The sequence below is a fragment of the Salvelinus fontinalis genome, chromosome 1, assembly GCF_029448725.1.
Source record: "Salvelinus fontinalis isolate EN_2023a chromosome 1, ASM2944872v1, whole genome shotgun sequence".
Taxonomy (NCBI): Eukaryota; Metazoa; Chordata; class Actinopteri; order Salmoniformes; family Salmonidae; genus Salvelinus; species Salvelinus fontinalis.
The window spans coordinates 77552667-77841024 of record NC_074665.1 but is presented as its reverse complement, the minus strand read 5'-3'; the positions used below and the strand labels follow the sequence as shown (position 1 = coordinate 77841024).

Below are 288358 nucleotides of genomic sequence, written 5' to 3'. Positions count from 1 at the left end.
AAAAAACATAGGCAGGGCAATTCAAGCATAGCCAATGTGCAGTGATAATGGGCCTATAGCCTACTGCACAAACCTCATTGCTATATAACTTTTTTAATTGGTTAATGTTACATAGGCTTATGTTTTTTTTAAGTCATGTAAAAAAAAAAATCTGAGTGGTTGATCTCGGCTTGCATGTTTTGGCTCTCTTCTTGGGGCTGCTCGTCTGTGGGGCTGTTTGAGGAGTGGGTGTGATCCGACTCGCTCGGGATGGTGGGTTCGTCACCACAATTGAGCTTCTCCTGCTGTTCTCTGTGTTTGATCCTGTGAAAGTCCTGCTGAAACGGTTTGAGGTTTCCCTGCACTATAACTGTTCCAGACTTGTACAGGTTGAAACAGGCTGTCTCGGTGTCCGCAATGTCCAGTATTCTGAGTTCCCTGAATTAACACCCTCTCTCTCGACAGAGGGGTAGTGTGCTCTTATGGCCCTGTGCCGTGCCGTGGTCGGAGTGGAAGATGAGGTTGTTTAGCAAATAGTGTCTCTGGATATTCCTTGTGGAGCTTCTATTTGTACTTTTTACATGCAGGAGAATTTTTTTATTCTGGGGTGAACTGTACTTTGATTGCCTCTGCGTAGGGGTGTGGCCTCTGCGTAGGGGTGTGGCCTCTGCGTAGGGGTGTGGCCTCTGCATGGGGGTGTGGCCTCTGCGTAGGGGTGTGGCCTCTGCGTAGGGATGTGGCCTCTGCGTAGGGGTGTGGCCTCTGAATAGGGGTGTGGCCTCTGCATAGGGGTGTGGCCTCTGCGTAGGGGTGTGGCCTCTGCGTAGGGGTGTGGCCTCTGCGTAGGGGTGTGGCCTCTGCGTAGGGGTGTGGCCTCTGCTTAGGGGTGTGGCCTCTGCATAGGGGTGTGGCCTCTGCGTAGGGGTGTGGCCTCTGCGTAGGGGTGTGGCCTCTGCGTAGGGGTGTGGCCTCTGCGTAGGGGTGTGGCCTCTGCGTAGGGGTGTGGCCTCTGAGTAGGGGTGTGTGGCCTCTGCATAGGGGTGTGGCCTCTGCATAGGGGTGTGGCCTCTGCGTAGGGGTGTGGCCTCTGCGTAGGGGTGTGGCCTCTGAGTAGGGGTGTGTGGCCTCTGCATAGGGGTGTGAGGCCTGTTAATTTGGGTTGAGGAGGCTCTGGTGCTCTGCTGCCATTGTTGTATTCAAGGGCATTCACAACTCTCACTTCACACCTCCGTGTAAATTGAAGTTGCTGCCGGGACGTCTGTCCTGTCCTAACTAAGCATTTGAGTCTTCATATAGTATAATACCGTATCTCTAGAGATTATTGTAATATCGTTCAATTAATTCTTGGTCTGGGAAGTAGCTACAGATTGGAAATCTACTCAAACAGTTGTAGGTTGGGTGGTATTTAGGTTTTTGCTGTGCTTTTTCTGCTGGTTGCTGGGTAGTCCTTAGCAGTCTTTACCTGCTTGTTGTTGTGTTGCTGGGTAGTCCTTAGCAGTCTTTACCTGCTTGTTGTTGTGTTGCTGGGTAGTCCTTAGCAGTCTTTACCTGCTTGTTGTTGTGTTGCTGGTTAGTCCTTAGCAGTCTTTACCTGCTTGTTGTTGTGTTGCTGGGTAGTCCTTAGCAGTCTTTAACTGCTTGTTGTTGTGTTGCTGGTTAGTCCTTGGCAGTCTTTACCTCCTGGTTGTTGTGTTGCTGGGAAGTCCTTGGCAGTCTTTATCTCCTGGTTGTTGTGTTGCTGGGTAGTCCTTGGCAGTATTTACCTCCTGGTTGTTGTGTTTCTGGGTAGTCCTTGGCAGTCTTTATCTCCTGGTTGTTGTGTTGCTGGGAAGTCCTTGGCAGTCTTTACCTCCTGGTTGTTGTGTTGCTGGGAAGTCCTTGGCAGTCTTTATCTCCTGGTTGTTGTGTTGCTGGGTAGTCCTTGGCAGTATTTACCTCCTGGTTGTTGTGTTTCTGGGTAGTCCTTGGCAGTCTTTATCTCCTGGTTGTTGTGTTGCTGGGAAGTCCTTGGCAGTCTTTACCTCCTGGTTGTTGTGTTGCTGGGAAGTCCTTGGCAGTCTTTATCTCCTGGTTGTTGTGTTGCTGGGTAGTCCTTGGCAGTATTTACCTCCTGGTTGTTGTGTTGCTGGGTAGTCCTTGGCAGTCTTTATCTCCTGGTTGTTGTGTTGCTGGATAGTCCTTGGCAGTATTTATCTCCTGGTTGATGTGTTGCTGGGTAGTCCTTGGCGGTCTTTATCTCCTGGTTGTTGTGTTGCTGGGTAGTCCTTGGCAGTCTTTATCTCCTGGTTGTTGTGTTGCTGGGTAGTCCTTGGCAGTATTTACCTCCTGGTTGTTGTGTTGCTGGGTAGTCCTTGGCAGTATTTACCTCCTGGTTGTTGTGTTGCTGGGTAGTCCTTGGCAGTCTTTTAATCTTGGTTGTTGTGATGCTGGGTACTCCTTGGCAGTATTTACCTCCTGGTTGTTGTGTTGCTGGGTATTCCTTGGCAGTCTTTACCTCCTGGTTGTTGTGTTGCTGGGTAGTCCTTGGCAGTCTTTACCTCCTGGTTGTTGTGTTGCTGGGTTGTCCTTGGCAGTCTTTACCTCCTGGTTGTTGTGTTGCTGGGTAGTCCTTGGCAGTATTTACCTCCTGGTTGTTGTGTTGCTGGGTTGTCCTTGGCAGTATTTACCTCCTGGTTGTTGTGTTGCTGGGTAGTCCTTGGCAGAATTTAGCCCCTGGTTGTTGTGTTGCTGGGTAGTCCTTGGCAGTCTTTATCTCCTGGTTGTTGTGTTGCTGGGTAGTCCTTGGCAGTCTTTATCTCCTGGTTGTTGTGTTGCTTGGTAGTCCTTGGCATTCTTTATCTCCTGGTTGTTGTGTTGCTGGGTAGTCCTTGGCGGCCTTTATCTCCTGGTTGTTGTGTTGCTGGGTAGTCTTGGCAGTATTTATCTCCTGGTTGTTGTGTTGCTGGGTTGTCCTTGGCAGTCTTTATCTCCTGGTTGTTGTGTTGCTGGGTTGTCCTTGGCAGTCTTTACCTCCTGGTTGTTGTGTTGCTGGGTTGTCCTTGGCAGTCTTTACCTCCTGGTTGTTGTGTTGCTGGGAAGTCCTTGGCAGTATTTACCTCCTGGTTGTTGTGTTGCTGGGTAGTCCTTGGCATTCTTTATCTCCTGGTTGTTGTGTTTCTGGGTAGTCCTTGGCAGAATTTACCTCCTGGTTGTTGTGTTGCTGGGTAGTCCTTGGCAGTCTTTGTCTCCTGGTTGTTGTGTTGCTGGGTAGTCCTTGGCAGTCTTTGTCTCCTGGTTGTTGTGTTGCTGGGTAGTCCTTGGCAGTATTTACCTCCTGGTTGTTGTGTTGCTTGGTATTCCTTGGCAGTCTTTATCTCCTGGTTGTTGTGTTGCTGGGTATTCCTTGGCAGTATTTATCTCCTGGTTGTTGTGTTGCTGGGTATTCCTTGGCAGTCTTTATCTCCTGGGTGTTGTGTTGCTGGGTAGTCCTTGGCAGTATTTACCTCCTGGTTCTTGTGTTGCTGGGTATTCCTTGGCAGTCTTTATCTCCTGGTTGTTGTGTTGCTGGGTAGTCCTTGGCAGTATTTATCTCCTGGTTGTTGTGTTGCTGGGTAGTCCTTGGCAGTATTTACCTCCTGGTTGTTGTGTTGCTGGTTAGTCCTTGGCAGTATTTATCGCGTTGTTGTTGTGTTGCTGGGTAGTCCTTGGCAGTATTTATCTCCTGGTTCTTGTGTTGCTGGGTAGTCCTTGGCAGTATTTACCTCCTGGTTGTTGTGTTGCTGGGTAGTCCTTGGCAGTATTTATCTCCTGGTTGTTGTGTTGCTGGGTAGTCCTTGGCAGTCTTTATCTCCTGGTTGTTGTGTTGCTGGGTAGTCCTTGGCAGTCTTTATCTCCTGGTTGTTGTGTTGCTGGGTAGTCCTTGGCAGTCTTTATCTCCTGGTTGTTGTGTTGCTGGGTAGTCCTTGGCAGTATTTATCTCCTGGTTGTTGTGTTGCTGGGTTGTCCTTGGCAGTCTTTATCTCCTGGTTGTTGTGTTGCTGGGTTGTCCTTGGCAGTCTTTACCTCCTGGTTGTTGTGTTGCTGGGTTGTCCTTGGCAGTCTTTACCTCCTGGTTGTTGTGTTGCTGGGAAGTCCTTGGCAGTATTTACCTCCTGGTTGTTGTGTTGCTGGGTAGTCCTTGGCATTCTTTATCCCCTGGTTGTTGTGTTTCTGGGTAGTCCTTGGCAGAATTTACCTCCTGGTTGTTGTGTTGCTGGGTAGTCCTTGGCAGTCTTTATCTCCTGGTTGTTGTGTTGCTGGGTAGTCCTTGGCAGTATTTGTCTCCTGGTTGTTGTGTTGCTGGGTAGTCCTTGGCAGTCTTTGTCTCCTGGTTGTTGTGTTGCTGGGTAGTCCTTGGCAGTCTTTGTCTCCTGGTTGTTGTGTTGCTGGGTAGTCCTTGGCAGTATTTACCTCCTGGTTGTTGTGTTGCTTGGTATTCCTTGGCAGTCTTTATCTCCTGGTTGTTGTGTTGCTGGGTATTCCTTGGCAGTATTTATCTCCTGGTTGTTGTGTTGCTGGGTATTCCTTGGCAGTCTTTATCTCCTGGTTGTTGTGTTGCTGGGTAGTCCTTGGCAGTATTTACCTCCTGGTTCTTGTGTTGCTGGGTATTCCTTGGCAGTCTTTATCTCCTGGTTGTTGTGTTGCTGGGTAGTCCTTGGCAGTATTTATCTCCTGGTTGTTGTGTTGCTGGGTAGTCCTTGGCAGTATTTACCTCCTGGTTGTTGTGTTGCTGGGTATTCCTTGGCAGTATTTATCTCCTGGTTGTTGTGTTGCTGGGTAGTCCTTGGCAGTATTTACCTCCTGGTTGTTGTGTTGCTGGGTAGTCCTTGGCAGTATTTATCTCCTGGTTGTTGTGTTGCTGGGTAGTCCTTGGCAGTATTTATCTCCTGGTTGTTGTGTTGCTGGGTAGTCCTTGGCAGTCTTTATCGCATTGTTGTTGTGTTGCCGGGTAGTCCTTGGCAGTATTTATCGCATTGTTGTTGTGTTGCTGGGTAGTCCTTGGCAGTATTTATCTCCTGGTTCTTGTGTTGCTGGGTAGTCCTTGGCAGTATTTACCTCCTGGTTGTTGTGTTGCTGGGTAGTCCTTGGCAGTCTTTATCGCATTGTTGTTGTGTTGCCGGGTAGTCCTTGGCAGTATTTATCGCATTGTTGTTGTGTTGCTGGGTAGTCCTTGGCAGTATTTATCTCCTGGTTCTTGTGTTGCTGGGTAGTCCTTGGCAGTCTTTATCGCATTGTTGTTGTGTTGCCGGGTAGTCCTTGGCAGTATTTATCGCATTGTTGTTGTGTTGCTGGGTAGTCCTTGGCAGTATTTATCTCCTGGTTGTTGTTTTGCTGGGTAGTCCTTGGCAGTCTTTATCGCATTGTTGTTGTGTTGCTGGGTAGTCCTTGGCAGTATTTACCTCCTGGTTGTTGTGTTGCTGGGTATTCCTTGGCAGTATTTACCTCCTGGTTCTTGTGTTGCTGGGTAGTCCTTGGCAGTATTTACCTCCTGGTTGTTGTGTTGCTGGGTAGTCCTTGGCAGTCTTTAGCAGTAAGAAACCTTTCCAGGTGTTTCTGTCCAAATTCAAGGTTGTACGTTTGAGTTCCGTTACTATCTATCTATCTATCTATCTATCTATCTATCTATCTATCTATCGCTCTCTCTCTGTGTCTCTGTGTCTCTCTGTCTCTCTGTGTCTCTCTGTGTCTCTCTGTGTCTCTCTGTCTCTCTCTCTCTCTCTCTCTGTCTCTCTCTCTCTCTCTCTCTGTCTCTCTGTCTCTCTCTCTCTCTCCCTCTGTGTCTCTCTGTCTCTGTTTGTGTCCTCAAGACCTTTATATTGAGTTCCCTTAACACCATTCTCTTTCTCTGTGTTTGTGTCCTCAAGACCTTTATATTCACAGATGGGGAGGATCAGGAGCTGAGGAGGAGAGCAGGTAAGACAATACACTCTTCCAAAGGTGGACAATGGAAGTACAAATAGGAGAGCAATTATTGAACATCTTTGTGATTGATGTTCTTAGAGAGGCTCATAATATGTTATCAGGGATATGTATATTTGATACTCCGTTCTAACTGTCTCAGTAGTAAGATAAGTCGGCTCAACACCCTTTCTTATTCTCTCTATCAGGGGCTAACGTCATCAACACCAACTGTTCAGCAGCACACACGCGCCAGGCCCTGTGCTGTAAGATGTCTGTGGAATACGACAAGTTCATCGAGTCACAGAGGAAGTGAGTGTTCAGTCACACTTTACCTTACTGCCTGTGTAACCGGTGGGATTTGAACCCAGGGCTCCCATGGGAGAAACCCACATCTTGACCATAATACCAAGAGGAAATGCCCCTTTGGGCTGACACTGATTTTGATCTCGCAGGCGAGGCTACCTCATCACGTGACCATGTCTGCTACACCTGTTATTCCCCATCACATTACATGCTAAGAACGTAACTATAGATTAAGTCATATATTATAATTGGCCAATAAGAAGCCAATTCAGAAGAAGTTAATGTTTACTCCTGCCTTGATCAGAGACCTGAAGAAGTCCCACTTGCTTTGTGTTTAAAGCCCAGTGCAGTCAAAACATGATTTTCCTGTGTTTTATATTTATTGTATTTCCACACTATGAGGTTGGAATAATACTGTTGAATTGTAAAATGATGAGCTGTTTGAAATGACCACCTGAAGTTTCAGCTTGTTTTGGAGGGATGGAGTTTTGGCCTGACTGGTGACATTCCAGGCAGTGAATTAGTTAATAGACCAATGAAAAGAGTTCCAAAGCTCTCTGCCAATTTATTTTTATTTATTTATTTAACCTTTATTTAACTAGGCAAGTCAGTTAAGAACAAATTCTTATTTACAATGACGGCACCCTTGTTCAGGGGCAGAGCGACAGATTTTTACCTTGTCAGCTCGGGGATTCGATCTAGTAACCTTTCGGTTACTGGCCCAACGCTCTAACCACTAGGCTACCTGCCGCCAATAACAGCTTGTTTTCAGTTTTCCTCTCCCCACTCTGACCGCTTCTAGACAGTCCTAGCAACATTCTTACTTGAGAAATGGCTCCTTGGTAAGAAGCCATTCTTGTTTCCTTTTGACGATTTTAATTGAAAACAATCACAGTAATCACATTGTTACCCAGAAATGATTTGCTATTGGGAAATGGCTGCATTGGACCTTTAATCCTGCTGCCTTTGTCAAGAGAACTGAGCCCCCCAGATTCAGGAGACTGCCTGTCTTCTGTAAAGAAATACGTCTCTTTCTTTAGTGTTGAGAAAAGGCCTATTTTGAGTTTGGACACACCTACTCATTCCAGGGTTTTTCTTTATTTTGACTATTTTCTACATTGTGTAATAATAGTGAAGACATCAGAACTATGAAATAACACATATGGAATCATGTAGTAACTAAAAAAAGTGTTAAGCAAATCAAAATATATTTCTTCAAAGTAGCCACACTTTGCCTTGATGACAGCTTTGCCCACTCTTGGCATTCTCTCAACCAGCTATATGAGGTAGTCACCTGGAATGCATTTCAATTAACAGGTGGGCCTTGATAAAAATTCATTTGTGGATTTTCTTTACTTCTTAATGCGTTGTTTGTGACGAGGTAGGGTTGGAATACAGACGATAGCCCTATTTGGTAAAATACCAAGTCTATATTATGGCAAGAACAGCTCAAATAAGCAAAGAGAAATTACAGTCCATCATTACTTTAAGACAAGATGAAGGTCAGTCAATCTGCAAAATTTTAGTAAATTTGAAAGTTTCTTCAAGTGCAATCATAAAAACCATCAAGCGCTATGATGGAACTGGCTCTCATGAAGACTGCCACAGGAAAGGAAGACCCAGAGTTACCTCTGCTGCAGAGGATAAGTTCATTAGAGTTACCAGCCTCAGAAATTGCAGCTCAAATAAATGCTTCACAGAGTTCAAGTAACAGACACATCTCAACATCAACTGTTCAGAGGAGAGTATGTGAATCAGGCCTTCATGTTTGAATTGCTGCAAAGAAACCACTACTAAAGGACACCAATAATAATAAGAGACGTGCTTGTGCCAAGAAACACGAGCAATGGACATTAGACCGGTGGAAATCTTGGCGGTTGGATTTTTGGGTCCAACCGCCGTGTCTTTGTGAGATGCAGTGTAGGTAAACGGATGATCTCCACATGTGTGGTTCCCATCGTGAAGCATGGAGGAGGTGGTGTGGGGGTGCTTTGCTGGTGACACTGTCTGTGATGTATTTAGAATTCAAGGCACACTTAACCACCATGACTACCACAGCATTCTGCAGCGACACGCCATTCCATCTGGTTTGCGCTTAGTGGGACTATCATTTGTTTTTCAACATGACAATGACCCAACACACCTCCAGGCTGTGTAAGGGCTATTTGACCAAGAAGGAGAGTGATGGAGCACTGCATCAGATGACCTGGCCTCCACAATCACCCGACCTCAACCCAATTGAGGTGGTTTGGGATGAGTTGGACCGCAGAGTGAAGGAAAAGCAGCCAAGTGCTCAGCATATCAAATCAAATGTGGGAACTCCAAGACTGTTGGAAAAGCATTTCAGGTGAAGCTGGTTGAGAGAATGCCGAGAGTGTCTAAAGCTGTCATCAAGGCAAAGGGTGGCTACTTTTAAAGAATCTCAAATATAAAATACATTTTGATTTGTTTAACACTGTTTTGGTTACTACATGATTTCATTTATGTTATTTAATAGGGTTTTGTCTTCACTATTATTCTACACTGTACAAAATAGTTAAAATATAGAAAACCCCTTGAATGAGTAGGTGTGTCCAAACCTTTGACTGGTACTGTATATAGTCCCGTGTGGCTCAGTTGGTAGAGCATGGCGCTTGCAACGCCAGGGTTGTGGGTTCGTTTCCCACGGGGGGCCAGTACAAAAAAGTATGAATGTATGTACTTGTAAGTCGCTCTGGATAAGAGCGTCTGCTAAATGACTTAAATGTAAATGTATATAGAAAAGTATGTGGACACCCATTCAAATGAGTGGATTCTGATATTTCAGCCACACCCGTTGCTGACAGGTGTTTAAAATTTAGCACACAGCCATGCAATCTCCATTGACAAACATTGGCAGTAGAATGGCCGTACTGAAGAGCTCAGTGATTTTCAACATGGCACAGTCATAGGATTCCACCTTTCTAACAAGTCAGTTCGTCAAATTTCTGCCCTGCTAGAGCTGCCCCGGTCAACTGTAAGTGCTGTTTGTGAAGTGGAAACGTCTAGGAGCAACAATGGCTCAGCCGCAAAGTGGTAGGCCACACATGCTGCCAGCAGCATACCACCCTGCATACCACTACTGGCTTGCTTCTGAAGCTAAGCAGGGTTGGTCCTGGTCAGGCCCTGGATGGGAGACCAGATGCTGCTGGAAGTGGTGTTGGAGGGCCAGTAGGAGGCACTCTTTCCTCTGGTCTAAAAAATATCCCAATGCCCCAGGGCAGTGATTGGGGACACTGCCCTGTGTAGGGTGCCGTCTTTCGGATGGGACGTTAAACGGGTGTCCTGACTCTCTGAGGTCATTAAAGATCCCATGGCACTTATCGTAAGAGTAGGGGTGTTAACCCCGGTGTCCTGGCTAAATTCCCAATCTGGCCCTCAAACCATCATGGTCACCTAATAATCCCCAGTTTACAATTGGCTCATTCATCCCCCTCCTCTCCCCTGTAACTATTCCCCAGGTCGTTGCTGCAAATGAGAACGTGTTCTCAGTCAACTTACCTGGTAAAATAACGGTAAAATAAATAAATAAATAAATAAACAAGCTCACAGGACCGCCGAGTGCTTTAGTGCTTAGCGCATTAAATTAGTCTGTCCTCAGTTGCAACACTCTACTGAGTACCAAACTGCTTCTGGAAGCAACGTCAGCACAAGAATTGTTCGTTGGCAGCTTCATGAAATGGGTTTCCATGGCCGAGCAGCTGCACACAAGCCTAAGTTGAACACAAGCGCAATGCCAAGCGTTGGTTGGAGTGGTGTAAAGCTTGACGCCATTGGACTCTGGAGCAGTGGAAACTGGGTTTGGCGGATGACAGGAGAACACTACCTGCCCCAATGCATATTGCCAACTGTAGAGTTTGGTGGAGGAGGAATAATGGTCTGGGGCTGATTTTCATGGTTCGGGCCCCTTAGTTCCAGTGAAGGGAAATGTTAACTCTATAGCATACAATGACATTCTAGACAATTCTGTTCTTCCAACTTTGTGACAACATTTTGGGAAGGCCCTTTCCTGTCTCAGCATGACAATGCCTCCGCACACAAAGCAAGGTCCATACAAATAGATGTGGAAGAACTTTACTGGCCCGCACAGAGCCCTGACCTCAACCCCGTCAAACACCTTTAGGATGAATTGTAACACTGACTGTGAGCCAGGCCTATTCGCCCAACATCAGTGCTCTAATGGTCTTTTGGCTGAATGGAAGTCCTCGCAGCAATGTTTTAAAATCTAATGGAAAGCCTTTCCAGAAGAGTGGAGGCTGTTATAGAAGCAAAGGGGGACTAACCATATTAATGCCCATGATTTTGCAATGAGATGTTCGACAAACAGGTGTCCACATACTTTTGGTCATGCAGTGTATATCTTAGATTCTCTGTGTGGTTGGTTAAGGAGGTCAACAGATGAATAGGACTATATGTTTCCACATACCTCTGCCAATTACAGGCATTATTTGAAAAAATTGATACATTTCTTCCAGTCCCATGTCCTGTATTTGTTACTTGATGAACATCATCACTGTTGTGATGTTAACAACTTCTCAGTAACACTTTATAACTGTTTATGTAATAGCTTGCATCTACCCCCCAGGTGGTTCTGCCATATGGATGATGATAACTATGTGATTGTACCCAGTCTGCTGAAGCTGCTGTCCTCCTACCACCACACGCAGGATGTTTACCTGGGTCGGCCCAGCCTCGACCACCCCATAGAGGCCGCAGAGAGGGTCAAGAGTGACGGATCTGTGAGTACATCCAGTGTCAGTCTGTTTGTCTCTTTCTCCATCCCTTCCATCTGTCGTTCTATCTATACCTCCCTTCCTGTCTCTAACCCTCTCTCGTTCTCTCTAACCCTCTCTCGTTCTCTCTGACCCTCTCTCGTTCTCTCTAACCCTCTCCTTCTCTCTGACCCTTGTTTTCTTCCAGGTGTCAGTGAAGTTCTGGTTTGCTACAGGAGGAGCAGGGTTCTGTATCAGTCGTGGTCTGGCCCTCAAGATGAGTCCATGGGCTAGGTGAGTTTTAACAGTTCAACGTTTTCAATGTTCTTCAGATGCACGTATTATTGTGGCTGTTAAAGGTTCATTAAATGTAAAGGCAAAAATGTAGATTTCCACCTAAATAGACACACCCAAAAGTAACTGATGAGCAGTTAAATAAGGACATGCATTGAACTTGGTATCACACCTGATAAGGACATGGTCAGAACATAGGAATGGCACAGTTCAGATCACACACAAAGTATGTTTTTTTAGTGTTTTTTTAATGTAATCTTTCATGGACAAGCTGTAAGTAAATGATTGAATAGAGTTGGAAACTCATCAGATGCTTTCCACAACAAGTCAAACACTTCTGGGAAACAAATGTGATTGATAGAAACAACAACTATCATTTTACAGATGTTTTAGTAAGAGGTATAAAAACAAAATTTGTCAGGGGACATCCAGGGAACATCCAAGTGCCCTTTCAACCACCCAAACATCATCCTCTCTGCGGGGAATAAAATACAGGAAAATAATAGTATCAATAATGCAGGTGACAAATTTTACAAAACTGCATTATTCTAATATAAAAGCAATATACTGCAAGATAACACCCAGCCTAAACTGTGTTACACATTCCCTGCTGTTGACTTTTGGCATCTCACAGCCCTCTCTCAGAGACTATCTCTAAATGTCTAACTTCGTCACTAGGCTCCCCTCCCCACTGGACATAGCAGGCCAGGGGGGTTGTAGACTGGCCCTTCACAACTGGCCAGGTGAGTGCAGCAAGCTCACCTCTGTCCACAAAGCATCGCAGAGTAGTAGTGCTGATCTAGGAGCAGTTTAGCTTTTTAGATCATAATGAATAAGATTATTTGGACACTGTCTGGAAAGTGGCTCACACAGAGGTGTGAAACACACGCAGACACAATGCAAATAGTGGGTGGAGGGGGGCAAGGCTGAGTAGTATTTTTGTTTTCAGCCATCAATAATATGTTGTTTTTGCTCAATTTGTTTGGGTGGGCCTGGCAGGGACTGGCTCCCCAGTGGGTGGGCACAGTACTCCCCTGCCTCCTAGTGGAAAACTAATTTGAATTATATTGCACAAACAGGACACAGTTACATAGGCCTATACTGTGTGTAGGCTATACATACAGTTCAAAACACCAAAGAGCAGACCACAACAAAACAACATTACTGTTATGTAAAAGCAATATACTAGCCTATAAAAAGCAAACAGTGGGACACAGGTAGCCTACCTTTAGAAACAAAGTAATAAAGGCCATGAGAATTTGGTTACACAGAATATATCCAACTTTTAGCAGCCTAGAAGGCCAGCGTCCCGGAGTCGCCTCTTCACTGTTGACATTGAGACTGGTGTTTTGTGGGTACTATTTATGAAGCTGCCAGTTGAGGACTTGAGGCATCTGTTTCTCAAACTAGACACTCTAATGTACTTGTCCTCTTGCTCAGTTGTGCACCGGGGCCTCCCATTCCTCTTTCTATTCTGGTCAGAGCCAGTTTGTGCTGTTCTGTGAAGGGAGTAGTACACAGCGTTGTACGAGATCTTCAGTTTCTTGGCAATTTCTCGCATGGAATAGCCTTCCTTTCTCAGAACAAGAATAGACTGATGAGTTTCAGAAGAAAGGTCTTTGTTTCTTGCCATTTTGAGCCTGTAATCGAACCTACAAATGCTGATGCTCCAGATATTCAACTAGTCTAAAGAAGGCCAGTTGTATTGCTTCTTTAATCAGAACAACAGTTTTCAGCTGTGCTAACATAATTGCAAAAGGGTTTTCTAATGATAAATTAGCCTTTTAAAATTATAAACTTGGATTAGCTAACACAACGTGCCATTGGAACACAGGAGCGATGGTTTGCTGATAATGGGCCTTTACTTACAGATCTAAAACAGAATCCAATCCTTCTAGAAAACATTTTTCTCAGCCGAGTCAGTAATCTTGGTCCAGGTCGCCCTCAGCATCTGTGTCTGACTCACAAAATATTTCCTCCAAAGCCTCTTTCTCGGTATACCTGGTTTTGTCATATTTTTTACCCCCCTGTTGGGTAGTTTCCAACTGTTGCATTCATTAGAATTGTTGTTAAAACCATTGCTACATATACTGTAGATACAGTACACATGAAAAGACCTCAGGAATCGATAGAACATCACTCAGAGATACACAAATATGAGAACATTCAAAATGGGGGAATCTTTCCTTTAAGCTATTACGCCAAACTGTTTTGAGCAATTCACTCACTACCTCTTCCCTCCCTCTTCTTCTCTCTCCTTTCTTATCCTCTCATCCTCTCTCCTCCTCCTCCCTCCAGTCTGGGCAACTTCATCAGCACGGCGGAGAAGATCCGTCTCCCTGACGACTGCACCATGGGTTACATCATCGAGGCGCTGCTGGAGGTGACACTGACACACACACACCTCTTCCACTCCCACCTGGAGAACCTGCAGAGGCTTCCCACAGACACCGTGCTGGAGCAGGTAGGGGTGGGGAGGAGAGAAATAGAGGGAGACAGAGAGAGAAAGAAATACAACAGCTCCCAATTGTTTTCAGCCATCAAAGAAAAACTGTGTGTGTGTGTGTCTAGGTCACTTTGAGCTACGGGGGTTTTGAGAACAGGAAGAATGTGATCAGCATTGGAGGAGCCTTCTCTCTGGTGGAGGACCCCTCACGGTAAACAGACAAACATTCTCCCAACATCCATCCAACATTTACCTAACATTGTCTGGCACTAGAAAATTACATGACACTGGTTGCTTAACCTCTGCTGAATTGTGAGTGACATGTAAATGGTCATCCCCTCTCTCTCCCCCTCCGTATCCCCTCTCTCTACTTCCATCTGCCCTCTCTCTCTTTCTCCCTCCCCTCAATATCTCTCTCCCTCAATCACTTTCTGCCTCCATCTCTCCTCTCTCCCTCCATCTGCCCTCTGTCACTCTCTCTAGATTTAAGAGTGTCCACTGCCTCCTCTACCCAGAGACTGGCTGGTGTCCTAGTAAGGGTCACCATTGATGGCCAGTATAGCATATCTACAATACTTCCTACCTGCCTGGTTGACTGGTGTCCCTGTGTATGCTAGCTATATCATTGCCATGGCAAAATAATGACAAGGCCAAACAGGTTCACTGGCACCCAGGCTAACCCTACAGAACCACTACACTCAGATCAAATGGCTAGACGTCTGTGGGTCTTTGAGCGGACATGAGGCGAGACAAGATTAGGTAACTGGAGCGAGGATCACTTTGGTCATGGTGGGATGATGAAGAAACACCCCACTACTTTGTCTTATCACTACTGTACCCTCCACTCAACGCAGGAAGTTGCTGCTGTTGGCTGTTGCCGTAGCGATGTTTCACCACTCATTGCTTTTGTTGTAGCTTTGAATCCCAAACATACTACTGTGGTCCAGAGATATCTTTGAAGAAGTATTAATGTATTTAAATGACTGTTGAAAAGGTACCTTAAGATGCTGAACATGGTGAAATGTAAATGTATTTGCTTTTAGGTCCCAAAAATGTACTGGACTGGTGTTTTATTATGAGGGCTCATGACCAGAAATCATCAGAGGTGAATATCTGATATCAGTGTTACATTAAGTAATGCCTGAGAGCCGTTTGTGGCTGTTTAACGGAGTCAAGAACGTAGCATAAGCTCACTCCACAGCTTGCTTGAAATGATCATTTTGTATAGGTCAAATGTGTGTTTGCGAGCAGAGGATCACTAGTCCCCTGGTATGGGGACAGTGGAGGAAGCCATAGTGTTAGCAGCATACTGACATCAGTTTCACTTTACAGACAACCCTTGTTGTGCCCCTCATGTCCTGAAGTTCATTTCTTACCAGAAGACGTTTCAAACTGGTGTCTGTACATGTGTGTGTGCAACCTAACTACTCAGTCAGAATGATTTCAACATCTTATAGCCAAAGATGATGCCAGTGCCTTATGTTTCAGTCAACTAGACTTTGGAAATGCACATGACAAATGTTTTAAAGGAATGAAACTGTGATAGTACTGTATGAATAAAAATGTGTGCACCACACACACACACACAGCCTTGCAGTAACCAAAACAGACTCTGATCATGAGCACACTATCTTAAAGATCATTCATTAGATATTTGTTGTTGCCTCTAAGTGTTTCCCACAATGCATGTTACAAGTTATTTCTCTGTCAAAAAGACACGTTTTGCACTCATCTCAATTCCTGTGTATAATATTTCTGTGTATTAAAAGTTACGGTAGTGTTGTAATGTGTGAGCTTGAGCTGGAAGTACATGTCTTTTCCTGATGGCTCACGCTCTCCCTTTTTGCACAAAAACACTAGAATCCAAAACCAGAATCTCTTTCCCCGCTGCAGGTCAGTGTCAGAGAGGGAGATAAGAGTCTGACTCCAGTCAGGATGGGATTTTTCCTCTTCTTCTGTCCAACTTTTTACCGTTGATGTATTGTTTTGTGTTGAATAAAGCATGTTTTGCAGCATTACAAAACAACACCACTACTCTCTCGTCCCTTTGCTTCAGATTCATGTTTTTATCATAATTATTAAGACAATCTCAAATACATACACGGTGATGTACAACAGGACAGTGGAACAATGCTGGTGTACTTACTGTTCTTATTACAGAAAATACTAATGAAAGAGGCAGATCTGTTTGAGGTAGCATAATCAGCTTGGTTCTCACCCTTTGGAATAACATGTGCTTGGCCCATGAAGTTTGTCAGTGAGCCAATCCAGTGTTTCCCAACTTCCCAACAGTACACATTCACATTGTAGCCCTGACAAACACCTGATTCCACTTGTCAACTAACCATCAAGCCTTACCTCTATACATATCTACCTCTATCACTGCAGTATCCCTGCACATTGTAAATATGGTACTGGAACTGACCCTGTATATAGTATACTTACTTACTTTCTCGTGTTCTTTTTTTTACTGTGTTTTTGTTTTACCTTATGTAATATTTTGTATTACATGTATTAATTACTGCATTGTTGGGTTTAGCGCTTGAAAGAAAGGCATTTCACTGTACTTGTGCATGCGACACTGAAACTTGATTCAACTCATTGAGGGATTCAAGTGTGTTTGTCCAGGGCCACAACAGAAATGTGTGCTGTTGGGGGTTCTTGAGAACTGGAGTTGGGAAAAACTGAGTTAATGCATTGAGGCCTATGTAATGTTTGACTGGAACATAATGGTCCAGATGGCATTAGATTTATGCCTGATTACTTCACACTCCACTTTACCCTATCACAAGCTGCCATCAATCCAACCTCATTTTCAGCAGAGTGGGACGATTACTCTGAGATAATTGCTTTATGCACTGGGGTAGTAATTTCTCTCTCACGAGCTATGTTTCCATCCAATTGACGACAGATTTTCATGTGAATATTCTAAAATCGGCATAAAGAAATATGTCCATTTTCCCACCAGAGATGTTTCCATCAAATTGACTTGCTGCGGGGAAAAGTTTGTGCGTGATGAGGTAGTGCACATCAAAAGACATTTTGCAGTTACACATGTACCGAATAACAAATACAAGTGAAATAGGCTTCTATTGCATTTTCTACTGATGGTTTTCTCACAAAAAAATGTTGCGTTCTATAGAGTCTAACTTGGAGGACTAAACAGTGTTTAGTAAACAGCATATCATTTTGTGACTCCCAAATGTACTTTGTTATGATGGTTAGTATATCAATATTTGCACATTAATGCGTTTCCACCACCATTTCTCACATAATTAATTTTACAGAAAAAAAAGATCCCATGTTGAACAAACAAATGATCTGTCTGCATTTTCTTACGAGATGTCGCTGCTGTTATGTATATCTGAGTGTGATACTACATAGTACTAGTGAGCCAAGTTAAGCATTACTTACTATGCACTGAGTGGAGCTGTATGCATGCTACAGAGTGATGCTGAAGTAAAGACTTCATAATCAACACTACTTTGCTCTTGTATAGACTAAACACCATACAACACATGGTGTCAGAACCACATAGGTATATCCTTGACGAATCAAAATATCAAAACAACACAGGGATAAATGCACAGTAGAAAGGGACGTTCCAACTAGCTAACCAGCTACAAAACAATTATAACGACAACAGTGGCTTACCCAGTAATTCCAATACCAGAGCCTATGGACATGAAAGGCGATACATACAATAACTGGACATTCTTTCCAGCGCAATGGGAAAACTATGAGATAGCTGCCAGTCTGGACAAAAAGGAATACAAAGTATGCATAGTAACTCTGCTAACTGTGATGGGAAAGGAATGACATCTCTTACATCTCTTACATCATCTTCATATGCCTGAAGCAGAGAAACTGACCTGGTAAAAATGATAGAGGCGCTACAGAAACAGTTTGAGCCATCCAGGAACGTGATGTAATGCTTGTCAACAAAGTCAGTGTGAAACATCAGAGCAGTACATTGCAAATCTGAGGAAGCTAGCAGATGTGAGTTTTGCGCATTACAAGAGGATCTAGTTCGTGACAGGCTTGTCATATGCACTAAAGATATACACTGCTCAAAAAAATAAAGGGAACACTTAAACAACACAATGTAATTCCAAGTCAATCACACTTCTGTGAAATCAAACTGTCCACTTAGGAAGCAACACTGATTGACAATACATTTCACATGCTGTTGTGCAAATGGAATAGACAAAAGGTGGAAATTATAGGCAATTAGCAAGACACCCCCAATAAAGGAGTGGTTCTGCAGGTGGTGACCACAGCCCACTTCTCAGTTCCTATGCTTCCTGGCTGATGTTTTGGTCACTTTTGAATGTTGGCGGTGCTTTCACTCTAGTGGTAGCATGAGACGGAGTCTACAACCCACACAAGTGGCTCAGGTAGTGCAGCTCATCCAGGATGGCACATCAATGCGAGCTGTGGCAAGAAGGTTTGCTGTGTCTGTCAGCGTAGTGTCCAGAGCATAGAGGCGCTACCAGGAGACAGGCCAGTACATCAGGAGACGTGGAGGAGGCCGTAGGAGGGCAACAACCCAGCAGCAGGACCGCTACCTCCGCCTTTGTGCAAGGAGGAGCACTGCCAGAGCCCTGCAAAATGACCTCCAGCAGGCCACAAATGTGCATAGGTACAGCAGATCCCCATATTGTATGGGACACTTTAAGTGTGCCTTTAGAGGCCATGCAATTCAGTACTCATCTATAAAACAAAAGCAATTTAGATCAAAAGAGTCCATATTAACAAAGGAAATTGAAGGACTAACAGTACAGTTAGATAGCAATAAAAACGGTACCATAGAGGTACAGAATAAGTTAGAGGAAAAACAAAAAGAAATGGAGGACCTTATTCAAGAAAGATCCAGTGTAATATATTATAAAAATAAAGCGAACTGGATGGAATATGGGGAAAAATGCACCAAATTCTTTTTCAATCTTCAATATAGAAATGCTACCAAAAAAAAGGTATTAAAACTTGTTACAAATGATGGAGTAACGCACGATTCACCAAATTATATTTTGAAAGAGAAAGTAAAGTACTTTAAGAATATGTTTTCGTTTCAGGCTCCTCCATCTCCACTAACTGAAACTAATTGTATGTTTTTTTTCCCTAATAATAATGTAAAATTAACATCTGTACAGAAAGACTCATGTGAAGGCCAAATTATAGAGGAGGAACTGCTTGATGCAATTGTGGCCTTTAAGGATGGGAAAACTCCAGGGCTGGATGGCATACCAGTGGAAGTATACAAAACTTTTTTTTTATATACTCAAAGGACCATTATTAGCTTGTTTTAACCACTCCTGTATAATTGGTAGATTATCAGACACGCAACAAGAAGGTCTGATATCATTATTACTGAAACAGGACCCAAGTGGTGTATATATAAAGATCCAGTCCATTTAAAAAATTGGAGACCTCTTACACTTCAGTGTTGTGATGCAAAAATCCTAGCAAAATGCTTGGCGCATAGAATAAAAAAAAGTTTTGTCAGATATTATCCATCCTAATCAGACAGTTTTTTTACATGGACGATACATTGGAGATACTATAAGGCAAGTACTGGAAACAATAGAACACTCTGAAATATCGGGGACACCAGGCCTGGTTTTCATAGCTGATTTTGAAAAGGCTTTTGATAAAGTACGACTGGAGTTTATATATAAATGCCTAGAATATTTCAATTTTGGGGAATCTCTTATAAAATGGGTTAAAATTATGTATAGTAACCCTAGGTGTAAAATAGTAAATAATGGCTACATCTCAGAAAGTTTTAAACTATCTAGAGGAGTAAAACAAGGTTGTCCACTATCGGCATATCTAAATAGGACTGGTGGAGTTATGTCACACATGCAGCTAACACAGACGTATGGAAATGTCTGCTCTACCCAAAATGACAACCAATTAATTGCAGCATTACCACAAAAATGGAAGAGGCAAGTAGAAGGGGAAAAAAGTAAGGAACTTGTATGTTGGCCCTATATTAAAGAACATAAATGGTTAAAGAAAAGTGTGATAAATAAAAACATATACCAATTTCATTTAAGGACCAAAAAACTGACAGCTGTGCCATATAAATTGCAAAATAGTTGGGAAGAGATTTTCGATGTACCTATTCCATGGCACATGGTTTATGAATTGATACGCAAAACAACGCCAGATTCAAAACGTCGAATTTTTCAATTTAAATTACTGTACAAAATTCTTGCAACTAATAGAATGTTATATATATGGGGGATACAATCTTCCCAGCTTTGCAGATTCTGCTGTGAGGAGGCAGAGTCATTAGATAATTTATTTTGGTATTGTCCATATGTAGCTCGTTTTTGGTCACAGGTCCAGGAATGGCTGAAGAATTGCAACATTTGCCTCGAACTAACGCTACAGATAGCAATACTGGGCGGATTTGAAAAGCCATAGTCAATCAATCAATAATATAATAATTATTTTAGCAAAAAAATGTATTTTTAATTTACAATCTGTAGAAGCTATGAGGATAGGAAGGTTCAAATCTTTTGTGAAGGATCACAGCACAGTTGAAAAATATATGGCAAATAAAAATCCGAAATGGATGATGTTGGAAGATAGATGGGAAGGGTTGAGTGGAGCTGAAGGGTGGGACTAATAACAAGATAAACAATGTAGGGCATACGGGATCTGTGAAATGTGTATAGGTGCAGAGCTTTTGTGAAATAGCACAGTTACAAGTGGAAATCATATTGGATGGACAACAGAAATAGAGGAAGGACTAAGAACAAACAAGAGAGAACTATTATAAAGTAGACTGTGTCTGTAAAATGTGTATAAGATGTATAAATTGAAGGTAAAAGCAGAAGTGTTTATCAGTTTCCTCCAATTGGGGGATCGGTGGTAGGGTTTGCGGGGAATAATAATAAAGGTATATTCTTTAAAAAAGTATGTATGTCTATATAGGTATGTGTATGTATATATGTGTACATGTATGCATATGTGTATGTATATATATATTTACCCCCAAAAATATGGGGGATTGGAAATGATGCAGACAATTACATTGGAAGCAACATTCTTTCCGCAATATTAAGCTGATTAAGCAAAAAATAATAATAATAATAAAAAAATAATAGAACTGTTTGGCCATAATGACCATCGTTATGTTTGGAGGAAAAAGGGAGAGGCTTGCAAGTCGAAGAACACTGTGAAGCACGAGGGTGGCAGCATTATGTTGTGGGGGTGCTTTGCTGCAGTAGGGACTGGTGCACGTCACAAAATAAATGGCATCATGAGGTAGGAACATTATGCGAATGTATTGAAGCAACATCTCAAGACATCAATCAGGAAGTTAAAGCTTGGTTGCAAATGGGTCTTCCAAATGGACAATGACCCCATGCATACTTCCAAAGTTGTGGCAAAATGGCTTAAAGACAACAAAGTCAAGGTATTGGAGTGGCCATCACAAAGCCTGACCTCAATCCTATAGAAAATTTGTGGGCAGAACTGAAAAAGTGTGGAGAGGCCTACAAACCTGACTCAGTTACACCAGCTCTGTCAGGAGGAATGGGCCAAAACTCCCCCAACTTATTCTGGGAAGCTTGTGGAAGGCTACCCAAAATGTTTGACCCAAGTTAAACAATTTAAAGGCAATGCTACCAAATACAAATTGAGTGTATGTAAACTTCTGACCCACTGGGAATGTGCTGAAATAAATAAAAGCTGAAATAAATAATTCTCTCTACTATTATTCTGACATTTAACATTCTTAAAATAAAGTGGTGATCCTAACCAACCTAAGACAGGGAATTTTTACCAGGAATAAATGTCAGGAAGTGTGAAAAACTGAGTTTAAATGTATTTGGCTAAGATGTATGTAAACTTCCGACTTCAACTGTAGGTGCTGGATGGCAGGAAGTCATGCCCTCTTCACGATTGTCTTGATGTTTTTGGACCATGATAGTTTGTTGGTGATGTGGCCACCAAGGAACTTGAAACTCTCGACCCGCTCCACTACAGCCCCATCGATGTTAATGGGGGCCTGTTCGGCCCTCCTTTTCCTGTTGTCCACAATCATCTCCTTTGTCTTGCTCATATTGAGGGAGAGGTTGTTGTCCTGGCACCACACTGCCAGATCTCTGACCTCCTCCCTATAGGCTGTCTCATCGTTGTCGGTGATCAGGTCTACCACTGTTGTATCGTCAACAAACTTAATGATGGTATTGGAGTCGTGCTTGGCCACGCAGTCGTGGGTGAACAGGGAGTACAGGAGGGGACTCAGCATGCACCCCTGAAGGGCCCCGTTGTTGAGGATCAGCGTGCCAGATGTGTTGTTGCCTACCCTTACCACCTAGTGGTGGCCCGTCAGGAAGTCCATGATCCAGTTGCAGAGGGAGGTGTTTAGTCCCAGGGTCCTTAGCTTAGTGATGAGCTTTGTGGGCACTATGGTGTTGAACGCTGAGCTGTAGTCAATGAACAACGTTCTCACATAGGTGTTCCTTTTGTCCAGGTGGGAAAGGGCAGTATGGAGTGCGATTGTGATTGCGTCATCTGTGAATCTGTTGGGGCGGTATAAGAATTGGAGTGGGTCGAGGGTTTCCGTGATGATGGTGTTGATGGTGTTGATTTGAGCCATGACCAGCCTTTCAAAGCACTTCATGGCTACCAACTTGAGTACTACGGGGCGTAGTCATTTAGGCAGGTTACCTTCGTATTCTTGGGCACTGGGACTATGGTGGTCTGCTTGAAACATTTAGGTATTGCAGACTTGGTCAGGGAGAGGTTGAAAGTGTCAGTGAAGACACTTGCCAGTTGGTCCGCGCATGCTCTGAGTACACGCACTGGTAATTCGTCTGGCTCTGCGGCCTTGTGAATGTTGAGCAGTTTAAAGGTCTTACAAAGGCTTCGGAGAGCGTTATCATGGAGTCGTCCTGAATACTTGGTACTGTTATGCATGCTACAGTGTTGCTTGCCTCAAAGTGAGCATAAAATATGTTTAGCTTGTCTGGTAGGCTCACATCACTGGGCAGCTTGCTTCTGGGTTTCTCTTGCAAGCCCTACCACATCCGACGAGCGTCAGAGCTGGAGTAGTAGGATTCAATCTTAATCCTGTATTGACACTTCACCTGTTTGATTGTTCGTCTGAGGCTATAGCGGGATTTCTTACAAGTGTCCCGCTCTTTGAAAGCGGCAGCTCTAGCCTTTAGCTCAGTGCTGATGTTACCTGTAATCCATGGCTTCTGTTTGGGATATTTACGTACGGTCGCTATGGGGATGTCCACAATAGAAGAGATTCTACCAGAGATATCAAATCAAATTAAATTTGTCACATACGCTGAACACAACAGGTAGACCTTACAGTGAAATGCTTACTTACAAGCCCTTAACCAACAATGCTGTTTTAAGACAGAAATACCCAAAAAAAGAATAAGAAATAAAAGTAACAAATAATTAAGTAGCAGCATGTTGCTTGAAACATGTTGGTATTACAGACTCAGACAGGGTCCAACGCAAAAGTATTCTCAATACTCGATGCCAAAGATGGATATTGACAACTCAAACTTGATTAAGTGAGCAGCTATCTAAAACATTTCTGGACACCTGTAGGGAGGTATAGATGGCTGAGAATGCCATTTGGAATCAAGCCAGCAGCTGGAGAACACCAGTGCAAACAGTGTGACATTCTACCCTATAGATGTGGTGACACACACAAAGAAGCGATGGCAGATCATGATAGAAACCTCACAGCGCTCCTTCAGAGAGCAAGAGATGTCTACCTGAAGCTGAACAAAAATAAACTCTGGTTAAAGCTACCTAGTGTGACATACATGGGTCATCTCCTCACAACAGAGGGCCTTTGCCCTGACCCAGAGAAAATAACAGCCATTCGCAACATGGGTACACCGTCCTGCAAATTTCATGCCCCGCCTATCTGATGTGTGTGAGCCGCTTAGAAGACTGACAAGGACATTGAATCAACATGGCTACCACAGCATGACGCAGCAGTTGAGACTACCAAACAGTTAGTCACACAACACCCAGTGAATGATGCAGTTATACTGCAGTGTGATGCCAGTGATACAGTTTTGGGCGCAGCCCTTCGACAGAAAGGACAACCTGTTGCATTTGCCTTCAGAACATTGACTCAGACAAAACAAAAATATGCACAGATTGAGAAAGAATATCTCTCCAATTTTGCATGTGATAAGTTTGACCAGTACCTGCATGGCAGAGAGTTCATCACAATACACAGCGACCACAAACCGCATGAGACAATCTTTAAGAAATCCCTACTCACAGCACCCAAGCGACTGCAGAGAATGTTGCTAAGGCTACAAAGATACCAACACCACGTGCAATACAAACAAGGCAAAAACTACCTGTAGCTGACTTCCTGTCCAGTACAGCTCAATCAACCACAGAGCACAGACAAATGCAAACACCAGCCACGGTCTACACTATGAGTCTAGCCACAACAGACCTGGAACAAGTGGATCACACCAGTGATGTCAACATCTCAACTAAGACAATGGAGTCAATCAAAGCACACTGTTCCAGGGACCCACTGTTTCAGGCTTTGTACTCACAAATCAACAACGGCTGGCCTGGGGACCAAACAGGCTGTGAGTCACACACTGAAAGATTTTTGGACGTACAAAGAGGTGCTCACCACAGAAAGGAAACAGGGTCTTCATCCCTAACATGTTACGTGCTGACTTTCTACACAAAACACACTCTGGCCACTCAGGCATAGAGGCCGGTCTCAGAATGCTATTTTCTGGCCATTGATTATGGAGGACATAAAGGTCTTTATCAGCATATGCGCAACATGCAACTCCATCCAGAAGAGACAACAACAGACCTGACACTCGTCCCCCACTAAATCCTTCCCCTCCCATGGTCCAAGATCGGGATGGATTTACTTACAGTCAACAAAAGCAACTACCTCATCATGGTCGATTATTACTCAGACTACTGGGAGCTCGACGAGCTGACTGACACCACATCAGACACCATCATTGAATGCTGCAATAAGCAGTTCAGCAGACATGGCGTTGTCCACACTGTTGTTTCTGATGATGGCCAATCCTCCAGAATGGACTGAACAATTTGCTGATGAGTGGGACTTTAAACAAGTGACGTCATCACCGTATCACAGCCGAAGCAATTGAAAAGCGGAATCAGTGGTGAAAATTGCCAAAACGCTCCTAAAAAAGGCTGCGATGGATGGTGAAGACCCATGGAAAGCAGTGTTGGCATTGTGGAATACTCCAACAGAGGGACTTAACAGTTCTCCTGTACAGTGACTCATGTCCAGATGCACACAATCCTACCCACCATGAAGAAACTGCTCAAACCCCATGTAATTCCAAGAAAACAAGCCAAAGGGCTGACAGCAAACACCACTATGACACACATGCCTGTGACATGCCCAACATCACCCAAGAACAAACAGTAAGGGTTCTTCTCCACCCAACAACTCAACCAGCACTTGGACGCTGGGCATATGCAATGATCAACTCAGTGACCGGTCGTATGAAGTACTAGTGAACAGTAAAAAATACAGCAGAAACAGAAAATACATTCATCCAGTGACTAAACAACTCAGGATCCCCCCAAACGACTACCAAACAAACATTGAGGATGACTGGGGACCATGGACCGAACCTGCCCTCCAGGCAGGTGGTGAACAACACGCTGCTGATATGGAAGCAGCCCCACTGCCTGAAAATATAACTCTGAGACACACCAGAACCAGGACAAATGTCAGGCCGCGTGTGAGATACTCCAGACACTTTGCTGTTCAGGGCCTGGACAGCTTGCTATCATTGACGGAAAAATGAATTCCCAAGTTTATCAAGACATTTTGCAGGAGAATGTTAGGCTATCTGTCTGCCAATTGAAGCTCAACAGAAGTTAGGTGATGCAACAGGACAACAACCCAAAACACAGAAGTAAATCAACAACAGAACGGATACAATAGAAGGAAATACGCCAGTCAGTCCTGACCTCAACCCGATTGAGATGCTGTGGCATGATCTCAAGAGAGCGGTTCACACCAGACATCCCAAGAATATTGCTGAACTGAAACAGTTTGTAAGAGGAATGCTCCAAAATTCCTCCTGACCGTTGTGCAAGTCTGATCCGCAACTACAGAAAAAGTTTGGTTGAGGTTATTGCTGCCAAAGTAGGGTCAACCAGTTATTAAATCCAAGGGTTCACATACTTTCCCCACCCTGCACTGTGAATGTTTACACGGTGTGTTAAATAAATAAAAACATGAAAAAAATAATTTGTGTTTGTGTGTTATTAGTTTAAGCAGACTGTTTGTTGATTGTTGTGACCTAGATGAAGTACCGATCAAATTTTATGACCAATTTATGCAGAAATCCAGGTACTTCCAAAGGGTTCACATACTTGTTCTTGTCACTTTATATGTTTTTGTTACCAGTGTAATATTTTCACAGGCAAGGGTCTAACCCCAGATCTCCTGTTTATAAGTCAAGGAGGAGTTATCTTCATTTGTTGGGTAAAGGAAGATGTTACGAAATGTCGCCAAGCCATTTGATGGCGCAGCTGTTATGTACATCTGAGTGTGATACTACATAGTACTAGTGAGCCAAGTTAGGCATTACTTACTATGCACTGAGAGGAGCTGTATGCATGCTACTGAGTGATGCTGAAGTATTTGTATTTATTATGGATCCCCATTAGCTGCTGCTAAGGCCCCCTCTTCCTGGGGACCAGCAAAATTAAGGCAGGTTATACAATTTTAAAAACATTACAATACATTCACAGATTTCACAACACACTGTGTGCCCTCAGGCCCCTACTCCACCTCTACCACATATCTACAGTACAAAATATATGTGTACATGTGTGTGTAGTGCGTATGTTACCGTGTGTGTATATGCATTAGTCTGTGTCTACATTTGTGTTGCTTCACAGTCCCCGTTGTTCTATAAGGTGTTCTTATTATTTAAATGTTTTATTTTACTGCTTGCATCAGTTACGTCAGTGCTCCCGAGTGGCGCAGCGGTATAAGGCACTGCATCTCAGTGCAAGAAGCGTTACTACAGTCCGTGGTTTGAATCCAGGCTGTATCACATCCGGCTGTGATTGAGAGTCCCGTAGGGCAGCGCACAATTGGCCCAGCGTCGTCCGGGTTTGGCTGGGGTAGGCCATCACTGTAAATAAAAATGTGTTCTTAACTGACTTGTCTAGTCAAGTAAAGGTTAAATAAAATGTTTTTACAAAAATAAACTTGATGTGGAATAGAGTTCCATGTAGTCATGGCTCTATGTCGTACTGTGTGCCTACCATAGTCTATTCTGGACTTGGGGACTGTGAAGAGACCTCTTCTGGTATGTCTTGTGGGATATGCATGGGTGTCCGAGCTGTGTGCCAGTAGTTCAAACAGACAGCTCGATGCATTCAACATGTCAGTATCTCTCATAAATACAAGTAGTGATGAAGCCAATCACTCCTCCACTTTGAGCCAGGAGAGATCAATATGCATATTATTAATATTAGCTCTCTGTGTACATCCAAGGGCCAGCCGTGCTGCCCTGTTCTGAGCCAATTGCAAAGCCCCTTTTTGTAGCACCTGACCCCACGACTGAACAGCAGTTCAGGTGCGACAAATCTGGGGGCTGTAGGACCTGTCTTGTTGATGGTGCTGTTATTTAGGTAGAGCAGCACTTTATTATGGACATACTTCTCCCCATCTTAGCTACTGTTGTGTCAATATGTTTTGACCATGACAGTTTACAATCCAGGGTTACTCCAAGCAGTTTAGTCACCTCAACTTGCTCAAATTCCACATTATTCATTACGAGATGTAGTTGAGGTTAAGGGTTTAGTGAATGATTAGTCCCAAATACAATTCTTTTAGTTGTAGAAATATTTAGGACTAACTTGCCACCCACTCTGAAACTAACTGCAACTCTTCTTGGCGCTACGGATCCTGTTACCGGGATCATTTTCCTAAACAACCATTGAATTGCAGAGCGCCAAATTCAAAAATAATCCTAAAAATATTTATAATCATGCAATCACAAGTGAAATATACCAAAACACAGCTTAGCTTGTTGTTAATCCACCTATCGTGTCAGATTTTGAAAATATGCTTTACAGCGAAAGCAATCCAAGCGTTTGTGAGTGTATCAGTCAATGCTAGAACAGTTAGCCTTAAATTAGCTTGGTCACGAAAGTCAGAAAAGCAATCAAATTAATCGCTTACCTTTGATAATCTTCGGATGTTTGTACTCACGAGACTCCCAGTTACACAATAAATGTTATTTTTGTTCGATAAATATTAGTTTTATAACAAAAAAACGCCATTTGGGTTGCGCGTTATGTTCAGAAAACCACAGCCTCGTTCCGTTCCTGAAAGGCAGACAAATTCCAAAAAGTATCCGTAATGTTCGTAGAAACATGTCAAACGTTTTTTATAATCAATCCTCAGGTTGTTTTTAACGTACATAATGGATAATATTTCAACCGGACGATAACCTACTTAATAAAAGAGAGAAAGAAAATGTCGAGCTACCCCTCTCGCGCGCAGGAACTAATCAAAAGACACCTGACTCGTTTTGGAAAATCTTGCTCATTTTTCAAAATAAAGCCTGAAACTATGTCTAAAGCCTGGTCACAGCCTGAGGAAGCCATTGGAAAAGGAATCTGGTTGATAAGCCTTTAAATGGAAGAGGGGCAGGCAACAGAACAGGGATAATATTTTTAAAAAGCAAGTCCGGGTTGGATTTCCTCAGGTTTTCGCCTGCAGAATCAGTTTTGCTATACTCACAGACAATATTTTGACAGTTTTGGAAATTTTGGAGTGTTTTCTATCCTAATCTGTAAATGATATGCATATTCTACGATCTGGGCCTGAGAAATAGTCCGTTGACGTTGGGAACATTATAAAAAATTAAATTAAATTTTTGGCCCCTAGCGTCAAGAAGTTAAGGGTTGGAGTCATTTCAGTTGCTATAGTAGCCGACTTCTATAGTGTTGAGTCATCTGCATACATAGACACACTGGCTTTACTCAAAGCCAGTGGCATGTCAATAGTAAAGATTGAAAATAGTAATGGGCCTAGACAGCTGCCCTGGGGAATTCCTGATTCTACCTGGATTATGTTGGAGAGGCTTTCATTAAAGTACACCCTCTGTGTTCTGTTAGACAGGTACAGTGCCCTCGGCACCCTTGCTACACCCTGCGAAAAAATTGTCTTTGCTGTTTATTCTCTTGGTCTTTCATTCAAAATATTCACAAAAACAGAACCTTCATTGAAGTAAAATGATTTTAAACAATAAAAGTGAAATATATAATTTTCTCTGGAACATGTGTGCCACAATTATTGACACTCCTATAAATTCTTATGAGTAAAGTCTAACTGAAGTATATTCCCATTCATATATATTTTTAAGTTCACCTAAGTGATTATGAACATTTAAGTGGAAAGCTATGACTTCCTGTTTCACTTAGGTATAAATATGAGGTGACACAGGCCAAGTTCCCATAGTCACCCATCACTATGGGAAAGACCCGAGAATACAGTAATGATGTGTGACAAAAGGTTGTTGAGCTGCACAAATCAGGAAATGGCAATAAGAAAATAGTTCAACGGTTGAAAATGACTATTTCCATTATCAGGGCAATAATTAAGAAGTGTAAAGCAACTGTAGATGTTAACAAACGGCCTGGAAGAGGACGTGTGTCTATATTGACCCCACGCACAGTGAGAACGATGGTTTGAATGGCCAAAAAATCTCCAAGGATCACAGCTGGAGAATTGCAGATGTTAGTAGGGTCTTGGGGTCAGAAAGTCTCAAAACCTACAATCAAACGCCACCTACATAACCACAAGTTGTTTGGGAGGATTGCCATAAAAAAACCTTTGCTGTCATAAAACTCAAGCGCTTACATTTTGCCAAATGTTTCTGGAACTTTAAGTGGGACCGGGTTCTATGGTCAGATGAGACCAAAATGCAGCTTTTTGGAAACAAACACCAGAGGTGGGTTTTTGTCGTAGACAGAAAGATAGCCATGCAGAAAAGTACCTCATCCCCACTGTAAAGTATGGTGGTGGATCTTTGATGTTGTGGGGCTGCTTTTCTTCCAAAGGCCCTGGACAACTTGTTAGGATACAAGGTATCATGGACTCCATCAAGTACCAGCAGATATTAAATCAAAACCTGACTGCCTCTGCTAGGAAGCTTAAACTGGGCCGTGGTTGGATCTTCCAGCAGGACAATGATACAAAGCACACCTCAAAATCAACACAAAAACGGTTCACTGACCACAGAATAAAGGTTTTGCCATGGCCATCCCAGTCTCCTGACCTAAACCCCATAGAAGATCTGTGGCATGAGCTGAAGAGAAGAGTCCACAACCGTGGACCTCGGAATCTGAAGGATCTGGAGAGATTCTGTATGGAGGAATGGTCTCAGATCCCTTGTCATTTGTTCACATATTATATTATATCACATATTATATATTATTACATATTATAGGAGAAGACTCAGAGCTGTTACTTTGGCAAAGGGAGGTTTCACAAAGTATTGAATTAATGGGTGCCAATAATTGTGGCACACATACAGTACATTTGAGAAAAATGATTTTATGATAAGAATAAATGTAATTATTTTCCTTTAATTAAAGGTTAGATTTTTGTGTATATTTTGATTGAATGACCAAGAGGATAATATTTTTTTTTTCACAGCTCATATTTACCAAGGGTGCCAAAATAAGTGGAGGGCACTGTATCTCTTTATCCACAATATAGCAGTGGGTGTAAAGCCATAAGACATACGTTTTTCCAGAAGCAGACTATGATTGATAATGTCGGAGAACCCTTTATGGACGGGCGAGAGGCAGGATAACTTGAGCCCATTTCTCCCGGCGCCTGGTGCAGGCCTCCGGCAGATGGAGAGGTCCCGCTCAATTCAGAGAAGGGACGGAAGGTTGTCGACGTCGACTTGAAATCGTAGTAGTAGGCACTGCGGCCGCAGACACAGGCACCCCCAGAGACGAATTCTTCAGGCTCCAGGACGGCGAAACTATTTGTTGTTTGTATCCGCTCCGGACCTCTCGTTGGGAGTGTAGACTGTTTTGCGGGAGGCCACTGTCTTCGGCTTCCACAGCTCGTGACATGCGATCATCGTTGATTGCCTTGCTCCTCTTGCTCCTCTTGCTGACTCAACTATCAGATGGGGGAGCTCCAGGCAACACCGGCCAGTCGGATAATGACAAACAACAAGGCAGAGATGCATCCAACAAGCTCAAACTCCGTCCAGCCACCGGCGTAGAAAATGTAAATATTCCACTTTGCGTTTTCCCCAGTTTCTTACATAGGCCGGCGACCTGCGTAATCAAGGAAGTCACCTCAAGCCTAAGATCCTCATCAAGTAAACAATTGCCGCATTGGAACTCTGAGTGATCCAGTTTGTCTCTAAACAAAACATAGTATATACAGCTCCTACAGCGCAGGAACCGTTCATTTATTTCTCCAGACAAAGATGACTCCATTGCAAAAGTCATCTGCTACCAACTTCGTTAGCTTGATGGCTAGCAGCTTAGCCTCTCTGTCAAGGAGGCTTCAACCTGTCTGTTATGCGGGATTCCGGGACAAGAAATACAGTGCTTTTCAAAAGTATTCATCCCCCTTGGAGTTTTTCATATTTTGTTGCATTACAACCTGTAATTTAAATACATTTTTATTTGGATTTCATGTGAAGGACATACACAAAATAGTCCAAATTGGTGAAGCGAAATGAAAATAATTACTTGTTTAAAAAAATGCAATTTCTTTTTAAAGTGGTGCCTGCATATGTATTCACCCGTTTGCTATTAAGCCCCTTAAAACCTGATGAGGACAGGGGGTGCTGTTTTCACTTTTGGGGGAAAACGTGTCCAATTTAAACGGCCTCGTACTCAATTCTTGCTCGTACAATATGCATATTATTATTATTATTGGATAGAAAACACTCTCTAGTTTCTAAAACCGTTGGAATTATGTCTCTGAGTGAAACAGAACTCATTCTACAGCACTTTTCCTGCCAGGGAGTGAGATTTCAGAAATCTTGGACTTTGCTCCCAGGTCAGTTTATAAGTCCCTGTGAATGCTGTGGGGCTACAAACACTGCCTACGCCTTCCTCTAGATGTCAGTAAGTGGTGACAATTTGAATGGGGTCGATTGCGCAATCTGGGACTTTATAAAAGACCAAGATACGGATGTACCTTTCTTTTCAGCCGTGCGCTCGAAGCAGAGTGGTCGTCGAACTGGCCTCCTTCCAAGCTTTGGTTTAGCCACTTCTATATCCCCGGTCATATTTTTATCCGTTATAGGTGTTAAAGACATCATAAGGTAGTTAATTTAAACCGTTTTATAGCAATTTATATCCGTTTATTGCGATTTTCTGGCATTTCTTTGTGACGCACTTCCAATAGTTGGACACTTTTCCAGTACATGGACAAGACAGGACAAGAGGACATCTTTCGACCAAAAGACTATTGTTCTGGACAACGGACACCTTTCCCAAGATTCTGATGCGAGTTCATCTAAAAGTAAGAACTATTTATGCTGATAAATCGTTGTTCTGTTGAAAAATGTTAAATGCGTAAGCGGCCATTCATTTTTGGGTAGCTTCGCTTTAGCGCACCTTGTATTGCGCAGTAAGGTTAATTTTAAAAATGTAATTCAGCGATTGCATTAAGAACTAATTTGTCTTTCAATTGCTGTCCACCCTGTATTTTTTAGTCAAGTTTATGATTATTTATTGATTAGACTAGGTGTCTTTCCAAGATGGCGCCCGACATTTTCTGACCAGCTTGGCTACTTTTCTCATTGTATAACCACGATTTTTGTGGCTAACTATGCACATTTTCGAACAAACTCTATATGTATGTTGTAATATGATGTTACAGGAGTGTCATCTGAAGAATTCTGAGAAGGTTAGTGAAAAAATTAATATATTTTGGTGGTGATAACGTTATCGCTATTTTTGCCTTGAATCAATGCTGGGGTAATGTTTGCACATATGGTATGCTAATATAACGATATATTGTGTTTTCGCTGTAAAACACTTAGACAATCTGAAATATTGTCTGGATTTACAAGATCTGTGTCTTTCAATTACTGTACGCTGTGTATTTTTAAGAAATGTTTTATGATGAGTAATTAGGTAATACACGTTGGTCTCTATAATTACTCTGGCTGCTTCGGTGCTATTTTTGACGGTAGCTCTGATGGTAGCTGCAATGTAAAACTGATTTATACCTCAAATATGCACATTTTTCGAACAAAACATAGATTTATTGTGTAACATGTTATAAGACATATAAACATATTAAGTTCCTTCTTGGTTAGTTTGGTTGGTTCTTGGTTAGTTAGGTTGGCTTTGTGCATGCTACCTGTGCTGTGAAAAATGTCTGTCTTTCTTTGTATTTGGTGGTGAGCTAACATAAATATACGTGCTGTATTCGCTGTAAAACATTTAAAAAATGGGACATGTTGACTGGATTCACAAGATGTGTATCTTTCATTTGCTGTATTGGACTTGTTAATGTGTGAAAGTTAAATATTTCAAAAAAATATTTTTTGAATTTCGCGCTCTGCCTTTTCAGTGGAATGTGGGAGGAGTTCCGCTAGCGGAACCCCGGGGCTAGACAGGTTAACAAGATCTGGTGCAGCCAATTACCTTCAGAAGTCACATACAGTGGGGCAAAAAAGTATTTAGTCAGCAACCAATTGTGCAAGTTCTCCCACTTAAAAATATGAGAGAGGCCTGTAATTTTCATCATAGGTACACTTCAACTATGACAGACAAAATGAGAAGAAAAAAAATCCAGAAAATCACATTGTAGGATTTTTTATGAATTTATTTGCAAATTATGGTGGAAAACTGTAATTAGTTAAATCAAGTCCACCTGTGTGCAGTCTAAGTATCACATGATCTGTCACATGATCTCAGTATATATACACACACCTGTTCTGAAAGGCCACAGAGTGTGCAACACCATTAAGCAAGGGGCACCACCAAGCAAGCAGCACCATGAGACGACCAAGGAGCTCTCCAAACAGGTCAGGGGCAAAGTTGTGGAGAAGTACAAATCAGGGTTGGGTTATAAAAAAACCATCTGAAACTTTGAACATCCCACGGAGCACCATTAAATCCATTATTAAACAACAAACCTGCCAAGAGAGGGCCGTCCACCAAAACTCACAGACCAGGCAAGGAGGGTATTAATCAGAGGCAACAAAGAGACCAAAGATAACCCTGAAGGAGCTGCAAAGCGGAGATTGGAGTATCTGTCCATAGGACCACTTTAAGCTGTACACTCCACAGAGCTGGGCTTTATGGAAGAGGGCCAGAAAAAAGCCATTGCTTAAGAAAAAAATAAGCAAACATGTTTGGTGTTCGCCAAAAGGCATGTGGGAGACTCCCCAAATGCATGAAAGAAGGTACTCTGGATAGATGAGACTAAAATTTTTGGCAATCAAGGAAAACGCTATGTCTGGCGCAAACCCAACACCTCTCATCACCCCGAGAACACCATCCGTTGTTTTTCGTCAGCAGGGACTGGGAAACTGGTCAGAATTGAAAGAATGATGGATGGCGCTAAATACAGGGAAATTCTTGAGGGAAACCTGTTTTAGTCTTCCAGAGATTCTAGACTGGAACGGAGGTTCACCTTCCAGCAGAACAATGACCCTAAGCATACTGCTAAAGCAACATTCGAATGGTTTAAGGGGAAACGTTTAAATGTCTTGGAATGGCGTAGTCAAAGCCCACACCTCAATCCAATTGAGAATCTGTTGTATGACTTAAAGATTGAATTACACCAGCGGAACCCATCCAACTTGAAGGAGCTGAAGCAGTTTTGCCTTGAAGAATGGGCAAAAATCCCAGTGGCTAGATGTGCCAAGTTTATGTAACCACGCATACCCCAAGAGACTTGCATCTGTAATTGCTGCAAAAGGTGGACCTACAAACTATTGACTTTGAGGGGGTGAATAGTTATGCACGCTCAAATGTTCTGTTTTTTTGTCTTATTTATTGTGTGTTTCGCAATAAAAAAAACATTTGCATCTTCAAAGTGGTAGGCATGTTGTGTAAATCAAATGATACAAACCCCCCCAAAAAATACATTTTAATTCCAGGTTGTAAGGCAACAAAATAGAAAAATGCCAAGAGGGTGAATACTTTCGCAAACCACTGTAATGGTCCTAGCTGTAAAAAGTTAACCACGTTGCGGAATCCACACAAATACAAGTTCAGTATTCGTATTTAATGAATAGTGGTTAAGTTTTAATCAAAAATAACAAACTGAGTGTTTTCCAGAATACAATGTTCAGCTGCGCACTCTGATGACTTTATAATCAAAATGACCTTGCTCTGATATAGAATAAACACCATACAAAACACATTTATAAAATTGTACCGAAACGTCCTGTTTCCATAAAAGCTGTGATATCCTGTTTCCATAAAAGCTGTTATTTTATAACTGGATGAAGACGTGATTAGTGAGACGATTGCTCATGGCCCGTATTCATAAAACATGTCAGAGTAGGATTGCTGATCTAGGATCAGTTTAGCCTGAATAATGAATAAGACAGGTGGGGACCTGATCCTAGATCAGCATTTCTATTCTAAGAGATACAGCCCGTTTTAGCATGGCCGTTGCCATTGAGGACTTCCAGCATTCTTCTGCCATTTTAAAGGTCATGTACAGTCAAAATCAAGTTTTTCATGACATTGGATGATATTTGAATAAAACTACGGGCCTCCCGGGTGACGCAGTGGTCTAGGGCACTGCATCGCAGTGCTAACTGCGCCACCAGAGTCTCTGGGTTCGCGCCCAGGCTCTGTCGCGACCGGGAGGTCCGTGGGGCGACGCACAATTGGCATAGCGTCGTCCGGGTTAGGGAGGGTTTGGCCTGTAGGGATATCCTTGTCTCATCGCGCTCCAGCGACTCCTGTGGCGGGCCGGGCGCAGTGCGCGCTAACCAAGGGGGCCAGGTACACAGTGTTTCCTCCGACACATTGGTGCGGCTGGCTTCCGGGTTGGAGGCGCGTTGTGTTAAGAAGCAGTGCGGCTTGGTTGGGTTGTGCTTCGGAGGACGCATGGCTTTCGACCTTCGTCTCTCCCAAGCCCGTACGGGAGTTGTAGCGATGAGACAAGATAGTAATTACTAGCGATTAGATACCACGAAAATTGGGGAGAAAATGGGATAAAAAAATATATATATATATTTAGATATTTGAGTAAAACTAGATCAAAGTATGATGACCAAAGTATGAAAATGACTGTTGCTTCTACATTGATAAAAGTTACTGGTCCCATCCCCAATGTAAAAAAACTTGGATTCATTATTAATATGGTGATATCACCCGAACTCTCATTTTAATTAATACACCAAATGGTAAAACTTTATTCTCTTGCCTAATTTAAATGAAATGTTGTAACCAACATTGGAGAACGCGTGTTTGCAGAGTAGCGTGGTTTATATAGCTAGCTAGCTGATCTACTACTGCCAAAATTTAACTGTGGGGTGTCAGCAAATATATACTGAACAAAAATATAAACGCAACATGTAAAGCTTTGGTCCCATGTTTTATGAGCTAAAATAAAGATCCCAGAAATGTTCCATACGCACAAAAAGCGTATTTCTCTAATTTTGTTTTGCACAAATTTGTTTACATCCCTGTTAGTGAGCATTTCTCCTTTGTCAAGATAATCCATCAGCCTGACAGACATGGCATATCAAGAAGTTGATTAAACAGCATGATCATTACACAGGTGCACCTTGTGCTGGGGACAAAGGCCACTCTAAAATGTGCAGTCTTGCCACACAACCCAATGCCACAGATGTCTCAAGTTTTGAAGGAGTGCAATTGGCATGCTGACTGCAGGAATGTCCACCAGAGCTGTTGCCAGAGAAGTGAATGTTCATTTCTCTACCAATAGCTGCCTCCAACGTAGTTTTAGAGAATTTGGCAGTACGTTCAACTGGCCTCACAACCGCAGACCAATTGTAACCACGCCAGCCCAGGACCTGCACATCTGGCTTATTCACTTGCGGGATCATCTGAGACCAGCCACCAAGACAGTTAATGAAACAGGAGTATTTCTGTCTGTAATAAAGCCCTTTTGTGAGGAAAAACTCATTCTGATCGGCTAGGCCCTGCTCCCCAGTGGGTGGGCCTGGCTCCCAAGTGGGTGGGCCTATGCCCTCCTGCGTGTTTCCACATTTCTTTACATATGAGTTTCAAAGAGCTGTCAAGGCGAGCGCATGAATATAAGCTACCTGCCAACTCACCCTGTTTTTTCCAACTTCCTGGTAGTTAGCCAGAATTACCGTTCAGGACCTTCAAAATAGTCAGAGTTGGGATTGCTATGGGTTGTAGTCTCAATGGCGCTGCCCATGCTGTCACATATGCTATAATTTCACAAATACAAAGATGAGTCCTCTATCAATCTTTATGACATAGACCCCAGCACAACAATGAGTCAACTGCCTGTTGGTGCATGATCCCTGCCTGCCTTGAGAGACTGGGGAAATTGAAAATGATATGTGGAGCCGCATGCATAATTATCATCGGTGTCTTCTTTGACTAACTAGATTATTAGATATAGGGGGAAAAAATAATTTTATCAAAATCTAAACCCACCAAAAATGTGTGTTGAATCTTAGAATATATTGTAAACATTGTAAAGTCTATTGTATTGTAATATTTAGCTAATTTGATGTTGGTTGTTGAATAATCTGTTATATAATGTAAGTGCTTCAACTAAGAATAGTAACCATTATCTTTTTGTGCAATTTTTATTCATGCGAGAGGACTGGTCCAAAACTGAACTTCTTGCTGTCCACTCCATACCCACCACATCCGCAAGGAAAGACTGGGTCAATTACTTTATAGATCTCAATAGATGTTGCACTGTTCATATAACAATTAGAATGAAGAATATTTACTTTAATGCAACATTTCTAACAATTTGAAAGTGAGGAGTGCCTGTAGTATTGATTTCTCCGTTGGGAGATTGTCTCTTGTGTTGCACGATACATTGTCTCTCGCCTTTTGTGCAACATTTAGCTGAATTCAGAGGACTCGGACCCGTAAATTCACCGTGAAGGTCTGAAGAACCATGGAAATATATTTTGCAGGTAAGTGGGCCCTAGTCACTGGAGCATAAAATGCATTTACAATAAGTAAACCAAACTTCTCCATCTTGTTTTGAGCACAAACTAAGAGACATCCAGTGTGTCCTGAAATAATCACTGCCTTAATTACAGTGTGTGTGTGTGTCTGTGTGGCCGAAGAGCCTATAGACAAATGGAATGTGTGTGTCAGGTTGGCCGTCACACAGAGAGCTCCGGTGAATAATGGGCATTGTGTTTATGGATATTTTCACACAGGCATCGGCAGGCCACGGCACTCGCTCTGGCGCACTGCGGGGCAGAGGTCATGGCTGTCACAAGCACGCAGGCTGACCTGGACAGCATTCTGCTGGAGGTACCCCTCCCCCTCCACCACCCGTTGCTTGCTCTATTGTCCCTCTATAGGACCTCTCCTCTCTACCAGCCCTATACACATACCATCAGAGGCTGACTAGTTTCCCCGCTGCTCTCTTCATCTCCCTGGCCCATTGTTTCTGCTCCGCTCCATGACGAGAGATGATGAGAGATTCGTTGTGGTGATTCTCCTGCTGTCCGTTCTCTCTGTGTGATTGGTTCTGGTGGTCCATTCTCTCTGTGTGATTGGTTCTGGTGGTCCGTTCTCTCTGTGTGATTGGTTCTGATGTCTGGTGTCTGGTTCTGGTTGTTCCCTGCAGTGTCCATCAATCAGGCCAGTGTGTGTGGACCTAGGGAACTGGGGGTCCACAGAGGAGGCGCTATGGGAGGCTGTTGGTAACATTGATCGCCCTTCCTAGAAGTCGCCGCCAACCAGTTTGACATGTAAAAACGCTCTCTTCGCTGTCCTTTGATTCATATTCATTAAAGTGAAACACAAGTCACTCAAGACAAGGTATTAGACCTGTGTTTTAGACCTAGAGTACATGTATTAGACCTGTGTTTTAGACCCAGAGTACATGTATTAGACCTAGAGTACATGTATTAGACCTAGAGTACATGTATTAGACCTAGTGTACATGTATTTGTAAGGGGTGCGTAACCGGTGGTAGGGAAATCAGACGCAGGGGAGCAGAACCTGGTAATAGCCGGAGCAGTTTAATAGCAAAACCAACGGCATAAAAATAACAAGATATTGGGTACAAAAACCCATTGCGCACCAATAAACACGTGCACAAGCACTTACAATAAACAATTCCACACAAAGACATGGGGGGAACAGAGGGTTAAATACACAACAAGTGATTGAGGGAATTGAAACCAGGTGTGAGGAAAAACAAGACAAAACACATGGAAAATGAAAAGCGGATCGATGATGGCTAGAAGACCGGCGACGCCGACCGCCGCCCGAACAAGGAGAGGACCCGACTTCGGCGGAAGTCGTGACAGTACCCCCCCCCTGGCGCAGCACGGCCTGCTGGAAGTGAACATGGGCGGCGTCCCATGTCTCCTCCACGCGCCTGAACCAGTCGTCCACCGCCGGAGCCTCGGTCTTACTCTGATGCCAAGGCGCCAGAACCGGCTGGTACCCCAGTACGCACTGGAAGGGGGAGAGGTGAGTGGCGGAGAGAGTTCTGAGCCATCTCGGCCCAGGGCACGAACGCTGCCCACTCCCCCGGCCGATCCTGGCAATACGACCGCAGAAACCTGCCCACATCCTGGTTCACTCTCTCAACCTGCCCATTACTCTCGGGATGAAACCCTGAGGTAAGGCTGATTGAGACCCCCAGACGTTCCATGAACGCCTTCCAGACCCTCGAAGTGAACTGGGGACCTTGATCAGACACTATATCCTCAGGCACCCTGTAGTGCCGGAAGACGTGCGTAAACAAGGCCTCCGCAGTCTGTATGGCTGTAGGGAGACCGGGCAGAGGGAGGAGACGGCAGGACTTAGAGAACCGATCCACAACGACCAGGATTGTGGTGTTACCCTGTGAGGGGAGGGGTCGGTAAGAAAATCCACCAACAGGTGTGACCTAGGCCGCTGTGGAACGGGTAAGGGGAGTAGCTTACCTCTGGGCAGGTGCCTAAGAGCCTTACACTGGGCGCACACCGAGCAGGAGGAAACATAAACCCTCACGTCCTTGGCCAAGGTAGGCCACCAGTACTTCCCAACCAAACAGCACACCGTCCGACCGATCCCAGGATGACCAGAGGAGGGTGACGTGTGGGCCCAATAGATCAACCGGTCACGGACAGCAAACGGAACGTACAGACGCCCAGTGGGACACTGGAGGGGAGCGGGCTCTGCACGTAACGCCTGCTCAATGTCCCCGTCCAGCTCCCACACTACTGGCGCCACCAGGCAGGATGCTGGGAGTATGGGAGTGGGATCCATGGGCCGTTCCTCAGTGTCATACAGTCGGGACAGTGCGTCTGCTTTCACGTTTTGGGAACCTGGTCTGTAGGAAAGGGAAAAACAAAACGGGTGTAAAAACATGGCCCACCTTGCCTGGCGAGGGTTCAGTCTCCTTGCTGCCCGGATGTACTCCAGATTTCGGTGGTCAGTCCAGATGAGAAAAATGTGTTTAGCCCCCTCAAGCCAATGTCTCCACGCCCTCAGAGCCTTGACGACAGTCAACAGCTCTCGGTCCCCCACATCATAGTTTCGCTCCGCCGGGCTGAGCTTCTTCGAGAAGAAGGCACAGGGGCGAAGCTTCGGTGGCGTACCCGAGCGTTGAGAGAGCACGGCTCCATTCCCAACCTCGGATGCGTCCACCTCCACTATGAACGCCAAAAAGAGGGATCCGGATGGGCCAGCACGGGAGCCGAGGTAAACAGAGCACTCAGGTGACCAAAAGTCCTGTCCGCCTCAGCCGACCACTGCAAACGTACCGGGCCCCACTCAGCAGTGAGGTAATGGGAGCTGCTACCCGACCAAAACCCCGGATAAACCTCCGGTAGTAATTGTCAAACCCTAGGAACCGCTGCACTTCCTTTACCGTGGTGGGAGTCGGCTAATTACGCCCGGCTGAAAAGTGGTCACTCTCAATCTCCACCCCAAGGTAGAAATGCGGTACCCTAGGAAGAAGACGGACTGCTGGAAGAACAGGCATTTCTCAGCCTTGACGTACAGGTCATGCTTCAACAGTCGACCAAGCACCCTGCGCACCAGGGACACATGCTCGGCGCATGTAGCGGAGTATATCAGAATGTCATCAATATACACCACTACACCCTGCCCGTGCAGGTCCCTGAAAATCTCATCTACAAAGGCTTGGAAGACTGATGGAGCATTCATCAACCCGTACGGCATGACGAGGTACTCATAATGCCCTGAGGTCGTACTGAACGCCGTCTTCCACTCGTCTCCCTCCCGGATACGCACCAGGTTGTAAGCACTCCTGAGATCTAGTTTGGTGAAGAAGCGCGCCCCGTGCATTGACTCAATCACCGTGGCGATAAGAGGTAGCGGGTAACTGTACCTCACCGTGATCTGATTTAGGCCTTGGTAGTCAATACACGGGCGCAGACCTCCCTCCTCCTTCACAAAAAAGAAACTTGAGGAGGCGGGTGAAGTGGAGGACCGAATGTACCCCTGACGCAGGGATTCGGAGACATATGTTTCCATAGCCGTCGTCTCCGCCTGTGAGAGGGGATACACGTGACTCCTGGGAAGTGCAGCGTCTACCAGGAGATTTATCGCACAATCGCCCCGTCGATGGGGTGGTAATTGAGTCGCCTTATTTTTGGAGGATGCGAGAGCCAAATCGGCATATTCAGGGGGAATGCGCACGGTGGAGACCTGGTCTGGACTTTCCACCATAGTAGCACCAACGGAAACCCCTAAACGCCTCTCCGAGCACTCTTGCGACCACCCCGTGAGATCCCTCCGTTGCCAAGAAACAGTGGGGTCGTGACAAGCTTGCCAGGGTAGGCCTAGCACCACGGGAAACGCAGGAGAGTCAATGTGGAAGAGACTAATTCTCTCCTTGTGATCCCCCTGCGTCACCATACCCAGAGGAGCGGTGGCCTCCCTAATCAACCCTGACCCTAATGGTCGACTGTCTAAGGTACTCGATCCCCAGATGGCGTAGCAGTCAGACGTCTTTGTCTTTGTCCTGTCCCTTGTATATATCTTTTTACATATTTTTCTTCACATATCTTTTAAAAATATTTTCCTAAACCTCAACTTCTAAATACTCTCCTGCAACCCGCCTAACCCAATGTGGCGTGGATCTGCTTTTTTCTAAAGTATTCCTTTTTACTCCGGATCTGGAATCCCTCAACTGAAGCTAGCCAGCTAAGCTACCTACCAGCTATCAGTTAGCAAACCATTGCTAGCGGTCATCAGCTAACCTTTAGCTCGGAAAGCTCTCGCCAGGTCGAACAACGTGACTCAAACCAGAGCACAACGGACCCATTTCTCTCCATATCCCCGGATTCCTACGGCAAACTCTGAACATTTTCATCTGGATCTTCGCAACTAGCTAACCGCAATCCCAGGTCTCCTGGCTAGCGTTTCCATCCCGGAGCAAGCATCAATTAGCCTGAAGCTAGCCCGGCCAGGGCTCCTGTGCTACCACCGAAGCCCACTCCTGGGCTACAATATCCGGACCCTTCTACTGCCGGTACGGGGCACGGAACACCGCCGATCCTCTACAACTGGAATACCGACAATCTGCCCGAGGATTCCAAAAGGCCGCTCAGGCGCGACGCCCGCTGAAGGCCCATTCTGCTAACCTGCTAGCTACCTAGAGCTACTTTGAACCCTACTGATTCCATGACTGGTCTATCGACGTCACCGCACGAAGAGGCAAAAACAGACTACCCCCATCGCGACGTCCCCCAAAGGCTAACTTGCTGGCCCCGGTCTGCTAACTGCTAGCTTGCCTGCCCCGGTTTGCTAACTGCTAGCCCTGCTAACTGCTTGCTTGCCAACCCGGTCTGCTAACTGCTAGCTTGTTTAGCCCCGGCCTACTAACTGTTTGCATCGGCCTGCTGTCTAAAATCGTCGTGCCCCCAGTCAGCCCAACCCCGCACTGAACCAATATGTTCACTTGGCTACGCATGCCTCTCTCAAATATCAATATGCCTTGTCCATTACTGTCCTGGTTAGTGATTACTGTCTTCTTTCACTGTAGAGCCTCTAGCCCTGCTCAATATGCCTTAACCAACCATGTTGTTCCACCTCCTACATATGCGATGACATCACTTGGTTTAAATGTCTCTAGAGACTATATCTCTCTCATCATTACTCAATGCCTAGGTTTACCTCCAATGTACTCACATCCTACCTTACCTTTTTCTGTACACTACGCCTTGAATCTATGCTATCGTGCCCAGAAACCTGCTCCTTTTACTCTGTTCCGAACGTGCTAGACGGCCAGTTCGTATAGCATTTAGCCGTACCCTTATCCTACTTCTCCTCTCTGTTCCTCTGGTGATGTAGAGGTTAAAACTTCTTGTCAATAGGGGGGCGCCATTTCGACTTTGTAAAAATTCGTTCCCAAATGAACCTTTCACGAGCCTCTACCCCGGGTCCGGGAGCCCCCCCCCCCCCCCCCCCCCCCCACCCACTGATTAGCATCGCTAGCATAGCGTCACAATTAAATAGTAGCATCTAAATATCTTTAAATCACAAGTCCAAGACACCAAATGAAAGATACAGATCATGTGAATAAAGCCACCATTTCAGATTTTTAAAATGTTTTACAGGGAAGACACAATATGTAAATCTATTAGCTAAACACGTTAGCAAAAATCACCATTTTTCTTTGTCCACCATTTTCTCTCAACACCAGTAGCTATCACCAATTCGGCTAAACTAAGATATTGATAGCCACTAACCAAGAAAAAACCTCATCAGATGACAGTCTGATAACATATTTATGGTATAGGATAGGTTTTGTTAGAAAAATGTGCATATTTCAGGTAGAAATCAGAGTTTACAATTGCACCCATCGTCACAACTAGACTAGAATAAATACATAGAGCAACGTGTATTACCTAATTACTAATCATCAAACATTTCGTAAAAATACACAGCATACACTAATCGAAAGACACAGATCCTGTGAATACAGACAATATTTCAGATTTTCTAAGTGTCTTACAGCGAAAACACAATAAATCGTTATATTAGCATACCACATGTGCAAACATTACCAGAGCATTGATTCTAGCCAAAGAGAGCGATAACGTAATCATCGCCAAAATATATTAATTTTTTCACTAACCTTCTCAGAATTCTTCAGATGACACTCCTGTAACATCATATTACAACATACATAGAGAGTTTGTTCGAAAATGTGCATATTTAGCCACCAAAATCATGGTTAGACAATGACAAAAGTAGGTCAGCTGGTCAGAAAATGTCCTGCACCATATTAGACAGTGATCTAGTCTTATACATAAATACTCATAAACTTGACTAAAAAATACAGGGTGGACAGCGATTGATATACAATTTAATTCTTAATACAATCGCGGAATTACATTTTTTAAATTATCCTTACTTTTCAATACAGGTTGCGCCAAGTGAAGCTATAGCAAACAAGATGGCGGCATAAACGTTTAACATTTATCGACAGAAACACGATTTATCATCATAAATTGTTCTTACTATGAGCTGTTCTCCCATCAGAATCTTGGACAATGAATCCTTTCTTGGGTCTAATCTTCTTTTGGTCGAAAGATGTCCACTTGTCCGTCGAAATAACGTACGACCGGGACCCCGAAACGTGCCCGGAGCTTCAAAGTCTATTACAAAGCAATGCCTCAAAATCGCACTAAACGGATATAAATTGCTATAAAACGGTTTAAATTAACTACATTATGATGTTTCTAACACCTATAACAAGTAAAAAGATGACCGACGCTATATTACTGGCTAAACCAATGCTTGGAAAAAGGCCAGTCAGATATCCTTCTTGCGTTGAGCGCAGTGTCCAAAGGAAGGCTACTTCCGGTATTTTGTCATTTATAGAGCCAATGATTGCGCAATCGACTCCATTAAAATTGTCACCACTTACTGACATCTAGAGGAAGGCGTGGGCAGTGTTTGTATCTCATAGGATTAACAGAGACTTTTAAAACTGATCTGGAACCAGAGGCCAAGATGTCTAAATCTCACACACTGGGAGGAAAAGTGCTGTAGAATGAGTTCTGTTTCACTCAGAGACATAATTCAAACGGCTATAGAAACTAGAGAGTGTTTTCTATCCAATAATAACAATAATATGCATATTGTACGAGCAAGAATTGAGTACTAGGCAGTTTAATCTGTAGAGACAATTATGCTAATTTGAAACAGCACCCCCTATAGTTGCAAGAAGTTAAACTGCCTCGTACTCAATTCTTGCTCGTACAATATGCATATTATTATTACTATTGGATAGAAAACACTCTCTAGTTTCTAAAACCGTTTGAATTATATCTGTGAGTAAAACAGAACTCAAGTTGCAGCTAACTTCCTGTCAGGAAGTGAGAAATCTGAAATCGATGCTCTGTTCCAGGGTCAGTTTATTAAATTGCATGTTATCTATGAGTCGACATGCACTGCATACGATTTCCCCTAGATGTCAGTAAGCAGTGAGAATTGGAATGGTGTTGCTAGGCAGATCTGCCTCTTTTCAATGTTCGCCATGGCGCAAAGGAGGACCTCAGGATGGCATTCTGAAAAGCTTGCGTTATAGGCCTTAGATATATCCGGCTCTGATTTTATTCTATATAGGTGTTAAAGACATCATAATGTAGTTATTTTAAACCGAGTTATATCAGTTTATATCAGTATATTGCGATTTTCGGATATTTCTTTGTGCTGCGTTATGAAGAGTTGGGCACGTCTGGGCCACATAGCTAATGTTTGCTGCTAATTCCTAAGTTGAAGACGGCAATCTACAACCGAGCAACGATGATTCTGGACAAAGGACCACTTGCACAAGATTCTGATGGAAGCTCATCAAAAAGTAAGAACTATTTATGATGTTAATTCGTTGTTCTGTTGAAAAATGTAAAACTATTATTCCACCATTAATTTCGGTGCGGTCTCGCTTTAGCGCACGCTGTATGTCGTAGTAACGTTAATTTAAAAAATCTAACACAGCGGTTGCATTAAGAACTAATGTATCTTTCATTTGCTGTCCAACCTGTATTTTTTAGTCAAGTTTATGATTAGTTATTGATTAGATTAGGTGCCTCTCCCAAGATTTCTCCCGACATTTTGTTGGCAGCTTGGCTACTATTCTCATTGTATAACCACGATTTGTGCTGCTAAATATGCACGTTTTCGAACAAACTCTATATGTATTGTGTAACATGATGTTACAGGACTGTCATCTGAAGAAGGTTGAGAAGGTTAGTGAAAAAATCTATATCTTTTGCTGGTTTATTCGCTATCGCTAACGTGCATGAATCAATGCTGCTGTGTGGTTGGCTATTGTAGTAAGCTAATATAATGCTATATTGTGTTTTCGCTGTAAAACACTTAAAGAATCTGAAACATTGGCTGGATTCACAAGATCTTTGTCTTTCATTTGCTGTACGCGGTGTATTTTTCATAAATGTTTTATGATAAGTATTTAGGTAATTCACGTTGCTCTCTGTAGTTATTCTAGTTGCATTGGTGAGAGTTGTGATGGTGGCTGCAATGTAAAACTATGATTTATACCTGAAATATGCACATTTTTCGAACAAAACATATGCTATACAATAAATATGTTATCAGACTGTCATCTGATGAAGTTGTTTCTATTTATTTATATCTTTAGTTGGTCGAATTTGTGATAGCTACCTATGCAGGAAAAAAATGGTGGAAAAAAAAGTTGTCTTTTGCTATGGTGGTTAGCTAATAGAAATACATATTGTGTCTTCCCTGTAAAACATTTTAAAAATCAGAAATGATGGCTGGATTCACAAGATGTGTATCTTTCATTTGGTGTCTTGGACTTATGATTTCATTAACATTTTATTATACGATATCCCTGTGGCTTTAGGCTAGGCTATGCTAGTCAGCTTTTTTGATGGGGGGGATCCCGGATCCGGGTTTGTGACTCGTTAGAGGTTAATCCAGGTCCTGCAGTGCCTAGATCCACTCCCACTCCCCAGGTGCTCTCATTTGTTGACTTCTGTAACCGTAAAAGCCTGTCTGAATCCTGGCTTAGGAAAACCACCAAAAAACCTGAAATCTCCATCGCTAACTATAACATTTTCCGCCAAGATAGAACTGCCAAAGGGAGCGGTGTTGCAATCAACTGCAAAGATAGCCTGCAGAGTTCTGTATTACTATCCAAGTCTGTACCCAAACAATTCGAGCTTCAACTTCTAAAAATTCACCTTTCCAGAAACAAGTCTCTCACAGTTCCACAATAAATGTTTGTTTTGTTCGATAATGTCCATCCTTTATGTCCAAATACCCCCTTTGTGTTGGCGTGTTTAGCCCAGTAATCAAAGTTCATGAGGCGCGATCACTAGGTGCACACGAAAAGTCTAAAAGTTCCGTTGCAGTCCGTAGAAACATGTCAAACGATGTATGGAATCAATCTATAGGATGTTTTTAACATTAATCTTCAATAATGTTTTAACCGGAGAATTCCTTTGTCTTCAGAAATGCAAGTTAACTTCTCTGCGCTACGGATCCCTTTTACGGGATATTACAAAAAATATTACAAACAATATTTATAATCATGCAATCACAAGTGAAATATACCAAAACACAGCTTAGCTTGTTGTTAATCCACCTATCGTGTCAGATTTTGAAAATATATTTTACAGCGAAAGAAATCCAAGCTTTTGTGAGTGTAGCAAGTGACTGACTGAACAAACCCTCACTATCAATATGTGCAATTTGGCAGTACGTCCAGACCCTTGTTTTGAGAACAAAAGATATCTCTGTTTCAAGGTCTCAGCTTAGAGAGAAGAAGCCGCGTGAGCTATTGGTCTGTCACATGCATGACCCAGTACTGGTCAGTCACATGAAGGAAGCAAACGTTAGTGATGAATTAATAATGAATAAATAAGCTAAATCATGCAAATATAACTTGTCTGCAACGGGACTGCCCCGATAGAGCTCCTGATCCACATGTGTACATGGTGCATTGAGTTGGTTGGAACCTCTCCAGCATGCTGATAATAAACAATAATTCATACAAGATTGACTTTGAGTGTCCCATGTGTAAGAATTTCCACAACAATTTGGTGTCAACGAACAGGACGATTAATTCTGCCTGCGGAGCTTTCCAGTGGGGGTCTGCGAGGAAAACCGGTGGCGCATTTTATGAAGTGTGAGGGAAATTCCCATTTGACCAAAAGACAATGAGACCCGCCCAGACCCTGACTGTGACTTGCCCAGGATGAGACACGTCATCCGCAAACAATTAAGGGACAACATTTAAATGAATTTAAATTAATCTGTATAAAAATATAAATAAATGGTAAAAAATCTAATTAAGACGAGCAATGTATGAGAAGTCTATTCACTAGTCTAAGAAAAGACTAGAGTGAGGGCGTAACGGTAATCAAATCAAATAACATTTTATTGGTCACATACACATGGTTAGCAGATGTTAATACGAGTGTAGCGAAATCCTTGTGCTTCTAGTTCAGACCATGCAGTAATGTCTAACAAGTAATCTAACAAGTTCACAACAACTACCTTATACACATAAGTGTAAAGGAGTGAATAAGAATATGTACATATAAATATATGGATAAGTGATGGCCGAATGGTATTGTCAAGATGCAGTAGATGGTATAGAGTACAGTATATACATATACGAGTAATGTAGGGTATGTAAACATTACATAAAGTGGCATTGTAGTGGGCGCAGCTCTGTTGCGACCTTCAGTGTGTGTGACGTTTGGTGTGGCGTTATCTTATGTTTTTAATTTGTACACTTAGTGTCGTTATTTTATGTTTTTAATTTGTACACTTAGTTTACAAACATTCTGCCAACCATGGATTTCCAGTGGTGGGGTGTTGGACTGATCTTGTTGATCGTGTACATACCCGCTACGAACGGACTAAATAATGAAAACGCTGCTGGCAGCGGAATCCAATACAGCAGGGAGTTTTTACTACAATGCAACTCAAATACGAACGCGATGGATATCCCAATTGCCCATCTAATACCTGATTGTCTGCGAGTGGATTACAAACCCAAATGCAAACGTGGAAAACGCAGGGGAATCAGACAACGACTTAAAAAAATTAAGAACAAACTTCCCTTACCCACCACCTTGCTGATTAATGCCCAGTCACTGAGGGGGAAAGCGGATGAGTTGTCAGCGAATCTGCGCTTCCAACACGAATATCGGGAGGCCTGTTTGCTGGCATTTACTGAGACTTGGCTGGATGACAAAGTCCCGGACAGAGAAGTGGAGCCGGCCGGCTTCACCCTGGTCAGAGCGGACCGCGATCTGACAGTCACAGGGAAACTTCACGGCGGGGGCGTCTGCCTGCTTGTCAGGGACCAGTGGTGTAAATCGATCCTGGTAAGAGAGCGACTCTGTACCCCCGACATTGAACTGCTTTCTGTGTCACTGCGACCTTACTATCTGCCCCGTGAGTTCCCCCAATTGTTTGTTACCGTTGTGTACATTCAACCAAAAGCTAATATAACAAAGACATCAGAGATTATTTATAATCTGTCACAGAAACTGGAATCCATCTCCCCCGACGCACCCAAATTTATTTTAGGGGATTTTAACAACTGTACCTTGCGCACATACCATCAGTATGTGAAATGTCACACTAGGAAAAATAGGACTCTTGATTTGTGCTATGGGACAATACCAAAGGCGTTCTCTGCCACCACCAGACCTCCTCTGGGGACATCAGACCACAATGTGGTCTACCTCAGGCCAACTTACTGTCGTCTCCTGGAGAGGGAGAAACCCACAGTTAAATCTGTCCAGATCTGGAATGACAACAGTATCACTTGTCTCCAGGGGTGTTTGACTGTACAATGTGGGAGGTATTTGAGGACAGCAGCTCTGATCTGGATGAACTCACAGAGGTTATTTCAGACTATGTAAACTTCTGTGTTGAGTCAGTTGTGCCTACTAAGACCTGTAAAATCTTCCCTAACAACAAGCCTTGGGTATCAAAACATCTAAAATCACTACTTGATAGGAAGAAAGCAGTTTATGCTGGGGGTGATAGACAGGTTTTAAGAGATGTACAACGTGAGATAAAAAGACAGATACTGGTGGACAAGGAGGCATACAAGCAAAGGGTGGAGAGGACCCTCTCCTCAGGAAACGCAGGGGTGGCCTGGCAAGGGATTAACATGGTCTATAGACATTTAGAAGGTGCCAAATCCCATGTCAGGGTTCTGTTTGTTGACTTTTCTTCTGCCTTCAACACAATCCAGCCCTACATTCTGGCACAGAGACTCATTCGGGACTTTTCCTTAGATGGGGGGCTGGTTTTGTAGCTGTTGGACTTCCTGAGCCAACGCTCACAGTGAGTCAAAATAGGTCCCCATGTCTCGGATATACGCAATACCAACACAGGCTCTCCTCAGGGATGTGTTTTGTCCCCACTTCTGTACATCTTGTACACTAATAGTTGTACTAGTTCCCACACTGACAGACACCTCGTTAAGTTCGCTGATGACACTGCCTTGATCAGCCTGTTGCATGATGACGAGGAACATCATGGCCCGGTCCTAGATGACTTTGTAGAGTGGTGTGAGGAATCACACTTGGTCCTCAATACTAACAAGACCAAAGAGATGTGCATAGACTTCAGGAAGCGTACAACACCTACCTCTGCAACATCTATCAGAGGCCAGAATATAGAAATTGTAGAGGAATATAAATATCTGGGTGTCTTTTTGGACAGTAAGCTTCAGTGGAGTAAATGTACAGACCAGATCTACAAAAAGAGCCAACAGAGACTGTACTTTCTAAAAAAGTTGGGTTCTTTTAATATAGACTGTACTATATTGACTCTGTTTTACAAATCCTTTATTGAGAGTATTTTTACTTTTTGTAATGTTTGTTGGTTTGGCAATGCCACTGTCAGTCAGAGAAACATGCTGAGAAGGATTATTACCACAGCAAGTAAGGTACTTGGAGTCAAACAGACAGGCCTGGATGAGATCTTTAAGGTCAGGGCCCTCCGTAAGGCTCACAAAATCATTTTAGACCCAAGTCACCCCCTGTACCTGGACTTTGAATTACTCCCCTCTGGGCGCAGGTATAGGGCACCCCTCAGCATGAAAAATAGAATGAGACAATCATTTGTGCCAGGTGTGATATCCCTCTTAAATAGCTCCGGCAAATGTTCCCATTGACCCCGTAAGGCAGCAGGCTAGTCTATTTTTTTTGGGGGGGGGGGGATTTTTAAATGTTTTAAATGTTTTATTTCTTATTTCTTATTTCTTACTATTATTTTTTTTTATTGGTGCGTGACTGTTATTGAAAGTTGTATTGTCAATCTTGTTTTGTATTTAACACCACTTTAAAATGTGTACATGACACTGCAACAAAATTTCCCCATGGGGACAATAAATTAAGTAAGTAAGTAAGTAAGTATTGTTTAAAGTGACTAGTGATACATTTATTACATCCAATTTTTAATTAAGTGGCTAAAAATTTGAGTCAGTATGTTGGCAGCAGCCACTCAATGTTAGTGATGGTTGTTTAACAGCCTGATGGCCATGAGATAGAAGCTGTTTTTCAGTCTCTCGGTTCCAGCTTTGATGCACCTGTACTGACCTCGCCTTCTGGATGATAGCGGGGTGAACAGGCAGTGGCTCGGGTGGTTGTTGTCCTTGATCTTTTTGGCCTTCCTGTGACATCGGGTGGTGTAGGTGTCCTGGAGGGCAGGTAGTTTGCCCCCGGTGATGCGTTGTGCAGACCTCACTACCCTCCGGAGAGCCTTACAGTTGTGGGCGGAGCAGTTGCCGTACCAGGCGGTGATACAGCCCAACAGGATGCTCTCGATTGTGCATCTGTAAAAGTTTGTGGGTTTTAGGTGACAAGCCAAATTTCTTCAGCCTCCTGAGGTTTGAAGAGGCGCTATTGCGCCTTCTTCACCACACTGTGTGTGTGGACCATTTCAGTTTGTCCGTAATGTATATGCCAAGGAACTTAACTTTCCACCTTCTCCACTACTGTCCCGTCGATGTGGATAGGGGGGGGTGCTAGCTCTGTTGTTTCCTGAAGTCCAAGATCATCTCCTTTGTTTTGTTGACATTGAGTGTGAGGTTATTTTCTTGACACCACATGGAAAGCCCTGCTGACAGCTGTCTGTAAGCATTTATAAGAAATGTCTACATGGCCTGCAGCCACTGCAAAATAACACAGTGTTTTTGAACACGGGGTGTTATTTAAATGTATAGGAAGTAGTGGCACGAGAACAGTTGAAGATACATATGGTGCATAGCAAGTAACAACAAGATAATCGTTGAAGATCCACATGGGGTAATGAGGAGATTACAGAGTGTGTTTGGGAATAGTACTAAGTGAATGTGGATTTGAAAGTTGTGCGATTGTGAGATATGACATATTAAGCTGATTGAAATTTGGTTAATAAATGGATTGAAATTAGAACAATTAAGATTGAAATTTGGATAGAAATGTGGATTTAAACTACTGATTGAAAATTGGATAATAAGAGATTGAAATGTAGCTATAAATCACGGAGTGAATGAGAGCTGTCAGGGGACTAGCTCATTTGCGAAAGAGGTGAATGAATACCCCAACCAGTTCTGTGTGAGCTGAGTTTTTAAATCTATAACGCTATTTACGGTTCTGTCCACCACCGCCTGTCGGATCTACAGGTAGAGGATAACATGACTCAGAGATCTCATTCAAGGATAACATGTTTCTGAGAATAACATGTCTAATTAGTAATGAGGATAACATGTCTCATTAGAGGATAACATTATTACACGTCTCATTAGTAATGAGGATAACATGTCTCTGAGGGTAACATGACTTTAGATTACATGAGGATAACATGACTCATCAGTGGAGTTTGATGGTATAACGTTATTATGTATGTGGATATATGAAAAGAGAAAGTACTATTCCCGGATATGCTGTTAAATAGAACACTAGAGTGAATATTCAAACCCCTGTATGAACAGAACACTGTTGTAGAGGAATTTGTGATGTAACACAAATGTATAATAGTTACTAGAGATAAAGTAACATAATATTGAGTATAATGGGTTACTAGAGATCTGATGAAGTAACAATAGAAAAAATAATAATATACAACTTGCAAAATGGAAACTGCATCTGTTTCCCTGTCTGTGCTGTCTCAGGTGGCAGACATATTATGGACCGTGATCACCATCTATAGGGGACTGTCAGACAGTGCCAACCCAGTTAATACATATTGATCCCTTCAAAGTATTACATGCTAATCTTAAAATAATAGATATTTAATAAGTGGAAGCAGTAAGTGAATATCCAACAGAAATTTTAAATACATATATAGAGTAACATTGTTAGGGTAGACTAAAATTAAATCAGTGCCTTCCAGTATGGAAAAAGTTATCATGGTTGTGTTGTTTTGTTTTAAACCTTGCAATTGGGGGAAAAGCAGAACATTGTTTGAGAGTGATCCGGGTGTATTAGCAGTAGTGATTGAGGTCTTCCTATTTGGGAAGAAGGAAGTCCGAGTTGAAGGAAACAGATATGGAGACCAGTGAAAGTAACAACGTGAATGGTAATTGGCTTTCAGTTAGCATTCTAACAATGCAATGTCTTAGTAATTTGAAGAAGTAAATGTTTCAATATAAGGTCACATGACAAACAGAGGGATTGAGCATCAAAGCCTGGTAAACTGCTCTCATGATTAAGTCATCTGTTGTTAAATAAGCTTGCTGTGGAACAATAAATACATTTGGGACAGAGGTCTGAATAATTGAATAAGACATGTTTTTTACAATTTATTTCTCAATTCTATACTATGGGTAGCAACAGTGATTTAAGTAAGAAGGTAATGTCATCTAAAACAATAATCTGTTTCCATTACACGGAACTGTATCCATAATGTAGATCCAAGTAAATATTTTTAGTACCGAATATTGAGCTGATTTATTTAACTAGGCAAATCAGTTTAGTACACATTCTTATTTACAATGATGGCCTACCAAAAGGCCTCCTGCGGGGACTGGGTTAAAAAAAAAATATATATATATATATATATATATATATATATGACAAAACACACATTACGACAAGAGGGACAACACTACATCAAGACAGACCTAAGACAACATAGCAAGGCAGCAACACATGACAACACAGCATGGTAGCAACACAACATGACAACGTGGTAGCAACACAACATGGTAGCAGCACAAAACATGGTACAAACATTATTGGGCACAGACAACAGCAGAAAGGGCAAGAAGGTAGAGACAACAATACATCACGCAAAGCAGCCACAACTCAGTAAGAGTGTCCATGATTAAGTGTTTGAATGAAGAGATTGAGATAAAACTGTCCAGTTTGAGTGTTTGTTGTAGCTCGTTCCAGTCGCTAGCTGCAGCAAACTGAAAAGACGAGCGACCCAGGGATGTGTGTGCTTTCGGGACCTTTAACAAAATGTAACTGTCAGAACAGGTGTTGTATGTGGAGGATGAGGGCTGCAGTAGATATCTCAGATAGGGGGAGGGAGGCCTAAGAGGGTTTTATAAATAAGCATTAACCAGTGGGTCTTGCGACGGGTATACAGAGATGACCAGTTTACAGAGGAGTATAGAGTGCAGTGATGTGTCCTATAAGGAGCATTGGTGGCAAATCTGATGGCCGAACGGTAAAGAACATCTAGCCGCTCGAGAGCACCCTTACCTGCCGATCTATAAATGATGTCTCCGTAATCTTCCATGGGTAGGATGGTCATCTGAAATCAGGGTTAGTTTGGCAGCTGGGGTGAAAGAGGAGCGATTACGATAGAGGAAACCAAGTCTTGATTTAACTTTAGCCTGCAGCTTTGATATGTGCTGAGAGAAGGACAGTGTAACGTCTAGCCATACTCCCAAGTACTTGTGTGAGGTGAATACCTCAAGCGCTAAACCCTCAGAGGTAGTAATCACACTTGTGGGGAGAGGGGCATTCGTCTTACCAAACCACATGACCTTTGTTTTGGAGGTGTTCAGAACAAGGTTAAGGGTAGAGAAAGCTTGTTGGACACTAAGAAAACTTTGTTGTAGAGAATTTAACACAAAATACGGGGAGACTTTATACACTGCACTCTTTGAGAGAGGTTGTTAGCAAACCAGGTCAAAGACCCCTCAGAGACACCAATACTCCTTAGCCGGCCCACCAGAATGGAATGGTCTACCGTATCAAAAGCTGTGGCCAAGTCAATAAAAATAGCAGCACAACATTGCTTAGAATCAAGGGCAATGGTGAGGACCTTTAAGGTTGTTGCTTCAATATATCCACATAATTTTCCTACCTCATGATGCCATCCATTTTGTGAAGTGCACCAGTCCCTCCTGCAGCAAAGCACCCCCTAAACATGATGCTGCCACCCACGTGCTTCACGGTTGAGATGGTGTTCTTCGGCTTGCAAGCCTCTCCCTTTTTCCTCCAATCATAACGATGGTCATTATGGCCAAAAAGTTCTATTTTTGTTTCATCAGACCAGAGGACATTTCTCCAAAAAGTACGATGTTTGTCCCCATGTGCAGTTGCAAACCGTAGTCTGGCTTTTTTTATGGCGGTTTTGGAGCAGTGACTTCTTCCTTGCTGAGCGGCCTTTCAGGTTATGATGATATATGACTCGTTTTACTGTGGATATAGATACTTTTGTACCCGTTTCCTCCAGCATCTTCACAAGGTCCTTTGCTGTTGTTCTGGGATTGATTTGTACATTTTGCACAAAGTACGTTCAACTCTGGGAGACAGAACGTGTCTCCCTCCTGAGCGGTATGACGGCTGCGTGGTCCCATGGTGTTTATACTTGCGTACTATTGTTTGTACAGATGAACGTGGTACCTTCAGGCGTTTGGAAATTGCTCCCAAGGATGAGCCAGACTTGTGGAGGTCTACAATTTTTTTTCTGAGGTCTTGGCTGATTTCTTTTGATTTTCCCCATGATGTCAAGCAAAGAGGCACTGAGTTTGAAGGTATGCCTTGAAATTCATCCACAGGTACACCTCCAATTGACTCAAATTATGTCAATTGGGCTATCAGAAGCCATGACATCATTTTCTGGAATTTTCCAAGCTGTTTAAAGTCACAGTCAACTTAATGTGTGTAAACTTCTGACCCACTGGAATTGTGATACAGTGTGATAAGTGAAATAATCTGTCTGTAAAAAATTGTTGGATAAAATACTTGTGTCATGCACAAAGTAGATGTCCTAACCAACTTGCCAAAACTATAGTTTGTTAACAAAAAAATGTGTGGAGTGGTTGAAAAATGAGTTTTAATGACTCCAACCTAAGTGTATGTACATTTCCGATTTCAACTGTACAGAATGTCAAAGGGTTACTGAGAGAGGTTCACTGAGAATAATCATTTTAGATCACCTACTGAACAGAATGTATGGCTAATTAATTTGTATGGATTTTCTTGGACATGTCCCTACTTTGGGAAGATATCTTGGCAATTTCCCCAGAGCAGATACAGTCCAGTATTTTCAGCTCAGAAACAGCTTTCTTCACATCCTCTAAGGAGATGCGTGGGTTAACAGTGATGCTGGGTAAGGCCTTGTATTCAGGAAGGACACAGAGACTACAAAGACAGATCAGGAAACAGGGAAAAAGAGGATGGTTGAGAAAAGACAAACATTTCACTTTCAGCATTGACACCTGCTGCTGTGGACAGAGACAGTGATGTCACCTGGAGGAAGTGGATGTGATCATCTGTGTGTGAGAGCTTCTCCAGCTCAGCATCTCTCCTCCTCAGCTTAGCCACCTCCTGCTCCAGTTGCTTCAGGAGTCCTTCAGCCCGACTCACTTCAGCCTTCTCCTGGGCTCTGATCAGCTCCTTCAACTCAGCTACTTCTCTCAATGGAGTGGATCAGCTCAGTAAATATCCGCTCACTGTCCTCCATTGCTTCCTGTGCAGAGCACTGTTAGGACAGAGAGAGGAGGGGTTCCATTTCAACCAGCCCATTAACTCAGCTCTCACCACGACCCCAAACAGCCTGTTCCCTACAGTACGGCACAGTGGGATTGGAACGTGGCCCAGAAACGGGCTCCTCACTGACTCCTCACAGCTTTAATGCACTTTACTAGGAGTAGTACAGTGCATTCGGAAAGTATACAGAACCCGTGACTTTTTCCACATTTTGTTACGTTACAGCCTTATTCTATAATGGATCAAATTCAAATTTTCCCTCAATTTAATCACAGTACCCTTTAATGACAAAACAAAAACAGGTTTTTGAAATGTTTGCAAATGTATTAAAAATAAAAAACAGAAATACCTTATTTACATAAGTATTCAGACCTTTTGCTATGAGTCTCAAAATTGAGCTCAGGTGCATCCTGTTTCCATTGATCATCCTTGAGATTTTTCTACAACTTGGAGTCCACCTACGGTAAATTAAATTGATTGGACATGATTTGGAAAAGCACACACCTGTTGATATATGGTCCCATGGTTGACAGTGCATGTCAGAGCAAAAACCAAGCCATGAGGTCAAAGGAATTGTCTGTAGAGCTCCTGTTGTAGAATGTCAGTACTGAGAGAGACTTGGTAATACCTTCAAACAATCATCTTTATTTAATATCGATTAATTATTGCAATAATGAAACCCTCAGCCCAACAATCTACCCTTTACAGACCATGCTATTCCTTATATATCTCATACCAAGATTGCTCAGTCATAGCTGGTTCAACACCCCCCCATATAGATTGGAGGCACCATAAGCCACTTTGGGTTCATCCTCTGGTCACCTGCCTCTGGTGCTGTCCCCCAGAAGCCAGGAAGATTAGGAATAGTGAAGCCTTTGTTATGTTCCTCTGGGCTCTCTCTCTCGGTGACACCCACCACATCTTATCTATGGAATGACAGCTGTAGGTTTTTACCTAGCCATCGCTTAATCAGTTGCCAGCCCTAGCTTCAGAAAACTCCTCTCAGTTAACTCAGAATGAAGGAAAGAAATGTCTTACTACAGTATTAGTTAAGTAAATAATTGCTAAATATCCAACAAATCAAGTAAATATATAATTTTTCTATCACACTCCGAGACAGGCTTGTGTTGAGGCATAGTACCCCAAAAAATACAGCATTGAAGGTGCCCAAGAACACAGTGGCCTCCATTATTCTTAAAGGGAAGAAGTTTGGAACCACCAAGACTCTTCCTAGAGCTGGCCAAACTGAGAAATCAGGGGAGAAGGACCTTGGTCAGGGAGGTGACCAAGAACCAGATGGTCACTCTGACAGAGCTCCAGAGTTCCTCTGTGGAGATGGGAGAACCTATAGTAGGACAACCATTTCTGCAGCACTCCACCAATCAGGCCTTTATGATAGAGTGGCCAGACGGAAGCCAATGATCAGTAAAATGAGTATGACAGCCCGCTTGGAGTTTGTAAAAAGGCACCTAAAGACTCTCAGGCCATGAGAAACAAGATTCTCTGGTCTGATGAAACTAAGATAGATAGAACTCTTTGGCCTGAATGCCAAGCGTCACGTCTGGAGGAAACCTGGTACCATCCCTACGGTGAAGCATGGTGGTGGGCAGCATCATGCTGTGGGGATGTTTTTCAACGACAGGGACACTAGTCAGAATCGAGGGAGAGATGAACGGAGCCAAGTACAGAGAGATCCTTGAGGAAAACCTGCTCCAGAGCTCGACCTTACACCTTCCAACAGGACAACAACACTAAGCACACAGCCAAGACAAAGCAAGAGTAGCTTCGGGACAAGTCTGAATGTCCTTGAGTGGCCCAGGCAGAGCCCGGACTTGAACCCGATTTAACATCTCTGGAGAGACCTGAAAATAGCTGTGCAGTGATGCTCCCCATCCAAACTGATAGAGCTTGAGAGGATCTTCAGAGACGAATGGGAGAAACTCCCCAATACAGGTGTGCCAAGCTTGTAGCGTCATACCCAAGAATACTCGAGGCTGTTATCGCTGCCAAAGGAGCTTCAACAAAGTACTGAGTAAAAGGCAAAAAAAAATTGTTGTTGCTTTGTCATTATGGGGTATTGTATGTGTGTAGATTGATGAGAAAAAACAACAATTGAATACATTTTAGAATAACTTAACAAAATGTGGAAAAAGTCAAGGGGTCAATTTTCTCAATTGACTGTAAATCCTTTTACTGAGGATTATCTGTTAAGTGAATACATGTAATGGTCAACAACACTCACCTTGAGAGATTTCACAGGCCGTCTCACCTCCTGAATCTCAATCTCTCTCCTCTGGATTCTATGTTTGAATTTCTGCTGTCTCCCTCAGCTGCTTCTGTAGAGAAACACACAATAATCTGGGTTCCAATCTAGTCACCTTTCTGCAAAATTTGCCGTTTTGAATCCAAAATAGGTGACCTATGTGATTTATGTAGATCCGATGAGAAATGTTTGGGCGGGGGGGAGGCATTGGATCAATACTGGCTTTATGCGAACGAGTGATGCGCGTTTGGAGCAATACTTGCTGTTTCCAAGGCTCAGCCAATTGTTCACATAACAACAGAATGCAGCACGCGACTGAAGAGAGAAGAGACAACCAATTTGCTAGTTACCACATCAGCGCGTGCTCTGGAAAGACAGCGGGAGAATGGAAAGGCAGTTTGCCAGTTAACTTACAGCAGCACGTCCCCTAAACGATAACGAAGAGGTAGGTGAGAAACCTGACTGTGGAGACGGGGGCGAGAAGGTGATGAAGCGTACTTCATGAACTGTAACCGAAAAAAACAACTGGCATTTGGAAAGTGTGAGGTGAGGGGGAAAGTGTGGTGGAACAAGTATTGTTAGCATTGTTAAGTATCTTGCTAGCTGGATCGAATTATCTGTTAGCTAGCCAGAGAAATGTTGAGCAACATTAGCCAACTTAACTGATCAAATAATTGAGTTTATGGTGTGAAAATTATCTAGCTAATAATGTCAGACAGCTACTGTAACGTTAGTTAGCTAGCTAACGTTACAACATCAGATGAGCGAACATTAGTAACCAAACCAATTCGGGAATAGTATTCACTGTTAACGTCATACGACTCCTTGCCGTTCCTCAAGTTATAACGCGTTAGTTGCTTACTAGACTCTGGCAATCTGTGTGAAATGTTAACTAGCTAACGTTACTATCTGTTAATTAATGTTTTCCATCTACAGTATGTGGTTAATTTTCAGAATGAAAGAATTAGGTGAAAATGAGGCGTTGCTTGTTTAACAAGTGTAGCTGGAGCTGGGCCTGGCTTAAGCTGGATGCCACTGTAGAGGTGACCCTCTTTCTCACCTTTTCAATACGGTGGACAAAAAGGGGTATGTCAGGTGTACTCTCTGCCTGAAAGAGATCAATTATGCCAACAAAGGGTATCATGCTCTGCTGGCACATTGTAGAACAGAGGTCTACAGGCAGAAAGTGTACAATGTAATAATGTGCAGTGTAGCCCAAAGATATTGCTTTTCTTGTGTCGGACTTGACAGTAACACTTGTGAGTGAGGATTATAAAACATTTTACTCAGTGAACGTTTTTGCACACATGTAGCCTTGTGCACTTGATTGATGTTTGCTATAGTGGCCACTATAATAGAGCAAACATATGTGCAATATTTATGTGTGTGTGTGGTCACAAGCATTCTATTATAAAGGCTCTTGTAACGGATGTGAAATGGCTAGCTAGTTAGCGGGTAAGCGCTAGTAGCGTTTCAATCAGTTACGTCACTTGCTCTGAAACCTATTAGTAGTGTTGCCCCTTGCTCTGCAAGGGCCGTGGCCTTTGTGGAGCGATGGATAACGATGCTTCGTGGGCGACCGTTGTTGATGTGTGCAAAGGGTCCCTGGTTCGCGCCCGTGTCGGGGCGAGGGGACGGTTTAAAGTTATACTGTTACACTCTCATGGCTAACTGCAATATAAGTGTATTGTTTTTTCTTAAGACTTGTGTCATTTGCAGTAAAGTCTAAGCAACAAATAACATTGAATTGCTTTCTTTACCTGAGTTAGGTTCACATTAACCACTTATTTTACACACAGAGACTGATCATGTAGATCATATTCTTTGTTGTTTAATTAGTTAACCTGTCTAGGATCAGCGTGGCGCTAGCGGCACCCCCCCCCCCCCCCCACTGAAAAACCAGTGCCGCGAAATTCAAAAAAAATATATTTTTAAAATATTTAACTTTCACACATTAAAGTCCAATACAGCTAATGAAAGACACAGATCTTGTGAATCCAGTCAACATTTCCGATTTTTAAAATGTTTTACAGGGAAGACACAATATGTAAAGATGTACATCTATTACCTAAAAACACATTAGCATATTCCACCATCTTTTATTTGTCCACCAACACCAGTAGCCATCACCAATTCGGCTAAACTAAGATATTTATAGCCCCTAACCAACAAAAAAACTCATTAGATGACAGTCTGATAACATATTTATGGTATGGGATAGGTTTTGTTAGAAAAAAGTGCATATTTCAGGTAGATGGCATAGTTTACAATTGCACCCACCATCACAAATGGACTAGAATAATTACAATGAGCAACGTGTTTACCTAACTACTAATCATCAAACATTTCGAAAAAATACACAGCATACACGAATCGAAAGACACAGATCCTGTGAATACAGACAATATTTCAGATTTTCTAAGTGTCTTACAGCGAAAACACAATAAATCGTTATATTAGCTTAGCACATAGCTTTTAGCAGCCCAGCATTGATTCTAGCCAAAGTGAGCGATAAAAGTCAACATCGCCAAAAGATATTAATTTTTTCACTAACCTTCTCAGAATTCTTCCGATGACACTCCTGTAACATCATATTACACATTCCATATAGAGTTTGATCGCAAATGTTTATATTTAGCCACCAAAATCATGGTTAGACAATGTGAAATGTAGACAAGCTGGTAAAGAAAATGTCCTTGCGCCACTTAGACAGTGATCTACTCTTATACATAAATACTCATAAACGTGACTAAAAAATATAGGGTGGACAGGGATTGATAGACAATTTAATTCTTAATACAATTGCGTTATTACATTTTTTAATTTATCCTTACTTTTCAATACAGTTTGCGCCTAGCGAAGCTACGTCATAAAACATGGCGTTCTAAGCCACTAAAATGTTTCGACAGAAACACGATTTATCATAATAAAAATGTCCTACCTTGAGCTGTTCTTCCATCAGTATCTTGGGCAAAGGATCCTTTCTTGGGAGAAATCGTCTTTTGGTGGAAAGCTGTCCTCTTGCCATGTGGAAATGTCAACTGCGTTCGGGATGAACTGAAAAGCGTGCCCAACTTTTCACATCGTTGCAAAAATAAATGTCCCAAAATCGCACTAAACGGATATAAATTGCTATAAAACGCTTTAAATTAACTACCTTATGATGTTTTTAACTCCTATAACGAGTGAAAAGATGACCGGAGAAATATAACAGGCTAAACTAACGCTTGGAACAGGTGCGCGCCGGGGTCCTCTAGGCTCATGACGCAGCTCCCAAAGAATGACTAGCTTCAGGGTTTTTTGATTTGTAGGGCCTGTGAACGCGCAATCGACACCGTTGGAATCGTCATCACGTAAAGGCATCCAGGGGAAGACGTAAGAAGTGTCCGTATAGTCATAGCAACGACAGTGCCCTTTTAAATGACTTCAGAAGAGTGGCCAACATTTCTCAAATCTGACTCCATGTCAGGGAAATTGCTGTAGAATGGGCTCTGTTCCACTTAGAGACAAAATTTCAACTCCTATAGAAACTATAGACTGTTTTCTATCCAATAATAATAATAATATGCATATTGTACGATCAAGGATTTTGTGGGAAGCCGTTTAAAAAATTAGCCACATTAGCATAAATAGTCTAAACAGCGCCCCCATCCTTAAAACCTGCATTTCCCCCTAGCATGGATTTTTTTGCACGTTTCAGTGCAAAAAAACAAAACAAGTGTCACCTTTTTGGGCCCTCACCAGTTTGCACCAATGATGACAATGTTAATAATAATATGATGATGATGATTAAGACAACAACAACAATATTGATAATAATATGAATAATAATAATACAGGCTACTTATATACTGCATTTCAAGGATCCAATGTCACTTAACAATTCTAGAGAAGAAACACAAACAAATATGTCAACAAAACAGCATGAAACAAAGAGTAGGAGGTAGGACTCGTGGAAGGGAAAGAGTGTATGAGTATTGTGCATGTGTGTGTGTGTGTGAGTGGGAGAAAGAGTGTGGGTGTTTGAGAAGTGAGAAGGGGGGGGGGGGGGGGTGTAGAGGTAGGTCTTTAGGCAGGACTGAAATATGGTGGCCAGACACACAGAAAGAGGCCAGACATACCAGACAGGACTTGACAGCTTTGAGTTCCTCCCAGTACAGGAGTCACAGGCCACATCTCCAGGTCCAGCATAATAGTGAGCAGGAGGAGCAGCTTGGAGTCCTGTCTTCTTCAGATTCTCCACCAATTCAGCCAGCAGAGGGTTTCTGTTCAGAACAGGCCTTGAGATGAATGTCTGTCTGCACCGGGGACAGCTGTAGACACCCTTATGATCATCCTGATCAAAGCAGTCTTTAATACATCCCATACAGTAGCTGTGTCCACAGGGAATACCCAAAGGATCCTTCAGTACATCCAGACAGATGGGACCACTGATGGAATCCTTTGATTTTGCCATGTTGGATCTGACACTACCAGACTGAGCAACTGAGTATAAAGAGATACTTTCTGTTTCTCTAGTAGTGTCTGTGCTCATAAGTGGGAATATTTCCTGGTTAAGTAGGGGTACTCATACCTTTACAAGGTGTGGTGTTGGACAGAGGCAAGGAAGAGACCGCTGAGATTGTGATTGGTCAACCAGAGGAGGCTGTGAATGGGGAAGACAGGAGTATTTGGACTGGAGTCCTGCCTCCATTCTTCAGAATCAGAAATCTGTAAGTATGCAAATTAACCACACTTGATCTTTACACATTTGTATCATGACAGAATGCATTTAAAACAATCCCATTGGTCTGGGAACAGGAGCCGTGGTTTCTTGCTAAAAAATTAAAACCCACACACATCACAAAGAATGATTAAATTAATTAAACACACTTGTACACTTCAAAACACTTGACACTAAAACTTGTTGCATATACATTTGTATTTATTATACAAAATGTAAATATTTCACAACACTGACATGTGAAGTCACAAAAGAAAAATCATTAAACCATTATACAAGTCAACTCATTGCCAGTGCATTAAAAAAAGCTTTCTTAATAACAATGGGTTTGAATCACGAGCGCATATCTGTGCAGTAGTATTTAGTATATTTTCAGAATTCTGATCTACAGCATTGAGGAATAGGATGAAGTTATGACTGAGGAATGGTTAGCTGCTCCTAGATCTGTGTCTGAGGAAAAATGTATACCCAGAGGCAGTATTGACAACTTGGACAGGACCAGACACTCATTATTCAACTAGACAGTTGTTATGCCAAACAACATTTTTATGACAAATAATAATGGTGCCTGAGGGGATAGCTGCCGTTTTACGGGCTCCTAACCAAATTGGGCTATTTTGTGTTTTTTTTCGCATTGTTTTTAACGTATTTTGTACATAATGTTGCTGCTACCGTCTCTTATGACCAAAAACAGCTTATGGATATCAGAACAGCGATTACTTACCTCGAACTGGCTGAAGATTTTTTTTTTAATAAGTCTGACGCGAAAGATATACTGTTGCTCCCAGACCAGGCCCAAATCCCTGTCATTCGCATGAAGAAAAGACGGAGATACAGGGGACGCAGATCCGGGTGCCTTGTGAGAATTCGTCGGCGAGTGGGTATCCCGCCTCCACCATCCGTTAAATTGGCCAATGTGCAATCACTGGAGAATAAACTGGATGAGCTCCGTTATTGACTATCCTACCAACGGGACATTAAACACTGTAATATCTTATGTTTCACAGAGTCGTGGCTGAACAACGATACGGATAATATAGTTGGCTGAGTTTCCCGTGCATCGGTAGGACAGAACAGCCACGTCCGGTAAGACAAGGGGTGGTGGTGTGTGCCTATTTGTCAATAACAGCTTGTGCGCAATGTCTAATAATAAAGGAAGTCTCAAAGTATTGCTCGCCTGAGGTAGAGTACCTCATGATAAACTGCAGACCAAATTATCTACCAAGAGAGTTCTCATCTATATTTTTCGTAGCCGTCTATTTACCACCACAAATCGATGCTGGCACTAAGACCGCACTCAACGAGCTGTAAAATGCCATAAGCAAACAAAAAAATGCTCATCCACAAGCGCCGCTCCTAGTGGCCGGGGACGTTAATGCAGGCAAACTTAAATTCGTTTTACCTTATTTCTACCAGAATGTCACAAGTGCAACCAGAGAAGACCATCTTTACTCCACACACAGGGACGAGTACAAAGCTCTCCCTCGGCCTCCATTTGGCAAATCTGACCATAATTCTATCCTCCTGATTGCTGCTTACAAGCAAAAACTAAAGCAGGAAGTACCAGTGACTCACTCAATACGGAAGCGGTCAGATGACATGGATGATCAAGCAGACTCTTTTCTCTGTATACATCAATGATGTTGCTCTTGCTGCTGGTGATTCTCTGATCCACCTCTACGCAGACGACACCATTCTGTATACTTCTGGCCCTTCTTTGGACAGTGTTAACAAACCTCCAGACGAGCTTCAATGCCATACAACACTCCTTCCGTGGCCTCCAACTGCTCTTAAATGCAAGTAAAACTAAATGCATGCTCTTCAACCGATCGCTGCCCGCACCCGCCCATCCGTCTAGCATCACCACTCTGGACGGTTCTGACTTAGAATATGTGGACAACTACAAATACCTAGGTGTCTGGTTAGACTGAAAACTCTCCTTCCAGACTCACATTAAGCTTCTCCAATCCAAAATGAAATCTATAATCAGCTTCCTATTTCCCAACAAAGCATCCTTCACTCATGCTGCCAAACATACTCTCGTAAAACTGACCATCCTACCGATCCTTGACTTTGGCGATGTCATTTACAAAATAGTGTACAACACTCTAACCAGCAAACTGGATGTAGTCTACCACAAGGCCATCCGTTTTGTCATCAAAGCCCCATATACTACCCACCACTGCGACCTGCATGCTCTCGTTGCCTGGCCCTCGCTTCATATTCATCTACCCACTGGCTCCAGGTCATCTACAAGTCTTTGTTATGTAAAGCCCCGCCGTATCTCAGGTCACTGGTCACCATAGCAGCACCCACCCGTAGCACACGCTCCAGCAGGTATATTTCACAGGTCATCCCCAAAGCCAACTCCACCTTTGGCCGCCTTTCCTTACAGTTCTCTGCTGCCAATGACTGGATTCGAATTGCAAAAATCACTGAAGCTGGAGAATGACATCTCCCTCACTAGCTTTAAGCATCAGCTGTCAGAGCAGCTTACCGATCCTTGCACCTGTGCACAGCCCATCTGTAAATAGCCCACCCAACTACCTCATCCCCATATTGTTATTTTTGCTCCTTTGCACCCCAGTATCTCTACTCGCACATTCATCTTCTGCACATATATCACTCCAGTGTTTAATTGCTAAATTGTAATTATTTCGCCACTACGGCCTATATATTGCCTTACCTCCCTAATCTTACTACATTTGCACACACTGTACACAGATTTTTCTATTGTGTTATTGACTGTATGTTTGTTTATCCCATGTGTAACTCTGTTGTTGTTTGTGTCGCACCGCTTTGCTTTATCTTGACCAGGTCGCAGTTGTAAATGAGAACTTGTTCTCAACTGGCCTACCTGGTTAAATAAAGGTAAAATAAAAGGACAGGACTGGTTTTGCTAGCACAGACTGGAATACGTTCCAGGATTCATCCAATGGCATTGAGGAATATACCACCTCAAATCACCGGCTTTATCAAGAAGTGCATTGACGATGTCGTCCCCACAGTGACCGTACGTATATATTCCAACCAGAAGCCATGGATTACAGGCAACATCCGCACCGAACTAAAGGCTAGAGCTGCCGATTTCAAGGAGCGGGACACTAAAAAAATCCTACTATGCCCTCAGACAAACCATCAAACAGGCAAAGTGTCAATACAGGACTAAGATTAAATCTCACCTGGACAAAAGGAACACCTATGTGAGAATGCTGTTCATTGACTACAGCTCAGCGTTCAACACCATAGTGCCCACACAGCTCATCACTAAGCTAAGGACCCTGGGACTAAACACCTCCCTCTGCATCTGGATGTCCCGACGGGCCACCTCCAGGTAGTAAGGGTAGGAAACATCACATCTACCACACAGATCCTCAACACAGGGGCCCCCCAGGGGTGCGTGCTTAGTCTCCTCCTGTACTCCTTGTTCACCCACAACTGCGTGGTCAAGCACGACTCCAACACCATCATTAAGTTTGTTGACGACACAACGGTGGTAGGCCTGATCACCGACAACAATGAGACAGCCTCTAGGGAGGAGGTCAGAGACCTGGCAGTGTGGTGCCAGGACAAGAACAACTTCTCCCAAAACGTAAGCAAGACAAAGGAGTTGATCGTGGACTACAGGAAAAGGAGGGCCAAACACACCCCCATTCACATCGACAGGTCTGTAGTGGAGCAGGTCGAGAGTTTCAAGTTCCTTGGTGTCCACATCAGCAACAAACTATCATGGTCCACTCCAAACACACCAAGACAGTTGTGAAGAGGGCACGACAACACCTTTTCCCTCTCAGGAGACTGAAAAGACTTGGCATGGGTCCCCAGATCTTTCAAAAGTTCTACAGCTGCACCATCAAAAGCATCCTGACCAATTGCATCACCTTCTGGTATGGCAACTGCTCGGCATTCAAGCATAAAACACTACAGAGGGTAGTGCGTATGGCCCAGTACATCACTGGGGCCAAGCTTCCTGCCATCCAGGACCTATATACTGGGCAGTATCAGAGGAAAGCACCCCAAAAATTGTCAAAGACTCCAGTCACCCAAGTCATAGACTGTTCTCTCTGCTACCGCATGGCAAGCGGTACCGGAGCACCAAGTCTAAGTCCAAAAGGCTCCTTAACTTCTCTGGGATATGTGGGACGCTAACGTCCCACTTGGCCAAAAGCCAGTAAAAATGCAGGGCGCCAAATTCAAATAAATTACTATAAAAATTACATTTTCATGAAATCACACATGAAAGATACCAAATTAAAGCTACACTTGTTGTGAATCCAGCCAACATGTCAGAATTCAAATAGGCTTTACAACGAAAGCAAACGATGCTATTATCTGAGGATAGCAACAGAGTAAACAAAGAGGGAGAAGCATATTTCAACCCTGCAGGCACGACACAAATATAAAAAATATAATTCATGCCTTACCTTTGACGAGCTTCTGTTGTTGGCACTCCAATATGTCTCAAACATCACAAATGGTCCTTTTGTTCTATTAATTCCATCGATATACAGTAATCCCTCGTTTATCGCGGGGGTTACGTTCCGAAAATGACCCGCGATAAGTGAAATCCGCGAAATAGAAAACTTTTTTTTTTTTTACAATTAGCAACTATTACATGTATACAAATACAGTGACTCACGTGTAGGCCGTTTCACTGCTCTTCAGACTGGGCCGCTGCATCCTGACTGCGCTCTGCAGTGTTCTCTTCTTCTGAAGCCCGCGGTGCAGGTGTGTTTGTTCGGGAGAAGAACATAGTGATAGGCAGCTGTTGTCGCTCTTTTTTCTTCTTTGCAAAAAGATCCTTGTACACCGACATGCCACCATCGATTACGTTGGAGAACTGTAATGAACGGCTCATCAAAGGGTCCCATTCCTCAGCTACTCGCTTAAGTTCAGTGGCCATTCGCACCATGGTTGCTAAGCGACCAAGCGTTAGTCCTTCCTCCTCATCTCTCGTGTCCTCTTCTCCCTCTTCTCTTTCATCGTCGCTTTGTGGCTTTGTCATTTCTGCCAGCTCTGCATCGGTCAGCGGCTGTGCGTCTCCATCAATCAGGGCGTTTATGTCATCCGGACTCAGAGCACAATGCACCAAAAAAAAAAAAAAAAATGCATTATGAAAATCCGCGAAATAGCGAATCCGCGATAAGTGAACCGCGAAGTGGCGAGGGATCACTGTATATCCAAAATGTCCATTTATTTGGCGCGTATGATCCAGAAAAACACCGGTTCCAACTTGTGAAACGTGACTACAAAATATCTCAAAAGTTACCTGTAAACTTTGCCAAAACATTTCAAACTACTTTTATAATACAACTTTAGGTAATTTTTAACGTAAATAATCGATAAAATTGAAGACGGGATGATCTGTGATCAATACAGGATTAAAACAAACTGTAGCTAGCTTTCTGGTCACGCGTGTAAAGGCAGTCAATGTTGTTCTCCCCCTTTAACGAGGAGGAGCATGGATAGGACCAAGATGCGGATTGAGGGAAATAAGCCATCTTTTAATGAACAAACAGCAAACAAGACACTACAAACTACAAAACAACAAACGTGACTAACCTTCAACTGTCCTGTGAGGACACAGGAACAAACACCCACAAAACACCAGTGAAACCCTGGCTGCCTTTGTATGACTCTCAATTAGAGACAAACAATACACACCTGTCTCTAATTGAGAATCATACCAGGCCGAACACAAAACCCCACATAGAAATACAAACATAGACAAACCCACCCAACTCACGCCCTGACCAACTAAAATGAATACAAAACAAAGGAAAACAGGTCAGGAACGTGACAGAACCCCCCCCTTAAGGTGCGAACTCCGGGCGCACCAGCACAAAGTCTAGGGGAGGGTCTGGGTGGGCGTCTGTCCACGGTGGCGGCTCTGGCGGTGGACGAGGTCCCCACCCCACCATAATCAATCCCCGCTTCTTTATCCCCCTCCCAATGACCACCCTCCCACTAACCCCACCTAAATGAAGGGGCAGCACCGGGATAAGGGGCAGCACCGGGATAAGGGGCAGCACCGGGACAAGGGGCAGCACCGGGACAAGGGGCAGCACCGGGACAAGGGGCAGCACCGGGACAAGGGGCAGCACCGGGACAAGGGGCAGCACCGGGACAAGGGGCAGCACCGGGATAAGGGGCGGCAGGTCCTGGCTGAGGGACTCCAGGTCCTGGCTGAGGGACTCCGGCAGGTCCTGGCTGAGGGACTCCGGCAGGTCCTGGCTGAGGGACTCCGGCAGGTCCTGGCTGAGGGACTCCGGCAGGTCCTGGCTGAGGGACTCCGGCAGGTCCTGGCTGAGGGACTCCGGCAGGTCCTGGCTGAGGGACTCCGGCAGGTCCTGGCTGAGGGACTCCGGCAGGTCCTGGCTGAGGGACTCCGGCAGGTCCTGGCTGAGGGACTCCGGCAGGTCCTGGCTGAGGGACTCCGGCAGGTCCTGGCTGAGGGACTCCGGCAGGTCCTGGCTGAGGGACTCCGGCAGGTCCTGGCTGAGGGACTCCGGCAGGTCCTGGCTGAGGGACTCCGGCAGGTCCTGGCTGAGGGACTCCGGCAGGTCCGGGCTGAGGGACTCCGGCAGGTCCGGGCTGAGGGACTCCGGCAGGTCCGGGCTGAGGGACTCCGGCAGGTCCGGGCTGAGGGACTCCGGCAGGTCCGGGCTGAGGGACTCCGGCAGGTCCGGGCTGAGGGACTCCGGCAGGTCCGGGCTGAGGGACTCCGGCAGGTCCGGGCTGAGGGACTCCGGCAGGTCCGGGCTGAGGGACTCCGGCAGGTCCGGGCTGAGGGACTCCGGCAGGTCCGGGCTGAGTGGCAGCTCCGGACTGTAGGGCAGCTCCGGACTGTAGGGCAGCTCCGGACTGTAGGGCAGCTCCGGACTGTAGGGCAGCTCCGGACTGTAGGGCAGCTCCTGACTGGCGGGCAGCTCCTGACTGGCGGGCAGCTCCTGACTGGCGGGCGTCTCTGGCAGCTCCTGACTGGCGGGCGTCTCTGGCAGCTCCTGACTGGCGGGCGTCTCTGGCAGCTCCTGACTGGCGGGCGTCTCTGGCAGCTCCTGACTGGCGGGCGTCTCTGGCAGCTCCTGACTGGCGGGCGTCTCTGGCAGCTCCTGACTGGCGGGCGTCTCTGGCAGCTCCTGACTGGCGGGCGTCTCTGGCAGCTCCTGACTGGCGGGCGTCTCTGGCAGCTCCTGACTGGCGGGCGTCTCTGGCAGCTCCTGACTGACGGACGGCTCTAGCGGCTCCTGACTGACGGACGGCTCTACTGGCTCGGGACAGACGGGCGGCTCTAATGGCTCGTGGCAGACGGCTGACTCAGATGGCGCTGGGCAGACAGATGGCTCAGACGGCGCTGGGCAGACAGATGGCTCAGACGGCGCTGGGCAGACAGATGGCTCAGACGGCGCTGGGCAGACAGATGGCTCAGACGGCGCTGGGCAGACAGATGGCTCAGACGGCGCTGGGCAGACAGATGGCTCAGACGGCGCTGGGCAGACGGGCCGTTCAGGCACCGCTGGGCAGACGGCAGACTCTGGCCGGCTGAGACGCACTATAGGCCTGGTGCGTGGTACCGGAACTGGAGGTACCGGGCTGAGGGCACGCACCTCAGGGCGAGTGCGGGGAACAGGAACAGGGCACACTGGACTCTCGTGGCGCACTCTAGGCCTGGTGCGTGGTACCGGAACTGGAGGTACCGGGCTGAGGGCACGCACCTCAGGGCGAGTGCGGGGAGAAGGAACAGTGCGTCCAGGGCTCTGGAGGCGCACAGGAGGCTTGGTGCGTGGTGCCGGAACTGGAGGCACTGGGCTGGAGACACGCACCATAGGGAGAGTACGTGGAAGAGGAACAGGGCTCTGGAGATGCACTGGAAGCCTGGTGCGTGGTGTAGGCACTGGTGGTACTGAGCTGGGGTGGGAAGGTGGCGCCGGATATACCGGACCGTGAAGGAGGACACGTGCTCTTGAGCACCGAGCCTCCCCAACCTTACCAGGTTGAATGGTCCCCGTAGCCCTGCCAGTGCGGCGAGGTGGAATAGCCCGCACTGGGCTATGCAGGCGAACCGGGGACACCACCTGTAAGGCTGGTGCCATGTACGCCGGCCCGAGGAGACGTACTGGAGGCCAGATACGTTGGGCCGGCTTCATGGCATCCGGCTCGATGCCCAACCTAGCCCTCCCAGTGCGGCAAGGTGGAATAGCCCGCACTGGGTTAAGCACGCGTACTGGGGACACCGTGCGCTTTACCGCATAACACGGTGTCTGACCAGTACGACGCCCTCTCACTCCACGGCAAGCCCGGGGAGTTGGCTCAGGTATCCAACCCGGCTTCGCCACACTCCCCTTTAGCCCCCCCCCAAGAAATTTTTGGGTGAGCCTCTCGGGCTTCCGTGCTAGCCGCGTACCCTCATACCTGCGCTCCTGGGCTGTGGCTGCCTTCTTCTCCTCCCGAGAGCGGCGATTCTCTCCCACCTTAGCCCAGGGTCCTTCTCCATTGAAAATTTGCTCCCAACTCCATTCCTCTTCTCTCCATTGCTTTAGTTCTTGTTCTCTCTCCTCAATCCGCTTGGTCCTGTTGTGGTGGGTGTTTCTGTAAAGGCAGTCAATGTTGTTCTCCCCCTTTAACGAGGAGGAGCATGGATAGGACCAAGATGCGGATTGAGGGAAATAAGCCATCTTTTAATGAACAAACAGCAAACAAGACACTACAAACTACAAAACAACAAACGTGACTAACCTTCAACTGTCCTGTGAGGACACAGGAACAAACACCCACAAAACACCAGTGAAACCCTGGCTGCCTTTGTATGACTCTCAATTAGAGACAAACAATACACACCTGTCTCTAATTGAGAATCATACCAGGCCGAACACAAAACCCCACATAGAAATACAAACATAGACAAACCCACCCAACTCACGCCCTGACCAACTAAAATGAATACAAAACAAAGGAAAACAGGTCAGGAACGTGACAACGCGCCTCTAACTAACAGTAAACTTCCAGTGACCCTCGTTCAAGATGGCCGTACTTCTTCATTACACAAAGGAAAAAACCTCAACCAATTCCAAAGACTGTTGACATCCAATGGAAGCGGTAGGAACTGCAAGAAGGTCAATTAGAAATCTGTATTCCCAATGAAACCCCATTGAAAAGAGTGACCTAAAAAAAAAAGATCTGAATGGTTTGTCCTCTGGGTTTTTCCTGCTAAATAAGTTCTGTTATACTCACAGACATGATCCAAACAGTTTTAGAAACTTCAGAGTGTTTTCTATCCAAATATACTAATAATATGCATATCTTATCTTCTGGGAATGAGTAGCTGGCAGTTGAATTTGGGTATGCTTTTCATCCAAACGTGAAAATGCTGCCCCCTATCCTAGAGAAGTTAAGCCATAACACACAATTCACCAAAATGGCCACCTGGATTATTTGCATTGACCCCCCCCCCCCCCCCCCCCCCGTTTATTTTTTACACTGCTGCTACTCGCTGTTTATTATCTATGCATATTCACTTTACCCCTACCTACATGTACAAATTACCTCAACTAACCTGTACCCCCGCACATTGACGCGGTACCGGTACCCCCTGTATATAGCCTCGTTTTTGTAATTTTATTGTCTTACACTTTTTACTTTATTTTATTTAGTAAATATTTTCTTAACTCCATTTTCTTAAAACTGCATTGTTCAGGGGCCTGTAAGCATTTCACGGTAAGGTCCACAACCGTTGTATTCAGAGCATGTGCCAAATACAATTTTATTTGATGACAGAGAAGAATGCATTCCAGTATCTCACCACCAGAGGGGACGAAACAGTTATACTGCAGGTCTACAACAACCACAGAAACGCACTCGTTAATTAATTACATTGTTTTGCGATATGAGACCTCTAGATTAAAAGTGAGTTACTAGTTAGGTTTCCATCCAATTGGCTGCAGATTTTTATGCACAAATTCTAAAATCCACTTTAAACAAATGTGCAGTTTCCCACCAGAGATATATTTCAATCAAATTGACTTGTAGATAAAAGTCTGTGTGATGACGTTGGGCACATAAAAATTACTTTTGCGGTTAAATTCCCATGTACTGAATACAAGTCCATTGCATTCAACTAAAAAAAAATGTTTTTGTTGTTAAATAGCAAATGTGCCCACTCTGGTATGGGCATGTGCGCTCAAGACAACAGTTCGCAGATGCAGTGCGGGTATTCCATATGACAGTTAATATATCAATATTTGCACATGAAAGTGTTTCCACTAAAAAGGTTGGATGGAAACCTGGTTAGTATTATCCTTTTCTTATGGAATTAAAGAGCCACCACAATACAGTAATAGTACCAGAAACATGACACTGCGTGAAATTTTACTCTCACACATACAGTGACATGCATGAGTAGATTAAAATAATTGGAAAATTAAGACAGATCGTTTAAACCAATGCAAGCACCTCCATCAGAGGCATTCCTCAGGTAGCCAGGTTGTACAGCTCCCATGTTTGTCATTCTTGTCTGTTTGTCATATTATTCACTTCAGAGTAGGGTGAAATTGCCCCTAATCACTGATCTAAGGTAATGTGTTTTTTCCCCGTAATGGTCAAGTTTAGGACTTGAGGTGGGAACACTGATCCTAGATCTGTACCTAAGGGCAACTTCAACCCAGAGCGACAGATTCACAGTACAGACTGTTTTGAGTCCTGTATCAACTCAAGCTAACAGGACTGAGAGGGAGCAGGGTTGTATGAGTGAGAGTAGACACCTTAACTGTCCACAGAGGAGTGCTTGCCTCTGTGTAAAACAAACAAATGGCAACTTGACGACACATCTTTACACCTGATCAAATGGTTTTCCTACTGTAAAAAAAATGCCAGTATTTATTTCTCTTGGGGCCAATTCCTAACTTGAAATCAAATATTCCATTGACATGAATCGATTATTTACACAAACGTCAGTTAAATTTCCGTTACGTGGTGTTTCAAGTTAGGACTTGTCCCGAAGAGAAGTAGTGATTGTTATGGTGATGTTTTAGTGTACCAGATGTATCGTCATGACGATGGCCACTATGTTGGAGGTTTATCCTGGAACAATAAGAGCCCTCAGAACACTGTGCACCTCTTGCCCCTCTTCTTGACGGGTGGGGGGCACAGCACAGCACGGATGGCCTCGTCAAATACCGTCTTCAACCCTCGCTGGGTCAGGGCCGAGCACTCCAGGTACTTCACAGCACCTGACCGCCACACACAAACAAACATCTTTATTACACATCTATAATCAAATTAAGTATTTTATCCATTAGTTCATCTGACACTTAGTAAATAGATAAAGGGCTTAATTGCCAACATCTCGCACTATCACTTTAAAAAGGTACAGAAATATGACATCAAGCACAGAGGGTCACTTGCTGTTTGGGGCAATATCCTGTGAAAATAACCACCCCTTCCGCTATACTTCGGTATCATATCCCCTAATCTTTTGAATGGGCTTCACAATTATATAAAATTTGTGAAAACGCTGTAATTTTTTATATATACAGTACCAGTGAAAAGTTTGGACACACCTACTTTATTGTAGAATAATAGTGAAGACATCCAAACTATGAAATAACACATGGAATCAAGTAGTAACTGAAAGTGTTAACAAATCAAAATATATTTGAGATTCTTCAAAGTAGCCACCCTTTGCTAAGATGACAGCTTTGCACACTCTTGGTATTTTGTCAACCAGCTTCATTAGGTACAGTAGTAGGTAGTCACCTGGAATGCATTTCAATGAACAGGTGTGCCTCGTTAGACAGCTTTTAAATTAAAATAAAACACAGGCGCAGCAGCCTCTCTTTCTCGCTCTCTCATGAAGCAACGCCCACCTCTACAAGTGCCCCGTCTAATGCAATAGCGTGGTTATATGCAAATACGATCACATCAATCCAAATAACCTCCGCGGAACCTTGGGACAAGCAGGCAGAAAGAAAAACAGAAAGATGTGACCGCAGTTCAACTGTTAATATCACAGATATACTGGTGACTAAGCTCTTTTTGTTTATATGGCTTGTTAAAAAAAATTATAACGTTGACTCTAAAAACTGTTTATTGAAAAACAACTGGACTGAACAGTTTTTAATTCATTCTCCCCACAACTAGCACAAAACCAATGTGCCTGATATGCAGAAAGTCCTTAACTCTTGTGAAAAGTGCCAATGTTAGGCGCTATTATGACACCAGGCATAGTAAATTCGATCAGATGTATCTCCTACACACACACACAGGCGAGAACAAATAAGATTAACCAATTCAAATCCCAATATGAAAAAGGTCCACCAAAGTCCTTGTCAATTCCCTGACAGACTAACAACGTGCAATGGAGTGTTCACTGAGGATAGCTTGGGTTTTGGGGAAACACAAAAACTTTTTCAGACGCTGAGATAGTAAAAGCCAGCAGCATACCACCGTGCATACCACTACTGGCTTGCTTCTGAAGCTAAGCAGGGTTGGTCCTGGTCAGTCCCTGGATGGGAGACCAGATGCTGCTGGAAGTGGTGTTGGAGGGCCAGTAGGAGGCACTCTCCTCTGGTTAAAAAATATCCCAATGCCCCAGGGCAGTGATTGGGGACACTGCCCTGTGTAGGGTGCCGTCTTTCGGATGGGACGTTAAACGGGTGTCCTGACTCTCTGAGGTCATTAAAGATCCCATGGCACTTATCGTAAGAGTAGGGGTGTTAACCCCGGTGTCCTGGCTAAATTCCCAATCTGGCCCTCAAACCATCATGGTCACCTAATAATCCCCAGTTTACAATTGGCTCATTCATCCCCCTCCTCTCCCCTGTAACTATTCCCCAGGTCGTTGCTGCAAATGAGAACGTGTTCTCAGTCAACTTACCTGGTAAAATAACGGTAAAATAAAATAAAAATAAATAAAAAAAGGATGCATGTGTGAAGATGCTGACACCTTCCTTGAAGGTGAACAAAAAGGATGAGCTCAGAGAAAAGCTCAAACAGATCGTGCTGTCAGATTCACAGCAATGAGGAGAACTGAAATATTAGCTGAAGATTTAACTTCACCATTTGATGCGGTCATTCAGAATGCACCATGCATTTCATTATCTCTTGATGAAATCAACAGATAACACTGATAATGCCCAGCTTCTGGTGTTCGTCAGATTATTTTACGAAACAAATAAGGAATTCTGTGAGGAGCAGTTGGGCTTAACCCATCTAGAAGCACACACACAGGGAGCGGATATCCATGAGGCCATCAAAGGGATGCTGACAAAAAGGGGGACAGATCTGATGTCCGTGGTCTCCACCACCACTAATGGAGCCATGACAGGAAGAGGGAGGGGACTGGTTGCACGTTTGAAAGAGGACCACCCTGACATCATGTCACTGCATCATCCATCAATCTGTCCTGTGTGCCAGTCTGGGAAAATAGTATTCTGAGGTCATGACGACAATGAAACTGATCAACTTTTTGAGAGCAACATCACCCCTTCAACGTCACCCGAGGCATTATGACAGAGGCCAATGCCAGTTGATGACTTACTACTGCACAACAATGTCAGATGGCTCAGCAAAAGCAGAGTTTTGGAACACTTTTGGGCATTCAGGAGAAAATCTTAAGTTTATCAGAGCAAAAGAGTGACAAGGCAACTCAGTTTGAGTTTTTGGAAGATGAACAGAAGATGGAAACAGTTGCATTTTTGACAGACATTACACCTTATGCAACTGAATGTTAAGCTGCAGGGATGGGACAACACAGTGTGTGATATGATAACAGCAGTCCGGGCTTTCCAGGAGACAGAGGTTTGCAGCCATGTAGATTTCATCCAGAAGCTGATGGATAACTTCAAGGCACGCTTTGATGACTTCGCTGTTGGAAGAGAACTGCTGCTGCTCATCCAGAACCACTTAAAAAATGTGTGGTCAAAAATGTGACAAAGTTGTAGATGTTACATCACTGAAATGGAAATGATTAAGCTGCAAGAAAATGTGTTTTTAAAGGAGCAGGCTGGTGATTGTGATCCTGTCACTTTCTGGGGAAAGATGGTGACTGCAGCTGATGTCCCTGTTCTCAAGATACTGGCACTATACATCCTGAATGTGTTTGGCTCCACATACAGCTGTGAATCAGCCTTCTCCACAATTAACAAATACCACACCAGGCTCCCCAATGAACACCTGCACCAGTGTCTCAGAGTTGCTCTCACACCATTTGTGCCAAAGTTCAAAGCTTTGGCAAGAGACAGAAAGTGTAATTTCTCTCATTGATGCAATGGCCCAGAGTGAATTGTACATGAATATTCCATGGCCCACAATAACGTTCTGTGCATTCAGATAGTTATTTTTGTTCAACTCTCCTTTGTTCTTCAGAAAACATAGACTTTATTTAACAAAACATGTAAGTTAATTCAAGGTTCATGTACAATGGTTCACAATGCACTGTTTGCCTAGACAATTATGCAACTACTTTTGTTCTTCAGCAATGTTACACATTTAGATTCGAAAGAAGTTGTAATTAATTCAAGTTCTTAGTATCATTTAATGTATTTAATGTACATTTTATATAACAACATGTTTCCTAAGTCGTAGACGACTAGGTTTGTTACTACGCTGTACCACAGCGCCGATAAAGGACGATATCCATCCGGACCTTTGCCACCTAGGAAATTTATGTCATTGGACCTTCTCAAATAGTAGTTGAGTACCCCTGCACTATAGCATAGCATATTAACCAAATCCAAATCTGCCAAGACCCCAAATCATCACACCGAATGTGACGTCAGAGTGCGCAGCTGAACACTGCATGCTGGAAATACTCAGTTTGTTATATTTGACAAAAACATAACCAATATTCGTTAAATATAAATACTGAACCTGTTTTAGTGTGGATTCCGCAACACGGTTAGCTTTTAACAGCTAGGACTGCTATTTCTTGTCCCGGAATCCCGCTTAACAGACAGGTTGAAGCCTGCTTGACAGAGCTGCTAAGCTGCTAGCCATCAAGCTAACGAAGTTAGTCCCAGATGAGTTTTCCAATGGAGCCCTCGGTCTACGCAATGTTTCAGGACAAACCGGATCACTCAGAGTTACAATGCGGCAATTGTTTGCTTGCCAAGGATTATAGGCATGAGGTGGGTTCCTTGCTCACGCATGTTGCCAGTCCACGTAAGAAACTGGGGAAAACGCAGAGTGGAATGATTACTTTTTCTACGTTGGTGGCTGGATGGCGTTCGCGCTTGTTGGATGCATCTCCGCCTTGTTGTTTGTCATTATCCGACTGGCCGGTGTTGCCTGGAGCTCCCCCATCTGATAGTTGAGTCGAAGGAGCACAGCAAGAGGAGCAAGGCAATCAACGATGGTCGCATGTCACGAGATGTGGAAGCTGAAGACAGTGGCCCCCCACAAAGCAGTCTACACTCCCACCGAGAGGTCCGGAGGATTTAAATAATGAATTGTTTCGCCATCCAGGAGCTTGATCTTGCTGCACCTTCGCCGCTGGGGGTACCGGTGTCTGCGGCCGCAGTGCCCACTCTTACGATTTCAAAGTCGACGTTGGCAACCTTCCGTCCCTGCTCTGAATTGAGCGGGGCCTCCATCTGTCGGAGGCCTGCACCATCCTGTGAAGCATGGGAGTGGGCGGATTTCCTCGTCCTTCTCGCCAGCCGTGATTTTGGGCAGCTCCATGGTAAGAAATGTGACTGTTCCTCTTCCGAAGCGAGTAAATTACATTACTAAGCTGCTCCCGAATGTACTACATCAGGGCAAATTGATTCTATCGTAGTCCATGTGGGTTTTAATGACATTATGAAGGACAGCTTTGAACAGTTGAAACTGGATTTTAAAGAGCTGATTGACTCTGCTAGACACAAAAAAAATACCCATCATATTTGGCCCTGTGCCCTCAATGAATCGTGGCATGAACGCTTTTGCAGGATTCTTTCTCTTCACAACTGGCTATGTGATTATTGCAGCTCAAATGGGTGTAAAGTTTGTTGACAATTCCGATACCTTCTGGAAACAAAACACGTTTTATAAGGAGGATGGGATCCACCCAAATCATTTGGGTTCCTGGATCCTTTCACAGCATTATAAGGCTGCATTGAGACAATGACTTATCAATGACCCAGTCCAGCTCATTTAATCCCTACCATTGTGACAGTGAGTTGTCATAATACTTCAACAAATGTACATTATCCCAGGGGCGTTGGTAGACACAATGTAAGTAACCTAATGTATGTCCCTCTTACTGCCCTGAATGCCTCTGCTGATCCCACAGCTATTTTATGCAGTAATCATGTGTCTATGAACCAGATGTATACTGTTAGCACTGAGGCGGTGTGCCCTAGTAGGAAGTCCACTATGTGCAGCTCACCCTGCACTAACATAAATAACATGAGCATATCTACTTCTGCTAAGCAATGATAACAAGGAAGTATCACAGAAGAAAAGTGCTCAAAATAGCCTGTGTTAACATATGTAGCTGAAATCAATAATTTGCTAGTAACAGATGACATTCATATTCTGAAACTCACTTAGTTCTATTGATGATACAGTGGTAGCAATACAAGGTTAACATTAACAGACAAGACAGAGATGCCAGTGGTGGGGGTGTTGCTGTTTATATTCAGAAACACATTCCTGTAAAGATTAGAGAGGATCTCATGTTAAATACTGTTGAAGTAATATGGCTACAGGTTCATCTGCCTCACCTAAAGCCCATTCTCGTGGGAAGCAGCTATAGACCACCAAGTATTAACTGTCAGTATCAGGATAACCTGTGAAATGATCATGTATGTGATTTTTTTGCTCTTAACTGACTTGCCTAGTTAAATAAAGGTAAAAAAGAAAATTACTGTAAAAACTGTCAAATCCATGTGGATTGATGAGGAATTCAAAAATTGTATGTTTGAGAGGGATGAGGCTAAAGGAATGGCAAATAAGTCTGGCTGCACAACCAATTGGCAAACGTATTGCAAATTGAGAAATTATGTGACTAAACTGAATAAAAAGAAGAAACTACACTGTGAAACAAAGATAAATGACATAAAGAATGATAGTAAAAAGCTTTAGATCACCTTAAATTACATTTTGGGAAAAGGGCAAACTCCACCCCATCATTCATTGAATCAGACGGCTCATTTATCACAAAACCAACTGATATTGCCAACTACTTTAATGCTTTCTTTTCATTAGCAAGATTAGCAAACTTAGGGATGACATGCCAGCAACAAACGTTGACACTACACATCAAAGTATATCTGACCAATCTATAAAAGACAAATATTGTAATTTTGAATTCCGTAAAGTGAGTGTGGAAAAGGTGAAACAATTATTGTTGTCTATCAACAATGACAAAACACCAGGATCTGACAACTTAGAGGGAAAATTACGGAGGATAATAGCGGACGATATTTCCACTCCTATTTGCCATATTTTCAATTTAAGCCCACTAGAAAGTGTGTGCCCTCAGGCCTGGAGGGAAGCAAAAGTAATTATGTTAACTAAGAATAGTAAAGCCCCCTTTACTGGCTCAACTAGCCGACCAATCAGCCTGTTACCAACCCTTAGGAAAGTTTTGGAAAAAATTGTGTTTGACCAGATACAATGCTATATTACAGTAAACAAATTGACAACAGAATTTCAGCATTCTTATAGGGATGGACATTCAACAAGCACAGCACTTATACAAATGACTGATGATTGGCTGAGAGAAATTGATGAAAAGATTGTGGGGGCTGTTTTTTTAGACTTCAGTGCGGCTTTTGACATTATCGATCATAGTCTGCTGCTGGAAAAACATATGTTTTATGGCTTTACACCCCCTACTATATTGTGGATAAAGAGTTACCTGTCTAACAACACAGAGGGTGTTTTTTAATGGAAGCCTCTCCAACATATAGGAGAAGCTTCTTCAATAAATGGCCACTTTAATAAATGGAACACTAGTCACTTTAATAATGTAACCTTTAATGTTTACATATCTTGCATCACTCATCTCATATGTATATACTGTATTCTATACTATCTATTGCATCTTAGCTTATGCTGCTCGGTCATTGCTCATCCATATATTTATATATTCTTATTCCATTCAATTCCTTATTCCATTAGGTATTTGTTGTGGAAATGTTAGATATTACTTGTTAGATATTACTGCACTGTCGGAACTAGAAGCACAAGCATTTCGCTACACTCGCAATAACATCTGCTCACCATGTGTATGTGACCAATACAATTTGAACATAATCTAGGTAGAATCAGGAATTCCCCAGGGCAGCTGTCTAGGCCTCTTACTTTTTTCAATCTTTACTAATGACATGCCACTGGCTTTGAGTAAAGCCAGTTTCTATGTATGCGGATGACTCAACACTATACACGTCAGCTACTACAGTGACTGAAATTACTGCAACACTTAAAAGAGCTGCAGTTAGTTTCAGAATGGGTGGCAAGGAATAAGTTACTCCTAAATATTTATAAAACTAAAAGCATTGTATTTGGGACAAATCATTCACTAAACCGCAACTAAATCTTGTAATAAATAATGTGGAATTTGAGCAAGTTGAGGTGACTAAACTGCTTGGAGTAACCCTGGATTTTAAACTGTCATGGTCAAAACATGTTGATACAACAGCAGCTAAGATCAGGTCTGTCCATAATAAAGTGCTGCTCTACCTTCTTAACAAAACTATCAACAAGGCAGGTCCTACAAGCCCTAGTTTTGTTCCACTTGGACTACTGTTCAGTCGTGTGGTCAGGTGCCACAAAAAGGGACTTAGGAAAATTACAACTGGTTCAGAACAGGGCAGCACAGCTGGCCCTTGGATATACACAGAGAACTAACAATAATATGCATGTCAATCTCTCCTGGCTCAAAGTGGAGGAGAGATTGACTTCATCACTACTTGTATTTATGAGAGTTATTGACATGTTGAGTGCACCAAGGTGTCTGTTTGGGCTACTGGCGCACAGCTCGGACACCCATGCATACCCCACAAGACATGCCACAAGAGGTCTCTTCACAGTCCCCAAGTCCAGAACAGATTATGGAAGGTTCACAGCACTGCATAGAGCCAGGACTACATGGAACTCTATTCCACATCAAGTAACTGATGCAAGCAGTAAAATGTGATTTAATAAACAGATAAAAATACACTTTATGGAACAGCAGGGACTTTGAAGCAACAAACATAGGCACAGACACATGCATACACACGATTACATACGCACTAGACACACGCATTTTGTATTGTAGATATGTGGTAGTGGTGGAGTAGGGGCCTGAGGGCACACAGTGTGTTGTGAAATCTGTGAATGTATTGCAATGTTTTTAAAATTGTATAACTGCCTTACATTTTGCTGGATCCCAGGAAGAGTAGCTGCTGCCTAATGGCGATCCATAATAAATACAAATACCAATAAAAATACATTAGCTGTTCTGAATGTGGGCATGGATGGGCAGACATCCACACAGACTAACCTATCTCCCGTGCCATGGCCAGGCCCTGGGGGTAGGTGATGGGGGACAGCTTCTTGTCCCTCAGCCTCTCTATAGTGTCCTTGTCATCTCTCAGATCCAGCTTGGTGCCCACCAGGATGATGGGGGTGTTGGGGCAGTGGTGTCTCACCTCTGGGTACCACTGAGACACGCCACATACAGAGGGTAAATGTCATTAGGTCAAATATGGAGATCAAGGCTGGGTAGAACAGAGCTATAGAAATAAAACCTCTAATCTGATCTAGGAAAATAGATGGCTTACAGGACTATTATGGATAGTGTAGAACAGAATAGCAGAACGCAGTAAAATACAATAGAACACCATTAGACACTGCTGAAAAACATCACACATCCTTTAAAAACACCAAATCAAATGTAGTGAATCATCACTTTGAACCAGAGTCATATACAAAGAGAGTTTGACACACAGAAAGGTGTGTGATGTCATCTAAGAGCACCGTAATGCTTTTGAGTTGAAACCACAATGGCCAAACTCTCTCTATATCAGGACTATAGCTATAGAACATGAACCAGGGAGAGCTATAGATGTGCATCTTTAGGTCAGGCTCGGCAGGTCCCCTGTTCCTGTGTCTGTGAGCAGGTAGGTTCAGTACTGACCTTAGCTCGGACGTTCTCAAAGGAGGCTGGGCTGACCAAGGAGAAGCATATCAAGAACACATCCTGGGGAGAACCATAGAGAGACAGACCTTAGGATGAAACCACTGAGATCAACCAACCATGGAATCACCTGACTCCACATGGGACAAACTGGAAGAATAGCTCTTCTGCCATTAGTAGATAGCAAATCAATCCTTCACAGAAAGATAATGGGTTAGAAGCTGTGTGTGTGTTACCGTCTGTGGATAGGACAGTGGTCGGAGTCTGTCGTAGTCTTCCTGTCCTGCTGTATCCCATAGACCCAGATTCACTGGTTTCCCATCGACCATCACATTGGCAGAGTAGTTGTCAAAGCTACAGGGAGAGGAAACCATCTCTTTATGTCCGGATGCCAGCTCTGTGTATAGCGTAGACACCTAAAATACAGCTCTGTGTATAGCGTAAATGCCTAAAATACAGCTCTGTGTATAGCGTAGACGCCTAAAATACAGCTCTGTGTATAGCGTAGACGCCTAAAATACAGCTCTGTGTATAGCGTAGACGCCTAAAATACAGCTCTGTATAGCGTAGACGCCTAAAATACAGCTCTGTGTATAGCGTAGACGCCTAAAATACAGCTCTGTGTATAGCGTAGACGCCTAAAATACAGCTCTGTGTATAGCGTAGACGCCTAAAATACAGCTCTGTGTATAGCGTAGACGCCTAAAATACAGCTCTGTGTATAGCGTAGACGCCTAAAATACAGCTCTGTGTATAGCGTAGACGCCTAAAATACAGCTATGTGTATAGCGTAGACGCCTAAAATACAGCTCTGTGTATAGCGTTGACGCCTAAAATACAGCTCTGTGTAAAGCGTAGACGCCTAAAATACAGCTCTGTGTAAAGCGTAGACGCCTAAAATACAGCTCTGTGTATAGCGTAGACGCCTAAAATACAGCTCTGTGTATAGCGTAGACGCCTAAAATACAGCTCTGTGTAATAGTAGACACCTAATATATACAGCTCTGTGTAATAGTAGACACCTAATATATACAGCTCTGTGTAATAGTAGACACCTAATATATACAGCTCTGTGTAATAGTAGACACCTAATATATACAGCTCTGTGTAATAGTAGACACCTAATATATACAGCTCTGTGTAATAGTAGACACCTAATATATACAGCTCTGTGTAATAGTAGACACCTAATATATACAGCTCTGTGTAATAGTAGACACCTAATATATACAGCTCTGTGTAATAGTAGACACCTAATATATACAGCTCTGTGTAATAGTAGACACCTAATATATACAGCTCTGTGTATAGTATAAATGTAAAATACAAACACTACATAGAGGCAAGCAGACTCAGTCGCATCCATGCATTGTGTGTGTGTGTACTCACACAGTGGGTATGTACTCTCCGGGGAAGGCATTGGTGGTGTAGCTGATCAGCAAACAGGTCTTACCCACAGCCCTGAGAGAAAAATCATGGGAAAACTAAAAGATCATTACTTGACACATTGGAAAAAACAGCAAACTAGAATACCATTTGGCCCTAAACAGAGAGTACACAGTGGCAGAATACCTGACCACTGTGACTGACCCAAACTTAAGGAAAGCTTTGACTATTTACAGACTTAAAGGCCTGTCTTCTGTTGAGAGCCAGGTCTGCCTATGTGCACACTGCCCACAAAATGAGTTGGAAACTGAGCTGCACTTCCTAAACTCCTGCCAAATGTATGACAATATTAGAGACACATATTTCCCTCAGGTTACACAAAGAATTTGAAAACAAAGCCAATTTTGATAAACTCCCATATCTACTGTGTGAAATACCAGTGTGCCACAGCAGCAAGATTTGTGACCTATTGCCTCAAGGGCAACCAGTAAAGAACAAACACCATTGTAAATACAACCCATATTTATTTTCCCCTTTGTACTTTAACTATTTGCACATAATATGACATTTGAAATGTCTTTATTATTTTGGAAATTGTGTGAGTAATGTTTACTGTTAATTTGTATGGTTTATTATCTAGTTCACTTCCTTTGGCAATGTCAACATATGTTTCCCATGCCAATAAAGCCCTTCAAATAAATGTTTTTTTAATAATAAATAGAGAGACACACACCCTCGCTTTACTCACTGCTAGAGAAAACACAAGCCTAATAATGACCCTAAAAAAAGCTGCTGAGGTAGGTAGACTTCTAGGTAGGCTGGTACTCAGTTTGTGTATGCCTGCTGTCTTAGTCTCTCTCTCAGGTTAAGTATCACACAGACATTGGCCTATTTTCACTTTGCATGAGGGACATACTACTCCCTCACGCCCTACTACCCCGTCCCTGTTATCGACAAACACACAACACAGGAAGGGTTGGTGACAGCGGTGTCTGTGTGTGTGCATCCAGTACGTCAGAATGATATGAACAAATTGATGGTGGATTTGCCAGGTAGGAGGTGAATGGTCTGCGTAAGAATGAGTGTATGTGTGGATGAACAGAGGGAGTAGTAGTGAGACAGACTGACAGTTTAAGTGCTACTATAAGACAGATTTGGGGTCATTGAGTTTGCTTGGCTGGGTTGGGGGTAAGGAGTATGAGGGAACTGGGAAAGAGGGGGGAGAAGGAGGGAGGGGTAGTGAAAAGTTTTTTTTTTTTGAGCAGGCCACTAAAAGTATATTCTGGGTTGCTCTGGCAATTACAGATTAACATATGACATATTAATATATTACACTAATGCTCTGATTGATTAATAACTCTTAGTTTTCACAAATCCTCCAACCGGGATTTGGCATTAGTAAGGCACTGTAGATATCAACATTTAGCCTAGGCTTAGGGGTGTTAAGGACAAAACCAGTCAGATAAAGGATCAATGCTTCCTGTAGTTAACTACATAGACCTGCTGTATCTACATAGACCTGCTGTACCATCTCGCCTTTTTCATGCCAACTCCCAAATAATGTAGCTTACATGGTAGTAAATGATGGAAGGAAAATAAAAACGGAATAACTGAATAGATTCCTTCATAAAACATGGGAAGAAAGGGCTGTAAATTGAAATTATAATAAAACAACGCGTAGAAATTCCTTAGCCCGCATCGTCACTGATGAAGCCTGATTCCCGATGGCCTACAAGGCGAGTATGTTTCCCATAGCATCGCTACAGCCTGGGCGTTTTCTCAGCGTGAAAATACACAACTCCACATTTTACACATCCCGACGTCTCACATTATATTACAATCATCTCCCAAACATGACCGCATCGCTGGTCTCACGCACACACACAGGATGAGGGAATTCTCTTCGTTTATCAATGAGGTTCTTACCCGTCCCCGACCACCACACATTTAATTGCTTGCATTTGCAAAGGTCTAGGCAGTTTCAGAAAGACTACAGAAGTGGTTGCTGTATCTCACAATGAGCGCTAGCAGTGATTTAGATCTGAAGCGGGTCAGTCCGCTCTGTTTTCGAGCCGCATTGAAAAGGGTCGGTGACGAGAGACGCCTGAAAACACCAGAAAAGACAGAGCGTACTTAAAGGGCCAGTGAGCATCAGAAGTCAGTTTTCCCCTTTCTCTTGTTTGAGGAGTTTGTATTTTACCCAGTGTTTTGACAACAACCATCGATTAAAAAGACGGAATCTTTGTTGACAATTTAGCCAAAAATGTATGCAATAATTTTGAAATCCAACATTTTTTTTATTGATAAGATGCACAGTATCAATCAAAAAACTGCAGTGCAAATTTTTTTTTTAACAGTACATTACACACCATTAAATGTTTGATTTGTTGAATTGGCAATACACGCTTAAAATATGATATGTAAATTATTCATTGTCAGTTATTGATATCAGAGACTACATCTTCAAATCTGATGTAGTAGCGTGTGAATACAAAAATGTATTACTTTCCCTGACTGGGACAGTCTCAGAGAAACTACACCCAAAGCTGCGGATGTCTAGAGGTGAATATCTGTTGACATTTTTGTCAACATTGTTCTCTGCAGACAGTGGGAAAGACCACATACTGTATTCTGCTGGGGTGGTTTGGACGGACTGAAGAGGAGAGAGGGTTATGCAGGAGAGGAACACAAAACATGGAGGATGGGTGGGATAGAAATGTTTGGGTCACTTTAGTGAGGATGTTTAGGTACAAGGTTGTAGGAGAGAGGTAAATGAGACAGGGTTGAGCTGTTATTTATTGGGACTGTAGTACCCTAGTGGTGACCCCTGTACTCAGTCCCTATATGATGATGGAAGGGTAAAATATTAGATGTCAGAGGTCATAAATTAGGGGTAATTTCTTAGGACTGTAGTCTCGAGACCACATATTGAGTGTCTCGGTCTTGTCTCGGTGTCAGATACTCGGTCTTGTCTCGGTGTCAGATACTCAGTCTTGTCTTGGTGTCAGATACTCGGTCTTGTCTTGGTGTCAGATACTCGGTCTTGTCTCAGTGTCAGATACTTGGTCTTGACTTGGTCTCAGACAGTCAAGACCGAGTTTTTACTCTGCTCTTCTTCATGAGACCAGCAGAGTAAAAAACTCATAATTATTAGCTTCCATTAAGTCACCTTTTGTAAAGCACAAAGGGCCAGTGGTGTAGTGGAGTGTATACGCAACACCCACTTTTTTTCAGTGGGCATTGCTTATACTCACTTCTTAATCCCTATTGATGCGTATCAAAGTAGTGTAGTGGAGGTTTTACGATTTATCAATTATGTAGTACAATAGAGAAATCATTCACAAAGTAGCCTACACAATTGCGAAGCACATGAAATATATTCACATGCGCGCCGCACACACAGCCTACTTTCAGCGGAATATCATCTGCAGCTCTCAACTGGCTTTGGCATGGAGCAGTTCACAGAAGAATGACATCGGTAGCCGGTAGGGTAGAAAAGACATTTCAATGTATGATATCTACCAGTAAATGCTAACAATGGGTATGTAAACCAGGTATTGAAACAGTTTAGTCCGAAGTGTTGGTTAGTAGGCTGTTTGTGATGCGCAATTGTCATAATAGACTGTTTGCATCAGGTGTAGTGCATCAGGTGTAGACATCAGTGTAGACATCAGTGTAGACATAGATGGGCCTGGGTGGACAGAGGCCCAACCACTAGGGAGCCAGGACTTTCTGGCCAACCCGATCAGATTGATGTGGTTTAAGCATTGCTGTGGACTTAGACCATCACATTTTTGTATTTTTTATATAAATATATAAAAAAAAGTGTGATTTTGAGAGTAAAAATATTTGAAAACTCGTTAAAAAAAACATAACAAAACATAGTATTTTTCACACAGGGGGCCTTGGCTATAGTGCACCGGTCTGTGTAGACTCCGGTCCTGGACAAGACAGATGTTTTTATTCAGTTTTATTTACTGCAGTGTCTATTAATTGTCCAAACCAACTGCCACTTTCCCACTCTATATTGCTATAGAATTTTCACAAATGCCTTTGTATACATAATTCCCAAACATAATAATTAATGAAAACGTGAAAACGACCACTGGTCGCTTTGTCAGAATTATATATATTTTTTAACTGTCATATTCTTCCTGGGGATGTATATTAACAGATTTTAATAAGATTTCATGTTGCTAAAATGCTGTCAGTTCCACTTTAAATGCAACAATGTTTATTTCAGTTATTTTCAAAGAGATGACTAACAGCAAGCGGGCTATAGTAAAAAACACAGTTCCACTCATAAGATGATGATATTTTGAAACTTAACTTCTTGTTGCAAGTTATTATTGAAAAGGGAAATGCTAACAAATTAGCAACAACATCCTCTTTGTTAACTTAGAGCTAGGCTTCGTTTTTCTGAATTTCCGTCCTGAAAGACGTGCCCAAAGTAAACTGCCTGGTGCTCAGGTTCTGAAGCCAAGATATGCATATAATTGGTACCATTGGAAAGAAAACACTTTGAAGTTTGTAGAAATGTTACAATAATGTAGGATAATAACACAGATATGGTAGGAGAAAATCAAAAGAAAAACCAACCGGAATTATTTTTTTGAGAGAGAGACTATCTTCTTAGAATGGCACGTATAAGGTCATATTGAAAATTAGCTCACTGTATGCAATTCCTATGGCTTCCACAGGGTGTCAGCAGTCTATGTTCAAGGTTTCAGGCTAGTAACTTCAAAAACGAATAAGAAATATCAGTTTTAGTACAGGGACACAGTCTTGGAAATTTGTGTTTGCGCGCGCTATGAAAACAGAACGCACCAGCTAAAATTGGTTTCTTATTGAACATACTTCTTTCCGTAAGAAATATTATAGTATCTGAGGAGTAAATAGAAACATATTTTGACTTGTTGAAACAAAGTTTAGGGGTAGAGTTATGGATTCCTTTCTCTGCATGTTGAACGAGTGGATTACGCAAATCGATGGTGCCAACTAAACAGACCTTTTGGGATATAAAGAAGGATTTTATGTAACAAAACGTGTTACACTACACTACATGTTATAGCTGGGACCCTTTGGATGACAAATCAGAGGAAGATTGTCAAAAAGTAAGTGAATATTTAATTACTATTTGTGAATTTATGAAACCTGTGCCAGTGGAAAAATATTTTGACGTGGGGCACCGTCCTCAAACAATCGCATGGCATGTTTTCGCTGTAATAGCTACAGTAAATTGGACAGTGCAGTTAGATTAACAAGAATTTAAGCTTTCAGACGATATAAGATACTTATATGTACCTAAATGTTTTATATCCATAATCTGTATGATTATTTATTTGAATTGTGCGCCCTCCAGTTTTACCGGAAGTTGTCCCGCTAGCGGGACGCCTAGCCCGAAGAACACCTGCTGCAGCCGCTGCAAACTAGCCGACAACAAAAGCTAGCTAGCTAGCTAGCTAAACCATGAGAAAACTACTGCTTGCTATTGCGCAGTGACCTGTTTGCCTTCAAGGCAGAAGTTTCCGTTTGTTTTTTAACCTTTTCCTTTCCAACAAAAATTTAAGAGATTAAATCAGAACATTTAAAATAATAAATTATAGTAATTGTTATAATCATTATATTATTAATCCTTAGATATTCTTTGAAGGCGTAGAAGGCCCATTGTTCCGCACTGTGTTTGGGTTAGTAATCATTTGTAGAGGGGCTCTATTTTCCCTCAGCATGCATTTTTTCACGATTCTGAATGTCTAAAGAATCCATATGTTGTTCTGAAATATGAACACAGAAATACTGGACATTTTGAACTCTTATTATGGTGGGGATTTAACAATATTACAATCATGGTCTTAAATTGGACTCACATTTTTCTGGTCTCGGTCTTGATTCGGTCTCGGACCCCATATCCCCCTCTAGGTCTTGACTCGGTCTCAGACCCCATATCCCCCTCTAGGTCTTGACTCGGTCTCGGACCCCATATCCCCCTTCTAGGTCTTGACTCGGTCTCGGACCCCATATCGCCCTCTAGGTCTTGACTCGGTCTCCAGTCTTGGTCTTGATTCGGTCTCGGACCCCATATCCCCCTCTAGGTCTTGACTCGGTCTCGCCCCCCACTCCGGTCTCGGTCTTGATTCGGTCTCGAACCCCATATCCCCCTCTAGGTCTTGACTCGGTCTCGCCCCCCCCTCCGGTCTTTGTCTTGACTCGGATTCGATTTGCTCTGGTCATGAATCGGTCTCGCTTTAGGTAGTCTCGAACACAACACTGACTGTAGTGCAGCGGTGACCCCTGCACATACACTACAGTCCGAAAGTATGTGTACACCTGCCCGTTGAACCTCTCATTCCAAAATCCTGGGCATTAATATAGAGAATGTGTTTCCACTGCTCCAGAGTCCAATGGCAGCTCTAGCAGGGCAGAAATTTGACAAACTGACTTGTTGGAAAGGTGGCATCCTATTACAGTGCTACGTTGAAATTCATTGAGCTCTTCAGTAAGGCCATTCCACTGCCAATGTTTGTCTATGGAGATTGCATGGCGGTGGGCTCGATTTTATACACCTGTCAGCAATGGGTCCAGCAACGAAATAGCCAAGTCCACTAATTTGAAGGGGGTTTGAAGGGAATGTCCACATACGTTTGACCATGTAGTGTATGTGAGTATAGCTGGCTCTCTGGGCCTCGTCCTCTGAATCTCTGCCTCTCTCAGTCTCAGCTTCTCAAAAAGAGATGGGATCTCATTCTCCTTATCCAGGATGGCCTCTTTGTGGTTACTGACCAGCACTGTGGGAGAACATGTCACACTCATACAATCAAAAACCAATGCAGGCAAACACTGGGGAGATGTTTCATTCAAGTGGATGGGATTGTATAAGAGAGAGGAGGACAGGAGGGAAAATAACAGAAGATGGTTTATAGACTGGAGGACAGAGAGAGAGGAGAAATAGATATACAAAGAGGAGAGTAACAGAGTGACAGAGAGAGAGAGAAGAGAAGAGAAAGGAAGGACAGAGGAAGGAGAAAATAAAATATAAAGACAGAAAGAGACTGCATACTTTTCATCTCTCTCCAGAGCAGCGATGTTCTCCTTCAGTCCTCCCTGAGCAGTACTCTCGGCCTGCAGGTGTCCTATCTGCTCCTTTAGCTCCACTCTGACCTGGCAACCTTCTTCTGGTCCTTACCAGACCTGGCTAACCTCCGCAACCATCTCCTGGTCCTTACCAGCCCTCGCTACCCTCTGCAACCATCTCCTGGTCTTACCAGACAACTACTGGAGGTGGGAGAGGACAAATTCTCTATATTACACTAGAAAGCAAATATTACCATCCTAGTAAACACACAACCACCACACAACTTTGTCTCTGCCCTTACTCACATGAACATCATTCAGTGCTGAAAATTCACCAACCTGATTATGTCAATCAAATGTCACAGGGCAGTTGTTTGTCAGGATGATCTTGTCTGGCAGTACAGGAGTCAGTATATCCTATAAATGAAATACTGAAACGAATATTGTGTTGAATATGGTTGAATATGGTGAATATGGTGTTGAGCGCTGAGCTATAGTCAATGAACAGCATTCTCACATAGGTGTTCCTTTTGTCCAGGTGAGAAAGGGCAGTGTGGAGTGAAATTGAGATTGCGTCATCTGTGGATCTGTGGTATGCGAATTTGAGTGGGTCTAGGGTGTCCGGGAGGATGCTGTTGATGTGAGCCATCACCAGCCTTTCAAAGCACTTCATGGCTACAGACGTGAGTGCCACGGGGCAGTAATCTTTTAGTCAGATTACCTTCGCTTCCTTGGGCACAGGGACTATGGTGGTCTGCTTGAAACATGTAGGTATTACAGACTCGGACAGGGAGAATTCGTCTGGCCCAGCGGCTTTGTGAATATTGACCTGTTTAAAGATTTTGTTCACATCGGCTACCGAGAGCGTTATCACACAGCTGGTGCTCTCATGCATGCTTCAGTGTTGATTGTCTAGAAGCGAGCATAAAATGCATTTAGCTCGTCTGCCAGGCCTGCGTCACTGGGTAGCTCGCATCTGGGTTTCTCTTTGTAGTCCGTAATAGTTTTCAAGCCCTGCCACATCCGACGAGCGTCAGAGCCGGTGAAGTAATCTTAATCCTGTATTGACACTTTGCTTGTTTGATGGTTCATCTGTGGGCGTAGCGGGATTTCTTATTAGCGTCCGGATTAGCCTCCCGCTCCTTGAAAGCGGCAGCTCTAGCCTTTGGCTCGATGTGGATGTTGCCTGTAATCCATGGCTTCTGGTTGGGATATGTACAGTGGGGAGAACAAGTATTTGAAACACTGCTGATTTTGCAGGTCTTTCTACTTACAAAGCATGTAGAGGTCTGTAATTTTTATCATAGGTACACTTCAACTGTGAGATACGGAATTTAAAAAATCCAGAAAATCACATTGTATGATTTTTAAGTAATTAATTTGCATTTTATTGCATGACATAAGTATTTGATACATCAGAAAAGCAGAACTTAATATTTGGTACAGAAACCTTTGTTTGCAATTACAGAGATCATACGTTTCCTGTAGTTCTTGACCAGGTTTGCACACACTGCAGCAGGGATTTTGGCCCACTCCTCCATACAGACCTTCTCCAGATCCTTCAGGTTTCGGGGCTGTCGCTGGGCAATACGGACTTTCAGCTCCCTCCAAAGATTTTCTATTGGGTTCAGGTCTGGAGACTGGCTAGGCCACTCCAGGACCTTGAGATGCTTCTTACGGAGTCACTCCTTAGTTGCCCGGGCTGTGTGTTTCGGGTCGTTGTCATGCTGGAAGACCCAGCCACGACCCATCTTCAATGCTCTTACTGAGGGAAGGAGGTTGTTGGCCAAGATCTCGCGATACATGGCCCCATTCATCCTCCCCTCAATACGGCGCAGTCGTCCTGTCCCCTTTGCAGAAAAGCCTCTTCAAAGAATGATGTTTCCACCTCCATGCTTCACGGTTGGGATGGTGTTCTTGGGGTTGTACTCATCCTTCTTCTTCCTCCAAACACGGCGAGTGGAGTTTAGACCAAAAAGCTTTTTGTCTCATCAGACCACATGACCTTCTCCCATTCCTCCTCTGGATCATCCAGATGGTCATTGGCAAACTTTAGATGGGCCTGGACATGCGCTGGCTTGAGCAGGGGGACCTTGCGTGCGCTGCAGGATTTTAATCCATGACGGCGTAGTGTGTTACTAATGGTTTTCTTTGAGACTGTGGTCATCAGCTCTCTTCAGGTCATTGACCAGGTCCTGCCGTGTAGTTCTGGGCTGATCCCTCACCTTCCTCATGATCATTGATGCCCCATGAGGTGAGATCTTGCATGGAGCCCCAGACCGAGGGTGATTGACCGTCATCTTGAACTTGATCTTGCGCCAACAGTTGTTGCCTTCTCACCAAGCTGCTTGCCTATTGTCCTGTAGCCCATCCCAGCCTTGTGCAGGTCTACAAGTTTATCCCTGATGTCCTTACACAGCTCTCTGGTCTTGACCATTGTGGAGAGGTTGGAGTCTGTTTAATTGAGTGTGTGGACAGGTGTCTTTTATACAGGTAACGAGTTCAAACAGATGCAGTTAATACAGGTAATGAGTGGAGAACAGGAGGGCTTCTTTTAAAGAAAAACTAACAGGTCTGTGAGAGCCGGAATTCTTACTGGTTGGTAGGTGATCAAATACTTATGTCATGCAATAAAATGCTAATTAATTACTTAAAAATCATACAATGTGATTTTCGGGATTTATGATAAAAATTACAGACCTCTACATGCTTTGTAAGCAGGAAAATCTGCAAAATCGGCAGTGTATCAAATACTTGTTCTCCCCACTGTACGTACAGTCACTGTGGGGATGACGTCGTCGATGCACTTATTGATGATGCCGATGACTGATGTGGTGTACTCCTCAAGGCCATTGGATGAATCCCGTAACATATTCCAGTCTGTGCTAGCAAAACAGTCCTGTAGTGTAGCATCTGCGTCATCTGTCCACTTCAGTGTTGAGCGAGTCACTGGTACTTCCTGCTTTAGTTTTTTGCTTGTAAGCAGGAATCAAGAGGATATAATTATAATTTTTCTTTGGTTGCACATGTGACATGCTGGTAAAAATGCAAGGCCACTCATGCATGGCCACTCACACTCCAACACATCCACGCCCATCCATGCATCCCGATCCCTCAGGGAAAAGAACAGTGAACACTGTGTATTCTCCATCGATGCATAAAGATCCACTGCTGGAATGCCGAAGAGCATCCAAACCTGATTGGCTACCTCTGGGTGGAGCTTACACTCCCCATATAGAGGATTCCCCCTGGAGAGTAAATCTGCCCCCAGATTCAGTACTCCTGAATGAGCTCTATGAGTAGCTCTCAGTGACTGGAGATACACACTGCTCCACATAAGTCTCTGTGCCAGTGTGTGTAAGTGAGGGGATCGTAGTCCCCCTTGTCTGTTTATGTAAATCACAACGGTGGTATTGTCTGACCTGAATAGAACATGTCGAACCTCCAGAATTGGGAGAAATTACTTTAATGTAGGGACACTGCAAGGATTTCCAGGCAGTTTATGTTTGTAGAACGGAGATGGGGTCCCCATGCCCGGTTAACCGTTCTGCCCTTGTGGGTCGCACCGCAACCCGAGAGAGATGCGTCCGTCGTGACTACCTTTCTCACTAAAACAGTTCCCATCTGGACACCTTTTGACAGAAACTGAGATCTGTACACGGTGTCAAATCAAATTGTATTGGTCACATACACATATTTAGCACATGTTATTGCGGGTGTAGTGAAATGCTTATAAACGTATGTTTGTGACGTATTAAGCACATACCTAGAGAAGAGACCCAGCGCTGAAACCCTCTTCTATTCAAGTGTCCTAATAGAATGACTACTAAAGCCGATGCCATCAAACCTAGCAGCCTTAAGCATGTTTTGAAAGAGATCATGATCTCTCTGCGAAACAGTGCTTGGCAATTCTGGAATGTTCTTATATGTTCCACTGAGAGACAAGCTTTGAACGATACCTAATCTAGGGTTAGACCTAGGAAAGAGATTGTTTGTGTGGGAATCAGAACGCTATTGTCACGACTTCCGCCGAAGTCGGTCCCTCTCCTTGTTAGGGCGCCGTTCGGCGGTCGACGTCACCGGCCTTCTAGCCATCGCCGATACACTTTTCATTTTCCATTTGTTTTGTCTTTGTCTTACACACCTGGTTTCAATTCCCCAATTACTTGTTCATTATTTAACCCTCTGTTCCCCCATCTTTGTTTGTGAGTAATTGTTTGTATGTAATACGGTCCGTTATGTGGGCTCGTTTTATTGTATTGTATTTGTCTATTTTTGAGTAAATTACGTTTATTTACTCATGTCTGCTGTCGTGCGCCTGACTCTGCTACACACAGATCGCATTACAGCTATTTACTGTGTTTATTTTGAAACCTAGAAATGTCAGGTATTCCAAGAGCAGCTAACTTTGTTCCAAGACATCCTGTCTTGATTGAGAGCACAGCAGCCAATCGTCTAAGTACATCATCAACCGAATGCCCCTCTCTCTGAGTGGGGCTATGGCTCCGTCGGTACACTTCGTAAAAACCTGAGGTGATAGTGAGATGCTGGGAGGACCAGAAATTCATAGATTACACCTTGAAAAGCGAATCTGAGAAATGTCCTGTGAGGAGGGTATATTGAGATGTGAAAGTAAGCACCCTTCAGGTTGACAGATATGAACCAATCACCTGGGCACACAGAACGTAGCAGAGCAGTGTGTCAACATTCTGAACATGTAATTTCTCATGTGCCTGTTCAGAGCACGTAGATCTAGGATCGGGCGTATGCCGCCCCCATTTGAGCAAGTCCTGAAAATTTGATTTATTGAATTCTTAATTTGGTCTATATTAAAGGGGACTTCATTTCATATAACAGGCTTTTAAAATGCCATATTTGTGCACAATTTCTACTATATCAAAGGAACGCAAAAGGCACTCATTTCATGGAATGACCCAGTAAACGTTAAGTTCTGCCCATTAAACGTTGGTTGCAATGCTCTCATCAAGTTTGTTTGTTTATTTGTCAAATGCCCATGAAAGACACAGAGTCACTACATGACAGATAATGTAATATGTTTGTAGTCATTTTTGTAGTAATTTAAAAGCATGTTAGTGCTTTTGGTGTGTCAAGTACAATAAAAATGCATTTGACAAAATGTATTTTAGAGGCGGCAGAATTAGAATACTTGGAGGCGTGGCTTGTTGAGGCATTGCTTTCTCTTGGTGCTTTTGGGCTTCCAATGAGATGGATTGTCAGGCCAGTTCATGTGTTATGTTGTGTTCTATGATTAAAAGCTTAGCTTGTATACTGCCAGTTCTACAGTTTTAATGAGACTGTCACGCCTGCTCCCGTTCTTCCCCCCTGGCGCTCAAGGGCGCCAGGCTGCCCTGCATTACGCACTCCTGTCACCATAATTTACGCACACCTGCCTTCCCTCGTCACACGCTTCAGCGATATTGGACTCACCTGGACTCACTCAATCACCTGTTTATTACCTCCCTTATATTTGTCAGTTCCCCAGCTCTGTTCCCCGCTGCTGCATTGTTTGTCATATGTCCGTGTTACCTGTGTGCCGGCGCTGTTCCTGTCTTGTTCTATGTCTGTTCCCGAATAAATGTCTGACTCCCCGTACCTGCTTCTCCTGTCCAGCATTGGTCCTTACAGAGACTGATGTGATACTGAAGAGCCTGTTAAAGTTAAATTGTTAAGTCAACATTGTGTTACAATATGATATGGCCAGATCTTCATACTTGCTATACATTTTTATAAAATAATATATTTATTACAACATACACGTCGGAATACATGTTGGAATATATTTTATACAACATTTCCAAATACATCAAAACATTTTTTTTGCAAATATATCGATAAATACATGTGAAAATATATTCTAAAATATATTCTTTAATGTATTTCTGAATGTATTTTGAAATACATTAAAAACATTTTACAATGCGTTTAACATATATTGTAATATGCATTTTATACACATTTATATAAACATTTTAAATGCATTCCGTGATAAATGTTGGAATGTATTTGAAATGTATACAAAAAATGTTTTAAATACATTATATGGGCCAAATTTAAAATATATGTGTTAAAAAAATATATATAAAAAAAAAGAAATCTGGATTTTTTTTCTCGTATGGGCCTCCTCCTAAAAAGGCCTACCGATAGTATGGGCTCCAGTATTCAAACATCAAGCTTTGAACGAGATACAGAGAACACAAGATATAATGTACAATCGACACACACATACTGTACATACCACCCCATACACCAAACCATGTTGCATGGTCTCAGTGGGGTAGTTAATGGTAAAGTGACCTGGGACCTGGGTTCTCTGCCATGGCTTTAGCTTAATGGCTCAGTAATCTGTTACTGAGACATTAGTGGTTTATCATTAGCCAGAGCTTGGCCCTTTGTTTGACTTACACTCTCAGACAGAAACCTGTACACACCCCCACTCTTTGAGTAACATTTAGGATCTTATGCACCTCCTGATCTTGGATCTCTTTAGCCTGGTTGAGATTTCTAAGACTTCACATGGAAAGCTTTATGGATCGGTATGCTACAGACTGAGAGGCTTCTTTCCCTCTTCCTTCAAATCATTCACTTCTGGAGGATTACTTATCTTGACACCCTGGTGCCCATTTAGATTGTGGATAGTCTCCTTGGTCCTCCACTGAGGATGTGTTGACTTTCTCTCCCTGTGGTCTAACTCCTATGATGGATGATGTACTGATCTGTGGAGCTGAGCATTCCACCCTGTCTGAAAAGAAGCAGCTTTGTTTGACCTGAAATTGGGTTTGTCTCGAAAGACAAAGGGAAAGAGAGAGACAAAGACTCTTATTTAAACCTAGAGGAGGGAGAGAGAGGTATCAGATTGGGCTTAGGCTGTTGTAAGGTCAGTTTGTGTTTCAGCATCCTTCACACTCTGACACATAAACAGAGGAACTTGGGCCCGAAGGTTTTGAGGGGCTCATCTGAGGCAAAGTCCAGAGGGAAGATCTAAAGCTATGAGTGAGGTTGTTTTTAAAGCTTGGTTCAGAGTGAAAATTCACTCCGTTTAGCAACACACAATGGACTTAGCGCTAGACTAGTTTGATAGACCGACAGAAAGGTTAGGTGTGTAGGAATGGGAACCCTAAGAGGTATCAGTGATCCATGGGAGGTCTACGAGAGGGAAACCTCCAGCAGCAGCTCTTGGTGAGTTTTGTATTTTAAGAACAATATAAAGGATATAACTCAAGATTTTAAATAAAGTCTACATTCATATTTTATGTTTAGCATTAGTAGAAGTTGACACGTCAGCTTTTGTATTCCGGCTTAAATTTTTCTGAATCCTGTTATTTCAATTCCACAGATAATAATGTTATCAAAATATCATTATCATCAACAGAACCATTTGTTTTTTACAATTTCTATATGAAAATATCTCTCAGAGTAGAGCTAATTAAAGTATTTTTCCAAACCCTTTTGGAGTAAAAAATGTCTCATTGACTGCATATCAATGATTACCTGGCTGTGCGGTGAGTTGATAGTGAGAACTACCCTGATCTAAAAGGAGCACTCATGCGTGCCTTGATGAACCAGGAAGAGGGAGGAGAATGTGGAGACATAGCCGATTTTCCTGGGGTTTCCCATGGCAACATGGCCACACAAGGCTTGTCCTCATCAAGGTTGGCGACACACAATATGGGGGTTTTGGTCCTAGCAGTCTCCCTCACCCTCTCAAATCTCTCTTCAAGAACCTCTTAAATCCATACAATACAAAGAAAGCAAGCCTACCACAGCAAATCAAGCGCTTGGTTAGTTCACTATAAAACCCAAGGCATTTTTAAATCAAATACTTTTAGTAAGTTGAACTCAGTGTCAATGAAAAGTCATTATTACTTAATGTTTATGTGGTAATGACTCAAATCTAAATGAGAAGTTGCATCAACTCTATTTTTTTAAGTTATAATAACAAATTGATAACATCAAAATGTTGGCTGGCTAAATCCCCAAGCTGTCCCTCATACCATCATGGTCACCTAATCATCCCCAGCTTACAATTGGCTCATTCATCCCCCTCCTCTCCCCTGTAACTATTCCCCAGATCGTTGCTGTAAATGAGAAAGTGTTCTCAGTCAACTTACCTGGTAAAATAACGGTAAAATAAAGAAATAAAAAGTATTGTAGTCTGAAATTGGTCACAAAGTGTGCAGTCTCACTGCTGCCAGAGGGGTGTGCTATATGTTCATATTCTGTAAGACTTTCATATTATGCAGTAGTACTCTCAATAATGATCCGTATATGAATCTACACCACCGTTCAAAAGTTTGGGGTCACTTGGAAATGTCCTTGTTTTTGAAAGAAAAGCAAAAAAAATCTCCATTAAAATAACATCAAATTGATCAGAAATACAATGTAGACATTGTTAATGTTGGAAATGACTATTGTAGCTGGAAACGTCAGATTTTTTTATGAAATATCTACATACTACTCCACTCCACAGTGATGCAGGCCAGAATGCCTGTGTTCAGGAGGAGCTCAGACTTAAACACCTGCTGTTGCTGAGGGATGCATTTACCCGTCGCACAACCTTGGACAGGGGGTCCCGGCAGAGTTGGAGAGGTGCACGGAAAAAGGGAGGAGGAGAAAGAGGGATGAGTCTGGAGGAGTTCCAGACTGCTCTGAGTACTGTGATTGGTCCAGACAGCCAGAGCGGATGGCTGGAGAGGGTCTTCAATGAGGTGACTATGACTCTTTGTTACATCAAATCAAATCAAATGTATTTATATAGCCCTTCTTACATCAGCTGATATCTCAAAGTGCTGTACAGAAACCCAGCCTAAAACCCCAAACAGCAAGCAATGCAGGTGTAGAAGCACGGTGGCTAGGAAAAACTCCCTAGAAAGGCTAAAACCTAGGAAGAAACCTAGAGAGGAACCAGGCTATGAGGGGTGGCCAGTCCTCTTCTGGCTGTGCCATACAGTTTAACTGTTTTTTGTTGGTTTACCCTTAGGAAATAAGAACATGTTCTCATTTCCAATAGATTGACGTGTCATGTGATGGCTATGTGGAGTGGGAGGACCTGTGTAGCTACCTGCTGCAGCAGTGCAGAGAGAGAGACCACACCTCCAGGCCAAGAGACGCTCTACTAGACACTGAGCCACTCATCAAACACTGCTCACACAACAAGGTGAGGGACGCCTGTCTAGTCATTGCTTATAGATTGTGTTAATAACTATGTAATAACTATGTAATAAGTAGTTAATTGCTCATACTGTATGTTCATTCATAAGTATGCAGCAGTCTCCATTGACCTCTATTTCTCTTTCTCTCATCAGCCACTCTCTCACTTCGCCTCTAAACTTTTCTCTTCTCCCCCTGACAGCAGGAGCCCACTATCTGTGTAGTGGCTGTTCCCCATCCTCCCCCCCTCCGCTACGTCAGTGTCAGTAAGGGGGGGCTGCTGACTGTGTGGAACAACCGACTACAAGTCCTCAAGACTCTGGAGGTGCGTGAGCTGATAAGCCACACACACACACACACTCACTCACAAAGACAGACACACACTCACTTTCTCTCTTTCTTCGATGTATCTCCTCAGCTGGCTGGAGACCCTACAGAGCAAGGGGTTAACAGAAGGAGGTTCAGGGGCTGGACCACTGATGCTGTCTACCTGCCCAAAGTCCACAAGGTCGCCATAGCAACCAGCAGCAGGGACCTCCACTTTGTTGACGTGTCCACGGCCAGCTGCTTTGAGGACATCCACTTGTTTGGTATCTAACCAACTGTTAGAAAGACTCAAAGTAGAACTTTTGTTTTTGCAATCAGTTCAATTTCTGACTTTATGCCCCTGTTGTTCTCTCATCTCTGAACAGGGTTCTGACTTTATGTCCCTGTTGTTCTCTCATCTCTGAACAGGTTTCTGACTTTATGTCCCTGCTGTTCTCTCATCTCTGAACAGGGTTCTGACTTTATGTCCCTGCTGTTCTCTCATCTCTGAACAGGGTTCTGACTTTATGTCCCTGCTGTTCTCTCATCTCTGAACAGGGTTCTGACTTTATGTCCCTGTTGTTCTCTCATCTCTGAACAGGTTTCTGACTTTATGTCCCTGCTGTTCTCTCATCTCTAAACAGGGTTCTGACTTTATGTCCCTGTTGTTCTCTCATCTCTGAACAGGGTTCTGACTTTATGTCCCTGCTGTTCTCTCATCTCTGAACAGGGTTCTGACTTTATGTCCCTGTTGTTCTCTCATCTCTGAACAGGGTTCTGACTTTATGTCCCTGCTGTTCTTTCATCTCTGAACAGGTTTCTAACTTTATGTCCCTGTTGTTCTCTCATCTCTAAACAGGGTTCCCCAATGTTCCAACCTCTCTCTGCTACTGGCATGACATAAAGGTACGGCTTCAGTACTCTGTCAAACTAACGTACATTTGACTCATTCTAAACTTTCAATTACTTGTCTTTTCATGAACCATGATGGATGTTTTTATAGTTATGGTAGTTATGTTCACATTGTCTTCCCCTGAGATCTGTTGTAATCCCTCCCAGTCTCCAGGGGGGCGCTCTTTGCTGCTGTGGGGAGATGAAAAGGGAGGGATCCATCTGTTGTGGTTCCTCCAACTCCACAATGGACTGTTTGAGAGCCCCTTCACTGAGGACAATGTCCCACAGAGGATTTACATGCAGGTATACCCCATTCACTCTTCATTCACTCTGTGCTGGACTGAAACAAAAACTGGCACACAGTTATAATGCCAATATCCTAGAGGTTAGAGAGACAGACCAGCAGCCTGAAGTTTGGGTGTTCAAGCCCCGGACTGGGTGGCTGAACTGGCATCCCACGTTCCATATCCTGCCGCTGTGTCCTTGAGCAAGTCACTTAATCAAATATCAAATCAAATTGTAGTTGTCATATGCGCCGAATACAACAGGTGTAGACCTTACATTGAAATGCTTGCTTACAAGCCCTTAACCAACAATGCCGTTTTAAGAAAAATAGATGTTAAGTTTAAAATAACAAATAATTAAAGAGCAGCAGTAAAATAACAGTAGCGAGGCTATATACAGAGGGTACAGGTACAGAGTCAATGTGCGGAGGCTGTAACGCTTGTCGTGGTTGGAAGAAGAGGACCAAAGTGCAGCGTGGTACATATTCATAATCATTTAATAAAGAATGAATACCGAACAAAAACAACAAACCGACAAACGAACAGTTCCGTAAGGTGCAAACAAAAACACTAAACAGAAAATAATCACCCACAACACACAATGAAAAACAGGCTACCTAAATATGGCTCCCATTCAGAGACAACGACTGACACCTGCCTCTGATTGAGAACCATACTAACCCCAACACATAGAAATCTACCAACAGAAGAAAACATAGAAAAACAACATAGAATGCCCACCCCAACTCACTCCCTGACCAAACTAAAATAAAGACATAACAAAGGAACTAAGGTCAGAACGTGACAGAGGCACAGGTTAGTCGAGGTAATTTAGGTAATATGTACATGTAGGTAGAGTTAAAGTGACTATGCATAGGTAATAAACAGAGAGTAGCAGCAGCGTAAAAGAGGGGGGGCAATGCAAATAGTCTGGGTAGCCATTTGATAAACTGTTCTGGCGTGAGTGTTCAAGAAGCCTTTTGGACCTAGACTTGGCGCTCCGATACCGCTTTCTGTGCGACAGCAGAGAGAACCATCTATGGATAGGGTGGCTGGAGTCTTTGACAATTTGTAGGCCATTCCTTTGACACCACCTGGTATAGAGGTCCTGGATGGCAGGAAGCTTAGCCCCAGTGATATACTGGGCCATACGCACTACGCTCAGTAGTGCCTTGCGGTCGGTGGCCGGGCAGTTTCCATAACAGGCAGGGATGCAACCATTCAGGATGCTCTCAATGGTGCAGTTGTAGAACTTTTTGAGGAACTGAGGACCAATGCTAAATCTTTTCAGTCTCCTGAGGGGCAATAGGCTTTGTCGTGCCCTCTTCACAACTGTCTTGGTGTGTTTGGACAATGATAGTTTGTTGGTGAAGGTTGTTGTCCTGGCACCACACGGCCAGATCTCTGACCTCCTCCCTGGCTGTCTCATCGTTGTCGGTGATCAGGCCTACCACTGTTGTGTCGTTGGCAAGCGTAATGATGGTGTTGGAGTCATGCCTGGCCATGCAGTCATGAGTGAACAGCGAGTACAGGTGGGGACTGAGCACGGACCCCTGAGGGACCCCTGTGTTGAGGATCAGCGTGGCAGATGCGTTGTTACCTACCCTTACCACCTGGGGCGGCCCGTCAGGAAGTCCGGGATCCAGTTGCAGAGGGAGGTGTTTAGTCCTAGGGTCCTTAGCTTAGTGAGGGCACTATGGTGTTGAACACTGAGCTGTAGTCAGTGAATAGCATTCTAACATAGGTGTTCCTTTTGTCCAGGTGGGAAAGGGCAGTGTGGAGTGCAATAGAGGTTGCATCATCTGTGGATCTGTTAGGGCGGTATGCAAATTGGAGTGGGTCTAGAGTTTCTGGGATAATCGTGTTGATGTGAGCCATGACCAGCCTTTCAAAGCACGTTATGGCTACAAACGTGAGAGCTACGGGTCGGTAGTCATTTAGGCAGGTTACCTTAGTGTTCTTGGGCACAGGGACTATGGTGGTGTGCTTGAAACATGTTTGGTATTACAGACTCAGTCAGGGACATGTTGAAAATGTCAGTGAAGACACTTGCTAGTTGGTCAGCGCATGCTCGGAGTCCACGTCCTGGTAATCCGTCTGGCCCTGCTGCCTTTTGAATGTTGAGCACTTTAAAGATCTTACTCACATCAGCTACGGAGAGTGTGATCACGCAGTCGTCCAGAACAGCTGATGCTCTCATGCATGCTTCAGTGTTGCTTGCCTCGAAGCGAGCATATAAGTAATTTAGCTTGTTCGGTAGGCTCGTGTCACTGGGCAGCTCACGACTGTGCTTCCCTTTGTAGTCTGTAATAGTTTGCTAGCCCTGCCACATCCGACGAGCGTCGGAGCCAGTGTAGTACGATTCAATCTTAGTCCTTTATTGATGCTTTGCCTGTTTGATGGTTCGTCGGAGTGCATTTCTTCCGGGTTAGAGTCCCGCTCCTTGAAAGCGGCAGCTCTACCCTTTAGCTCAGTGCAGATGTTGCCTGTAATCCATGGCTTCTGGTTGGGGTATGTACGTACAGTCACTGTGGGGACGACGTCATCAATGCACTTATTGATGAGACCAGTGACTGATGTGGTGTACTTCTCAATGCCATCAGAAGAATCCCAGAACATATTCCAGTCTGTGCTAGCAAAACAGTCCTGTAGCTTAGCATCTGCGTCATCTGAGCACTTCTTTATTGACCGAGTCACTGGTGCTTCCTGCTTTAATTTTTGCTTGTACGCAGGAATCAGGAGGATATAATTATGCCCCCATTGCTCTCCAACCAGGGGCGCTGCACTGACCTGTGCCTCTAAATGTGTGTCTGGGGGATGTTGGGAAAGGCCAAAGACAAAATGACGTTCCAACCAATGGACAGTAAAATCTGTTCTGTAACCTTGCTACGTGTGTTACGGGCACTTCTAGGGTAGTTATTTGTCTTGCTACGTGTGTTACGGGCACTTCTAGGGTAGTTATTTGTCTTGCTACGTGTGTTACGGGCACTTCTAGGGTAGTTATTTGTCTTGCTACGTGTGTTACGGGCACTTCTAGGGTAGTTATTTGTCTTGCTACGTGTGTTATGTGTTCCTTGGTACCAAAAGTTAATGTGTGTTCTTCAGATTTCTGCTGGACCAGGGTTGGTTTACTGGTATTTTATTTGACTAGGCAAGTCATTTAAGAACAAATTCTTATTTACAATGACGGCCTATCCTGGCCAATTGTACGCCGCCCTATTGGACTCCCAATCACGGCCAGATGTGATGCAACCTGGATTCGAACCAGATACTGTAGTGATGCCTCTTGTACTGAGATGCAGTGCCTTAGACCACTGAGCCACTCGGGAGCCCAAATTATGGTGAGAACATGTCTCCTAACAGGATATTGGTGACCACAGCCGCCTAGTCTCCTACCAACACATCCCCACAGTCCACCAGGAACCAATCAACAGGATCATTTTCGAGCCCCACACTGACCTCATCATGACATCATCAGGAAGCGACACCTCCTCAGTGGTCATCATGCACATGTCACTCAGGAGAAAACCCTATGTTTGGAGAATCAATAAGGTAATAATATAACACAGTATCTACACTATTATGAGTATTTCATGTGTTGTTACTATGGAGTACACAATGAAGCCACCATTTATGTGGGATTCTACAAAAAGGGTAGCTGTTATTTAATTAAGCAATATGGCCCTCAGAGGGTGTGGTATATGGCCAATATACCACGGCTAAGGACTGTTCTTCGGTACGACGCAAAGCGGAGTACCTGGATACAGCCCTTAGCCGTGGTATATTGGCCATATACCACACACCCCCGAGGTGCCTTATTGCAATTATAAACTGGTTACCAATGTAATTAGAGCAGTACAAATAACTGTTTTGTCATACTCGTGGTATACAGTCTGATATACCACTGCTGTCAGGCAATCAGTATTCAGGGCTCAACCACCCAGTATGTAATGTACCATACAGCCTCATTCTTTATCAGATTTGGACTCAAGGTTGGGTTGGATAGTAGACAGAGAATGGCTGAGTGACCTTGACGCAGGTCAAATTGAAATGTCGGCTCCGACCCATTCAGTTTATGTCATGGTAGCTATCTCCACAAAATAGTAATGGAGGATAATGAATAACCACAGAGGTCAACAGTCACACCGCAGAATGATGAAACTCAACTTGTCTGAATTATTTTGAGTCATAACTGTGTTTTAGCTTGCTTACTGTCGCCGAGTCCCACCCTATAACCAATATAAACACACACACACGCACGCACGCACGCACGCACGCACGCACGCACACACACACACACACACACACACACACACACACACACACACACACACACACAGGATATAATTAACGTTTGCTGGAGAGCAAACATGTAATGTGACTGGCCCTGCTGAGGAAGTGATTAAAGTGGGTGGGGTGTTTTGTATTGGTTGTTATGGCTTCTGAGCAGTGCTCCTATAAAACAGTCTAGCTTTGGTCAGTTGAACAATTAAGCTGTCCTCAACAGTTCACCATTATAAACTAATAGGAAAGGCAGTATTTTTAGAATATTTAGTCACGCTACCTTTTATTTTAGTGACCCACAAATCCTAATTTCCCTTTCTCTAAGTCTGTCTGCTGTCCTGTCTGTCTGTCTGTATGTCTCTCTTCCTCTGTTCTCTTGCTCCCTCTCCTCCCCCAACCTCTTTCACTCTCTCTCTCTTCTCTCCTTTCTCCCTCCTCCGCAGGGTGTGACGTGCTTTGATTTCAGCAGGTCTCTCAACCTGTTGGTGACGGGTGGTCTGGACCCTGCGGTCAAACTGTGGAACTGCTACATGACCGCTCGGCCAGTCGCGGTCCTGCATGGTCACGGCACCACAGTACTGGACGTGGTCATCTACCAACCACTGGGACAGGTCCTCAGCTACTCCAAAGATGCTGTAAGTCAATAACCACCAGATAGCTTGGCTAGAGACACAACACTAGCCGTAGCTTCACGGGTAAGCTGTAAGCTCTCACCCAAGACAGGTAGAGAGAGGCAAACCTATCCCTAGACTGAAGTACCAGTACTACACCACAAGGTATTCTGTCCTGGCTGTGGCCCAGGTGGTTTTTGTTTTCCACTTTTTGATTTCTTTCAGAAGGAGTTTGTTAACCCACCTGGTTGTCTCTGTGCAGGAGCTTTCAGATGGAGTTTGTTTACCCACCTGGTTGTCTCTGTGCAGGAGCTTTCAGATGGAGTTTGTTTACCCACCTGGTTGTCTCTGTGCAGGAGCTTTCAGATGGAGTTTGTTTACCCACCTGGGTGTCTCTGTGCAGTAGCTTTCAGATGGAGTTTGTTTACCCAACTGGTTGTCTCTGTGCAGTAGCTTTCAGATGGAGTTTGTTTACCCACCTGGTTGTCTCTGTGCAGGAGCTTTCAGATGGAGTTTGTTTACCCACCTGGTTGTCTCTGTGCAGGAGCTTTCAGATGGAGTTTGTTTACCCACCTGGGTGTCTCTGTGCAGGAGCTTTCAGATGGAGTTTGTTTACCCACCTGGGTGTCTCTGTGCAGGAGCTTTCAGATGGAGTTTGTTTACCCACCTGGGTGTCTCTGTGCAGGAGCTTTCAGATGGAGTTTGTTTACCAACCTGGTTGTCTCTGTGCAGGAGCTTTCAGATGAAGTTTGTTTTACACACCTGGTTATCTCTGTGCAGGAGCTGAGGGTGTGGGACATCTCCTCCAATCGCTGTCTGAGGACTGTCCACCTGCAGTTCCCCTGTCTGCAGCCAGGGCGTGCCCCAGAGCACGGCAACTTCCCTTTCCTGTTGGTGGCCCCGCCCTTCCTGTCGCAGACTCCGCCCCATATCCTGGTGTCCTGTCGAGACTACCTGGCCAGGCTGAGGCTGGAGGAAGGGGGGAGGGGGGATGAGCAGGGAGGAGGGGGAAGAGGAGGGGGAAGACAATGCCATGGTGCCCCCCTCTCCTGTGCTCTCTACAACCCCACACTGAAACAGGTAGGTATGGAATCTTATACACTGTCACAGCCATGAAGGTGTGCATACTGTATGTGTGTGTTTACGTCCATATGTGTGTAAATGTTTACATCTGTGTGTGTGTGTGTGTGTGTGTGTGTGTGTGTGTGTGTGTGTGTGTGTGTGTGTGTGTGTGTGTGTGTGTGTGTGTGTGTGTGTCGTGTGTGTGTGTCGTGGGTGTTTATATGTGTGTGTAGGTCATCGCCGGATGTGATGACTCGTCTGTATCAGTGTGGGACGTAGAAACAGGGAGGATGCGTCTGAAGATCACCAGTGCTCATGGAGACGAGGAGATTACCTGCATGGCGCTAGACTCCTCCCACAGACGACTCATCACTGGCGCACGCAACGGAACCATCAAGGTACCCTGTGGTAAAAGTTAGTGCAGCCTATGCAGTGGAGCCTGTGCTTTCACCTATCCAATCATGTTACTGATGTGTGATAACTGAAGAAAAGGGGAAAAGCAGGAGACTTCTCCAAGTCTCTGTTAAGACCTCCTCCTTCACTACGGTTCAGTTAGAACAGCTTCAGATGGACACAGATGTGGTTTACTATGATGTGCTGTTTCTGTCTGTTAAAAGGTGTGGAACCTACTGAATGGCCTCAACCTACACAAGCTAGAGCCTGTCACCCTCTCAGAGGTCACAGGGGTCATCTGTCTCCATGACAACCAGTTGCTGGCCGTGGGGTGGAGCCAGCAGGTCGCTCAGTATGACATCAAACGGGCTAAGGTGAGAAAACACCTACACTTTCTTTTTCAATAAAAAGTTATTGTGTGCCAGCCAGGATAAACACGTTCCATGCACTCTCAGATGAAGAGTCCACCACACCTCAACCCCAATGTTATCTGTCACTATCGTGTCTGCTCCATGTACTTACACTCAGAGCTACCAGCCTTCCTTACAAGAGAACTTTCAGGAATGATATCTATTTACAGTTGAAGTCGGAGGTCTACATACAGTGGGGCAAAAAAGTATTTAGTCAGCCACCAATTGTGCAAGTTCTCCCACTTAAAAAGATGAGAGAGGCCTGTAAGTTTCATCATAGGTACACTTCAACTATGACAGACAAAATGAGAAAAGCAATCCAGTAAATCACATTGTAGGATTTTTAATGAATTTATTTGCAAATGATGGTGGAAAATAAGTATTTGGTCAATAACAAATGTTTATCTCAATACTTTGTTATATACCCTTTGTTGGCAATGACAGAGGTCAAACGTTTTCTGTAAGTCTTCACAAGGTTTTCACACACTGTTGCTGGTATTTTGGCCCATTCCTCCATGCAGATCTCCTCTAGAGCAGTGATGTTTTGGGGCTGTTGCTGGGCAACACGGACTTTCAACTCCCTCCAAAGATTTTCTATGGGGTTGAGATCTGGAGACTGGCTAGGCCACTCCAGGACCTTGAAATGCTTCTTACGAAGCCACTCCTTTGTTGCCCGGGCGGTGTGTTTGGGATCATTGTCATGCTGAAAGACCCAGCCACGTTTCATCTTCAACGCCCTTTGCTGATGGAAGGAGGTTTTCACTCAAAATCTCACAATACATGGCCCCATTCATTCTGTCCTTTACACGGATCAGTCGTCCTGGTCCATTTGCAGAAAAACAGCCCCAAAGCATGATGTTTCCACCCCCATGCTTCACAGTAGGTATGGTGTTCTTTGGATGCAACTCAGCATTCTTTGTCCTCCAAACACGACGAGTTGAGTTTTTACCAAAAAGTTCTATTTTGGTTTCATCTGACCATATGATATTCTCCCAATCTTCTTCTGGATCATCCAAATGCTCTCTAGCAAACTTCAGACGGGCCTGGACATGTACTGGCTTAAGCAGGGGGACACGTCTAGCACTGCAGGATTTGAGTCCCTGGCGGCGTAGTGTGTTACTGATGGTAGGCTTTGTTACTTTGGTCCCAGCTCTCTGCAGGTCATTCACTAGGTCCTCCCGTGTGGTTCTGGGATTTTTGCTCACCGTTCTTGTGATCATTTTGACCCCACGGGGTGAGATCTTGTGTGGAGCCCCAGATCGAGGGAGATTATCAGTGGTCTTGTATGTCTTCCATTTCCTAATAATTGCTCCCACAGTTGATTTCTTCAAACCAAGCTGCTTATCTATTGCAGATTCAGTCTTCCCAGCCTGGTGCAGGGCTACAATTTTGTTTCTGGTGTCCTTTGACAGCTCTTTGGTCTTGGCCATAGTGGAGTTTGGAGTGTGACTGTTTGAGGTTGTGGACAGGTGTCTTTTATACTGATAACAAGTTCAAACAGGTGCCATTAATAAAGGTAACGAGTGGAGGACAGAGGAGCCTCTTAAAGAAGAAGTTACAGGTCTGTGAGAGCAAGAAATCTTGCTTGTTTGTAGGTGACCAAATACTTATTTTCCACCATAATTTGCAAATAAATTCATTAAAAATCCTACAATGTGATTTTCTGGATTCTTCCCCCTCATTTTGTCTGTCATAGTTGAAATGTACCTATGATGAAAATTACAGGCCTCTCTCATCTTTTTAAGTGGGAGAACTTGCACAATTGGTGGCTGACTAAATACTTTTTTGCCCCACTGTACATTTAGGTTAGAGTCATTAAAACTCGTTTTTCAACCACTCCACAAATTTCTTGTTAACAAACTATAGTTTTGGCAAGTCGGTTAGGACGTCTACTTGGTGCATGACACAAGTAATTTTTCCAACAATTGTTTACAGACAGAATATTTCACTTATAGTATCTTACTTACTGTATCACAATTCCAGTGGTTCAGAAGTTTACATGCACTAAGTTGACTGTGCCTTTAAACAGCTTGGAAAATTCCAGAAAATGACACATTTGAGTCAATTGGAGGTGTACCTGTGGATGTATTTCAAGACATACCTTCAAACTCAGTGCCTCTTTGCTGGACATCATGGGAAAATCAAAAGAAATCAGCCAAGACCTCAGAAAAAAATTGTAGGCCTCCACAAGTCTGGTTCATCCTTGGGAGCAATTTCCAAACGCCTGAAGGTACCACGTTCATCTGTACAAACAATAGTACGCAAGTATAAACACCATGGGACCACGCAGCCGTCATACCGCTCAGGAAGGAGATGCATTCTGTCTCCTAGAGATGAACGTACCTTGGTGCGAAATGTACAAATCAATCCCAGAACAACAGCAAAGGACCTTGTGAAGATGCTGGAGGAAACAAGTACAAAAGTATCTATATCCACAGTAAAACGAGTCCTATATCAACAACCTGAAAGGCTGCTCAGCAAGGAAGAAGCCACTGCTCAAAAACCGCCAGAAAAATGCCAGACTACGGTTTGCAACTGCACATGGGGACAAATATCGTACTTTTTGGAGAAATGTCCTCTGGTCTGATGAAACAAAAATAGAACTGTTTGGCCAAAATAACCATCGTTATGTTTGGATGAAAAAGGAGGACGCTTGCAAGCCGAAAAAAACACCATCTCAACCGTGAAGCACGGGGGTGGCAGCATCATGTTGTAGGGGTGCTTTGCTGCAGGAGGGACTGGTGCACTTCACAAAATAGATGGTGTCATGAGGAAGGAAAATTATATGGATATATTGAAGCAACATCTCAAGATCTCAAATCAGTCAGGAAGTTAAAGCTTGGTTGCAAATGGGTCTTCCCAGTGGACAATGACTCCAAGCTTACTTCCAAAGTTGTGTCAAAATGGCTTAAGGGTAACAAAGTCAAGGTATTGGAGTGGCCATCACAAAGCCCTGACCTCCATCCTATAGAAAATTTGTGGGCAGAACTAAAAAAGCGTGTGAGCAAGGAGGCCTACAAACCTGACTCAGTTACACCTGCTCTGTCAGGAGGAATGGGCCAAAATTCCCCCAACTTATTCTGGGAAGCTTGTGGAAGGCTTTGACCCAAGTTAAACCATTTAAAGGCAATGCTACCAAATCTAATTGAGTGTATGTAAACTTCTGACCCACTGGGAATGTGATGAAAGAAATAAAAGCTGAAATCAATTATTCTCTCTAATATTATCCTGACATTTCACATTCTTAAATTAAAGTGGTGATCCTAACTGACCTAAAACAGGGATTTTTTTACTAGGATTAAATGTCAGGAATTGTGGAAAACTGAGTTTAAATGTATCTGGCTAAGGTGTATGTAAACTTCCAACTTGTATATATACAGATCTGCTCTGAGGTTTCTTATTGTTCGACGTCAGCAGAACCCGGTGGGGTTTATAAGAACACTAATAAAACTTCTTGGATAAGAGGGGGTGTATGTAAATGATGTCAGTGAGCGATGCAGAGTATGACCTCTGGGTCTTATTATATGTACAGTATCAGTCACTACAATTTGGAACTAGAATTTTGCACGTGAGTATTCAGATGGGTAGATATAAAGCCATAGATATACAGTGGAAAACTTGGTTTGTTTTCACATTTGAATGAACGCAATGTTGGCACCAAGATGCAAATGAGAATATTATTCTGGTGATTGTCTGGTTCCAATATGACTGTTTGTGTTGGTGAAGGATGTGTTTGTGAGGGCAGACATGTCGTGGAAGTCAGGTCAGCAACACAGAGCTGACATCCTGGTGGTTGACCACTGCCCTGCCCTGGGGGTCATTGCTACGGGCAGCCATGATGGAGAGGTCATCGTCTGGACCTTGGACACACAGCGACCCCTGGTTCGCCTGCAGAGGGCCACTCACTCACTGTGAGTCTTGTGTGTGTGTGTGTGTGTGTGTGTGTGTGTGTGTGTGTGTGTGTGTGTGTGTGTGTGTGTGTGTGTGTGTGTGTGTGTGTGTGTGTGTGTGTGTGTGTGTGTGTGTGTGTGTGTGTGTGTGTGTGTCTGTGTGTGTGTGTGTATGTTTTTTTTTACATCAATGCTTTATTGCAAATTGAAATACAGTATTCAACATGTGTTTACTGAGTGTGTATGTGATGCATGTGTGTAGGACAACGCCCCCTGTGGACGCGTTGCTGTTCCTGCAGCGGAGGGGTGGGGACAAGCACTGGAGGAACACACCTATCCTCCTCTCCTCACAGGCTGGAGGGATCTACTGGTGGAGCATCACTGGACACATGCACACTCATGGTAACCAGGACACACACACTTATGGTAACTAGGACACACTCATGGTAACCAGGACACACACACTCACAGTAACCAGGACACACTCATGGTAACAAGGACACACACACTCGTGGTAACCAGGACACACACACTCACAGTAACCAGGACACACTCATGGTAACCAGGACACACACACTCATGGTAACCAGGACACACACACTCATGGTAACCAGGACACACACACTCACAGTAACCAGGACACACTCATGGTAACCAGGACACACACACTCATGGTAACCAGGACACACACACTCATGGTAACCAGGACACACTCATGGTAACCAGGACACACACACTCACAGTAACCAGGACACACACACTCATGGTAACCAGGACACACAGACTCATGGTAACCAGGACAAACACACTCATGGTAACCAGGACACACACACTCATGGTAACCAGGACACACACACTCACAGTAACCAGGTCAGACACACTCATGGTAACCAGGACACACACACTGATGGTAACAAGGACACACACACTCACAGTAACCAGGACAGACACACTCATGGTAACCAGGACACACACACTGATGGTAACCAGGACACATATACAGTATTATCATCTCTCTCTGTCTGCAGAATACAATAGTATCATCTCTCTCTCTGGAGTATACAGTATTATCATCTCTCTCTTTCTGGAGTATACAGTATTATCATCTCTCTTTCTGGAGTATACAGTATTATCATCTCTCTCTGTCTGGAGTATACAGTATTATCATCTCTCTCTCTGGAGTATACAGTATTATCATCTCTCTATCTGGAGTATACATTATTATCATCTCTCTCTATCTGGAGTATACAGTATTATCATCTCTCTATCTGGAGTATACAGTATTATCATCTCTCTATCTGGAGTATACAGTATTATCATCTCTCTCTATCTGGAGTATACAGTATTATCATCTCTCTCTATCTGGAGTATACAGTATTATCATCTCTCTCTATCTGGAGTATACAGTATTATCATCTCTCTCTATCTGGAGTATACAGTATTATCATCTCTCTCTATCTGTAGTATACAGTATTATCATCTCTCTCTGTCTGGAGTATACCATTATTATTTCTCTCTGTCTGGAGTATACAGTATTATCATCTCTCTCTGTCTGGAGTATACAGTATTATCATCTCTCTCTATCTGGAGTATACAGTATTATCATCTCTCTGTCTGGAGTATACAGTATTATCATCTCTCTCTCTCTATCTGGAGTATACAGTATTATCATCTCTCTCTATCTGGAGTATACAGTATTATCATCTCTCTCTGTCTGGAGTATACAGTATTTTCATCTCTCTCTGTCTGGAGTATACAGTATTATCATCTCTCTCTGTCTGGAGTATACAGTATTATCATTTCTCTCTATCTGGAGTATACAGTATTATCATCTCTCTCTATCTGGAGTATACAGTATTATCATCTCTCTCTGTCTGGAGTATACAGTATTATCATCTCTCTCTGTCTGGAGTATACAGTATTATCATCTCTCTCTATCTGGAGTATACAGTATTATCATCTCTCTCTATCTGGAGTATACAGTATTATCATCTCTCTATCTGGAGTATACAGTATTATCATCTCTCTATCTGGAGTATACAGTGTTATCATCTCTCTCTATCTGGAGTATACAGTATTATCATCTCTCTCTATCTGGAGTATACAGTATTATCATCTCTCTCTATCTGGAGTATACAATATTATCATCTCTCTCTATCTGGACTATACAGTATTATCATCTCTCTCTATCTGGAGTATACAGTATTATCATCTCTCTATCTGGAGTATATAGTATTATCATCTCTCTCTATCTGGAGTATACAGTATTATCATCTCTCTCTATCTGGAGTATACAGTATTATCATCTCTCTATCTGGAGTATACAGTATTATCATCTCTCTCTATCTGGAGTATACAGTATTATCATCTCTCTCTGTCTGGAGTATACAGTATTATCATCTCTCTCTGTCTAGAGTATACAGTATTATCATCTCTCTCTGTCTGGAGTATACAGTATTATCATCTCTCTATCTGGAGTATACAGTATTATCATCTCTCTCTATCTGGAGTATACAGTATTATCATCTCTCTCTGTCTGGAGTATACCATTATCATTTCTCTCTGTCTGGAGTATACAGTATTATCATCTCTCTCTGTCTGGAGTATACAGTATTATCATCTCTCTCTATCTGGAGTATACAGTATTATCATCTCTCTATCTGGAGTATACAGTATTATCATCTCTCTGTCTGGAGTATACAGTATTATAATCTCCCTCTCTCTGAACTATACAGTATTATCATCTCTCTCTATCTGGAGTATACAGTATTATCATCTCTCTCTGTCTGGAGTATACAGTATTATCATCTCTCTCTATCTGGAGTATACAGTATTATCATCTCTCTCTGTCTGTAGTATACAGTATTATCATCTCTCTCTATCTGGAGTATACAGTATTATCATCTCTCTCTGTCTGGAGTATACAGTATTATCATCTCTCTATCTGGAGTATACAGTATTATCATCTCTCTATCTGGAGTATACAGTATTATCATCTCTCTATCTGGAGTATACAGTATTATCATCTCTCTCTCTCTGTCTGGAGTATACAGTATTATCATCTCTCTCTCTGGAGTATACCATTATCATTTCTCTCTGTCTGGAGTATACAGTATTATCATCTCTCTCTGTCTGGAGTATACAGTATTATCATCTCTCTCTGTCTGTAGTATACAGTATTTTCATCTCTCTCTGTCTGGAGTATACCATTATCATTTCTCTCTGTCTGGAGTATACAGTATTATCATCTCTCTCTGTCTGTAGTATACAGTATTATCATCTCTCTCTGTCTGGAGTATACCATTATTATTTCTCTCTGTCTGGAGTATACAGTATTATCATCTCTCTCTGTAAGAAGTATACAGTATTATCATCTCTCTCTATCTGGAGTATACAGTATTATCATCTCTCTGTCTGGAGTATACAGTATTATCATCTCTCTCTGTCTGGAGTATACAGTATTATCATCTCTCTCTATCTGTAGTATACAGTATTATCATCTCTCTCTGTCTGGAGTATACCATTATTATTTCTCTCTGTCTGGAGTATACAGTATTATCATCTCTCTCTGTCTGGAGTATACAGTATTATCATCTATCTCTATCTGGAGTATACAGTATTATCATCTCTCTGTCTGGAGTATACAGTATTATCATCTCTCTCTCTCTATCTGGAGTATACAGTATTATCATCTCTCTCTATCTGGAGTATACAGTATTATTATCTCTCTCTGTCTGGAGTATACAGTATTTTCATCTCTCTCTGTCTGGAGTATACAGTATTATCATCTCTCTCTGTCTGGAGTATACAGTATTATCATTTCTCTCTATCTGGAGTATACAGTATTATCATCTCTCTCTATCTGGAGTATACAGTATTATCATCTCTCTCTGTCTGGAGTATACAGTATTATCATCTCTCTCTGTCTGGAGTATACAGTATTATCATCTCTCTCTATCTGGAGTATACAGTATTATCATCTCTCTCTGTCTGGAGTATACCATTATCATTTCTCTCTGTCTCGAGCATACAGTATTATCATCTCTCTCTGTCTGGAGTATACAGTATTATCATCTGTCTGTCTGAAGTATACAGTATTATCATCTCTCTCTGTCTGGAGTATACAGTATTATCATCTGTCTGTCTGAAGTATACAGTATTATCATCTCTCTCTGTCTGGAGTATACAGTATTATCATCTCTCTATCTGGAGTATACAGTATTATCATCTCTCTGTCTGGAGTATACAGTATTATCATCTCTCTCTATCTGGAGTATACAGTATTATCATCTCTCTCTATCTGGAGTATACAGTATTATCATCTCTCTCTATCTGGAGTATACAGTATTATCATCTCTCTATCTGGAGTATACAGTATTATCATCTCTCTATCTGGAGTATACAGTGTTATCATCTCTCTCTATCTGGAGTATACAGTATTATCATCTCTCTCTATCTGGAGTATACAGTATTATCATCTCTCTCTATCTGGAGTATACAGTATTATCATCTCTCTCTATCTGGAGTATACAATATTATCATCTCTCTCTATCTGGACTATACAGTATTATCATCTCTCTCTATCTGGAGTATACAGTATTATCATCTCTCTATCTGGAGTATACAGTATTATCATCTCTCTCTATCTGGAGTATACAGTATTATCATCTCTCTCTATCTGGAGTATACAGTATTATCATCTCTCTATCTGGAGTATACAGTATTATCATCTCTCTCTATCTGGAGTATACAGTATTATCATCTCTCTCTGTCTGGAGTATACAGTATTATCATCTCTCTCTGTCTGGAGTATACAGTATTATCATCTCTCTCTGTCTGGAGTATACAGTATTATCATCTCTCTATCTGGAGTATACAGTATTATCATCTCTCTCTATCTGGAGTATACAGTAATATCATCTCTCTCTGGAGTATACAGTATTATCATCTCTCTCTATCTGGAGTATACAGTATTATCATCTCTCTCTGTCTGGAGTATACAGTATTATCATCTCTCTCTATCTGGAGTATACAGTATTATCATCTCTCTCTGTCTGGAGTATACAGTATTATCATCTCTCTCTATCTGGAGTATACAGTATTATCATCTCTCTATCTGGAGTATACAGTATTATCATCTCTCTCTATCTGGAGTATACAGTATTATCATCTCTCTATCTGGAGTATACAGTATTATCATCTCTCTGTCTGGAGTATACAGTATTATCATCTCTCTGTCTGGAGTATACAGTATTATCATCTCTCTCTATCTGGAGTATACAGTATTATCATCTGTCTATCTGGAGTATACAGTATTATCATCTCTCTCTGGAGTATACAGTATTATCATCTCTCTCTATCTGGAGTATACAGTATTATCATCTCTCTCTGTCTGGAGTATACAGTATTATCATCTCTCTCTGTCTGGAGTATACAGTATTATCATCTCTCTCTATCTGGAGTATACAGTATTATCATCTCTCTCTTTCTGGAGTATACAGTATTATCATCTCTCTCTATCTGGAGTATACAGTATTATCATCTCTCTCTATCTGGAGTATACAGTATTATCATCTCTCTCTGTCTGGAGTATACAGTATTATCATCTCTCTCTGTCTGGAGTATACAGTATTATCATCTCTCTCTGGAGTATACAGTTATCATCTCTCTCTGTCTGTAGTATACAGTATTATCATCTCTCTCTGTCTGGAGTATACCATTATCATTTCTCTCTGTCTGGAGTATACAGTATTATCATCTCTCTCTGTCTGTAGTATACAGTATTATCATCTCTCTCTGTCTGGATTATACCATTATCATTTCTCTCTGTCTGGAGTATACAGTATTATCATCTCTCTATCTGGAGTATACAGTATTATCATCTCTCTCTGTCTGGAGTATACAGTATTATCATCTCTCTCTGTCTGGAGTATACAGTATTATCATCTCTCTATCTGGAGTATTCAGTATTATCATCTCTCTCTGTCTGGAGTATACAGTATTATCATCTCTCTATCTGGAGTATACAGTATTATCATCTCTCTATCTGGAGTATACAGTATTATCATCTCTCTCTATCTGGAGTATACAGTATTATCATCTCTCTCTATCTGGAGTATACAGTATTATCATCTCTCTATCTGGAGTATACAGTATTATCATCTCTCTCTATCTGGAGTATACAGTATTATCATCTCTCTCTGTCTGGAGTATACAGTATTATCATCTCTCTCTGTCTGGAGTATACAGTATTATCATCTCTCTCTGTCTGGAGTATACAGTATTATCATCTCTCTATCTGGAGTATACAGTATTATCATCTCTCTCTATCTGGAGTATACAGTATTATCATCTCTCTCTGTCTGGAGTATACCATTATCATTTCTCTCTGTCTGGAGTATACAGTATTATCATCTCTCTCTGTCTGGAGTATACAGTATTATCATCTCTCTCTATCTGGAGTATACAGTATTATCATCTCTCTATCTGGAGTATACAGTATTATCATCTCTCTCTATCTGGAGTATACAGTATTATCATCTGTCTATCTGGAGTATACAGTATTATCATCTCTCTCTGGAGTATACAGTATTATCATCTCTCTCTATCTGGAGTATACATTATTATCATCTCTCTCTGTCTGGAGTATACAGTATTATCATCTCTCTCTATCTGGAGTATACAGTATTATCATCTCTCTCTGTCTGGAGTATACAGTATTATCATCTCTCTCTATCTGGAGTATACAGTATTATCATCTCTCTATCTGGAGTATACAGTATTATCATCTCTCTCTATCTGGAGTATACAGTATTATCATCTCTCTATCTGGAGTATACAGTATTATCATCTCTCTGTCTGGAGTATACAGTATTATCATCTCTCTATCTGGAGTATACAGTATTATCATCTCTCTCTATCTGGAGTATACAGTATTATCATCTGTCTATCTGGAGTATACAGTATTATCATCTCTCTCTGGAGTATACAGTATTATCATCTCTCTCTATCTGGAGTATACAGTATTATCATCTCTCTCTGTCTGGAGTATACAGTATTATCATCTCTCTCTGTCTGGAGTATACAGTATTATCATCTCTCTCTATCTGGAGTATACAGTATTATCATCTCTCTCTATCTGGAGTATACAGTATTATCATCTCTCTCTATCTGGAGTATACAGTATTATCATCTCTCTCTATCTGGAGTATACAGTATTATCATCTCTCTCTGTCTGGAGTATACAGTATTATCATTTCTCTCTGTCTGGAGTATACAGTATTATCATCTCTCTCTGGAGTATACAGTTATCATCTCTCTCTGTCTGTAGTATACAGTATTATCATCTCTCTCTGTCTGGAGTATACCATTATCATTTCTCTCTGTCTGGAGTATACAGTATTATCATCTCTCTCTGTCTGTAGTATACAGTATTATCATCTCTCTCTGTCTGGATTATACCATTATCATTTCTCTCTGTCTGGAGTATACAGTATTATCATCTCTCTATCTGGAGTATACAGTATTATCATCTCTCTCTGTCTGGAGTATACAGTATTATCATCTCTCTCTGTCTGGAGTATACAGTATTATCATCTCTCTATCTGGAGTATACAGTATTATCATCTCTCTCTGTCTGGAGTATACAGTATTATCATCTCTCTCTGTCTGGAGTATACAGTATTATCATCTCTCTGTCTGGAGTATACAGTATTATCATCTCTCTCTCTCTGGAGTATACAGTATTATCATCTCTCTCTGTCTGTAGTATACAGTATTATCATCTCTCTCTGTCTGGAGTATACCATTATCATTTCTCTCTGTCTGGAGTATACAGTATTATCATCTCTCTATCTGGAGTATACAGTATTATCATCTCTCTCTGTCTGGAGTATACAGTATTATCATCTCTCTCTGTCTGGAGTATACAGTATTATCATCTCGCTCTCTGGAGTATACAGTATTATCATCTCTCTCTCTCTGTCTGGAGTATACAGTATTATCATCTCTCTCTGTCTGGAGTATACAGTATTATCATCTCTCTGTCTGGAGTATACAGTATTATCATCTCTTTCTCTCTGTCTGGAGTATACAGTATTATCATCTCTCTCTGTCTGGAGTATACATTATTATCGTCTCTCTGTCTGGAGTATACAGTATTATCATCTCTCTCTATCTGGAGTATACAGTATTATCATCTCTCTCTGTCTGGAGTATACATTATTATCATCTCTCTATCTGGAGTATACAGTATTATCATCTCTCTCTGTCTGGAGTATACAGTATTATCATCTCGCTCTCTGGAGTATACAGTATTATCATCTCTCTCTGTCTGGAGTATACAGTATTATCATCTCGCTCTCTGGAGTATACATTATTATCATCTCTCTCTATCTGGAGTATACAGTATTATCATCTCTCTATCTGGAGTATACAGTATTATCATCTCTCTATCTGGAGTATACATTATTATCATCTCTCTCTATCTGGAGTATACAGTATTATCATCTCTCTATCTGGAGTATACAGTATTATCATCTCTCTGTCTGGAGTATATAGTATTATCATCTCTCTCTGTCTGGAGTATACAGTATTATCATCTCTCTCTGTCTGGAGTATACAGTATTATCATCTCTCTCTGTCTGGAGTATACAGTATTATAATCTCTCTCTTTCTGGAGTATACAGTATTATCATCTCTCTCTGTCTGGAGTATACAGTATTATCATATATCTCTATCTGGAGTATACAGTATTATCATCTCTCTCTGTCTGGAGTATACAGTATTATCATCTCTCTATCTGGAGTATACAGTATTATCATCTCTCTCTGTCTGGAGTATACAATATTATCATCTCTCTCTGTCTGGAGTATACAGTATTATCATCTATCTCTATCTGGAGTATACAGTATTATCATCTCTCTCTGTCTGGAGTATAAGGTATTATCATCTCTCTATCTGGAGTATACAGTATTATCATCTCTCTCTCTGGAGTATACAGTATTATCATCTCTCTCTCTCTGGAGTATACAGTATTATCATCTCTCTATCTGGAGTATACAGTATTATCATCTCTCTCTGTCTGGAGTATACAGTATTATCATCTCTCTCTATCTGGAGTATACAGTATTATCATCTCTCTCTATCTGGAGTATACAGTATTATCATCTCTCTCTATCTGGAGTATACAGTATTATCATCTCTCTCTATCTGGAGTATACAGTATTATCATCTCTCTCTATCTGGAGTATACAGTATTATCATCTCTCTCTATCTGGAGTATAAAGTATTATCATCTCTCTATCTGGAGTATACAGTATTATCATCTCTCTGTCTGGAGTATACAGTATTATCATCTCTCTATCTGGAGTATACAGTATTATCATCTCTCTCTATCTGGAGTATACAGTATTATCATCTCTCTCTATCTGGAGTATACAGTATTATCATCTCTCTCTATCTGGAGTATACAGTATTATCATCTCTCTCTCTCTCTCTCTCTGTCTGGAGTATACAGTATTATCATCTCTTTATCTGGAGTATACAGTATTATCATCTCTCTATCTGGAGTATACAGTATTATCATCTCTCTCTATCTGGAGTATACAGTATTATCATCTCTCTATCTGGAGTATACAGTATTATCATCTCTCTCTATCTGGAGTATACAGTATTATCATCTCTCTATCTGGAGTATACAGTATTATCATCTCTCTCTATCTTGAGTATACAGTATTATCATCTCTCTCTCTCTGTCTGGAGTATACAGTATTATCATCTCTCTCTCTCTGTCTGGAGTATACAGTATTATCATCTCTCTCTCTGGCGTATACAGTATTATCATCTCTCTCTCTCTGTCTGGAGTATACAGCATTATCATCTCTCTCTGGAGTATACAGTATTATCATCTCTCTGTCTGGAGTATACAGTATTATCATCTCTCTATCTGGAGTACACAGTATTATCATCTCTCTGTCTGGAGTATACAGTATTATCATCTCTCTCTGTCTGGAGTATACAGTATTATCATCTCTCTATCTGGAGTATACAGTATTATCATCTCTCTCTATCTGGAGTATACAGTAATATCATCTCTCTCTGGAGTATACAGTATTATCATCTCTCTCTATCTGGAGTATACAGTATTATCATCTCTCTCTGTCTGGAGTATACAGTATTATCATCTCTCTCTATCTGGAGTATACAGTATTATCATCTCTCTCTGTCTGGAGTATACAGTATTATCATCTCTCTCTATCTGGAGTATACAGTATTATCATCTCTCTATCTGGAGTATACAGTATTATCATCTCTCTGTCTGGAGTATACAGTATTATCATCTCTCTATCTGGAGTATACAGTATTATCATCTCTCTCTATCTGGAGTATACAGTATTATCATCTCTCTCTATCTGGAGTATACAGTATTATCATCTCTCTCTGGAGTATACAGTATTATCATCTCTCTCTGTCTGGAGTATACAGTATTATCATCTCTCTCTGTCTGGAGTATACAGTATTATCATCTCTCTCTATCTGGAGTATACAGTATTATCATCTCTCTCTATCTGGAGTATACAGTATTATCATCTCTCTCTATCTGGAGTATACAGTATTATCATCTCTCTCTATCTGGAGTATACAGTATTATCATCTCTCTCTGTCTGGAGTATACAGTATTATCATCTCTCTCTGTCTGGAGTATACAGTATTATCATCTCTCTCTGGAGTATACAGTTATCATCTCTCTCTGTCTGTAGTATACAGTATTATCATCTCTCTCTGTCTGGAGTATACCATTATCATTTCTCTCTGTCTGGAGTATACAGTATTATCATCTCTCTCTGTCTGTAGTATACAGTATTATCATCTCTCTCTGTCTGGATTATACCATTATCATTTCTCTCTGTCTGGAGTATACAGTATTATCATCTCTCTATCTGGAGTATACAGTATTATCATCTCTCTCTGTCTGGAGTATACAGTATTATCATCTCTCTCTGTCTGGAGTATACAGTATTATCATCTCTCTATCTGGAGTATTCAGTATTATCATCTCTCTCTGTCTGGAGTATACAGTATTATCATCTCTCTATCTGGAGTATACAGTATTATCATCTCTCTATCTGGAGTATACAGTATTATCATCTCTCTCTATCTGGAGTATACAGTATTATCATCTCTCTCTATCTGGAGTATACAGTATTATCATCTCTCTATCTGGAGTATACAGTATTATCATCTCTCTCTATCTGGAGTATACAGTATTATCATCTCTCTCTGTCTGGAGTATACAGTATTATCATCTCTCTCTGTCTGGAGTATACAGTATTATCATCTCTCTCTGTCTGGAGTATACAGTATTATCATCTCTCTATCTGGAGTATACAGTATTATCATCTCTCTCTATCTGGAGTATACAGTATTATCATCTCTCTCTGTCTGGAGTATACCATTATCATTTCTCTCTGTCTGGAGTATACAGTATTATCATCTCTCTCTGTCTGGAGTATACAGTATTATCATCTCTCTCTATCTGGAGTATACAGTATTATCATCTCTCTATCTGGAGTATACAGTATTATCATCTCTCTCTATCTGGAGTATACAGTATTATCATCTGTCTATCTGGAGTATACAGTATTATCATCTCTCTCTGGAGTATACAGTATTATCATCTCTCTCTATCTGGAGTATACAGTATTATCATCTCTCTCTGTCTGGAGTATACAGTATTATCATCTCTCTCTATCTGGAGTATACAGTATTATCATCTCTCTCTGTCTGGAGTATACAGTATTATCATCTCTCTCTATCTGGAGTATACAGTATTATCATCTCTCTATCTGGAGTATACAGTATTATCATCTCTCTCTATCTGGAGTATACAGTATTATCATCTCTCTATCTGGAGTATACAGTATTATCATCTCTCTGTCTGGAGTATACAGTATTATCATCTCTCTATCTGGAGTATACAGTATTATCATCTCTCTCTATCTGGAGTATACAGTATTATCATCTCTCTCTGTCTGGAGTATACCATTATCATTTCTCTCTGTCTGGAGTATACAGTATTATCATCTCTCTCTGCCTGGAGTATACAGTATTATCATCTCTCTCTATCTGGAGTATACAGTATTATCATCTCTCTATCTGGAGTATACAGTATTATCATCTCTCTCTATCTGGAGTATACAGTATTATCATCTGTCTATCTGGAGTATACAGTATTATCATCTCTCTCTGGAGTATACAGTATTATCATCTCTCTCTATCTGGAGTATACAGTATTATCATCTCTCTCTGTCTGGAGTATACAGTATTATCATCTCTCTCTATCTGGAGTATACAGTATTATCATCTCTCTCTGTCTGGAGTATACAGTATTATCATCTCTCTCTATCTGGAGTATACAGTATTATCATCTCTCTATCTGGAGTATACAGTATTATCATCTCTCTCTATCTGGAGTATACAGTATTATCATCTCTCTATCTGGAGTATACAGTATTATCATCTCTCTGTCTGGAGTATACAGTATTATCATCTCTCTATCTGGAGTATACAGTATTATCATCTCTCTCTATCTGGAGTATACAGTATTATCATCTGTCTATCTGGAGTATACAGTATTATCATCTCTCTCTGGAGTATACAGTATTATCATCTCTCTCTATCTGGAGTATACAGTATTATCATCTCTCTCTGTCTGGAGTATACAGTATTATCATCTCTCTCTGTCTGGAGTATACAGTATTATCATCTCTCTCTATCTGGAGTATACAGTATTATCATCTCTCTCTATCTGGAGTATACAGTATTATCATCTCTCTCTATCTGGAGTATACAGTATTATCATCTCTCTCTATCTGGAGTATACAGTATTATCATCTCTCTCTGTCTGGAGTATACAGTATTATCATTTCTCTCTGTCTGGAGTATACAGTATTATCATCTCTCTCTGGAGTATACAGTTATCATCTCTCTCTGTCTGTAGTATACAGTATTATCATCTCTCTCTGTCTGGAGTATACCATTATCATTTCTCTCTGTCTGGAGTATACAGTATTATCATCTCTCTCTGTCTGTAGTATACAGTATTATCATCTCTCTCTGTCTGGATTATACCATTATCATTTCTCTCTGTCTGGAGTATACAGTATTATCATCTCTCTATCTGGAGTATACAGTATTATCATCTCTCTCTGTCTGGAGTATACAGTATTATCATCTCTCTCTGTCTGGAGTATACAGTATTATCATCTCTCTATCTGGAGTATACAGTATTATCATCTCTCTCTGTCTGGAGTATACAGTATTATCATCTCTCTCTCTGTCTGGAGTATACAGTATTATCATCTCTCTGTCTGGAGTATACAGTATTATCATCTCTCTCTCTCTGGAGTATACAGTATTATCATCTCTCTCTGTCTGTAGTATACAGTATTATCATCTCTCTCTGTCTGGAGTATACCATTATCATTTCTCTCTGTCTGGAGTATACAGTATTATCATCTCTCTATCTGGAGTATACAGTATTATCATCTCTCTCTGTCTGGAGTATACAGTATTATCATCTCTCTCTGTCTGGAGTATACAGTATTATCATCTCGCTCTCTGGAGTATACAGTATTATCATCTCTCTCTCTCTGTCTGGAGTATACAGTATTATCATCTCTCTCTGTCTGGAGTATACAGTATTATCATCTCTCTGTCTGGAGTATACAGTATTATCATCTCTTTCTCTCTGTCTGGAGTATACAGTATTATCATCTCTCTCTGTCTGGAGTATACATTATTATCGTCTCTCTGTCTGGAGTATACAGTATTATCATCTCTCTCTATCTGGAGTATACAGTATTATCATCTCTCTCTGTCTGGAGTATACATTATTATCATCTCTCTATCTGGAGTATACAGTATTATCATCTCTCTCTGTCTGTAGTATACAGTATTATCATCTCTCTCTGTCTGGATTATACCATTATCATTTCTCTCTGTCTGGAGTATACAGTATTATCATCTCTCTATCTGGAGTATACAGTATTATCATCTCTCTCTGTCTGGAGTATACAGTATTATCATCTCTCTCTGTCTGGAGTATACAGTATTATCATCTCTCTATCTGGAGTATACAGTATTATCATCTCTCTCTGTCTGGAGTATACAGTATTATCATCTCTCTCTCTGTCTGGAGTATACAGTATTATCATCTCTCTGTCTGGAGTATACAGTATTATCATCTCTCTCTCTCTGGAGTATACAGTATTATCATCTCTCTCTGTCTGTAGTATACAGTATTATCATCTCTCTCTGTCTGGAGTATACCATTATCATTTCTCTCTGTCTGGAGTATACAGTATTATCATCTCTCTATCTGGAGTATACAGTATTATCATCTCTCTCTGTCTGGAGTATACAGTATTATCATCTCTCTCTGTCTGGAGTATACAGTATTATCATCTCGCTCTCTGGAGTATACAGTATTATCATCTCTCTCTCTCTGTCTGGAGTATACAGTATTATCATCTCTCTCTGTCTGGAGTATACAGTATTATCATCTCTCTGTCTGGAGTATACAGTATTATCATCTCTTTCTCTCTGTCTGGAGTATACAGTATTATCATCTCTCTCTGTCTGGAGTATACATTATTATCGTCTCTCTGTCTGGAGTATACAGTATTATCATCTCTCTCTATCTGGAGTATACAGTATTATCATCTCTCTCTGTCTGGAGTATACATTATTATCATCTCTCTATCTGGAGTATACAGTATTATCATCTCTCTCTGTCTGGAGTATACAGTATTATCATCTCGCTCTCTGGAGTATACAGTATTATCATCTCTCTCTGTCTGGAGTATACAGTATTATCATCTCGCTCTCTGGAGTATACATTATTATCATCTCTCTCTATCTGGAGTATACAGTATTATCATCTCTCTATCTGGAGTATACAGTATTATCATCTCTCTATCTGGAGTATACATTATTATCATCTCTCTCTATCTGGAGTATACAGTATTATCATCTCTCTATCTGGAGTATACAGTATTATCATCTCTCTGTCTGGAGTATATAGTATTATCATCTCTCTCTGTCTGGAGTATACAGTATTATCATCTCTCTCTGTCTGGAGTATACAGTATTATCATCTCTCTCTGTCTGGAGTATACAGTATTATAATCTCTCTCTTTCTGGAGTATACAGTATTATCATCTCTCTCTGTCTGGAGTATACAGTATTATCATATATCTCTATCTGGAGTATACAGTATTATCATCTCTCTCTGTCTGGAGTATACAGTATTATCATCTCTCTATCTGGAGTATACAGTATTATCATTTCTCTCTGTCTGGAGTATACAATATTATCATCTCTCTCTGTCTGGAGTATACAGTATTATCATCTATCTCTATCTGGAGTATACAGTATTATCATCTCTCTCTGTCTGGAGTATAAGGTATTATCATCTCTCTATCTGGAGTATACAGTATTATCATCTCTCTCTCTGGAGTATACAGTATTATCATCTCTCTCTCTCTGGAGTATACAGTATTATCATCTCTCTATCTGGAGTATACAGTATTATCATCTCTCTCTGTCTGGAGTATACAGTATTATCATCTCTCTCTGGAGTATACAGTATTATCATCTCTCTCTATCTGGAGTATACAGTATTATCATCTCTCTCTGTCTGGAGTATACAGTATTATCATCTCTCTCTATCTGGAGTATACAGTATTATCATCTCTCTCTGTCTGGAGTATACAGTATTATCATCTCTCTCTATCTGGAGTATACAGTATTATCATCTCTCTATCTGGAGTATACAGTATTATCATCTCTCTCTATCTGGAGTATACAGTATTATCATCTCTCTATCTGGAGTATACAGTATTATCATCTCTCTGTCTGGAGTATACAGTATTATCATCTCTCTATCTGGAGTATACAGTATTATCATCTCTCTCTATCTGGAGTATACAGTATTATCATCTGTCTATCTGGAGTATACAGTATTATCATCTCTCTCTGGAGTATACAGTATTATCATCTCTCTCTATCTGGAGTATACAGTATTATCATCTCTCTCTGTCTGGAGTATACAGTATTATCATCTCTCTCTGTCTGGAGTATACAGTATTATCATCTCTCTCTATCTGGAGTATACAGTATTATCATCTCTCTCTATCTGGAGTATACAGTATTATCATCTCTCTCTATCTGGAGTATACAGTATTATCATCTCTCTCTATCTGGAGTATACAGTATTATCATCTCTCTCTGTCTGGAGTATACAGTATTATCATTTCTCTCTGTCTGGAGTATACAGTATTATCATCTCTCTCTGGAGTATACAGTTATCATCTCTCTCTGTCTGTAGTATACAGTATTATCATCTCTCTCTGTCTGGAGTATACCATTATCATTTCTCTCTGTCTGGAGTATACAGTATTATCATCTCTCTCTGTCTGTAGTATACAGTATTATCATCTCTCTCTGTCTGGATTATACCATTATCATTTCTCTCTGTCTGGAGTATACAGTATTATCATCTCTCTATCTGGAGTATACAGTATTATCATCTCTCTCTGTCTGGAGTATACAGTATTATCATCTCTCTCTGTCTGGAGTATACAGTATTATCATCTCTCTATCTGGAGTATACAGTATTATCATCTCTCTCTGTCTGGAGTATACAGTATTATCATCTCTCTCTCTGTCTGGAGTATACAGTATTATCATCTCTCTGTCTGGAGTATACAGTATTATCATCTCTCTCTCTCTGGAGTATACAGTATTATCATCTCTCTCTGTCTGTAGTATACAGTATTATCATCTCTCTCTGTCTGGAGTATACCATTATCATTTCTCTCTGTCTGGAGTATACAGTATTATCATCTCTCTATCTGGAGTATACAGTATTATCATCTCTCTCTGTCTGGAGTATACAGTATTATCATCTCTCTCTGTCTGGAGTATACAGTATTATCATCTCGCTCTCTGGAGTATACAGTATTATCATCTCTCTCTCTCTGTCTGGAGTATACAGTATTATCATCTCTCTCTGTCTGGAGTATACAGTATTATCATCTCTCTGTCTGGAGTATACAGTATTATCATCTCTTTCTCTCTGTCTGGAGTATACAGTATTATCATCTCTCTCTGTCTGGAGTATACATTATTATCGTCTCTCTGTCTGGAGTATACAGTATTATCATCTCTCTCTATCTGGAGTATACAGTATTATCATCTCTCTCTGTCTGGAGTATACATTATTATCATCTCTCTATCTGGAGTATACAGTATTATCATCTCTCTCTGTCTGGAGTATACAGTATTATCATCTCGCTCTCTGGAGTATACAGTATTATCATCTCTCTCTGTCTGGAGTATACAGTATTATCATCTCGCTCTCTGGAGTATACATTATTATCATCTCTCTCTATCTGGAGTATACAGTATTATCATCTCTCTATCTGGAGTATACAGTATTATCATCTCTCTGTCTGGAGTATATAGTATTATCATCTCTCTCTGTCTGGAGTATACAGTATTATCATCTCTCTCTGTCTGGAGTATACAGTATTATCATCTCTCTCTGTCTGGAGTATACAGTATTATAATCTCTCTCTTTCTGGAGTATACAGTATTATCATCTCTCTCTGTCTGGAGTATACAGTATTATCATCTCTCTATCTGGAGTATACAGTATTATCATTTCTCTCTGTCTGGAGTATACAATATTATCATCTCTCTCTGTCTGGAGTATACAGTATTATCATCTATCTCTATCTGGAGTATACAGTATTATCATCTCTCTCTGTCTGGAGTATAAGGTATTATCATCTCTCTATCTGGAGTATACAGTATTATCATCTCTCTCTCTGGAGTATACAGTATTATCATCTCTCTCTCTCTGGAGTATACAGTATTATCATCTCTCTATCTGGAGTATACAGTATTATCATCTCTCTCTGTCTGGAGTATACAGTATTATCATCTCTCTCTATCTGGAGTATACAGTATTATCATCTCTCTCTATCTGGAGTATACAGTATTATCATCTCTCTCTATCTGGAGTATACAGTATTATCATCTCTCTCTATCTGGAGTATACAGTATTATCATCTCTCTCTATCTGGAGTATACAGTATTATCATCTCTCTCTATCTGGAGTATACAGTATTATCATCTCTCTATCTGGAGTATACAGTATTATCATCTCTCTGTCTGGAGTATACAGTATTATCATCTCTCTATCTGGAGTATACAGTATTATCATCTCTCTCTATCTGGAGTATACAGTATTATCATCTCTCTCTATCTGGAGTATACAGTATTATCATCTCTCTCTATCTGGAGTATACAGTATTATCATCTCTCTCTCTCTCTCTCTCTGTCTGGAGTATACAGTATTATCATCTCTTTATCTGGAGTATACAGTATTATCATCTCTCTATCTGGAGTATACAGTATTATCATCTCTCTCTATCTGGAGTATACAGTATTATCATCTCTCTATCTGGAGTATACAGTATTATCATCTCTCTCTATCTGGAGTATACAGTATTATCATCTCTCTATCTGGAGTATACAGTATTATCATCTCTCTCTATCTTGAGTATACAGTATTATCATCTCTCTCTCTCTGTCTGGAGTATACAGTATTATCATCTCTCTCTCTCTGTCTGGAGTATACAGTATTATCATCTCTCTCTCTGGCGTATACAGTATTATCATCTCTCTCTCTCTGTCTGGAGTATACAGCATTATCATCTCTCTCTGGAGTATACAGTATTATCATCTCTCTGTCTGGAGTATACAGTATTATCATCTCTCTATCTGGAGTACACAGTATTATCATCTCTCTGTCTGGAGTATACAGTATTATCATCTCTCTATCTGGAGTATACAGTATTATCATCTCTCTCTATCTGGAGTATACAGTATTATCATCTCTCTCTGTCTGGAGTATACAGTATTATCATCTCTCTCTATCTGGAGTATACAGTATTATCATCTCCCTCTCTCTGAAGTATACAGTATTATCATCTCTCTATCTGGAGTATACAGTATTATCATCTCTGTCTATCTGGAGTATACAGTATTATCATCTCTCTCTATCTGGAGTATACAGTATTATCATCTCTCTCTGTCTGGAGTATACAGTATTATCATCTCTCTCTATCTGGAGTATACAGTATTATCATCTCTCTCTATCTGGAGTATACAGTATTATCATCTCTCTATCTGGAGTATACAGTATTATCATCTCTGTCTATCTGGAGTATACAGTATTATCACCTCTCTCTGTCTGGAGTATACAGTATTATCATCTCTCTCTGTCTGGAGTATACAGTATTATCATCTCTCTCTCTGGAGTATACAGTATTATCATCTCTCTCTGTCTGGAGTATACAGTATTATCATCTCTCTCTGTCTGGAGTATACAGTATTATCATCTCTCTCTGTCTGGAGTATACAGTATTATCATCTCTCTCTGTCTGGAGTATACATTATTATCATCTCTCTATCTGGAGTATACAGTATTATCATCTCTCTCTATCTGGAGTATACAGTATTATCATCTCTCTCTATCTGGAGTATACAGTATTATCATCTCTCTCTCTCTGTCTGGAGTATACAGTATTATCATCTCTCTCTATCTGGAGTATACAGTATTATCATCTCTCTTTCTGTCTGGAGTATACAGTATTATCATCTCTCTCTATCTGGAGTATACAGTATTATCATCTCTCTCTCTCTGTCTGGAGTATACAGTATTATCATCTCTCTCTATCTGGAGTATACAGTATTATCATCTCTCTTTCTGTCTGGAGTATACAGTATTATCATCTCTCTCTATCTGGAGTATACAGTATTATCATCTCTCTCTATCTGGAGTATACAGTATTATCATCTCTCTCTGTCTGGAGTATACAGTATTATCATCTCTCTCTATCTGGAGTATACAGTATTATCATCTCTCTTTCTGTCTGTAGTATACAGTATTATCATCTCTCTCTATCTGGAGTATACAGTATTATCATCTCTCTTTCTGTCTGGAGTATACAGTATTATCATCTCTCTCTGTCTGGAGTATACAGTATTATCATCTCTCTCTGTCTGGAGTATACAGTATTATCATCTCTCTCTCTGTCTGGAGTATACAGTATTATCATCTCTCTTTCTGTCTGGAGTATACAGTATTATCATCTCTCTCTGTCTGGAGTATACAGTATTATCATCTCTCTCTGTCTGGAGTATACAGTATTATCATCTCTCTCTGTCTGGAGTATACAGTATTATCATCTCTCTCTGTCTGGAGTATACAGTATTATCATCTCTCTCTCTGTCTGGAGTATACAGTATTATCATCTCTCTCTGTCTGGAGTATACAGTATTATCATCTCTCTCTGTCTGGAGTATACAGTATTATCATCTCTCTCTCTGTCTGGAGTATACAGTATTATCATCTCTCTCTGTCTGGAGTATACAGTATTATCATCTCTCTCTGTCTGGAGTATACATTATTATCATCTCTCTCTATCTGGAGTATACAGTATTATCATCTCTCTCTGTCTGGAGTATACAGTATTATCATCTCTCTCTGTCTGGAGTATACAGTATTATCATCTCTCTCTGTCTGGAGTATACAGTATTATCATCTCTCTCTATCTGGAGTATACAGTATTATCATCTCTCTCTATCTGGAGTATACAGTATTATCATCTCTCTCTATCTGGAGTATACAGTATTATCATCTCTCTCTGTCTGGAGTATACAGTATTATCATCTCTCTCTGTCTGGAGTATACAGTATTATCATCTCTCTCTCTGTCTGGAGTATACAGTATTATCATCTCTCTCTGTCTGGAGTATACAGTATTATCATCTCTCTCTGTCTGGAGTATACAGTATTATCATCTCTCTCTATCTGGAGTATACAGTATTATCATCTCTCTCTGTCTGGAGTATACAGTATTATCATCTCTCTCTGTCTGGAGTATACAGTATTATCATCTCTCTCTGTCTGGAGTATACAGTATTATCATCTCTCTCTATCTGGAGTATACAGTATTATCATCTCTCTCTATCTGGAGTATACAGTATTATCATCTCTCTCTATCTGGAGTATACAGTATTATCATCTCTCTCTCTGGAGTATACAGTATTATCATCTCTCTCTATCTGGAGTATACAGTATTATCATCTCTCCATCTGGAGTATACAGTATTATCATCTCTCTGTCTGGAGTATACAGTATTATCATCTCTCTCTATCTGGAGTATACAGTATTATCATCTCTCTGTCTGGAGTATACAGTATTATCATCTCTCTATCTGGAGTATACAGTATTATCATCTCTCTATCTGGAGTCTACAGTATTATCATCTCTCTGTCTGGAGTATACAGTATTATCTTCTCTCTCTGTCTGGAGTATACAGTATTATCATCTCTCTCTATCTGGAGTATACAGTATTATCATCTCTCTCTGTCTGGAGTATACAGTATTATCATCTCTCTGTCTGGAGTATACAGTATTATCATCTCTCTATCTGGAGTATACAGTATTATTATCTCTCTCTATCTGGAGTATAGAGTATTATCATCTCTCTCTGTCTGGAGTATACAGTATTATCATCTCTCTATCTGGAGTATACAGTATTATCATCTCTCTGTCTGGAGTATACAGTATTATCATCTCTCTGTCTGAAGTATACAGTATTATCATCTCTCTCTCTGGCGTATACAGTATTATCATCTCTCTCTCTCTGTCTGGAGTATACAGTATTATTACATTTACATTTACATTTAAGTCATTTAGCAGACGCTCTTATCCAGAGCGACTTACAAATTGGTGCATTCACCTTATGACATCCAGTGGAACAGCCACTTTACAATAGTGCATCTAGATCTTTTAAGGGGGGGGGGGGGGGGGGGGGCAGAAGGATTGCTTTATCCTAGGTATTCCTTGAAGAGGTGGGGTTTCAGGTGTCTCCGGAAGGTGGTGATTGACTCCGCTGTCCTGGCGTCGTGAGGGAGTTTGTTCCACCATTGGGGGGCCAGAGCAGCGAACAGTTTTGACTGGGCTGAGCGGGAACTGTACTTCCTCAGTGGTAGGGAGGCGAGCAGGCCAGAGGTGGATGAACGCAGTGCCCTTGTTTGGGTGTAGGGCCTGATCAGAGCCTGAAGGTACTGAGGTGCCGTTCCCCTCACAGCTCCGTAGGCAAGCACCATGGTCTTGTAGCGGATGCGAGCTTCAACTGGAAGCCAGTGGAGAGAGCGGAGGAGCGGGGTGACGTGAGAGAACTTGGGAAGGTTGAACACCAGACGGGCTGCGGCGTTCTGGATGAGTTGTAGGGGTTTAATGGCACAGGCAGGGAGCCCAGCCAGCAGCGAGTTGCAGTAATCCAGACGGGAGATGACAAGTGCCTGGATTAGGACCTGCGCCGCTTCCTGTGTGAGGCAGGGTCGTACTCTGCGGATGTTGTAGAGCATGAACCTACAGGAACGGGCCACCGCCTTGATGTTGGTGGAGAACGACAGGGTGTTGTCCAGGATCACGCCAAGGTTCTTAGCGCTCTGGGAGGAGGACACAATGGAGTTGTCAACCGTGATGGCGAGATCATGGAACGGACAGTCCTTCCCCGGGAGGAAGAGCAGCTCCGTCTTGCCGAGGTTCAGCTTGAGGTGGTGATCCGTCATCCACACTGATATGTCTGCCAGACATGCAGAGATGCGATTCGCCACCTGGTCATCAGAAGGGGGAAAGGAGAAGATTAATTGTGTGTCGTCTGCATAGCAATGATAGGAGAGACCATGTGAAGTTATGACAGAGCCAAGTGACTTGGTGTATAGCGAGAATAGGAGAGGGCCTAGAACAGAGCCCTGGGGGACACCAGTGGTGAGAGCGCGTGGTGAGGAGACAGATTCTCGCCACGCCACCTGGTAGGAGCGACCTGTCAGGTAGGACGCAATCCAAGCGTGGGCCGCGCCGGAGATGCCCAACTCGGAGAGGGTGGAGAGGAGGATCTGATGGTTCACAGTATCGAAGGCAGCCGATAGGTCTAGAAGGATGAGAGCAGAGGAGAGAGAGTTAGCTTTAGCAGTGCGGAGCGCCTCCGTGATACAGAGAAGAGCAGTCTCAGTTGAGTGACTAGTCTTGAAACCTGACTGATTTGGATCAAGAAGGTCATTCTGAGAGAGATAGCAGGAGAGCTGGCCAAGGACGGCACGTTCAAGAGTTTTGGAGAGAAAAGAAAGAAGGGATACTGGTCTGTAGTTGTTGACATCGGAGGGATCGAGTGTAGGTTTTTTCAGAAGGGGTGCAACTCTCGCTCTCTTGAAGACGGAAGGGACGTAGCCAGCGGTCAAGGATGAGTTGATGAGCGAGGTGAGGTAAGGTAGAAGGTCTCCGGAAATGGTCTGGAGAAGAGAGGAGGGGATAGGGTCAAGCGGGCAGGTTGTTGGGCGGCCGGCCGTCACAAGACGCGAGATTTCATCTGGAGAGAGAGGGGAGAAAGAGGTCAAAGCACAGGGTTGGGCAGTGTGAGCAGAACCAGCGGTGTCGTTTGACTTAGCGAACGAGGATCGGATGTCGTCGACCTTCTTTTCAAAATGGTTGACGAAGTCGTCTGCAGAGAGGGAGGAGGGGGGGGGGGGAGGAGGATTCAGGAGGGAGGAGAAGGTGGCAAAGAGCTTCCTAGGGTTAGAGGCAGATGCTTGGAATTTAGAGTGGTAGAAAGTGGCTTTAGCAGCAGAGACAGAAGAGGAAAATGTAGAGAGGAGGGAGTGAAAGGATGCCAGGTCCGCAGGGAGGCGAGTTTTCCTCCATTTCCGCTCGGCTGCCCGGAGCCCTGTTCTGTGAGCTCGCAATGAGTCGTCGAGCCACGGAGCGGGAGGGGAGGACCGAGCCGGCCTGGAGGATAGGGGACATAGAGAGTCAAAGGATGCAGAAAGGGAGGAGAGGAGGGTTGAGGAGGCAGAATCAGGAGATAGGTTGGAGAAGGTTTGGGCAGAGGGAAGAGATGATAGGATGGAAGAGGAGAGAGTAGCGGGGGAGAGAGAGCGGAGGTTGGGACGGCGCGATACCATCCGAGAAGGGGCAGTGTGGGAAGTGTTGGATGAGAGCGAGAGGGAGAAGGATACAAGGTAGTGGTCGGAGACTTGGAGGGGAGTTGCAATGAGGTTAGTGGAAGAACAGCATCTAGTAAAGATGAGGTCAAGCGTATTGCCTGCCTTGTGAGTAGGGGGGGAAGGTGAGAGGGTGAGGTCAAAAGAGGAGAGGAGTGGAAAGAAGGAGGCAGAGAGGAATGAGTCAAAGGTAGACATGGGGAGGTTAAAGTCACCCAGAACTGTGAGAGGTGAGCCGTCCTCAGGAAAGGAGCTTATCAAGGCATCAAGCTCATTGATGAACTCTCCAAGGGAACCTGGAGGGCGATAAATGATAAGGATGTTAAGCTTGAAAGGGCTGGTAACTGTGACAGCATGGAATTCAAAGGAGGCGATAGACAGATGGGTAAGGGGAGAAAGAGAGAATGACCACTTGGGAGAGATGAGGATCCCGATGCCACCACCCCGCTGACCAGAAGGTCTCGGGGTGTGCGAGAACACGTGGGCAGACGAAGAGAGAGCAGTAGGAGTAGCAGTGTTATCTGTGGTGAGCCATGTTTCCGTCAGTGCCAGGAAGTCGAGGGACTGGAGGGACGCATAGGCTGAGATGAGCTCTGCCTTGTTGGCCGCAGATCGGCAGTTCCAGAGGCTACCGGAGACCTGGAACTCCACGTGGGTCGTGCGGGCTGGGACCACCAGGTTAGGGTGGGCGCGGCCACGCGGTGTGAAGCGTTTGTATGGTCTGTGCAGAGAGGAGAGAACAGGGATAGACAGACACATGGTTGACAGGCTACAGAAGAGGCTACGCTAATGCAAAGGAGATTAGAATGACAAGTGGGCTACACGTCTCGAATGTTCAGAAAGTTAAGCTTACGTTGCAAAAAATAAGAATAAAATACAAGATCTTATTGACTAAAATGATATAGTACTGCTGGCTGGTGAAGTAGCCTGGCTAGCAGTGGCTACGTTGTTGAAAGTGAAGCTGGCTAGGTAACCTCGACAATTTCACTAAATTTCTCTAAACTACACAATTATCATGGATACAAGGACAGGAAAGACAACTAGCTAACACTACGCTAATCAAGTCGTTCCGTTGTAATGTAAGTTTCTACAGTGCTGCTATTCGGTAGAAGTTGGCTAGCTAGCAGTGTTGGCTAGGTAGGAGGACGGCAGCGCGGCAGGCGAAAAATAGCTGGCTAGCTAACCGATAATTACTCAAAGCTACACAATTATCTTAGATAAAAAGATAGCAAAGAAAACTATGTAGCTAGCTAACACTACACAAGTCAAGTCGTTCCGTTGTAATGTAATCGTTTCTACAGTGCTGCTAATCGGTGGCTAGCTGGCTAGCTAGCAGGGTTGACTACGTTACGTTAGGGCGAGAATACCTGGCTAGCGAACCTCAGCGAACCTTGATAACTACACAATTATCACCGATACAAAGACGGCTATGTAGCCAGCTAAGTAGCTAGCTAAGATCGAACAAATACAAATCAAAGATAGCAAAGACAACTGTGTAGTCAGCCAACACTACACTGATCAAGTCGTTCCGTTGTAATGCACTCGTTTCTACAATGCTGCTATTCGGTGGCAAGCTGGCTAGCTAGCAGTGTTTGGCTACGTTGCGTTACGTTAGGGCGAAAATAGCTGGCTGGCGAACCTCAATAACTACACAATTATGTTTGATGCAAAGACGGCTATGTAGCTAGCTAAGATCAAACAAATCAAACCGTTGTACTGTAGTGAAAATGAAAATCAGACCGTTGTACTATAATGAAATGTAATGAAAAGTTTATACTACTATTCGGTAGACGGTGGACGTTTGCTAGCTGCTGGGCAGATAGCAGTGTGGACTACGATAGACGACGGAATACGATAATTACGCAATTATCTTTTATACACAGACGGCTAAGTAGCTAGCTAAGAAGAAATTGCTAAGGTTAGACAAATTAAACCGTTGTACTATAAGGAAATGTAATGAAAATGAAATGAAAATTTATACTACCTGCAGAGCGAATGCAAATGCGACCGCTCGCTCCAAACCGGATGTCAATTATCATCTCTCTCTCTGGAGTATACAGTATTATAATCTCTCTGTCTGAAGTATACAGTATTATCATCTCTCTCTCTGGCGTATACAGTATTATCATCTCTCTCTCTGGCGTATACAGTATTATCATCTCTCTGTCTGGAGTATACAGTATTATCATCTGTCTGTCTGAAGTATACAGTATTATCATCTCTCTCTCTGGCGTATACAGTATTTTCATCTCTCTGTCTGAAGTATACAGTATTATCATCTCTCTCTCTCAATCTCCCTCTCAGGTCAGTTCTATGCCCCTGGTGGAGAGAAGGAGTGTGTGTTGGGGCTGACTTCAGACCAGGAGAACAACATCCTGGTCACTGGAGACACAGCAGGGTGTGTTCAGGTCTGGGACATCTCTCAGTACGCGCTCTACATCACACAGGAGGTCAGGGTTGGTGTATGTGTGTGTGTGTGTGTGTGTGTGTGTGTGTGTGTGTGTGTGTGTGTGTGTGTGTGTGTGTGTGTGTGTGTGTGTGTGTGTGTGTGTGTGTGTGTGTGTGTGTGTGTGTGTGTGCGTGCGTGCGTGCGTGCGTGCGTGCGTGCGTGCGTGCGTGCGTGCGTGCGTGCGTGTGTGTGTGTACATGTATGTGAATGTGTGAGTGTGAGTGAATTTTTGAGTATAGTAAATGCTAATGTAGGACACACCTCTGTTTTATGTGTTTTACACTATACTCTATCTTCACATGTTTCACATCCCCAGCCCTCCTCAAGCCACCCTCCTCTCCTGCATTCCTGGAGGGCCCATGAGGGGGCGATAGTGAGTGTTGAGGTGCTGTTGTACACAGAGAGACTCTTCTTCCTCTCTGGCTCTGTGGATGGGACCAGCAGAGTGTGGACGGGGGAGGGAGGGAATGTAGGTTCCTTTGGACAGGAACCACAGTGGAGCCTCACTGACCCAGACCCTCACCACACCTGCAGGTACTGAAGTGGTCTTTTCTGTCAGTAATCCAGAAGTAGTACACTTGGATCAACATCACTAAGTTCTAAACATCTACTGTTTTATGGGTCTCCATTTTTCCTAACTTATTTTTGTTGTCCTCATGTAACTTCTAGGCCTACCGCAGGCTTTCTCAATCTACTCCTTTGTAGTCTTTTATATATATATAACTCTAAAATGGCTCCCATTATAGGTCTGAAAGTACCACAGAATTAAGCAGTCTGGCCTGGCCTGGTGTGTCGATGTGGGCTGGAGAATATTTCTGTAAGAACCGGGTGTATTTCTAGACTCAAGAAAAACACACAAAATGAGAGATTTGCATCAAATGAATGATGTTGAATGATGTTAAAATGTTGAAGAGGATTTGTAGGAGGCATAGAAGAGGGCTTGGCTGAACTGTAAAGACTCACTCTGTGTGTGTGTGCGTGTGCGTGTGCGTGTGCGTGTGCGTGTGCGTGGGTGGGTGTGTGTGTGTGTGTGTGTGTGTGTGTGTGTGTGTGTGTGTGTGTGTGTGTGTGTGTGTGTGTGCGTGCGTGTGCGTGTGCGTGTGCGTGTGGGTGCGTGGGTGGATTCTGATGGGAAGCCATGAGAAAGAAATCCTGATGAATTAGCTAACTTTTTCGACAACCACATTGGTTGACTCCTGTTGAAAGTTTACTGTAAACATAGCTAAATGAAACCAGATGGAGTTTGGTTCGGTATGGACGGTTTTCAGTAGTGTGTGTGTGAGTGCGTGGATAGAGAGAGTCACCCATAGCGACCGTTTGCTGTTGTGGGGATGTGGTGAACAGAACGCCATCAATCTTCCCAAGGGAAAGAGGCACACACACTAATCAATATGTTATCTGAGGGCATGATAACTACTATCTCCGAGAGCAGGCCTGGTGTGACAGTGTGAGTGGTATGGTTTTAGTGGTCATGAGGTCACTGTGGTACAACCCTAGTAAACACTGTAGCATACAAAAACATGGCATTAGATGTTTACTGGACAATTAAGCTCCCTGAAACATAGGTTCTCAAAAAACAGATCATTAGTCAAATGTTTTCTACAAAGTCTCTCTTGAAAGTGATTTATATCAATGATAAGTCAAGGTTAGATGTACGTTTATCAAACTTTTCTATACAGAGACCAGGTAAACAACCTGGCTGTTTTCTATACAGAGACCAGGTAAACAACCTGGCTGTTTTCTATACAGAGACCAGGTAAACAACCTGGCTGTTTTCTGTACAGAGACCAGGTAAACAACCTGGCTGTTTTCTATACAGAGACCAGGTAAACAACCTGGCTGTTTTCTATACAGAGACCAGGTAAACAACCTGGCTGTTTTCTATACAGAGACCAGGTAAACAACCTGGCTGTTTTCTATACAGAGACCAGGTAAACAACCTGGCTGTTTTCTATACAGAGACCAGGTAAACAACCTGGCTGTTTTCTGTACAGAGACCAGGTAAACAACCTGGCTGTTTTCTATACAGAGACCAGGTAAACAACCTGGCTGTTTTCTATACAGAGACCAGGTAAACAACCTGGCTGTTTTCTATACAGAGACCAGGTAAACAACCTGGCTGTTTTCTATACAGAGACCAGGTAAACAACCTGTCTGTTTTCTGTACAGAGACCAGGTAAACAACCTGGCTGTTTTCTATACAGAGACCAGGTAAACAACCTGGCTGTTTTCTATACAGAGACCAGGTAAACAACCTGGCTGTTTTCTGTACAGAGACCAGGTAAACAACCTGGCTGTTTTCTATACAGAGACCAGGTAAACAACCTGGCTGTTTTCTATACAGAGACCAGGTAAACAACCTGGCTGTTTTCTATACAGAGACCAGGTAAACAACCTGTCTGTTTTCTGTACAGAGACCAGGTAAACAACCTGGCTGAGGAGGAGAAGGAAGAAAGGGGGGAGAAGATTGAGAGTGAAAGTGACCAATCACAGAGCAGCGAGGTCACAGGTCAAACATCTGACCTTTTCAGCGTGGGTCAGGGTTCACCGGAGGAATGGATTTATGAAGGTAACTATTAGCAACAAACAGGTGTGTTCATACACACAGTCCCCCACACATGGACAGAAACACACACACACACACACACACACACACACACACACACACACACACACACACACACACACACACACACACACACACACACACACACACACACACACATACAAACAAACAAAAACTACACACACAGTGGCACTACAACAGGAGTCTGACACACAGTGGCCCTACAACAGGAGTCTGACACACAGTGGCCCTACGACAGGAGTCGGACACATAGTGGCCCTACGACAGGAGTCTGACACACAGTGGCCCTAGAGAAGGAGTCTAACACACAGTGGCCCTACGACAGGAGTCTGACACACAGTGGCCCTACGACAGGAGTCTAACACACAGTGGCCCTACGACAGGAGTCTGACACACAGTGGCCCTACGACAGGAGTCTGACACAGTGGCCCTACGACAGGAGTCTGACACACAGTGGCCCTACGACAGGAGTCTGACAGACAGTGGCCCTACGACAGGAGTCTGACACACAGTGGCCCTACGACAGGAGTCTGACAGACAGTGGCCCTACGACAGGAGTCTGACAGACAGTGGCCCTACGACAGGAGTCTGACACAGTGGCCCTACGACAGGAGTCTAACACACAGTGGCCCTACGACAGGAGTCTGACACACAGTGGCCCTACGACAGGAGTCTGACACAGTGGCCCTACGACAGGAGTCTGACAGACAGTGGCCCTACGACAGGAGTCTGACACACAGTGGCCCTACGACAGGAGTCTGACACAGTGGCCCTACGACAGGAGTCTGACACAGTGGCCCTACGACAGGAGTCTGACACACAGTGGCCCTACGACAGGAGTCTGACACACAGTGGCCCTACGACAGGAGTCTGACACAGTGGCCCTACGACAGGAGTCTGACACACAGTGGCCCTACGACAGGAGTCTGACACACAGTGGCCCTACGACAGGAGTCTGACACAGTGGCCCTACGACAGGAGTCTGACACAGTGGCCCTACGACAGGAGTCTGACAGACAGTGGCCCTACGACAGGAGTCTGACACACAGTGGCCCTACGACAGGAGTCTGACAGACAGTGGCCCTACGACAGGAGTCTGACACAGTGGCCCTACGACAGGAGTCTGACAGACAGTGGCCCTACGACAGGAGTCTGACACATAGTGGCCCTACGACAGGAGTCTGACACAGTGGCCCTACGACAGGAGTCTGACAGACAGTGGCCCTACGACAGGAGTCTAACACACAGTGGCACTACGACAGGAGTCTGACAGAGAGTGGCCCTACGACAGGAGTCTAACATACAGTGGCCCTACGACAGGAGTCTGACAGACAGTGGCCCTACGACAGGAGTCTGACACACAGTGGCCCTACGACAGGAGTCTGACACACAGTGGCCCTACGACAGGAGTCTGACACACAGTGGCCCTACGACAGGAGTCTGACAGACAGTGGCCCTACGACAGGAGTCTAACACACAGTGGCCCTACGACAGGAGTCTGACACACAGTGGCCCTACGACAGGAGTCTGACAGACAGTGGCCCTACGACAGGAGTCTGACACACAGTGGCCCTACGACAGGAGTCTGACACAGTGGCCCTACGACAGGAGTCTGACACACAGTGGCCCTACGACAGGAGTCTGACACAGTGGCCCTACGACAGGAGTCTGACACACAGTGGCCCTACGACAGGAGTCTGACACAGTGGCCCTACGACAGGAGTCTGACACAGTGGCCCTACGACAGGAGTCTGACACACAGTGGCCCTACGACAGGAGTCTGACACACAGTGGCCCTACGACAGGAGTCTGACACACAGTGGCCCTACGACAGGAGTCTGACACACAGTGGCCCTACGACAGGAGTCTAACACACAGTGGCCCTACGACAGGAGTCTGACAGACAGTGGCCCTACGACAGGAGTCTGACACACAGTGGCCCTACGACAGGAGTCTGACAGACAGTGGCCCTACGACAGGAGTCTGACACACAGTGGCCCTACGACAGGAGTCTGACAGACAGTGGCCCTACGACAGGAGTCTGACACACAGTGGCCCTACGACAGGAGTCTGACACAGTGGCCCTACGACAGGAGTCTGACACACAGTGGCCCTACGACAGGAGTCTGACAGACAGTGGCCCTACGACAGGAGTCTGACACAGTGGCCCTACGACAGGAGTCTGACAGACAGTGGCCCTACGACAGGAGTCTGACACATAGTGGCCCTACGACAGGAGTCTGACACAGTGGCCCTACGACAGGAGTCTGACACAGTGGCCCTACGACAGGAGTCTGACAGACAGTGGCCCTACGACAGGAGTCTGACACACAGTGGCCCTACGACAGGAGTCTGACAGACAGTGGCCCTACGACAGGAGTCTGACACAGTGGCCCTACGACAGGAGTCTGACAGACAGTGGCCCTACGACAGGAGTCTGACACATAGTGGCCCTACGACAGGAGTCTGACACAGTGGCCCTACGACAGGAGTCTGACAGACAGTGGCCCTACGACAGGAGTCTAACACACAGTGGCACTACGACAGGAGTCTGACAGAGAGTGGCCCTACGACAGGAGTCTAACATACAGTGGCCCTACGACAGGAGTCTGACAGACAGTGGCCCTACGACAGGAGTCTGACACACAGTGGCCCTACGACAGGAGTCTGACACACAGTGGCCCTACGACAGGAGTCTGACACACAGTGGCCCTACGACAGGAGTCTGACAGACAGTGGCCCTACGACAGGAGTCTAACACACAGTGGCCCTACGACAGGAGTCTGACACACAGTGGCCCTACGACAGGAGTCTGACAGACAGTGGCCCTACGACAGGAGTCTGACACACAGTGGCCCTACGACAGGAGTCTGACACAGTGGCCCTACGACAGGAGTCTGACACACAGTGGCCCTACGACAGGAGTCTGACACAGTGGCCCTACGACAGGAGTCTGACACACAGTGGCCCTACGACAGGAGTCTGACACAGTGGCCCTACGACAGGAGTCTGACACAGTGGCCCTACGACAGGAGTCTGACACACAGTGGCCCTACGACAGGAGTCTGACACACAGTGGCCCTACGACAGGAGTCTGACACACAGTGGCCCTACGACAGGAGTCTGACACACAGTGGCCCTACGACAGGAGTCTAACACACAGTGGCCCTACGACAGGAGTCTGACAGACAGTGGCCCTACGACAGGAGTCTGACACACAGTGGCCCTACGACAGGAGTCTGACAGACAGTGGCCCTACGACAGGAGTCTGACACACAGTGGCCCTACGACAGGAGTCTGACAGACAGTGGCCCTACGACAGGAGTCTGACACACAGTGGCCCTACGACAGGAGTCTGACACAGTGGCCCTACGACAGGAGTCTGACACACAGTGGCCCTACGACAGGAGTCTGACAGACAGTGGCCCTACGACAGGAGTCTGACACAGTGGCCCTACGACAGGAGTCTGACAGACAGTGGCCCTACGACAGGAGTCTGACACATAGTGGCCCTACGACAGGAGTCTGACACAGTGGCCCTACGACAGGAGTCTGACAGACAGTGGCCCTACGACAGGAGTCTAACACACAGTGGCACTACGACAGGAGTCTGACAGAGAGTGGCCCTACGACAGGAGTCTAACATACAGTGGCCCTACGACAGGAGTCTGACAGACAGTGGCCCTACGACAGGAGTCTGACACACAGTGGCCCTACGACAGGAGTCTGACACACAGTGGCCCTACGACAGGAGTCTGACACACAGTGGCCCTACGACAGGAGTCTGACAGACAGTGGCCCTACGACAGGAGTCTAACACACAGTGGCCCTACGACAGGAGTCTGACACACAGTGGCCCTACGACAGGAGTCTGACAGACAGTGGCCCTACGACAGGAGTCTGACACACAGTGGCCCTACGACAGGAGTCTGACACAGTGGCCCTACGACAGGAGTCTGACACACAGTGGCCCTACGACAGGAGTCTGACACAGTGGCCCTACGACAGGAGTCTGACACACAGTGGCCCTACGACAGGAGTCTGACACAGTGGCCCTACGACAGGAGTCTGACACAGTGGCCCTACGACAGGAGTCTGACACACAGTGGCCCTACGACAGGAGTCTGACACACAGTGGCCCTACGACAGGAGTCTGACACACAGTGGCCCTACGACAGGAGTCTGACACACAGTGGCCCTACGACAGGAGTCTAACACACAGTGGCCCTACGACAGGAGTCTGACAGACAGTGGCCCTACGACAGGAGTCTGACACACAGTGGCCCTACGACAGGAGTCTGACAGACAGTGGCCCTACGACAGGAGTCTGACACACAGTGGCCCTACGACAGGAGTCTGACAGACAGTGGCCCTACGACAGGAGTCTGACACACAGTGGCCCTACGACAGGAGTCTGACACAGTGGCCCTACGACAGGAGTCTGACACACAGTGGCCCTACGACAGGAGTCTGACACAGTGGCCCTACGACAGGAGTCTGACACACAGTGGCCCTACGACAGGAGTCTGACAGACAGTGGCCCTACGACAGGAGTCTGACACACAGTGGCCCTACGACAGGAGTCTGACACACAGTGGCCCTACGACAGGAGTCTGACACAGTGGCCCTACGACAGGAGTCTGACACAGTGGCCCTACGACAGGAGTCTGACACAGTGGCCCTACGACAGGAGTCTGACACACAGTGGCCCTACGACAGGAGTCTGACACAGTGGCCCTACGACAGGAGTCTGACAGACAGTGGCCCTACGACAAGAGTCTGACACACAGTGGCCCTACGACAGGAGTCTGACACAGTGGCCCTACGACAGGAGTCTGACACACAGTGGCCCTACGACAGGAGTCTGACAGACAGTGGCCCTACGACAGGAGTCTGACACACAGTGGCCCTACGACAGGAGTCTGACACAGTGGCCCTACGACAGGAGTCTGACACACAGTGGCCCTACGACAGGAGTCTGACACACAGTGGCCCTACGACAGGAGTCTGACACAGTGGCCCTACGACAGGAGTCTGACACAGTGGCCCTACGACAGGAGTCTGACACACAGTGGCCCTACGACAGGAGTCTGACACACAGTGGCCCTACGACAGGAGTCTGACACACAGTGGCCCTACGACAGGAGTCTGACACACAGTGGCCCTACGACAGGAGTCTAACACACAGTGGCCCTACGACAGGAGTCTGACAGACAGTGGCCCTACGACAGGAGTCTGACACACAGTGGCCCTACGACAGGAGTCTGACAGACAGTGGCCCTACGACAGGAGTCTGACACACAGTGGCCCTACGACAGGAGTCTGACAGACAGTGGCCCTACGACAGGAGTCTGACACACAGTGGCCCTACGACAGGAGTCTGACACAGTGACCCTACGACAGGAGTCTGACACACAGTGGCCCTACGACAGGAGTCTGACACAGTGGCCCTACGACAGGAGTCTGACACACAGTGGCCCTACGACAGGAGTCTGACAGACAGTGGCCCTACGACAGGAGTCTGACACACAGTGGCCCTACGACAGGAGTCTGACACACAGTGGCCCTACGACAGGAGTCTGACACAGTGGCCCTACGACAGGAGTCTGACACAGTGGCCCTACGACAGGAGTCTGACACAGTGGCCCTACGACAGGAGTCTGACACACAGTGGCCCTACGACAGGAGTCTGACACAGTGGCCCTACGACAGGAGTCTGACAGACAGTGGCCCTACGACAGGAGTCTGACACACAGTGGCCCTACGACAGGAGTCTGACACACAGTGGCCCTACGACAGGAGTCTAACACACAGTGGCCCTACGACAGGAGTCTGACAGACAGTGGCCCTACGACAGGAGTCTGACACACAGTGGCCCTACGACAGGAGTCTGACAGACAGTGGCCCTACGACAGGAGTCTGACACACAGTGGCCCTACGACAGGAGTCTGACACAGTGGCCCTACGACAGGAGTCTGACACACAGTGGCCCTACGACAGGAGTCTGACACACAGTGGCCCTACGACAGGAGTCTGACACACAGTGGCCCTACGACAGGAGTCTGACACACAGTGGCCCTACGACAGGAGTCTGACACACAGTGGCCCTACGACAGGAGTCTGACACACAGTGGCCCTACGACAGGAGTCTGACACACAGTGGCCCTACGACAGGAGTCTGACACACAGTGGCCCTAACGACAGGAGTCTGACACACAGTGGCCCTACGACAGGAGTCTGACACACAGTGGCCCTACGACAGGAGTCTGACAGACAGTGGCCCTACGACAGGAGTCTGACACACAGTGGCCCTACGACAGGAGTCTGACAGACAGTGGCCCTACGACAGGAGTCGGACACATAGTGGCCCTACGACAGGAGTCTGACACAGTGGCCCTACGACAGGAGTCTGACAGACAGTGGCCCTACGACAGGAGTCTAACACACAGTGGCCCTACGACAGGAGTCTGACACAGTGGCCCTACGACAGGAGTCTGACACACAGTGGCCCTACGACAGGAGTCTGACAGACAGTGGTCCTACGACAGGAGTCTGACACACAGTGGCCCTACGACAGGAGTCTGACACAGTGGCCCTACGACAGGAGTCTGACACACAGTGGCCCTACGACAGGAGTCTGACACACAGTGGCCCTACGACAGGAGTCTGACACACAGTGGCCCTACGACAGGAGTCTGACACACAGTGGCCCTACGACAGGAGTCTGACACACAGTGGCCCTACGACAGGAGTCTGACACACAGTGGCCCTACGACAGGAGTCTGACACACAGTGGCCCTACGACAGGAGTCTGACACACAGTGGCCCTACGACAGGAGTCTGACAGACAGTGGCCCTACGACAGGAGTCTGACACACAGTGGCCCTACGACAGGAGTCTGACAGACAGTGGCCCTACGACAGGAGTCTGACACACAGTGGCCCTACGACAGGAGTCTGACAGACAGTGGCCCTACGACAGGAGTCGGACACATAGTGTCCCTACGACAGGAGTCTGACACAGTGGCCCTACGACAGGAGTCTGACAGACAGTGGCCCTACGACAGGAGTCTAACACACAGTGGCCCTACGACAGGAGTCTAACACACAGTGGCCCTACGACAGGAGTCTGACACAGTGACCCTACGACAGGAGTCTGACACAGTGGCCCTACGACAGGAGTCTAACACACAGTGGCCCTACGACAGGAGTCTGACACACAGTGGCCCTACGACAGGAGTCTGACACAGTGGCCCTACGACAGGAGTCTGACACAGTGGCCCTACGACAGGAGTCTGACACAGTGGCCCTACGACAGGAGTCTGACACACAGTGGCCCTACGACAGGAGTCTGACACACAGTGGCCCTACGACAGGAGTCTGACACAGTGGCCCTACGACAGGAGTCTAACACACAGTGGCCCTACGACAGGAGTCTGACACACAGTGGCCCTACGACAGGAGTCTGACACAGTTGCCCTACGACAGGAGTCTGACACACAGTGGCCCTACGACAGGAGTCTGACACACAGTGGCCCTACGACAGGAGTCTGACACACAGTGGCCCTACGACAGGAGTCTGACACACAGTGGCCCTACGACAGGAGTCTGACACAGTGGCCCTACGACAGGAGTCTGACACAGTGGCCCTACGACAGGAGTCTGACACACAGTGGCCCTACGACAGGAGTCTGACACACAGTGGCCCTACGACAGGAGTCTGACACAGTGGCCCTACGACAGGAGTCTGACACACCTTGGCCCTACGACAGGAGTCTGACACACAGTGGCCCTACGACAGGAGTCTGACACAGTGGCCCTACGACAGGAGTCTGACACAGTGGCCCTACGACAGGAGTCTGACACACAGTGGCCCTACGACAGGAGTCTGACACACAGTGGCCCTACGACAGGAGTCTGACACAGTGGCCCTACGACAGGAGTCTGACACACAGTGGCCCTACGACAGGAGTCTGACACAGTGGCCCTACGACAGGAGTCTGACACAGTGGCAGTATTGAGGAAGGAGAAAGATCACTGTAAAGCCAGAGAGGTCATAGCCAGACCCAATAAAACCTGATACTATAATTCAATTTAACTGCGTTATAAAGCACGGACTCTGGACATTCTTGACATTCTAGAACAGTAGAATTGGAGCAGTAGTTTAGTATGTTTGGCAAACGTTCCAGTCAGGACCCAGAGGCTAGAAATGAGGTGTGTGTGTACACGTTCCTCTCCTAGTCTGCCTATGTCCCTGTCAAAATAATTATTATTACTCCTCTTTCAAGCCACACACACACACACACACACACACACACACACACACACACACACACACACACACACACACACACACACACACACACACACACACACACACACACACACACACACACACACACACACACACACACACACACACACACACACATGGTTATACCCACATTAAACAGTTTCCTCCCTGCAGGGCCTGTGGAGGAAGCCCCAACACCAGAGAACCAGACAGGGCCTGTCTGCACAGAGGAGAGCTCTGCTCCAAGTCACACTCAACACATCAGGGTAAGACTGACTCTAACTCATGCTCCAACTCACGCTCCAAGTCACACTCAACACATCAGGGTAAGACTGACTCCAACTCACACTCCAACACACGCTCCAAGTCACACTCAACACATCAGGGTAAGACTGACTCCAACTCACACTCCAACACACGCTCCAAGTCACACTCAACACATCAGGGTAAGACTGACTCCAACTCACGCTCCAACACACGCTCCAAGTCACACTCAACACATCAGGGTAAGACTGACTCCAACTCACGCTCCAACACACGCTCCAAGTCACACTCAACACATCAGGGTAAGACTGACTCCAACACACGCTCCAACTCACGCTCCAAGTCACACTCAACACATCAGGGTAAGACTGACTCCAACTCACACTCCAACACACGCTCCAAGTCACACTCAACACATCAGGGTAAGACTGACTCCAACTCACACTCCAACACACGCTCCAAGTCACACTCAACACATCAGGGTAAGACTGACTCCAACTCACACTCCAACACACGCTCCAAGTCACACTCAACACATCAGGGTAAGACTGACTCCAACTCACACTCCAACACACGCTCCAAGTCACACTCAACACATCAGGGTAAGACTGACTCCAACTCACGCTCCAACTCACGCTCCAAGTCACACTCAACACATCAGGGTAAGACTGACTCCAACTCACGCTCCAACTCACGCTCCAAGTCACACTCAACACATCAGGGTAAGACTGACTCCAACTCACGCTCCAACTCACGCTCCAAGTCACACTCAACACATCAGGGTAAGACTGACTCCGACACACGCTCCAACTCACGCTCCAACTCACGCTCCAAGTCACACTCAACACATCAGGGTAAGACTGACTCCAACTCACACTCCAACTCACGCTCCAACTCACCCTCCAACTCACACTCCAACACACGCTCCAAGTCACACTCAACACATCAGGGTAAGACTGACTCCAACTCACACTCCAACTCACGCTCCAACTCACCCTCCAACTCACACTCCAACACACGCTCCAAGTCACACTCAACACATCAGGGTAAGACTGACTCCAACTCACACTCCAACACACGCTCCAAGTCACACTCAACACATCAGGGGAAGACTGACTCCAACTCACGCTCCAACTCACGCTCCAACTCACGCTCCAAGTCACACTCAACACATCAGGGTAAGACTGACTCCAACACACGCTCCAACTCACGCTCCAACTCACGCTCCAAGTCACACTCAACACATCAGGGTAAGACTGACTCCAACTCAAGCTCCAACTCACGCTCCAAGTCACACTCAACACATCAGGGTAAGACTGACTCCAACTCACACTCCAACACACGCTCCAAGTCACACTCAACACATCAGGGTAAGACTGACTCCAACACACGCTCCAACTCACCCTCCAAGTCACACTCAACACATCAGGGTAAGACTGACTCCAACTCACGCTCCAACTCACCCTCCAACTCACCCTCCAACTCACGCTCAACACATCAGGGTAAGACTGACTCCAACTCACGCTCCAACTCACCCTCCAACTCACGCTCCAACTCACACTCAACACATCAGGGTAAGACTGACTCCAACACACGCTCCAACTCACCCTCCAACTCACGCTCCAACACACGCTCCAACTCACGCTCCAACTCAGGCTCCAACACACCCTCCAACTCACGCTCCAACTCACCCTCCAGTACACGCTTCAACATACGCTCCAACTCACCCTCCAACTCACGCTCCAACACACGCTCCAACACACGCTCCAACACACGCTCCAACACACGCTCCAACACACCCCCCAACTCACGCCCCAACACACGCTCCAACACACCCCCCAACTCACGCTCCAACACACGCTCCAACACACCCCCCAACTCACGCTCCAACACACGCTCCAACTCACCCTCCAACTCACGCTCCAACTCACCCTCCAACTCACGCTCCAACTCACGCTCCAACTCTGGCTCCAACACACCCTCCAACTCACGCTCCAACTCACCCTCCAGTACACGCTTCAACATACGCTCCAACTCACCCTCCAACTCACGCTCCAACACACGCTCCAACTCACCCTCCAACTCACGCTCCAACACACGCTCCAACACACACTCCAACACACACTCCAACTCACGCTCCAACAAACACTCCAACACACGCTCCAACTCACGCTCCAACTCACGCTCCAACAAACACTCCAACTCACGCTCCAACTCACGCTCCAACTCACGCTCCAACTCACGCTCCAACTCACGCTCCAACTCGCGCTCCAACTCACGCTCCAACACACGCTCCAACTCACGCTCCAACACACACTCCAACTCGCGCTCCAACTCACGCTCCAACACACGCTCCAACACACACTCCAACTCGCGCTCCAACACACGCTCCAACTCACGCTCCAACACACACTCCAACTCACGCTCCAACTCACGCCCCAACACACGCTCCAACACACGCTCCAACTCACGCTCCAACACACACTCCAACTCGCGCTCCAACACACGCTCCAACTCACGCTCCAACTCACGCTCCAACACACCCCCCAACACACCCCCCAACTCACGCTCCAACACACGCTCCAACAAACACTCCAACACACGCTCCAACACACGCTCCAACTCACGCTCCAACACACGCTCCAACTCACGCTCCAACTCACGCTCCAACACACACTCCAACTCACGCTCCAAGTCACACTCCAACTCACGCTCCAACACACACTCCAACTCACGCTCCAACACACGCTCCAACACACGCTCCAACTCACGCTCCAACTCACGCTCCAACACACGCTCCAACTCACGCTCCAACTCACGCTCCAACTCACGCTCCAACACACACTCCAACTCACGCTCCAACACACGCTCCAACACACGCTCCAACTCACGCTCCAACACACACTCCAACTCACGCTCCAACTCGCGCTCCAACTCGCGCTCCAACTCACGCTCCAACACACACTCCAACACACACTCCAACTCACGCTCCAACACACACTCCAACTCGCGCTCCAACTCACGCTCCAACACACGCTCCAACACACACTCCAACTCGCGCTCCAACACACGCTCCAACTCACGCTCCAACACACGCTCCAACTCACGCCCCAACACACGCTCCAACTCACGCTCCAACTCACCCTCCAACACACGCTCCAACTCACCCTCCAACACACACTCCAACACACGCTCCAACACACGCTCCAACTCGCGCTCCAACTCGCGCTCCAACTCGCGCTCCAACTCACGCTCCAACACACGCTCCAACACACGCTCCAACTCACACTCCAACACACCCTCCAACTCGCGCTCCAACTCACGCTCCAACTCACCCTCCAACTCACGCTCCAACTCACGCTCCAACAAACACTCCAACACACGCTCCAACTCACCCTCCAACACACGCTCCAACTCACGCTCCAACTCACGCTCCAACTCACCCTCCAACACACCCTCCAACTCACGCTCCAACTCACCCTCCAACTCACGCTCCAACTCACGCTCCAACTCACGCTCCAACTCACCCTCCAACTCACCCTCCAACACACGCTCCAACTCACGCTCCAACTCACGCTCCAACTCACGCTCCAACAAACGCTCCAACTCACGCTCCAACTCACGCTCTAACACACGCTCCAACTCACCCTCCAACTCACCCTCCAACACACGCTCCAACACACGCTCCAACTCACGCTCCAACTCACGCTCCAACACACCCTCCAACTCACGCTCCAACTCACGCTCCAACACACGCTCCAACACACGCTCCAACTCACGCTCCAACTCACGCTCCAACACACCCTCCAACTCACGCTCCAACTCACGCTCCAACTCACCCTCCAACACACGCTCCAACACACGCTCCAACTCACGCTCCAACTCACGCTCCAACACACCCTCCAACTCACGCTCCAACTCACGCTCCAACTCACGCTCCAACACACGCTCCAACTCACGCTCCAACACACGCTCCAACACACGCTCCAACTCACCCTCCAACACACGCTCCAACTCACGCTCCAACTCACGCTCCAACTCACGCTCCAACACACGCTCCAACTCACGCTCCAACTCACGCTCCAACTCACGCTCCAACACACGCTTCAACTCACGCTCCAACTCACGCTCCAACACACGCTCCAACACACGCTCCAACTCACGCTCCAACTCACGCTCCAACACACGCTCCAACACAGGCTCCAACTCACGCTCCAACTCACGCTCCAACACACGCTCCAACACACACTCCAACTCACGCTCCAACAAACACTCCAACTCACGCTCCAACTCACGCTCCAACACACGCTCCAACACACGCTCCAACTCACGCTCCAACAAACGCTCCAACACACGCTCCAACTCACGCTCCAACTCACGCTCCAACTCACGCTCCAACACACGCTCCAACACACACTCCAACTCACGCTCCAACAAACACTCCAACTCACGCTCCAACTCGCGCTCCAACTCGCGCTCCAACACACGCTCCAACAAACACTCCAACTCACGCTCCAACTCACGCTCCAACTCACGCTCCAACTCACGCTCCAACTCACGCTCCAACTCACGCTCCAACTCACCCTCCAACACACGCTCCAACTCACCCTCCAACACACGCTCCAACTCACGCTCCAACTCACGCTCCAACTCACGCTCCAACAAACGCTCCAACTCACGCTCCAACTCACGCTCCAACACACGCTCCAACTCACCCCCCAACACACGCTCCAACTCACGTTCCAACTCACGCTCCAACTCACGCTCCAACACACGCTCCAACACACGCTCCAACTCACGTTCCAACTCACGCTCCAACTCACGCTCCAACACACGCTCCAACACACGCTCCAACTCACGCTCCAACAAACACTCCAACAAACGCTCCAACTCACGCTCCAACTCACGCTCCAACAAACGCTCCAACTCACGCTCCAACTCACGCTCCAACACACGCTCCAACTCACCCTCCAACACACGCTCCAACTCACGTTCCAACTCACGCTCCAACTCACGCTCCAACACACGCTCCAACACACGCTCCAACACAGGCTCCAACTCACGCTCCACCAAACGCTCCAACTCACGCTCCAACTCACGCTCCAACTCACGCTCCAACTCACCCTCCAACACACGCTCCAACTCACGCTCCAACTCACGCTCCAACACACGCTCCAACTCACGCTCCAACTCACGCTCCAACACAGGCTCCAACTCACGCTCCAACAAACGCTCCAACTCACGCTCCAACACACGCTCCAACTCACGCTCCAACTCACGCTCCAACTCACCCTCCAACTCACGCTCCAACTCACGCTCCAACACACGCTCCAACACACGCTCCAACACACCCCCCAACTCACGCCCCAACACACGCTCCAACACACGCTCCAACACACGCTCCAACACACGCTCCAACTCACGCTCCAACACACGCTCCAACTCACGCTCCAACACACGCTCCAACTCACCCTCCAACACACACTCCAACACACCCCCCAACTCACGCCCCAACTCACGCTCCAACACACGCTCCAACTCACGCTCCAACACACCCCCCAACTCACGCCCCAACACACGCTCCAACACACGCTCCAACACACGCTCCAACACACGCTCCAACACACCCCCCAACTCACGCTCCAACTCACGCTCCAACTCACGCTCCAACACACGCTCCAACACACGCTCCAACACACCCCCCAACTCACGCCCCAACACACGCCCCAACACACGCTCCAACACACGCTCCAACACACGCTCCAACTCACGCTCCAACACACGCTCCAACTCACGCTCCAACACACGCTCCAACTCACGCTCCAACACACGCTCCAACTCACGCTCCAACACACCCTCCAACTCACGCTCCAACACACGCTCCAACTCACGCTCCAACACACGCTCCAACACACGCTCCAACACACGCTCCAACTCACCCTCCAACTCACGCCCCAACACACGCTCCAACACACGCTCCAACACACGCTCCAACTCACGCTCCAACACACGCTCCAACTCACGCTCCAACTCACGCTCCAACTCACCCTCCAACACACCCCCCAACTCACGCTCCAACACACGCTCCAACTCACGCTCCAACTCACGCTCCAACTCACCCTCCAACTCACGCTCCAACTCACCCTCCAACTCACGCTCCAACACACGCTCCAACTCACGCTCCAACACACGCTCCAACTCACGCTCCAACTCACGCTCCAACACACGCTCCAACTCACGCTCCAACACACCCTCCAACTCACGCTCCAACACACGCTCCAACTCACGCTCCAACACACGCTCCAACACACGCTCCAACACACCCTCCAACACACCCCCCAACACACCCCCCAACACACCCCCCAACACACCCCCCAACACACGCTCCAACTCACCCCCCAACACACGCTCCAACTCACGTTCCAACTCACGCTCCAACTCACGCTCCAACACACGCTCCAACACACGCTCCAACTCACGTTCCAACTCACGCTCCAACTCACGCTCCAACACACGCTCCAACACACGCTCCAACTCACGCTCCAACAAACACTCCAACAAACGCTCCAACTCACGCTCCAACTCACGCTCCAACAAACGCTCCAACTCACGCTCCAACTCACGCTCCAACACACGCTCCAACTCACCCTCCAACACACGCTCCAACTCACGTTCCAACTCACGCTCCAACTCACGCTCCAACACACGCTCCAACACACGCTCCAACACAGGCTCCAACTCACGCTCCACCAAACGCTCCAACTCACGCTCCAACTCACGCTCCAACTCACGCTCCAACTCACCCTCCAACACACGCTCCAACTCACGCTCCAACTCACGCTCCAACACACGCTCCAACTCACGCTCCAACTCACGCTCCAACACAGGCTCCAACTCACGCTCCAACAAACGCTCCAACTCACGCTCCAACACACGCTCCAACTCACGCTCCAACTCACGCTCCAACTCACCCTCCAACTCACGCTCCAACTCACGCTCCAACACACGCTCCAACACACGCTCCAACACACCCCCCAACTCACGCCCCAACACACGCTCCAACACACGCTCCAACACACGCTCCAACACACGCTCCAACTCACGCTCCAACACACGCTCCAACTCACGCTCCAACACACGCTCCAACTCACCCTCCAACACACACTCCAACACACCCCCCAACTCACGCCCCAACTCACGCTCCAACACACGCTCCAACTCACGCTCCAACACACCCCCCAACTCACGCCCCAACACACGCTCCAACACACGCTCCAACACACGCTCCAACACACGCTCCAACACACCCCCCAACTCACGCTCCAACTCACGCTCCAACTCACGCTCCAACACACGCTCCAACACACGCTCCAACACACCCCCCAACTCACGCCCCAACACACGCCCCAACACACGCTCCAACACACGCTCCAACACACGCTCCAACTCACGCTCCAACACACGCTCCAACTCACGCTCCAACACACGCTCCAACTCACGCTCCAACACACGCTCCAACTCACGCTCCAACACACCCTCCAACTCACGCTCCAACACACGCTCCAACTCACGCTCCAACACACGCTCCAACACACGCTCCAACACACGCTCCAACTCACCCTCCAACTCACGCCCCAACACACGCTCCAACACACGCTCCAACACACGCTCCAACTCACGCTCCAACACACGCTCCAACTCACGCTCCAACTCACGCTCCAACTCACCCTCCAACACACCCCCCAACTCACGCTCCAACACACGCTCCAACTCACGCTCCAACTCACGCTCCAACTCACCCTCCAACTCACGCTCCAACTCACCCTCCAACTCACGCTCCAACACACGCTCCAACTCACGCTCCAACACACGCTCCAACTCACGCTCCAACTCACGCTCCAACACACGCTCCAACTCACGCTCCAACACACCCTCCAACTCACGCTCCAACACACGCTCCAACTCACGCTCCAACACACGCTCCAACACACGCTCCAACACACCCTCCAACACACCCCCCAACACACCCCCCAACACACCCCCCAACACACCCCCCAACACACCCCCCAACTCACGCTCCAACTCACGCTCCAACTCACACTCCAACTCACGCTCCAACACAGGCTCCAACTCACGCTCCAACACACGCTCCAACAAACGCTCCAACTCACGCTCCAACTCACGCTCCAACTCACGCTCCAACTCACCCTCCAACTCACGCTCCAACTCACGCTCCAACACACGCTCCAACACACGCTCCAACACACCCCCCAACTCACGCCCCAACACACGCTCCAACACACGCTCCAACACACGCTCCAACACACGCTCCAACTCACGCTCCAACACACGCTCCAACTCACGCTCCAACACACGCTCCAACACACCCCCCAACTCACGCCCCAACACACGCTCCAACACACGCTCCAACACACGCTCCAACACACGCTCCAACACACGCTCCAACACACCCCCCAACTCACGCTCCAACACACGCTCCAACTCGCGCTCCAACTCGCGCTCCAACACACGCTCCAACACACGCTCCAACACACGCTCCAACACACGCTCCAACACACGCTCCAACTCACGCTCCAACTCACGCTCCAACACACGCTCCAACACACGCTCCAACACACCCCCCAACTCACGCCCCAACACACGCTCCAACACACGCTCCAACACACGCTCCAACACACGCTCCAACTCACGCTCCAACACACGCTCCAACTCACGCTCCAACACACGCTCCAACTCACGCTCCAACACACGCTCCAACTCACGCTCCAACACACCCTCCAACTCACGCTCCAACTCACCCTCCAACTCACGCTCCAACTCACGCTCCAACTCACGCTCCAACACACGCTCCAACTCACGCTCCAACACACGCTCCAACACACGCTCCAACTCACCCTCCAACACACGCTCCAACACACGCTCCAACTCACCCTCCAACTCACGCTCCAACTCACGCTCCAACTCACGCTCCAACACACGCTCCAACTCACCCTCCAACACACGCTCCAACACACGCTCCAACTCGCGCTCCAACTCGCGCTCCAACTCACGCTCCAACACACCCTCCAACACACCCTCCAACTCACGCTCCAACTCGCGCTCCAACTCGCGCTCCAACACACGCTCCAACTCACGCTCCAACTCACGCTCCAACACACGCTCCAACTCACCCTCCAACACACGCTCCAACTCACCCTCCAACTCACGCTCCAACTCACGCTCCAACTCACGCTCCAACTCACCCTCCAACTCACGCTCCAACACACGCTCCAACACACGCTCCAACACACCCCCCAACTCACGCCCCAACACACGCTCCAACACACGCTCCAACACACGCTCCAACACACGCTCCAACTCACGCTCCAACACACGCTCCAACTCACGCTCCAACTCACGCTCCAACACACGCTCCAACACACGCTCCAACACACGCTCCAACTCACGCTCCAACACACGCTCCAACACACCCCCCAACTCACGCCCCAACACACGCTCCAACACACGCTCCAACACACGCTCCAACACACGCTCCAACACACGCTCCAACACACCCCCCAACTCACGCCCCAACACACGCTCCAACACACGCTCCAACACACGCTCCAACACACGCTCCAACTCACGCTCCAACACACGCTCCAACACACGCTCCAACACACGCTCCAACACACGCTCCAACTCACGCTCCAACACACGCTCCAACTCACGCTCCAACACACGCTCCAACACACGCTCCAACACACGCTCCAACAAACACTCCAACACACGCTCCAACACACGCTCCAACTCACGCTCCAACACACGCTCCAACACACGCTCCAACACACGCTCCAACACACGCTCCAACAAACACTCCAACACACGCTCCAACACACGCTCCAACACACGCTCCAACACACGCTCCAACAAACACTCCAACACACGCTCCAACACACGCTCCAACTCACGCTCCAACACACGCTCCAACAAACACTCCAACACACGCTCCAACACACGCTCCAACTCACGCTCCAACACACGCTCCAACTCACGCTCCAACTCACGCTCCAACTCACGCTCCAACACACGCTCCAACTCACGCTCCAACACACGCTCCAACTCACGCTCCAACTCACGCTCCAACACAGGCTCCAACTCACGCTCCAACACACCCTCCAACTCACGCTCCAACACACGCTCCAACTCACGCTCCAACACACGCTCCAACTCACGCTCCAACTCACGCTCCAACTCACGCTCCAACTCACGCTCCAACACACCCTCCAACTCACGCTCCAACACACGCTCCAACTCACGCTCCAACTCACGCTCCAACTCACGCTCCAACTCACGCTCCAACTCACGCTCCAACACACGCTCCAACTCACGCTCCAACACACGCTCCAACACACCCTCCAACTCACGCTCCAACTCACGCTCCAACACACGCTCCAACTCACGCTCCAACTCACGCTCCAACTCACGCTCCAACTCACGCTCCAACACACGCTCCAACACACGCTCCAACTCACGCTCCAACACACGCTCCAACTCACGCTCCAACACACGCTCCAACACACGCTCCAACTCACCCCCCAACTCACGCCCCAACACACGCTCCAACACACGCTCCAACACACGCTCCAACACACGCTCCAACTCACGCTCCAACACACCCTCCAACTCACGCTCCAACACACGCTCCAACACACGCTCCAACTCACGCTCCAACACACGCTCCAACACACGCTCCAACACACGCTCCAACACACGCTCCAACTCACGCTCCAACACACGCTCCAACACACCCCCCAACTCACGCCCCAACACACGCTCCAACACACGCTCCAACACACGCTCCAACACACGCTCCAACACACGCTCCAACACACCCCCCAATTCACGCCCCAACACACGCTCCAACACACGCTCCAACTCACGCTCCAACAAACACTCCAACACATACTCCAACACACCCCCCAACTCACGCTCCAACTCACGCTCCAACACACGCTCCAACTCACGCTCCAACTCACGCTCCAACTCACGCTCCAACACACGCTCCAACTCACGCTCCAACACACGCTCCAACTCACGCTCCAACTCACGCTCCAACACAGGCTCCAACTCACGCTCCAACACACCCTCCAACTCACGCCCCAACTCACGCTCCAACACACGCTCCAACTCACGCTCCAACTCACGCTCCAACACAGGCTCCAACACACGCTCCAACACACCCCCCAACTCACGCCCCAACACACGCTCCAACACACGCTCCAACACACGCTCCAACACACGCTCCAACTCACGCTCCAACACACGCTCCAACTCACGCTCCAACTCACGCTCCAACACACGCTCCAACTCACGCTCCAACTCACGCTCCAACTCACGCTCCAACTCACCCTCCAACACACGCTCCAACACAGGCTCCAACTCACGCTCCAACACACGCTCCAACTCACGCTCCAACTCACGCTCCAACACACCCTCCAACTCACGCTCCAACACACGCTCCAACTCACGCTCCAACACACCCTCCAACTCACGCTCCAACACACGCTCCAACACACGCTCCAACACACGCTCCAACACACGCTCCAACAAACGCTCCAACTCACGCTCCAACTCACCCTCCAACTCACGCTCCAACTCACCCTCCAACTCACGCTCCAACTCACGCTCCAACACACGCTCCAACACACGCTCCAACACACCCCCCAACTCACGCCCCAACACACGCTCCAACACACGCTCCAACACACGCTCCAACACACGCTCCAACTCACGCTCCAACACACGCTCCAACTCACGCTCCAACACACGCTCCAACACACCCCCCAACTCACGCCCCAACACACGCTCCAACACACGCTCCAACTCACGCTCCAACACACGCTCCAACACACCCCCCAACTCACGCCCCAACACACGCTCCAACACACGCTCCAACTCACGCTCCAACACACGCTCCAACACACCCCCCAACTCACGCCCCAACACACGCTCCAACACACCCCCCAACACACGCTCCAACACACCCCCCAACTCACGCTCCAACTCACGCTCCAACTCACACTCCAACACACCCCCCAACTCACGCTCCAACTCACGCTCCAACTCACACTCCAACTCACCCCCCAACTCACGCTCCAACACACGCTCCAACTCACGCTCCAACACACGCTCCAACACACCCCCCAACTCACGCTCCAACTCACGCTCCAACTCACACTCCAACTCACCCCCCAACTCACGCTCCAACACACGCTCCAACATACGCTCCAACACACGCTCCAACACACGCTCCAACACAGGCTCCAACTCACGCTCCAACAAACGCTCCAACTCACGCTCCAACTCACGCTCCAACTCACGCTCCAACTCACGCTCCAACACACGCTCCAACTCACGCTCCAACACACGCTCCAACACACCCCCCAACTCACGCTCCAACTCACGCTCCAACTCACGCTCCAACACACGCTCCAACACACGCTCCAACACACCCCCCAACTCACGCCCCAACACACGCTCCAACACACGCTCCAACACACGCTCCAACTCACGCTCCAACACACGCTCCAACTCACGCTCCAACACACGCTCCAACTCACGCTCCAACACACCCTCCAACTCACGCTCCAACTCACCCTCCAACTCACGCTCCAACTCACGCTCCAACTCACGCTCCAACACACGCTCCAACTCACGCTCCAACACACGCTCCAACACACGCTCCAACACACGCTCCAACACACCCCCCAACTCACGCCCCAACACACGCTCCAACACACGCTCCAACACACGCTCCAACACACGCTCCAACTCACGCTCCAACACACGCTCCAACTCACGCTCCAACACACGCTCCAACTCACGCTCCAACACACGCTCCAACTCACGCTCCAACACACCCTCCAACTCACGCTCCAACTCACCCTCCAACTCACGCTCCAACTCACGCTCCAACTCACGCTCCAACACACGCTCCAACTCACGCTCCAACACACGCTCCAACACACGCTCCAACACACGCTCCAACACACGCTCCAACTCACGCTCCAACACACCCCCCAACTCACGCTCCAAAACACGCTACAACTCACGCTCCAACTCACGCTCCAACACACGCTCCAACACACCCTCCAGTACACGCTTCAACATACGCTCCAACTCACGCTCCAACACACGCTCCAACACACGCTCCAACACACACTCCAACACACCCTCCAACACACGCTCCAACACACCCTCCAACTCACGCTCCAACTCACCCTCCAGTACACGCTTCAACATACGCTCCAACACATGCTCCAACACTCACACACACATTCCAACACACAGACACACACTCCAACACACACACCGTAAAACACACCCCAACACAAACTCCAATACACAGCAACACACTGCAGAATTCTGCTGTCAAGTCCTGTAAACTCAGAGCCTGTTCAGACTGTTCAGTTGACGGGAGGAAGATGATCACTGACTACCAGATATAGTCAGACGTCTGACACTAGTCTCAAACAATAACAAACAATAACAGTGACTTGCTATGACCGTAATATGTCTCACCTACTGTAGCTATCTTAAGATGAATGCAATAACTGTAAGCCTCTCTCTCCCTCTCTCTGTCTCCCTCTCTCTCTCTCTCTCTCTCTCTCTCTCCCTCTCGCTGTCTCTCTCTCCCTCTCTCTGTCTCCCGCTCTCTCTCTCTCTCTCTCTCTCCCTCTCGCTGTCTCTCTCTCCCGCTCTCTCCCTCTCTCTCCCTCTCTCTCTCCTGCTCTCTCCCTCTCTCTCCCGCTCTCTCTCTCCCTCTCTCTCTCTCTCTCTCTCTCCTGCTCTCTCCCTCTCTCTCCTGCTCTCTCCCTCTCTCTCTCTCTCCCTCTCTCTCTCTCTCTCTCTCTCTCTCTCTCTCTCCCTCTCTCTCTCTCTCTCTCTCTCTCTCTCTCTCTCTCTCTCTCTCTCTCTCTCCTGCTCTCTCCCTCTCTCTCCCTCTCTATCACTCTCTCCTGCTCTCTCCCTCTCTCTCTCTCTCTCCCTCTCTCTCTCCCTCCCTCTCACTCCCTCTCACTCCCTCTCTCTCTCTCCCTCTCTCTCACTCCCTCTCTCTCCCTCTCTCTCCCGCTCTCTCACTCTCTCTCTCTCTCTCTCCTGCTCTCTCCCTCTCTCTGACCCGCTCTCTCTCTCTCTCTCTCTCTCTCTCTCTCTCTCTCTCTCTCCCTCTCTCTCTCTCTCTCTCTCTCTCCTGCTCTCTCCCTCTCTCTCCCTCTCTCTCACTCTCTCCTGCTCTCTCCCTCTCTCTCTCTCTCTCCCTCTCTCTCTCCCTCCCTCTCACTCCCTCTCACTCCCTCTCTCTCTCTCCCTCTCTCTCACTCCCTCTCACTCCCTCTCTCACAGACACACACAGACACTACACCTGCTGGCACAATTGTTTCCCATTTACAACCAGAACCTAATCTCCCTCCCCCTCCGCCAGGTGTCTCAGTGTCATCAGCTGTATGGGGGCATCCAGAGGAAGATGGCAGTTAGGAGAGAGAGGAGGCAGGTGTTTGGTGACATCAACGTCAATAAGCTCTTCCCCATCGGTTGCTTGTGCACGCCCTTCCAGGCCCTGGCCTTGCAGGTGAGTGTAGGTCAATGGTCATCAAACCTGGGTCCATCAGAGCGTGTACAGGCTTTTGTTGCAGCCCAACACTAACACACCTAATTTACTGTTGATGCATGCACTGTATTGCATTGTATTGTTACTGGGTTTATACACATTTGGTTGCTAATGAACTTGACTTTCAAATCTGTGTTTCTTACACCAGTATTATAATAGTAATTGCCAGTAAATAGAACTGAAAAGCACCAGTGATCAATGCAGAATACATTTTACAGCGTAACTCCACATTCTTTAGGCAAAGACAGTGCGGCTGCAACATTCCATGGTCGGAAGGACTGGAGTAGTCCAAGAAAAATCATGATGGATAGGGAAGAGTAATAAAAACAGAGCAGAAGGAATATTTGCTGTTCTATTTCAGAAGTTTTTGGGGAGAAATGTATTTGTCTCCACGGTTACATAGCAACAGACTCTGGATACAGTTTATTTTCTTCTCTTTCACAATCTCTCTTTATTGCCTTCCTCTATTTCCCTCTCTCTTCCTCTATTTCCCTCTCTCTTCCTCTATTTCCCTCTGTCTTCCTCTATTTCCCTCTCTTCCTCTATTTCCCTCTCTCTTCCTCTATTTCCCTCTCTCTTCCTCTATTTCCCTCTCTCTTCCTCTATTTCCCTCTCTCTTCCTCTATTTCCCTCTCTCTTCCTCTATTTCCCTCTCTCTTCCTCTATTTCCCTCTCTCTTCCTCAATTTCCCCCTCTCTTCCTCTATTTCCCTCTCTCTTCCTCTATTTCTCTCTCTTCCTCTATTTCCCTCTCTCTTCCTCTATTTCCCTCTCTCTTCCTCTATTTCCCCCTCTCTTCCTCTATTTCCCTCTCTCTTCCTCCATTTCCCTCTCTTCCTCTATTTCCCGATTTTCCTCTATTTCCCTCTCTCTTCCTCTATTTTCCCTCTCTTCCTCTATTTCCCTCTCTTCCTCTATTTCTCTCTCTTCCTCTATTTCCCTCTCTCTTCCTCTATTTCCCTCTCTCTTCCTCTGTTTCCCTCTCTCTTCCTCTATTTCCCTCTCTCTTCCTCTAATTCCCTCTCTATTCCTCTATTTCCCTCTCTCTTCCTCTATTTCCCTCTCTCTTCCTCTATTTCCCTCTCTCTTCCTCTGTTTCCCTCTCTCTTCCTCTATTTCCCTCTCTCTTCCTCTAATTCCCTCTCTCTTCCTCTATTTCCCTCTCTCTTCCTCTATTTCCCTCTCTCTTCCTCTATTTCCCTCTCTTCCTCTATTTCCCTCTCTTCCTCTATTTCCCTCTATCTTCCTCTATTTCCCCCTCTCTTCCTCTATTTCCCTCTCTCTTCCTCTATTTCCCTCTCTTCCTCTATTTCTCTCTCTTCCTCTATTTCCCTCTCTCTTCCTCTATTTCCCTCTCTTCCTCTATTTCCCTATCTCTTCCTCTATTTCCCTCCCTTCCTCTATTTCCCTCTCTTCCTCTATTTCCCTCTCTTCCTCTATTTCCCGCTCTCTTCCTCTATTTCCCTCTCTCTTCCTCTATTTCCCTCTCTTCCTCTATTTCCCTCTCTCTCCCTCTATTTCCCGCTCTCTTCCTCTATTTCCCTCTCTCTTCCTCTATTTCCCTCTCTCTTCCTCTATTTCCCCCTCTCTTCCTCTATTTCCCTCTCTCTTCCTCTATTTCCCTCCCTTCCTCTATTTCCCTCTCTTCCTCTATTTCCCTCTCTTCCTCTATTTCCCGCTCTCTTCCTCTATTTCCCTCTCTTCCTCTATTTCCCTCTCTTCCTCTATTTCCCTCTCTCTTCCTCTATTTCCCTCTCTCCCTCTATTTCCATCTCTCTTCCTCTATTTCTCTCTCTTCCTCTATTTCGCTCTCTTCCTCTATTTCCCTCTCTCTTCCTCTATTTCCCTCTCTCTTCCTCTATTTCCCGCTCTCTTCCTCTATTTCCCTCTCTCTTCCTCTATTTCCCTCTCTCCCTCTATTTCCCTCTCTTCCTCTATTTCCCTCTCTTCCTCTATTTCCATCTCTCTTCCTCTATTTCCCTCTCTCCCTCTATTTCCCTCTCTCTTCCTCTATTTCCCTCTCTCTTCCTCTATTTCCCTCTCTCTTCCTCTATTTCCCTCTCTTCCTCTATTTCCCTCCCTTCCTCTATTTCCCTCTCTCTTCCTCTATTTCCCTCTCTCTTCCTCTATTTCCCTCTCTCTTCCTCTATTTCCCTCTCTCTTCCTCTATTTCCCTCTCTTCCTCTATTTCCCTCTCTCTTCCTCTATTTCCCTCTCTCTTCCTCTATTTCCCTCTCTCTTCCTCTATTTCCCTCTCTCTTCCTCTATTTCCCTCTCTCCCTCTATTTCCCTCTCTCTTCCTCTATTTCCCTTCTCTCTTCCTCTATTTCCCTCTCTTCCTCTATTTCCCTCTATCTTCCTCTATTTCCCTTCTCTCTTCCTCTATTTCCCTCTCTTCCTCTATTTCCCTCTCTTCCTCTATTTCCCTATCTCTCCCTCTATTTCCATCTCTCTTCCTCTATTTCCCTCTCTCTTCCTCTATTTCCATCTCTCCCTCTATTTCCATCTCTCCCTCTATTTCCATCTCTCTTCCTCTATTTCTCTCTCTTCCTCTATTTCGCTCTCTTCCTCCATTTCCCGCTCTCTTCCTCTATTTCCCTCTCTCTTCCTCTATTTCCCTCTCTCCCTCTATTTCCCTCTCTCTTACTCTATTTCTCTCTCTTCCTCTATTTCTCTCTCTTCCTCTATTTCCCTCTCTTCCTCTATTTCCCTCTCTTCCTCTATTTCCCTCTCTTCCTCTATTTCCCTCCCTTCCTCTATTTCCCTCTCTCTTCCTCTATTTCCCTCTCTCTTCCTCTATTTCCCTCTCTCTTCCTCTATTTCCCTCCCTTCCTCTATTTCCCTCTCTCTTCCTCTATTTCCCTCTCTCTTCCTCTATTTCCCTCTCTCTTCCTCTATTTCCCTCTCTCTTCCTCTATTTCCCTCTCTCTTCCTCTATTTCCCTCTCTCTTCCTCTATTTCCCTCCCTTCCTCTATTTCCCTCTCTCTTCCTCTATTTCCCTGTCTCTTCCTCTATTTCCCTCTCTCTTCCTCTATTTCCCTCTCTCTTCCTCTATTTCCCTCTCTCTTCCTCTATTTCCATCTCTCTTCCTCTATTTCCCTCTCTCTTCCTCTATTTCCCTCTCTCCCTCTATTTCCCTCTCTTTCTCTATTTCTCTATCTTCCTCTATTTCTCTCTCTTCCTCTATTTCCCCCTCTCTTCCTCTATTTCTCTCTCTTCCTCTATTTCTCTCTCTTCCTCTATTTCCCTCTCTTCCTCTATTTCCCTCTCTCCCTCTATTTCCCTCTCTTTCTCTATTTCTCTCTCTTCCTCTATTTCTCTCTCTTCCTCTATTTCTCTCTCTTCCTCTATTTCTCTCTCTTCCTCTATTTCCCTCTATTTCCCCCTCTCTTCCTCTATTTCCCTCTCTCTTCCTCTATTTCCCTCTCTCTTCCTCTATTTCCCTCTCTCTTCCTCTATTTCCCTCTCTCTTCCTCTATTTCCCTCTCTCCCTCTATTTCCCTCTCTTTCTCTATTTCTCTCTCTTCCTCTATTTCTCTCTCTTCCTCTATTTCTCTCTCTTCCTCTATTTCTCTCTCTTCCTCTATTTCTCTCTCTTCCTCTATTTCCCTCTATTTCCCCCTCTCTTCCTCTATTTCCCTCTCTCTTCCTCTATTTCCCTCTCTCTTCCTCTATTTCCCTCTCTCTTCCTCTATTTCCCTCTCTCTTCCTCTATTTCCCTCTCTCCCTCTATTTCCCTCTCTTTCTCTATTTCTCTATCTTCCTCTATTTCTCTCTCTTCCTCTATTTCCCCCTCTCTTCCTCTACTTCCCTCTCTTCCTCTATTTCTCTCTCTTCCTCTATTTCCCTCTCTTCCTCTATTTCCCTCTCTTCCTCTATTTCCCCCTCTCTCCCTCTATTTCCCTCTCTTTCTCTATTTCTCTCTCTTCCTCTATTTCTCTCTCTTCCTCTATTTCTCTCTCTTCCTCTATTTCCATCTCTCCCTCTATTTCCCTCTCTCTTCCTCTATTTCCATCTCTCTTCCTCTATTTCTCTCTCTTCCTCTATTTCGCTCTCTTCCTCCATTTCCCGCTCTCTTCCTCTATTTCCCTCTCTCTTCCTCTATTTCCCTCTCTTCCTCTATTTCTCTCTCTTCCTCTATTTCTCTCTCTTCCTCTATTTCCCTCTCTTCCTCTATTTCCCTCTCTTCCTCTATTTCCCTCTCTTCCTCTATTTCCCTCCCTTCCTATATTTCCCTCTCTCTTCCTCTATTTCTCTCTCTTCCTCTATTTCCCTCTATTTCCCCCTCTCTTCCTCTATTTCCATCTCTCTTCCTCTATTTCCCTCTCTTCCTCTATTTCCCTCCCTTCCTCTATTTCCCTCTCTCTTCCTCTATTTCCCTCTCTCTTCCTCTATTTCCCTCTCTCTTCCTCTATTTCCCCCTCTCTTCCTCTATTTCCCTCTCTCTTCCTCTATTTCCCTCTCTCTTCCTCTATTTCCCTCTCTCTTCCTCTATTTCCCTCTCTCTTCCTCTATTTCCCTCTCTCCCTCTATTTCCCTCTCTTTCTCTATTTCTCTATCTTCCTCTATTTCTCTCTCTTCCTCTATTTCCCCCTCTCTTCCTCTATTTCTCTCTCTTCCTCTATTTCTCTCTCTTCCTCTATTTCCCTCTCTTCCTCTATTTCCCTCTCTCCCTCTATTTCCCTCTCTTTCTCTATTTCTCTCTCTTCCTCTATTTCTCTCTCTTCCTCTATTTCTCTCTCTTCATCTATTTCCCTCTCTCTTCCTCTATTTCCCTCTCTCTTCCTCTATTTCCCTCTCTCCCTCTATTTCCCTCTCTTTCTCTATTTCTCTATCTTCCTCTATTTCTCTCTCTTCCTCTATTTCCCCCTCTCTTCCTCTATTTCTCTCTCTTCCTCTATTTCTCTCTCTCCTCTATTTCCCTCTCTTCCTCTATTTCCCTCTCTCCCTCTATTTCCCTCTCTTTCTCTATTTCTCTCTCTTCCTCTATTTCTCTCTCTTCCTCTATTTCTCTCTCTTCCTCTATTTCCCTCTCTTCCTCTATTTCCCCCTCTCTTCCTCTATTTCCCTCTCTATTCCTCTATTTCTCTCTCTTCCTCTATTTCTCTCTCTTCCTCTATTTCTCTCTCTTCCTCTATTTCCCTCTCTCTTCCTCTATTTCCCTCTCTCCCTCTATTTCCCTCTCTTCCTCTATTTCCCTCTCTTCCTCTATTTCTCTCTCTTCCTCTATTTCCCTCTCTTCCTCTATTTCTCTCTCTTCCTCTATTTCCCTCTCTCTTCCTCTATTTCCCTCTCTTCCTCTATTTCTCTCTCTTCCTCTATTTCTCTCTCTTCCTCTATTTCCCTCTCTCTTCCTCTATTTCCCTCTCTTCCTTTATTTCCCTCTCTTCCTCTATTTCTCTCTCTTCCTCTATTTCTCTCTCTTCCTCTATTTCTCTCTCTTCCTCTATTTCCCTCTCTCTTCCTCTATTTCCCTCTCTCCCTCTATTTCCCTCTCTTCCTCTATTTCCCTCTCTTCCTCTATTTCTCTCTCTTCCTCTATTTCCCTCTCTCTTCCTCTATTTCTCTCTCTTCCTCTATTTCCCTCTCTCTTCCTCTATTTCCCTCTCTTCCTCTATTTCTCTCTCTTCCTCTATTTCTCTCTCTTCCTCTATTTCCCTCTCTCTTCCTCTATTTCCCTCTCTTCCTCTATTTCCCTCTCTTCCTCTATTTCTCTCTCTTCCTCTATTTCCCTCTCTCTTCCTCTATTTCTCTCTCTTCCTCTATTTCCCTCTCTCTTCCTCTATTTCCCTCTCTCCCTCTATTTCCCTCTCTTCCTCTATTTCCCTCTCTTCCTCTATTTCTCTCTCTTCCTCTATTTCCCTCTCTCTTCCTCTATTTCTCTCTCTTCCTCTATTTCCCTCTCTCTTCCTCTATTTCCCTCTCTCCCTCTATTTCCCTCTCTTCCTCTATTTCCCTCTCTTCCTCTATTTCTCTCTCTCCCTCTATTTCCCCCTCTCTTCCTCTATTTCTCTCTCTTCCTCTATTTCTCTCTCTTCCTCTATTTCCCTCTCTTCCTCTATTTCCCTCTCTCCCTCTATTTCCCTCTCTTTCTCTATTTCTCTCTCTTCCTCTATTTCTCTCTCTTCCTCTATTTCTCTCTCTTCCTCTTTTTCCCTCTCTATTCCATTAAAATCCCCCTTTCTGTCTGTCTTCCTGTGTTTGTTGTGAGTTTGTTGCCATGCTCTGCCTGAAGTGAGGGATTTTGGCCTGCCGACTCAATGATGGTTGGTGAGGGAGAGAGGAAGGGATGGAAAGAGAAAGATAAAGAATAAGAGGTTTAAAAAGAGTCTCAGTCCTTGAGGGAATATATGTTTTGTTGTTGGAACATCAGTCGTAAGCCTGCATGAGAAATGTATTCTCAACCTAAACTTTGAACCTCAAACTCTTCCTTTAACTCTTCCATTCCCTCTCATCACCACATCACTATTCACCTACTTTACCCTCCTCTCCTCCGGTCTCCTTTTCTCCCTCTCCCACTCTCCCAGGACTGTCAGCAGGTGTTGCTGCCGGAGGATTTACCCATGAGCCCTTGGATGCAGCGTCAGACTCTGAGTAGTGTGAGTGAAGCGGGGCTTAGCTCCCTACAGCTGTCAATCAACAGCTCAGAGCAAGAACAGGAAGCCACCTGACCAGCCTCTTCCTTCTCCTATTCTCCTCCTCCTCCTCTTCCTCATCTTCCTCCTCCTCCTTCCCTCCTCCTTTTCCTCCTTATCCTTCACCTCCTTCTCCTCTTCCTCTCCCCCTTCTCCACTTCCTTCTCCTCTTCCTCTCCACTTCTCCTCCTCCTCCTCTTCTCCTATCAGATTATAGTGTAATAATATGTCATATGTAACATGCATGATATTATATATACCTCACATGCGACTCATAATAATAATAAATAATAAAACCAAATAATTAGCCCACTAAATGAATTATCAGCATATCTCAATTTCCTCTGACAAAATAACACACTCCTGAACTCAGCTCAAACAGTAGACCGATGTAGCATCCACAGTTACAACCAATAGGAGGCACTAACAGACCAATTTCCATAGACATTATAGGTGGTACTAGACCAATATATGGAGACATTATACACTACCAGTCAAAAGTTTTAGAACACCTACTCATTCAAGGGTTTCTCCTTATTTTACTATTTTCTGCATTTCAGAATAATAGTGAAGATATCAAAACAATGAAATAACACATATGGATTCATGTAGTAACCAAATAAGTGTTAAAAAATATATATTTTATATTTGAGATTCTTCAAATAGCCATCCTTACCTTGATGACAACATTGCACACTCTTGGAATTCTCTCAACCAGCTTCACCTGGGATACTTTTCCAACAGTCTTGAAGGATTTCCCACATATGCTGAGCACTTTTTGGCTCCTTTTCTTTCACTCTTCGGTCCGACTCATCCCAAACCATCTCAATTTGGTTGAGGTTGGGGGATTGTGTAGGCCAGGGCATCTGATGCAGCACCCATCACTCTCCTTCATGGTCAAATAGCCCTTGCACAGCCTGGAGGTGTGTTTGGTCATAGTCCTGTTGAAAAACAAATGATAGTCCCACTAAGCCCAAACAAGATGGGATGGCGTATCGCTGCAGAATGCTGTGGTAGTCATTCTGGTTAAGTGTGCCTTGAATTCTAAATAAATCCCAGTGTCACCAGCAAAGCTCCCTCACACCATAACACCTCCTCCTCTGTGCTTTACAGTTGGAAATACACATGTGGAGATCATACGTTCACCTACTCTGCATCTCACAAAGACACAGCGGTTGGAACCAAAAATCTCCAATTTGGACTCCAGACCAAAGGACAGATTTCCACTGGTCTAGTGTCCATTGCTCGTGTTTCTTGGCCCAAGAAAGTCTCTTCTTATTGGTGTCCTTTACTAGTGGTTTCTTTGCAGCAATTTGACCATGAAGTCCTGATTCACAGTCTCCTCTGATCAGTTGATGTTGAGATGTGTCTGTTACTTGAAATCTGTGAACCATTTATTTGGGCTGCAATTTCTGAGGCTGATAACTCTAATGAATTTATCCTCTGCTGCAGAGGTAACTCTGGGTCTTTCATTTCTGTGGCGGTCCTCATGAGAGCCCGTTTCATCATAGCTGTCACGGATCCCTCTGGAAATTTCATCACGCACACCTGTCCCCTATTCCCACTGATTAGTATTTGTATATATGTGCCCTTTGGTTTCCATGGTCTTGTCGATTATTGTTCCCATGTTCGTTTAGCGTGTGAGTACCTGTGCTGTGTGTTCTGGGCTTTCGTGCCATTGTGGATTGTGCAGATGTTTACTGGTCTCGTCCTGTGTGATACTCATCGTGCGCTAGTGTTATTTTTTCAAGGTACTCCTCACTCTTTTGTTTGGGTTTCAACCCTGTGTTTGTGTTACGTGTTTGTTTGGTCTTTGTCCCCGTGCCTTTACACGGCACGCCGTAATTTGGGCTGAATAAAATTCCTTGTTACGCGTTCCTGCACCTGTCTCCTGAATCTTATATACCAGCGTGACAATAGCGCTTGATGTTTTTTGCGACTGCACTTGAAGAAACCTTCAAAGTTCTTGAAATGTTCGTATTGACTGACCTTCATGTGTTAAAGTAATGATGGACTGTCATTTCTCTTTGCTTATTTGAGCTGTTCTTGTCCTAATTTGGACTTGGTCTTTTAGCAAATAGGGATATCATCTGTATAACCCCCCCCCCCCCCCCCCCCCCCCCCCCACACACACACACCTTGTCACATCACAACTGATTGACTCAAACGCATTAAGAAGGAAAGAAATTCCACAGACTTCAACAAGGCACAGCTCATGAAGATGGTTGCGAGAATGTCAAGAGTCTGCAAAACTGTCTTCAAGGCAAAAGGTGGCTACTTGAAGAATCTCAAATATAACATATATTTTGATTTGTTTAACACTATTTTGGTTACTACAATGTAGAAAATAGCACAAATAAAGAAAAAACATTGAATGACTAGGTGTTCTAAAAGGTTTTACCGGTAGTGTAAGTGGTACTAACAGACCAATATATGGAGACGTTATAGGTGGCGCTAACAGACCAATATATAGAGACATAAGTGGTATTAAAATACCAATATATGGAGACATAAACTCAGCAAAAAATAAACATCCCTTTTTCAGGAACCTCTTTCAAAGATAATTTATAAAAATCCAAATAACTTCACAGATCTTCATTGTAAAGTGTTTAAACACTGTTTCCCATGCTTGTTCAATGAACCATAAACAATGAATGAACATGCACCTGTGGAACGGTTTAAAGACGGTAGGCAATTAAAGTCACAGTTATGGAAAACTTAGGACACTAAAGAGGCCTTTCTACTGACTCTGAATTACACCAAAGGAAAGATGCCCAGGGTCCTTGCTCATCTGCGTGAACGTGCCTTAGGCATGCTTCAAGGAGGCATGAGGACTGCAGATGTGGCCAGGGCAATAAATTGCAATGTTCGTACTGTGAGACGCCTAAGACAGTGCTACAGGGAGACAGGACGGAGAGCTGATTGTCCTCGCAGTGGCAGACCACGTGTAACAACACCTGCACAGGATCGGTACATCCGAACATCACACCTGCGGAACAGGTACAGGATGGCAACAACAACTGCCCGAGTTACACCAGGAACTCACACTCCATCAGCAACGCACACTCCATCAGTGCTCAGACTATATGCAATAGGCTGAGAGAGGCTGGACTGAGGGCTTGTAAGGCCTTTTGTAGGGCAGGTTCTCACCAGACATCACCAGCAACAACGTTGCCTATGGGCACAAACCCACCGTCGCTGGACCAGACAGGACTTTACACCGAGGCCTGTACTCTGGATCGGGATCGATTTGGAGGTGGAGGGTCCGTCATGGTCTGGTGCGGTGTGTCACAGCATCATCGGACTGAGCTTGTTGTCATTGCAGGCAATATCAAAGGAGTGCGTTACAGGGAAGACATCCTCCTCCCTCATGTGGTACCCTTCCTGCAGGCTCATCCTGACATGACCCTCCAGCGTGACAATGTCACCAGCCATACTGCTCGTCCTGTATGTGATTTCCTGCAAGACAGGAATGTCAGTGTTCTGTCATGGCCAGCGAAGAGCCCGGATCTCAATCCCATTGAGTACGTCTGGGATTTGTTGGATCGGAGGGTGAGGGCTAGGGCCATTCCCCCCTGAACTGTCCGGGAACTTCCAGGTGCCTTAGTGGAAGAGTGGGGTAACATCTCACAGCAAGAATGGGCAAATCTGGTGCAGTCCATGAGGAGGAGATACACTGCAGTACTTAATGCAGCTGGTGGCCACACCAGATACTGACTGTTACTTTTGATTTTGTTCCCCCCCCCCCCCCCCCCTCTCTGTTGGTCTGTGGAACTTGTTCAGTTTATGTCTCTGTTGTTGAATCTTGTTATGTTCATACAAATATTTACACATGTTAAGTTTGCTGAAAATAAACGCAGTTGACAGTGAGAGGACGTTTATCTTTTTGCTGAGTTTATGTCTCCATATATTGGTCTGTTAGTATCACCTATAATGTCTCCATATATTTGTTTGTTTTGGTGCTTTTATTGTGTAGTGGAAATGTCTAGTAGCAACAACAGCTCAGCCACAAAGTGATAGGCCACACAAGCTCACAGAATGGGACCGCCGAGTGCTGAAGTGCGTAGCACTTGGTTGCAACACTCACTACCAAGTTCCAAACTGCTTCCAGAAGCAAATATAATTGTTCGTCGGGAGCTTCATGAAATGGGCAAAGATCACCATGCGCCATGCCAAGCGTCGGCTGGAGTAGTGTAAAGTTTGCCGCCATTGGACTCTGGAGCAGTGGTAACGTGATCTCTGTAGTGATGTATCACGCTTCACCATCTGGCAGTCCGACAGCCGAAACTGGGTTTGGCAGATGCCAGGAGAATGCTACCTGCCCGAATACATAGTGCCGACTGTAAAGTTTGGTGGAGGAGGATGAATGGTCTGGGGCTGTTTTTCATGGTTCAGGCCCCTTAGTTCCAGTGAAGGGAAATCTTAACGCTACAGTATACAATGACATTCTAGATGATTCTGTGCTTCCAACTTTGTTGCAGTAGTTTGGGGAAGGCCTTTCCCTGTTTCAGTATGACAATACCCCCGTGCACAAAGCGTGGTCCATACAGAAATGGGTTGTCGAGATCGGTGTGGAAGAACTTGACTGGCCTGCACAGAGCCCTGACCTCAACCCCATCGAAACCTTTGGGATGCATTGGAACGCCGACTGCGAGCCAGGCCCAATCGCCCAACATCAGTGCCCAACCTCACTAATACTCTTGTGGCTGAATGGAAGCAAGTCCCCGCAGTAATGTTCCAACATCTAGTGGAACGCCTTCCCAGAAGAGTGGAGGTTGTTACAACAACAAGGGGGGGACCAACTCCAAATTAAACGCCCATGAGTTTGGAAACACAAATAGTGACGAGTCAGATTAAGCCGCACGCTTCAAGGATTTTAATGGCTTTGAATGGATGGAAAGAAAGGCATGAATACCCGGCTGAGGGTTTTGATGCACTTTTAGCACACTTTTAGCACTTTTTTTAGCACTTTTTTCCTGAGGTTTTGATGCACTTTTAGCACATATTTAGATTTTTTGTATAAAACCAGAATCAATAAGAAAAAATATTAAATAACAAAGAATGACATTTTTTTAAATATAATAACAAATTGTATTTGGCTTTTCATAACAGCTTTTTTTATTAGATTATCACAGGGTTAGTACTGCTTACCCTAACTGCACGTCACTGCCTACCCTGATGGCACGTAACTGGGTGCTATGCTATGGCATGGCTTGTGTCCTGCCAGGGTAATGACTAAACTACTGGCTGGAACTCCTCTCTAGAGCATCAAAGGATTTTCCCCTCTCTCGTCCTTCATCTATTCATCTATTCATTTTATCACCTCTCTCTCTCTCTCTCTCTCTCTCTCTCTCTCTCTCTCTCTCTCTCTCTCTCTCTCTCTCTCTCTCTCTCTCTCTCTCTCTCTCCTCCTCCTCTCTCCTCTCTCTCTCTCTCTCTCTCTCCCTCTCTCTCTCTCTCTCTCTCTCTCTCTCTCTCTCTCTCTCTCTCTCTCTCTCTCTCTCTCTCTCTCTCCTCATCCTCCTCCAATCTTTCCCATCTTTCTTTCCAACCTGTTTGGCACTATCATCTCCCATATTCTGGTTCTCGTGACATCATTGCAAAGACTCAATAACAGGAACCATGTGATGTCATGTCAACATAAAACACCAGGCTTCACTGTGTGTGGAGGGAAGGTAGAGAGACAGATCTGTGTGTGAAGGAAAGGGTAGAGAGACACATCTGTGTGTGAAGGAAAGGGTAGAGAGACATCTGTGTGTGAAGGAAAGGGTAGAGAGACACATCTGTGTGTGAAGGAAAGGGTAGAGAGACATCTGTGTGTGAAGGAAAGGGTAGAGAGACACATCTGTGTGTGAAGGAAAGGGTAGAGAGACACATTTATGACTGATTGAATGAATACATGGACACATCATCAGTAATGTAACATGGGGTCATAGGGTGTTTTGGGTCTTTCAACATCAGACACCCTCACCCAGGCAATCCAGTCGAGGTTGATCAGACCCTGACTTGTGTCCAGGTGGCATGTCGCTGCTCCCCATGGATCTCCTCTCTTGATCCAGAGCCATCTTGAGGCTTTTTCAGCTGCCTCCATGGTGTTGCTGATGGCTCTCCTCCTCTTCGCTCCATTGATGCCAAGTGTGTTGTAGGCTCTGTAGAGGGATTGGCCAGCAAAACCCCTGCATCCTACCTCGATAAGCATGCACCTAGCCTTCCAAACCTGCTTCCGACAGTCAATGACCAGTCCCTCGTGCTTGGCCCTCTTCCTCTCGTATGCCTCCTCAAGACGATCTTCCCAAGAGACTGTCAACTCCAGAATAATGATGGTCTTCGTGGACTCTGAGACCAGGGCTATGTCTGATCTCAGGATTGTCTTGACAATGTGCTGCAGGAACTTGAGCTGGTTCCCACCAGGACACTAAACCTTTATCAGCACAATTCATATTTGTACAATATTATCTATCACATCCTTATCACTGCACATTTGAATTATAAAATAAAACCGTACAACCTGGGGATGTTTGGTTGTGGTCTTTTCTCATTCAAATGTATTTCCTGTATGTGTCTTCCTTGTGTTTCCCCAAAACCAGGGTTAGGCTATTTTAAGCTTGCTTATGGCTTTCTGGGGAGAGAGGGAAAACAACATTGTTAGTAGGAACAGAGCAGTGTTTGGGATAAAACAAAAACAGTCACAGACAGGGTTAGCTCACAGCAAGTAAACAAGTCAAGGTTCATAACACAGACATTAGACATTAGATCATCTGAAGGAAGTATGGATTGAACTCGTATTATAATTTAAAAAAATGATTTCTCTCTATCACTGTTAGCCTACCAAGGTTTATTTCGGGGGGGATGTTTAGAATGGGCCAACTTTGTCTTTGCTAAATAAACACTGTGACAACGGCATTTTATGGAACCACATACAAACAACAGTTTGATTCAATGGAAAGCGCAGTCATTTGTGAAAAAGTGTGGTCGCCGCCTATCTAAATAAAATGTTTTTTTTTTGTGTCATTTAGCAGATGCTCTTATCCAGAGCCACTTAGAGGAGGAATTAGGGTTAAGTCCCTTACTCAAGGGCACATAGACCAATTTTTCACCTACTTGGCTTGGGGATTTGAACCAGCAACCTTTCGGTTACTGGCCCAACGTGTAAGGTTCTGTATTTATTTTCTTAGTCAACCTTGTGTTCTGTTTCTTTGTGCTCTTGAACGTAGCCCTGTTTCTTTGTGCTCTTGAACGTAGCCCTGTCTTTCATTTGTGTTCATTGATTTCACCTGTTAGTTACTCACCTGGTCTCATCAGCTCCTTATTTAGTTCAGTTCATTCTGTGCCTTTCTGAGATATTGTTCGTTTTGATTCTACTAAGCCTTTTCCTAGTTCGTTTGTGAGAACCAGTTATAGCCTTCAGTCCTAGTTTTGATTCACCTGCCTGTTTGACTACCTGTGTATGACCATTGCCTGCCTGTGACCACGATTCCTGCCTTCTGCGAAGGCGAAATTAACACCTGCCGCGCTCTGCGCGTGAATCTACACCTTTTTCTCCCTGAGCGTTCATTACACAACGCTCTTAACTGACGTAGTTGTGGTATTCCTAGCTTTTCTATGGCGTGTTCACTCACTGTTGAGTGTCTTCACACAGAAGCACTTTAACAGATAAAATGTCAGGTTACGGACGCCTTTCGCTCATTTCCAACATCAATCAAGGAGTGTCTGGGTAAATTTTTTCCTTCTTAGAAAGAGAGAGACAGAGGCAAATACAAATCTTAGAATCAACTATTCAAGACCACCAGATCCAATTACATTGAATGAACTACAGCACAAAATACAAACCCTCCAACCTCAATGAAATTCACCCCAATCCACAAAAGTGGAGACAAATTTGACCCCAATAACTACCGTGGGATATGCGTCAACAGCAACGTTGGGAAAACCCTCTGCATTATCATTAACAGCAGACGTGTACATTTCCTTAGAGGAAACAATATACTGAGCAAATGTCCAATTGGCTTTTTACCACAGGTAACTTCTCATGCTTTGTTGATTTCAAAAAATATTTTGACTCAATTCGGCATGAGGGTCTGCTATACAAATTGATGGAAAGTGGTGTTGGGGGAAAAACATATGACATTATAAAATCCTTGTACACAATTGGCCAAAAACACACATTTCTTTCCACAGGGCTGTGAGGTGAGACAGGGATGAAGCTTAAGTCCCACCCTCTTCAACATATATATCAACGAATTGGTGAGGGCACTAGAACAGTATGCAGCACGCGGCCTCATCCTACTAGAATCTGAAATCAAATGTCTACTGTTTGATGATGATCTGGTGCTTCTGTCACCAACCAAGGAAGGCCTACAGCAGCACCTAGATCTTCTGCACATATTCTATCAGACCTGGGCCCTGACAGTAAATCTCAGGAAGACAAAAATAATGGTGTTACAAAAAAGGCCCAGTTGCCAGGACCACAAATACAAACTCCATCTAGACATCGTTACCCTAGAGCACACAAAAAACTATACATACCTTGACCTGAACGTCAGCGCCACAGGTAACTTCCCCATAGCTGTGAACGAGCTGAGAGACAAGGCAAGAAGGGCCTTCTATGCCATCAAAAGGAACATAAAATTCAACATACCAATTAAGATCTGGCAAAAAATACTTGAACCAGTTACAGAACCCATTACCCATAATGGTTGTGTGCTCTGGGGTCCGCTCACCAACCAAGAATTCACAAAATAGGACAAACACCGAATAGAGACTCTGCATGAAGAATTCTGCAAAAAATCCTCAGTGTACAACGTGAAACACCAAATAATGCATGCAAAATCTAGAAAAGACCCATTCAATTCTTCAACCACCTCAAAGGAAGTGATTCCCAAACCTTCCATAACAAAGCCATCACCAACAAAGAGATGAACCTGTAGAAGAGTCCCCTAAGCAAGCTGGTCCTGGTGCTCTGTTCACAAACACAAACACACCCCACAGAGCCCCAGCTCAGCAACACAATTAGACCCAACCAAATCACAAGAAAACAAAAAAATTATTACTTGACATATTGGAAAGAATTAACAAAAAAACATAGCAAACTAAAATGCTATTTGGCCCTAAACAGATAGTACACAGTTGCAGAATACCTGACCACTGTGACTGACCCAAACTTTAGGAAAGCTTTGACTATTTACAGACTCAGTGAGCATAGCCTTGCTATTGAGAAAGGCCACCGTAGGCAGACCTGGCTCTCAAGAGAAGACAGGCTATGTGCCCACTGCCCACAAAATGAGATGGAAACTGAGCTCCACGTCCTAACCTCCTGCCAAATGTAGGACCATATTAGAGACACATATTTCCCTCAGATTACACAGACCCACAAAGAATTTGAAAACAAACCCAATTTTGATAAACTCCCATATCTACTGGGTGGAATACCAGTGTGTCATCACAGCAGTAATATTTGTGACCTGTTGCCACAAGAAAAGGGCAACCAGTGAAGAGCAAACACCATTGTGAATACAACCCATATTTACATGTATTTATTTTCCCTTTTGTACTTTAACTATTTGCACATCGTTACAACACAGTATATAGACATAATTTGACATTTGAAATGTCTTTATTGTTTTGGAACTTTTGTGAGTGTAATGTTTACTGCTAATTTTTGTTTATTATCTACTTCACTTGCTTTGGCAAGGTTAACATATGTTTCGCATGTCAATAAAGCCCTTAAATTGATATTGATATTGGAGAGAGAGAGAAAGAGAGGAAACAGCCCAGAGAATGAGTTGGAGACGTCATAGAGTAGCTTTGCCAGAGTTCCTCACACACACCCAAACACACAACTGATGTTTCTGAAATACCACGGTAACAACAGTCTGGGAAATACCCTCGGAGTTTCTTGCTGCTCAAAGAATTAGAATAACAAATGCAGTCTACTGTGACTTTTAGTAGTGCCATTGAAGGACCTTCTCACTGAAACAGTAGAAGAAAGGCAGAGTGCCTGTCTGTAGACACTGTCTGACTGTGCATGTGTGTTACTTGTTCTAGCTCTCTACCATTCCCTTGCTGTCTCCCTCTCTCCCTCTCTCCCTCTCTCCCTCTGGCAAATGTGAAGGAGCAGGGGAGGTGTGTGTGCGTGCGTGCGTACGTGCGTGCGTGCGTGCGTGCGTCTGCATGGGAAGTGGGACGGGAAGGAAAGTGCTGTTGGAACAGTGCCTTGGAGCTGAATAGAGCGGAGCGGAGACAAAAGTAAGGAGCAGTGTAGAGGAGAGGAAGAGAGAGGGGTCAGTGTAGAGGAGAGGAAGAGAGAGGGGTCAGTGTAGAGGAGAGGAAGAGAGAGGGGTCAGTGTAGAGGAGAGGAAGAGAGAGGGGTCAGTGTAGAGGAGAGGAAGAGAGAGAGTAAAGAGAAGATGAGAGAGTGAATCTGATTGAGGAACAGGTGAGAGATTGCAGGAGATGGGTGGAGAATAATAAAATGGAGGCGGTGGAAGGAAGTGAAAAGGGGGAGGAGGGGAGAAAGAATGGAGGAGAGCAGAGAGGTGGAGAGGAGAGAGAATGCAGGAGGAGAGAGGTGGAGAGAAGAGAGAATGGAGGAAAGGAAAGGAAAGGTAAAGAGAGGGTGTTTGGGGGGTGTTGAGGGGTGTTGAGAGGGTGTTTGGGGGGTGTTGAGGGGTGTTGAGAGGGTGTTTGGGGGGTGTTGAGGGGTGTTGAGAGGGTGTTTGGGGGGTGTTGAGGGGCTGTTGGGAGGGTGTTGAGAGGTTGTTGGGGGGGTGTTGAGAGGGTGTTGGGGGGGTGTTGAGAGGGTGTTGAGGGGTGTTGAGAGGTTGTTTGGGGGGTGTTGAGGGGCTGTTGGGAGGGTGTTGAGAGGTTGTTGGGGGGGTGTTGAGAGGGTGTTGGGGGGGTGTTGAGGGGGTGTTGAGAGGTTGTTGGGAGGTTGTTGGGAGGGTGTTGAGAGGTTGTTGGGGGCGTGCGAATAGGTTGTTGAGAGGCTGTTGAGAGGGTGTTGAGGGGTGTTGAGAGGGTGTTGGGGGGGGTGTTGAGAGGGTGTTGGGGGAGGTGTTGAGGGGCTGTTGAGAGGTTGTTGGGGGGGTGTTGGGAGGGTGTTGGGGGGATGTTGAGAGGCTGTTGGGGTGTGTCGAGAGTTTTTTGAGAGGGTGTTGAGGGGGTATTGGGTGGGTGTTGAGGGGGTGTTGAGAGGGTGTTGAGACAGTGTTGAGAGGTTGTTGGGGGGGTGTTAAGAGGGTGTTCAGGGGGTGTTGAGAGGGTGTTGAGGGGGTGTTGAGACAGTGTTGGGGGTGTGGAGGGGTGTTGAGAGGTTGTTGGGGGAGTGTTGAAAGGTTGTTGAGGGGGTGTTGAGAGGGTGTTGGGGGGGTGTGGAGGGGGTGTTGAGAGGGTGTTGAGGGGGTGTTGAGGGGGTGTTGAGGGGAGGTTGGGAGGGTGTTGAGGGTGTGTTAAGAGGTTGTTGAAAGGGTTTGTTTTCACACCTGACACTCAACAGGAGAGGAGAACAGGAGACATGACCAGAAACAAGGCAATTACAATGAGAATGATTACCTAGCGCACACACCACACATACACCACACACACATACAAAGAGACCAACTCAGACACATGCACAAACACTTGTACATCTGTTGACACAAACACACCAAACACAAACACACACTCAGATTTCTTTGCTCAGAGAACACCGTTCGCCAGAGCCAGAGGAATGTGTTCAGGAGGACGAAAGGCAGCCAGGATATTCACACACATACACACACACTGGACTTAGACCTGCAACCTCCCACTTACAGCGTGCAACAAATACACACACACCATCAGAGCAAGACCAGGAAGACAGAAGCCAACTGAACTGCACTCTACATACTGCTTTGACAAGAGGTGGACACACACTCTCTTAACAAAGCCAAGTGGACCTCTGCTTGGAGCCACATTGCAACTTATCACTTGGCGTGAGCAACACATTGTCTCTCATCTGATCTAAGCCAGAACAAGCAACTGGAACCTGGAACATTGACTGTGTCCAACACGTTTGGGGCTTTGACCGCCTTCATCCAGGAAGATTACATACAGATAGAGACCCGGATCTGACCTCTGTCTCTCCCCTCCATCATTCTCTCTGGTCTCTCTCTGTCTCTCCCCTCCATCATTCTCTCTGGTCTCTCTCTGTCTCTCCCCTCCATCATTCTCTCTGGTCTCTCTCTGTTTCTCCCCTCCATCATTCTCTCTGGTCTCTCTCTGTCTCTCCCCTCCATCATTCTCTCTGGTCTCTCTCTGTCTCTCCCCTCCATCATTCTCTCTGTCTCTCCGCTCCATCTCTCTCCCTCTGTCTCCTCACCTTCCATCCTCCCAGTATGATGATGAGGAGAGATCGTCTGCTCCTGGCTGTGACCCTCACAGCCATTTTCACCGCTGACCTCTACTTCGTCCTGCTCCCCAAGCTCCGCCACAGACAACCAGGACCAGGGAATGGAGCCTGCCTCTGTCCCTCCTCCAGGAGGACTAACTTCACCCTTGCTGGGTACAGTGGCCTCACCATCCCCTGGTTCTCCAACATCACCTCCATAGACCTCCAGGGTAAGGGGGTCGGAGCTGTGGACGACTCCACAGATTGGGGCTCGAAGCTGGGGAGGCTGTTTGCTCACCCTCTGTATAACATTCAGACACCGGAGCTGGGGCTGGAAGAGAGGCTGATGCAGTCTGAAGAGCTAATGGAGTATTACAGGAGGAAGGTATTGCGCTGGGAGAGGTGAGTACAGTACACAGAGACCAGAGTTTAGACCTTTCTCAATGTTGTATGGTTGTGATTTAGTTTTGGTGGGACTAGACATTTTCCCTACTGTGGCTTGGCTGTGGTGGAGGGGTAGGGTCACTGACACGACGGCTGTGGATCCCTCACACAATCAGAAACACGCACAGGCACTCAAGCACAGGCACGTCAACAACTCAAAACCTTTTCTCTTCGGCAAGCAATTTTCCCATAAAGACTAATCCTATAAACTGTCTGTAAAGTCGATGTCATAAACAGCATTTAATGGACGGCTGGTAGCAACACTCACATGTCATTGAGAGCCTATGTCTGGATCTCCCTGTGCTAGGTAAACAAGACCCTTAAACCCGATCAAACCCTTTAAACCCGTGAGAGCTGATCAGACTGTCGCTGTCTTCACTCTGTCAATCACAGCCAGGGTATTCCGCTCAGAGAAATCCTGTTTGGGCTCCAATGGTGGATAAACACAAGAAATATGAAGAGAGAAGATTTCTCCCCCTTCGCTGTGCTTTAAATGTGCACATAACAATGGTTACTCTAGGGCTTAGTGGGAATGTCTTGCAAAATCTTGTAGCAGCTTGTTAACAGAAGAGAAATGTACTTAGTGAGAGGATGGATGGTTTTTAGGGGGACTTCTGGGGACAGTTTGGACTGTTTCATCTGGACGCTGAAAATAGGCAGTTATAGTATACTGTAGACCTTCCAGGTCAACCACTACGGTTATGGTGCATGTGTGTGGCATACATTATCATAGTCTGAGTCAAGAGCACTGAAAGAGGAGGGCGAGGTGGTTTTGCAGCTAGCTGCTTGCTCCCTGGTCTCTGGTCTGTGGGTTTGTGGTCTTTGGTTGTGGTCTGTGGGTTTGTGGTCTTTGGTTGTGGTCTGTGGTCAGCCTTCCTGATTACACAGACATGTCACTGTGGGCCAGTTGGGTCAGGAATACTCTGAATGAATACACTTGCTTTGACGACCCCTCCTATCATCTGACCACAACAGCTGATGATCCTTACACACAGTGAAACAACCAACACTCCCACTCACCACAGTCAAAACTGGCACAACGATAAAACAATGCCACATGCTTCCCCAGCCTCCTCAATGGTCTGAATGTTTGCTTTGGATCAGGAGTGATTCCTGCCCATACTGTTTCTGTGGGAATATGTATACAGAAGTGTCAGGAGAGGAGGAGAGGAAGGAAGTGAGATTCCTAAGTGAGGGCGAACAGCTCGGAAGCTCCAAGAGGGAGCTGGTGTGTAGGCTTTGCCACTACAAATGTTTTCCTCAGAGAACACTCTGCATTGTCTTTGACTGTTCTCCTCTCAGTCTGTTCTCCTCTCAGTCTGTTCTCCTCTCAGTCTGTTCTCCTCTCAGTCTGTTCTCCTCTCAGTCTGCTCTCCTCTCAGTCTGTTCTCCTCTCAGTCTGCTCTCCTCTCAGTCTGTTCTCCTCTCAGTCTGTTCTCTTAGTCTGCTCTCCTCTCAGTCTGTTCTCCTCTCAGTCTGTTCTCCTCTCAGTCTGTTCTCCTCTCAGTCTGCTCTCCTCTCAGTCTGTTCTCCTCTCAGTCTGTTCTCCTCTCAGTCTGTTCTCCTCTCAGTCTGTTCTCCTCTCAGTCTGTTCTCCTCTCAGTCTGTTCTCCTCTCAGTCTGTTCTCCTCTCAGTCTGCTCTCCTCTCAGTCTGTTCTCCTCTCAGTCTGTTCTCTTAGTCTGTTCTCCTCTCAGTCTGTTCTCCTCTCAGTCTGTTCTCCTCTCAGTCTGTTCTCCTCTCAGTCTGCTCTCCTCTCAGTCTGTTCTCCTCTCAGTCTGTTCTCCTCTCAGTCTGTTCTCCTCTCAGTCTGCTCTCCTCTCAGTCTGTTCTCCTCTCAGTCTGTTCTTCTCTCAGTCTGTTCTCCTCTCAGTCTGTTCTCCTCTCAGTCTGTTCTCCTCTCAGTCTGTTCTTCTCTCAGTCTGTTCTCCTCTCAGTCTGTTCTCCTCTCAGTCTGTTCTCCTCTCAGTCTGTTCTCCTCTCAGTCTGTTCTCCTCTCAGTCTGTTCTCCTCTCAGTCTGTTCTCCTCTCAGTCTGTTTTTATCTCAGTCTGTTCTCCTCTCAGTCTGTTCTCCTCTCAGTCTGTTCTCCTCTCAGTCTGTTCTCCTCTCAGTCTGTTCTCCTCTCAGTCTGTTCTCCTCTCAGTCTGCTCTCCTCTCAGTCTGTTCTCCTCTCAGTCTGTTCTCTTAGTCTGTTCTCCTCTCAGTCTGTTCTCCTCTCAGTCTGTTCTCCTCTCAGTCTGTTCTCCTCTCGGTCTGCTCTCCTCTCAGTCTGTTCTCCTCTCAGTCTGTTCTCCTCTCAGTCTGCTCTCCTCTCAGTCTGTTCTCCTCTCAGTCTGTTCTTCTCTCAGTCTGTTCTCCTCTCAGTCTGTTCTCCTCTCAGTCTGTTCTCCTCTCAGTCTGTTCTCCTCTCAGTCTGTTCTTCTCTCAGTCTGTTCTCCTCTCAGTCTGTTCTCCTCTCAGTCTGTTCTCCTCTCAGTCTGTTCTCCTCTCAGTCTGTTCTCCTCTCAGTCTGTTCTCCTCTCAGTCTGTTTTTCTCTCAGTCTGTTCTCCTCTCAGTCTGTTTATTCTCAGTCTGTTCTCCTCTCAGTCTGTTCTCCTCTCAGTCTGTTCTCCTCTCAGTCTGTTCTCCTCTCAGTCTGTTTTTCTCTCAGTCTGTTCTCCTCTCAGTCTGTTCTCCTCTCAGTCTGTTCTCCTCTCAGTCTGTTCTCCTCTCAGTCTGCTCTCCTCTCAGTCTGTTCTCCTCTCAGTCTGTTCTCCTCTCAGTCTGTTCTCCTCTCAGTCTGTTCTCCTCTCAGTCTGTTCTTCTCTCAGTCTGTTCTCCTCTCAGTCTGTTCTTCTCTTAGTCTGTTCTCCTCTCAGTCTGTTCTCCTCTCAGTCTGTTCTCCTCTCAGTCTGTTCTCCTCTCAGTCTGTTCTCCTCTCAGTCTGTTCTTCTCTCAGTCTGTTCTCCTCTCAGTCTGTTCTTCTCTTAGTCTGTTCTCCTCTCAGTCTGTTCTCCTCTCAGTCTGTTCTCCTCTCAGTCTGTTCTTCTCTGTGGAAATATGCTAGTTTGGATTATTGTTGGTCCTGTGAAGCAACAGTTGCCCTGACAGTGGGAGTTGGATTTTTAAAGGGGCTTTCACTAAAGTTTGATTTGATACTGTATGATTTTCACAGTGCGTATGGCAGGTTTTCAAGGAGAACTAGTTTGGCATACCCTAACCATGACCTCGTTTTGACCACCTCTCTTTCCCCCTCAGGCGTACAATTTGACGTTGTACAGCAAGGGCAAGGTTATGCATAAGCCTAACCCCACTCCCCCTCTCTCCCTCTCTCTCTCTCTCTCCCCCAACCCCTTCCCCTCTCTCTCTCTCTCCCCCAACCCCTTCCCCTTAGGCATATGAAGCTGTACAGTGAGGCTGCAGCGGCCCTCAACGTGACAATGCTGGAACACCAGGTGACCTTTGACCCTGAGGCCAGCTGGCTGAAGTTCCACCTGGGCATCAACCGCTATGCCCTGTACGCCCGCGATGACCCCGCCATCACCCGCCTGCTGCAAAACATGCAGGCCACCACTGTCATCAGCGCAGGTAGGACCTGTCTTATGGGAGTTATGACTATTCATATAAGTGGTATTAATATGAGCATTATAACAATTCATATGAGCATTAAAATCACTGTCAACAGTGCATGTAGGTGCTATAGGACCTTGTGCTTTAATAATTAACCATTTATATAATTGTTATAGGTATTCATTGCAGAAATGTCTTTATGCAGATTACACTCAAGATGAAAAGGCCCTCAAAGGAGCATGTGACTGTACGCAGGGTAAGGTCCTGTCATGTCAACATATCTGCACTGTTCTGTGTCTGCATGGTTTGTGTGTGTTGTGTTCGAACATACGTTCCTTTTAAAACGTTGTCTAGAATGCTTTGGCGTGTCCATGGTTGTTTTGAGGAGAACAGGGAGAGAAATGAGAGGAAAGAGAATCAGTTGACACAGTCCTCTTCATGACTGGTTCTTTTGTAGTTTTTCTCCCTGTTATATCCTTTGGTGCTCAGTCGTGCTATCAGAGCCGAACACCCTGTTGCACCACTGACAAGACTTTGGTTTTCATCCAAGGCCCATAAAGTAGCATCTCCAGATCTTCATAAGTCACATCTCTGGAGGCAGAGAGCAGAGACAGACTCATTTAGGTCAAAGACAGAGTGTTCTTTAAAAAGCTTTATCTCAGAGATTGGGGTGATGTCACAGCAGTCTACACACCAGAGATTGGGGTGATGCCACAGCAGTCTACACACCAGAGATTGGGGTGATGCCACAGCAGTCTACACACCAGAGATTGGGGTGATGTCACAGCAGTCTACACACCAGAGATTGGGGTGATGCCACAGCAGTCTACACACCAGAGATTGGGGTGATGCCACAGCAGTCTCCACAGCATTGCTATAGCTTCAAGCAACAAACAACTCAGAACATGGATACATACTCACACGCTCACAACAGACAGACAGACAGACACACACACACACGCTCACAGACAGACACACACACACACACACACGCTCACAGACAAACAGACCGACACACACACACATACAGAGAGACCGACAAACACACATACAGAGAGACCGACAGAGAGACCGACAGAGAGACCGACCGACCGACAGACAGACAGACAGACAGACAGACAGACAGACCAATCTCGCCTAACAGCGATCGGCTGCATTCTAAGATTTGTATCTCCTTCAACCACACTCCCTGAAAACACACTGGTGGCTCCAACCTCAGCAACAACACACACACACACTGGTGTCTCCAACCTCAGCAACAACACACACACACACTGGTGTCTCCAACCTCAGCAACAACACACACACACTGGTGTCTCCAACCTCAGCAACAACACACACACACACTGGTGTCTCCAACCTCAGCAACAACACACACACACACTGGTGTCTCCAACCTCAACAACAACACACACACACTGGTGTCTCCGACCTCAGCAACAACACACACTGGTGACTCCAACCTCAGCAACAACACACACACACTGGTGGCTCCAACCTCAGCAACAACACACACACACTGGTGTCTCCAACCTCAGCAACAACACACACTGGTGTCTCCAACCTCAGCAACAACACACACTGGTGGCTCCAACCTCAGCAACAAGACACACTGGTGTCTCCAACCTCAGCAACAACACACACACACTGGTGGTTCCAACCTCAGCAACAACACACACACACACTGGTGGCTCCAACCTCAGCAACAACACACACACACTGGTGGCTCCAACCTCAGCAACAACACACACACACTGGTGTCTCCAACCTCAGCAACAACACACACACACTGGTGGCTCCAACCTCAGCAACAACACACACACACTGGTGGCTCCAACCTCAGCAACAACACACACACACTGGTGACTCCAACCTCAGCAACAACACACACTGGTGGCTCCAACCTCAGCAACAACACACACACACTGGTGTCTCCAACCTCAGCAACAACACACACACACTGGTGTCTCCAACCTCAGCAACAACACCCACTGGTGTCTCCAACCTCAGCAACAACACCCACTGGTGTCTCCAACCTCAGCAACAACACACACTGGTGTCTCCAACCTCAGCAACAACACCCACTGGTGTCTCCAACCTCAGCAACAACACACACACACACACTGGTGTCTCCAACCTCAGCAACAACACCCACTGGTGTCTCCAACCTCAGCAACAACACATACACACTGGTGTCTCCAACCTCAGCAACAACACACACACACACTGGTGTCTCCAACCTCAGCAACAACACACACACACACTGGTGTCTCCAACCTCAGCAACAACACACACTGGTGTCTCCAACCTCAGCAACAACACACACTGGTGTCTCCAACCTCAGCAACAACACCCACTGGTGTCTCCAACCTCAGCAACAACACACACACACACACTGGTGACTCCAACCTCAGCAACAACACACACACACTGGTAGCTCCAACCTCAGCAACAACACACACACACTGGTGACTCCAACCTCAGCAACAACACACACACACTGGTGTCTCCAACCTCAGCAACAACACACACCCACAGGTGGTTCCAACCTCAGCAACAACACACACTGGTGGCTCCGACCTCAGCAACAACACACACACACTGGTGGTTCCAACCTCAGCAACAACACACACTGGTGGCTCCGACCTCAGCAACAACACACACACACTGGTGGTTCCAACCTCAGCAACAACACACACTGGTGTCTCCAACCTCAGCAACAACACACACACACACTGGTGGCTCCAACCTCAGCAACAACACACACTGGTGTCTCCAACCTCAGCAACAACACACACACACACTGGTGGTTCCAACCTCAGCAACAACACACACACACTGGTGTCTCCAACCTCAGCAACAACACACACACACACTGGTGGCTCCAACCTCAGCAACAACACATACACACTGGTGGTTCCAACCTCAGCAACAACACACACACACTGGTGTCTCCAACCTCAGCAACAACACACACACACACTGGTGTCTCCAACCTCAGCAACAACACATACACACTGGTGTCTCCAACCTCAGCAACAACACACACTGGTGGTTCCAACCTCAGCAACAACACACACACACACTGGTGTCTCCAACCTCAGCAACAACACCCACTGGTGTCTCCAACCTCAGCAACAACACCCACTGGTGTCTCCAACCTCAGCAACAACACACACACACACACACTGGTGACTCCAACCTCAGCAACAACACACACACACTGGTAGCTCCAACCTCAGCAACAACACACACTGGTGGCTCCAACCTCAGCAACAACACACACACACTGGTGACTCCAACCTCAGCAACAACACACACACACTGGTGACTCCAACCTCAGCAACAACACACACACACTGGTGTCTCCAACCTCAGCAACAACACATACACACTGGTGGCTCCAACCTCAGCAACAACACACACACACTGGTGACTCCAACCACGGCAACAACACAAACACACTGGTGTCTCCAACCTCAGCAACAACACACACCCACAGGTGGTTCCAACCTCAGCAACAACACACACTGGTGGCTCCGACCTCAGCAACAACACACACACACTGGTGGCTCCTACCTCAGCAACAACACACACTGGTGGCTCCGACCTCAGCAACAACACACACACACTGGTGGCTCCGACCTCAGCAACAACACACACACACTGGTGGTTCCAACCTCAGCAACAACACACACTGGTGGCTCCGACCTCAGCAACAACACACACACACTGGTGGTTCCAACCTCAGCAACAACACACACTGGTGGCTCCAACCTCAGCAACAACACACACACACACACTGGTTACTTCCAACCTCAGAAACAACACACACACACTGCTGGTTCCAACCTCAGCAACAACACACACACACTGGTGTCTCCAACCTCAGCAACAACACACACACACTGGTGACTCCAACCTCAGCAACAACACACACACACTGGTGGCTCCAACCTCAGCAACAACACACACACTGGTGGTTCCAACCTCAGCAACAACACACACACACACTGGTGTCTCCAACCTCAGCAACAACACACACACACTGGTGGCTCCAACCTCAGCAACAACACACACACACTGGTGGCTCCAACCTCAGCAACAACACACACACACTGGTGGTTCCAACCTCAGCAACAACACACACTGGCAGCTCCAAACTCAGCAACAACACACACACTGGTGTCTCCAACCTCAGCAACAACACACACACACTGGTGGTTCCAACCTCAGCAACAACACACACACACTGGTGGCTCCAACCTCAGCAACAACACACACACACTGGTGGCTCCAACCTCAGCAACAACACACACACACTGCTGGTTCCAACCTCAGCAACAACACACACTGGTGGCTCCAACCTCAGCAACAACACACACACACTGGTGTCTCCAACCTCAGCAACAACACACACACACTGGTGCCTCCAACCTCAGCAACAACACACACACACTGGTGGTTCCAACCTCAGCAACAACACACACTGGTGGCTCCGACCTCAGTAACAACACACACACACTGGTGGCTCCAACCTCAGCAACAACACACACACACACACACTGGTGACTCCAACCTCAGCAACAACACACACACACTGCTGGTTCCAACCTCAGCAACAACACACACACACACTGGTGTCTCCAACCTCAGCAAAAACACACACTGGTGACTCCAACCTCAGCAACAACACACACACACTGGTGGCTCCAACCTGAGCAACAACACACACTGGTGGCTCCAACCTCAGCAACAACACACACACACTGGTGGTTCCAACCTCAGCAACAACACACACACACTGGTGTCTCCAACCTCAGCAACAACACACACTGGTGGTTCCAACCTCAGCAACAACACACACACACTGGTGGTTCCAACCTCAGCAACAACACACACACACTGGTGGTTCCAACCTCAGCAACAACACACACACACAGGTGGTTCCAACCTCAGCAACAACACACACTGGTGGCTCCAACCTCAGCAACAACACACACACTGGTGTCTCCAACCTCAGCAACAACACACACACACTGGTGGTTCCAACCTCAGCAACAACACACACACACTGGTGGCTCCAACCTCAGCAACAACACACACACACTGGTGGCTCCAACCTCAGCAACAACACACACACACTGCTGGTTCCAACCTCAGCAACAACACACACTGGTGGCTCCAACCTCAGCAACAACACACACACACTGGTGACTCCAACCTCAGCAACAACACACACACACTGGTGACTCCAACCTCAGCAACAACACACACACACTGGTGTCTCCAACCTCAGCAACAACACATACACACTGGTGGCTCCAACCTCAGCAACAACACACACACACTGGTGACTCCAACCTCAGCAACAACACAAACACACTGGTGTCTCCAACCTCAGCAACAACACACACCCACAGGTGGTTCCAACCTCAGCAACAACACACACTGGTGGCTCCGACCTCAGCAACAACACACACACACTGGTGGCTCCAACCTCAGCAACAACACACACTGGTGGCTCCGACCTCAGCAACAACACACACACACTGGTGGCTCCGACCTCAGCAACAACACACACACACTGGTGGTTCCAACCTCAGCAACAACACACACTGGTGGCTCCGACCTCAGCAACAACACACACACACTGGTGGTTCCAACCTCAGCAACAACACACACTGGTGGCTCCAACCTCAGCAACAACACACACACACACACTGGTGACTCCAACCTCAGAAACAACACACACACACTGCTGGTTCCAACCTCAGCAACAACACACACACACTGGTGTCTCCAACCTCAGCAACAACACACACACACTGGTGACTCCAACCTCAGCAACAACACACACACACTGGTGGCTCCAACCTCAGCAACAACACACACACACTGGTGGTTCCAACCTCAGCAACAACACACACACACACTGGTGTCTCCAACCTCAGCAACAACACACACTGGTGGTTCCAACCTCAGCAACAACACACACACACTGGTGGCTCCAACCTCAGCAACAACACACACACACTGGTGGTTCCAACCTCAGCAACAACACACACTGGCAGCTCCAAACTCAGCAACAACACACACACTGGTGTCTCCAACCTCAGCAACAACACACACACACTGGTGGTTCCAACCTCAGCAACAACACACACACACTGGTGGCTCCAACCTCAGCAACAACACACACACACTGGTGGCTCCAACCTCAGCAACAACACACACACACTGCTGGTTCCAACCTCAGCAACAACACACACTGGTGGCTCCAACCTCAGCAACAACACACACACACTGGTGTCTCCAACCTCAGCAACAACACACACACACTGGTGCCTCCAACCTCAGCAACAACACACACACACTGGTGGTTCCAACCTCAGCAACAACACACACTGGTGGCTCCGACCTCAGTAACAACACACACACACTGGTGGCTCCAACCTCAGCAACAACACACACACACACACACTGGTGACTCCAACCTCAGCAACAACACACACACACTGCTGGTTCCAACCTCAGCAACAACACACACACACACTGGTGTCTCCAACCTCAGCAACAACACACACTGGTGACTCCAACCTCAGCAACAACACACACACACTGGTGGCTCCAACCTGAGCAACAACACACACTGGTGGCTCCAACCTCAGCAACAACACACACACACTGGTGGTTCCAACCTCAGCAACAACACACACTGGTGGTTCCAACCTCAGCAACAACACACACACACTGGTGTCTCCAACCTCAGCAACAACACACACTGGTGGTTCCAACCTCAGCAACAACACACACACACTGGTGGTTCCAACCTCAGCAACAACACACACACACTGGTGGTTCCAACCTCAGCAACAACACACACACACAGGTGGTTCCAACCTCAGCAACAACACACACTGGTGGCTCCAACCTCAGCAACAACACACACACTGGTGTCTCCAACCTCAGCAACAACACACACACACTGGTGGTTCCAACCTCAGCAACAACACACACACACTGGTGGCTCCAACCTCAGCAACAACACACACACACTGGTGGCTCCAACCTCAGCAACAACACACACACACTGCTGGTTCCAACCTCAGCAACAACACACACTGGTGGCTCCAACCTCAGCAACAACACACACACACTGGTGTCTCCAACCTCAGCAACAACACACACACACTGGTGGCTCCAACCTCAGCAACAACACACACACACTGGTGGCTCCAACCTCAGCAACAACACACACACACTGGTGGTTCCAACCTCAGCAACAACACACACTGGTGGTTCCAACCTCAGCAACAACACACACACACTGGTGTCTCCAACCTCAGCAACAACACACACACACTGGTGTCTCCAACCTCAGCAACAACACACACTGGTGTCTCCAACCTCAGCAACAACACACACACACTGGTGTCTCCAACCTCAGCAACAACACACACACACTGGTGCCTCCAACCTCAGCAACAACACACACACACTGGTGGTTCCAACCTCAGCAACAACACACACTGGTGGCTCCGACCTCAGTAACAACACACACACACTGGTGGCTCCAACCTCAGCAACAACACACACACACACACACTGGTGACTCCAACCTCAGCAACAACACACACACACTGCTGGTTCCAACCTCAGCAACAACACACACACACACTGGTGTCTCCAACCTCAGCAAAAACACACACTGGTGACTCCAACCTCAGCAACAACACACACACACTGGTGGCTCCAACCTGAGCAACAACACACACTGGTGGCTCCAACCTCAGCAACAACACACACACACTGGTGGTTCCAACCTCAGCAACAACACACACACACTGGTGTCTCCAACCTCAGCAACAACACACACTGGTGGTTCCAACCTCAGCAACAACACACACACACTGGTGGTTCCAACCTCAGCAACAACACACACACACTGGTGGTTCCAACCTCAGCAACAACACACACACACAGGTGGTTCCAACCTCAGCAACAACACACACTGGTGGCTCCAACCTCAGCAAAAACACACACACTGGTGTCTCCAACCTCAGCAACAACACACACACACTGGTGGTTCCAACCTCAGCAACAACACACACACACTGGTGGCTCCAACCTCAGCAACAACACACACACACTGGTGGCTCCAACCTCAGCAACAACACACACACACTGCTGGTTCCAACCTCAGCAACAACACACACTGGTGGCTCCAACCTCAGCAACAACACACACACACTGGTGACTCCAACCTCAGCAACAACACACACACACTGGTGACTCCAACCTCAGCAACAACACACACACACTGGTGTCTCCAACCTCAGCAACAACACATACACACTGGTGGCTCCAACCTCAGCAACAACACACACACACTGGTGACTCCAACCTCAGCAACAACACAAACACACTGGTGTCTCCAACCTCAGCAACAACACACACCCACAGGTGGTTCCAACCTCAGCAACAACACACACTGGTGGCTCCGACCTCAGCAACAACACACACACACTGGTGGCTCCAACCTCAGCAACAACACACACTGGTGGCTCCGACCTCAGCAACAACACACACACACTGGTGGCTCCGACCTCAGCAACAACACACACACACTGGTGGTTCCAACCTCAGCAACAACACACACTGGTGGCTCCGACCTCAGCAACAACACACACACACTGGTGGTTCCAACCTCAGCAACAACACACACTGGTGGCTCCAACCTCAGCAACAACACACACACACACACTGGTGACTCCAACCTCAGAAACAACACACACACACTGCTGGTTCCAACCTCAGCAACAACACACACACACTGGTGTCTCCAACCTCAGCAACAACACACACACACTGGTGACTCCAACCTCAGCAACAACACACACACACTGGTGGCTCCAACCTCAGCAACAACACACACACACTGGTGGTTCCAACCTCAGCAACAACACACACACACACTGGTGTCTCCAACCTCAGCAACAACACACACACACTGGTGGCTCCAACCTCAGCAACAACACACACACACTGGTGGCTCCAACCTCAGCAACAACACACACACACTGGTGGTTCCAACCTCAGCAACAACACACACTGGCAGCTCCAAACTCAGCAACAACACACACACTGGTGTCTCCAACCTCAGCAACAACACACACACACTGGTGGTTCCAACCTCAGCAACAACACACACACACTGGTGGCTCCAACCTCAGCAACAACACACACACACTGGTGGCTCCAACCTCAGCAACAACACACACACACTGCTGGTTCCAACCTCAGCAACAACACACACTGGTGGCTCCAACCTCAGCAACAACACACACACACTGGTGTCTCCAACCTCAGCAACAACACACACACACTGGTGCCTCCAACCTCAGCAACAACACACACACACTGGTGGTTCCAACCTCAGCAACAACACACACTGGTGGCTCCGACCTCAGTAACAACACACACACACTGGTGGCTCCAACCTCAGCAACAACACACACACACACACACTGGTGACTCCAACCTCAGCAACAACACACACACACTGCTGGTTCCAACCTCAGCAACAACACACACACACACTGGTGTCTCCAACCTCAGCAACAACACACACTGGTGACTCCAACCTCAGCAACAACACACACACACTGGTGGCTCCAACCTGAGCAACAACACACACTGGTGGCTCCAACCTCAGCAACAACACACACACACTGGTGGTTCCAACCTCAGCAACAACACACACTGGTGGTTCCAACCTCAGCAACAACACACACACACTGGTGTCTCCAACCTCAGCAACAACACACACTGGTGGTTCCAACCTCAGCAACAACACACACACACTGGTGGTTCCAACCTCAGCAACAACACACACACACTGGTGGTTCCAACCTCAGCAACAACACACACACACAGGTGGTTCCAACCTCAGCAACAACACACACTGGTGGCTCCAACCTCAGCAACAACACACACACTGGTGTCTCCAACCTCAGCAACAACACACACACACTGGTGGTTCCAACCTCAGCAACAACACACACACACTGGTGGCTCCAACCTCAGCAACAACACACACACACTGGTGGCTCCAACCTCAGCAACAACACACACACACTGCTGGTTCCAACCTCAGCAACAACACACACTGGTGGCTCCAACCTCAGCAACAACACACACACACTGGTGTCTCCAACCTCAGCAACAACACACACACACTGGTGGCTCCAACCTCAGCAACAACACACACACACTGGTGGCTCCAACCTCAGCAACAACACACACACACTGGTGGTTCCAACCTCAGCAACAACACACACTGGTGGTTCCAACCTCAGCAACAACACACACACTGGTGGCTCCAACCTCAGCAACAACACACACACACTGGTGGTTCCAACCTCAGCAACAACACACACTGGTGTCTCCAACCTCAGCAACAACACACACACACTGGTGGTTCCAACCTCAGCAACAACACACACACACTGGTGGCTCCAACCTCAGCAACAACACACACTGGTGGCTCCAACCTCAGCAACAACACACACACACTGGTGTCTCCAACCTCAGCAACAACACACACACACTGGTGGCTCCAACCTCAGCAACAACACACACACACTGGTGGCTCCAACCTCAGCAACAACACACACACACTGGTGGTTCCAACCTCAGCAACAACACACACTGGTGGTTCCAACCTCAGCAACAACACACACACACTGGTGGCTCCAACCTCAGCAACAACACACACACACTGGTGGTTCCAACCTCAGCAACAACACACACTGGTGGTTCCAACCTCAGCAACAATACACACACACTGGTGGTTCCAACCTCAGCAACAACACACACACACTGGAGGCTCCAACCTCAGCAACAACACACACACACTGGTGGCTCCAACCTCAGCAACAACACACACACACTGCTGGTTCCAACCTCAGCAACAACACACACTGGTGGCTCCAACCTCAGCAACAACACACACACACTGGTGTCTCCAACCTCAGCAACAACACACACACACTGGTGCCTCCAACCTCAGCAACAACACACACTGGTGGCTCCAACCTCAGCAACAACACACACACACTTCTGGTTCCAACCTCAGCAACAACACACACTGGTGACTCCAACCTCAGAAACAACACACACACACTGGTGGTTCCAACCTCAGCAACAACACACACACACTGGTGGTTCCAACCTCAGCAACAACACACACTGGTGGTTCCAACCTCAGCAACAACACACACACACACTGGTGGCTCCAACCTCAGCAACAACACACACACACTGGTGTCTCCAACCTCAGCAACAACACACACTGGTGGTTCCAACCTCAGCAACACCACACACACACACTGGTGGCTCCAACCTCAGCAACAACACACACACACACTGGTGTCTCCAACCTCAGCAACAACACACACTGGTGGTTCCAACCTCAGCAACAACACACACACACACTGGTGGTTCCAACCTCAGCAACAACACACACACACACTGGTGTCTCCAACCTCAGCAACAACACACACTGGTGGTTCCAACCTCAGCAACAACACACACTGGTGACTCCAACCTCAGCAACAACACACACACACACTGGTGGTTCCAACCTCAGCAACAACACACACACACTGGTGTCTCCAACCTCAGCAACAACACACACACACTGGTGGCTCCAACCTCAGCAACAACACACACTGGTGGCTCCAACCTCAGCAACAACACACACACACTGGTGGCTCCAACCTCAGCAACAACACACACACACTGGTGGCTCCAACCTCAGCAACAACACACACACACTGGTGTCTCCAACCTCAGCAACAACACACACTGGTGGTTCCAACCTCAGCAACAACACACACACACTGGTGGCTCCAACCTCAGCAACAACACACACACACTGGTGGCTCCAACCTCAGCAACAACACACACACACTGGTGGCTCCAACCTCAGCAACAACACACACACACACTGGTGGTTCCAACCTCAGCAACAACACACACACACTGGTGACTCCAACCTCAGCAACAACACACACACACTGGTGGCTCCAACCTCAGCAACAACACACACAAATCCTCTATTCCTCCGTCCTACTTTGGCGTTTTCAACCAATTCTTCTTGAACGGCTGAAAAGCAACACTGTGCCGTTTGCTCTTCTGAGCTTGTTTGTGTCTGTTTGATTCCCCTCCAGTTAAACACAGCAGAGAGAGGTTGTAAACAACCAATAAGATACAACTTCAGAAGACTAAGCTGAATCAGCTGGAATCAGGAGGAGAAGGGTGTGTCTTTATGCATACTGGTTAGCCTTGCTCTCTGACACAGCATGCTAAGTACCCAGACATAAAGAAACCCTGCTGAAAGTAGTGCTCCATCTGGTCTTATCATTGGGACTAGGTCCAGGCTGAAACAGATGTTGAGCAGAGAAAATAATATTGAACAGAGTCAACAATAAACCACAAGGATTGGAACTTCAATACGATACGGCAGCTGAGAACAGCTGAGAGAGACACGGCAGCTGAGAACAGCCGAGAGAGACACAGCAGTCTGAGAACAGCCGAGAGAGACACAGCAGTCTGAGAACAGCCGAGAGAGACACAGCAGTCTGAGAACAGCCGAGAGAGACACAGCAGTCTGAGAACAGCCGAGAGAGACACAGCAGCCGAGAGAGACACAGCAGTCTGAGAACAGCCGAGAGAGACACAGCAGTCTGAGAACAGCCGAGAGAGACACAGCAGTCTGAGAACAGCCGAGAGAGACACAGCAGTCTGAGAACAGCCGAGAGAGACACAGCAGTCTGAGAACAGCTGAGAGAGACACAGCAGCTGAGAACAGCCGAGAGAGACACAGCAGTCTGAGAACAGCCGAGAGAGACACAGCAGTCTGAGAACAGCCGAGAGAGACACAGCAGCTGAGAACAGCCGAGAGAGACACAGCAGTCTGAGAACAGCCGAGAGAGACACAGCAGCTGAGAACAGCCGAGAGAGACACAGCAGTCTGAGAACAGCTGAGAGAGACACAGCAGTCTGAGAACAGCCGAGAGAGACACAGCAGTCTGAGAACAGCCGAGAGAGACACAGCAGCCGAGAGAGACACAGCAGTCTGAGAACAGCCGAGAGAGACACAGCAGCCGAGAGAGACACAGCAGTCTGAGAACAGCCGAGAGAGACACAGCAGTCTGAGAACAGCCGAGAGAGACACAGCAGTCTGAGAACAGCCGAGAGAGACACAGCAGCCGAGAGAGACAGAGCAGTCTGAGAACAGCCGAGAGAGACACAGCAGTCTGAGAACAGCCGAGAGAGACACAGCAGTCTGAGAACAGCCGAGAGAGACACAGCAGCTGAGAACAGCTGAGAGAGACACAGCAGCTGAGAACAGCCGAGAGAGACACAGCAGTCTGAGAGCAGCCGAGAGAGACACAGCAGTCTGAGAACAGCCGAGAGAGACACAGCAGCTGAGAACAGCCGAGAGAGACACAGCAGTCTGAGAACAGCCGAGAGAGACACAGCAGCTGAGAACAGCCGAGAGAGACACAGCAGTCTGAGAACAGCTGAGAGAGACACAGCAATCTGAGAACAGCCGAGAGAGACACAGCAGTCTGAGAACAGCCGAGAGAGACACAGCAGCCGAGAGAGACACAGCAGTCTGAGAACAGCCGAGAGAGACACAGCAGTCTGAGAACAGCCGAGAGAGACACAGCAGTCTGAGAACAGCCGAGAGAGACACAGCAGTCTGAGAACAGCCGAGAGAGACACAGCAGCCGAGAGAGACACAGCAGTCTGAGAACAGCCGAGAGAGACACAGCAGCTGAGAACAGCCGAGAGAGACACAGCAGCCGAGAGAGACACAGCAGTCTGAGAACAGCCGAGAGAGACACAGCAGCCGATAGAGACACAGCAGTCTGAGAACAACCGAGAGAGACACAGCAGCTGAGAACAGCCGAGAGAGACACAGCAGTCTGAGAACAGCCGAGAGAGACACAGCAGCTGAGAACAGCCGAGAGAGACACAGCAGTCTGAGAACAGCCGAGAGAGACACAGCAGCCGAGAGAGACACAGCAGTCTGAGAACAGCCGAGAGAGACACAGCAGCTGAGAACAGCCGAGAGAGACACAGCAGTCTGAGAACAGCCGAGAGAGACACAGCAGTCTGAGAACAGCCGAGAGAGACACAGCAGCCGAGAGAGACACAGCAGTCTGAGAACAGCCGAGAGAGACACAGCAGCTGAGAACAGCCGAGAGAGACACAGCAGCCGAGAGAGACACAGCAGTCTGAGAACAGCCGAGAGAGACACAGCAGCCGAGAGAGACACAGCAGTCTGAGAACAGCCGAGAGAGACACAGCAGCTGAGAACAGCCAAGAGAGACACAGCAGTCTGAGAACAGCCGAGAGAGACACAGCAGCTGAGAACAGCCGAGAGAGACACAGCAGTCTGAGAACAGCCGAGAGAGACACAGCAGCCGAGAGAGACACAGCAGTCTGAGAACAGCCGAGAGAGAAACAGCAGCTGAGAACAGCCGAGAGAGACACAGCAGCTGAGAACAGCCGAGAGAGACACAGCAGTCTGAGAACAGCCGAGAGAGACACAGCAGTCTGAGAACAGCTGAGAGCGACACAGCAGTCTGAGAACAGCCGAGAGAGACACAGCAGTCTGAGAACAGCTGAGAGAGACACAGCAGCCGAGAGAGACACAGCAGTCTGAGAACAGCCGAGAGAGACACAGCAGCCGAGAGAGACACAGCAGTCTGAGAACACCCGAGAGAGACACAGCAGTCTGAGAACAGCCGAGAGAGACACAGCAGTCTGAGAACAGCCGAGAGAGACACAGCAGCTGAGAACAGCCGAGAGAGACACAGCAGCCGAGAGAGACACAGCAGTCTGAGAACAGCCGAGAGAGACACAGCAGCCGAGAGAGACACAGCAGTCTGAGAACAGCCGAGAGAGACACAGCAGCCGAGAGAGACACAGCAGTCTGAGAACAGCCGAGAGAGAAACAGCAGCTGAGAACAGCCGAGAGAGACACAGCAGCTAAGAACAGCCGAGAGAGACACAGCAGTCTGAGAACAGCCGAGAGAGACACAGCAGTCTGAGAACAGCCGAGAGAGACACAGCAGTCTGAGAACAGCCGAGAAAGACACAGCAGTCTGAGAACAGCCGAGAGAGACACAGCAGCTGAGAGAGACACAGCAGTCTGAGAACAGCCGAGAGAGACACAGCAGCTGAGAGAGACACAGCAGTCTGAGAACAGCCGAGAGAGACACAGCAGTCTGAGAACAGCCGAGAGAGACACAGCAGTCTGAGAACAGCCGAGAGAGACACAGCAGTCTGAGAACAGCCGAGAGAGACACAGCAGCCGAGAGAGACACAGCAGCTGAGAGAGACACAGCAGTCTGAGAACAGCCGAGAGAGACACAGCAGTCTGAGAACAGCCGAGAGAGACACAGCAGTCTGAGAACAGCCGAGAGAGACACAGCAGTCTGAGAACAGCCGAGAGAGACACAGCAGTCTGAGAACAGCCGAGAGAGACACAGCAGTCTGAGAACAGCCGAGAGAGACACAGCAGCTGAGAACAGCCGAGAGAGACACAGCAGTCTGAGAACAGCTGAGAGAGACACAGCAGTCTGAGAACAGCCGAGAGAGACACAGCAGTCCGAGAACAGCCGAGAGAGACACAGCAGCCGAGAGAGACACAGCAGTCTGAGAACAGCCGAGAGAGACACAGCAGTCTGAGAACAGCCGAGAGAGACACAGCAGCCGAGAGAGACACAGCAGTCTGAGAACAGCCGAGAGAGACACAGCAGTCTGAGAACAGCCGAGAGAGACACAGCAGTCTGAGAACAGCCGAGAGAGACACAGCAGCTGAGAGAGACACAGCAGTCTGAGAACAGCCGAGAGAGACACAGCAGTCTGAGAACAGCCGAGAGAGACACAGCAGCCGAGAGAGACACAGCAGTCTGAGAACAGCTGAGAGAGACACAGCAGCTGAGAACAGCCGAGAGAGACACAGCAGTCTGAGAACAGCCGAGAGAGACACGTCATTCTGAGAACAGCCGAGAGAGACACAGCAGTCTGAGAACAGCTGAGAGATGCACAGCAGTCTGAGAACAGCCGAGAGAGACACAGCATCTGAGAACAGCCGAGAGAGACACAGCAGCCGAGAGAGACACAGCAGCTGAGAACAGCCGAGAGAGACACAGCAGCTGAGAACAGCCGAGAGAGACACAGCAGCTGAGAGAGACACAGCAGTCTGAAAACAGCCGAGAGAGACACAGCAGCTGAGAACAGCCGAGAAAGACACAGCAGTCTGAGAACAGCCGAGAGAGACACAGCAGCTGAGAACAGCCGAGATAGACACAGCAGTCTGAGAACAGCCGAGAGAGACACAACAGCTGAGACAGACACAGCAGTCTGAGAACAGCCGAGAGAGACACAGCAGCTGAGAACAGCCGAGAGAGACACAGCAGCTGAGAGAGACACAGCAGTCTGAGAACAGCCGAGAGAGACAAAGCAGCTGAGAACAGCCGAGAGAGACACAGCAGTCTGAGAACAGCCGAGAGAGACACAGCAGTCTGAGAACAGCCGAGAGAGACACAGCAGTCTGAGAACAGCCGAGAGAGACACAGCAGCTGAGAGAGACACAGCAGTCTGAGAACAGCCGAGAGAGACACAGCAGCCAAGAGAGACACAGCAGTCTGAGAACAGCCGAGAGAGACACAGCAGCCGAGAGAGACACAGCAGTCTGAGAACAGCTGAGAGAGACACAGCAGCTGAGAACAGCCGAGAGAGACACAGCAGTCTGAGAACAGCCGAGAGAGACACGTCATTCTGAGAACAGCCGAGAGAGACACAGCAGTCTGAGAACAGCTGAGAGATGCACAGCAGTCTGAGAACAGCCGAGAGAGACACAGCAGCTGAGAACAGCCGAGAGAGACACAGCAGCCGAGAGAGACACAGCAGCTGAGAACAGCCGAGAGAGACACAGCAGCTGAGAACAGCCGAGAGAGACACAGCAGCTGAGAGAGACACAGCAGTCTGAAAACAGCCGAGAGAGACACAGCAGCTGAGAACAGCCGAGAAAGACACAGCAGTCTGAGAACAGCCGAGAGAGACACAGCAGCTGAGAACAGCCGAGATAGACACAGCAGTCTGAGAACAGCCGAGAGAGACACAGCAGATGAGAGAGACACAGCAGTCTGAGAACAGCCGAGAGAGACACAGCAGCTGAGAGAGACACAGCAGTCTGAGAACAGCCGAGAGAGACACAGCAGTCTGAGAACAGCCGAGTGACACACAGCAGTCTGAGAACATCCGAGAGACACACCGCAGTCTGAGAACAGCCGAGAGACACACAGCAGTCTGTGGGCAGCCGAGAGACACACAGCAGTCTGTGGACAGCCGAGAGACACACAGCAGTCTGAGAACAGCCGAGAGAGACACAGCAGTCTGAGAACAGCCGAGAGAGACACAGCAGTCTGAGAACAGCTGAGAGAGACACAGCAGTCTGAGAACAGCCGAGAGAGACACAGCAGCTGAGAACATCCGAGAGAGACACAGCAGCCGAGAGAGACACAGCAGTCTGAGAACAGCCGAGAGAGACACAGCAGTCTGAGAACAGCCGAGAGAGACAGCAGTCTGAGAACAGCCGAGAGAGACACAGCAGCTGAGAACAGCCGAGAGAGACACAGCAGTCTGAGAACAGCCGAGAGAGACACAGCAGCTGAGAGAGACACAGCAGTCTGAGAACAGCCGAGAGAGACACAGCAGCTGAGAGAGACACAGCAGTCTGAGAACAGCCGAGAGAGACACAGCAGTCTGAGAACAGCCGAGTGACACACAGCAGTCTGAGAACATCCGAGAGACACACCGCAGTCTGAGAACAGCCGAGAGACACACAGCAGTCTGTGGGCAGCCGAGAGACACACAGCAGTCTGTGGACAGCCGAGAGACACACAGCAGTCTGAGAACAGCCGAGAGAGACACAGCAGTCTGAGAACAGCCGAGAGAGACACAGCAGTCTGAGAACAGCTGAGAGAGACACAGCAGTCTGAGAACAGCCGAGAGAGACACAGCAGCTGAGAACATCCGAGAGAGACACAGCAGCCGAGAGAGACACAGCAGTCTGAGAACAGCCGAGAGAGACACAGCAGTCTGAGAACAGCCGAGAGAGACAGCAGTCTGAGAACAGCCGAGAGAGACACAGCAGCTGAGAACAGCCGAGAGAGACACAGCAGTCTGAGAACAGCCGAGAGAGACACAGCAGCTGAGAACAGCCGAGAGAGACACAGCAGTCTGAGAACAGCCGAGAGAGACACAGCAGCCGAGAGAGACACAGCAGTCTGAGAACCGCCGAGAGAGACACATTAGTCTGAGAACAGCCAAGAGAGACACAGCAGCTGAGAGAGACACAGCAGTCTGAAAACAGCCGAGAGAGACACAGCAGCTGAGAACAGCCGAGAGAGACACAGCAGTCTGAGAACAGCCGAGAGAGACACAGCAGCTGAGAACAGCCGAGAGAGACACAGCAGTCTGAGAACAGCCGAGAGAGACACAACAGCTGAGAGAGACACAGCAGTCTGAGAACAGCCGAGAGAAACACAGCAGCTGAGAACAGCCGAGAGAGACACAGCAGCTGAGAGAGACACAGCAGTCTGAGAACAGCCGAGAGAGACACAGCAGTCTGAGAACAGCCGAGAGAGACACAGCAGTCTGAGAACAGCCGAGAGAGACACAGCAGTCTGTGGGCAGCCAAGAGACACACAGCAGTCTGTGGACAGCCGAGAGACACACAGCAGTCTGAGAACAGCCGAGAGACACACAGCAGTCTGAGAACAGCCGAGAGACACACAGCAGTCTGAGAACAGCCGAGAGACACACAGCAGTCTGAGAACAGCCGAGAGACACACAGCAGTCTGAGAACAGCCGAGAGACACACAGCAGTCTGAGAACAGCCGAGAGACACACAGCAGTCTGTGGGCAGCCGAGAGACACACAGCAGCCTGTGGACAGCCGAGAGACACACAGCAGTCTGAGAACAGCCGAGAGAGACACGGCAGCCTGTGGGCAGCCGAGAGACACACAGCAGTCTGTGGACAGCCGAGAGACACACAGCAGTCTGAGAACAGCCGAGAGACACACAGCAGTCTGAGAACAGCCGAGAGACACACAGCAGTCTGAGAACAGCCGAGAGACACACAGCAGTCTGAGAACAGCCGAGAGACACACAGCAGCCTGTGGGCAGCCGAGAGACACACAGCAGTCTGAGGGCAGGTGGTTGGCGGAGTGGTTCATGTCTGATATCTATTGTCTTTCTCTCTCTCTTTATCTCTCTGTCTCTCTGTTTCTCTATTTCTCTCTGTCTCTCTCTCTCCCTCTTTCTCCCCCTTCTTTCTTTCTTTCTCTCGCTCTATCTGTCTCTCCCTTTCTCTCACTCTCTCTCCCTCTCGCTCTCTGTCTCTCTATTTCTCTCTCTCACTGTCTCTCTCTCTCTCTGTCTCTTTCTCTCTCTGTCTCTCTCTCTCTCTCTCTCTCTCTCTCTCTCTCTCTCTCTCTCGCTCTCTCTCAGTGGTAAAGCCCAGTGGACACCATCTCAAGCTGGCCCTGAAGATGCAGAACTTTGGCAAGGCCATGTTTAAACCCATGAGGTGAATGTTTCTGGGGAAATCAATCAGGGGGAGTGCTCTGGTTTGTAGTGATATTTTGAAAAATACTTTAATTCTATGAATCATTTGTTCCTCAGACAGCAGAGAGACCAGGAGACTCCTGGTGATGTGTTCTACTTTGTCGACTTCCAGAGACACAATGCTGAGATTGCTGCTTTTCACCTGGACAGGTAAACTTGAAAACATGTACTCTCCTAATATTAATATTGACTAATTCAACCTTTATCTTCCCCTCTCATGCTGTATCTCATGGTGTATCTCCTACTCCATCCACTACTGTTTTTCATACTGTATCTGCTACTCTATCCACTACTGTATCTCATACTGTATCTCCTACTCTATCCACTACTGTATCTCACACTGTATCTCATTCTGTATCTCATACTGTATCTCATTCTGTATCTCATACTGTATCTCATTCTGTATCTCATACTGTATCTCATTCTGTATCTCATACTGTATCCCATTCTGTATCTCATACTGTATCTCATTCTGTATCTCATACTGTATCTCATTCTGAATCTCATACTGTATCCCATTCTGTATCTCATACTGTATCTCATTCTGTATCTCATACTGTATCTCCTACTCTATCCACTACTGTATCTCATACTGTATCTCATACTCTATCCACTACTGTATCTCATACTGTACCTCATACTGTATCTCCTACTCTATTCACTACTGTATTTCATACTGTATCTCATACTGTATCTCCTACTCTATTCACTACTGTATTTCATACTGTATCTCATACTGTATCTTCTACTCTATCCACTACTGTATTTCATACTGTATCTCATACTGTATCTCCTACTCTATCCACTACTGTATCTCATACTGTATCTCATTCTGTATCTCATACTGTATCTCATTCTGTATCTCATACTGTATCCCATTCTGTATCTCATACTGTATCTCATTCTGTATCTCATACTGTATCTCCTACTCTATCCACTACTGTATCTCATACTGTATCCCCTAATCTATTCACAACTGTATCTCATACTGTATCTCATACTCTATCCACTACTGTATCTCATACTGTACCTCATACTGTATCTCCTACTCTATTCACTACTGTATTTCATACTGTATCTCATACTGTATCTCCTACTCTATTCACTACTGTATTTCATACTGTATCTCATACTGTATCTCCTACTCTATCCACTACTGTATCTCATACTGTATCTCATTCTGTATCTCATACTGTATCTCATTCTGTATCTCATACTGTATCCCATTCTGTATCTCATACTGTATCTCATTCTGTATCTCATACTGTATCTCCTACTCTATCCACTTCTGTATCTCATACTGTATCCCCTAATCTATTCACAACTGTATCTCATACTGTATCTCATACTCTATCCACTACTGTAACTCATACTGTATCTCATTCTGTATCTCATACTGTATCTCCTACTCTATCCACTACTGTATCTCATATTGTATCATGTTCTATCTCATGCTGTATCTCATGCTGTATCTCATATTCCAACTCATACTGTATCTCATACTGTATCGTGTTCTATCTCATTATGTATCTCATGCTGTATCTCATGCTCTATCATATTCCAACTCATACTGTATCTCATGCTGTATCTCATGCTGTATCTCATGTTCTAGCTCATACTATATCTCATACTGTATCTCATGCTGTATCTCATGCTGTATCTCATACAGTATCTCATGTTTAAAATGGCACCGGAGAGAAATGGCAGCAGTTTGACAGGCGCCCAACCAATTGTACTATAATGTGTTTTTTTGGCGTCATTTGTAACTTATTTTGTACATAATGTTTCTGCAACCGTATCTTTTTGCAAAAAAAGAGTTCTGGATATCAGGACAGCGATCACTCACCTCGGATTAGACTAAGATTTTTTCTTCAACAAGCAAGCCGCACAGGACATTCTCCAAACACCAGCAAGATAGAACAGCACACTCCGGTAAGACGATGGGGGGGCAGTCTGTGCATATTTGTAAACAACAGCTGGTGCACGAAATCTGAGGAAGTCTCTAGATTTTGCTCGCCTGAAGTAGAGTATATTGTGATAAATTGCAGGCCCCACTACTTGCCTACAGAGTTTTCAGATATACTTTTTGTGGCTGTTTATTTACCACCATAGACAGATGCTGGCACTAAGACCGCACTCAGTCAGCTGTATAAGGAAATAAGCAAACAGGAAACCACTCACCCAGAGGCGGCGCTCCTAATGGCCGGAGACTTTCATGCAGGGAAACTTAATCAGTTCTACCAAAATTCTATCAACATGTTAAATGTGCAACCAGAGGGGAAAAAATGCTAGATCACCTGTACTCCACACACAGAGACGCGTACAATGCTCTCCCTCGCCCTCCATTTGGTAAATCCGACCACAACTCTATCCTCCTGATTCATTCTTACAAGCAAAAATTTAAGCAGGAAGCACCAGTGACTCGGTCTATAAAAGAGTGGTCAGATGAAGCAGATACTAAACTACAGGACTGTTTTGCTATCACAGACTGGAACATGTTCCGGGATTCTTCCGATGGCATTGAGGAGTACACCACATCAGTCATTGGCTTTATCAATAAGTACATAGAAGACGTCATCCCCACAGTGACTGTACGTACAAACCCCAACCAGAAGCCATGGATTACAGGCAACATTCGCACTGAGCTAAAGGGCAGAGCTGCCGCTTTCAAGATGCGGGACTCTAACCCGTAAGCTTACAAGAAATCCTGCTATGCCCTGCGACGAACCATCAAAGAGGCAAAGCGTCAATACAGGGCTAAGATTGAGTCATACTACAGCGGCTCCGATACTCCTCTTATGTGGCAGGGCTTGCAAACTATTACAGACTACAAAGGGAAGCACAGACGCGAGCTGCCCAGTGACACGAGCCTGCCAGACAAGCTAAATCACTTCTATGCTCGCTTCAAGGCAAGCAACACTGAGGCATGCATGAGAGGATCAGCTGTTCCGGACGACTGTGTGATCACGCTCTCCGTAGCCGCCGTGAGTAAGACCTTTAAACAGGTCAACATACACAAGGCTGCTGGGTCCAGACGGATTACCAGGAAGTGTGCTCCGAGAATGTGCCGACCAACTGGCAGGTGTCTTCACTGACATTTTCAACATTTCCCTGATTGAGTCTGTAATACCAACATGTTTCAAGCAGACCACCATAGTCCCTGTGCCCAGGAACACAAAGGCAACCTGCCTAAATGACTACAGACCCGTAGCACTCACATCCGTAGCCATGAAGTGCTTTGAAAGGCTTGTAATGGCTCACATCAACACCATTATCCCAGAAACCCTAGACCCACTCCAATTTGCGTACCGCCCAACCTGATCCACAGCAATCTCTATTGCACTCCACACTGCCACTACAGCTCAGCGTTCAACACCATAGTACCTCAAAGCTCATCACTAAGCTAAGGATCCTGGGACTAAACACCTACCTCTGCAACTGGATCTTGGACTTCCCGACAGGCAGCCCCTAGGTGGTAGCAACACATCTGCCACGCTGATCCTCAACACTGGAGCTCCCCAGGGGTGCGTGCTCAGTCCCCTCCTGTACTCCCTGTTTACCCACGACTGCAAGGCCAGGCACGACTCCAACACCATCATTAAGTTTTTTTTTTTTTTTTTTTTTTTTTTTAGGGGTGGATCAGCTTAGTATTGCGGAAAGAATGTTGCTTCCAATGTAATTGTCTGCATCATTTCCATTCCCCCATATTTTTTTGGGTAAATATATATCCATATACGTATGCATACATATACACATATATACATACACATACCTATATAGACATACATACTTTTTTAAAGAATATGCCTTTATTATTATTCCCCGCGACCCTACCACCAATCCCCCAATTGGAGTAAACTTATAAACACTTTTGCTTTTACCTTCAATTTCTACATCTTATACCTATCTTACAGACACAGTCCACTTTACAATAGTTCTCTCTTATTTGTTCTTAGTCCTTCCTCTATTTCTGTTGTCCATCCAATTTTATTTCCACTTGTAACTGTGCTATTTCACAAAAGCTCCGCACCTATACACATTTCACAGATCCCGTATGCCCTATATTGTTTATCTTGTTATTAGTCCCACCCTTCAGCTCCACCCAACCCCTCCCATCTATCTTCCAACATCATCCATTTCGGATTTCTATTTGCCATACATTTCTCAACTGTGCTGTGATGCTTCACAAAAGACCTGAACCTTCCTATTCTCATAGCTTCTACAGATTGTAAATTAAAAATAAACATCTTTGCCAAAATAATTATTGTATTATTGATATATCATATATATCACCATATATATCACCATCATTAAGTTTGCACACGACACAACAGTGGTAGGCCTGATCACCAACAACAACGAGACAGTCTATAGGAAGGAGGTCAGAGACTGTACCATGCTGTATCTCATATTCCAACTCATACTGTATCTCATACTGTATCATGTTCTATCTCATAACGTATCTAATGCTGTATCTCATACTGTATCTCATTTTCTACGTCATGATGTATCTCATACTGTATCTCAGTTTCTATATCATGCTTTATCTCATACTGTGTCTCATGCTGTATCTCATACTGTGTCTCATGCTGTATCTCATACTGTATCTCATGCTGTATCTCATGCTGTATCTCATACTGTATCTCATGTTGTATCTCATACTGTATCTCATACTGTATCTCATGCTGTATCTCATTCTGTATCTCATTCTATATCTAATGCTGTATCTCATACTGTATCTCATTCTGTATCTCATGTTCTATTTCATACTGCATCTCATTTTCTATATCATGCTGTATCTCATACTGTATCTTGTTTTCTATATCATGCTGTATCTCATACTGTATCTCATGCTGTACCTCATACTGTATCTCATGCTGTATCTCATGCTGTATCTCATACGGTATCTCCTTGTGTATCTCATGCTGTATCTCATACTGTATCTCATGTTCTTTCTCATACTGTATCTCATGCTGTATCTCATGCTGTATCACATAGTGTATCTCATTCTATATCTAATGCTGTATCTCACGCTATCTCTCATACTTTATCTCATATTGTATCTCATGCTGTATCTCATACAGTATCTCATTGTGTATCTCATGCTGTATCTCATACTGTATCTCATGTTCTTTCTCATGCTGTATCTCATACGGTATCTCATAATGTATATCATACTCTATCTCATGCTGTATCTCATGCTGTATCTCATGCTGTATCTCATGCTGTATCTCATACTGTGTCTCCTGCTGTATCTCATACTGTATCTCATGCTGTATCTCATGCTGTACCTCATACTGTATCTCATGCTGTATCTCATACTGTATCTCATACTGTATCTCATTCTATACCTCATGCTGTATATCATACTGTATCTCATACTGTATCTCATTCTGTATCTCATGTTCTATTTCATGCTCTATCTCATTTTCTATATCATGCTGTATCTCATACTGTATCTTATTTTCTATATCATGCTGTATCTCATACTGTATCTCATTTTTTATATCATGCTGTATCTCATAATGTATCTCATGCTGTATCTCATACTGTATCTCATCTTGTATCTCATACTGTATCTCATGTTCTTTCTCATACTGTATCTCATACGGTATCTCATTGTGTATCTCATGCTGTATCTCATACTGTATCTCATCCTGTATCTCATACTGTATCTCATGTTATATCTCATGCTGTATCTCATACTTTATCTCATATTGTATCTCGTACTGTATCTCATACTGTATCTCATGCTGTATCTCATTCTGTATCTCATGCTGTATCTCATGCTGTATTTCATACTTTATCTCATGTTCTATCTCATGCTGTATCTCATACTGTATCTCATGCTGTATCTCATGCTGTATCTCATGCTGTATCATACTGTGTCTCATGCTGTATCTCATACTGTATCTCATGCTGTATCTCATGCTGTATCTCATACTGTATCTCATGCTGTATCTCATACTGTATCTAATGCTGTATCTCATACTGTATCTCATTCTGTATCTCATGTTCTATTTCATACTGCATCTCATTTTCTATATCATGCTGTATCTCATACTGTATCTCATGTTCTATATCATGCTGTATCTCATACTGTATCTCATGTTCTATATCATACTGTATCTCATACTGTATCTCATGCTGAATCTCATGTTGTACCTCATACTGTATCTCATGCTGTATCTCATACTGCATCTCATTTTCTATATCATGCTGTATCTCATACTGTATCTCATTTTCTATATCATGCTGTATCTCATACTGTATCTCATATTGTATCTCGTACTGTATCTCATACAGTTTCTCATGCTGTATCTCATGCTGTATCTCATTGTGTATCTCATGCTGTATCTCATACTGTATCTCATGTTCTTCTCATACTGTATCTCATACGGTATCTCATAATGTATATCATGCTGTATCTCATTTTCTATACCATGCTGTATCTCATACTGTATCTCATTTTCTATATCATGCTGTATCTCATACTGTATCTCATATTGTATCTCATACTGTATCTCATACTGTATCTCATGCTGTATCTCATGCTGTATCTCATGCTGTATCTCATACTGTATCTCATGTTCTTTCGCATATTGTATCTCATACTGTATCTCATTTTCTATATCATGCTGTATCTCATACTGTATCTCATATTGTATCTCGTACTGTATCTCATACTGTTTCTCATGCTGTATCTCATGCTGTATCTCATTGTGTATCTCATGCTGTATCTCATACTGTATCTCATGTTCTTCTCATACTGTATCTCATACGGTATCTCATAATGTATATCATGCTGTATCTCATGCTGTATCTCATACTGTATCTCATGCTGTATCTCATGCTGTATCCCATAGTGTGTCTCATTCTGTATCTCATACTGTATCTCATGCTGTATCTCATGCTGTATCTTATACTGTATCTCATGCTGTATCTCATGTTCAATCGCATTCTATATCTCATGCTGTATCTCATACTGTATCTAATGCTGTATCTCATACTGTATCTCATTCCGTACATCATGCTGTATTTCATACTGTATCTCATTTTCTATATCATGCTGTATCTCATACTGTTTCTCATGCTGAATCTTATGCTGTACATCATACTGTACCTCATACTGTATCTCATACTGTACCTCATGCTGTATCTCATACTGTATCGCATACTGTACCTCATGCTGTATCTCATACTGTATCGCATACTGTATTGCAATCTGTATCTCATGTTCTACCTCATATTGTATCTCTTCGTGTATCTCATGCTGTATCTCATACTGTATCTCATGTTATATCTCATGCTCCATCTCATACTTTATCTCATGTTTTATCTCATGCTGTATCTCATACTGTATCTCATGTTCTATCTCATGCTGTATCTCATGCTGTATCTCATACTGTATCTCATGTTCTTTCTCATACGGTATCTCATTGTGTATCTCATGCTGTATCTCATACTGTATCTCATGTTCTTTCTCATACTGTATCTCATACGGTATCGCATAATGTATCTCTTGCTGTATCTCATACTGTATCTCATGCTGTATCTCATGCGTTATCTCATTCTGTATCTCATGCTGTATCTATTGCTGTATCTCATACTTTATCTCATGTCCTATCTCATACTGTATCTCATACTGTATCTCATCCTGTATCTCATGCTGTATCTCATACTGTGTCTCATGCTGTATCTCATACTGTATCTCATGCTGTATCTCATACTGTATATCATGCTGTATCTCATGCTGTATCTCATGCTGTATCTCATACTGTGTCTCATGCTGTATCTCATGTTCTATTTCATACTGCATCTCATTTTCTATATCATGCTGTATCTCATACTGTATCTCATTTCCTATATCATGCTGTATCTCATACTGTATCTCATGCTGAATCTCATGCTGTACCTCATACTGTATCTCATGTTCTTTCTCATGCTGTATCTCATACGGTATCTCATAATGTATATCATGCTGTATCTCATACTGTATTTAATGCTGTATCTCATGCTGTATCTCATAGTGTATCTCATTCTGTATCTCATAGTGTATCTCATTCTGTATCTCATGCTGTATCTCATGCTGTATATCATACTGTATCTCATGTTCTTTCTCATTCTATATCTCATGCTGTATCTCATACTGTATATCATGTTCTTTCTCATTCTATATCTCATGCTATATCTCATACTGTATCTAATGCTGTATCTCATACTGTATCTCATTCTGTATCTCATGTTCTATTTCATACTGCATCTCATTTTCTATATCATGCTGTATCTCATACTGTATCTCATTTTCTATATCATGCTGTATCTCATGCTGAATCTCATGCTGTACCTCATACTGTATCTCATGTTGTATCTCATGCTGTATCTCACACTCTATCTCATGCTGTATCTCATGCTGTATCTCATAATGTATCTCATGCTGTATCATAATGTATCTCATACTCTATCTCATGCTGTATCTCATGCTGTATTTCATGCTGTATCTCATGCTGTATCTCATACTGTATCTCCAAGTGGTCTCCCAACAAACAAAGCCTGAAACTTGTACCTACATCTCTGAGTTTCTGAACGATAGTTTCCTTGGGAGATTATGGTCTCTCTACTATTTCAACATGTATCCTTCCACACACATAGGTGTAATTACTGATGTCTACTGTAAAGTCTGTCTAACCTCCATGCCTCCAGGTTACTGCTCATTAACTCAAGTGAGTCATCAGTCAAATACATTCATTAGAGTCACAGCTTGTCAACCCAAAACCAAACAAGACAGCAAGTCAATGGGGTTGTTATACCTTGAGACAAAACAACAGCATGGAAGGGTGTAACTGGGTGTAGGCTACAAACCACAAATAAAGCTCAAGTACAGTACCAGTCAAAAGTTTGGACACACCTACTCATCAAGGGTTTTTCTTTATTTGTACTATTTTCTACATTGTAGAATAATAGTGAAGACATCACAACTATGAAATAAGACATAGAATAATGTAGTAATGAAAAAAGTGTTAAAAAATCTAAATATATTTTATATCTGAGATTCTTCAAAGTAGCCACCCATTGCCTTGATGACAGCTTTGCACACTCTTGGCATTCTCTCAACCAGCTTCACTTGGAATGCTTTTCCAACATTCTTGAAAGAGTTCCCACATATGCTGAGTACTTGTTGGCTGCTTTTCCTTCACTCTGCGGTCCAACTCATCCCAAACCATCTCAATTGGGTTGAAGTTGGGTGATTGTGGAGGCCAGGTCATCTGATGCAGCACTCCATCACTCTCCTTCTTGGTCAAATAGCCCTTACACTGCCTGGAGGTGTGTTTTGGGTCATTGTCCTGTTGAAAAACGAATTATAGTCCCACTAAGTTCAAACCAGATGGGATGGCATATGATTCCATATGTATTATTTCATAGTTTTGATGTCTTCACTATTATTCTACAATGTAGAAAATAGTAAAAAATAAAGAAAAACCCTTGAATGAGTAGGTGTGTCCAAACTTTTGACTGGTACTGTAAGTAAAGTTATTATATTAAATACATTTTTACATCACAATATATAGTTTTGTAAATTCACATTTGAATGAAGTGGAAAAGAAGAGAAGAAAAGCAAAGAGTACATGCTCTGTTATCATTCCTTCATTGAACACCATGGCTCTACACTACAGTACTGTCTAACACTGAATATGTCTGGTTAATCTGTATGTTCCCACCACAGTCTGTGTCTGTGTGTTGTGTCTCTGTGTCTCTGTGCTGAGTCTCTGTGTCTGTGTGCTGTGTCTGTGTCTCTGTGTATGTGTGCTGTGTGTCTGTGTCTGTGTGCTGTGTCTCCGTGTCTCTATGCTGTGTCTTTGTGCTGTGTCTCTGTCTGTGTTTCTGTGTCTCTGTCCTGTGTCTCCGTGTCTCTGTGCTGTGTCTCTGTCTCTGTGTCTCTGTCGCTGTGTCTCTGTGTCTTTTTCTCTCTGTCTCTCTGTCTCTGTGCTGTGTCACTGTGTCTTTTTCTCTCTGTCTCTCTGTCTCTGTGCTGTTTATCTGTCTCTTTATCTCCGTGTCTCTGTCTCTGTGTCTGTGTCTCTGTACTGTGACTCTGTCTCTCTGTCTCTATCTCTCTGTCTCTGTGTTGTGCCAGAGGCCTTATCATTATCAGATCCAATCAGCAGGTGAGATACGCCAGCCAAGACAGCACCTCAATAACATCTCTTTATCCAGCCTCAGATACTGACTGATGACTGTTATTGAGACACACAGGCCTGTCAGACTGTCAATATGGCCCTGGGGGAAGTGGCTGTTGCTACACGTCAACACCTGCTAGATTACACAGCGGAGAACAGAGACAATCACATAGCTGCTATTATGTATACAAATAATTCAAGTTTAATTAATTTCCTGTGACTTTGTGTGTGTCAACTGAGGTGAGAGATTGCAGGAGTTAATCTGACTTTATATTATGCGTTCTGTTCAGAATGGAACTCTTTCTTCTAGAACTGTGAGTCGTAGAAGATGTATGAGTTTATGTTCATCAGAATGGAACTCTTGTCTTTCTCTTTTCTAGAATCCTGGACTTCCGGAGGGTACCGCCAGTGGTGGGCAGGCTGGTGAACGTGACGGGGGAGATTCTCCTGACCACTCACAACGAGGACCTAAGGAGTGTGTTCTTTACCTCTCCAGGTAGGCATTACCCCTTCAGGTAGGCATTACCCTGCTACCTAGGTCTTAAATAATCAGTCTATGATTAAATGGCGATGATGAAATCGGCGTACTGCTGGTTTAAACCAATCTATATCTATGTCTATTCTCTTTCAAACAGCAAACAACACATGTTTCTTTGCCAAGTGTCTGTACGTGTGTAAGACTGAGTATGCAGTGTGTGGGAGCCCTGACCTGCTGGAGGGCTCCATGTCAGCCTACCTCCCCGGTCTCAGCATTGCCCCTCGTATCTCCCTCCCCAACCCCTGGATACGATCATACACCTTCACTGGCAGGGAGGAGTAAGCATACAACCCTTAACCCTGAGACCTGAGACCGTAACCCTGAGACCTTAACCCTGAGACCTGACACCTTAACCCTGAGACCTGAGACCATAACCCTGAGACCTTAACCCTGACACCTTACCCCTGAGACCTTAACCCTGAGACCTGAGACCGTAACCCTGAGACCTGAGACCGTAACCCTGAGACCTGAGACCTTAACCCTGAGATCTTAACCCTGAGACCGTAACCCTGAGACCGTAACCCTGAGACCTTAACCCTGAGATCTTAACCCTGAGACCGTAACCCTGAGACCGTAACACTGAGACCTTAACCCTGAGACCTTAACCCTGAGACTGTAACCCTGAGACTGTAACCCTGAGACCGTAACCCTGAGACCGTAACACTGAGACCTTAACCCTGAGACTGTAACCCTGAGACTGTAACCCTGAGACTGTAACCCTGAGACCGTAACCCTGAGACCGTAACCCTGAGACCTTAACCCTGAGACCGTAACCCTGAGACCGTAACCCTGAGACCGTAACCCTGAGACCTTAACCCTGAGACCGTAACCCTGAGACCGTATCCCTGAGACCGTAACCCTGAGACCTTAACCCTGAGACCGTAACCCTGAGACCTTAACCCTGAGACCGTAACCCTGAGCCCGTAACCCTGAGACCGTAACCCTGAGACCGTAACCCTGAGACCTTAACCCTGAGACCGTAACCCTGAGACCTTAACCCTGAGTCCGTAACCCTGAGACCGTAACCCTGAGACCGTAACCCTGAGACCTTAACCCTGAGACCTTAACCCTGAGACCGTAACCCTGAGACCGTAACCCTGAGACCGTAACCCTGAGACCGTAACCCTGAGACCTTAACCCTGAGACCTTAACCCTGAGACCGTAACCCTGAGACTGTAACCCCGAGACCTACACATCTCTTCCCATTTGCCATTTTGGAGCATCTCATTTCCATTTTGAAAGTTAATTTATGATAAGTCAATATGGCAGACAGAACATTCATTTCTTGTTACAATTCATATCTTGTTATAATATCTTATAATATCTTGTTATAATCTGTCTGTCTCTACCAGGTGGGAGGTGAACCCCTTCTACTGTGACACCATAAAGCGTCTGTATCCCTACAACTCAGGGAACAGGCTGCTCAACATCATAGATATGGCCATCTTTGACTTCCTCATTGGTATGTACTACCACCCATCACCCCTGATGGACCCCTGTCCTCATCCCATATGACACCCTATTACCTATGCAGTGCTCTACTTTTCTCTGTAGTCCTATGTGAGTGAACATTTGTTCTTGGCACATTCCCTCAGGTAACATGGACAGGCACCATTATGAGATCTTCACTAAGTTTGGCGATGAAGGTTTCCTTCTTCACTTTGACAACGCCAAAGGGTGGGTACTAGAGTTGTTATATAACTTCAGTCATTGTACAATGGAATATTTGTTGTTCCCTTATGATGACATCACTTCCTGTGTTTCAGGTTTGGGAAGCATTCTCATGATGAGATGTCCATACTGGCTCCACTGTCACAGTGCTGCATGTAAATATGGAGCGCATACACTAGTCACTAATACAGATGAACTAACACCAATATTTAACCTTAATTGAAAACATTTGGCATGGCAACTGTCGAGTCAAGTCTCACTCTCTGCCCATCTCTCCCGCACTCTCTCTCCCCCTCTACCCCCTCTCCCGCCCCTCTTCACCTCTCAGTATAAAGCGTTCCACGTTGCTGCGGCTGCAGCTCCTCTCACAGGACCACTACAGGCTCAGTGACGTGATGAGGGAGTCCCTGGGAGGAGACGCACTGCAGCCGGTCCTCGCTGAGCCCCACCTGCAGGCCCTGGACCGCCGGCTGCAGCGCGTCCTGAAGACAGTCCACAGGTGTGTCCGCAGGCTGGGAGAGGCTCAGGTGATCACCACAGACTTTGTTGATACCTCCGTCATGCCTGAGTCTGTCAAACCAGTGGCTACGCCCAACAAGGAGAAGTAATTAAGGTTACTAAGGAATCCAAACGGAGAAGTGCACAATAATAGAGGATTAGGGTGGCATTTTGGACGTATCCCCAAGTCCTGCAAGGGAAGGTAACTATAGACTAAGGACAGCCTGAGGATCATAATGGCAGGTGAACCTGTCCTGTAAAGCAGGAAGCAGTCAGAGTAATACATTCTGCATTAGTTTTCAGTGGTGTGAATTCATGGATGCCAAGGGAAGACAGGCTTCTCCAAAAATTTGAAAATACATATATATATGTATAAAATACTGTATCTTTTGTCTCTCTATTTTCATAATTTTCCGTCAATTCGCAAGTGTCTGAATCTCACCGGAGAAATATTCTGAGTGAGGGAAATAGCGCCCCTCTGTCTCAGTATGTGTAGCCCATGTATCTGATGCTGTCTGGACCAAAAGAGTATGACATGTTCCCGCCGTAGGGTTTGATTGATTGATGTCAATAAGGATTTGGCCTCCCTTGATAAAAAAGTATAACATAATTAGCCAATCAGCATTGAGCTGAGCTCAACTGTGGGTTGTACTGCTGCAGCAAAACGCCTCCAAGGGAGGCCAGTTTGGATTTGGCTTCACACCAATCAAATCACATCCTGAGCAAAACTTCACTGTCAGAAAAGTGTGTCTGTTTCTGGTCTGCTTGTGTTGATGTCCTGCAGTAGCTAGCTTGCTAAATCGGCCCTTTGACAAGCCATGAATGGAATTTGGACTTGTGATGGCAATTCTCTCTACAGGCCAATGGTTATGACGGCAATTCCGATCTCACCATAGATCCATATATTGTGCCACTAGCCTGAGACGATTGAAGTTCAATATTTAGCCTAGATGGAGCCTAGTAGGCTCACATTAACTAGCTAGCTAACTTAACCGCTTCATTGCTACCCATGCGAGGAAGTTAGGCTAGCAAGCATTTTAGCTAGGCAGCCTATGAAAATAAAAAGTACAAAACCATAGATTGTTCTGCCAACATGAAAGAGAGGAGGACGGCATTGGCGTTCAACTAATCTATAAGTAGTGAGTCCCCACGCAAGCACACACACACAGACAGAAATCAGTACCATGGACAGCCACATGATATTTAGCCATATTGATTGGACAAAATTGTTTTTGGCATCTTTGTTTGTTTTCAATGTATTAAACTAAGCATATATAGCCTTGTTGATTTGATTATGTTTAAATGTTTAATATGGAATTGGTGCTGGAATAGAGGCAGTGCTACCGTTGTCTTTGTGCTGACATGCAGTAACTCAAAACCAGTAGTTGTTTAGTAATAGAGTAATAGGGTTATAGAGCAAACAATGCAATTATCGCATCATAGGTTTACCCCTACCTACATGTACAAATGACCTCGACTAACCTGTACCCCCGCAGATTGACTCAGTACCGGTACCCCTTGTATATAGCCTCGTTATTGTTATTTTATTGTGTTTATTTAGTAAATATTTTCTTAACTTTATTTCTCGAACTGTGGATCAAGGGCATGTAAGTAAGCATTTCACAGTAAGGTCTACACCTGTTATATTCGGTGAGTGTGACAAACAACATTTGATTTGATTTGAATATAGCTTTTTTACTGGCTTGGCTTCCACAGTGATTTTACCCACACAGCACAACTGCAAGTCTTTCAAGTCCAACGTTTGAAATGATACAGCCTGTTTTGTCAATAGACAGCAGCACTGCTTTCCTGCACTGTCAAAATGTCTCCTGTGTCCTTGGGCTATGTGGTCACCTGTATGTCACCGGGCACCTTGGAGTACAAACAAGACGTCATCTTTGGGGGGGAAGAGAGAGAAAGCTATTTAAAAGAGGTTGTGACTGAGAGGGGATGAGGGGTGGGGGAGACAGACAGCATCTAATCCCTGTCTGTCTGTCTCATCGGGAGGTGTCTGTATGTCTTTTTGTCTGTCTAAACAGGAGGTGTCCGTCTGTCTCGTCAGGAGGTGTGTGTCTGTCTTTCTGTCTCATCAGGAGTGTCCATATGACGTTCTGTCTTTCTGCCTCAACAGGAGGTATCTGTCTGTCTGTCTCATCAGGATGCGTCTGTCTCTTTCGTTGTGTTTGTCAGCCCTTTAAGTGGTTTCACAACACCAACCCAACCATAACACACCCTGACATAGATACTCCTCATCACAGCTACAGTACTGTATGTGGACATGCAGCTTATCATATCACCACCAGCTATACTTTGTTCTAACTAGTCTGAAACAAAGCTTTGTCTTCAAACAACGTTCTGTTGGATGCCATTTCATCACAACGTGTCTGGACCTTTTGCTCTGTGCTGCTCTCATTACTGTCCTGACCACAAACCCAATGCATCCTGATGTTTTTGATGAGAGGGAGAATAACCACAACTATTTTAAAGAGCCTATGTTAAATCATGCCAAATGAAGTTTGGCTTCTGCCCAACACTACTGAAGGGAGCCTATGTTAGCCAGTTTTATAAGGTGTCAGCAACAACAAAGGCTCAGTGACTGATCTTAATTACATGCAGGAGTGGGTTCTGGGTTTACCAACTTTATAAGCTTTCTGATGAAGTGTGTGTCAGTTTCATTCAACCTATTTCAAGCCTTTTTGTGGTCATTGCTCACACCATCATGCTTGGTAATTGTTCAAAAGAATATTCTTACAAAACAGTAATCCACCAACAGTTTGAATAATCCACCAACAGTCTGAAGGGGTTTCCTTTATCTCCTTCCTTCATATGCACTGAAACAAAACAGAATGTGAGGCCCTCCAGGGGATTTTCCTTCACCTGTCCTGTCAGTTTATATGTGGGTGTAGTGACTAATGGGCAAAATCTGGCAGAAAGTGGTTGCTGGTATTAAATCCTAGATGCCATTACCTGCTGTTGTGCCCTTGAGCAAGGCACTTAACCCCCCACAACAGCTGCTGGGCATCCAGTATGCCAGCCCCCCACACCTCTCCAAAACCTGTATGTTTGTGTCTTTGAGGGGTTAGCTCAAATTTCAGTTGGACCTTGTGGGCAATCGACCAATAAAGTGACCTTAACCTTAAAGAAAGCACTGAAGACTTAAGAGGCACTGCCCTCCAGAGTTCAAAGATGATATTGCACCTTATTTACTACAGGATAGTCACTGTCTTCCAATTGGGACTATTTCGCCATTATTATAGTATAGACATATTCAGACAAAGTAAAGACGTACAAGACTCACAGGTAATTTTACCTTTTTATTGCTTAAACTGCCATCTGGAACAATCTATACCAAAAGGATAAACGTCTTTGCACATACAGGAAGTCAAACAGAGTACACTCATTGGGTAGAATAGAAAAAGAATGGTCCTCAGATGACCTGCAGCTCTCAGAGCCTGCTGCAGGCCCCGCAAACTTGCTGAAGGTCAGGCTAGCAGGAGTGTCTACGCCCAGGTTACATAAGCTAAGGCAAACCAGGTGGATTGCAGTGTGCCTACTAGTGAGCATTAATCTTGTGATGTGTTTTACCATATCAGTACTTTTATGTGAAGAAACACCAGCAAACCACTGGTGGGTTGTGAACTGCAAATAGACACCTGCAATATTCCAGAACATCAACAATCTGAAAGCAATACAAAAGTTTTGGACCAAGTAGGCAACACTGCAATCGACTCAGTATCATGTTGATTGGTTTTGAACATACATACGGTTACACAAGTCCATCCATCCAGCCAGCCATACTGTTTTGTACATAAGATTAAAATTGGAAACATGAAAGAGCCTAAACAAAGACAATATCTCAGAAAGGGGTAAAAGCATTACTGTATGTAAGGGTCCTTTCTGTTAGAAAGGGGTGTGGTGCAAGCTGTGAGGCAGGAATGAACAGGAATACAACTTAGACTATAGATTTCTGCAGGAGTTAGAAGAAAAATAGCTAATGACATGTGTTCTTAAGATTCAAGGGGTGAAGCTGGTAGTGAATGACCAACTGTTGTTTGATCGACAGGGGCAGTTTGAGAATACCATTTCATTACTTTACACTATGTTGTAGGTAGGCATAGAGTAGATAACAGATTGTTTCAAAAACACATTAAAATAATTTTCACTATGCTTTAACAGCGAAGCTGCTTTAAAATAAAGATATAATCGTAAAACTCATGACAATTTAATCTGATGTCTGAATTACCACAGTTGGGATGCTTTCTTACGCTTTTTAACTTTTGCGCTCAAATACATAAATAATTAAGTCTTAAAACCATCTACAATTCAGATTTATGTTATTTACTTTAAAAGCCCTTTCGCCTACTTTTAAGAGGTTAACCCATGACTGTCACATACTGTTTTTTCGGTTGACAAGAATAAGCATTTATTTACACTGAACACCTAAAATAGAATTTATGGAAAAATAAGCATTTACAAAAAGACATTTAAACATACTTAACTTTACCATCTTTCCAAACCATAGCCATAACATTAGTTTGTTCAGTCAATAAAGATAACAATAACTTTAATTGTCATAACTACAATAATAATTCTGTTTAAAAACATAGCGATTAAGTTATTTGGTGTATACTGAAAAATGCTGAATACTGAAAACCATTTAATAATCTTTCCCCCCCTATTGTAGCCAATAATGTACCAACAAATCAGAGGTGTGTTAACATGGTGATACTTCCTGTTTTGAGTTCCACTGCTTCTGACATAATAAGAATCTTCTATGCGTTCCGAGTAGTGCAAAACAATTACTAACATTTAGCACTAGTTTGGTAGCTGTCCAACAGAAAACTTTCTGGTTGCATTCAGTTGTACAAACTCTCAAACTAGATAAAATAACAGTGAATTGGATTGATGGACCAATCAATGGAAACAATGAGAAAATGTGAAAATGTCTGCGATTTAATGTACAGTAACAATGGAGGATAACCATTGATTATCATTGCATGGAAGCTACGTAAGAAATTAGATGCAATCATTATGCTCCCAGCATTCTTCTAATTCTAAAAAGTACAATTTTATGAATTATTTTGTAAGGATGTCAACATTGACACATTTTTATTGGAATCGAACTAGTTAAAAATATCTGAACAATATTCAGCATGGACTGTTACTTCACCATGTTACGTTTGATTGTCCCATCTTATCAATGGCCTGTCCTAACCTCGGCCAATCCCCTACTAATCACTGCTCGTGTTTAAACTAGAGGAAAACAATTCTAGATTTCAGTGAATGCAGTGAAAGCATACCATATGAATTTGGTACATTTAAACTGTAACATAACTGTGCTCCTATAGGTGACTATAATAGCTAGGTGATGGGTAGCGTAACATTTAGATGAGTAAAAAAAAAAGTCAAAGCAAATGGAAGATCATTTTAAGTGACATTGAAGCAAAATCGCATTGGTGGACCCTGGTTCTAAAAGAGGAGGCGTTATGGGGTTACATCCGGGATTAGGGGGTGGGTACAGGGGTAGGGGATGTGTTATGGGGTTACATCCGGGATTAGGGGGTGGGTACAGGGGTAGGGGATGTGTTATGGGGTTACATCCGGGATTAGGGGGTGGGTACAGGGGTAGGGGATGTGTTATGGGGTTACATCCGGGATTAGGGGGTGGGTACAGGGGTAGGGGATGTGTTATGGGGTTACATCCGGGATTAGGGGGTGGGTACAGGGGTAGGGGATGTGTTATGGGGTTACATCCGGGATTAGGGGGTGGGTACAGGGGTAGGGGATGTGTTATGGGGTTACATCCGGGATTAGGGGGTGGGTACAGGGGTATGGGATGTGTTATGGGGTTATATCCGGGATTAGGGGGTGGGTACAGGGGTAGGGGATGTGTTATGGGGTTACATCCGGGATTAGGGGGTGGGTACAGGGGTAGGGGATGCGTTATGGGGTTACATCCGGGATTAGGGGGTGGGTACAGGGGTAGGGGATGCGTTATGGGGTTACATCCGGGATTAGGGGGTGGGTACAGGGGTAGGGGATGCGTTATGGGGTTACATCCGGGATTAGGGGTAGGGGATGCGTTATGGGGTTACATCCGGGATTAGGGGTAGGGGATGCGTTATGGGGTTACATCCGGGATTAGGGGTAGGGGATGCGTTATGGGGTTACATCCGGGATTAGGGGTAGGGGATGCGTTATGGGGTTACATCCGGGATTAGGGGTAGGGGATGCGTTATGGGGTTACATCCGGGATTAGGGGTAGGGGATGCGTTATGGGGTTACATCCGGGATTAGGGGGTGGGTACAGGGGTAGGGGATGCGTTATGGGGTTACATCCGGGATTAGGGGTTGGGTACAGGGGTAGGGGATGTGTTATGGGGTTACATAGGGGATTAGGGGGTGGGTACAGGGGTAGGGGAGGCGTTGTGGTTACATCCGGGATTAGGGGGTGGGTACAGGGGTAGGGGATGTGTTATGGGGTTACATAAGGGATTAGGGGGTGGGTACAGGGGTAGGGGATGTGTTATGGTGTTATAGGGGATTAGGGGGTGGGGTGTGTTATGGGGTTACAAAGGGGATTAGGGGGTACAGGAGGTGTTCTGGGGTTACAAAGGGGATTAGGGGGTACAGGAGGTGTTCTGGGGTTACAAAGGGGATTAGGGGGTACAGGGGGTGTTCTGGGGTTACAAAGGGGATTAGGGGGTACAGGAGGTGTTCTGGGGTTACAAAGAGGATTAGGGGGTACAGGGGGTGTTCTGGGGTTACAAAGAGGATTAGGGGGTACAGGAGGTGGGAAAACCCCTCAGACAGACAGTGACACGAAGCTGTTGTACTGTTGGATGTTGCGTTTGAGAATGTCCGAGCAGGGTCCCAGGACACGCTCAAACCGCGGTCGGTCCAGCTTCACACACTTCAGAGGACCGCGGGCGACCACAGTGGCAGCACGGGGACGGTTCATCAGCAGGGCAATCTCACCTGGAGGAACGGAGTACATGTTCAATACAAAACAGGCTTCACAAATCTGGTTAATTTAAATATAACCTCCATATGTGAGAGGCTTCACAACTCAGGTTAGAGCTTTGTGCTTATTTATCATACCACCTTAAAATGTGAGATTCAGGATTAAATAGTGCATATATAAACAAATTAATCTAGAAAGAAACTTGATGCCTGAGGAGGTTCTTCTTACCAAAGTAGTCAGACGGTTGTAACCTCCCAACTTCCACAAACTCCTCGTTCTCAGAGCGACGCTGCAACACAGCTGCAGAACCCTACAGAACACCAACATCAGGGTAGTGTTCAGTAGGGAGAAAAGGTGTTGAAACAGAGTGAAACGGGGAGGTACTTTAGTGTGATGTGCATACCTCCAGTATGATGAAGAACTCGTCGCCAGGCTCTCCCTGCACCACGATCTTCTGTCCGTCATCAAACTGCACCGGCTCCAGAGAGTCAGCCACCGTCAGACGCTCCCATTTGTCCAGAGACTCTGAGGGGGTGGAGTCACAAGATGTAACATCACAATACTGAACCAAAAGGAAACAACTGTACAGTACAGCTAGGTGGTAAAGGAAGGGTTATTAACCCCTCCGGCAATGAACAGCATCTTGAAAGCCACTGTATGCAAGTTGCTATAATCATTATTATTACAGGGGAAAAGTCAAAGATGAGAAGAAACAGTGAGCCTTACCTAAGATGGAGACTTTGCTGAGGAACTCCTCGTACATCTTCCTCTTCCTCAAAGTGCTGCCCTGTAAACAACAACAATCCTAATGTTTATTCCCGAGTTCTGACGTTTGTTGTAAGCCTTCAAACGCCATCATGTATCTGCTGCTCATAGGGCTAATCTTTTGTAGTTGTCTCCAATGTTCCCTCCAATTTTTTACGGCACTGAGCAAATTTCAGGTCTGCTGAGCGAAAACTTAACGGTAGTGAAAATTCTGTACAACTTCCAGCACGTGTTTACAGTGAACACTAAGGCTGTACACCCTTTGAACTACAGTTAACAGTGGCCAGGTAGGCTATTTGATCATAATGTACAGTAGACCTACCAGAGTGGCCTACAATCAAAAACAAGAGAAAATGCATGCCATAGCATTTCAACATGGAAAAAGCTGTTCTATCATTTTGCAAACAGTAGCAGCCAATGTGTGGTGTTCAATGTAGGCCTACATTCCGTGAGACTTTAGAAAAGAAACATGCAGGCATTGACATTAACCTGTTTATGCACTTGTCCTTCAGAAATGGAAGTGACTGAAATACTGTTGTTTTGCTTGATGAAAGAAACCACTTTACAAAATGCATTATTATTCCCATACCATTATTACAGAGAATCAGACAAATTATGCTACCCTCTGCCTATTAGCTACTTAGCTCATTCAACCCGGTGTCAAAATACAACACTGCCCATTTACAAAAAATACAAATAAAGCTCTTTTCTTGACTCGCTTTTCAAAGAGGTCTAGAAATGTACACGTTTTGTGCTCTTGTAGGAAGCAATCACTCCACTATTACTGACTACAAATGATCTATAACTGGGCTAATAACTCACTAACTAGCAACGGATATGAAGAAAATGTGCACACGTGGCTACACGCAGCTCTCGCTTTGATCTCAAAACAAGCGTACATACTCACGACCGCTCATGCTGTAAACACAGTCCAGTTCAAATATGGCACAAATCCATATACTGCAACGGTCTATTTGCATATAGACCTACTGCAGCTATGATTGGTTATGCCACACCGGTCTGTGTAAAGTACGGGCTGAGTCGTGTGTGTCAATGCAATAGAAACCTACTCAGATGCGTTCCGCCTACAACTAAATCTCTTGCATAGTTTATTATGTTGCATTGAAAATGGCTAATAATGCATTGATTCGAATCACAATTGCCACAGTAAAGGGAAACATTGATAGTGTTAGCAGGGAAAACTGTAGAACAGTGGTAAACCAACCTTTTCTGAGTCAAGATCACTGAGTCAAAATGCACGCTCAGATGTTTTTAACGTGACGAAAAAAACATAACCCTATTCAACATTAACCAATTATAAACAGTACTGTAGCAATGAGGTTGCTCAGTATGCTATAGGCCCAATACAATATAACCGCATATTAGCTTTGCTTGAATTGCCAATGCATTGTTGTTTGGGCAATTTTTTGGTATTATATTTCAAAATTTGAGGTAGGCTATATGACCACACCAGTAATAGATCCGTTGTTGTATTACTTGTATGCTCACTCAGCTGTGCTTCACATTTAAAATTATTTGCTTTTTATTACTGGGCTGATGGTGCCTGCATCTGATGGTCAGTCTCAGCAGAGGAAGAGAGCAGCAGACTGAGGGTCTGCATCTCAACATCCCTCCATTCTCCCTTTCCTCCACTGACACTGACCAAAAAGGGTCACTGTCTTCCAGCTGATGGCACAACTTGAGTCACACCGCATTATTTCTGCCTTATGCACAAATTCATGTTGTTTTTCCTATGAGAAAAGTGAAATATGATTTAATATTAAATAATACCGAAGACGCTAATAATAACAGCATAAGCCCATCTACTTTCCTACTCATTCATTACTGCTGCAGTGCTTGTTGTAGCACTGAGTGGAAATAGGAAGAACGTGCATTTTATGGCTTATAAAAGTGTTGAATACAAAGTGTTGACAGTACAGAGTAAGAATTTAACATCAACTCACTCATAAAAACAGCATCTCTTTGCTGTACTTGTTGACAGTCTCTCTCTAGCCATGGTTTTAAACATTTAGAAATCTCAGAATAAAATTTGCTGTAGCTTTCTTTTATGCCCGCTATGTTACTGCAGACACTGTAATCTGAGCCATCCGATTGGCCAGCGGTAGACCTTTCGTGCATTTGATTTGCTCTCAAGGCACGCTGGTAAGGCAGAGTTTGTATCTTCAGACACATGAAATGGTTCAAAATGGCAACAGTTGGCCTACCCGGCGCATAGGACAGCTGAATCAGGTGCACTTTCCGCCAACAGCCAGACAATTTTTTTTAAATATCAACATACGGCTTTATCATTGGGTTTTTAACAGAAATGTTTGCCGATCAACTAGGAATGCCTTGGAGATTGACGTGACCGCTGCTCTAGAAAGTTGAGAGAAGTTCAATCTAGTGCTTCTCTCTGTGGGCTGATATTTCTGCACGGCAGTCCCGGGGGAGCTGTGCCGACAGTCTCTGGGCTACTGCGCGCATGCAGCTTAGAGGGACCATTGGTTGTCTGTATATTCAATTCATTAAATCCAGCAGTTATAAAAATCATAGCAATTCCACCTGTCCCTACTCATCGTTAATTATTCCAAAAGTATTGAAGGTAAATCAACAAATAGGGTCAGTCAGGTGAAGTGTCATAGCAGAGCAGGGCGAGGCTCACCATGAGTATCCTCCTGTAGCTGTCTCTGTCGATGCCCCACAGTTTGACGTTGGTCTTGGCTCGGACGGTGGCAGCCCTGGGGGTCCCGTATATCAGGGCCAACTCTCCAAAGCTGCCCCCCTCCCCGATATTGGTCACCCACTCATTGTTGACATACACCTGGCAGGAAGGTGTGGGGGGGTGTTTAGACATTTAGACCAGGTAAGGTTAGTAAAATACTGTCTCTATTAGATGTTGTCGTTTCTGCCTATGTCTATGTCGTTTCTATGTCTATGTCGTTTCTTGTATTGTGTAGAAATAATTAGGTTTGGCCATCTAATTAGAATCCTATTTCTATGAGAGTAGGCATGCTAAGGTATTAGATAACAGGAATCTGAATAACCAAGTAACAGATGACAAAAAATAACATATAAAAAGAGTTGCAAAAGTAAGCCTGTCATATTCCGGGGGGGGGGGGGACAAGACAAGCTTTCAACTTGGGGGCCTGTCTTTAAAAAAAAAATTTTAAATGGAACGCTTGTGTGTGTGTTAACACGAGAGAGTCATTGTGCAAAAGCAAAAAGAGTGTTGTTGGTTCCTAAAATACATCAAAGAGACGTACATCCGTCTCTCCTTGGTCGATGACGTAGAAATTATCCCCCTCATCACCTGACAGGGAAGAGAGGATATTGTTCATATTTTCTCTGGAATAAAAAGACATTCAGGTCTAATTGAATTTCCACTGAATCTAAAGAAAAATAAGATCCTACTGTACCTTGCATAATGATAGTCTCTCCAGCGATGTAGGTAACTGAAAACATGGCATCAAATATGTCACTGCGAATAAAGATTGTATTTGTTTAGCTATTGTAAAAATATTAAAGTTTGTGACTTGATCAGTGGGATTGATAAACTCATTGACAACAAAACTTTACAGACAAATCAAAGCCTGTTAACATACCTCCTCTCGTTGTCATCCAAGTGAGAGAAAAGCACATTCTTTTCGATAGCTTTAGCCAGGGCAGCCATTGTTTTGTAGTCTTTAGGAATGACCTTGAAAACAAAACGCATCCAAGATTAGGCATTTCACCCAAGCTATTCACAAGATCTCCAGCCAGCCCATAAATGACTAAGTAGAGGACACTTTTGTGGACTAGTCTGAGCGACTGTGCTTTGCGGACTAGTCTGAGCGACTGTGCTTTGCGGACTAGTCTGAGCGACTGTGCTTTGCGGACTAGTCTGAGCGACTGTGCTTTGCGGACTAGTCTGAGCGACTGTGCTTTGCGGACTAGTCTGAGCGACTGTGCTTTGCGGACTAGTCTGAGCGACTGTGCTTTGCGGACTAGTCTGAGCGACTGTGCTTTGCGGACTAGTCTGAGCGACTGTGCTTTGCGGACTAGTCTGAGCGACTGTGCTTTGCGGACTAGTCTGAGCGACTGTGCTTTGCGGACTAGTCTGAGCGACTGTGCTTTGCGGACTAGTCTGAGCGACTGTGCTTTGCGGACTAGTCTGAGCGACTGTGCTTTGCGGACTAGTCTGAGCGACTGTGCTTTGCGGACTAGTCTGAGCGACTGTGCTTTGCGGACTAGTCTGAGCGACTGTGCTTTGCGGACTAGTCTGAGCGACTGTGCTTTGCGGACTAGTCTGAGCGACTGTGCTTTGCGGACTAGTCTGAGCGACTGTGCTTTGCGGACTAGTCTGAGCGACTGTGCTTTGCGGACTAGTCTGAGCGACTGTGCTTTGCGGACTAGTCTGAGCGACTGTGCTTTGCGGACTAGTCTGAGCGACTGTGCTTTGCGGACTAGTCTGAGCGACTGTGCTTTGCGGACTAGTCTGAGCGACTGTGCTTTGCGGACTAGTCTGAGCGACTGTGCTTTGCGGACTAGTCTGAGCGACTGTGCTTTGCGGACTAGTCTGAGCGACTGTGCTTTGCGGACTAGTCTGAGCGACTGTGCTTTGCGGACTAGTCTGAGCGACTGTGCTTTGCGGACTAGTCTGAGCGACTGTGCTTTGCGGACTAGTCTGAGCGACTGTGCTTTGCGGACTAGTCTGAGCGACTGTGCTTTGCGGACTAGTCTGAGCGACTGTGCTTTGCGGACTAGTCTGAGCGACTGTGCTTTGCGGACTAGTCTGAGCGACTGTGTTTTGCGGACTAGTCTGAGCGACTGTGTTTTGTGGACTAGTCTGAGCGACTGTGTTTTGTGGACTAGTCTGAGCGACTGTGTTTTGTGGACTAGTCCGAGCGACTGTGTTTTGTGGACTAGTCCGAGCGACTGTGTTTTGTGGACTAGTCAGGGATGCAAACTGGTGAGGGCCCAAAAAGGTGACTTTTTTTTTTGCATGTTTCAGTGCAAAAAAAAATGTATCCCTGCTAGGAGGAAATGCAGGTTTTAACTAATTAAACAACAAAGAATATGATCTACATGATCAGTCTCTGTGTGTAAAATAAGTGGTTAATGTGAACCTAACTCAGGTAAAGAAAGCAATTCAATGTTATTTGTTGCTTAGACTTTACTGCAAATGACACAAGTCTTAAGAAAAAACAATACACTTATATTGCAGTAAGCCATGAGAGCCTTTATAATAGAACGCTTGTGACCATGAGAGCCTTTATAATAGAACGCTTGTGAAAACACACACATAAATATTGCACTTGGGGAAAAAACATCTTGGGAAAAAAACAAATACAATGAAACAAAAACGCAGCTATTTTTGCTCTATTATAGAGGCCACTTATAGCAGACATCAATCAAGTACACAAGGCTACATGTGTGCAAAAATAACATTCACTGAGTAAAAAAATGTAATAATCCCCTTCACTCACGTGTTACGTGTTACTGTCAAGTGCAACAAAACAAAGGCAATATCTTTGGGCTACACTGCACATTATTACATTTTCTGCCTGTGGACATATGTCCTACAATGTGCCAGCAGAGCAAGATACCCTTTGTTGGCATAATTGATCTCTTTCAGGCAGAGAGTACACCTGGCATACCCCTTTTTATCCGCTGTATTGAAAAAGGTGAGAAATAGGGAAAGTGTGTGGTGTTTCTTTCACCTCTATAGTGGCATCCAGTTTAAGCCAGGCCCAACTCCAGCTACACTTGATCCCTGAATCCACTTGTTTAACAAGCAACGCCTCATTTTCACCTAATTCTCTCTTTCTGAAAATTAACCACATACTGTAGAGGTTAAACATTAGTTCACAGATCGTAGTTAGTTCGTTAGCAAATTAACTAGTCAACATTTCACACAGATTCCCAGGATCCAGTAAGCAACTAACGTGTTATAACTTGAGAAAAGGCAAGGAGTCGTATACCAGTTAATACTATAGCGAATTGGTTAGGTTACTAATGTTAGCTCATCTGATGTTGTAACGTTAGCTAGCTAACGTTAGCTGTCTGACTTTATTAGTCAGCTAATTTTCACATCATAAACTCAATTATTTGATCAGTTAAGCTGGCTAATGTTGCTCAATATTTCTCTGGCTAGCTAATGGAGAATTCGATCCAGCTAGCAAGATAACGTTACTCAATGCTAACGATTCTTGTTCCACCACACTTTCCCTCACCTCAAACTATTCAAATGCCAGTTGTTTTTTGGTTACAGCTCATGAGGCGCTGATGCTGTAACTAGCAAATTGGTTGTCTCTTCTCTCTTCAGTAGCATGCTGCATTCTGTTGCTATGTGAACGATGGATACAGCCAGTATTGCGCCGAAAGCGCATCACTCGTTTGCTTACAGACAGTAGTGTGATCCAAAGCCAAGCATCCCTGGGACTAGTCCGAGTGACTGTGTTCTATGGGCCAGTCCGAGTGACTGTGTTCTGTGGGCCAGTCCGAGTGACTGTGTTCTGTGGGCCAGTCCGAGTGACTGTCTTCTGTGGGCCAGTCCGAGTGACTGTCTTCTGTGGGCCAGTCCGAGTGACTGTCTTCTGTGGGCCAGTCCGAGTGACTGTCTTCTGTGGGCCAGTCCGAGTGACTGTCTTCTGTGGGCCAGTCCGAGTGACTGTCTTCTGTGGGCCAGTCCGAGTGACTGTCTTCTGTGGGCCAGTCCGAGTGACTGTCTTCTGTGGGCCAGTCCGAGTGACTGTCTTCTGTGGGCCAGTCCGAGTGACTGTCTTCTGTGGGCCAGTCCGAGTGACTGTCTTCTGTGGGCCAGTCCGAGTGACTGTGTTTTGTTGATGCTGTGTTGTTTTAGTGGAGCCATGTGTTTGAAGGTGATTTCCTTTTTTTCCTGCGTGCGTTTCCTCACCTTTCTGACATAGGATGCAGCGTCCTCCTCTGTGTAGACCTCAGCGCTGATGGCTCCTCTCCGCCGGCGACCCTTGACAACGGGGTTCATGGGAGGAGACACCTCCTCATCCCTGGAGTCAGAACGGCTGCTGGCCTTCTGCTGGTTTAGGATCTGCTTGGCCTCCTCCTGCACGAGGTCACAAACATCCAATCAGCTGGCAGGGGAATGCTTTACAATATAAAAGGCACTACAATGATAAAACTACTTTCATGGAAGGGCCTGTCAGGTCCACAGGGGGGTACACAGCTAGACGGTACACATGCATGCACGCACGCAGATGCACGCATACACACCACCCTACCCACCTTCTCCAGCCTCTCAAAGTACTCTCTGAGGAATGCCATGGGTCTGTCAGGCCTGGAGGTACACAGCTGGACGATGCAGTCCTTCAGCAACTGCTGGATGTTGTGTTTCTGCACGTAGAGCTCACACTCCCTCAGACTCCTCTCCTCTTCACTGCTCGTACTGCTCGACGCCATCACGATGTGCTCCTGCTCCGCTACGACCTGGTAAACAAATCTGACCTTTGAACTAGAGATGGAGAGAGACAACTTGGATGGTTACTTCTATCATTTTCTGAAAGAGTTACAATGCTCTTTTAATGTGGTTGTTATTGTCTTCTAAAATGAGGGCGCATGTGAGACAAAAATAAAGTGAAGAGATGTGTTGCAGGGATGCTTGATGGAAATGTGGTCATATGATGATCTTACTAAGTGGTAAACCCACTGTATCCTTGCTTGATGTCATCTGACATTTCTTATCAGTTTCATAATGCAGAGGTCAGGATTACTGTATATCATAAACAGTAAATAGCACCACGTCATTCCTAATCTAACAAAGTAGATTATCAAAGACGGGGCCAGATAGCAAGCACGCCATGCTGCTTTACTACTAAAGACAGGATCTATTGCATTGGTAAAGTTAAGTCCTCCACCAAAGGGTTACATTGTACTGTTCAGTCGCATCACTCTAAGACAGATCATGAGGATACAAATGATAGAAACAACCATTTATATCAAGCATTAACAAACTAAATATCTTGCCGAGCTAATGTTGACTAGGATTTCAGACAGTTCTTGGATGTCCTGTTATCTAGTGATGCTTATTGCTCTGGCGTTTACTGCTTATGAACTTTCTCCTGGAATAATATAAGAGATGTAAAAAAAAAACGTTGATTGGAGCAGTAACGTTTACCAGTTGGAAGGGTAAAAGTATAAAGCAAACGCTGGTTGGCTACGATGCTAGTTAGCTAGCTATATTAGCTATTGCCTTCAAATACAAACAGGGAGCATAACCGATGACAGCATTCCAGACCTAGCTAGTTAGCTAAGTTAGGCCTTTAATACGTAGTTAACTAGCTACTAGAGTTAGTACGCGTCACATCGCTGTTTGGTCGCAGATTACTGGTACGTTAGCTAGTTAGTTAACTTAAACATACTAATGACGAAGCTAGCTTGCAAAAAAATTTATTGATTGATATCAAATCTAGCTAACTATTTGGCATTTAGGCCTGCAAAGCCCTCTTGCCAATGACGCCATCTTGAGCTCCATCATAAACAGATGCGAGGCGGAGGCTACATATCCCGCAATTGCAAGGACATCAATTTTCAACGACGAAGCATGTAAATACTTACAAGAACCCGCGAATTCTTACCGAGCCCTTCGTCACTGACTCGGTTTGGATGTTATTTCCACAAGCGTACCAAATTTCTCCCTTCGACTTTCCAAATCCTTGGACCGCTGCCCCACCGGATACGGGTTTAGGACCAATCACTAGCAGTCATTGACGTCAATTCGCCTCGTTCTGACATGTGAGCCGTAACCCTTGGCAACATTAAAGGGGAACGCACGGAAATCATGACGTCAATGGGAAAATTATTAAAATGATAGCGGATAGAAGGACCCGATAGTCTCCTATTCAAAATGTCCCATGAACAGTGAGTGGGTGGAGCATCCTCTATTCAAATACATCTCAATATAGGAATATTTTTGGGGATGAGATTGTTGTTTTAGATAAATGTCTGCACGCTATGCCTCAGCAGTTCAGGTTTATAATAAACAATAGATGGCAGTGCCATTGGATTATATTTATGTTTCATGATTGATCAGCCAAGGAATTTGTAAAATACATTGTTGGTATGCATAGCTTTTGTGCAAACTGCAAATGTTTTTATTTTATTTTTTACTCTGCAAAGCTTCACATAGAAAGATGTGTCAAAGATGGTCAGCAAAACATTCGATGGGTCCATCCATTTGATGCAGCACACTCCAACCGATCAAACAATTCCTCGTGCCCAGAATGAAGGTAAAATTAAATAATCGCAATCGTTTCATTTAGAATGGGCGGTTCTCTCTGTACTTTTTCCGGGGAGTTTTATTGTAATTTAGGAGATTCGATTAATCTCGGACGGGCGACCGAGGATGCGTGTTTTGCACCGGGTGAAAGTTGATTGCATTCTTTGTTGTCTCCCGGGTGTGACGAAATCGGCTCAAAACAAAGTGACGTGGAGCACGTGGAGTAAAGCTGAGTGTTACACCTTGATCACACTGACAGCATCATCGAAATTTGGTACACCAGAAATACATTCATTTCCAACGGAACGCTGTATTTGACTTGCAGCATTGCATTGCAGAGCGTTCTGTGTGGTACATGCATTGGATTTATCGTACCTCTATGCATCAAATTGTATGCATAGACAGATTGACGAAATGGTAGCAGAAGGTGAATGTTGAACTTTTGCTGCGTACTATTTTCGCAATGATGCTGTAGGTGCGATCAGGGCCTTCTTGCCATACGGTATACATTTTACTTAGTCTTCACAATACATGCCGTATCACAACAAAAAGTATAATTGTACACATTAGCAACGTCTTCCGTGGTTTACTACTGGTACCGCACACAAGTCAACGCAAAGCACAAATTGAAAAAATCCAACACGCGCGACACACTGCACACAATGAATGCTACGCAACCTAGTCCTGCAGATGAGTCGCAGTGGTGTGTATTGCCTCCCAATGAAATTAATGAATTTATGCCTGAACACATACAGTTGACACAACCGATGTGCGTAGGATTCTGTGTTTTCACAAGCACAAGTGATTTGCTTTACTTTGAAAAAGAGATAGAAAATTAAAACATTCATTTTGATTGAAAATATATGTTGTATGTTTCTGGACGATGCACAATGCTGCCTTGTAGACAAAATGACCGAGCAGCACATACTATTCGATTTGAGAAGGGGGCTCCTGCTCCTCCCTCCCCGCTTTCGACCTATGACGTACCAGGCCTTTACCCAATGCCGCACGGCAGCATAATCGAATCCACCCAATCAGATACATGTTTTGAAAAGGTTGGACAATCTGAGTGGTACAGAGGTAGTCTCGAAGTTCCAACGAGCCAATAGAAAAGGGCACAAAAGTCACGCATCCAGCCCTCAGCTGTTTTTGTTTTTGTCTGCCTCCTGTTAACTCTAGAAGTTAGGGTTAAAACAAAATACAAGCGCCGTGTTCTAAAATAGAAGAAACAACAAATACTTTTAGTTTCAGGATTCAAGTCATCAATTTGCAATTTGTATAGCATGTATTACATTGTAATAACTAATCTCAAGCGCATACGTGTGTAGAGGAGCTGGGTTTCGAGGTGATCGATCCGAACACAGGCCACTGAACTAGGGCAGTGGAGCAGGACAGGATAATCACTGTGGACGAGATGGAGGAACGGGAGACATCCGACGGTCCGGGAGGGCCTCAAGGCTTGATCAGCGCCTCGTTCAACCAGGACACCACGTAAGCATGCGCCCTGTCTGCCAACTCGGGCCAGTTATAGCGTATTCAACTTGTCACACTGTTAGAAGATTCTTCTTGCATAATCTAGGCAGTAAATCTGTATGCGTCTGTCTAGCTGTAATATGGTCTGTCTGTTGGTCTGTAGCAGATATATGTTAATGTATGAATTCTATCTTCCTACCTAACCCACTTGTGCATGTAGTTTATCAATGTTAATACAATTGTCCCATGGTGTCTCATCAACACAGTTCCTAAAATATAGGTTAGTACCTTGTGAAGTACGCCACCACACTACGAAGGCTTATAGATAGATGGCCAGAGAAAAGTATCCAGGGAAGATTTGACCTACAGTAGAGATACTGGTCAGCGCAGCAGACTATTGTGCAAATTAGTTTTTTGTCTCCGATGATGACACATGCAATGAGTTGTGGAACTGTCATGATTTCTTGAAGCACTAAGGCTATCACCACTGCATGCATGGGGCGGTTGTAGGAATTGCATTATGACAAATGGTCTTTGGGTATGGGATCCCATGCTAGGTAACATTATGAATGTTGGAAGTTGAGTGTGAGTGATAGAGGAGCAGCCAGAGACTGTTGATTTACAGGGCGGTTACAGGTGTAGTAACAGCCAGGCGGTCAAACACACATGTTAATGTTAGATCTCTTCCATTTTCAATCATCCTCAGACATGATAAGATAAGACAAGCAGCAGTTAGGCTATATGTTGCCTGGGATAGGCCTATATCCCACTGAACCACGCACCTGTTCAACTCTGAGTAGTGGTTGCCCTCAGGCACAGATCTAGGATCAGCTCACCCTCCACATAGCGTAACCTGAACCATAAGGGGGGAAATATTAAACTGATATTAGATCAGTGTCTACTCTAGAATGAATTTGATCCTATATCTTCCTAGTCCATCCTATTCCACCTGTTGACAGATGCCTGCCCCTCCTTTTCTCTACACAGTATCTCTGTATATGCCCATAGTGTGCTTGATTATCAGGAGTGTTTGAAGTGCCTAGGGTGATCACATGACCTGAGTCAACTCTTGCTGTGTTGACCATACAGCACACTGTGTATCCTTAATTTCCCCCTGACTGCTATATATAGCTCAGTGGGTAGTGAGGCATTTCATGTATCCCCTACATTTCCTGGTAAGTGAAGTGTGTACAAAGGCTTTCCTTAGAAAACATCCTCTGCCTTTAGTGGTCCAATCAGCCTTGGTCCAATCAGCCTTTCCGCTCATAAGCGTAGTGTCATTTAAGAATGCACTGAGTAAAGGTAGTAGTTGATAGAGGTGTCCCGGTTAGAGAACAAGGATAGGGAGAGAGACTTGAGGTTCAGTTTACAGTGTTTGAGCTCCCATTTATTTTCTCCAATCAAAGATCCATTTCATTTCCATGAATTACTTGTGTGATTTTGATATTGGACTCACAGATAACAAAAAGACAAATGCTGGAGAGGTTTTTACATCTGCCCGGATTGTTTGTCATTGAACTCATTCGATTTTATTGTATGGTTTTTACATTGTTTGTTCATTTAGTTTAAAAGGTATAGCGTGTGTAACTCTGTGTTGTTGCATGTGTCGAACTGCTTTGCTTTATCTTGGCCAGGTCGGAGGTGCAAATGAGAACTTGTTCTCAACTAGCCAACCTGGTTATATAAAGGTGAATAAAAACAAGGTAGATGATTATTTAGATTATGGCACGACAAGTGAACATCCAGCCTATTTGGTTATATCATATTAACAAACTGTAACCTTCAATCAAACCTTGAGAGGAGATTATGATGAAACCATTATGGCGGTTTACAAGACTACACCCCTATAGTGGATTATAGACTACACACATAGTGGACGCCATCTTGGATGTGTAACAACAGTTGGGTCTCTGTGTTGCAGCTCTCTATCAGTGGGCACTAAGTCAGGCTACAGACTCTTCTCTGTCACCTCAGTGGACAAGATGGACTGCATCCACGAAGGAGGTGAGTGAGTGTCCTTATAGCTTGTGTGTACTGGTAGCTACAGTTAAAGACTAAGCTGGTATCCTAGCACCGAGACAAAACAAACACCCAATAAGCTGTGGTCAGGTCAACTAGCATGGTTGAACAGTAGTCTTGTAACCAGAGAACAAGTTGTTCTAAGCTGACATAGCCCTCCCTCTCCCACATATGTAAACAATGGTAGAGAGCAGTGTGTTACATCATAAGCCTGTTCCCAGTAATGCATTCTGCAAGTATTTTATCAGTGTTTCATATCACAGAGAGAGGAAAGTGTGTGATCCTATGAATGTTTTAGTTTGAATGAATGATGGAATGAATGATGGAATGAATGATGGAAAGTGTGTATGTGTGGTATGTATGTGTGTGTGTGTGTATTCTATGCACAGTGTGTTTTATATTAGCACTTGTATGTGATTTAACCCTTCCAACTTCCAACTCCCTCTCCCTCCTTTTCCCCCCTTCCCCATCCCTCCCTCTCCTTCCCCTCCCTCTCCCCTCCCTCTACCAGCGGAGTGTCCAGACGTGTACATCGTGGAGCGGTTGTTCTCCAGCAGTCTGGTGGCGGTGGTCAGTCTCTCCATGCCCCGACGTATGAACGTCTACCACTTCAAAAGGGGAACAGAGATCTGCAACTATAGCTACTCTAACAACATCCTCTCAGTCCGGCTCAACAGACAGGTAATGGACCTATTCCAAACCCATTCCTCACCACTACACTCCTAGAAAAAAGGTACTATCTAAAATGTTAAAGGGTTCCCTATAGGACAGCCGAAGAACCCTTTTGGAACCCTTTTTTCTAAGACTGTATACTTAGGTCAGATTGAGGCGCCATTCCAATCCAATCTCTCTCACCAATCCTGAGATCAACTCCCATTCCAAACCTATCCCATCTTCCAGCTCTGCAGCAACGTTTCCCTATCTTTCCCCTGTAGAGGCTGGTGGTGTGTCTGGAGGAGTCAGTGTACATTCACAACATCAAAGACATGAAGCTGCTGAAGACGCTGCTCAACACGCCCCACAACCCCTCGGGTACTGAATACACACACACACACACACACACACACACACACACACACACACACACACACACACACACACACACACACACACACACACACACACACACACACAATTCATCATACCCTCAACTATGCTCAGTTTCTAAACACAGACAAACCCTCCAACCCGTCAGGTCTCTGTGCCCTCTCTGTGAACCATGGTAACTCCTACCTGGCGTACCCTGGCAGTCAGACCATCGGAGAGATCATGGTCTATGACACCAACAACCTGGTAAGACCAGATATTCAAATGACTTCTGCCACAGCGGCTATTCAAACCACTGTCTGCACAGCACAACGCATGGGGTATTCATGTTGACCCCAATGGCAGCTTGTGGGTTAGCTAGTAGAGTAGTTGGAGAGGTAGTTGAGTTGCCTTAATTCCTTTGGGTACATGAAGTACAGTCATTGCATGTCACGGCTGTTGAAGTGGTCACAGGTTGATGATGTTACTAATGTGTGACCTGTGTTTTCCTCAGAGCAAGGTGACGATGATCCCAGCCCATGACAGTCCCCTGGCAGCCCTCACATTCAACGCTTCAGGAACAAAACTGGCCAGTGCCTCCGAGAGGGTGAGTCTGACTGTTCCTTTCTTTCTCTTTCTGGTTGTCTCTGCCTGTCTTTCAACTGTACCTCTCACTATATATATATACACACATATACACTGAGTGTACAAAACATTAGGACACTTACACCTTTTGTCTTGTCCATTCACCCTCTGAATGACACACATACACAATCCATTTCTCAACTGTCTCAAGGCTTAAAAATCCTTCTTTAAACTGTCTCCTCCCCTTCATCTACACTGGTTGAAATGGATTTATCAAGTGGCATCAATAAGGGATGATAGTTTTCACCTGGTCAGTCTGTCATGGAAAGAGCAGGTGTTCCTAATGTTTTGTGCACTCAGTGTAGATCTCTGTCTATGGTTCTGTCTGATCATCTCCTCCTCCAATCCAGGGTACAGTGATCAGAGTGTTCACCATCCCAGAGGGACAGAGGCTGTTTGAGTTCCGTAGAGGGATGAAGAGGTCAGTTTATACCAGACTATAGATACTATATGTGTGGACAGACTACAGATACCACAGTTACTACAGACACAACAGACACTACAGATCAAATCAAATGAACTGTTATTTGTCACATGCACCAAACCGTTGTAGACCTTACCATGAAACGCTTACTTATAAGCCCTTAACCAACAATGCCGTTTTAAGAAAATAGAGTTAAGAAAATATTTACTAAATAAACACAAAAAAACATGTAACACAATAAAATAACAATAGCGGGGCTATATACAGGGGGTACCGGTACCAAGTCAATGTGGAGGCTATATACAGGGGGTACCGGTACCAAGTCAATGTGGAGGCTATATACAGGGGGTACCGGTACCAAGTCAATGTGGAGGGTATATACAGGGGGTACCGGTACCAAGTCAATGTGGAGGCTATATACAGGGGGTACCGGTACCAAGTCAATGTGGAGGCTATATACAGGGGGTACCGGTACCAAGTCAATGTGGAGGCTATATACAGGGGGTACCGGTACCAAGTCAATGTGGAGGCTATATACAGGGGGTACCGGTACCAAGTCAATGTGGAGGGTATATACAGGGGGTACCGGTACCAAGTCAATGTGGAGGGTATATACAGGGGGTACCGGTACCAAGTCAATGTGGAGGCTATATACAGGGGGTACCGGTACCAAGTCAATGTGGAGGCTATATACAGGGGGTACCGGTACCAAGTCAATGTGGAGGGTATATACAGGGGGTACCGGTACCAAGTCAATGTGGAGGCTATATACAGGGGGTACCGGTACCAAGTCAATGTGGAGGGTATATACAGGGGGTACCGGTACCAAGTCAATGTGGAGGCTATATACAGGGGGTACCGGTACCAAGTCAATGTGGAGGCTATATACAGGGGGTACCGGTACCAAGTCAATGTGGAGGCTATATACAGGGGGTACCGGTACCAAGTCAATGTGGAGGCTATATACAGGGGGTACCGGTACCAAGTCAATGTGGAGGCTATATACAGGGGGTACCGGTACCAAGTCAATGTGGAGGCTATATACAGGGGGTACCGGTACCAAGTCAATGTGGAGGCTATATACAGGGGGTACCGGTACCAAGTCAATGTGGAGGCTATATACAGGGGGTACCGGTACCAAGTCAATGTGGAGGCTATATACAGGGGGTACCGGTACCAAGTCAATGTGGAGGCTATATACAGGGGGTACCGGTACCAAGTCAATGTGGAGGCTATATACAGGGGGTACCGGTACCAAGTCAATGTGGAGGCTATATACAGGGGGTACCGGTACCAAGTCAATGTGGAGGCTATATACAGGGGGTACCGGTACCAAGTCAATGTGGAGGCTATATACAGGGGGTACCGGTACCAAGTCAATTTGGAGGCTATATACAGGGGGTACCGGTACCAAGTCAATGTGGAGGGTATATACAGGGGGTACCGGTACCAAGTCAATGTGGAGGCTATATACAGGGGGTACCGGTACCGAGTCAATTTGGAGGCTATATACAGGGGGTACCGGTACCAAGTCAATGTGGAGGGTATATACAGGGGGTACCGGTACCAAGTCAATGTGGAGGCTATATACAGGGGGTACCGGTACCAAGTCAATTTGGAGGCTATATACAGGGGGTACCGGTACCAAGTCAATGTGGAGGGTATATACAGGGGGTACCGGTACCAAGTCAATGTGGAGGCTATATACAGGGGGTACCGGTACCGAGTCAATTTGGAGGCTATATACAGGGGGTACCGGTACCAAGTCAATGTGGAGGGTATATACAGGGGGTACCGGTACCAAGTCAATGTGGAGGCTATATACAGGGGGTACCGGTACCAAGTCAATGTGGAGGCTATATACAGGGGGTACCGGTACCAATTCAATGTGGAGGCTATATACAGGGGGTACCGGTACCAAGTCAATGTGGAGGCTATATACAGAGGGTGCCGGTACCAAGTCAATGTAGAGGCTATATACAGGGGGTACCGGTACCGAGTCAATGTGGAGGCTATATACAGGGGGTACCGGTACCGAGTCAGTGTGTTCGGGTACAGGTTAGTCGAGGTTATTTGTAGATGTAGGTAGGGGTAAAGTGACTATGCATAGATATTAAACAGCAAGTAGCAGCAGTGTAAAAACAAGGGGGTTAAGAGTTACCAGCCTCAGAAATTGCATCCCAAATAAATGCATCACAGATTTCAAGTAACAGACAGATCTCAACATCAACTGTTCAGAGGAGACTGCGTAAATCAGGCCTTCATGGTCGAATTGCTGCAAAGAAACCACTACTAAAGAACACCAGTAAGAAGAAGAGACTTGCTTGGACCAAGAAACACGAGCAATGAACATTAGAGCGGTATAAATCTGTAATTTGGTCTGAGTCCAAATTTGAGATTTTTGGTTCCAACCGCCGTGTCTTTGTGAGACGCAGAGTAGGTGAATGGTTGATTTCCGCATGTGTGGTTCCCACCGTGAAGCATGGAGGAGGAGGTGTAAGGGTGTGGGGGTGCTTTGCTGGTGACACTGTCTGTGATTTATTTAGAATTCAAGGCACACTTAACCAGCATGACTACCACAGCATTCTGCAGCGATATGCCATCCCATCTGGTTTGGGCTTAGTGGGAATATCATTTGTTTTTCAACAGGACAATGACCCAATACATCTCCAGGCTGTGTAAGGGCTATTTGACTAAGAAGGAGAGTGATGGGTGCTGCATCAGATGACCTGGCTTCCACAATCACCCGACCTCTTCCCAATTAAGATGATTTGGGATGAGTTGGACCGCAGAGTGAAGTAAAAGCAGCCAACAAGTGCTCAGCATAGAATAAGGCTGTAGCGTAACAAAATGTTTAAAAATTCAAGGGTTCTGGATACTTTCCGAATGCACTGTATATAGGGCAGCAGCCTCTAAGGTGCAAGGTTGAGTACCGAATGGTAGCCGGCTAGTGAAGGCTATTTAACAGTCTGATGGCCTTGAGATAGAATATGTTTTTCAGTCACAGCTTTGATGCACCTGCACTGACCTCGTCTTCTGGATGACAGCGGGGTGAACAGGCAGTGGCTCGAGTGGTTGTTGTCCTTGATTATCTTTTTGGCCTTCCTGTGACATCGGGCGCTGTAGGTGTCCTGGAGGTCAGGTAGTTTGGCCATGGTGATGCGTTGTGCAGACCGCACCACCCTCTGGAGAGACTTGCGGTTGTGGACGGTGCAGTTGCCGTACCGGGCGGTGATACAGCCCAAAAGGATGCTCTCAATTGTGCATCTGTAAAAATTTGAGGGTCTTAGGAGCCAAGGCAAATTTCTTCAGCCTTCTTAACCACACTGTCTGTGTGGGTGGACCATTTCAGATGGTCAGTGATGTGAACACAGAGGAACTTGAAGCTCACCACCTTCTCCACTGCGGTCCCGTCGATGTGGATATGGGCGTGCTCCCTCTGCTGTTTCCTGAAGTCCACGATCAGCTCCTTCGTTTTGTTGACGTTGAGGTTATTTTCCTGGAACCACTCCACCAGGGACCTCACCTCCTCCCTGTAGGCCGTCTCGTCATGGGTGAACAGAGAGTACAAGAGGTGGCTGAGCGCGCACCCTTGTGTTGCCCCAATGTTGAGGATCAGCGAAGTGGAGGTGATGTTTCCTATCTTCACCACCTGGGGGCGGCCCGTCAGGAAGTCCAGGACCCAGTTGCACAGGGCGGGGTTCAGATCCAGGGCCGCGTGCTTAATGATGGACTTGGTGCGTACTATGGTGTTGAAGGCTGAGCTGTAGTTAATGAACAGCATTCTGACGTAGGTATTCCTCTTGTCCAGGGCAGTGTGCAGTGCGATGGCGATTGCATCCTCTGTGGATCTATTGGGGCGGTAAGCAAATTGAAGTGAGTCTAGGGTGTCAGGTAAGGTAGAGGTGAAATTATCCTTAACTAGCCTCTCAAAGTACTTAATGATGACAGAAGAGGGTGCTATGGGGCAATAGTCATTTTGTTCTGTTACCTTTGCTTTCTTGGGTACAGGAACAATGGAGGACATCTCGAAGCAAGTGGGGACTGTAATGTCTGTGGTGTCTGTGGTATCTGTTGTCTGTCTACACATGTAGTGTCTGTAAAATCTGTAGTGCCTGTAGTGTCCCCTTCTGAGGGGGAAAAGGCGTTGTCGTGCCCTCTTCACAACTTTCTTGGTGTGTTTGGACACTACAGACACTACAGATACTACATGTGTAGACAGACTACAGATACTACAGACACTGCAGACACTACTGATACTAAACTCAGCAAAAAAAGAAACGTCCTCTCACTGTCAACTGCGTTTATTTTCAGCAAACTTAACATGTGTAAATATTTGTATGAACATAACAAGATTCAACAACTGAGACATAAACTGAACAAGTTTCACAGACATGTGACTAACAGAAATTGTATAATGTGTTCCTGAACAAAGGAGGGGTTCAAAATCAAAAGTAACAGTCTGTATCTGGTGTGGCCACCAGCTGCATTAAGTACTGCAGTGTATCTCCTCCTCATGGACTGCACCAGATTTGCCAGTTCTTAGTGTGAGATGTTACCCCACTCTTCCACCAAGGCACCTGGAAGTTCCCGGACATTTCTGGGGGGAATGTCCCTAGCCCTCACCCTCCGATCCAACAGGTCCCAGATGTGCTCAATGGGATTGAGATCCGGGCTCTTTGCTGGTCATGGCAGAACACTGACATTCCTGTCTAGCAGGAAATCTCACACAGAACGAGCAGTATGGCTGGTGGCACTGTCATGCTGGAGGGTCATGTCAGGATGAGCCTGCAGGAAGGGTACCACATGAGGGAGGAGGATGTCTTTCCTGTAACACACAGCGTTAGTCCGATGATGCTGTGACACACCGCCCCAGACCATGACGGACCCTCCACCTTCAAATCGATCCCGCTCCAGAGTACATGCCTCTGTGTAATGCTCATTCCTTCGACGATAAACGCGAATCTGACCATCACCCCTGGTGAGACAAAACCGCGTCGCGTCAGTGAAGAGCACTTTTTGCCAGTTCTGTCTGGTCAAGCGACAGTGGGTTTGTGCCCATAGGCAACGTTGTTGCTGGTGATGTCTGGTGAGGACCTGCCTTACAACAGGCCTACAAGCCCTTAGTCCAGCCTCTCTCAACCTATTACTGATGGAGTCATTGTGCGTTCCTGGTGTAACTCGGGCAGTTGTTGTTGCCATCCTGTACCTGTCCCACAGGTGTTATGTTTGGATGTACCAATCCTGTGCAGGTGTTGTTACACGTGGTCTGCCACTGTGAGGACGATCAGCTGTCCGTCCTGTCTCCCTGTAGCGCTGTCTTAGGCGTCTCACAGTACGGACATTGCAATTTATTTCCCTGGCCACATCTGCAGTCCTCATGCCTTCTTGCAGCATGCCTAAGGCATGTTCACGCAGATGAGCAGGGACCCTGGGCATCTTTCTTTTGGTGTTTTTCAGAGTCAGTAGAAAGGCCTCTTTAGTGTCCTAAGTTTTCATAACTGTGACCTTGCCAGCAGCATACCACCCTGTATACCACTACTTGCTTGCTTCTGAAGCTAAGCAGGGTTGGTCCTGGTCAGTCCCTGGATGGGAGACCAGATGCTGCTGGAAGTGGTGTTGGAGGGCCAGTAGGAGGCACTCTTTCCTCTGGTCTAAAAAAAATATTCCAATGCCCCAGGGCAGTGATTGGGGACACTGCCCTGTGTAGGGTGCCGTCTTTCGGATGGGACGTTAAACGGGTGTCCTGACTCTCTGAGGTCATTAAAGATCCCATGGCACTTATCGTAAGAGTAGGGGTGTTAACCCCGGTGTCCTGGCTAAATTCCCAATCTGGCCCTCAAAACCATTATGGTCACCTAATAATCCCCAGTTTACAATTGGCTCATTCATCCCCCTCCTCTCCCCTGTAACTATTCCCCAGGTCGTTGCTGCAAATGAGAACGTGTTCTCAGTCAACTTACCTGGTAAAATAACGGTAAAAATAAAAAAATAAAATAAAAAAATAATAATAATTGCCTACCGTCTGTAAGCTGTTAGTGTCTTAACAACCGTTCCACAGGTGCATGTTCATTAATTGTTTATGGTTCATTGAACAAGCATGGGAAACAGTGTTTAGACCCTTTACAATGAAGATCTGTGAAGTTATTTGGATTTTTAGAAATTATCTTTGAAAGACAGGGTCCTGAAAAAGGGACATTTCTTTTTTTGCTGAGTTTGTGTAGACCGACTACAGATATTGCAGACACTGCAGATATTAGACACTACATACACTACAGATACTGCATATATTACATACACTGCAGATATTACAGATATTACTGATAATACAGAACAGACACTGCAAACACTACATGTGTAGACAGAATACAGATATGACAGACACAGATACAACAGACACAACAGGTACTACATGTGTAGACAGACTACAGAACGATTCCAAGGTATTGTAGTGGTAGGTTTGGTATCTTGAGGGATGATGACTCTTACCATGTGTGTCTGTGTCTCAGGTATGTGAGTATCAGCTCGTTGTCCTTTAGTTCAGACGCACAGTTCCTCTGTGCCTCCAGCAACACAGAGACGGTCCATATCTTCAAACTGGAACAGCACAGCCCCAGGTACTCACTGTTTACTCTCCAGATTTTGTTGTGTTGATTGTCTTACGACTTGTCCCTTTCTGGTCCTCAGTGGCTAGTTGTCAGGTGTGTTCAATGTTTTATGTTAATTTTGTCTCTGTAGTCAGTCAGGAAGAGCAGTGCGATTGATTCCTGCCTGTCTCCTCTGCCTGTCTCTAGTCGAGATGGCGAGTCTCCTACGTGGGGTGCCTACGTGGGGAAGATGTTCACAGCAGCCAGCACCTACCTTCCCTCCCAGGTCTCTGACATGATGCACCAAGACCGGGCCTTTGCCACCGTACGACTCAACATGTTCGGACTCAAGAACGTATGCGCCTTGTCCACGTAAGTGTGTGTGTTTGCGGGGGGATGCAGAGCGGGATGGTGTGTCACTTTATTTTACAGTCCTATTACTTGCTATATTTTCAGGGTTCAGAAGCTACCTCGTCTGCTGGTGGCATCATCAGATGGACATCTCTACATCTATAACATTGACCCACAGGATGGAGGAGAGTGTGTTCTGGTCAGGAAACACAGGTGAGGGACTGGGTTCCGGTCAGGAAACACAGGTGAGGGACTGGGTTCCGGTCAGTAACACAGGTGAGGGACTGGGTTCTGGTCAGGAAACACAGGTGAGGGACTGGGTTCCGGTCAGTAAACACAGGTGAGGGACTGGGTTCCGGTCAGGAAACACAGGTGAGGGACTGGGTTCCGGTCAGTAACACAGGTGAGGGACTGGGTTCTGGTCAGGAAACACAGGTGAGGGACTGGGTTCTGGTCAGTAACACAGGTGAGGGACTGGGTTCTGGTCAGGAAACACAGGTAAGGGACTGGGTTCTGGTCAGGAAACACAGGTGAGGGACTGGGTTCTGGTCAGGAAACACAGGTGAGGGACTGGGTTCTGGTCAGGAAACACAGGTGAGGGACTGGGTTCTGGTCAGTAACACAGGTGAGGGACTGGGTTCTGGTCAGGAAACACAGGTGAGGGACTGGGTTCTCGTCAGGAAACACAGGTGAGGGACTGGGTTCTGGTCAGAAAACACAGGTGGGGGACTGGGTTCTGGTCAGGAAACACAGGTGGGGGACTGGGTTCTGGTCAGGAAACACAGGTGGGGGACTGGGTTCTGGTCAGGAAACACAGGTGAGGGACTGGGTTCTGGTCAGGAAACACAGGTGAGGGACTGGGTTCTGGTCAGGAAACACAGGTGAGGAACTGGGTTCTGTGTGTGTGAGCCTCAGAGTTGGGGTCAATTCCATTTCAATTCCAGTCCATTCAGGAAGCAAAATGACATTCCAATTCCAATTAATTTCAATGCTTTTCAATGAGGAAAATGTGGAATTTGATTTACTTTCTGAATTGACTGGAATTGAAATGGAACTGACCCCAACCCTGGTGAGTATATGTGTGTGCTTAAGCATGGTTGTATATGTGCGTGAACTCAGGCTCTCTTTGTGTTTTCTCCAGGCTATTTGAAAGAGATGAGGCGCCACAGGAAGCACAACCGGAAAAGGAGGAGTCAGAGGATGGAAGGTCCCTCCCACCGTCAACCAGCCCATCATACGCTGCCACTGTGTCCCTCCCCTCGACCCCACCTTCTTCTACCACTCTCACAGGTAATGTGTGTGGTTTGCTTCATGAATGTCTTACCTTGTGTGATTAAGGACTTTTTTCAATCCGTATCACAGAAGTTCAGCTTTACAGCGTGATTGAAATTTAAAGGAAATGTTCCCGCTTTAGCGGAAACTGCATCACGGTAAACGCTGCATATGTCGGCTCAATTGGAAATTACCTTTAAATGTGTATTGTGGAATCTGTAAATCTTCAGCTTTATAGACTGAATACAGCCCTTAGTCTGGTGATGTGTCTTGTAATCTCTCTTCTCCTCTCCTTCTATCCTCTTCCCAGGCTACTCAGAGGATGGAGGGGCTGAGAAAGGGGATGTGATCCCTGAACATGAGTTTGCCGAGGGACCCGTCTGTCTGGATGACGAGAACGAGTTTCCTCCCGTCAGCAAACAGACCAACTGACCCACCACTTCCCTGGAACCAATCAACTGGAGCCATTATGACCCGCCACTTCCCAGGAACCAATCAACTAGAGCCATTCACGCAAGAAGGAAGTATATCAGTGTTAAGAGAACCCCCCACCCCATGTCCCCAACGAGCCAATCAAATGGGAGAAATGTAGATGCCACAGTGTTGATTGGTTACTCTAATGTGCCATTCAGAAGTAGAGTGTGGCTAGATAGTAGACCCGTCTCAGTACATTGTCTCATACCTGGCCCTAAAGGTCAGTATGAATACAATTTAAATCCATTCCCTAACTATCAGAAGGGAAGCAGGTCTGGGCTATGAATTTGTAGCCTTCCTCTAGTCTAATATTAACCAATATTTAACCTGGTTAAAAAGGAACTTTAATATTGAATTGCAATCATATAGCGCTATTGAGAAGTGCTCTGAGCGCTTAACCATTCAGTTGTACTTTTATAACCTGTTTAGTATAGTGATTTCTAACACTGACTGGATAGTGAGGTCCGAGTCCTATTCTGCTGCTTGATGCATATTGGCTAGAACCCAGTGTAGGGTGGAAGAGGGCAGAGAGGGTCACAGACAGACTGCGTCTTATCAGTGGGCTATAGCTGTGCCACGCCCTGAGAGAGAAGAGGGGGGAGGGAGAGAGAGGATGGTGGAATAGAGAAGGAGAGAGAGAGGATGGTGGAATAGAGAAGGAGAGAGAGGACGTTCTATCATATGTCTTGAGGTGATGTTTTTGAACTTATCTCTAGAAAAAAGGTGGGAAGAATAATATACACATACTGATAATGTGAAAAACATGATTTATAGTATTGTAGATTCTTACAGGTCCTTTTATTTCAGTGATAATATTATTAACACCATTGACTAAATAATGTTGAATATTGTACAATTTCATACATGACATAGATGTTTTTACTTTGTAAAAAATTATGTTGACTTGTACTAAATATTATTTTGGAATATGAAATTAGAATTATTCATCAATGCATTAGTCCTACAGTAATTAAGTGAAGGTTTTGGCGGAAAGTGGATTTTTATTGTTTCTGTATAATGTGTATGTATATATGTGTGTGTGTGTGTGTGTGTGTGTGTGTATATATATAGTTGAAGTTGGAAGTTTACATACACTTAGGTTGGAGTCATTAAAAGTTTTTCAACCACTCCACGAATTTCTTGTTAACAAACTATAGTTTTGGCAAGTCGGTTAGGCCATCTACTTTGTGCATGACACAAGTAATTTTTCTAACAATTGTTTACAGACAGATTATTTAACTTATAATTCACTGTATCACAATTCCAGTGGGTCAGAAGTTTACATACACTAAGTTGACTGTGCCTTTAAACAGCTTGGAAAATTCCAGAAAATGATGTCATGGCTTTAGAAGCTTCTGATAGGCTAATTGACATCATTTGAGTCAATTGGAGGTGTACCTGTGGCTGTATTTCAAGGCCTACCTTCAAACTCTGTGCCTCTTTGCTTGACATCATAGAAAATCAAAAGAAATCAGCTAAGACCTCAGAAAACATATTGTAGTCCTCCACAAGTCTGGGTCATCCTTGGGAGCAATTTCCAAGTGCCTGAAGGTACCACGTTCATCTGTACAAACAATAGTACGCAAGTATAAACACCATGGGAACACGCAGCCGTCATACCGCTCAGGAAGGAGACGCGTTCTGTCTCCTAGAGATGAACGTACTTTGGTGCGAAAAGTGCAAATCAATCCCAGAACAACAGCAAAGGACCTTGTGAAGATGCTGGAGGAAACGGGTACAAAAGTATCTATATCCACAGTAAAACGAGTCCTATATCGACAAAACCTGAAAGGCCACTCAGCAAGGAAGAAGCCACTGCTCCAAACCCGCCATAAAAAAGCCAGACTACGGTTTGCAACTGCACATGGGGACAAAGATCGTACTTTTTGGAGAAATGTCCTCTGGTCTGATTCAACAAAAATAGAACTGTTTGGCCATAATGACCATTGTTATGTTTGGAGGACGAATGGGGAGGCTTGCAAGCCGAAGAACACCATCCCAACCGTGAAGCATGGGGGTGGCAGCATCATGTTGTGGGGGTGCTTTGCTGCAGAAGGGACTGGTGCACTAAACAAAATAGATGGCATCATGAGGTAGGAAAATTATGTGGAATTATTGAAGCAACATCTCAAGATAGTCAGGAAGTTAAAGCTTGGTCACAAATGGATCTTCCAAATGGACAATGACCCCAAGCATACTTCCAAAGTTGTGGCAAAAAGTCAAGATATTGAAGTGGCCATCACAAAGCCCTGACCTCAATCCTATAGAAAATGTGTGGGCCGAACTGAAAAAGCGTGTGGAAGCAAGGATGGCTTCAAACCTGACTCAGTTACACCAGCTCTGTCAGGAGGAATGGGACAAAATTCACCCAACTTATTGTGGGAAGCTTGTGGACGGCTACCCGAAACATTTTACCCAAGTTAAACAATTTAAGGCAATGCTACCAAATACTAATTGAGTGTATGTACATTTCTGACCCACTGGGAATGTGATGATTAAAGCTGAAATAAATCATTCTCTCTACTATTATTCTGACATTTCACATTCTTAAAATAAAGTGGTGATCCTAACTGACCTAAGACAGGTAATTTTTACTAGGATTAAATGTCAGGAATTGTGAAAAACTGAGTTTAAATGTATTTGGCTAAGGTGTATGTAAACTTCCGACTTCAACTGTATGTATATATATATATATATATATATATATATACACACACACACGTGTGTATATATATATATATATATATATATATACACACACACACGTGTGTATATATATATATATATACATACATACATACATATTATATGTGTGTGTGTATGTATGTAAACAGTATGCCTATTGTTATTACCTTGTGACTGATTTGCCAAAGGGTCGAGCTTTGAGAACACTAATGTTCTTTTGAAGTTTTGATTTAAGATTTTAAACCACAAATGAAAGGGAATGTGAATCAAAAAAGTCTCCTGTGTTTCATTTCATTGAAATGTCTTAGGTTAAAATTAACCTTGGAAGAAAGATCTTTGTCAAATCAAATTAAACCCAGCTATTAGTGGGACAAACTACACTGGTCTTAGGTCAGTGTGTATTGCCAATTTCATCTTACTTATTGCGTTGTCATATACTCCCCACCAGAGTGTTAGTGCAACCCAGAAGCCTCAGTGGTATTACTGTACAAGAAGTCTGTGTACAGGAAAACACTGTTAATATTGGGAATAATAGTGTGAATATTGTTTTCACTATATATTTTACCTCTTGGTGATGTCATTCCGAAACATAATGTTAACTTTCACTGCTATGCGGATGACACACAGCTGTACATTTCGATGAAACATGGTGAAGCCCTAAAATTGCCCACGCTGGAAGCCTGTGTTTCAGACATAAGGAAGTGGATGGCTGCAAATGTTCTACTTTTAAACTCGGACAAAACAGAGGCGCTTGTTCTAGGTCCCAAGAAACAAAGAGATCCTTAGTGGGTCGTACCTCATGTCCTTTTATGACTAGCTCTGATCACTCCTTAGTGGGTCGTACCTCATGTCCTTTTATGACTAGCTCTGATCACTCCTTAGTGGGTCGTACCTCATGTCCTTTTATGACTAGCTCTGATCACTCCTTAGTGGGTCGTACCTCATGTCCTTTTATGACTAGCTCTGATCACTCCTTAGTGGGTCGTACCTCATGTCCTTTTATGACTAGCTCTGATCACTCCTTAGTGGGTCGTACCTCATGTCCTTTTATGACTAGCTCTGATCACTCCTTAGTGGGTCGTACCTCATGTCCTTTTATGACTAGCTCTGATCACTCCTTAGTGGGTCGTACCTCATGTCCTGTTATGACTGGCTCTGATCACTACTTAGTGGGTCGTGCCTCAGGTCCTTTTATGACTAGCTCTGATCACTCCTTAGTGGGTCGTACCTCATGTCCTTTTATGACTAGCTCTGATCACTCCTTAGTGGGTCGTACCTCATGTCCTTTTATGACTAGCTCTGATCACTCCTTAGTGGGTCGTACCTCATGTCCTTTTATGACTAGCTCTGATCACTCCTTAGTGGGTCGTACCTCATGTCCTTTTATGACTAGCTCTGATCACTCCTTAGTGGGTCGTACCTCATGTCCTTTTATGACTAGCTCTGATCACTCCTTAGTGGGTCGTACCTCATGTCCTTTTATGACTAGCTCTGATCACTCCTTAGTGGGTCGTACCTCATGTCCTTTTATGACTAGCTCTGATCACTCCTTAGTGGGTTTTTACCTCATGTCCTATTTCTTTGCCATGTAGAAGTTCATCGGTGGCATCGATACCGTCATAGCTTCTGTCTGATGGGGATTCACTCCACCCAGGGAGAGGAGGGTGGGAAAAATATCCAGTACCCTGGGAGAAGGGAGAGGGAAGAGAGAGGGAGATGAGGAGAAAGAAAGGGTCAACTCTGCACAAATAACTCAAAGTGTAACCTATTCATCCATCTATCTTTGTAAATGTACCTTAGCAGTTATTTTTAATATACACCTGTGTTTTTGTATCTGAGCTGGGTGTAGCTTCAGATATATCTGTACTGTAATGACTATACTGAGCAGGGCATAGCTGCTGCTGTTGGATGGTACCCTGACAGGCCAGTAGGACACCGTGGGCACCCTGTGCCCCCCATCCCAGGTGGTCCGCTTGGCTGATCCACCATTTTAGGTTTAGACACACATTCTGCTCACCATTTTAGGTTTAGAGACATTCTGCTCACCATTTTAGGTTGATATACATTCTGCTCAGAATTTTATGTTTAGACAACCATTCTGCTCACCATTCTAGGTTTAGACACTCATTCTGTTCACCATTCTAGGTTTAGTCACTCATTCTGCTCACCATTCTAGGTTTAGACACTCATTCTGCTCACCATTCTAGGTTTAGACACTCATTCTGCTCACCATTTTAGGTTTAGACACACATTCTGCTCACCATTTTATGTTTAGACACTCATTCTGCTCACCATTTTAGGTTTAGACACACTTTCTGCTCACCATTTTAGATTTAGACAGACATTCTGCTCACCATTTTAGGTTTAGACACTCATTCTGCTCACCATTCTAGGTTTAGACACTCATTCTGCTCACCATTTTAGGTTTAAACAAATTCTGCTCACCATTTTATGTTTAGACACGCATTCTGCTCACCATTTTAGGTTTAGACAGACATTCTGCTCACCATTTTATGTTTAGACAGACATTCTGCTCACCATTTTATATTTAGACACTCATTCTGCTCACCATTTTAGGTTTAGACACACATTCTGCTCACCATTTTATGTTTAGACACACATTCTGCTCACCATTTTATGTTTAGACAGACATTCTGCTCACCATTTTAGGTTTAGACACACATTCTGCTCACCATTTTAGATTTAGACACTCATTCTGCTCACCATTTTATGTTTAGACACTCATTCTGCTCACCATTTTATGTTTAGACACACATTCTGCTCACCATTTTAGGTTTAGACACACATTCTGCTCACCATTTTAGGTTTAGACACACATTCTGCTCACCATTTTAGGTTTAGACATTTCTCACAGTCTAGAGCAGTGTTTTGCCAACTGGCGGCCCATGGGGCTAATTTGGCCAGCAGATGGTTTTATTATGTTTTATAAGCAAAAGAAAAAACAACAAGTTAATTTCATGTTTTATTGTTGGGTATAAACTACTGTAAAAACACTAGCAAATCAGCTCCAAATAATCTTTTCCAAAGTATTCCCACGCATAATAGAGAGATATATGCGATCAAATACAAATGTAAGCAAGGTTTGAAATGATTATGTTTTCGTCAAACATTATTTCTGTTTGGGCTTCTTGCGGTCAATTTGTAGTTTACAAATGATTTATAATTATGTTCCGGCCCACTGACCATCTGCTCAAGAAGAAATTGTCGCGTGGCTGAATCTAGTTGATGATTCCTGGTGTAGAGGCAGCTTTGCTCTGACATGAGAGAACGGAACACCATCTTTGCCTTGGGAATCAGAATGTTGGCATAGACACAGAAAAAATATTCTGAAATGGGGTCCTGAAAATGAACCGCACGTCCACTTACCAAAACATGTTGACATTTCTGTTCTAATGATCAGGGCTACATTTGTTCAGAACTATGTTCCCTTTGCACTAACCTGTAAACTTCTCACACCATGACCAACATACAACTGTCTCAATGAGTAGGCAGGCTATATCAACAGCTGCAACCCAAGTTACAGTATATGAGGGTTGTGTTCTACTAAATAGCTGTATCTTTTCCCCCGTCACATTTAGATTTTTATAGGGCATTATTTACCTGGCTGTGTGTGTAATATTGAGTGCATGGGAGTTGTATCGCTGTGTTAGCCTCCAAAGGTCCAGAGGCTGCTCTACGATGGTCCTGTTCTCAAACAGAGGCAGAGCCACCTTGGTGTAAGAGCTGCTGTGACCAATCCTCTTAATCTAGTTAAGATGACAACACAAATCTTCAGTATTTTGAGAATACTGAGTTCTGACAAGAAAATGTATGATTCATGCAGTCAAAATGATATGCCTGGATCTCAAGTTGAGATCCGGCCCAGTCTGTAAAAACTCACCTATCTATGTGAGGAAACAAAGACCTGAGGTACCTATGAGCACACAACCCCCATCTGTGGTCCGGGGTCACAGGGAGGGCAGGTTTGTGTACCTAAGGTACCTATTAGCACACAACCCCCACCTGCTGTTTAGTATCTGTGGTCCGGGGTCACAGGGAGGGCAGGTCGTAACCAGGCAGGCCTGTACAGCCCATATCATTACTGTAGAGCAGGGGTGTCAAAGTCAAATGGACGGAGGGCCAAATAAAAAATTTAGCTACAAGCCGAGGGCCGGACTGTTCGAATGTTCATTGAAAAAAATTTAAATGACGCATATAGTCTAGTGAACCTAATTGAACCTACTGAAAACCTAACAAATATATTCCAATATGATCAGATAAATAAAGCAATATTTTCTTATGGCTCTGTCAGTAATCTTTAATTTTCAACAGACACAAAAGACAAATTTCCTTTATATAAAAATCCCCATAACATGAACATTAAATGAAAGAAACCGGTATTCAAGGCACCATCAGTAGCCTATATTTTCTATTTTAGCAAAAGTGGGCTAAATTTACTTCAAAGAAAAAAACAATAATAGCAATTTTCTATCATCCACTCAACTGAAATATTTTTAAAATATAATTGGATTGAAATACAATAAAATAAAGTGCAAAAATCTATTAATCAAAAACAACACTTTGTTTAAGGAGAAGTAACATGCAGTGAAAACAAATATTAAACTTTAACTTTTAAACTTGAACTGAGTAAAAACTCTAAATATGTGATTGCACAGTAATGTTCACTTGTTTGAGGTTGAGGGTGATACTTGGTGGTGTCCCATCTTTTCCACAAGTTCATCAATGTTCGGGGTAAGGCTCTGAGCTGAGGAAATCCTCAGAATTGAGTGGAGGTGTTCAGCAGTAAGTCGACTTCTGTGTGATGTTTTGTTCAGGTTCATCAAAGAAAACAGTTGTTCACACAGGTATGTGCTGCCAAACATAGACAACGTTTGAGCAGCCTGGATGCGCAGCTGGGGCATTGTGTCGGGGAGGAAACGGGCGAACTCCGCAGCACCCACTGCCGCATATTTTGCCCTCAGTGCATCATTGCATTGGAGGTCAATCAACTCCATTTGGAGGTTTGGTGGTGAGCTTTCCACGTCAACAGCAAATGGGTTACCGAGCAGTTCCAACCTGCTTTTTTGTGCTTCAAAGTCAGCAAATCGGCGTCGAAAGTCAGCGGCAAGCATACCTATTTTATCAGCCAACTGTGCGCTCGGGAACGCACTGGTAGAGAGCTTCTCTTTCATGGTCTGGCAGCTGGGAAAGTGGCTCAAATTTTCTTTCCGCATCTGCGTCTCCCACAGAGTCAGTTTGGTTTTAAATGCCTTCACTGTACTGTACATATCAGAGATGACATGATCCCGACCCTGCAGCTGCAAGTTCATTGCATTCAGATGACTCGTAATGTCACACAGAAAAGCCATTTCACACAGAAACATTTCGTCTCGGAGTTGTGTTGTGTCTTTCCCTTTGCTGTCCAAGAACAGACAAATCTCCTCACGAAGCTCGAAACATCTTTGAAGCACCTTTCCCTGGCTTAGCCATCGCACCTCTGTGTGATAAGGCAAATCACCATGCTCCGTTTCTAACTCCGTCAGAAATGCCTTGAACTGGCGGTGATTCAAACCTTTGGCTCTGATAAAGTTAACTGTGCGCGTGATGATGCTCATTACATGCTCCATTTTCAAGGCTTTACCGCACAACGCTTCCTGGTGTATGATACAATGATAAGCTGTCAGCTCACCTGTCGCGTTTTCCTCTTGCATCTTTTCCCGTATCTTCGCCACCAGTCCGCTCCTGTGTCCACACATCGCAGGTGCTCCGTCGGTTGTCAAACCCACGAGTTTTTCCCAAGGCAGCTCCATCTCATTTACACATCTTGACACCTCTTCATACAAATCATGCCCCGTAGTTGTGCCATGCATAGGACGTAAAGCCAAAAACTCCTCTGTCACGCTTAGGCTGGAGTCCACTCCGCGGATGAAAATTGACAACTGGGCAATGTCAGAAATGTCGGTGCTCTCATCCACAGCCAAGGAATATGCAATGAAATCTTTTCCCTTTTTCACAAGCTGCTCTTTTAGATTGATGGACAACTGGTCTACTCTCTCGGCAATGGTGTTTCTGCTCAGACTCACATTTAAAAAGAGTTGCCTTTTTTCTGGGCAAACTTCGTCACAAACTTTAATCATGCAGTTTTTGATGAAATCCCCCTCCGTAAATGGCCGGGCTGATTTAGCGATCTCTTCTGCCAAAATAAAACTGGCCTTGACAGCAGCCTGGCCTTGTGATTTGGCTTTTTTGAACAGAGCCTGTCGAGATTTGAGGCCTCGTTTTAATTCCTCTGCCTTTTGTAGCCTTTGTTCCATGTCCATATTCTTGTTTTTGTCCTCGTGTTTCGTTTCATAATGTCGTCTCAGATTATACTCTTTCAGTACCGCCACACTTTCTCCACACAGAAGACACACATGTTTTCCAGCTACCTCCGTGAACATATACTCCGACTCCCACCTTGTTTGAAACCCCCGGTTCTCAGTGTCCACCTTCCGTTTTGCCATTTTTGATGGGTATCTGAAAGTTAATTTTACTGTGATGCTGACGACTGCTGTGCCAATAAATATTGAAATGAAGCAGCCTACTGCTCGGTGCGTCACCGTTGCATTGTGGGAAATGTAGTATTGGTGCGTGTAAAAGATCTGCGGGCTGCCGGCTTGCTGCGGTCTGCGGGCCGGTTCTAATAATAAATCAAGATCATCCCAGGGGCCGTAAAAAACCTTCTCGCGGGCCGGATGTGGCCCGCGGGCCTTGACTCTGACATATGTGCTGTAGAGGATCCCCAGGTAGTAGTCAAAATCTGCCCACAGAAAGCAATAAGAGACTCTCATTGTTTTGGACCTCAAACAGTGCATTTGGAAAGTATTCAGACCCCTTCACTTTTTCCACATTGTGACGTTACAGCCTTATTCAAAAATGTATTTAAAAAAAAGAATTCCTCTCATCAATCTACACACAATACCCCATAATGACAAAGCAAAAACAGGTTTTTAGACATTTTTGCAAATGTATTAAAAATAAAAAACTGAAATATCACATTTACATAAGTATTCATACCTTTTACTCAGTACTTTGTTGAAGCACCTTTGGCAGCGATTACAGCCTTGAGTCTTCTTGGGTATGACAATACAAGCTTGGCACAACTGTACTTGGGGAGTTTCTCCCATTCTTCTCTGCAGATCCTCTCAAGCTCTGTCAGGTTGGATGGGGAGCATCGCTGCTCAGCTTTTTTCAGGTCTTTCCAGAGATGTTCGATCGGGTTCAAGTCCGGGCTCTGGCTGGGCCACTCAAGGACATTCAGAGACTTGTTCCGAAGCCACTCCTGCATTGTCTTGGCTGTGTGCTTAAGTTGTTGTCCTGTTGAAAGGTGAACCTTCACCCCAGTCTGAGGTCCTGAGCTCTCTGGAGCAGGTTTTCATCAAGAAACTCTCTGTACGCCTCCCGAGTGACGCAGCGGTCTAAGGCACTGCATTGCAGTGCTAGAGGCGCCACTAGAGATCCGGGTTCGATCCTGGGCTGTGTTGCAGCCGGCCGCGACCAGGCAAGCCATGAGTCTGCGCACAATTGGCCCAGAGGATAGAATAGAACAGAACAGAATAGAATATAATAAAATATAATAAAACCGGTCTCTTCACGTCTCACCGACCATGTCTGTGTAGTATTCATCCTGGTGCAGAATGTCAGCCAGGGTGGTCTCAGCTCGGGGAATCGATCCAGCAACCTTTTGGTTACTGGCCCAATGCTCTAACCACTAAGCTACCTGCCGCCCCAGAAATCAATAATGGCTGTTGATACCAAAAAGCTTGAATGGCCTTTTCTATTCAAAATTTTGGAAGCTTTCAACTTTCCAGCTGAAATAATACATTTAATTAAAATATTATATAACTGCCCTAAAGCAAAAGTATACACAAATAATACTGTATCTGATGGAATAGCTTTAGAAAGTGGCACAAGACAGGGATGTCCTCTCTCCACACTTCGATTTGCACTGGCAATTGAACCGCTTGCTGAAAGAATTAGACAGGACCCAAATGTAACAGGTATCAGTATTGGTAAACATGAATATAAACTAAACCTATTTGCAGATGATCTCCTGATATACCTGACCAATATTGAAAACTCAATACCCCCCTTTGCAAAAAATATTTTCGAAATATCAAGGTATAAAATGAACGTGGAAAAAAACGAAATAACGGCAATACGGAAAATAAAAATAATAACTGACGATCTACAGCAATCCTTTAAGCGGACCACAAAAATATTAAACACTTAAGATGCGTAATAAGTGACAACAAACAACAAATATCTAAAAATAACTTTATTCCAATACTGAACCATATGAAAACAGATTTAATTTAATGGAACCATCTTCCCATAAATCTCCCATAAAGAATAAACCTCTGGTATGGCTCCTAAAGTTTTTGTTTCTATTTTCGGTAATACCAATTACGCCACTGAAGACATTCTTTAAAAAATTATGGGAATAAAAAGGGAAGCTGTATATCTTCCTAAGTCTGCGTGTGGTTTTAACCTTCCAGACTTGGAAATGTATCAAATCGATACCCAAGGCTTTTCCTTGCGACATATAGTTAAATGCACTAAAGAGGAACAATGGGTACATATTGAAGATATGCTTAGCTTTAATAAATGTATAAAGCTAAAAAGATTAATAACTTCAATGTTAAGAACACCATAACAATATGGAAGAAATGAAAGGTATTCAACAAGAACCAATATCACTCCATAAAAACACAACCGTATGGAACAATCCTTTGATAGCTTTTCAGACTTCACCAATAAATTGGTCCACATGGAAAACTAAAGGCATAGAAACCATATATGACTTGCTAATAGGAAATACATGTATTTCCATGACAGCTTTAAAAAGCAATTATGGATTAACCAATGTAGATATTTTCTTTGTAACTTATTTCCCCCCAAAAATTAGCAATCTTGAGGGAATCCTATTTGAGTCAGAAAAGGATATACATATGATAGGTAAACAATACAACACCTTGCAGAGAGCCTATCCAACTGACAATCTGCCATTTGCATTACATTTACATTTTAGTCATTTAGCAGACGCTCTTATCCAAAGCGACTTACAGTAGAGTGCATACATTTTATTACATTTTACATACTGAGACAAGGATATCCCTACCGGCCAAACCCTCCCTAACCCGGACGACGCTATGCCAATTGTGCGTCGCCCCACGGACCTCCCGGTTGCGGCCGGCTGCGACAGAGCCTGGGCGCGAACCCAGAGACTCTGGTGGCGCAGCTAGCACTGCGATGCAGTGCCCTAGACCACTGCCCCACCCGGGCGCAGTGGTTTGCACACACTGTATATAGACTTTCTTTTTTTCTATTGTGTTATTGACTGTATGCTTGTATTTTCCATGTGTAACTGTGAGTTGTCGTTTGTGTCGCACTGCTTTGCTTTATCTTGGCCAGGTCGCAGTTGTAAATGAGAACTTGTTCTCAACTAGCCTACCTGTTTAAATAAAGGTGAAATAAAACATTAAAAAAATAAATCTCTTATAAAAAAACAATCTCTTGGAACCAAGACTTAAAAAGAACTGAACTGATATTGGCTCAAGATGGAGGGCATGTTGGAACATAACTAACGAGATTACAGTTAACAAAAATGTACGTTTAATCCAGTATAAATTAATGTAAGTAATTTATTACAAGAGACAAAATTCACAAATTCTACAGCACAATGGCAGGCAGAGTCATGTATTAAGTGTAAAACTAATAATTACTCAATAATCCATGTATTCTGGGGATGTTATAATGTCCCAAAGCTATGAGCAGAGTGTCAGAAGTATTACAATGTAAATGTACTTTTAATCCTTCAGTCTGCATATTTCAAGACTAGTGCTGAGCAACTAGTGCTTTTTGAGTTCGGTCTTGTTTCGGTTCAATTATAAAAAAATTATCATGTTTTTGGTTTTGATTATTTTTCTAAACATTAAATGTTATATTTGGGTTGAGTGCTATAACTACACAGAATAAAACAATTAATAAAAGTCTCATGATGGAAGTGACTGCTCATTACTGTTTATCACTTATTAACCATCATTTATTTACATTACTTTAGGCCTATTTTCATAAAATGTAGGCCTAAACAGATGTTGGTCAATAAATTGTTTAAAAACGGAAAAATAATCGAAATATCGGTTAATGGCTCAGCACTATAATCAAGATATGGCATATGAGGGTGCAGTGACATACCATATGGGTTGGATGATACGTTCCCTGTCAATCATCATTAAAAAACATATACTTAAAAACTGGAAATCAACTAATCCTCCGCCATTAACGCATTTTTATTATCTAAAAATGTAAAGTGCGTGGGCTATGGAAAGAAACAAAATGGTGCAGTTTGAGGCCATGTGGCTTAAAGTGACGCAGGCACTGGAGATGTGGGTGTCACGTTCCTGACCTGTTTTCTGTTGTTTTGTATGTGTGTGATGGTCAGGGCGTGAGTTTTGGGTGGGCAGTCTATGTTTTCTGTTTCTATGTTGGTTTTGGGTTGCCTGGTATGGCTCTTAATTAGAGGCAGGTGTTTTGCGTTTTCCTCTAATTGAGAGTCATATTAAGGTAGGTTGTTCTCACTGTTTGTTGGTGGGTGATTGTCTCCTGTGTCAGTGTCTGTATGTTACTCCACACGGGACTGTTCCGGTTTTTGTTAGTTCGTTCGTTTTATGTAGTCTGTTTTCCTGGTTCATGCGTTCTTCACGTTGTATGTAAGTTCGTGTCCAGGTCTGTCTACATTCGTTTATTTGTTTTGTAATTATTCAAGTGTTCGTCGTGTTCTTCTGTTTTTGTTTATTAAATCATTATGTATTCACAACCCGCTGCATTTTGGTCAAATCCCTGCTACTCCTCTTCGGATGAGGAGAAGGAGGAAGCCCGTTACAGAATCACCCACCAAACCCAGATCAAGCAGCGGGTTAACGGACAGCAACGACAGCAGCAGTGGGTCAAGGAGGATTGGACATGGGAAGAGATCCTGGACGGTAAAGGACCCTGGGCAGAGCCAGAGGAGTGTCGCCGTTCCAAGGCGGAGCTGGAGGCATCTAAAGCGGAGAGGCGACGTTATGAGGAGGCAGCACGGAAGCAAGGCTGGAAGCCCGCAAGTACAACCCAAAAATGTATTGGGGGGGGGGGGGGGGGGGGGGGGGGGCTAAGAGGTAGTGGGCCGAGGGCAGGTAGGAGACCTGCGCCCACTTCCCAGGCTAACCGTGGAGAGCGGGAGTACGGGCAGACACCATGTTACGCAGTAGAGCGCACGGTGTCTCCTGTACGTGTTCATAGCCCGGTGCGGGTTATTCCACCTCCCCGCACTGGTAGGGCTAGGGTGAGCATTGAGCCAAGTGCCATGAAGCCGGCTCAACATATCTGGCCTCCAGTACGTCTCCTCGGGCCGGTGTACATGGCACCAGCCTTACGCATGGTGTCCCCGGTTCGCCAACACAGCCCAGTGCGGGTTATTCCACCTCCCCGCACTGGACGGGCTACGGGGAGCATGCAACCAGGTAAGGTTGGGTAGGCTCAGTGCTCAAGGGAGCCAGTACGCCTACACGGTCCGGTATTTCCGGCGCTACCTCCTCGCCCCAGCCCAGTACCACCAGTTCCGGCACCACGCACTAAGCCACCTGTGCGTCTCCAGAGCCCTGTTCCTCCTTCACGCACTCTCCCTATGGTGCGTGTCTCCAGCCCAGTGCCTCCAGTTCCGGCACCACGCACTAAGCCATCTGTGCGTCTCCAGAGCCCTGTACGCACTGTTCCTTCTCCCCGCACTCGCCCTGAGGTGCGTGCCCTCAGCCCGGTACCTCCAGTTCCGGTACCACGCACCAGGCCTATAGTGCGCTTCGAGAGGTCAGTGTGCCCTGTCCCTGCTCCCCGCACTAGCCTTGAAGTGCGTGCCGTCATCCGGGTACCTCCAGTTCCGGCACCACGCACCAGGCCTACTGTGCGCCTCAGCAGGGCAGTCGGCCGTCTGCCCAACGCCTTCTGCACTGCCTGTCTGCCCAGCGCCATCTGAGCCATCTGTCTGCCCAGCGCCGTCTGAGCCATCTGTCTGCCCAGCGCCGTCTGAGCCATCTGTCTGCCCAGCGCCGTCTGAGCCATCCGTCTGCACAGCGCCTTCTGAGCCATCTGTCTGCCACGAGCCATTAGAGCCGCCCGTCTGTCCCGAGCCATTAGAGCCGTCCGTCATTCAGGAGCCGCTAGAGCCGTCCGTCAGTCAGGAGCTGCCAGAGCCGCCAGCCAGTCAGGAGCTGCCAGAGCCACCAGCCAGTCAGGAGCCGCCAGCCAGTCAGGAGCTGCCAGAGCCGCCAGCCAGTCAGGAGCTGCCAGAGCCACCAGCCAGTCAGGAGCCGCCAGCCAGTCAGGAGCTGCCAGAGCCGCCAGCCAGTCAGGAGCTGCCCTACAGTCAGGAGCTGCCCTACAGTCAGGAGCTGCCCTACAGTCAGGAGCTGCCCTCCAGTCAGGAGCTGCCCTCCAGTCATGAGCTACCCTCCAGTCATGAGCTACCCTCCAGTCATGAGCTGCCCTACAGTCATGAGCTGCCCTACAGTCATGAGCTGCCCTACAGTCATGAGCTGCCCTACAGTCATGAGCTGCCCTACAGTCATGAGCTGCCCTACAGTCATGAGCTGCCCTACAGTCATGAGCTGCCTTACAGTCCGGAGCTGCCACTCAGTCCGGAGCTGCCACCCGGTCCGGAGTTGCCATTAGTACAGAGTTGTCCCTCTGTCCTAAGCTGTCCCTCTGTCCTAAGCTGTCCCTCTGTCCTAAGCTGTCCCTCTGTCCTGAGCTGTCTCCTCTATGTAGGAGGGGCCTTAGTAAAGGTTCCTGGACCATGGTTGGGGGCGAGGGTCGCCACTCAAAGGACACTAAGGAGGGGGACAAAGACAGTGGTGGAGTGGTGTCCTCGTCCATCGCCGGAGCCGCCACCGCGGACAGATGCCCACCCAGACCCTCCCCTTGAGTTTTAGGGGTGCGCCCGGAGTTCGAACCTTGAGGGGGGGGGGGGGGGGGGGTTCTGTCACGTTCCTGACCTGTTTTGTATGTGTGTGTTGGTCAGGGCGTGAGTTTTGGGTGGGCAGTCTATGTTTTCTGTTTCTATGTTGGTTTTGGGTTGCCTGGTATGGCTCTTAATTAGAGGCAGGTGTTTTGTGTTTTCCTCTAATTGAGAGTCATATTAAGGTAGGTTGTTCTCACTGTTTGTTGGTGGGTGATTGTCTCCTGTGTCAGTGTCTGTATGTTACTCCACACGGGACTGTTCCGGTTTTGTTAGTTCGTTCGTTTTATGTAGTCTGTTTTCCTGGTTCATGCATTCTTCACGTTGTATGTAAGTTCGTGTCCAGGTCTGTCTACATTCGTTTATTTGTTTTGTAATTATTCAAGTGTTCGTCGTGTTCTTCTGTTTTTGTTTATTAAATCATTATGTATTCACAACCCGCTGCATTTTGGTCAAATCCCTGCTACTCCTCTTCGGATGAGGAGAAGGAGGAAGCCCGTTACAGTGGGTGTGTGCTAGCTAGTGGGTCTGGGCAGGTGTGATGTAGTTGATGTTTGTATAATGTTGTCGTTTGTATGTGTATGTTTCATGTTGTATATAAAATACACAATAAAATCTTGAAACAAAAAATAAAAGATCCAATAAAGGTATTTGACATCTGGGCTGGAATTAAAGCCTCTACCTCCTTTAGCATTTATCCATGACAGTTACAGTGGGGAGAACAAGTATTTGATCCACTGCCGATTTTGCAGGTTTTCCTACTTACAAAGCATGCAGAGGTCTGTAATTTTTATCATAGGTACACTTCAACTGTGAGATACGTAATCTAAAACAAAAATCCAGAAAATCACATTGTATGATTTTTAAGTCATTTATTAGCATTTTAGTGCATGACATAAGTATTTGATCACCTACCAATCAGTAAGAATTCCGGCTCTCACAGACCTGTTAGTTTTTCTTTAAGAAGCTCTCCTGTTCTCCACTCATTACCTGTATAAACTGCACCTGTTTGAACTCGTTACCTGTATAAAAGACACCTGTCCACACACTCAAACAGACTCCAACCTCTCCACAATGGCCAAGACCAGAGAGCTGTGTAAGGACATCAGGGATAAAATTGTAGACCTGCACAAGGCTGGGATGGGCTACAGGACAATAGGCAAGCAGCTTGGTGAGAAGGCAAAAACTGTTGGTGCAAGTATTAGAAAATGGAAGAAGTTCAAGATGACAGTCAATCACCCTCGGTCTGGGGTTCCATGCAAGATCTCACCTCGTGGGGCATCAATGATCATGAGGAAGGTGAGGGATCAGCCCAGAACTACACGGCAGGACCTGGTCAATGACCTGAAGAGAGCTGGGACCACAGTCTCAAAGAAAACCATTAGTAACGCACTACGCCGTCATGGATTAAAATCCTGCAAGGTCCCCCTGCTCAAGCCAGCGCATGTCCAGGCCCGTCTGAAGTTTGCCAATGACCATCTGGATGATCCAGAGGAGGAATGGGAGAAGGTCATGTGGTCTGATGAGACAAAAATAGAGCTTTTTGGTCTAAACTCCACTCGCCGTGTTTGGAGGAAGAAGGATGAGTACAATCCCAAGAACACCATCCCAACCGTGAAGCATGGAGGTGGAATCATCATTCTTTGGGGATGCTTTTCTGCAAAGGGAACAGGACGACTGCACCGTATTGAGGGGAGAATGGATGGGGCCATGTATCGCGAGATCTTGGCCAACAACCTCCTTCCCTCAGTAAGAGCATTGAAGATGGGTCGTGGCAGGGTCTTCCAGCATGACAACGACCCGGAACACACTGCCAGGGCAACTAAGGAGTGGCTCCATAAGAAGCATCTCAAGGTCCTGGAGTGGCCTAGCCAGTCTCCAGACCTGAACCCAATAGAAAGTCTTTGGAGGGAGCTGAAAGTCCGTATTGCCCAGCGACAGCCCCGAAACCTGAAGGATCTGGAGAAGGTCTGCATGGAGGAGTGGGCCAAAATCCCTGCTGCAGTGTGTGCAAACCTGGTGAAGAACTACAGGAAACGTATGATCTCTGTAATTACAAACAAAGGTTTCTGTACCAAATATTAAGTTCTGCTTTTCTGATGTATCAAATACTTATGTCATGCAATAAAATGCAAATTAATTACTTAAAAATCATACAATGTGATTTTCTGGATTTTTGTTTAGATTTTTTTAGATTCCGTCTCTCACAGTTGAAGTGTACCTATGATACAAATTACAGACCTCTACATGCTTTGTAAGTAGGAAAACCTGCAAAATCGGCAGTGTATCAAAAACTTGTTCTCCCCACTGTATATCTTAATGTAAGTTAGGTGAGTTGGTTAGTGAACAGGCTACCAAGAGTTGTACCTCATTCCCATCAAGTTCAGATGAGGGGTTTGGCTTGATCTCTGACCCACCTGCTGGTTGGCTCCCAGTTCTCCCCAACCAATACAATCTTCCAAAATGATGATGAAGTTGGGTCTCCTGGTGCTGCTTCTGTCCCTGACTACATTCTGACTCACTGTGTGGAACAGTAGTCCACAGAGCAGGGTCCCAGATAATAGGAGCATGGAGACACCCACTGTCATTCTGGTTCAAGACCTGGGAGAGTGACAGAGTAAGACAAATAACTGATCAAACCTAAGGTCCCAAGAGAGACTTTTGTAGCAGCTTTGGGTTGAATAGTTTATTAAAATTATCATGGTCAAGTGCAAAAACAGCACAGGATGAGAACTACTCAGAACCACTGCACACAGACTACACTGTGACAGTTATCAGCTGGAGGGGGCTGCAGCAGACTGATATAGGACAGAGTTGACTGACTGTAACCCGATCCTCTTAACTCCTGCATTTCCTCATGATTGTCAGTGTGAGTGTGTATGTGTTTGTGAGTATGTGTAAGTGTTAGAGAGAGAGAGAGAGAGCAGCAGTAAGGTTGTCACTGGTTTCACACAACATAAATTGAACAGCACACACAGGATTACTATACAGCGCACAGGTAAGAGTTACGCAATACTAATTGAAGTAAAAACATTCTGTATCTGACTGAGAAGTATTGATTGAAAGGGAGCAACAAGTGAGCTGGCAAAGAATATATCTACAGTTATGTACAATCTACATTGCCAGCAGCATGAATGAGACCCGTACAATGGGTAGTTCAATGCGGTCATTCACAAACTCGTGCTACCTTTAAATTCAAGTTGTGGACAATTTAAAACAAGTTAGCATTGGAAACTGAGTCTCTGAAAGGGACTTTCCTCTCCTCATCTCTCCTCTCCTTAAATCATCACAATATAGGATAAGTGGAAGCAATATGGCAGAGACCAACCCAGGGGATTTGCTTTCACCTGTAGTTCTTTGAGATCAGTCCACTAAAGGAATAAGGCTAGGAGCCTACAGATCTGTTCTAGTATATTACCTTTTTGGACAGTTCCAAATTAAAAACCTTGTATAGCTCACTCAAGAGGCCCGATAATCACCCCTGTAGCCTAGTTATAATCTAGTTATATTTTCATTGTGGTTAATTATATTCAATGTGGTTATTTTCACTAACATTATTTGGTGATTCAAATACTTGGACAGCTTATAGCTTACAGTTTATACTCAAATTGGTTTGGTGCAAAATATCTGAAGACTCTAGACAGCCTTAGAACAGGGCCCTTTTTGTAGTCCCGCGGATCAATTTCCAAAAACAAAAAATATATACTTGTGTGGCCTCTACCCCCATCCCTGCCCTAGAATGTAGGAGAACATGACATCGTGAGCTAAGACAAGACAAGTAAAGTATTGGTATTATTCTTTAGGCTAAGTCAAGTCTATAGTACTATCTGCTGTTGTCTTTCCTTTGACCATCTTTGGCGGATGGGTTGTCAACCCACACAGATCTATGCACACACACTTTTGGTTAAAAAACAGACAGACAAGTCAGCACTGCAGAATGAGTTGGGAGTTGGGTTGGATGAGTTGCCAATGCCATAGGCTATTCACCAGGGATAGCATTGCTTATTCATTCATTGAGAAAAGGCTAACTGGATATGAGGACTGACAATAAAGGCGGTGAGTGAGGCAGGTTTATGCGTGTGTGAACACATGATGGTTGTGTACTGAAGTTGTGCTAAATAGCGCAGTAGCATTGATTAGGGTCCTTGATACAAAACAAACGTTGCGTTGATATAGCAGACAACTGTCCTAAAAAGCCACATTGTTTCCGATGTAAGTAGCAACAACTTTCATCATAACATTGCCTGAAACGAGAATAGTTTGTTACTAACATATGAAATTGAGAAAGATACTTAATATTGCCATTTTGCCATATAACCCACAGGTAACTATTGGCGACTAAGCGACGTTTATTTTTTTGGGGGCGGGGTTGACCGAGGTCGGTTCAATTACCTGTACTTCAATTCCATTTAGTTCCGTTTTTTTGACCCTAAAGCCCCATTTCTCTTGAGAGAAATCAAACCATTCACCAGAGAATGGGACGCTGGGCTGAAGGGAGTTTTAGTTTTCATTAAAGAAATATTCCGCCTAGTTCAGCCCAGAAACGTTGTAATTAACTACAATGACCATGATCCACTGCGCCTTTTCCGGCTCGGACATAGATGGATACACTTACACTTTAACGCCTTCTAAATTAGGTTAGATACAGACAGAACGCATAGACGAAGAGATAGCATTCGAGATGAATGTACACAACAAGGAAGAAAGATATGGATAGAGACAGATCGTGAAAGTATGCCTTAAGTACTTTGAAGAACTAGTAAAATGATTTAATCAGACAGCTCTGCAGGCTAGCCTAGCTAAATAGATGACAGCACAGTATTGGGAGCAGAGAGAACGTTGTCTGGCCATTTGGCAGCTACTTCCAGAGCAGCGATGAGATGACTTTTAAGGAATGAAAAATAATAGTCATCAAATAACAGCTAAGTAATATACACAACATAAATATTTTATTATTTCATAGTAATTTCCTATTTTCTATTGATGTCAACCCAATGTGGAACTGACAGAGACAATTTAATATTTTAAATGTTTTGGCAATTTAATGAATGTTAACTATTTTGGGCTTTGGAATTTCCATTAAAAAGCTCTAAAATTATAATTTTTGAATGCAATTAATGTTTTAAAAAATTATCAAAATCGAAAACTGTGTTTTAATAATGATAATTTTTTGTTTGAATTTTTTTACAAATTAATAATAAATGAAAAGCTGAAATGTTTTGAGTCAGTAAGTATTCAACCCCTTTGTTATGGTAAGCCTAAATATGTTCAGGAGTACAAATTTGCTTAACAAGTCATATAATAAGTTGCATGGACTGAAATAATAGTTTAGCATAATTGTTTTAATGACTAACTCCTCTCTGTACCCCACACATACAATTACAGTGCATTTGGAAAGCATTCAGACCCCTTGACTTTTTCCACATTTTGTTACAGCGTTATTCTAAAATGTATTTAATAGTTTCCCCCCATCAATCTACACACAATACCCCATAATGACAAAGCAAAAACTGCTTTTTAGACATTTTTGCAAATGTATAAATAATAATAAAAAGCTAAAATACTGTACTTTGCTCCATTCATCTTTCCCTCGATCCTGACTAGTCTCCCAGTCCCTGCTGCTGAAAAACATCCCCACAGCATGATGCTGCCACCACCATGCTTCACCGTAGGGATGGTGCCAGGTTTCCTCCAGATGTGACGCTGGACCAGAGAATCTTGTTTCTCATGATCAGAGTCCTTTAGGTGCCTCTTGGCAAACTCCATGTGGGCTGTCATGTGCCTTTTACTGAGTGGCTTCCGTCTGGTCACTCTAACATAAAGGCAAGATTGGTGGAGTGCTACAGAGATGGTTGTCCTTCTGGAAGGTTCTTCCATCTCCACAGAGGAACTCTAGAGCTCTATCAGAGTGACCATCGGGTTCTTGGTCACCTCCCTTACCAAGGCCCTTCTGCCCCGATTGCTCAGTTTGGCCGGGCGGCCAGCTCTAGGAAGAGTCTTGGTGGTCCCAAACTTCTTCCATTTAAGAATGATGGAGGTCACTGTGTTCTTGGAGAATTTCAATGCTGCAGAAATGTTTTGGTACCCTTCCCCAGATCTGTGCCTCAACACAATCCTGTCTCTGAACTTTACAGACAATTCCTTCCACCTCATGTCTTGACTGTGGGACCTTATATAGACAGGTATGTCGCCCCCCCCCCCCCCATTATAATTTTTTACAAATGTAACCTTTATTTAACTAGGCAAGTCAGTTAAGAACAAATTCTTATTTACAATGACGGCCTACTGGGGAACAGTGGGTTGTTCAGGGGCAGAACGACAGATTTTTACCTTGTCAGCTCGGGGATTCAATCCAGCAACCTTTCGGTTACTGACCCAACGCTCTAACCACTGCCGCCCCAAATTGTCCAATCAATTGAATTTACCAAAGGTGGACTCCAATCAAGTTGTAGAAACATCTCAAGGATGATCAATGGAAACAGGATGCACCTCAATTTCAAGTCTCATAGCAAAGGTTCTGAATACCTGCTTTCGCTTCGTCATTATGGGTTAGTGTGTGTAGATTGATGAGGGAAAAAATGTATTTAATACATTTTAGAATAAGGCTGTAACGTAACAAAAAGTGGAAAAAGTCAAAGGTTTGAATACTTTCCGAATGCACTGTATCTGTAAAGTCCCTCAGTCAAGCAGTGAATGTCAAACATAGATTCAACCACAAAAACCAGGGAGGTTTTCCAGTGCCTCATAAAGAAGGGCACCTATTGGTAGATGGGTAAAAATAAAACGCAGACATTGAATATCCCTTTGAGCATGGTGAAGTTATTAATTCCCCTTTGGATGGTGTATCAATTAAGCCAGTCACTACAAAGACACAGGCGTCCTTCCTAACTCAATTTCCGGAGAGAAAGGAAACCAATGGCGAGGCCAATGGTGAATTTAAAACAATTACAGAGATGAATGGCTGTGATAGGAGAAAACTGAGGATGGTTCAACAACATTGTAGTTAATCCACAACACTAACTTAATTGACAAAGTGAAAAGAAGTAAGCCTGTACAAAATACAAATATTCCAAAACATACATACTGTTTGCAACAAGGCACTAAAGTAATACTGAAAAAAAATGTGGCAAATCAATTCACTTTTGTCCTGAATACAAAGTGTTATGAAAATCCAATACAACCATTACTGAGTACCACTCTCCATATTTTCAAGCATAGTGGTGGCTGCATCATGTTATGGGTATTCTTGTAATTGTTAAGGACTTGGGAGTTTTTCAGGATAAAAAAGAAATGGAGCTAAGCACAGGCAAAATCCTAGAGTAAAACATGGTTCAGTCTGCTTTCCATCAGACGCTAGGAGATTAATTCACCTTTCAGCAAAATCCTAGAGTAAAACATGGTTCAGTCTGCTTTCCATCAGACGCTAGGAGATTAATTCACCTTTCAGCAAGACAATAACCTAAAACACAATGCCAAATCTACACTGGAATTGCTTGCCAAGAAGACAGTGAATGTTCCTGAGTGGCCAGTTTTGACTTACATTTACTTGAAAATCTATGGAAAGACCTGAAATTGGTTGTCTAGCAATGATCAACAACCAATTTGACAGAGCTTTAAGAATTTAGAAAATGATAATGGGCAAGTGTTGCACAATCCAGGTGTGGAAAGCTCTTGAGACTTACCCAGAAAGATTCACAGCTGATATTACTGCCAAAGGTGTTTCTACAAAGTCACTCAGGGGTGTGAATACTTAGGTAAATTAGATATTTCTGTATTTCATTTTCAATAAATTTGCTAAAATTTCAAAAAAACAATTTTCACTGTCATTATGTGGTATTGTGTGTAGACAGGTGAGATTATTATTTTTTGAATCGATTTTGAATTCAGGTTGTAACACAACAAAATTAGGAATAAATCAAGGGGTATGAATACTTTCTGAAGGCACTGTATATGTCCAACTTGTACAATATATTAACCTTATATCATAGCCTACTAATTCAATTTGCATTATTAACTATGCATTTATTCTCTTTCCAATCCAAGGGGGGAATTGTGGTGTAGATATTGGGCGGGGGGACAATTTTCAGACGGGGGACATGACTTATTATGCCTCTTTTGAGTGGTATATGGAGGGATATTTTTAAAACACAGTATAAGTGGAAGGATAAGTCATCACCTTCATTAATGAATATATTTCCAGACAAATATTAAGAAGACACAAGATGAATACTGAGTTGTATTATAATGATGCAGACATGCATATTTATGTATAGTAAGAAGACTGAGTTTTATTATAATGATGATCATAAATATTTACATATAAAAAAAAGTTTCTGCAATACTACAGTTTGTCATGGCTTTATGGTCTCTCTTGAGGGGTATTTTTGAAAACACTAAGTGGAAGGATAAGTCACCATCAGCAATGACATTATTTCAAGGCAAATATTAAGACACAAAAGAGGAAGACTGAGTATAAGGATGCACATTCATATTTACATAGGATATCATCCACTAAGTTGATCATACATTTACTATTAAGTGTTGTGGTTTTCCTAGTTTACAGGTGGAAGACATACACTTGGGGTACTGAGCTAAAAGATACCTTACAGTATATTTAGAGTACTGATATTCAGTCAAACAAACAGCTGTCAGGGGAGAGTCTATATTGAAACAGTAAATTAGGAGGTTGCTGATAGAGACTGGACTTTTCTAGGAGGCAGACAGTAGCTGGACTCTGAAGATGGCTGATAGTAGCTGGACTGGACTACACTTGGAAGGCAGGCAGTGACTGGGCTCTGAAGGTGGCTGACAGAGACTGGACGTTTACCTTTTTAGGATGTGGACAGTGGCTGGGCTCTGAAGGTGGCTGACAGACTGGATTTTTCTAGGAGGCAGACAGTAGCTGGGCTCTGAAGGTGATTGGCAGAGCCTGGACTGGAATTTGAAAGTCTGGGCTAAACTTGGAAGAAGGCAGACATTGGCTGGGCTCTGAAGGTGGCTGACAGAACGGACTTGACCTGTCTAGGAGGCAGACAGCTACTAAAACAAACAATTGGAAAACGAGACTGTCTTATTTTGTAGCAACTAAACTGTCCCTTAGTGGTAGAGCGTGCTCACTCCCTGGATGTTGTGTGCTCAAGGTTGTATTTGTTCTCGGTAGTTTTTTAAATTAGTATATATTTTTCTCCCCAATTTTGTGTTATCCAATTACGATACAATTACGATCTTGTCTCATCGCTGCAACTCCCCAACGGGCTCAGGAGAGGCAAAGGTCGAGTCATGTGTCCACCGAAACATGACCCACCAAACCGCGCTTCTTAACACCCGCCCACTTAACCCGGAAGCCAGCTGAACCAATGTGTCGGAGGAAACACTGTTCAACTGACGACCGAAGTCAGCATGCCGGTGCCCGGCCCGCCACAAGGAGTCACTAGAGCGTGATGAGGCAAGTAAATGCCGCTACCTCGGCTGGGTCTGAGGTGCAGGAAGTGGAGATGGATTGGGTGGTTGGAGCAAATGTCTTATCTGCCTGGGTATAAGGTGGCTGCCTGGGCGTGGGATATGAGGTGACTGCCTGGGTGTGGGGTATGAGGTTGCTGCCTGGGCGTGGGGTATGAGGTGGCTGCCTGGGCGTGGGGTATGTGGTGGCTGCCTGGGCGTGGGGTAGGAGGTGGCTGCCTGGGCGTGGAGTAGGAGGTGGCTGCCTGGGCGTGGGGTATGAGGTGGCTGCCTGGGCGTGGGGTATGAGGTGGCTGCCTGGGCGTGGGGTATGAGGTGGCTGCCTGTGCGTGGGGTATGAGGTTGCTGCCTGGGTGTGGGGTATGAGGTTGCTGCCTGGGCGTGGGGTATGAGGTGGCTGCCTGGGCGTGGGGTAGGAGGTGGCTGCCTGGGCGTGGGGTATGAGGTGGCTGCCTGGGCGTGGGGTATGAGGTGGCTGCCTGGACGTGGGGTATGAGGTGGCTGCCAGGGCGTGGGGTATGAAGTGGCTGCCTGGGCGTGGGGTATGAGGTGGCTGCCTGTGCGTGGGGTATGAGGTGGCTGCCTGGACGTGGGGTATGCGGTGGCTGTCTGGGGTTGGGGTAGGCGGTGGCTGCCTGGGCGTGGGGTATACGGTGGCTGCCCACATCCAACCCAGCTCCTGTGCGATCTGTTGCCAGTTACGGGAGGCTACTTGAAGAGAGAGGTTCGGTGGGTACCCCCCGCTGCTTCTGTCTGCCTCGGTCAAGCACCGTTTGCCTCTCTTCCCAGACTTGTTGATGAAGGTCCGGTCCCACTGCTGTAATCCGGTCCTACGTGGACTTTCGAGACCGGACTAGCTAAACGAGTGCTGCATAGCGTGCTAGCCAGTTTGGCTAACTCGCAGGGGTGAGCTAGCTATTCTTGCCTCCTCATTCTAGACCTACGTGCCCTCAGCTAGCACGTCAGAGTCTACAAACTCAGAATGCTCACGAGCTGCCGGCTACTATAGCGATTGGCTGGTGGCGGCAGACTCGAGTGGGCAAGCAGTGTTACACACATCCATGCTACTTTCCCTTATTCAGTCTCTAGGCTTCATAAGAAACCAGAAGAAGAGCTGTATGATTATGTCTCAGCGCATTCCGTTTCTGGGTTTCAAACTAGACTTACTTGCGTATCACGCTTTTCAAGCCTTATGGAGGGTGTCTGGTTTTCAGCTCTGCTTAGACAGATTTCCTCAGGGGTTTTGCCTGTGCTTATTCCTACTGTGATTAAAGTAGTTTCCGCTCTTCCAGCGCTGGCCACTCAACTGGGCGCATCTCGCAGCCTAAGCTGTTCGCTTTGATTGTCCCAGTCAGGCCCAGTGGTGGGACCCTCTGCTATTGTCAGGGGGCTCCCATGGGCTGAGTTGTGTCTCGCAAGGTGATCACGACAGACACATCTGTAGTGGTGTGGAAATGATCCAACCATTATGTAGAAATTATGTTGAATTTAATTTTAAAAAACATTTATCGATCTGATTCCAATATTATGTGAATAAATGCAACAGGCCGTGTATGTCTCTGGAGGATCTAGTCAAGGTAGCAAGCCTTGCATCACCTCTCAGTATGATTATAATGAACATGTGTCTAACTTGCACCGTTATGCAATTATTAAGAGAGTAGATACAAATAGCTAATCCTGGCAACTAATGTTCTAGCATTAACTTATTGAGGCAAGCAGGTCAGCGATTTCAAGGTGGAGCCCAAGCATGTGCTATGCATAGTGTATATAACAACTACCAACAGACCTACTAAATTATAAACGGATAGTCAAATAGTTACTCTGTAAAATGAGGAATGCATTCATTCAATTCAACTAATAACATTTATTAGAGATAATTATGAAAACACAGAGAGATGAAAGATCAATGATTTTCTAATAAAAACGATTGTATTGGTGAAATATTTGGGTAAGCCTGGCTTCTGTTGGCATCCATGAATACATATGCACGCATCATTGAGAGATTCTGCAGTGCAGAATATCCTAGTTATCACTGTGAAATAATCTGCTTTAACTAGATTGTTTCATTGGGCCAGCTTAATGTAATGCAATGAATGGTCATGGGTCACTAAGACAAACTTACATTTCTTTACAACAAGAAATTACACATCATTAATCTACCTTAACCTGATCTTACTTTCTGATTCGGAACTTTGTGTTTGCGATGTTCTTGTTGCTCACTTGAATCAAGCTGCGAAAAGAGGTAGAAGGCATTTTTGCAAAAGCTATTCTTTCAAGGAGGGGAGAGGGAGGGGCACATACCATTCCAGAAGATACATGTGTTTTCTGAAATGGAATGAGGCCGGCCTTACTGCGGGGCAGGTGCTGGCATGGCTAAGGTTGCTGAGCAGCATACTGAAATTAGTTGGAGAAGGGCGTATAGACAGTGGGAAAGGGGCGTATAGACAGTGGGAGAGGGGCGTATAGACAGTGGGAGAGGGGCGTATAGACAGTGGGAGAGGGGCGTATAGACAGTGGGAGAGGGGCGTATAGACAGTGGGAGAGGGGCGTATAGACAGTGGGAGAGGGGCGTATAGACAGTGGGAGAGGGGCGTATAGACAGTGGGAGAGGGGCGTATAGACAGTGGGAAAGGGGCGTATAGACAGTGGGAGAGGGGCGTATAGACAGTGGGAGAGGGGCGTATAGACAGTGGGAGAGGGGCGTATAGACAGTGGGAGAGGGGCGTATAGACAGTGGGAGAGGGGCACGTCAGTGGGAGAGGGGCACGTAGACAGTGGGAGAGGGGCACGTAGACAGTGGGAGAGGGGCACGTAGACAGTGGGAGAGGGGCACGTAGACAGTGGGAGAGGGGCACGTAGACAGTGGGAGAGGGGCACGTAGACAGTGGGAGAGGGGCACGTAGACAGTGGGAGAGGGCACGTAGACAGTGGGAGAGGGCCGTATAGACAGTGGGAGAGGGGCACGTAGACAGTGGGAGAGGGGCACGTAGACAGTGGGAGAGGGGCACGTAGACAGTGGGAGAGGGGCACGTAGACAGTGGGAGAGGGGCACGTAGACAGTGGGAGAGGGCCGTATAGACAGTGGGAGAGGGGCACGTAGACAGTGGGAGAGGGGCACGTAGACAGTGGGAGAGGGGCACGTAGACAGTGGGAGAGGGGCACGTAGACAGTGGGAGAGGGGCACGTATACAGTGGGAGAGGGCCGTATAGACAGTGGGAGAGGGGCACGTAGACAGTGGGAGAGGGGCACGTAGACAGTGGGAGAGGGGCACGTAGACAGTGGGAGAGGGGCACGTAGACAGTGGGAGAGGGGCACGTAGACAGTGGGAGAGGGGCACGTAGACAGTGGGAGAGGGGCACGTAGACAGTGGGAGAGGGGCACGTAGACAGTGGGAGAGGGGCATGTAGACAGTGGGAGAGGGCCGTATAGACAGTGGGAGAGGGGCACGTAGACAGTGGGAGAGGGGCACGTAGACAGTGGGAGAGGGGCACGTAGACAGTGGGAGAGGGGCACGTAGACAGTGGGAGAGGGGCACGTATACAGTGGGAGAGGGCCGTATAGACAGTGGGAGAGGGCCGTATAGACAGTGGGAGAGGGGCACGTAGACAGTGGGAGAGGGGCACGTAGACAGTGGGAGAGGGGCACGTAGACAGTGGGAGAGGGGCACGTAGACAGTGGGAGAGGGGCGGGTAGACAGTGGGAGAGGGGCGGGTAGACAGTGGGAGAGGGGCACGTAGACAGTGGGAGAGGGGCACGTAGACAGTGGGAGAGGGGCACGTAGACAGTGGGAGAGGGGCACGTAGACAGTGGGAAAGGGGCACGTAGACAGTGGGAGAGAGGCACGTAGACAGTGGGAGAGGGGCACGTAGACAGTGGGAGAGGGGCACGTAGACAGTGGGAGAGGGGCACGTAGACAGTGGGAGAGGGCGTATAGACAGTGGGAGAGGGGCACGTAGACAGTGGGAGAGGGCGTAGAGGGAGAGGGGCACGTAGACAGTGGGAGAGGGCGTAGAGGGAGAGGGGCACGTAGACAGTGGGAGAGGGCGTAGAGGGAGAGGGGCACGTAGACAGTGGGAGAGGGGCACGTAGACAGTGGGAGAGGGCCGTATAGACAGTGGGAGAGGGGCATGTAGACAGTGGGAGAGAGGCACGTAGACAGTGGGAGAGGGGCACGTAGATAGTGGGAGAGGGGCACGTAGACAGTGGGAGAGTGCACGTAGACAGTAGGAGAGGGGCACGTAGACAGTGGGAGAGAGGGACGTAGACAGTGGGAGAGGGGCACGTAGACAGTGGGAGAGGGGCATGTAGACAGTGGGAGAGGGGCACGTAGACAGTGGGAGAGGGGCATGTAGACAGTGGGAGAGGGGCACGTAGACAGTGGGAGAGGGCCGTATAGACAGTGGGAGAGGGCCGTATAGACAGTGGGAGAGAGGCACGTAGACAGTGGGAGAGGGGCACGTAGACAGTGGGAGAGGGGCATGTAGACAGTGGGAGAGGGGCACGTAGACAGTGGGAGAGAGGCACGTAGACAGTGGGAGAGAGGCACGTAGACAGTGGGAGAGGGGCACGTAGACAGTGGGAGAGGGCGTATAGACAGTGGGAGAGGGGCACGTAGACAGTGGGAGAGGGCGTATAGACAGTGGGAGAGGGGCACGTAGACAGTGGGAGAGGGCGTAGAGGGAGAGGGGCACGTAGACAGTGGGAGAGGGCGTAGAGGGAGAGGGGCACGTAGACAGTGGGAGAGGGCGTAGAGGGAGAGGGGCACGTAGACAGTGGGAGAGGGCGTATAGACAGTGGGAGAGGGGCACGTAGACAGTGGGAGAGGGCGTATAGACAGTGGGAGAGGGGCACGTAGACAGTGGGAAAGGGGCACGTTGACAGTGGGAAAGGGGTGTATAGACAGTGGGAGAGGGGCGTATAGACAGTGGGAGAGGGGCACGTAGACAGTGGGAGAGGGGCACGTAGACAGTGGGAGAGGGGCACGTAGACAGTGGGAGAGGGGCACGTAGACAGTGGGAGAGGGCCGTATAGACAGTGGGAGAGGGGCATGTAGACAGTGGGAGAGAGGCACGTAGACAGTGGGAGAGGGGCACGTAGATAGTGGGAGAGGGGCACGTAGACAGTGGGAGAGTGCACGTAGACAGTAGGAGAGGGGCACGTAGACAGTGGGAGAGAGGGACGTAGACAGTGGGAGAGGGGCACGTAGACAGTGGGAGAGGGGCATGTAGACAGTGGGAGAGGGGCACGTAGACAGTGGGAGAGGGGCATGTAGACAGTGGGAGAGGGGCACGTAGACAGTGGGAGAGGGCCGTATAGACAGTGGGAGAGGGCCGTATAGACAGTGGGAGAGAGGCACGTAGACAGTGGGAGAGGGGCACGTAGACAGTGGGAGAGGGGCATGTAGACAGTGGGAGAGGGGCACGTAGACAGTGGGAGAGAGGCACGTAGACAGTGGGAGAGAGGCACGTAGACAGTGGGAGAGGGGCACGTAGACAGTGGGAGAGGGCGTATAGACAGTGGGAGAGGGGCACGTAGACAGTGGGAGAGGGCGTATAGACAGTGGGAGAGGGGCACGTAGACAGTGGGAGAGGGCGTAGAGGGAGAGGGGCACGTAGACAGTGGGAGAGGGCGTAGAGGGAGAGGGGCACGTAGACAGTGGGAGAGGGCGTAGAGGGAGAGGGGCACGTAGACAGTGGGAGAGGGCGTATAGACAGTGGGAGAGGGGCACGTAGACAGTGGGAGAGGGCGTATAGACAGTGGGAGAGGGGCACGTAGACAGTGGGAAAGGGGCACGTTGACAGTGGGAAAGGGGTGTATAGACAGTGGGAGAGGGGCGTATAGACAGTGGGAGAGGGGCACGTAGACAGTGGGAGAGGGGCACGTAGACAGTGGGAGAGGGGCACGTAGACAGTGGGAGAGGGGCACGTAGACAGTGGGAGAGGGGCACGTAGACAGTGGGAGATGGCGTATAGACAGTGGGAGAGGGGCACGTAGACAGTGGGAGAGGGCGTATAGACAGAGGGAAAGGGCGTATAGACAGTGGGAGAGGGGTGTAGTGGGCGAAGGGCGTAGAGACAGTGCGCGAAGGGCGTAGAGACAGTGCGCGAAGGGCGTAGAGACAGTGGGCGAAGGGCGTAGAGACAGTGGGCGAAGGGCGTAGAGACAGTGCGCGAAGGGCGTAGAGACAGTGCGCGAAGGGCGTAGAGACAGTGCGCGAAGGGCGTAGAGACAGTGGGCGAAGGGCGTAGAGACAGTGGGCGAAGGGCGTAGAGACAGTGGGCGAAGGGCGTAGAGACAGTGGGCGAAGGGCGTAGAGACAGTGGGCGAAGGGCGTAGAGACAGTGGGCGAAGGGCGTAGAGACAGTGGGCGAAGGGCGTAGAGACAGTGCGCGAAGGGCGTAGAGACAGTGGGCGAAGGGCGTAGAGACAGTGGGCGAAGGGCGTAGAGACAGTGCGCGAAGGGCGTAGAGACAGTGGGCGAAGGGTGTAGAGACAGTGGGCGAAGGGCGTAGAGACAGTGGGCGAAGGGCGTAGAGACAGTGGGCGAAGGGCGTAGAGACAGTGCAGCTGAGCGTAGGAGGTGCAGGGCATCCACATGATTTTTATTGATTTTAAATCAGTTATTGGGGGGGATGAATCGACCTGTTCTGAATGTTGTGGGGGGACATTTCTCCCCAGCCAATTACAAGCGTTATTTACTTTACTTTCCTATGAACTTTGATACCTTTTCAAAAAGTGATTTTTTGCCCACCTTCCCTACAGAATCCCATGCTCCATCCATGACAGTGTGGGGGTCCAGAGTGAAGCGCTGCATGGGGCCTAACGTCTACACGGCTCCCCCAGATGGTGGCTGGGGCTGGGTGGTGGCGGTCTCCTTCTTCCTGGTGGAAGTGTTCACCTACGGAGTCATCAAGAGCCTGGGCATCTTCCTCCAGGACCTGATGGAGGAGTTTGGGGAGAGCAACAGCCGAGTCTCTTGGATCATCTCCATCTGTGTCTTCGTCATGGCCTTCACTGGTGAGACTAGGGGCAGCATCAGGGTCTAGGGCTGGGGTGTTTTTGGAGAGCTGCAGGGTGTTCAGGCTTTTGTTACTGGCCCAGCACTGATTGAAATAATCAGATTTGTGCTAAGCTGAATCAATGCTGGGCTAGAATGACAGGCTCAAGAGCTCAAAAGAAATGCTTTTAAAGGTGACAACACTGTGATTACACTCTCAGCTACAAAAGGTCAGATGCTCTATAGTGTGCTAACCAGAGATATCTGTCCCCTTTCAGCTCCTCTCGCTTCTGTGATGACCAACCGGTTTGGCTTTCAGACAGTTGTTATGATTGGTGGACTCCTCGTCTCCATAGGAACCATCGCCAGTGGCTTCACCAAATCCATCAACGAGATGTACATCACCATCGGACTCTTTGCAGGTATTAGAAAAAAACACACACACACACACACACACAATTGACCATCACAACTGTCACAGTGCCACCAGTGTTTCACCAGTGTGTGTGCGTGTGTCCTCTTCCCTCCACAGGTCTGGGGTACTGTCTGACCTTCCTGCCCACCATTACTCTCCTGTCCCAGTACTTCTCCCACCGACGCTCCCTGGTCACAGCTGTCGCCTCCACAGGAGAGTCCTTCTCTGTGTTCGCCCTCGCCCCAGGTAAAAGGTCACAAGGGGACTTGAACAATGCTTACTAGCTGACAAGGTTTATCTTAAAAAAACAGCTAATGTTTCAGTTTACCAACCTTCCCATTCTCTTAATCTTACTTCTCTCAATTGCTTTTTCATTTCACATTAACCCGCATTTAATTTTAGGATGGATTGCAAACCCTAACCACTATTTGAAACACTCTCCTCTCTGTTCTCCCCTCTGCTCCTCAGCCTTCTCTGCTCTGAGGGACTGTATCGGCTGGCGTTACACCCTGGTGGTGATCGGAGCTCTACAGGGCATCATCATCATCTGTGGAGTTCTGCTAAGACCCATCATCATCAGACCTGGACCAGCCACGACGACAGAAACTGATGGACTGGCTGACAAAGAGCTGAAGGCTCTGGATACTCTGGGAACACAGGAGGAGTACTACAGTAAGGAGAGGTTGTACACTAAGGGCAGTTCATATGCTAAGGATGGGTCTTACACACTGCAGAGGGATAGCAAGCTGGCTCATCGTTTCTCCCTGAGCTCTGGAGAGTCTGAAAACTCTGAAGTTCAGTTCCTCCATCACCAGGTCCTGAAGGACGGCAGTAAGGCAGGGGAGGAGATAGAGGAGGAGGGGGCGTCTTCACAGAGGTGCTTAGGAAGCAAGGAGAAGGAGATGGAGAAGGATGAGGAGACGGAGGAGAAGGATATGGAGCAGACACAAACACTATCCCACCAGAAACTCCTTGACTTCTCCATGTTAAGAGAAGGCAGCTTCATCTGCTACGCTCTCTTCGGCCTTTTTGCCACATTGGGTTTCTTCGCCCCTCAGCTCTACATCATCGAGCTGAGTGTGAACCGCGGCGTGAAGCGTGACCGCGCCGCCCACATGCTCTCCGCCATGGCCTTTGCCGAGATCTTCGGCCGCCTCTCCATTGGTTGGGTGCTAGGCAGGAAGCTGTTCAGAGGCAGGAAGCCCCTGGTGCTGCTGGGATGTGTAGTTCTGCTGTGCCTGGTGCTGGTGGCCTTTACCCTGGTGTGGGAGTTCTGGGGCCTGGCCGTGTGTTGTGGGTTCTATGGGTTTTTTATAGGCACCGTGTCATCGACACATATACCCATGCTGGCAGAGGAGGATGTGGTGGGCATAGAAAGGATGTCGTCAGCTGTGGGGGTCTATGTGTTTATACAGAGCTTCGCTGGGCTGGCGGGACCACCTCTGGGAGGTAAGAGATGCATTCAGGTCTCTTTTTCACAGCCCTCTGTCATGTCACGTCTCTTTTGCTCTCTCTGATATGTAGCACCAGTTTTATTTTCATTATCATCAAAGGAAAATAACACAAACTTGCTTAATTTGTGCATCATTTTAATGAATGAGTTTATTTAACTTATACAATTTATATTGTGTTCTCTCAGGTGTTCTTGTGGACCTGACTCAGAACTACGGCTCAGCGTTCTACTCCTGTGCGGTGGGTATGGGTCTAGGGGCTGTGTTCCTGGGTCTGGTACGACCAGCCAAGAGAGGCCTGCTCTGCTGCAGCACAACCAGGCCTCAGAGCATTTCGTATTATTCTGTATGTAAATCCGAGACACTACATTTACTATGATATGTTACATTTCGTACGGTATGTATTAATTTGTGGATGTCCATCATCCATATCTTATGATATGGTACAAATTACAATTCATATTTTATGTTATGAATTTTTTAAACGAATGATATGTTACGAATTCTCACTAGGTGGCCAGATTACTAACATTAGCTAGCTCGCTAACATTAGCTAGGCTAGGAGTTAGGGTTAAGGTTAAAATTTAGGAGTTAGGATAAATGGTTAGGGTTAGCTAAAATGGTTAAGGTTAAGTGAAGAGTTAGTTAAAAGGGTTAGAGTTTTTACTTGCAGAATAATACGAAGTGCTCTGAGACCAGGTTGTGCAGCAGGAGGGGGGATCAGAACCTCCCAGAACCCATGCAGGTGGGGCCAGGGAACCCTGTACCTCAGCGAGAGGGGAAGGAGGCCCAGGACAGAGACAGTCCTCAGGACTTCCTAGAAGTTGACCTTGATTTGGACCAGAAAACGTTACTGAAAAAGGCCAACAGATGACAATCTCTACTTGAAAAGACATCAAAGGTCAGAAGGAAATCCCATAAGAGTCTGAACTGAAGTCTCAGTTAAACTAGTGCTGATTGAGATAAGTCAGACAAATGTGTGAATAAAGATCTAGACTGCCACGGACTATCTATCCTGTGATTTCAGATCTGGTTTCGGGAGAGTGGCTCACACTGAACAAATGAAATCCCAATCACGGCCAGTTGTGACACAGCCTGGAATCGAACCAGGGTGTCTGTAGTGACGCCTCAAGCACTGAGATGCAGTGCCTTAGACCGCTGCGCCATTCGGGAGCCCATGAACATGAACACACTGTTTTGGCTCATGGTATTGTAAGAGAGGATACAAACAATATGTAGATGCATGAAGTCAGCTGTGAAGAAATAATAACACCATGACATCATGTTGTATTCAATTACTTTTTAAACTTCACTTTACATTTTTTAGACTAAGCAATCACTTGGTACTAATAAAAAATAAATATCACAATCATTTGTAAAGTCATTGAAGTGCTTTGAATAGAAATGTACATTCTAGGATCTTCCTCTCATCCTAGTGTATATTCATA

The 288358-nt window shown here is 45.4% G+C and overlaps 7 protein-coding genes and 4 long non-coding RNA genes across 43 annotated transcripts in view; 5 read left to right on the top strand and 6 right to left on the bottom strand.

Moving 5' to 3' along the window:
• The window catches only part of LOC129862289 (beta-1,3-N-acetylglucosaminyltransferase radical fringe-like), a 104038-nt gene extending 88336 nt beyond the window's left edge, over positions 1 to 15702 (top strand). Inside the window, exons 3-9 of one of the 2 annotated variants that reach the window (XM_055933794.1) lie at positions 5862 to 5910; positions 6105 to 6207; positions 10850 to 10958; positions 11140 to 11225; positions 13524 to 13689; positions 13797 to 13882; positions 14155 to 15702. In XM_055933794.1, the coding sequence (XP_055789769.1) occupies positions 5862 to 5910; positions 6105 to 6207; positions 10850 to 10958; positions 11140 to 11225; positions 13524 to 13689; positions 13797 to 13882; positions 14155 to 14221 (666 nt within the window). In that variant the 3' untranslated portion in view covers positions 14222 to 15702. Of the gene's footprint in view, positions 1 to 5861; positions 5911 to 6104; positions 6208 to 10804; positions 10959 to 11139; positions 11226 to 13523; positions 13690 to 13796; positions 13883 to 14154 lie in introns of both variants that reach the window. The other variant, XM_055933785.1, reaches the window with a different exon arrangement.
• A 37917-nt stretch (positions 15703 to 53619) lies between these two features.
• Positions 53620 to 87376, bottom strand: LOC129825597 (ras-related C3 botulinum toxin substrate 3). Of its 4 annotated transcripts, XR_008755075.1 has the most exons (8): positions 87198 to 87376; positions 85275 to 85346; positions 84122 to 84239; positions 83886 to 83948; positions 83250 to 83409; positions 63632 to 63768; positions 63180 to 63323; positions 59047 to 59131 (listed from the first exon to the last, which is right to left on the bottom strand). XR_008755075.1 is itself a non-coding variant. In XM_055886924.1 (7 exons), exons 1-6 carry the CDS (start codon positions 87230 to 87232, stop codon positions 59061 to 59063), a joined length of 519 nt encoding a protein of 172 aa, XP_055742899.1. In that variant the 5' UTR covers positions 87233 to 87376; the 3' UTR covers positions 53620 to 56787; positions 59038 to 59060. The 4 variants fall into 4 exon arrangements, 3 of the variants coding, with proteins under 3 accessions (XP_055742899.1, XP_055743904.1, XP_055742025.1); XM_055886924.1 differs by lacking the exons at positions 63180 to 63323; positions 63632 to 63768 and adding an exon at positions 53620 to 56787 and having other exon boundaries at positions 59038 to 59131; XM_055887929.1 differs by lacking the exons at positions 59047 to 59131; positions 63180 to 63323 and having other exon boundaries at positions 63506 to 63768.
• Positions 87377 to 99468: 12092 nt separating this feature from the next.
• LOC129860192 (WD repeat-containing protein on Y chromosome-like) lies at positions 99469 to 173206 on the top strand. Its single transcript, XM_055930606.1, has 20 exons — positions 99469 to 99539; positions 100831 to 101068; positions 101371 to 101517; positions 101713 to 101835; positions 101929 to 102100; positions 102676 to 102722; positions 102876 to 103013; positions 106358 to 106546; positions 107722 to 107913; positions 108670 to 108969; positions 109185 to 109349; positions 109569 to 109718; positions 113481 to 113665; positions 113907 to 114046; positions 140095 to 140240; positions 140556 to 140773; positions 142654 to 142808; positions 151293 to 151384; positions 165871 to 166017; positions 172584 to 173206. The coding sequence occupies exons 1-20, from the start codon at positions 99469 to 99471 to the stop codon at positions 172725 to 172727; spliced, it is 3159 nt and encodes a 1052-aa protein (XP_055786581.1). The 3' UTR covers positions 172728 to 173206.
• A 10949-nt stretch (positions 173207 to 184155) lies between these two features.
• On the top strand, positions 184156 to 222919 carry LOC129813334 (pseudokinase FAM20A-like). Its single transcript, XM_055866000.1, has 11 exons — positions 184156 to 185439; positions 188857 to 189050; positions 189238 to 189288; positions 208636 to 208714; positions 208810 to 208902; positions 219311 to 219426; positions 219566 to 219746; positions 220821 to 220930; positions 221064 to 221145; positions 221235 to 221294; positions 221468 to 222919. Exons 1-11 carry the CDS (start codon positions 185045 to 185047, stop codon positions 221745 to 221747), a joined length of 1641 nt encoding a protein of 546 aa, XP_055721975.1. The 5' UTR covers positions 184156 to 185044; the 3' UTR covers positions 221748 to 222919.
• LOC129839634 (uncharacterized) lies at positions 189917 to 191023 on the bottom strand. 2 transcript variants are annotated; one of them, XR_008757107.1, is made up of 3 exons: positions 190465 to 191023; positions 190321 to 190392; positions 189917 to 190283 (listed from the first exon to the last, which is right to left on the bottom strand). It is a non-coding gene; the product is annotated as an uncharacterized LOC129839634 (long non-coding RNA). The 2 variants fall into 2 exon arrangements; XR_008757174.1 differs by having other exon boundaries at positions 189917 to 190392; positions 190465 to 190870; positions 190937 to 190989.
• Positions 192626 to 194666, bottom strand: LOC129838379 (uncharacterized). 2 transcript variants are annotated; one of them, XR_008756873.1, is made up of 3 exons: positions 194086 to 194666; positions 193060 to 193683; positions 192626 to 192919 (listed from the first exon to the last, which is right to left on the bottom strand). It is a non-coding gene; the product is annotated as an uncharacterized LOC129838379 (long non-coding RNA). The 2 variants fall into 2 exon arrangements; XR_008756911.1 differs by having other exon boundaries at positions 192626 to 193683; positions 194086 to 194155; positions 194292 to 194666.
• On the bottom strand, positions 194876 to 197709 carry LOC129836144 (uncharacterized). Of its 8 annotated transcripts, none has more exons than XR_008756669.1 (5): positions 197129 to 197709; positions 196342 to 196726; positions 195765 to 196310; positions 194982 to 195733; positions 194876 to 194944 (listed from the first exon to the last, which is right to left on the bottom strand). It is a non-coding gene; the product is annotated as an uncharacterized LOC129836144 (long non-coding RNA). The 8 variants fall into 8 exon arrangements; XR_008756824.1 differs by having other exon boundaries at positions 194886 to 195733; positions 195765 to 196104; positions 196171 to 196310; XR_008756742.1 differs by having other exon boundaries at positions 194886 to 195733; positions 197129 to 197198; positions 197335 to 197709.
• LOC129832161 (uncharacterized) lies at positions 197843 to 201224 on the bottom strand. Of its 15 annotated transcripts, none has more exons than XR_008755993.1 (4): positions 200300 to 201224; positions 198812 to 199522; positions 198025 to 198780; positions 197843 to 197882 (listed from the first exon to the last, which is right to left on the bottom strand). It is a non-coding gene; the product is annotated as an uncharacterized LOC129832161 (long non-coding RNA). The 15 variants fall into 15 exon arrangements; XR_008756125.1 differs by lacking the exon at positions 197843 to 197882 and having other exon boundaries at positions 197929 to 198780; positions 198812 to 198846; positions 199082 to 199522; XR_008756472.1 differs by lacking the exon at positions 197843 to 197882 and having other exon boundaries at positions 197929 to 198780; positions 198812 to 199151; positions 199218 to 199522.
• A 2019-nt stretch (positions 222920 to 224938) lies between the features above and the next one.
• LOC129822250 (cAMP-dependent protein kinase type I-alpha regulatory subunit) lies at positions 224939 to 238095 on the bottom strand. 2 transcript variants are annotated; one of them, XM_055881544.1, is made up of 11 exons: positions 237938 to 238095; positions 236609 to 236809; positions 236262 to 236429; positions 232969 to 233060; positions 232783 to 232844; positions 232630 to 232676; positions 232029 to 232187; positions 229328 to 229388; positions 229005 to 229126; positions 228830 to 228911; positions 224939 to 228615 (listed from the first exon to the last, which is right to left on the bottom strand). In XM_055881544.1, exons 2-11 carry the CDS (start codon positions 236780 to 236782, stop codon positions 228443 to 228445), a joined length of 1140 nt encoding a protein of 379 aa, XP_055737519.1. In that variant the 5' UTR covers positions 236783 to 236809; positions 237938 to 238095; the 3' UTR covers positions 224939 to 228442. The 2 variants fall into 2 exon arrangements, with proteins under 2 accessions (XP_055737519.1, XP_055736744.1); XM_055880769.1 differs by having other exon boundaries at positions 236609 to 236834; positions 237938 to 238094.
• A 389-nt stretch (positions 238096 to 238484) lies between these two features.
• On the top strand, positions 238485 to 255837 carry LOC129814060 (WD repeat domain phosphoinositide-interacting protein 1-like). Of its 3 annotated transcripts, XM_055867915.1 has the most exons (14): positions 238485 to 238608; positions 239927 to 240089; positions 241993 to 242075; positions 242602 to 242771; positions 243026 to 243122; positions 243286 to 243383; positions 243631 to 243723; positions 244112 to 244182; positions 247997 to 248047; positions 250695 to 250802; positions 250980 to 251144; positions 251229 to 251336; positions 252265 to 252413; positions 252706 to 255837. In XM_055867915.1, the coding sequence occupies exons 2-14, from the start codon at positions 240013 to 240015 to the stop codon at positions 252825 to 252827; spliced, it is 1392 nt and encodes a 463-aa protein (XP_055723890.1). In that variant the 5' UTR covers positions 238485 to 238608; positions 239927 to 240012; the 3' UTR covers positions 252828 to 255837. The 3 variants fall into 3 exon arrangements, with proteins under 3 accessions (XP_055723890.1, XP_055723239.1, XP_055724772.1); XM_055867264.1 differs by lacking the exon at positions 238485 to 238608 and having other exon boundaries at positions 239700 to 240089; XM_055868797.1 differs by lacking the exons at positions 238485 to 238608; positions 247997 to 248047 and having other exon boundaries at positions 239703 to 240089.
• A 15637-nt stretch (positions 255838 to 271474) lies between these two features.
• On the top strand, positions 271475 to 288279 carry LOC129811834 (monocarboxylate transporter 7-like). Of its 3 annotated transcripts, none has more exons than XM_055864864.1 (6): positions 271475 to 271585; positions 284810 to 285064; positions 285323 to 285466; positions 285577 to 285705; positions 285928 to 286908; positions 287099 to 288279. In XM_055864864.1, exons 2-6 carry the CDS (start codon positions 284827 to 284829, stop codon positions 287287 to 287289), a joined length of 1683 nt encoding a protein of 560 aa, XP_055720839.1. In that variant the 5' UTR covers positions 271475 to 271585; positions 284810 to 284826; the 3' UTR covers positions 287290 to 288279. The 3 variants fall into 3 exon arrangements, 2 of the variants coding, with proteins under 2 accessions (XP_055720839.1, XP_055719900.1); XR_008753044.1 differs by lacking the exon at positions 271475 to 271585 and having other exon boundaries at positions 284058 to 285064; positions 287099 to 287811; positions 287938 to 288279; XM_055863925.1 differs by lacking the exon at positions 271475 to 271585 and having other exon boundaries at positions 284058 to 285064.
• Positions 288280 to 288358: the final 79 nt, after the last annotated feature.

What these genes read in the sequence shown, in the direction of transcription:
- LOC129813334 (XM_055866000.1), top strand. Translation starts at nt 185,045, where the DNA reads ATGATGATGAGGAGAGATCGTCTGCTCCTGGCTGTGACCCTCACAGCC. An exon ending in AGCATGTGACTGTACGCAGG is followed by an intron (nt 189,289 to 208,635) that starts GTAAGGTCCTGT and finishes GCTCTCTCTCAG; the next exon opens with TGGTAAAGCCCAGTGGACAC. An exon ending in CCACTGTCACAGTGCTGCAT is followed by an intron (nt 221,295 to 221,467) that starts GTAAATATGGAG and finishes TTCACCTCTCAG; the next exon opens with TATAAAGCGTTCCACGTTGC.
- LOC129822250 (XM_055881544.1), bottom strand. Translation starts at nt 236,782, where the DNA reads ATGGCGTCGAGCAGTACGAGCAGTGAAGAGGAGAGGAGTCTGAGGGAG. An exon ending in AGAGACTATCATTATGCAAG is followed by an intron (nt 232,677 to 232,782) that starts GTACAGTAGGAT and finishes CTTCCCTGTCAG; the next exon opens with GTGATGAGGGGGATAATTTC. An exon ending in CAGCAAAGTCTCCATCTTAG is followed by an intron (nt 229,127 to 229,327) that starts GTAAGGCTCACT and finishes CCACCCCCTCAG; the next exon opens with AGTCTCTGGACAAATGGGAG.
- LOC129825597 (XM_055886050.1), bottom strand. Translation starts at nt 87,232, where the DNA reads ATGCAAGCAATTAAATGTGTGGTGGTCGGGGACGG. An exon ending in GGAGAGTACATACCCACTGT is followed by an intron (nt 84,240 to 85,274) that starts GTGAGTACACAC and finishes CTCTCCCTGTAG; the next exon opens with CTTTGACAACTACTCTGCCA. An exon ending in CACTGTCCTATCCACAGACG is followed by an intron (nt 83,949 to 84,121) that starts GTAACACACACA and finishes GGTTCTCCCCAG; the next exon opens with GATGTGTTCTTGATATGCTT.
- LOC129814060 (XM_055867915.1), top strand. Translation starts at nt 240,013, where the DNA reads ATGGAGGAACGGGAGACATCCGACGGTCCGGGAGGGCCTCAAGGCTTG. An exon ending in TCTGTGGATCTATTGGGGCG is followed by an intron (nt 248,048 to 250,694) that starts GTAAGCAAATTG and finishes TCTGTGTCTCAG; the next exon opens with GTATGTGAGTATCAGCTCGT. An exon ending in AACGTATGCGCCTTGTCCAC is followed by an intron (nt 251,145 to 251,228) that starts GTAAGTGTGTGT and finishes CTATATTTTCAG; the next exon opens with GGTTCAGAAGCTACCTCGTC.
- LOC129860192 (XM_055930606.1), top strand. Translation starts at nt 99,469, where the DNA reads ATGGGAACCCTAAGAGGTATCAGTGATCCATGGGAGGTCTACGAGAGG. An exon ending in ATGACATCAAACGGGCTAAG is followed by an intron (nt 109,719 to 113,480) that starts GTGAGAAAACAC and finishes GTGTTGGTGAAG; the next exon opens with GATGTGTTTGTGAGGGCAGA. An exon ending in GTCACACTCAACACATCAGG is followed by an intron (nt 151,385 to 165,870) that starts GTAAGACTGACT and finishes CCCCTCCGCCAG; the next exon opens with GTGTCTCAGTGTCATCAGCT.
- LOC129811834 (XM_055863925.1), top strand. Translation starts at nt 284,680, where the DNA reads ATGAATCGACCTGTTCTGAATGTTGTGGGGGGACATTTCTCCCCAGCC. An exon ending in CACCATCGGACTCTTTGCAG is followed by an intron (nt 285,467 to 285,576) that starts GTATTAGAAAAA and finishes TTCCCTCCACAG; the next exon opens with GTCTGGGGTACTGTCTGACC. An exon ending in TGTGTTCGCCCTCGCCCCAG is followed by an intron (nt 285,706 to 285,927) that starts GTAAAAGGTCAC and finishes TCTGCTCCTCAG; the next exon opens with CCTTCTCTGCTCTGAGGGAC.